The 261,813-nt window shown below is 33.1% G+C and overlaps 16 protein-coding genes across 21 annotated transcripts in view; 5 read left to right on the top strand and 11 right to left on the bottom strand.

Moving 5' to 3' along the window:
* Window positions 1-2,761: 2,761 nt before the first annotated feature.
* LOC149904396 (trehalose transporter 1-like protein) lies at window positions 2,762-39,227 on the bottom strand. Of its 2 annotated transcripts, XM_090107360.1 has the most exons (11): window positions 27,926-27,959; window positions 27,639-27,692; window positions 20,690-20,937; window positions 20,155-20,313; window positions 19,190-19,329; window positions 13,233-13,465; window positions 5,976-6,117; window positions 5,413-5,539; window positions 4,685-4,875; window positions 3,684-3,822; window positions 2,762-3,314 (listed from the first exon to the last, which is right to left on the bottom strand). In XM_090107360.1, exons 1-11 carry the CDS (start codon window positions 27,943-27,945, stop codon window positions 3,193-3,195), a joined length of 1,575 nt encoding a protein of 524 aa, XP_089963486.1. In that variant the 5' UTR covers window positions 27,946-27,959; the 3' UTR covers window positions 2,762-3,192. The 2 variants fall into 2 exon arrangements, with proteins under 2 accessions (XP_089963486.1, XP_089963487.1); XM_090107361.1 differs by lacking the exons at window positions 27,639-27,692; window positions 27,926-27,959 and adding an exon at window positions 39,030-39,227 and having other exon boundaries at window positions 2,776-3,314.
* A 5,180-nt stretch (window positions 39,228-44,407) lies between these two features.
* On the bottom strand, window positions 44,408-45,696 carry LOC149904395 (uncharacterized). Its single transcript, XM_090107048.1, has one exon. It carries the CDS (start codon window positions 45,578-45,580, stop codon window positions 44,408-44,410), a length of 1,173 nt encoding a protein of 390 aa, XP_089963174.1. The 5' UTR covers window positions 45,581-45,696.
* Window positions 45,697-48,065: 2,369 nt separating this feature from the next.
* Window positions 48,066-49,529, bottom strand: LOC149904394 (uncharacterized). Its single transcript, XM_090107047.1, has one exon. It carries the CDS (start codon window positions 49,527-49,529, stop codon window positions 48,087-48,089), a length of 1,443 nt encoding a protein of 480 aa, XP_089963173.1. The 3' UTR covers window positions 48,066-48,086.
* Window positions 49,530-57,417: 7,888 nt separating this feature from the next.
* Window positions 57,418-87,136, bottom strand: Ctns (lysosomal cystine transporter cystinosin). 3 transcript variants are annotated; one of them, XM_090107279.1, is made up of 10 exons: window positions 86,926-87,136; window positions 84,297-84,380; window positions 66,875-66,993; window positions 66,646-66,745; window positions 66,002-66,202; window positions 65,262-65,502; window positions 64,095-64,214; window positions 63,356-63,526; window positions 62,733-62,953; window positions 57,418-58,012 (listed from the first exon to the last, which is right to left on the bottom strand). In XM_090107279.1, the coding sequence occupies exons 3-10, from the start codon at window positions 66,969-66,971 to the stop codon at window positions 57,898-57,900; spliced, it is 1,266 nt and encodes a 421-aa protein (XP_089963405.1). In that variant the 5' UTR covers window positions 66,972-66,993; window positions 84,297-84,380; window positions 86,926-87,136; the 3' UTR covers window positions 57,418-57,897. The 3 variants fall into 3 exon arrangements, with proteins under 3 accessions (XP_089963405.1, XP_089963403.1, XP_089963406.1); XM_090107277.1 differs by lacking the exons at window positions 84,297-84,380; window positions 86,926-87,136 and adding an exon at window positions 81,786-81,931 and having other exon boundaries at window positions 57,419-58,012; XM_090107280.1 differs by lacking the exons at window positions 57,418-58,012; window positions 84,297-84,380; window positions 86,926-87,136 and adding exons at window positions 60,411-60,781; window positions 81,786-81,931.
* A 1,169-nt stretch (window positions 87,137-88,305) lies between these two features.
* On the bottom strand, window positions 88,306-90,131 carry phr6-4 ((6-4)-photolyase). The gene is made up of 2 exons (XM_090107380.1): window positions 89,896-90,131; window positions 88,306-89,809 (listed from the first exon to the last, which is right to left on the bottom strand). Exons 1-2 carry the CDS (start codon window positions 90,001-90,003, stop codon window positions 88,388-88,390), a joined length of 1,530 nt encoding a protein of 509 aa, XP_089963506.1. The 5' UTR covers window positions 90,004-90,131; the 3' UTR covers window positions 88,306-88,387.
* Window positions 90,132-94,644: 4,513 nt separating this feature from the next.
* Window positions 94,645-98,780, top strand: LOC149904391 (spermatogenesis associated 6-like protein). Of its 2 annotated transcripts, XM_090107193.1 has the most exons (7): window positions 94,645-94,891; window positions 95,027-95,210; window positions 95,435-95,604; window positions 96,353-96,522; window positions 96,716-96,850; window positions 97,764-97,901; window positions 98,459-98,780. In XM_090107193.1, exons 1-7 carry the CDS (start codon window positions 94,847-94,849, stop codon window positions 98,646-98,648), a joined length of 1,032 nt encoding a protein of 343 aa, XP_089963319.1. In that variant the 5' UTR covers window positions 94,645-94,846; the 3' UTR covers window positions 98,649-98,780. The 2 variants fall into 2 exon arrangements, with proteins under 2 accessions (XP_089963319.1, XP_089963317.1); XM_090107191.1 differs by lacking the exon at window positions 97,764-97,901.
* Window positions 98,781-99,020: 240 nt separating this feature from the next.
* LOC149904390 (ATP-binding cassette sub-family G member 8) lies at window positions 99,021-147,709 on the bottom strand. Its single transcript, XM_090106866.1, has 18 exons — window positions 147,487-147,709; window positions 125,027-125,112; window positions 121,515-121,639; window positions 120,879-121,010; window positions 120,112-120,252; window positions 119,350-119,494; window positions 118,791-118,957; window positions 118,025-118,175; window positions 117,645-117,800; window positions 116,726-116,911; window positions 104,066-104,335; window positions 103,785-103,902; window positions 103,082-103,262; window positions 102,423-102,546; window positions 101,758-101,922; window positions 100,796-100,916; window positions 100,423-100,706; window positions 99,021-100,201 (listed from the first exon to the last, which is right to left on the bottom strand). Exons 3-18 carry the CDS (start codon window positions 121,631-121,633, stop codon window positions 99,944-99,946), a joined length of 2,718 nt encoding a protein of 905 aa, XP_089962992.1. The 5' UTR covers window positions 121,634-121,639; window positions 125,027-125,112; window positions 147,487-147,709; the 3' UTR covers window positions 99,021-99,943.
* Window positions 147,710-148,387: 678 nt separating this feature from the next.
* On the top strand, window positions 148,388-160,716 carry LOC149904389 (ATP-binding cassette sub-family G member 5). Its single transcript, XM_090106953.1, has 14 exons — window positions 148,388-148,546; window positions 149,871-149,988; window positions 150,427-150,611; window positions 156,692-156,754; window positions 156,838-156,919; window positions 157,154-157,285; window positions 157,433-157,573; window positions 157,734-157,941; window positions 158,026-158,143; window positions 158,227-158,320; window positions 158,463-158,601; window positions 158,791-158,976; window positions 159,460-159,867; window positions 160,440-160,716. Exons 1-13 carry the CDS (start codon window positions 148,493-148,495, stop codon window positions 159,860-159,862), a joined length of 1,923 nt encoding a protein of 640 aa, XP_089963079.1. The 5' UTR covers window positions 148,388-148,492; the 3' UTR covers window positions 159,863-159,867; window positions 160,440-160,716.
* A 33-nt stretch (window positions 160,717-160,749) lies between these two features.
* On the bottom strand, window positions 160,750-162,561 carry Nf-YB (nuclear factor Y-box B). The gene is made up of 5 exons (XM_090106954.1): window positions 162,341-162,561; window positions 162,125-162,252; window positions 161,705-161,917; window positions 161,061-161,103; window positions 160,750-160,972 (listed from the first exon to the last, which is right to left on the bottom strand). Exons 1-5 carry the CDS (start codon window positions 162,435-162,437, stop codon window positions 160,899-160,901), a joined length of 555 nt encoding a protein of 184 aa, XP_089963080.1. The 5' UTR covers window positions 162,438-162,561; the 3' UTR covers window positions 160,750-160,898.
* Window positions 162,562-166,245: 3,684 nt separating this feature from the next.
* Window positions 166,246-169,379, bottom strand: LOC149904387 (THAP domain-containing protein 1-like). Its single transcript, XM_090107043.1, has 6 exons — window positions 169,026-169,379; window positions 168,552-168,726; window positions 168,324-168,386; window positions 168,042-168,101; window positions 167,663-167,722; window positions 166,246-166,275 (listed from the first exon to the last, which is right to left on the bottom strand). Exons 1-6 carry the CDS (start codon window positions 169,094-169,096, stop codon window positions 166,246-166,248), a joined length of 459 nt encoding a protein of 152 aa, XP_089963169.1. The 5' UTR covers window positions 169,097-169,379.
* Window positions 169,380-175,474: 6,095 nt separating this feature from the next.
* On the top strand, window positions 175,475-198,894 carry pcm (5'-3' exoribonuclease pacman). Its single transcript, XM_090106796.1, has 32 exons — window positions 175,475-175,782; window positions 178,299-178,525; window positions 178,998-179,050; window positions 179,295-179,455; window positions 179,794-179,958; window positions 180,290-180,572; window positions 181,039-181,199; window positions 181,429-181,533; window positions 181,944-181,995; window positions 182,092-182,173; window positions 182,932-183,124; window positions 183,613-183,786; window positions 184,321-184,432; window positions 184,754-184,932; window positions 185,605-185,774; window positions 186,396-186,533; window positions 186,798-186,865; window positions 187,651-187,862; window positions 188,447-188,576; window positions 189,567-189,694; window positions 190,178-190,359; window positions 190,786-190,984; window positions 191,740-191,999; window positions 192,716-192,874; window positions 193,874-193,970; window positions 194,231-194,305; window positions 194,396-194,463; window positions 194,901-194,994; window positions 195,246-195,443; window positions 196,008-196,099; window positions 196,459-196,552; window positions 196,718-198,894. Exons 1-32 carry the CDS (start codon window positions 175,708-175,710, stop codon window positions 196,802-196,804), a joined length of 4,473 nt encoding a protein of 1,490 aa, XP_089962922.1. The 5' UTR covers window positions 175,475-175,707; the 3' UTR covers window positions 196,805-198,894.
* Window positions 198,895-199,374: 480 nt separating this feature from the next.
* LOC149904385 (DNA polymerase epsilon subunit 4-like) lies at window positions 199,375-200,351 on the bottom strand. The gene is made up of 2 exons (XM_090107355.1): window positions 199,866-200,351; window positions 199,375-199,564 (listed from the first exon to the last, which is right to left on the bottom strand). Exons 1-2 carry the CDS (start codon window positions 200,166-200,168, stop codon window positions 199,421-199,423), a joined length of 447 nt encoding a protein of 148 aa, XP_089963481.1. The 5' UTR covers window positions 200,169-200,351; the 3' UTR covers window positions 199,375-199,420.
* A 1,706-nt stretch (window positions 200,352-202,057) lies between these two features.
* On the bottom strand, window positions 202,058-238,983 carry LOC149904384 (uncharacterized). Its single transcript, XM_090107235.1, has 4 exons — window positions 237,982-238,983; window positions 206,271-206,329; window positions 203,585-203,785; window positions 202,058-203,371 (listed from the first exon to the last, which is right to left on the bottom strand). Exons 1-4 carry the CDS (start codon window positions 238,805-238,807, stop codon window positions 203,180-203,182), a joined length of 1,278 nt encoding a protein of 425 aa, XP_089963361.1. The 5' UTR covers window positions 238,808-238,983; the 3' UTR covers window positions 202,058-203,179.
* Window positions 238,984-242,823: 3,840 nt separating this feature from the next.
* On the top strand, window positions 242,824-247,956 carry Ns1 (Nucleostemin 1). The gene is made up of 9 exons (XM_090107390.1): window positions 242,824-242,997; window positions 243,209-243,498; window positions 243,760-243,946; window positions 244,369-244,593; window positions 244,906-245,089; window positions 245,431-245,653; window positions 246,141-246,248; window positions 246,711-246,875; window positions 247,582-247,956. The coding sequence occupies exons 1-9, from the start codon at window positions 242,979-242,981 to the stop codon at window positions 247,903-247,905; spliced, it is 1,725 nt and encodes a 574-aa protein (XP_089963516.1). The 5' UTR covers window positions 242,824-242,978; the 3' UTR covers window positions 247,906-247,956.
* A 1,738-nt stretch (window positions 247,957-249,694) lies between these two features.
* Window positions 249,695-258,531, top strand: Calr (calreticulin). The gene is made up of 7 exons (XM_090106857.1): window positions 249,695-249,854; window positions 249,971-250,075; window positions 250,355-250,590; window positions 255,477-255,674; window positions 256,201-256,410; window positions 257,344-257,679; window positions 257,999-258,531. Exons 1-7 carry the CDS (start codon window positions 249,767-249,769, stop codon window positions 258,017-258,019), a joined length of 1,194 nt encoding a protein of 397 aa, XP_089962983.1. The 5' UTR covers window positions 249,695-249,766; the 3' UTR covers window positions 258,020-258,531.
* A 1,784-nt stretch (window positions 258,532-260,315) lies between these two features.
* LOC149904381 (uncharacterized) overlaps window positions 260,316-261,813 on the bottom strand; it is a 2,906-nt gene continuing 1,408 nt past the window's right edge. Inside the window, exons 3-5 of one of the 2 annotated variants that reach the window (XM_090107388.1) lie at window positions 261,719-261,813; window positions 261,402-261,416; window positions 260,316-260,624 (exon numbers count right to left, since the gene is read on the bottom strand). The exon at window positions 261,719-261,813 is cut by the window's right edge and continues 58 nt beyond it. In XM_090107388.1, coding sequence (XP_089963514.1) covers window positions 260,497-260,624; window positions 261,402-261,416; window positions 261,719-261,813 — 238 coding nt within the window. In that variant the 3' untranslated portion in view covers window positions 260,316-260,496. Of the gene's footprint in view, window positions 260,625-261,382; window positions 261,417-261,718 lie in introns of both variants that reach the window. The other variant, XM_090107389.1, reaches the window with a different exon arrangement.

Here is a 261,813-nt window from a genome sequence, read left to right as displayed (position 1 = left end):
TCAAAAACAGCACTTTTCAGGAGAGACAAAAAACTATATATCAATACTAAATCTTTATTAATTCAAAATTTTAAGCTTGTATGTGTAAGATATGATGTTAGACTATATTTTTAGATATGAACACATATTGTAACAACCCCATAAATGTACTTTTTTCGTGTTTTTTTGTAGTTGTGGCCTTATGAACGAGTACTTCATGGAATAACTCAATGTATTCACATAATTTTCTTTTTACTCTTTGCAATATAACGACTTATGCCCTTATGCACTATGTTCATAATCGCACAACACAACTTATATTATTGCCAGTTTTGGTTTTATAGAAATGATGTGACTTATTATGCTTGAAATTTGTGTACTTTATGACTCAATTGAGGCATTTTAATGGAAAAACTATGCACGTAGCTTGAAAAACGAATGAATTCAACGGGTTTTTTTATCGTTATTAGATAATAAAAACAAAACAACATTTAGGTATTTATGCATTTAACCCTAGAAGTCCAATCTACGTAAATTTGACGTATGAACTCTTCTGTATTTACCATCGAATCGCTGCAAAATCCAGAACCAACTTATTAGCCGTCGAGACCTAGCAGTACATAGTTGGCTCATCCAGGTAAATTCCGCCATTTGGTTGTAAAGAGGATGTTGTGCGTCATTTTGACGTATAATTGGGTTTTTCGTAACTTTTAAGATTGTTTCAAATTTTTATTTTGTGATTTATTTGAATAATTTTTTTTCAAGTCACGTTTCACATGATATCTATAGTATTATACAATAGATTGAGTATAAAATGGGATCCAGACAACTTTTATACTAGGACGAAAAACCTTCAATTTTAGTAAATGACGATTATTGTCCTCCGCTGGATTTGGACTTCAAGCAAGGGGATTGGGTGGCTGAAGATGTTGTCCGGAGTAAAACCGAATATGTTATGGGGTTTTGTTACCCATGTATAATGAAAGTCGTAGATTGTAAAATAAACGTTTAATCGATCTTTCAATAATACAGTACTATGTTGTTAATGCTATACAATGTTTCACCAGTCACCACAATGAGTCTAGTCTGTACAGGTTAGCAGGAGATAATCATTGAGTATTGGTATTAAATACGTATCAACTGCGTATTGCGTTTTGCGTAGGTATTAACTATTGTCCTAGTGAAAATTAATCGTCGAATCAATTTAAAATTCGATCAAGTGCGTTCCGTTACGTAAAATATAGATAATAAAAGTGGCAACGCCACAATGTCATGGTGGTATACATTGAGGATACAAGCACTATAAAGAGATAAGAGAAGCCCGAAAACCATATTCCTGTATGTTCAGTTAATACAGGAAAAGTTATAGGTGGTCAGTGGCGATATTTTACGGCATGATATAGAATTTTAACAATTTCTATATCATATAATATCAAAATAATGTAGATAAATAAAGAAAATACAATGAGCCGCAAAGATTTTATGAAAAAATTAAGCACAGATTTGAAGGTGCCTTGGATGCAAATACGACTTGTGGCATGCACTTTGAAGAGACTCTACGTGACAATAGCCCAATTTTTTCAAAATATGTGGTACCAGAGTATCCATAAAATGTTTACGAAAATGCAGGACCAAAGAAGTATCGATATTGCGGATGTTTATCCTATAAAAAAGGCAAATTACCAAAGCACAGTGGCTAACTATATGCGGAGAAAACAATATTCATAATTGTCAAGACTGGTTATAAATACTTTTTTTTATGCGACTATTATAGACTATAATATTATTGTCTTGATTATTGTAGTTAGATATTTTTTTTAAAAATGATTAAAAACGAGTTATTTTTTAAAAACTTACCCAATTATATAAGATTATATAAGAAGAAAATATAAGTTTAACATTTTTGTTGGCTTTTTTTAGATGATTCAATTATCGTTCTGTATTTATATAAGTAAACAATGAGTATAATATCATTAAATTCACTTAATGTGTTAACTGTATTTTTAATATCTATTGCAAAAAATAGTTAATTTCCATAGAAATATATTAGTATCCCAAGTTAACTGATAAATACCTTTTTAAAAAAATATAAAGATTTGTTGTTGGAGATTTATTGAAAAAAAACGATTTAAAAATAATAAGGAATAGGTATAGTGTGTTTTTTCCATGCAGTATTCAATTAATAGACCAATAGCAACACGGCATTAATGCCAAACTGTCTCATGTCGTCACTTGAACCAATGACACTAAAAGAGTTGTTCCTTTATGCTCATGTTAGAAAAATGACACAAATGCGTTTATACTAAAATAGTGTTAGGACTGATGGAACAAAATGAATTAAGTCTTTATTCAAAAAGTATAACTACACATACGTCTTTGTGTTCGTGGGTACTTTTGACTCGAGACGAATAGTTCCTTTGTGATTGCCTAAAATGATGGATAAGGTAACTTATACCGTTAATCACACCCTACTTATACCGTTTGGGTCATTCGAAAAAATGGGTTAGGACGCAGCTAGAGATATGACCTTTTGATATGTTGTGTATTTTGACGAGCTGAATCCAATGGTGCAATAAAAACCAAAGGGAATAACTCGTCTTACTCCCTTATTCACTGGAGGCACAGAATTATTGATAGATAAAAAAATAATTTATTTGTTTTTACATATTTTACAAATTAATACATCATGTATGCAAATTTTATTAGCATATAGTATTTATCGTGTACTTAATATTTTTCAATAAACAAATTATAAATTATATGATAAAGAACAAAATTAACTTTCCTTTTGGAAAGTGTAAGTCTAGGTTCGATCATAATAAAAAATATATAATTTAAAAAATAAATTTAACTACTTTCATTAATTGTATACAAACACATACTAACTATTATGAAATATACAATTTTTTATAATTTTGGGGCATGTACCCCACTACCTACTAATAAAGATTTTTACAGAATAATTCTACCTAATACATTGATTCCATAAATTAGTTTATTGTCTTCATTCAGATTAAAAGCCATTGAAAAAAAAAACATAAAAACTAAAAAAAATCCGATCAAAGAAAAATATATCGGTATGTAACTGGTATTGTACTCATATCACAAAAACTAAAAGCAAAAAATGTACAAGACTACTGCATTACTATTAAAAATATAAATACATAATATACATTATTTTGTTCCCAAACAAATAACTAATTACCTATAAAACTACGCGAGGTCTGTCTGTGCGTTTTTCTTTAGAGTTTTCGTTCGGCCGCAGAAATAATCTTCTATCTCTTGTAAAGTACGGCCTTTTGTTTCTGGTAGGAATACGTAGAAAAATGCGGTACCTGAAATAGTTATTATTTATTAATTTACTCGTGCTTTCACACAATTAAAAGATGTGTTTAAAGGATGTGTGTGAAAGGTGGAGGCGTGCATTTTATTGTAGGTAGTGTTGTAGATTTTTTTACAAAAAAATGTTAGTAGCCTTAACTCAAATAGTATTTTATTATATTAGTATTTTTTACATTTAATTGAATCAGTTTTATACAAAGTGAACGTGAAAGTAATATAACTACTAACGTAAATAACCATAAATACACAAAAATTAAAAGAAGTCTATTATATGAATATCACATACACTTTTTACCCATTTCACCACCAAAAAAAATGACTCCCAACACTAAAAAAATCCCAAAAAAGACAAAAAATCTTACCAGCCAAAGACAGCGCGCCATACAATCCAAACGCGCCATAGTCGTTGAGCGCATGTTTCAATAACGGGAACGTTTTCACCACTGAGAATATTGACAAGTGCGCCACACATGTTGTCATTCCTCCCACTATACCACGTACCTTTAAATTAATAAATAATTGTATGATATAATGAAAAAAAAAAAGGAAACTTCGAACTATAAATACCCTCGAAACTGCATTTTATTCGGCGACCCTTCTTAAAAACTGCCGTTTTATATTGGTAACAAAGTGAGTATATTTGATTAAGTTAATAAATTTTTGATAAGGTACAAGAATAATTTTATATAGTACCTATAATCTAAAAAAAAGAGCGTGCGTGCCGAGCACACATGTAGGCAGTGAAACTTCTTTGACAAGATTCAAAGATACCAAAATCGTCCCCTCACTCTATGACGTGACGGTATGCCATGACGCAACTTTGAAATTTTACATATACGCCTAAAGAAGTTTCACTTCTAAAACAAATTGGTATAAAATTTTGTGCAAAAAAAAACATTTTTTTTCCATATATATCTGTCATTTCTACGCCCTGTGGACTTATGGTAGTCAGCTTTGGGGCTGTACCAAACAAAGTAATATCACTATCATACAACGATTCCAAAATAAAGTGCTGAGAGAGATCGTGAATGCTCCCTGGTACATTAGAAATGACGACCTACATCGGGACCTTAAAGTAGATCTCGTCACGGACATAATTAAAAAAAACGCCGAAGCTCACGAACGCAGACTTCACCATCATGTGAACGTCGAGGCTATCCAGCTCCTTGACAACACGGACATAGTGAGAAGACTAAAAAGGACAAAACCTTTTGAGTTAGTTTAGTGAAGTGTCAGTGTAATATAGTGAGTGCTATTCATAAAGAACACATGAACAAAGTGTCTTCGCCTTAAATAGAGACATTAAGAAAAGTGTTAATGGACACATTCTTAGACGCGCCCAAATCTATATCAAAAACCTCACCTGCGTAGGATAAACCTCTCCAATCATGATCCAAGGCACGATCAAGAAGCCGAGCGTACAGAAGATCATGAACAAATATATACTGGCCACTGGGATCCAGGAATATTGCGGTTGGATGTTATTGTCTTTCCAATATTGTACGTAGTAGAGGTATACGGAGAGAACTGTCATGGATGTGCCGCAGCCGAGCGCTGGAAATTTCAATTATTTTAGCTATAATACATTTTTTTGAAGTGAAAACTTCTTTGGCGGCGTTGAGCACTTTTTCTGTAATGGGTATAAAATCTTAAACATCAGGAGTCAGGACACGTGATCTGATCGAAAAAGCGTAAGACGGATACCATTCCAAAATATCAAACATGCTCAACGTTAATAATCAAGTTTTCACTTCTGCCGGCACTCCCGGAGTGCAACCCGTCTTTTTTTTTCAAGTTATAGAATGGAAAAAATAGTAACAGGGAGTAAATTGGAAGAGGCGGCTTCTGGAGTACCTAAGTTTTCACATGCAAGACATAAAAAATACTTCTTTTATAATGTGGTCAGGTTGTCAATGATTCATTCACTACATTCACGTGTTATCTATTTGATTTACTTTTACATAATTATCTTAACTTTTCATGTCAGAAAAATACTAGAGGTCAAAAATATGATGGAGAGAAAAAATCCATCATATTTTTTATCTTAATTTCGAAACTACCCACAGCTTTAATTAATATTAACTGACTTACCAGAAACAAAAGTGAGTGGTCGCCTACCACAACGCCTGCATAATATGCAACCAACCACTGTGAATATCACACGTAGTACACCCATTGATATTGTTAAAGAGTATTTGTCTAGAGATGCGCCTGATGCCTGGAAAAATAAAAATTAACTGTCTTACCACAACATACTTTACAGGGTTTAACTTTAAGCGCGGGTTCTCTTTAATCTGGTTTTGTCGTAGGTATTTCACATAGACAACTATTAAAGTGACAGATCCCTGGTTTAAAGTTAGACTGTGTATAAATTGTTATGTGGTAATACCATAAATGTTTCATTTATATTTTTGAGTAGTTTGAAATAACATCAAGGAGGAAATACCTATTTTTACTGACTTTTTAGTTAATACGGCAATCTAAATGTCCTAACGGGAAAATTACCATTTTGTTACAATTTAGAACCTTTTAATTTTAAATATTGTGACTATTTCATAATATACTAATATTTTTTTTTAAATTTAACTACCCTCATTTAAGTGCTTGGAAAATAGTAAATACTATACCTACTTGCAAAAAAATATATAAATTACCTCAAAAACTTCAACAGCATAAAACGTGATGGTATTAACACCACACCACTGGTATATGAAGAAGTATAACGCAAGTATTCCGAATGGCTTCAACGTAGATGGCGCCATGAGTGCTTTTATTATTTCACGCGGCGATTTTAAACTGGAAAAAGATAAAACATTATTATAAAAAATTTTTAAAATGTGAAAAATTGTAATTCTGGAAACTTTCCACTATTAATTTTGGTCGAAATTCCTATAAATATAGCCGAAAACAACTTAACCTATAACAAAAGAGTCTACAATCTACATATATGCGTACATGCGTATGCGTGTATGTGTGCGTGTATCAAATTCAAAGTGTGCGTATTGGATTTTGGAGAATTAACATATTTTTTGTTCATAAAAAAATACTGTTCACCTTTCGTCTAATTTACATAAAAAGGCATTTCGTAAAGAACCTTGAACATGACATTTAGATGCGAATTTTTTTGTATAATGTATTTCACGTGTGCAACAATATTGTCATATTATGGAAATGCGAAACGTGTTCAATGTGCCGTTTTAGCGATAAGAATTATGTATGAAAATTCAATAAAAGTAATAAATAAAAATGTTATCAAACCATCTGTTCAAAAGTTTAGAATTTAATGTGCAGTTTATGTTTAGTAAATGCGTCGTATGTAATACATAGGTAGGTATCTATTTGCTATACCTTGATTAAACCATGGACTAATAGAATCTAAAGAGGACTGATGATTGTCATACTAGAGATCGTACCCCGTAATTTCAGCTTATTGCTAGATGGCGCTCTCATTTGAGCTTATTATTTAATTTGCAGTTTTAAAAGCGCCACCTAGTGACCAATTTTAGAACTAAGGAAACAGCAAACTATCGATTTTCAATTATTACATCTAGAGGGCGTTGTTTTAAAAACTCCGGTGTTTTTGAATTATTATTTTAGTTTTTAGGGAGCATCTAAGGAAGTGAGTACCTCTATTACGATTTCGACACCCACTACAAACATTCGACATAGTGATCAGAGTAGTGTATATAATATAATTATATTATATATATTCTTTATTTTCTGTTAAAAAAATGTCTATATCTTTTTTCTTCTTAAGTATTCCCTTGTAAACAGTATTATTTATATGACCATAAAATACGGGAAAAGAAAAAAAATGTGGATGTACAGCGATGATTTGAACCAGCATCTATCGATTTTAAAGTACGAGACTCAGTCAACACAGCTACCGGCACTTATACGTCTTACATTGAAAAATATGCTCTAATTGTTCGAGTATTTCTTTGATAAATACAGTTCATAGCAACGCGGTGGTGTAGCATCTTAAGGAAGTGAGTACCTTTTAAGATTTCGACACCCACTACAAACATTCAACATAGTGATCAGAGTAGTGTATATTATATATATTCTTTATTTTCTGTTAAAAAAAATGTCTTTTCTTTTTTCTTCTTAAGTATTCCCTTGTAAACAGTATTATTTATATGACCATAAAATACGGGAAAAGAAAAAAAAATGTGGATGTACAGCGATGATTTGAACCAGCATCTATCGATTTTAAAGTACGAGACTCAGTCAACACAGCTACCGGCACTTATACATCTTACATTGAAAAATATGCTCTAATTGTTCGAGTATTTCTTTGATAAATACAGTTCATAGCAACGCGGTGGTGTAGCATCTTAAGGAAGTGAGTACCTTTTAAGATTTCGACACCCACTACAAACATTCAACATAGTGATCAGAGTAGTGTATATTATATATATTCTTTATTTTCTGTTAAAAAAAATGTCTTTTCTTTTTTCTTCTTAAGTATTCTCTTGTAAACAGTATTATTTATATGACCCTTAAAATACGGGAAAAGAAAAAAAAATGTGGATGAACAGCGATGATTTGAACCAGCATCTATCGATTTTAAAGTACGAGACTCAGTCAACACAGCTACCGGCACTTATACGTCTTACATTGAAAGGAGATTGCCCAAGTGACTATGGCACTTGGTATCGCAATCAAACTTATTGTGTCAAGATGAAATATAGCTCAATTTAAAGCTTGATGTTAGTACTTTTAGAAACGATTAAAGTTTTTATGTAAATAAGCCGCAGTTCACGACAATAAAAATAAAACAATAGTTTTATTCAACGCTTCAAAAAAATACTTTATCGAGTTTATACTAACGATGAACGTTAAGTTTTACATTTATTACATAGGTAATATTTTAATTTACAAGACAAATGTGAAAAGTAAATCGTAATAAACATTATAATTCAAAATAAATAACGTCGAACAATGCGTCGAACACATTCATTCAACTATGACATATGACGCAGGACGCTTGCAAGAGAGATAGATATAATGTGTCAAAACAGAAACTTTTACTTTTATTTCTATTTATTCGGTATAATTACGACTTAATAGTGATAAATATGATCATTATAAATACAAATAGGAATTAACAATATCACGAACACGTGACACAACTAGTATTTTACCGATTCCATACGTGGTCATACATGTTTCAAAAGAATAACTTTTACTATTATTTCAATTTATCCGGTATAATTAAGACTTAATATTGATACATATGATCATTATAAATACAAATAGGAATTAACAATATCACGAATACGTGGCACAACTAAAATTTTACCGATACCACCCGTGGTCATTCTCCTTTATGCTCTAATTGTTCGAGTATTTCTTTGATAAATACAGTTCATAGCAACGCGGTGGTGGAGCATCATAGAGTAACTTATATAGGATTGTGGAGCATCTTAAGGAAGAGAGTACCTTTAATAAGATTTCGACACCCACTACAAACATTCGACATAGTGATCAGAGTAGTGTATATCTTTATAATATACTTAAAAATGAATCCCAAAATGTGTTGGTAAGCGCATAACTTGAGAACGGATTAACCGATTTCGTTAATTCTTTTTTATAATATTCCTTGAAGTTCGAGGATGGTTCTTATGTAGAGAAAACGTGAATATGTACCACGGGCGAAGCCGGGGCGGACTGCTAGTCTTATATATAAAAATGAATCGCAAAATGTGTTGGTAAGCGCATAACTCGAGAACGGCTGAACCGATTTCGATAATTCTTTTTTTATTATATTCCTTGAAGTACGAGGATGGTTTTTATGTAGAGAAAACGTAAATATGTACCACGGGCGAAGCCGGGGCGGACCGCTAGTAATATATATTATTTAAATTCTTTATTTTCTGTTAAAAAAATGTCTATATCTTTTTTCTTCTTAATTATTCCCTTGTAAAAAGTATTATTTATATGACCATAAAATACGGGAAAAAAAAAAGATGTACGGCAATGATTTGAACCAGCATCTATCGGTTTTTAAGTACGAGACTCATCAATACAGCTACGGGCACCTATACATCTTACGTTGAAATTTATGTTCTAATTGTTCGAGTAATTCTTTGACAAAAACAGTTCATAGCAACGTGGTCCATGGTCTTAGATCATTAAGTAATGGATGGCGTACGCTGGCAAATGTTCTAACTAAACTTTCTGCTGATTTTGGTGCGGGGAAGGTAACTCACACTATTGAAACACAATCACACATTCACAAAAATAATTTGTGTCACGAAAGTCGTAAAAATTTATGACCTTTTAAGCGACGAGTTTTTAAATTCAACTCTATCCCTAAGTTCATAAAGATTAAATTTGTATTTCATTCCAAGTTGTCTCGTGGGGAGTGCGGTTCAATATCGCGTTCTAAATTCAACTTTATAACTTAGATCATAAAGATTAAATTTGTATTTCTTTAATGCCTCAGCCCCCGGAATCACAGACACAATAGAAAATCTATTGTGTCGTGGCCCGTGGGCCGTGGTCCGATCGGGCCGCTCGGTGGTCAAAAGATAGACTCGTAAGAAATGCGGTTCATTATCGGGTTTTAAATTCAACTTTATCTCTTAGTTCATAAAGATTAAATTTGTATATTTTCTTTCCATGATAGTCTCGTGGGGCCGCATCAATGATCGAGTAAACGACTCGATTATTTGTCTTGATCATATCGCTAAACGATACATCGACGATTATTAGAAATTGCATTTAATTAGAAATGTACGTTAAAAAAATATACACAAATGAAAGGTTATACCATCTTTTTTAATATTCGACATGTTTGAATTGCTTCTGCAAGGCTTGACAGTGCAAAACGGCATTTTTAGCGGAGCACTCGCAGACGTCCTTTCGATGTTTTAGCCTAGGAAAACGCAGAGTGTTTGTAATCGATTACGCAAGTAGTTTTTATGAAAGCATAAGATTTTTCGATTCGAATAATCTTATACCTCGACAAAAGGGGAAACACCTGCGAGTGTTATCGATTACTTAATGATCTAAGTCCATGGTGGTCACGAAGTCACTCTCGAACAGCGATGAACGAAGTGACAAAAATAGGCGGTCCATCCTAAGGAGCGCTGGTGCAGTGAACTCCCATAAATAATTATAATAAAGTTGTGCTCATTCATTTAACAATTAATATATCTTTAATTTTAAATTAAATTTATCGTATACCTAAACTCCAATACGAATATCAAATGCCTAAATACGGAATCCAATAAGAGGTTAAGAGAAATTTTCAGTCCTTCGCGAAACAAAAGATCACGTAAACATAGCGCAATCCATTTTATAGATCATCTTCATACTTTATTAGTAGTATTATTTTTTTATATTTTTATTGAAATTGATTCCAGAAGATAACTTTAAAAATTCATTTTGTTACTTTTATTAGTGATCCATTGAAATGTTACATTTTTTAGCCCTAACCTTGCATTTTTTAGAGGACGCAATTTTGTTTTTTTGATGTGTAGGGGGGGTCAGTGTGAAGCTAAAACCAAGTTTGTGGGGTCGCCACCCTTGTCCCACGGCCGCCATCTTGAAAATAGCGGTTGAAATGGTATTTACGATATATCTCTTAAACTATTTAACTGATAAAAAATATCGTTAACATTATTTGTTGCAAATCGAAATATTCCAATTATTTGTAACTAGCGGTCCGCCCCGGCTTCGCCCGTGGTACATATTTACGTTTTCTCTACATAAAAACCATCCTCGTACTTCAAGGAATATAATAAAAAAAGAATTATCGAAATCGGTTCAGCCGTTCTCGAGTTATGCGCTTACCAACACATTTTGCGATTCATTTTTATATATAAAGATTTAAGATATTACTTTGTTCTCATGCTGAGATAAAATTGTACCGTAAAATAGCGTTTTTTGTTAAAAATCTGTAATAGCACCCTTATTGTGGTGCTTTTTTTTTGTAATGAATTTACTACGCTACTGTATTTTCTTTGTTTTAGACTTTAGTTCAATACTTAATTAAACACCCATACAATTTTGTCACGAGTCGCCTCTGGTCAAACTAACCGTTATTAGTGTTACGTTTACTCAAAATACAAAAATGAAGAAAGTATTATTTTACGCTTATTAAATCTTTAAAACTAAAACAAAATGATGTGGAAGTAGGGAGGTGGATTTCCTCAATCGAAAAAGGGAGAGACTAGTCTACTCGACCGGCCGGCCGTAAAGGCGCCGATTATTAATGGCGGAAAGTTGTATATATGCTCTGTAACGAAAACATTTCGCTTGCGCGATTCAGAGCAAAAAATAACATTTAAATAAAAATATTTTTTTGCGTATTATATTTTACGTATTATATTTTACGTTATAGTTTACGTTTTTTGCGTATTATATTTTACGTCAAGATACTATTTGGCACATTGATTTTTTTTGTAGCGACATCTCTTAGCTTCATTAAACCGACTTAATGCTCTAAGGCGACATCTAGTTCTTAAACGTATAAAAAAGCTTATAGAAATGCCAAATGCTACTGTGAGTGACATCTATCGACAAAATTGGGAACTGAGAAACGAGTTACGTTTTTTACTATGGCGATTGTAAGTCTTCTTGAGTGTATTAGTCTATGATTAAACTATTGTTTTGGTTATAACATCATTGCTATAATTCTTTTCATCGCTTTTAAAGACGTATACCTAGTATTTAAATACTACACGCTAAACGTGTTCGTGCCTTAAACTATTCAAACTTTATTCGTAAGTTACATCTCAGTATTTCTTGCAAATTATTATCAAGATGTGCTTTATCATGTTATCAATTTACACATTAATAATAACTGCCATAATCAAATAAGAATCTGCGAGTTATAAATAATTTTCACCACACATTGATTATCGTTGAACAAACTCAAGATAGGAATCAACATCAAATATTATTCCATCATAAATCACGACTGTACACGTCACAAATCACAATATTTAGTATTTACCAACTAAGGGATAATGGAAAAACAAAACGCACGCCTACAAACACCTATATACAAGGAATAAATGAATAACACACGATCACATGCGTATTGAGTGCAAACTGTCATTATTTACTCGTGGTTTATTTGTTGTTGTATGTTGTTATTGTACTGTGTTAACTGTTAAGATTGTACTATTTCTACCGTATGTAAAAGCATTTGGTTACTTTTGCGATTGAAAATGTTTTTACGGCATGAATAAAAGCCAAAAGGCAGTTGTGGAGGGCATTTAAAGCCTTTTTTCTGTGCACTAGTTAGTGAAGGAGCGTTCCTTCGACAGGAAATCGAAATTATAGGGATATTTTTTACATTATCTTCTAATAATATTTTCTAAAATAAATTCCAATAACTTAAATCTCGTCTAATTATACCTACCCAGGACCTACAGGCCTTTCATAATCACAATCACTCTAATAACAGTTATAATAACATACTGTCCTGATAAAGCAGGTTTATCCACATTTTTAGTCTGAATTCGCTTATTATTTATTCAACTCTTAACTGTACCACCTATTGTTTAATGTGAATGGAATTTTTGGACGTGGAAAATTTCCCAATGTGTTAAAGTTTTAGTACGAAAATAGAGCATTAGGATATTCACTCTTAAAAAATCTCCAATCCATTACCTATGTAAATTTACTCTGTCTCTGCATACAGTATTATGTGTATGTATGTGGAAATATTCAGACATATTATTATATATTGTCTGAATATTTCCACGTCATCTTAAAAATATAATATATCTAAACACAAACTACTTGTAGGTAATGTATATCTATACTTAGTTTGTTTTAATTTTGAGAAGGTCATTCCACTTATTATGAATAACATATTGATTTATATTATTAAACCAAAAATCACAACGCAATATAGAACTAGACACAAATAACCTACAAATCGAACTTACGGTTCAACATGATTCTTCTCTTTAAACGCAACCATCTTCTGTATCTCATCTGTAAGATTACAAGTGGATCCCCGTAACTTCGAGAGAGATTTCTCCGCTTTTTCCTCCTTGTTCTGTGTGAGGAGATAGTTCGGAGTCTCCGGGAGTGCCAACATGCCGAGGAGGGATACTATTGGCACTATCGCACTCACACCCGCTAGAATGTTCCATGATGTCGCACTGCCGATTATGTACTGAAAAATAGAAAATAAATAATAAACTAAATAACTGACAATTAAGGTATAAAAAAGGTTTGTTTTTAACGATAGAAGTAGTGGAGATAAAACAGTGAAATTTTAGAGATTCCGATTTAATATTTCGTAAGAAATATGCGTTAACGCCTTCGTTCAACCACCCGTGATTGTGATGTGAACAAAAAATTTTGATTTTTCATTATATTAACATATAATATTATATCTATGCTATAATTGTTCATGTTACATGGTAATTTTTTCGTTGTTTGTAAAGGACTATAAAGAAATATGTAAATTACAATGATCATGAATGTGAATGTTAAACGAATATTTATAAACATTTTTCCTTGCTTTAAGCCATTTGTTATCGTTTATGCAAATATTGTGTTTTGGAAAATAAGTGATAGGGAAATAAATACAAAAATTAATGTTTGTGATGAAAGGTCAATTTATTTAGAACAAACAAGATTCCGCATAACAATGAAAATATTAATCTCGAAAATAATAATAAATAAATATTTAACGCACATGGAAAGTGGATTACTTAATATCATTTCAAATATGGTTTGAAATTATGGATATAAAATTATAAAATTATTGAAGTTTGCACATCAACATTATCTAACAATTACATCCAATTGATTGATTTTTTACAGATGTTTTTATTTGTTATTTACTACTATGTAGGTACAGTACAGTAGTCAAAAAACTATAACCAATATCGAATACCAATTATGGTAGTTTCCAGTTATGTCTGTAGTAATACGCATAATCTACACGTTACTAGTGCTTCAACATCATGATTTAAACACATACATGATACAAAAAGTATGTTACTTTCAATACTAAAATATTCAATTTTACACAGAAAAGTATGCCGCATTTGAGGATAAGTGTGTTCTTATCATGATCAAAATTCAGATGACTGTGACGTATTCACTATTTAAGCTGCCTAATCATCTCATTGCACGAAATTCTTCATAATGTAGATACTATTTAGTATTTACCTATGTATTTACACGCACGCTTTCACAAATATTTGAAGGAATTTCGCAATTTACTTTATTTACGTCATAATATTTTATCAGTTATCTAAACTGAAATATTTTGTGCAGTATCATTTATTTTATTAAATTATTATACCTAAATGTAGTATCAATTATTTATATGCAGGACAGAATAAGGTTAATCGTTTGAAAGGGCACATTGGATAATTAATTTACCTACATGCTGATGTATTCGATATATCCGCGACTGAAGTATAGAAATACTTTTTTTTTCGTAATCATGAGAAAGTCCTATAAATAACATTAAAAACTGCGTAAACAGTAAAAAAACCAAAGTCATTAATAACGAAACTTGGAATTTTGTCATCTATGTATCTATTTTTAAAAAGTTCAACACGATCAATCAAGAGTTTCATAAATTATCTATCGCTAAAATTCAGCTAAAAATAGCAATTAAGATATAATAAGAATCATTGTTTGAACATAATTTTATCGTTCGACAAACCTGCAGTATGTGTAATCTTATGGAAAGTAACTAACTAGGTACATAACAAATTTATCAGGAAAATTATCTATTTACAAATTCACTGAAATAATTATCTGATTTTTTACTATTTTCTTTTTCTAATATAATAAAGGCGAAAGTGTTTATTTCTTACTTTTATCTTTATTTCACGCCTCAAAGTGATTACCTACTTATACATATATTTATCTGGTGGTTGTTGGAAGGTTAGAGAGTCATAATATTATAGGCTTCTTACCCGCGCGGTGAAAGATATTCCGATGGGAATTTCCTTTGATAATGCGAGCGAAAGAGGTTCTTAATTCATGGCATGGTTTCCGCCGCCAAGTATTTTTTTTTTTATTCTACAGGGTGTCCCACTATTGGTATACTAAGCGCGAAGGAACTTGTAGTTTTGCATACACTGATCACGTAAATAATACTTAAACAACAAAATTACGTCAAAAATTGTTTGCTAATTTTTCCTGAAAATCCATGTTTTCTTCTCTAGCTTCGCGCAGCCGGCATATACCGCTTCTCTAATGTGAGCATTTTGTCTATGAAAACATAAACGATAGCTCACGTGCTGGTAGCGAAGTTGGACGGGTTGCTTGTTATGGGTGTTCACATAGAGTTTTAAGAATTTATCTATTTGAAAAAAAATGTGTTTGGATTTTTACAAGTATTTTTTACGTATTCAGCCTATGCAAAACTATAACTTCCTTTGAGCTTAGTATACCAACAGTGGGACACCCTGTATAGCTAAGGCTATACGCGTATATAGATATATATATATATATATATATATATATATATATATATATATCGGATTAATAGTTACCTACACAAGTTCATACTCCGATGATTTAACAGACGATAAAATGATAATTAACATATCAATTCACAAGACATGTACAAATTAATGTTAATTCAATACATCATGCGTCCATTTTATGAACGTGACCGATTCATTTTCATGCCATTTTTCTATAGGTATGTAATTTTCTGCGATATATGGGAATTGCTTGTTGTTGTGAAGATCGTATGTTTTTTAAGAAATTCTTTGATAAATAGTTAATATTAGATCAATTGATGATGATAGCATTTGTGATTTGAACGCAATACAAAATTTAAATCTATACTATAAAGCTGACGAGTTCGTTTGTTTGCTTGAACGCGCTAAACTCGGGAACCACGGGTCTGATTTAAAAAATTATTTCATTATTAGATAGACCATCCGGCCGGTAACATATTATATTATTTCAATATTTATAAAGCTTATTAAATTAACATTTATTAGCATTATAACGAAATACGTGAGCTACATTGTTCAGGAAACGTTCTATTTACGTTAGCCAGTAATCATTATGTTTAACATGTTTTAGCTCAATAAACATTGATGTTTTTTTATTATTTAACATGTTTTATTCGTTTAGCGACATAAATTTTCCTAAAATGGTGTATCCGTTTATAAATAAAAAAACGTGTGCGTGTAATAGTGTACACATGTAAGAAGTGAAACTTCTTTATGGCCTTATTTTTCAAAAAATAATTTACATTAAATATAAAAAAAAAATTTATTTAATATTTTTTTTACATTAAATATAAAAAAAATTTCATAATTAAATGAGCATTACGAGTCGTGCACTTTTGGATAAAAAAAACTTATTGTAGTTTTCGTTTTTTATTAATTGCAATTAAACGACACTGAATTAATTAATCATTCGCATTCAGTGACCTACAATCGTCGATTAGAATATTAAAAAAAAAATTAACTCAAATGATGGATTTTTTCACAAGTTATAACTTGTTTTCAGGTTTCACACGTCATGACGGACAGGAAAATTTTTTGACCTATTTCGGTGTTTTTTTCCAATTCTATTGAAGTAAATCAATTTTTAAAAAGTATGGGATTAATCTCCATTAAATTATCTCGACAATAGTATGCAAAATATCTTGATTCCGTGAACTAACAAGGCTATAATAATAAGAATAGCTGCAAAAATGAGGCGAAAAAAATTTTTCGATCGTAAAGCACTCTCTGATGCTTCGCATCATGAGTCGTGCAAAAAACGTGTGCGTGTACTAGTATACACATGTAAGAAGTGAAACTTCTTTATGGTCTTATTTTTCAAAAAATAATTTACTATATGCAACTTTACAGAAATACGTCAATTACGCGTGATAGGGATAAAACAAGATGGCGCGTAACGGAAAAATGTCACGCGTAACGAAAAAATGTTACACTAAATTTTTTGTTTAGTTTTCCAACCCCGATAAAGAAGATTCACTTCAAAAACAAACTTGAAATTGCGGCTAAGCAGGCAGAAAATGTTATTTAAATACGCATCATATTTACCCACATACGGATACGCATATTAAAACCAAATAAAATTTAATCAAACATCATAGATATCGCACCTACATCAAAATTAAATGCTATGTAAATCTTAAATTTCCTTAAGTTTTTCCTTTCGTTATTACAAATATTATCTTTCCACATGACAATATCATAAAATGACAATATCAAGAATTAAACTTCTTCAAATAAGTATTACTACAATCTACGGCAGCGTTGTATAACATCACTCAATCTACCCATGCCCAAGATAAAAATGCAGGAAATTATCAAATTAGCAAAGAAAACAATATTATTATATGATTGCTGTTATCTTATATGGATGCGGATGTTATACGGCATTGCTAAAATTAAAATATAGCCTTGAACCCAACAGCTAACTTTCGTTCTATTTTTATAGTTTATTTTTTAATTTAGCTTTTAAACTATAATGAAAGTTAGGTTAGGTTAGGTTAGGTTAGACAGACAGTACCTATTACAAAAAGTTAAACAGAGTAGGTATATATTGTTAGACGTAACTTTTGATTTAATAATTTTGTGGATGAATAGTTGTCAATATAGTTATCACTTTAAATTCCTGTCCGAACATGTTTAGCTGTCGAATACTATAAAATGCCGCTTTCCTTTGAATCGTGGCGCGCTCGTACGAATCGTGGCTATAGGTTTTACGACGTTTGACCCAACTACCCTCACTTTGTTAATAGTCGTTCACTTGCTGTGATTTGTTATCAAATGTCTACATCAATTAGGCAGTTGTGTAGAATCGCAGTACATTCGTATTATATTCAACTAATATATAACCTAGCCTCGCGTGTAATTTCTAAAAATATAGACTATACAGTATATGTAAGAAACCATTGACGTCATTTCGTCCACTGTCCAAATGAGATGAACACTCGTAAAATAGTAATTATATCGGCGTTACTGTTTACATGGACGATCGGGTTTCACGCGGTGAAAACAACGAATATTTTTAGGAGCAGAGACAATGACAGTAAATGATATTCAAGGTTAATAGGTTCAATAATTCAAGGTTTTTGGATGTTTGCATATTTTAGGAATTAATTTCGATGATAATTGGTTCCATCAATTAAACTGCCGGGAAATTTTGGGGAACGAACACAAAAGCAAGAATTTTGAACCTTCTCGATATAGAAAACGTCGGCTAATAAATAAGAATATAAAAAACGATTGCATCTTATAAGTGTAGTAAAAGTAGTAGTGGTAAATGTTAAAAATATGTACTTAATGACGTTTCAAAAGTGCTTCTAGAAGAAGTCTAATTGAATAAATAAATGTTTGAGTTTGAGTTTTGAGTTTAAAATTACAACTATTATAGCCGCTTCTCGTAGCAAAACGCTACGAATTCAATTCATCGCAACATATAGATTGATTGGATGGTGATATTTTATACCTACTCTATTATAATTTATTTACGTTTATTTGTAGGTATATTCCAAAAATACTATGCGATCTAATCAAGAATAGGTTCGAGTCAGCGCCATATTGTGACGTCATAGTTGTCAAGTTAAACGAATTCGCTATGGCGATGTTGCAACGTATCCAGTACCATACATTTCACTATATACTTGGGTCTTGCTTGTTGTGACTTTCCCATTTAAATGGGAAAAAAGCGGCGCCACGCGAACTTATACAAATTAGTAACTTTTCCTTTCTAATACCTATGTAACTGACGTCTAAAACAAAAAAAAAAGGTGGAAGTTATTCTTCTATGTATGTATGCATGTAAGCCGCATGTATGTATTTTTCATCAGTTCTGTGTACCTTTCAGTCTGTCTGTATACATGTCAGTATGTCTATACAAGGTGTCCCACTATTGATATACTACTATCTACCTGTATGAGCACACCAGTAGACACGCCAACGGACGCCATCGCGCCGAGCATACCCCGCAGGTGAGGCTGCGACACCTCGCACGTGTACACACGGGCCGGTGCGCCCACCATGCCCGACCCGAAGCCCACTAGTAAACGACCTGGAAGAGAGTAGTAGTTTAGTTTGTTCTATGAATTAAAATGAAGATTAGTTTACTTATGGGCTATAGAGAGGGCCTTTTTTTATAGTGGGGAAATCTTCCAAAGATACCCACGGCCCCCGGGGAAGGAGCCGTGGGTTATGTCGGATTCTTACCGACTAAAACCCCACTGTGTTCCGTCGAGCCGCTTTAATGATGGGGCCGCGGGTATTGGTTAGATTTCTTCCGCGACCGCTATAGAGAGGGCCTGAAGTATATTGCACCAGGGTGAACCTTGGGCCTGAAGTATATTGTACCAGGGTGAACCTTCAGTTCACCCACGCGTCTGCGTTAAGATGTAGAAGCCCTTCTGGCTAACATCGAGAGACACCACATAAAAAAGCAGTCGCCCTGTGGTAGATTTTCCATTCCCAAAATGGACCAAAAACATGTCATGAATCGTAAACAGGTAACAGCGTGTTGCTTTTTGTGTTGAAGATTGAAAGAAACCTAATTTATTCATGTTCCTTCGATAACCAATTTTAAAGTTATTAATGTCAGACAGTAAGTCCACTAACTCGATAGCATACAATAGCAGATAAATTCCTTTCTTACTCTACTAAATGTTCATCTATATCAATACTAGCGGTCCGCCCCGGCTTCGCCCGTGGTACCTACATGTTTAAACTATCCTATCTCTCAAGTTGGATCGAACTGCACATGGTGTGCGAATTTTATTATAATCGGTTAAGTGGTTTAGGAGTCCATTGAGGACAAACATTGTGACACGAGATTTATATATATTAAGATATCTACTTAACTAATAGAAAAACGAAAAACACATACCAACATAAATCATAGGCACGTTAACCGCAAACGCAATGAGTATCCAGCCCAGTATGAGCGGTATCTCCGTGAAGATCAGCGTGCGCCTGCGCCCAATGTTGTCCATCAGGTACCCGCTGATTATACAGCCGATAGGAGTGCCCACGGAACTTAAACTTGCTGAAATAGATTAGGGATTTGAAACATCATATTATGTGGAGAAGTGGACCTAATAAAATTGTCGTCAAAAGTTTTGCCGGAAGTTTTGACCAAGCTTTTATTTTTAAAAAATCCTTATTCATAAATTTAGGACAGAGAATTTGTAAATATTTACACTATTGTCATTATAAAATAATAATCAGTGTTTGTAATGCAGGGACAAAGGCGTCGTTTGAAATTATCAAGCATAAAACATCCGGATAATTAATTAAATCTCAATGCATCAATTACAACAAAATTGTTATCCGACAAAATATACATTTCAATTATTTCATTAAAAGGAAAATAAAAACTTCATCAATAGATAAAAAAATCTGAAGAATATAAATTTACTTACCAATCCAACTAGCCTCATTTTCTGTGATATGTATAGTTGAATCTGGACTTTTCAGTTGAGGCAGAGCCGTCGCCGAGAATCCAAATACCATTCCAGTATTAATAGTACCAAAATTAGCTATTAAAGCTGCTACGATCTGCTTAAATGCCTTTCCTCTGTCTTCTTTCCCCGTTTTAGCCTTTTCAGGAACAGGTGTTTTCGCGACTGTCGGTTTGACGCCATTTTTAAGGAATGGTGTAGCATCACTTCTGGAATAGAGAATGCGGCATTAATAATGATTATTGTAAAAAAAGGTGACTTACTTTTACACATGAAATTATACCGGTATGATTACGATAAACGTCAACAGATAACTAACAACTACATAAATGTATACCTTATTCTAACACAAATGTTTGGAACCAATATTGATTCAATATATTCTAGAAATACTGCATCTATGATATCTTAAAATATATAGTAAGGTACGTCATAAATAAACAAAGTTTACTTCTGAAACAACAAATCCAAATACATATCTACTTCTACGTATGTAGGCATGTATAACAATTAACATCCCAGTAGGTAACTACATAAAAACATTCGAGTCAATTCTAAACAACAAAACAATTGACAAAACACATGACAATTGTCCAGTTTTAGATGAAACAATAAAAGCGCTTTATTATGGTAATTATCACTTAATCAAATAATTAATGTGGAAACAACGGGACATTGTGCCATAACAGAACTCGTAATAAATGAAGGTTATCAATTTGTGAGGTCAATTTCATCCCGCTTCGTACAATTTGCCGCAGGTCCGTAAAGTTCAAGCAAATGACTATAGTCTATACAGTATAAACTATTAAACAATTATCAGCTGTTCATTATAACAGTATATTATTTCCTATATTACGTACTTCAATTAAGTAAGTAATTTTTCATTCTATTAATTCAACGTTGACTTTCTTGAGCTACTAATATGCACCTGAAGGTGCCTGAAGGCTTTTATGGAAGCTTTTTTGGTATTTTTATTCATATGAAGAACGACGACGGTTCAAATACCTTTTATATCTAATCCCAAGTTAAGACGATACACAAAAAAAAATCCACTGCTTGGCGGGCGGAGTCTAATAGCTCGCTATCGCGAACGCGGGTGTGCGCGAAGTCATTCTTGCAAACTCGCCGCGCTGCCGCTGGCCGACTCGGGACAAACATGTGTGGAGTCGTCATACAGTTATAATATTGTTATACATTTATTCAATTGTTGATTTATTGGTTTTATTTTCTTGCTTATAAACAAATAATCTTCTTTCCAACAACTACTTAGACATTATTAATAATTATTATTATTTCGTAATGTTTACTTTATTACAAAATAATACAGGTTATAAATAATCTTTAAAATAACAAAAATATTGTTACTCTGAAAAAATGAAATGGTAATGAATAACGCGGACTACTGAATTGATTTAGATAGAATTTGATGCTGACGTAGATATTACATCATGCCCAGAAATGAAAGGTACTATTTCTGAAAGAAGTTATAAACCCTAATTCTTCTCAGTCAAAGTCAAGAGTGGAAGATATCACTAATACAGTAAAACTGATGCGAAACTTTGGATGTTAATTTGTATATTTTTTTGTTAGTTGTTACTTAATCACGTCAAGACTACATTATCAATTTTGATAAAATATAGCTAATTGCCTGGATTTACACATAGGATACTTTTTATCCGAACTGAACACTTCTGTGGGATAAAACAGGATTCACGATATAACCTAATTCCAAGCGGGCAAAGCCGCGGTCGGAATGATATTTTTTTAAATAGAAAAATTGTTTAAAAAAAAACACAAAATATATTGACGCATGTATTTATTTTTTGCACTCTATTATAATTGTAATTATTCATTACAAATAATCAAAATAAAATAGCCAGAACAAAGTTAGGCCCTGGTAGGGTAGGCAGGCAGGTACAGCAATGTGAGACGAACACTGGCTTATTTATACCAATAATAATGTATTATAAACATTAAATTAAGTTTACAACAAAAATACATAATATTAGCTAATGTGAAAACGAATCAACCAATCATCCCACAACAATGAAATGTGCACACAAATATTCATCCAAATCGGTTCATGTGATTAGGAGGAGTGACTGCAGCGCCATCTTCCGGGCCCAATTGTGTTTCCAGATCACCCAGGAACTCAATTTAATATACTTACACAAAATTTTTCGAAATTAAAACTCACATTACTATGTAAATATGAATATAAACCTGTTTTAGTACTAAGCAATTTCCCGCACAGGTGTAGTAAGTATAAATGAAATAAATATCAACATCAAATTCTTTATACAACATACTTATCTACCACCTACTAAGAAATGTAATTCTTGAAATTTTTTCGTATTTTTTTTAAATATAATACTACTCCAATGAGCTCCTGTTCCATATCACGTCCGCCATACTTCCACTAAGTTCACCATGATTTTTTATTTCTTTGCACTTTGTTGCTTTGTGCTAAAAATGGAATCATGCGATAAAACCAGTAGAACGTTGATAACATACATTTTTGACTGAATAAAGGTACTTACGAAGGAGTGGGTTCACATTGTGAACAATCAGTGGGTTTATTTTCCTTCTGGATTCCGGATTTCTGAAAAGATTATCTATGCTATAAATGAAAAAAATCTTACACATTCGTTATGTACTTAAAACAGGGGTACATATCAAACATTGTCTATAATACAATTATCATCAAATTTAAAATAAAACCAACTTCTTCATTAATTTGTTCCAATTGTAAGCATTCTTTTTTCTCCAACCTTTATGTTTCTTCTTCTTATTTTCTTTATTGTCCCCATTTGTCTCATTTTGTCTTATCGTGTTGTCACCCTTTTTTACGATTGCGCGAGCGACACAAGTTCCCCGTGTGACGGCCGTAGCGGGAATGACTCGTGCAGCGATCGGGGTAGGAAGGTACAGGGCGGCTCTCGCTATATTGGCTGGCCGCGCGCTAATTTCAAGTATTTCTTGTTTATTTCAAAACCATCGCATATTTCAAAATTCTAAATCGGTAGACGTATAGGTTGTATATTTTATAGTTAATATCCAAAAAGTCGTAACTTTACGTTTGTTATTTTGAAGATGCCAGAGATTATAAAAAAATAACAATGAGAACTTTGTATTTTTTTTTCTATCGAGAAAATATCATGGAATCATGTTTCTAAAACGGTAGACGTATTGTGTTACTATTGAACTTTCTTGTCAAGAATTTTCATCACGACAACTTTAATAATATAAAAATTACGAAGGTTTGAAAAGGGCCGTAAATGTTAGAAAAATTAATTCATCACCTTAAGAGAGTCGAGAAAACAACTAATACTTATATGCAATTATTATGCAAGTAAAACAACATGCAATTACGTTACTCATACGTCATATGGATCGTATTATTATATCCACTCAAGTGCGGGACGCAATTTTGCAAAAATCGGGTTATGTGCGGAACCGGCTCCCGGTGCCGCCGCAAATGGGGTTTTTGGCGGTCCAATATTTTTTTAAAGTCGATTATCTCAGATTCCTTTATCAATAGCACATTTGCAAGTATATATATATATATTGATAGATAATGAAATATACTCTATGCCTTGTCAAAACATGGTAATATTTAAATAAAACAACTTGTAAGTCAAAGCAAATGTACCCTTGTAATTTTTGTTACATTTTGTCTGCTAATAAAAAATTAAAACAGCTGTTCAGTGAGATTTTAATATTTATTGATCCTTTGTTACACTCTTCTTACGAGAAAATAAAAACATCATACCCTCCCATACATTTTTTTTACACATTCCTTGTTTATTTTTTTGTACAAAAAACTACCTACTCAATGTGTCATGAAAAGTGGGCCACTTAAATCATGTGGTTATGTTGTTATCTTGATTTATAGCTAGCCTGTTCTTTCCTTAACATGTCATATAAGTTAGAAAGAGGAAGGTTATTAGACCGTTTTATAAAGCGAACGCAAAACCCACGACTGTTGATCGACCGGGAGCCGGTCGCAACGCACAAGCCCCTGAATGTGGATCGACCGGCTCCCGGTCGTCCCGCACTTGAGTGGATATACGCCATTCCTTCTGCAGGCTTAGCATAAGACAATTATCCCACATTATGACATTAGTGTCATATCAAAAGAAATCAAACAATATATTGATAGATAAATGCAACTAGCAATAAAACGGGCTCATTATGATAATAATGTTATTAATAGTGTTATCAGTACAGTCGTTGACACATAGTTGATATTGTATCGTGGCCTTCCGTGGCACGTGATGTTTATATCTCTATACAATTTACATAGATTCACCTTTTACATATTATATCATTGTTCAATTGTTATTGATTACATTTAGTAAATAGTAATAATTAAATACAAACATACGTATCATGTTTTGCGATCATGTATGGAACGTACAAATAGTGTGTTAATTGAAAGTTGAAACAATCATTATCTATTTATTACAACATTTGTTAATAAGCCTGAACTACAAAAGCTTACGATGAAGATGTTTATTCACCTCTAATTGCTACAAAATCGTTTTGAAATGCTTTGTGCCTATTAACGTCAGGGGGGTTGGAAAATAGTCTGCGGACGCGGTTCTACCGAATACCCGCGGCCCCATCAATAAAGCGGCACGGCGGAACACAGTGGAGTTTAGTCGGTAGGACCCTGCACTCAGAAGGGTGAGTCCGACATAACCCAGGGCTCTTCCCCCGAGTGCCCTGGGTATGCCTAAATGCATTCTCCACTATATAAAAAAGGGGGGTTGGAAAATATATTATTGTTTAAATAATCGTAGGGAATTGCAATCTTCCTGAGAGAGGTAAAGAATTAGATAAATTCACGAATATATAAATTGAAAAACTTTTAGAAGAGCTTTACCAAAAATTTATGAAAAATCTACTAGGTATGTAAATTATTACCTTGTTAAATATTATAATCTGCAATAAAGATGAAAAAAATCTATTATCTTATTTACTAAAATTTTATACTCTTAGTTAAATAAGGTGTGAGTAATACTTTATAGTACCACATGACATGCTTAAAATTTGTTTATCCTAATTCAAACATCGTTCAAATTAACTAATAACCTCAAATTAAGGTCAACCTGTTTGAATTAATAAGTATTTATTTATCTCAATTATTGTGTTTACTCTGTTCCTACTGTATTACATAGATATGGGACATTTGCGACCTAAATATAGTTTAAAAAACTATTGAAACACGTTGAATATTAAATTATTTTATGATCACCGATCCTTGATAAGTATACAAAGTTGTAATTAAATCTGTCTGTTTAATGTGACTCAAAATCGACATACATGTGACGCTAATAATAGTTCAGGATTCATCGCCTATTTTTGCACTTGATTACTATCAAGCTAATTTTCCGTGAGTAGCTTTATCTTGATGAGACGCCCAATAATTTCCTGTACGAAACTCGAAGGCGAAGGATCCTGGACTATAAAAGCGTTGTAAAAATTGGGAATTACTTAGGTATTACTTAAACTTTTAACCCGATGATCAAGAAAAACCGAAATTCATTATTTTTTCTGAGCTTAATAAGCTTTTAAGTTTTACCTCTTTCTTTCCAATTGCCTGCGAAAAAAAAAATACTTATAGGAAAAAATAGGGCCAAAGGCCAATAGGAAAAAATAGGGCCAAAGGCCAAAGAACACAGTTATCAAATAAAGTAAGGCTATGAAAGAAGAAAAAATACGAATATATTACCTACTATTAATTCGTTGATAATTAACAAAACGATTTTATTCCACGCACCCCTATTCTTAGTCACATGATAATTTCGAGGTAAATGTTAATCATGAGCTTATTAAATGTTGTTTTTATTCATACTCATGACTTTTATCAATGCTACATAGTAGGAGAGTAACTAATCGTTTTTGTTACTATTTACCGCAAAACTAGGTATATGAACGATCGGGACTTTTTTTTCCTATCTTTAAATTTCATACTCTTATTATCTTATTTCATACTTTAAATTTCATACTCTTATTCTTTTGCGATAACTGTAATAAGTTTCTATTAAGCTATGGGATATAAAAGTAAACAATTTTAAGTATACCTACGCATCTAATAATTCCTACTACGTACATTCCTACAAGCATACCTACATTCTATAACAAATTTCCTATCATTGAAAACCATTTCAAAACATTATTGGTAGTTAGTCGTTTAAAAAATTATGCAATATTTGTCATTCACAGACTACTTTAGATCAAACAAAGGAAGCGCACAGGGAATCGGCGGTCATTATCAATTGCTCTAATTAGCCGAACGTAAACCGTAAGTATAACAATTATGTTACTACGTCATATGCGTGTGTTTTGAATCTTTCAACGATTTTAGGAATTGCGATAAAGTTCAAGGAAAAGAGATATTTTAATTATTAATTATATATTATTGTTCCAATTAAGTTAGGTAATAAATTTTTATGGTTATCTGATTTCTATCTTATTATGTTATGTTTGTTAGTTAGACGATAATGATCTATAAATACTTGTAGAATCTGAAAATATTACATGTTTACAAAATTGTCACAATTTTAATATATTTCGGAAATACATACAAATATTGGTCGTTAATCGTTATATCAACCCAAGATAAGATAATACCTAATACTTGTAAGATTGATTAGCATCAATAAGATCGTAATTAAACTACCGAAAATAAAATTTCCGATAGATGCAAAACAAAAGTACCTATGCATTTATAATCCACTCCACAAAACTACTAATATCCCAAGTTTGTTGACTAAATAAAAGGAGAATTCAAAATATAAATAAATTCCATAAATCCTACCTGAGTTTACAATCTGTTTTACAACAATCACCATTACAATACATTATGTGAAACTACCCTCATTTTACATTGTACAAAACTTACACAGAACCATAATTTGGAACCTCTTGTTTTGAAGTACTTGGTGTGGACCAGCACCTAGTGGACATGAAATACGAAATAACCTATTTATATTATAAAAAATCACTTTTTGTAAACAAAAAATTTTCAATATAAATAATAGTTAAAATTAAACAAGTTAACATAAACAACATTTCAAAATCTCAGTTACATGACACGTTTAATAAACAAATAGTATATTTTACTCATTTTTCATATAAATAAAAGGTCAAATTAATATTTTAATAACTTTTAACTAATAAACAACTCACAACGCGTCGGTAGAACGCATAGTACCGGCGGAAACTAGACTGTCATTCCATAGATGTGACTGATAAGTGATTTATAATAATCGGACAAGCTTCTATCGATTAAGTCAATATTAGTTACTGATATGCATACTGAGTGTTATGAAAGGCTTCAATAAAGATTAGGCAGTAAGTACGTACCTACTGATATTTTGAGACTTTTCTGTATTACATATTTTTATGCAGTTTGCACCCGCTTTAAACATATATTATATTTAGTGCTCCCTCCGTATATCGCGATAACACGAATTAGGTGTCATCGCGATATCCTACAGATAGATTTGTGGAATATTTTTTTTTTCGATTGTAAAATTAATAACTAATTTGTCGTGGCATTCATTTCATTGGAATTCATTCATTCATTCATTGGAACATTACTAAGAAGAATTAGAGCTCGGAAAGGTTTTGATAGGTATAAAGTACCTATTATATTATTTTTGTAAGAAAATTTTATTATTAGAAAAACCTCAATAATATTGTTAATGGAAAATATTCACTATCAAGGCATGATAATGCCATTTACGATAGTTTCATACTTGAACAAGGTTTCATACCTACTGTATGTGTTTGTACTTTGTAGTTTTATGTGTCTACAAAAACAATCAAATTACGATAACCTCTCATATTTTTATAAGCATGCGGTAGTAAGATTAAGACCTACCACATAATTTCGCATAAGTAAACAATCTTTTGTAACATTATACATACAATAATGATCTACATATATGTATTAATTATATTTAAACAATGTCAACAAGATTTAAAATACCACCTATATGAATTATTTTATATCATTTCTAGTTATGTATTATGTTCCTACACGCAAAAAATGTTTTAATTAAGTACAAGTTTCTCTTGTAATAGAACAGTCCTTTACATTTATTGAAGTGAAACTTCTTTATCGGGGTTGGAAAAAAATTTAGTGTAACATTTTTTCGTTACGCGTGACATTTTTCCGTTACGCGCCATCTTTTTCTTATCCCTACTACGCGTGATTCGACGTATTTCTGTAAAGTTGCATATTATAGTAAATTATTTTTTGAAAAATAAGGTCATAAAGAAGTTTCACTTCTTACGTGTGTACACTAGTACACGCACACATTTTTTCACATTCCTTTAGTATTGTATGCATTCAATTTTAGATAATGATTTAATTTCTAGAACTTTCCGCTAGTAGACTAATTAGACATGTCTAGATCCTTGAACTAAACCTAAATATCCCAGATCAAAATGCGTTGCATCACTTCATTACTATTAGAATATTTGTTGTATGATAAATGATAATAGATAACAGTGTCAACAATGCTAGATTACTAATTGAAGGGTTTCTACTTGTGAATAGATTTCTTTAAAACTACGATAAATATTCAAGTGTATTTTTTTTAATAAGTCAAAATGTTAAGTGTTAAGTATATAGATGTGTAGATAGATACAAACAACAAAACGGTACAAAATATCACACTAGTATTTAATTTTTTTTATACACCGCTTAATATTTAACAAACAGTCAGAGAACCGGTATATAAATGAATATTAAAATAATTTATTGATTTGCTATTAGAAACTGATAAAAGAGGTTTATTTCTCATATAAAATAAGGTCTAGATACGTTCAATTCGAGCCAGTATGCTAAAATGCTAATCGTATTTTTTATATTCAAAACATTAGTATGGATTTCGGACACCAATCGATAAATTTGATGTAATTTAAATAAATTTGATGACCTACTTGTAGAATATTCATAAACGGTAATTACGACTTAACTCTTAAATAGATCTGCTTTTAAGGACTGACTATGCTTCAAATATTAGTTTACCTACGTTTTGTTTACCAGTCTACTCTCAAAAGGGAAGTTTGCAACATTTTTCATTGCTGCTCCGCTACTGTTAAGGCTGGTTCACACTTTGATTAGTGTGAGTGCAGGTGATTAGTGCGAGTGCAGGTGTGTAGTGCGAGTAGTGTCCAATTGACTGCGAGTGCAGGTGATTAGTGCGAGTGCAGGTGTGTAGTGCGAGTAGTGTCCAATTGACTGCGAGTGAAGGTGATTAGTGCGAGTGCAGGCACGCTGCGAGTGAGGGGGAAGGGAGGGCGCGCGGGACGTGGCTACTCGCAGTCCACTCGCAAAAAAATAGAACACGCTTCTATTCACTTTACTACACAGCCTACTAAACACTCGCACTAAACAGTCGCTGTCCACACGTAGTACTACTCATCACCTGCACTCGCACTAATCAAAGTGTGAACCAGCCATTAGTCGTAGCGGGTTTATTAATGTTTTGATATCCAATAAATAATCAGTCGTTAAACATTATTACTAGGGATGTAACGATACATGATTTTGCCGATACGATACCGATACCGATATTTGTAGTAATGTATCGGCGATACCGATACCGATACCGATATCGATGGCTTGGTAGAAAAATAAATAGTGAATTATGCATAAAAAGTTACCAACATTTAACAGAGACAACTGTTAATCGTATTCTTTTAAATAAAAATGCCAAATCAAAAAACAACAATACCATTTATTTTAGTACTAGCGGTCCGCCCCGGCTTCGCCCGTGGTACATATTTACGTTTTCTCTACATAAGAACCATCCTCGTACTTCAAGGAATATAATAGAAAAGAATTATCGAAATCGGTTCAGCCGTTCACACGTGATGCCGTGACAACGCGAAACGGGTGCAGACCCGCCGCCTTTTTATAGCTCCCGCCGCGAAGCGCGTCGAACGCGGCAACTGATACACAAAAATAATCCTTATGGCATGATTCTGTATTCACGCGCGATGACTTATAGCGTATTTCATGTATAACTTTGGTGTTTCTACACCGATTTACATGATTCTTTTACTATAACCTGCCCAGGAGTATGAAGAATAATTGTGCCAAATTTGGTTAAAATCCGTCGTGTAGTTTTTGTTTCTATAACGAATATACAGACAGACAGACAGACAGACAGACAGACAAAAATTTTACTGATTGCATTTTTGGCATCAGTAGCGATCCCTTATCACCCCTTCATAGTTTTTTTTTTAATATATTTCATGTACAGAATTGGCCTCTCTACAGATTTATTATAAGTATAGATTATTATTTTACGAAGTCAGTTAAACTTTAAGTAATACACATACAATCAGTACCTAATAAAAGTTTACTATTGGTAGAGTTTTTTCAGAAAACAAAGTGCGCACGCGCGGGCGGCCTCCCGCATCGTTCATTGGGCGCGGGTTTTTGAATTATTTGATATCAAAAAAATTGGTTGTTTGTAAAGTAGGTTTACGATCGAGATGTTTACGTGATAACATAATGCAGTGGCAGCGCTCGAGATGAAACGGGAGATCGGTCCGTCTCTCTCTCGTTATACCTGCGATCGCGCTCGTGAGGTTTTGGTGTGACACAAGTTTATGAACATGTCACCCGACTAAAACGATTTTAAAAACGTTATCACGTTAAAAATTAAAAATATTCAAAATTATTTATATCTTTCCTTTACATAAACAAATTTGTGATTGGAGCACTCCTAGTAAGCAAATAAAATGCTTGTGTCAGTAGGTTCCGCTCTTCCTTAACACTATTACAGAAACAGAAATAAAACAATATGAATGAATACAATGCAAAAACATAAAAGAAAAGAAAGAATTTAATAAAAAAATATCGGTATCGGCTGATTTATTATCGGCGATACCGATATATCGGCTTGCCGATATATCGGCCGATATATCGGTATCGGTATCGATATCGTTACATCCCTAATTATTACATTATTTTACGTAATATTAGAATAATCTCATCTCGAATGCATCTGGTCACTGCTTAGTGTCGCATTACGATATTACATAAAACTCAATATTATAAAGTGTTTACGTTTCTATGCATTGTCTTCATAATAAATGAAAAAATCATTTCTACAAAAAGTCACCTAAGCTTTAAGCTAATTATATTTTTTTAAGAACCAATATGTACCAATGTAATGTAGACATACTAGGTCTGTGTCTAAAACGAATATTCCGGATCGTCTATGGAATATCTTTATCTATACATATAATAAATCTGTAGAAGGGTCAATTCTGTACATTGAAAATATTGAAGAAATAAATAGCAGGGGGTGTTACTGGATCGATACCAAACCCAAACATGTGATTAAAAAAATTTTTGTCTGTCTGTCTGTCTGTCTGTCTGTCTGTCTGTCTGTATGTATGTGAAGACATCACGTGAAAACTACCGGTTCGATTTCGATGAAACTTGGTATAATTATACCTTATTATCCTGGGCGTAAAATAGGATACTTTTTATCCTGGAAAAATACGTAGAAAAAAATTAGTCTTAATTTTTCAGTTTTATCCATAGACGTTGTTCTGTAGAACCGCGAACACACGTTGCGTATTATTATAGGCCTAGCCGTATTTGGGTCCAATAGATATTTATAAGATGTCATTGTCAGAGTTACTCAAAATGGAGAAATAAACCATCCACGCGAAGACCGACATCCGCGCGGACGGAGTCGCGGGCGGAAGCTAGTTTGAAATAAAAATTGTACCGTATTGGCTGATATTGTAGGAAAATAGAAATAGATACCTCTCCATTAATAACTAACATATAGTCCAGATAACTAGAAAAACTATACAGATAAAAATATTCCAATTATTTAAAAGAGACCAAAATCCTTTAGAATCCTTATCTCAGGAACATATTCTAAATAATTTACCTCGGTAAAAAAATAATATTATATCCCCATTCAAATTACCATCTTTTTACCGGCGCCGTCCTATCTGGTCCTGTCCTGTTGTTAAAAAAATATTTGTTTACCGGCTGTTCGAACTGTAGGTACATTATCAGTTTCGTCACTATACGTAACGATTTTTATGCAAAAAGAAACAATCAATTGTATGTATAAGTATACCTATTTATACGTAATTTCAAGATATAAAGTGAAAACAAATACCACTTTATCCCGAACACTCGAACATATCATTTCTTCTAGACGTGTTACTTTGATGAAAAAGATAAGATAAGGTACTTTAGCCAAGAGCATACTGATATATAATAATTAACTGTATAAAAATCTTCACTCATTTTAACATGGCATACAAATTCGCAATTATCTGACGACGAGTACGACCAACAGGATTACCGCAAAACGGCTTCTTAATCGCTCACTTTGGAGCGGTAAGCCATTTCTAACATATCTAATATCTATATATGACGTATTAGAAAGCATAAAACAAATTATTATATTTCTCTAAATGTGAAAATATTTAATATATAGTATGTGTATATGTCGCCATTATCTGTTTGAATCTGCTATTTGATTGCATGACTAGCGTGTTCATTGAATGACGACATTTAATTGAATGACTAAGAACAAATCGTCAGATTGTTAAATGTAACGTTCAACGACTTGACTGAACGTCATTTAGCAAAGTCGCTGGTTTGGCTATGGGGGTGGGTATCTTTGACTGATTACATGGATAGAACAGGAAAAGTTTCTTGCTTTATAAAAGAGAGGCAAGACGCGAGAAAATACCACAAGTAAGTAATCTGTATAATAACAATAGTGTGCATAAATCCTAAGTGTCATACACAAAGTGCATGATATTATGTGAACATTATCAATGATTATAATAAGATTGCCATCAAACAGCTGTTATCGAAAAACTGTTGCTATCTCCATTATAGTGTCATAAATAAGATTACAATAATCTGCTTGTCATATTATATTGTAATGGAGATAGCTGCAAGTATGGATCATAAAATTTAACAAACTTTTACCTGTAAGATAAGATGGAAACAGTTTTATTTGATCTAGACACTTATAAAGATGAAAGGTGTTATTTTAGCAGTTCCGGGTGTTTCTTTGTATCAAAATTTACCTCTTTGTATGTAGCTAAGTTCTTATCTAAAAATAAATTCCTCAAAACAAACTTTTCCTGTCCTGCTAAAGTCTTATTCACATATTTTAAGAAATTATAATAGTTCTTTGTCAAGCAAACATTTCGAAGGTCACATTTAAAAATAACGTATTTCATTGACAATTCATGATGACTGAATTGGTATTTCTTATTTCAGAGTTTGGCAAGACATCCAACGAAAATGGAGTGGACTTTGACCGATAATTATATCTTGGCTTCGCTTCCACGCCTTCCTTTTATAAACTGATGAATAACATTCACAGATTTACGTCAACTTTTCTAATTAGCACTACCAAAAAGACAATGGAAAATGCTATTTTAAAATGGGTTAAATGTGCATGCTAAGTACAAATTATTCGAAAAACGTATTTGTACCAAAGAAAAACATTGTGTCACGCAAAACTACTGAAATATCTAATATCAAACGCGATCCTGCGTTACGTAATTCCCCGCAAAAAGATATTCCCTACAATTTGATTACGAAATAGTTACCACGTAAACACAGGCGTCATTTCTGAAACATCACCGTTTCTTAGAAAATCGCATCACAAACGCATATCTTGAACCTTCCAGATTGCAATGCCGATACACGGAATACAATAAAACAATATATATAAAGTAAACAAATAAACACAAACAAGAGATAAACGCTCGCTTGACAGTACGTTGACCGCACGTTATCGTCGCGTGATACCGAAGTACGTTGGAAGCCCGCCAAAAACCTTAACCTTGCAACTGCATTAATGGTCACTTGCTCTATATGCACTTTCTTAGTACTACTACAGATAATATAATAGTATAGGTACGCACTACGACATGACATGTGGACGAAACAATTGGGTTTGTAAATAACACGAACCTCTTTACAGAATGGAAAAGAAGCATGACAAATCAAACATTTGACTTTATCGTTACCTACATTATTTTAATGAAACGTAAATACGTGATTGAAATATAATTTATATTTCCTTTTAAAATAATTTATGGCTTTGCCTCCATATAAAAAAAAATATAAGTTTATTCGACTTTAACAAGTTATGATGAACGGTTTCGTAGGATACTAACAAACAGATCACTCTACTGTGCAACCCAGTAAAAGAGCTCGTCAAAAAATATTACAATAATCGGAAAAATCTATTCAAACTTGAAAGCAATGCCTATAGGTACGTATATAATCGAAAACTAAATAATTAAAGCTTGTAGTATTTATTATGTTTTGTAGATATAATTGTATATCCATACTTTTAATATTATAAATGCGAAAGTAACTCTGTCTGTCTGTCTGTTACTCAATCACGCCTTAACTACTGAACCAATTTGCATGAAATTTGGTATGGAGATATTTAGATACCTGAGAAAGGACATAGGGTAGGTTTTATCCCGGAAATCCTACGGGAACGGGTTTTTCTTTGAAAACGCGGGCGAAGCCGCGGGCGGAAAGCTAGTAATTAATATAATTAAGAAGGTGCCATTAAGTACAAGTAATTAAAACTTCAAGAGACCCGTCCTTTAATAAATAATAATTCCATAATGTTATTAACTCACATTCTTATATTTATTAAAACAATTTTAATACAATAATAACATAACATGTAGGGAATGCAATCCCGATCCCGCGGGATCCCGATCTCGCGAGATCTCGTGTAATTTTTCGGGATCAATCCCGACGCATCATATGACGAGATCCCGTTCGAGATTGACGGGATTGGGAAAAATATAATCACACGATTATATCGTAAAGAACCAAACCAAGCAGATATTAATACGGCAGTACTAATCGAAGATTACTTGCCTCTTTCAATGATTGCAGAAGATTTGTATTTACGTGCTGCACACACTATGTAATAAATCGCTTCAAGAGGAATTAGAAGAAACTCTGCGAGCTTCTAAAAGTCCTTTTGCACGTATATCCACGTCCACGAGCTTAGACAAATTAGAATCTACCATTAAAAAAGAAATGGATTTGTTTGAGTGTGGAGGAACAAGGGGGCGATTTTTGCAGTTTGCATATAATTGCTTCGCTACGCTGTTGCCAACCAGCGTTGAGTCGGAAAGGGCATTCTCAGCAGCGGAGTACATTGCAACGGACATTAGATGCCGTTTAGCAGATGAAACTATTAATACTCTTTGTTTTTTAAGGAGTCATTTTCAAAATCACTCTTTTTCCTAATTCCCTTGAAATAAGCTTATTGTTTTGATTACCTAATTTACCTACGTTAATTTCCTTACAACCTGATTATTAATTAGTTGGTAAGATTAAAGAATAAAGGTTTTTATTTTCTTTCGAGTAATATGTTATTTTAGTTAACCTCACTATCACAAACAAGCAGTTATTAGCTTTTTCAGTCATCTGAATTCAACTTTTTTTTTAAATTAGACGGGATCCCGAAAATTCCGGGATCCCGCGGGATTGATATTTCTAATCCCGCGGGATCCCGAATTTGCAATATCGAGTCGGGATTGCATTCCCTAATAACATGACAGCTAGACTGCAGCGAAGACGCCAAGTACGGTACTTCATATTTATATACGACTAAACATTGACTATAATAATAAATAAATAAAGCATAATAAATAAATAACATCATGAATATTCAAGAGGCTAATCGAAAATAAACTATCCAGTTAATTTGCAATACCAATACTTAAACTTGTTAACACGAATTAACTACAAATTCAACTATGTACCTATGTAAGTGCCATATCACACTAGCGGATTGCGAGCGGTTTCAAAGCGGAGCGGGTGCGCAACGAATACGTTGCGGTTGCGCAGCGAATTCGTTGCGGACGCGTGGCAGATGCGCAACGTTTACGTCGCAGTCATGTACACTCATTAACAAAATGGAATCCGTGCTGGTTGTTACTTATAACTTGTGATAGTATATTAATTATGAGATCATTATTTTTTACGAGTTTCATAACATGTTAATGTTTAGGGTATTGTTTTATCTATTAAATCTTGGTCGAAATGCAATCAGATAACTTAATTGCTCATTAAGAAAGTTCATTAGTGAAATAAATGTTAAAGCTCCTTAACTAAAACAGGGCTATCTTATTATTAGATAAATAGCAGTGAATAGAAAATTTTATCAAGCAACCAGCAACTCACTATCACTTTGCTCATAATTAGGTTCACAAAATCTCTTTATAACATACGTTGCTATGGGAGAGATTATACTGGTCAGTCGTTACATACTTTTGGAATGTATGGTACATTCTAAAAGTCCTAGTAATTCAATTTTATAGCACCTTTTTTTAACAACTCCAGTTGTTATTACATCTTTAGTTAACTGTTAAGTAAGTGCATTTCCACAGTACGGTTAAAAAATTGAGTGCTACAGAAACGATGGAAATATTGAATGGAAGTTAGGCAAGGCGGAAGGGCTGGCTTTTGTGCGAGAGTATACAAAATGACGCGTCCGCAACGAATTCGCTGCGCAACCGCGGCGTGTTCGTTGCGCGCCCGCAACGTATTCGTTGCGCACCCGCTCCGCTTTGAAACCGCTCGCAATCCGCTAGTGTGATATGGCACTAAGTAGTTAAGAAATTCAAGTAGACAAGATTTATTATTATATTTTATGTTTTAAATAAACGCATGTTTCTTTTTTAATAGGTATTCTAAAAAAATGCAATCACCTTATTTTCTACCTATCACGAATGTGTATAATATTTTATGAATTTTTTATCTTTACGACAATAAATATATTATGTACCATATAAAATGTACCTATTTATTGGCCATATTACTTAACTTATTAAAATGTATCCTAAAAGTATTTGTTATTGCACAATTTTCAGACAGTTTTCCAAATGATTCTGATGCAATTCACACTTCATTCATAGAAACTTCGAAATGGTTCACACATTTAGGACAATCCAGTCCCCACGACTATAGTTACATCAAAAAACATTAAACATTTATTGACTTGATACATTTTGAGAATTAAATTTACAAACTCTACTATTAAAAAGTATAGAAGCTTTTTTTTGTACCAATAACTTTTTTATAAATTGCAATTGCACCAAAAATCAAAATGCGACCTCAATAAAGTAAAATTAGCAAATAATAAAGGAGTGTTTCTCTTTAAGCTTACAAAATATACGTAAAAACCAATGTACTAGCTTTTTAACGGTGTATTATGTATACCGGATTTTAGTCACTTCAAACCTAGACATAGAATGCATAGCCTACATTCCACTTTACAAGACTTTGGAATAAAATGCGTTATCTCGATTTGTACCCGCGGTAAATAATTTTCGTACTTACAAAAAAATTATTTATTATTACTTTATTGCACGTACCTACTTAGTTTAAACTAAGTACAATTGGCGGTCTTATCGCTAAGAGCGATTTCTTCCAGGCAACCGTTGGTAGAATAGAGGAATAAATAAATAAACAAATTCTTAGTTGGCCCTGGCTATTAGTAACATTCATACTTTAAGTTATAAATTATTGTTTATTTCTAACGTCCAGGTAACAAATTACACACTGAAGACTAATGCAATATATTATTTAAATACGTAAATAAATAATATTATGTCCCTTTCAATGCCACCATTTCGTAATTTATATCTAAGTTTTAAATTTTAACAAATACTTAGTCAATAAAAAACTCTCATTACGAAACACGCTGTTTCTCATTCTTTACTTTTCTTTAACTACATAAATATAATAAGCATTAATATACCGCACACAATTGTGGCTTATGTCTATTTGCTGCCATTATCAAATAATTTGTATGCAAGTTACTTTACTATGGGCGTACTCTTGATAACATTGCTAGTATTTTCTTCGCGTAAGTATTTTAATTTTATTTAAGTTTAACTCATAGTATTTTATATTGGTAACTTAGAAGTAAATTAAGACCAACTTAATTCGTATCTTCGATCGTAAAATTGAAATTTCTTCCATTTCCATGGAGAAGTAGAGTCCTTTCAGAGATTTTTATTTTAAAAATTGTCTTGTAACTTAACATAAGTCCTTATTTCTATTAACCTAACTAAAAAAAGGACATTTTGCTTTTACTTAGTTGTTAACTTATGATCCCATAAATTTATAATATTTTACAAGCAATAAAGTTTTTAATTATAACGACGTGGACGTAATCTATAATAGCACCTTATTTATACTAATCGAATTATATTTACAACTTACTTTTCGTCTGCCATTGTATTATATTAATTACACTATTTTAAATTAATGTCCACCAAATATCACAGATAATTTAGCAACGTAAAGCTGAACATCACATAATTTCCATCGACCGATATACCACTTCTATAAAAAGTTGACCGAAATATCGTGAAAATAGACGCACGGTTTTACACGCACGTATACTTCCCGCGGCTCCTACATATGTACTGGCATTATATACCAGTTTTCTCGCATATATGGATGTTTTTATGAGTAAACGTTTGCACAAAAGCGCGGCAAAAATATATCGACAACATACATAATATTTTTAATCTGTATCCAATCGCGACGTCTGCAGCCCGCGCCTCACACGGCGCTAACGTTTGTGAAAAAGTTGTCTTTCCATTTTTGAATTTTGAATTCAAATTAAAAACAAAAAAAAATATATTCATTTTAAGTAAGTAGATGAGATAGTAGGTGTTTACTATTTAGTCGCATATGGAAAAGTAAATAAAAAAAATATCGAAATATTATTTACCTATGCTTTCCTTAAAATTATCAGATATCAATTTTTACATTTTATCTGTGATGTGTATCGCAATCATCCAATTTATTTACCGTTTAAAAGGTTAATTATGATTATTTTTACGCTCAAACTTTTCGAATTCATATTATAACTTCAGAATTAATTGTGTTGCTACTTTGGGGTGTCTTTGTGAAAAATGAGTTTTAACGAAAACGAAGTGAAAATGCAAATTTTTAGTTTTATTGCCTATCCTTTAAATGTAGATAATATTATATGTTCCTATCTTATGTCTTTAGGTAGAGCAATGGTTAAATAATTCACTTTTCATAAGTGTTGATCAAACCTGTTAGTAAAGTTGATCTAGCTATAAGGTTGGACTAGGACTGAGGTTTCTATATTTTTTCGTATTTTTTTTTCTCGGACTTTTTTTTCTGCATTTCATATTGTCGTTTTCAATAAGATGAACAGAGAAATACGTATGTCGTCAGTCGTAACCTAAATGATATAGGTACATATTTAAAGATGTACTGTAATACTATAAGCTGCTTATGGTTATCTATTACTAGCTGCTTCGCGCGGTTTCACCCCCGTGGCTCCACTCCTGTTGGTCGTAGCGTGATGATATATTGCCTATAACCTTCCTCGATAAATGGGCCTATCTAACACCGAAAGAATTTTTCAAATCGGACCAGTAGGTAGTTCCCGAGATTAGCGCGTTCAAACAAACAAACAAACTCTTCAGCTTTATAATATTAGTAAAGATAATAAAATATACATTTAAATTATTTACTTCCAATTATTGTGTACACATTATAACACTGTCACATAACACACACACGCACACATCATTTTTAAGCATTAAGCACATTAACCCAGTCACCCCAAATGAAGTAAACAAATAAGATAAAAACCTGGCATGATCACACCTACGTACTATTCAAGATTTTATACGCAGTTAAAGTGTAAAGTGCAAGTGCATATATTCATTTTAGTTGCACTAATAAATAATGTATAGGTGTTTTATATGTAGTTTTACAGGATTCAAATGCTTTATACATATACACATAAAACCGAAAGAGTGGAATTCGATTTCCGAATCACATATTTTGGTAAAGAAATTATCAATTCAGTGATTGTCATCCAACAAGGGAACTATTAATGAGGGCCACATCCTCGACCGAGGTCACCGACTAATATCCTTTAGTGTTTAACTTCAGGTCGTACGCAAATATAGGGAAAATCATTAACGTACAAATTGAATACGCTATTCGAAACAGAAATAAGCGCGCGAAGAATGCCGCGTGATCGACATGTATAATTCATACTTTATTACCATAATGCGATAACAGAGTATAATACTGGTGCATTTATCAAGATTTCAGGGATTCTGTTAAAACAACACGAGTAATAATATAAGTAACATGCTCGTTAAAATATCCATTTTGCCGCAAAAATTAAAACAGGAAAAATACGGAGATGACTGCCAAATAAACTTCACGACTTAAAAAATCAGACCTCGAGAGAAGTACTAGGTAGGAGTTACTCCTTTCTTTGATTTTTCTTATTTCATGTTTTCCGATTGCCTTTATGTCAAAACCATGAAATCTTATTGCAGTATTATTTCCAGAATGGGAAGTTATTGTGTTAGACCTTCATTATAATTTAGCTAATTGTGTTCGCTTTTCCACACTGGAAATAATACTATTCTTCTATTATCTGTTTTAAGAAATATTAAAGAGTGACCCATGTAGTTTTAGCTATAGTATAAACTATAAGGTTTATCCATAAAATTACACGCCTTAGATGCGTGTCCTCCTTAATATAGATAGGTTTTATTTATTGATGAGGATGCATAATATGCAGTTTTATTAGCAATACAGGGTCTTTAGTTAAGATTAGATAATAAACTGACAAGGTGAAAATGTAAATATATTTACCTGTTGTTATTTAAGGGGAGGGAAAATAAGTCAGTGCAAGTTAAGTGCATGTTCGACTTTCGAGAGTATATAAACAAAAAGAGTTCGAGAAATATCTGTTCCACCCGAATTAAAATAGGGTAATTGCGCCTGTTCGCGTCCACTTAGTGCAGTTGGAAAGTTTGAAGGAGAAAATAAAAATGTTCCAGAACAAATTTCAACTCAAAATTTATGTAACGTGTTCATTACATAGTCTATTTTAAGATTTACTTTCAATTGTGTTGGAAATATCATGTGGTTTTTATTTATCTAGACAAATAGCAGAATTAGGCGTTTTACCCAGTTCGCGTCCAAAAATTCCAGTTTGCGTCCACCCGTGGACCAGTTCGCGTCCACCAGCTTAGAAAAGGAATTAAGAGTGTATTGGGTGATATTTTATCAGATAAATGCCAATTAAAAAATTAGATTTTAATAAATTATTTATTTACGAATATAGTTATTTAATAAAAACTGGCCAAATGCGAATGGGACTCGCACACCGAGGGTTCCGTATTAACCTGGTATTTTTTCATATGTTTTAACTGTAAATGATTATTTTTTCAATGTTTCCCTTATTTGTGCTATAAGACGTTGCTTCGTACCAAACTTCAAGTGTCTGTGTTTACGTAAAGTACCCTGTAGGTTTTGATTCCCTTGCGAATGTAGAAATTTGCGAAAATTTGCAGCATAAACGGCTGTATCTTTTGATTGCTTTGGCTTATAAGTTTGATTTTTTCACTGCTTCAAGGGACCGTAGACTTGAGTATTCAATATAAATTTCAGCTTTATACCTCCACGCGTTACTGAGAAAAAGGGTCTTGACAGAAAGACAGACCGGCAGACGGACATACAGACGGACGGATATCAAAGTGATACTGATGTATGATATGTGATCTACAAGGATTCCGGTTTTTCCTTTTGAGGTTCGGAACCCTAAAATCAACATATTATTAATATAATTCACTGTAAGGAAACTGGAAAAACTTATTTTTATATTTATCTTCTCATCAATAATAGAACTAAAAATTAACAAAAAACAAAGTTACGTTATGTAAATAAATAATAATCAGTTATATTAAGATTACCTACCTACCCTATTTTTTAGTTTGTAATGAATTAAATTTCCTTTTTGTTTATATTATTTTCTTAACCACAGACTTATTGACTCTCATTCTCAAAGATACTAGTCTCATTCTTAGAATACCCATTTTAAAATGAAAAAATAGCATAAAAATTAGCTAATTTGAATGAAAATTTTAATTATCAACTTGTAGTCTTAGTCAAAAATTTACAGTCTATTTTAAATTACATATTTTAACAAACAATTCATTGCTATGTAATGAAAAACAATGTGGACGCAATATGTTCTATTGTTATGCACTATAGGTATAGTTTGCGCCCACCATGGACGCAAAATGGAAGTTGTACAAATTCGGTGTAGTAATTCGCGTCCACCTTATTTTAGCTATTAATTGTAAAATAAATTAGCTGATTTATAATCCATACTATTCCATGTTTTGTTAGCAAAGTAAAGAAACAGTTACATATTCAAAAATTCACATTTAACAATAAGATACTTACCGTCAAACGCGACGCTGCGCACTATTTTTTTCTCAAAATCCCGCGCGTTTTAGCTTTCTCGTTTAATAGGCAAAATTAAATATTTTTTTTAAATAGGATAGGCGGTGCGCAGGCATATTTTGAATATGTGTGCATGTCTCTTATACATTGAGGTATTATCGGAGATTTTTCTTATTACAATTTTACTTAAAGTATACTTATTTTCGTGAATTTTCTAAAAGATATCCGCAAAATGGACGCGAATAGGCATGTGGACGCGAACAGGCGCAATGACCCTAAGTAGTGTTTAATACTTAGAATAGTGGATTAGAACTACTGTTTGTTCAGTCACGCCACTTTCAGTCGTGACATGGTGAGATTTGTTGGAGTTTATCACGTTACAGGATGGTTTTAACCATAAGACTAAAAAATTATCATTTATATAAACTTTGCCATTTTTATAAGCAATATTATATTCGTCATATCATCGCATCAGTATCATTGACAAAAAAAATAGTCATTATCACATTACTTTTAACATAACAAATGAAAAAAACGTTGTTACGTCAAAAACATTATTCAATAAATCATGCAATAAATAAAATATTTACGAAACTGCGACCTCAACTGTCAATGAAAGACATGCTTTACTCATAATGCATCCGTTGCATTTTTTATACGAGGTAAAATGAATTAGTGCCAAAAATATATTTTTATGTGATGTTAAGAAAAATCACATGACAGTAACTGTGTTCGCCCACGACGGGACACCGAACTCTCAATATTATATTGGTTTGCCAATTTTTAAGCAAAAACACGTAAAACATGTTTTGCCAATATGTTTTTACATAAAAAATACGATTGCTCTTCATTATTATATTATGTTCTTTGTAAGTCTAGCTTCTAGTCATTTTAAGTAACTTCTATTCACTCATCACTTAAAAGCCTTATTAACAACCCCTGACTAAAGCACTACTTTAAATAATTTTTTATTCTCTTTCATGTAATTGTAATTGAAATTATAATAGTAATGTAATGTAATTTAATTGTAATGTAATTTAATTGTAATGTAATGTAATTTTTTTTTTTTTTTTTTTTTTTTTTTTTTTTTTTTTTTTAAGGCACCCGCCATCACAGGGTGTTCGCGCCACCTCTGGAATATTGTCCAGAGACGTTATTTTCATTTTTTATTTATTTATTTACAATCACAATTTATATCCACATAATAAATTAAAAATAGAATTATTACAAAATAAAAATATTACAAATACAAAATTAAATATTAAAATACTGGTAAATAAAATAAATAAAATAAATTCTACAACAATTGAAACTATCCCTAATATCACAGAATTACATCACACCCCATTATTTCGTTTATTGACTACTTCTACAATATATTTACAATATTTAAAGAAAGTATCCCTAAACTTATCCCCCAGGGCGGAAGGTAGATTCTCACCCGTCATCGCCATGCCTAATTTTTGTTCAATAGCATATCTATTGCTTGCAAAAATAGGGCACTCGAGTAACAGGTGAGGAACCGTCTCCTCTACTCCGGGCTGACATAGACACGACGGATTCTCCTTCAGCTTGAATCTGTTCAAGTAGAAGGCGAATCCGCCGTGACCAGTCAGTACTTGTGTGATGTGGTGTGTGATGTCTATTTTTCCGACTACTTTGTATGCAGCAGCAGCGCTTGGGAAAAAGAGCTTCGTGACTCCAGCCGTTCCTCCTACTTCGTATCTCCTATCCCATTCGCCAATCGTATCCTGTCTCAAGATACGCTTGACGAATGAAACAGGACACAGATCGTAATCCGGTTTCCTCCTCAACCCCAGAGCGGCCCCCTTGGCTAGCTCGTCTGCCCGTTCGTTCCCCTTCAGCCCTGCGTGCGCCTTGATCCAAAACAGGGAGACCTCCCGCCTCTGCGATGCAGCTTTTCGGAGGGCCGCCCGTGTTTGCACAGCCAGGGGATGAGGGGAACTCAGGGTGACCGCCTGGAGCGCCGATCTGGAGTCGCTGAGGACACCGACCTTTGCCGCTCCACTCTTGCAGGCTATATCTACTGCTCTTTTGAGCGCAAGGAGCTCAGCCTGATAGACGGTACAATACGGCGACAACGCAAGCTTGATGGCCTTTGTCTCGATCGCACCTTCCCATACAGAAAGGGCGGCTCCGACTCGACCCTCAATCTTGCTGCCGTCCGTATAGATCCTATGGACGTGGCTGTCAACCACGTCGGCATAGGTGCCCTCATCTACCAAGACGAACCCCAGCTCTACCTGCTCTGCCGGATGTGGGTCCTCAATCGCGGGTGCCATTCGTTCCACCTCCCTGTCCCTCATCACCGCCGGGTGCGACACGCCCCTCTTGATCTCATAAAGCCTCGAAGCTTCGAGTATTCTGAGATCAAGAGGGAGTATCCCAGCCAACAGCAACGCAGAGTTCAGAGAGACAGTCCGATATGCTTTGCAGATCTTCTGGGCAAAACCTCGTTGAACGGTGTTGAGCCTCTTTCGGACCCCCATCCTTTCCGCTGTGGGCGCCCACGCTGCTGATGCATACAAGATAGTCGGTTCTATAACGGCGATATATATGGTCTTAACTACTTGGGGGTTAAGCCCCCAACTTACTCTGGCTGCTCTCGCTAACAGCTTGTAGCGTGCGATTGCCTTCTTACAAACGCTCCCGACATGGTCGTTAAATGTCAAGCCGCCATCAATAATTAGGCCCAGTATCTTAATATTATCGTAATATTGGATGTCCACACTCCCCATTGTAAGTCGTGGCTTGTCATATTTTAGTTTTCGTGTCGAGAGCAGGGCACATGTCTTGTGTGGCGCGAATTTCAGCTTGTTTCTGACACCCCATTCGTCAATTTTTGCTAATATGCGGTTTGCCTTGACCTCTACTTCTAAACCCGTATCTCCATCGAACACTAACACTATGTCGTCGGCAAACGCCTGACAGAACACTTTCATCTCCTCTAACATCCACAGCAGGGGATCCAACAAGAGGTCCCACAGGAGCGGTCCACCTATGGACCCCTGTACGCACCCCTTGTTGGTCTCCCTACTTACTTCCACACCTGCATACCTTACGTTCACTCCCCTTTCACTCAGGTAGCTGCTAATCACCCGCCTCATGTTCACCGGACACCCAACTTCGGCCAACCGCACCTTTATGGCTGGCCACCAGGCGCTGTCGAAAGCTCCCTCTATGTCCAGCGAAACCACAACAGAAACCTTCTTCTCCTCCCTTTTATCTCTGATATGGTTCACTAGTCTATAGAGGGCGTCTTCGGTGCTCCTCTGTGGCATGAAACCATACTGGTGGGGGCTTATTTTGGGCAGCAAGTAGAACCTGAGTCGGGCGACCAACATCTTTTCGAAGATTTTGCCGAGAACAGGTAAGAGACCAATCGGTCGATAGGCTTTCGATACCCGGTATGATTCCCTGCCCGGCTTTCTCAAGACCACCACAGTCGCCCACTTCCACTGTTTGGGGAAGTAGGCGACAGTGAGGCACCTGTTCAACAGCGCAAGGAACCACTCCGGGTTACAATCTACAGCGTGCTTGCAGATGTCGGCCGTGAGGCCATCCGCCCCGGGGGCCTTCTTGGGATTGAAGGACCTAACGGCTCCCTTCAACTCCTCCATGATGAAAGGAGGATCGTCCGGACCCATCGGCGGTTCGGTGTCCAAGGACTCCGCCCGCCGGCGCGTCAGACGATGTTCCTCACTTTCACCACTCTCCAAGTCCACGGGGTAGAAAGTCTCCGCCAACAGTTCTGCAGAGCTTCGGGCGTCGAGGGTTTCACCGCCCCTCGTAAGAGACAGATCCTCCTCTCTCCTAGTGGCTCTGTTCAGCACTCTGTAGATGCCCTCCCAGACCCCCTCTCTATCCTGTTTCCGGCAAAACTCCTTCCAGCTCTCGCATTGCGCATCTTTCACAGCCTTTTCATACTTCTCCTTTTGTTCAAGATACAATCCAACAACGCGGTTTCTGCGAACAAGTGCTGCGTTTCGGATCCTGCGTCTCCTCGTGGCAACTTCCTTTTTCATCTGCGCGAGCTCATCATTCCACCACGACAAATTGAATTTTTGTGTGTGTTTTTTGGTCGGCATAGTGTTTCTGCATGTCTGTGTGATTGCTTGTGTGTAACTGTCTATTGCCTCGTCTATTTGTTGTGTGCTGTGTATTGTGTCTATGTCGTGTGTAGTCAATTGTCTGTCCGACATCAGCTGAGTCAGTTTCTCATGAAACTGAGTCCAGTTTGCCTTGCGTGTGTTAAATATGCGTGTAGTTCGTACTATGTTCGTGCCTGTGGATTTCTGTTGTCTGATGCCGAATGATATGCCGTTGTGGTCCGAGCTCGTGAGACCCTCCTCTACTCTCCAGTTGCCCACTCGGTTCAGCAGATCGTCGGAGCACGCTGTCACATCCACGTAGCTGGAGAATCTTTTCCCCCCTCTCACGGTGTCGAATGTTGGGATGTCCCCGGTGTTGAGTATGTGCATACCCATTGCTTCCAGTACAGCAGACATATCCCTACCTCGCTGGTCTTCCTTGTCGCCACCCCACCACGGGCTCTTTGCGTTCGCGTCGCCTCCCAGGACCATCTTATTGGAACCCAACTCTCTTCCTATCCGCATAAGATGGTCCAGGTAGGGCCCTATTGGCTTGTCAGGTTCGAAGTAGAAGGACACTACAATCATCTCCCAGGCTTTGGTTCTGAGGGTGGCCACAACAATATTGTTGTTGCTAAGGCGTGCATGTAGTTCGACGTCCAGTGAGTCATCGAGTACCACTACAGACGCCTTAACTACTCCACCTCCTTCCCCATCGCACTGAAAGATCCTCACTCCATTGTATGTCCCCATACTCCGAGCCCCACCCACGTAGGGCTCTTGTAGTAACGCTGCGCAAGCCTTACGCTTGGTGGCCTCGAGCAATAGCTCTTTAGTGGCGATTTGACTCCGCTGGAGGTTGGCCTGTAATATTTGGTACTGGAAGTACTCACCTTGAACAACCTTAGCAATACGCTACCGCTGACCTGGCCAGAGCATCCCACCTCTTTCGTTCAAAACATTCACGATCAAAGGCGCTGTGCTCAGCGCTACTTTTCTTGGCTTTAGTGCAGTTAATGCACTGTGGCGCTTCTCCCCGCAGCCACTTATCGCATTCAGTCCTCATATGAGGACCGGCGCAGTGGCTGCATCGTTCCTTTTCTTCCCTACACATCCTCTTGGTATGCCCATACCCAAGGCAGCGGGAGCACTGCACCAGTGGACTTTGGTCCATTACTCTCACTCTGCCCAACCCTATGTGGGCGTATCCTTCATTCATCCATCTCCTCCATACCTGTGGGTTCGCTCTTATCACCACGTGGTTTTGGAGGGGGTTCCTAGCTTTCATCACATACGCTACTTCAACTTTTCGCTCTTCCCCCCTCAAGCCCTCAAGTATGCCTGCGTTTTGGTTCTTTAGCGCAGTGATGAAGTCACCAGTGTCACATTTCATCACGTCCCTGAAGACCAGAAGGGGGCTCTTGTTTTTCACTTCTTCCACAACTAGTCCCTCATTCTTTCCCAATCTCTCTTTCACCTTATCTCTTTCTTCTTCGCTCACACAGCCGACGACTACTTTTCTATTCTTCACCTTTCTTACTCTTTCCACTTTTACCCATCCATCTTTTGCATCCACAGTCTTTCTAATCTTCTCTAATACATCTTCTCCTGTTTCCTGTTCGTCCTTGGAGGACACCATAACTGAATGCAAAGCCCTTGTTTCGGGGAATCTCTCAGCGACTCCTCTCGAAGCAACGGCTGCGTAACTTGTCGTTTTGGCGACAGTCATGTTGCCCTCCAACAACGAGCTTAGCCTTTCCATTCTCACCTCACTCTCTCTCATACTTCCACTCATCTCTTCTATCCTTTTTGTCATTTCTTTCATACTCTCTTTCATGCTTTCATGCAATTTGTTATTTTCTTTCATGTGTCTCATCAGTGCTTGGTCAGTAATCGTTGGAGCGTCGGACGGATGGGGGGGGTGTAAAGGGCCCCTCCCTTGCCCTCCGCCGCTCCCAGCCCTGGCACTGGTGAGCTCTATATCTAATTCTTTAATTAACTGGTAGAGTCTGTCTAGCGCTGCGATGACTCCCTCTTTTCTTTCCGCTTTGAGATTTCGGGAGTCCCTTATATGACTTTTCGCTTTTAATAGACAGGCTTTACCCTCTATCAAATAAATGGATGCCGTTGGAGGTGGGCTTCCCTCCTTGTCTTCGGCTTGTTTCTTACTTACGACTACTTTCTTTTTAAGAACTGGAGGCTCCCGGATGGGGGGCGAAACAGTAGTGTTCAGAGCCTCCAGTTTGTCAATACTTTTCCGCACTACGGATGCCTCAGCTTTTGTTGGAGCCCTGCTCACGTCAATTGTCAAGGTGTCACTCGTACGTTTTTGGGGTGTGTGGAACATCGTTAATAATTGTTTGTCAAGACAACCTAATCTAGACAGTTGTTCCAATAGGGACACAACTGAGTAAAATAATAATTAAATAATTATTTGTCAAAAAACAACCTAATCTAAACAGTTGCTCCAATAGGGAGACAGCTGTATAAAATAATATTAGTGTTAAATAATTATCTGTCAACAGTATAAAAAAAATGATAATAATAATAATAAATAAATAAAAAAAAAACCTAATCTAAACAGTTGCTCCAATAGGGAGACAGCTGTATATAATAATAATATAATAATTACTTGTCAAAACAACCTATTCTAGACAGTTGCTCCAATAGGGAGACAGCTGTATAAAATAATTATATAATAATTACTTGTCCAAACAACCTAATCTAGACAGTTGCTCCAATAGGGAGACAGCTGTATAAAATAATATTAGTGTTAAAAAAATAATAATTATTTGTCAACAGTGTAATTACTAACCTAGCCTAACCTAACAGTTGCCCCAATAGGGGAAACCCTGTCCTTACTTATTAAAAGATATTGTGTAATACAATGTATAATATATATCTATATATATATATAGTCAGTGTACGCTAGACAAAAAATAAAATATTACAATATATACACATATATAGATAACACACTATGTAAATAAAATAATATAAATAGTCTGTGTGGTGATAAATAACGGATGTTCCTATGCTCCCAGAATAAGGCGATAAAACTATTAATAAAAACTAATTGCCCTAGTAACTACACAAATAATAAATATTGTCATTTAACAGTGGCTCCGATTGGGGCTACTGGTCTTGCAATATCCCTGGCGCGGTGTTGCGGCAGCGTCTACTTCTCGTCCGATCCAACGGGCGGAATGTCAGGACTGATTTGCGTAAAAATCAGTTTACAATATTATTATGCTTGTAATCCTTTGAATACACTAGTCAGTGTTATTTATCGCCTTCGAATTCAATTGAAGCGGCAGTCGGGTGAGACAGCAATTATGACAGCTGTCCTTGTTTCACAGAAGTGAGTATGGGCCGCGAAGAACTTCTCGACTTGTAAAGTTTCACGCCACTTTATTCACAGTTATCACTGATTTAGGGCGTGTCCACATGTACACGGCACGGCGCCGTCAACGCGCAACGATGCGATGTCGCGGCGCGGTGCGTTGCCGCGTCGTAGAAATTAACGTTGCCGTATCGTAAAAATTCACGTCACTATGCCGCAACGTTACAGGGCACGGCAGCCTTGGCAGAGAAGTGGCAGTCTGTAGCACAGTGTGATCAGATTTAACAAAATTCTGCGATTTTAGCAGAATATGACCCCCGCAGAAATTCTGCTAGTTGCTTGGTTAATCTGCTAAAATATGCTAAACATTTAAAAAAATCCTGAATTTCTGCTCTGCTGAAGGGTGGCCAAGGCAAACACACCAACAAAAACGTTACATAAAATGGAAATGATAGATTTTTCTATGTTTCTAGCACAACTATTTCAATGAAACCTAGTTAACTTACAATAAATGTTGAATTATGTTAAGATTATTAAGATTCTGCTAAAAATTGTCAACTTTATCTATTGTGCGGCGTATTATGCTAAGCCCTAAATCAGGGTTCATATTCTGCTAAAATTGCAGAATTCTGGTAATTCTGATCACACTGTGCTACAGACTGCCACTTCTCTGCCAAGGCTGCCGTGCCCTGTAACGTTGCGGCATAGTGACGTGAATTTTTACGATACGGCAACGTTAATTTCTACGACGCGGCAACGCACCGCGCCGCGACATCGCATCGTTGCGCGTTGACGGCGCCGTGCCGTGTACATGTGGACACGCCCGTAAAGGTTATATTTGCGTACATGAACTTTTGAATAATAATTAAGTACGCGACCGCTTGCGAGCACTGCGTGAACGGAACCAATGTAATGTAATTGAAATGTAGGTACTGTAATTTTAATCTTTATTTTTAAAAATAATATAGTCATTTCTAGTTTAATTTGAGGGGTTGGCGCAGGTATCTGTAGCACAGTCTATACTACCATAGATACCGGTGTTCCTCCTATTTTATCGAATTTTTTTTAATTAATGTATGGTATTAACTATTTGTGTAAATTGTTTATGAACCTTTCAAATAAATATAAAGTAAAAGAAAGAAAGATCGAGGGATGGATACAGAACTACACAGTACACAGTACACACCTATAAACTCGTGGGTGTGGATCAAAACTATTTACTATAATTATGCTAATTGCTAACGTCATCTAATCTTCTCTGTGTATAAAAATAGGAAATACATATTAACAAAACAAGTACGTAATCAGGAAAGGTGCTTTTTAAATCTTCAAACATTATACAATTTTCACGTGATTGTGACATCACGATTGCAGATTCGTGCCTCCGATAATATGCTATGTTGACATAATCTATATTCCTGTTTGGCACTTTTCAATTACCAATTAGATATTGCATATCAGATCAGCTTTGAGAAGATTCAAAGAAATCTAAATCTCAAAATATAACCTACTAGCTTTCCACCCGCAGCTTTGCCCGCGCAGTCAAAGAAAAACCCGCATAGTTCCCGTTCCCGTGGGATTTCCGGGATAAAATCTATCCTATTTCCCCGGATAAAAAGTAGCCTATGTCCTTTCTCGGGTATCAAAATATCTCTATACCAAATTTCATGCAAATTGGTTCAGTAGTTAAGGCGTGATTGAGTAACAGACAGACAGACAGAGTTACTTTCGCATTTATAATATTAGTATGGATAGTATGGATAACTACCCATCCACTTTTGCACTAGGAATATTGCAGCTGAAGATTGGGTTCGATGATAGAACATAAAAAAATATATATACCGGCCGAATTGAGAAGCTCCTCCTTTTTTTGAAGTCGGTTACAAAGTGTGTGAAACTTCTGTTTAATGCGAGTATCGATAAAGGATTGATATTAAGTAACTTTCAGTCAAATCTTTGTTTATAATCCCGTCTACTTACTGAGAGCGAGTAATTAAAAAATTTTGTTCGCCTGCACGAAGCAATGTCCTGAAGAATTAAACCTATAACAGGGACTGCCGCCGTTTTCATACCGCTGACCGAGTTGCTTCGCGCAGAACTCGCATTGCGTGGGTGGACCTATTGAAATTTTGGCAATTTTTTTTATAATATCAATATATTATTTTTAAATAATATCAATATGCATCTTTATCGATACGTAAATTCAAGTACTACATATAAACAAGTAAAGATACTATCTACGATACAACAACACCAAATCTACACGACTATATAAATGGTTATCATATTTGCATATAGTAACATTAAATTTGCAAACAATATCGTTATCAATAACCCTAATGTCTCGGCTATTAAACTGATTAAATGCGAAGATAAATTTTTCATTGTTATTAGTCAAAATAATGTAGGAAATTAAGTCTGATCGAATATAAATATTGATGAAACAGAAATACGTCACTTTATTTACTTTTTTTATGATTTTCAATTACTTTCATCGCCATATTTAACTACCCAAAATATCGTTATATAATTATATTACTAGGTATTCAATGTACGTCACATCTTATAAATAATGTTTATTCCTTTGTGGCTATATCTATCTGCCATGTTATTGTTTTATCTGTTTGTTTTATTGTAGTTATCATCAACATAAAAACTTCAAAAGGAACATCATAAATTAATAAATTTTGTGCGAAAGTTAACGAAACGTCATATAAATTTAAATACGTCTATATTACGTAGAACACCAAGATATGATCACAATATAAAGTCTGTCGATGGCTCTAGAGGGTTTCTGATGTTAACCACTTTACCTTTATTTCAATAAATTTAATCTTCAAACGCAAATTCAAAGTTCTCTTTTAAAAGTTATACCACCTTCACACTCTCTATAAAATGCATAAAAACTTCAAAAGGAATATCATAAATTAATAATTATTTTTTAATTAACGGGACGTCATATTATATAAATTTACCTACGTCTACGTAGAACACCAAAATATGATAAAATCTGTCGTTGGCTCTACTAGAGAGAATTCTGCTATTACCATCTTACCTTTATTTCGATAAATTGAATCTTCAACCGAAAATTGAAAGTTCTCTAAAAAAAATTAAACCACCTTCACCACTCCTCTCTTTAAAATGCATATAAACCTTAAATCGAAGTTTATACAGGAATCTATGCGCATGTAACAGACCTACGATACGACCGGCATCATTTAACCATTTATCCGAACAGGACAGCCGTCACATGACTGCTTTGTTTGTAAAGCAATAAACATTATCTTTATAACTGCTCATATACGAGCAAACATTGCACTTTAAAACGCGATTGATTAAATAAGTATGGGTAGCGAGCACCTGTTATGTAGCCCCATTGGGCTTATGTAGAATTGGATATGATAATAAACTTTTCAGAAGTGGGGTGAAATGAACTTACTTCATGCAATTTTATAGAAGTAGTTTACCTAGTAGTAAGGCCCTAAGTTAATTAATAAATTGTGGTGAGCCGCAACAAGTGTATTTTCCATCTACTACAGGATAAGCCGATAAGTATACATTATACCACTACTCTGAAAGCACAATTTCAAATCAAATTCAAATTTCAAATTTATTTATTTGTTTCACAATTTTTTACACCTCATATAAATTGTAGTAAATCCCTGGTTAACCCACTAGGAAAAACCTGTGCGGGGTCAACCAGTGACCTCCGTCGGCTTAGCATATTTTTTAACAATATGATTTTAACAGTACATAATATTTAGAGACAGAAATTTTTATGTAGGTACAATCTTCAAACTTAGTTAGCCTTAACTTTAAAAATAAATAAATATATAAATAAATAAGATTAATATAGGTACATAATAAGATTAATATAGGTACATAATATAGGTACAATAAAAGCTCTTCTTGGGCCAAATCAGGAAATTGACGTCACTAGCGTCAAATACTATTACAGTCTACAGTATTTCTACTACCAACAAAGTACTATTTTGCCGAACTCACAATTAGAGCCTCAGTGTTATAGCCATACCACCATCAACTTCATGAATAAGACTCGTTCTTTTAGCTCTCGGATCAGATTTCTGTCTTAGTCTTGGAGATATCATTCTAGGATATTGAGTCTCTCCTGTGCCTTCAGGTAGATTTTGCGAATCCCCTTTTTGATTTCTCATACTTGTATCATTGACAGTTTTGTTAAGAACATCGTTCTGATGTCTTTTATGTAATCTGAAGCTCCTGTAAATATAACAAGCATTCAATAGGTACTGAACAACTAACTTTACTTCACTTTCTACATTCATTTTTTTTTAATAGAGCGGTTTCATTTTAACATCACAGTTCAATGAAATAATAGTATACTGGATTGTAATAATTAAGTCTCAAACTCCCTGTTATATATTTTTTGTGTTGACATTACGTATATGTTTGAAAGCCCACCAATCGGCAATCATAAGGCGATCACCATAATCCTACTTTTAGGGAGGTAAAAATCAAAGTGTGGGCTAATCGGCTTTCATGAGACTAGTGCCTCGAGAAATAACTAAGGACAAAATGCGGGCTAATTATTTTTAAAGGACAAAAAACGGGACATCGAGAAGTGTTGTCCTTCTTGTTGTTGTTGTTGTTGATCTGTATGTCCAACTTAGCGTATGCGGACATTCTACACACGTATAAACACTACTCGATAGTCGATGATCCACATTTTGACCTTTTGATATAACAGCTAAAGAAATATAATATGTATGTGCCCTAATAGGTAATATGTATATAAATAAAAAAACTACCATTACTTTCAAATATTTATTGAATACCATAAATCTTATATCACAATACAGAAACTTTGGGAAATATATTATCTTATTTAGCTACCAGCATATTAAAGTTAATTATAAAAGGTGAGAATACACAATTAAGTAGGTAATTAATTATTATCATTCACATTAATGATAACACTACGAAGTGACACATAGTCTTAGAGCGTATACGCACTATGCGAGTAGCCGCATTGCGGGTAGCCGTCCGGCTGACCGCAAGCACAATTATGTACGTAATATTCATTTCTATGCGCACTGTGCGGTCTGCGATAGCCGCATCGCAGTGCGCATAGAAATGAATATTACGTACATAATTGTGCTTGCGGTCAGCCGGACGGCTACCCGCAATGCGGCTACCCGCATAGTGCGTATACGCTCTAATCCTAGACCGTGGTAGCGAGAAATATCTATATCTTGTCTAGACTAGACATTAGCTAGACAAAACTAGTATTTCACTTGCGCGATCTAGAAATAAATAGAATGTAATACTAATTCAGCATTAACTACAATGATAGAATACTGATAAGAATATTTTTTGACCCAGAAACTATAATTTAGAATGAAGATACTGCAAAGTCTGAAATTCATGATAATCATTTGATCATTTCATGTTGAGCAATAGTATTGGTGTTAATTTTGTATATAATTGTTTATGGATTATAAATTGTAAGAGATCACTCACAATAAAAGTAAAGATTATCTTAGGATGAAAGTACTAGAATTACCTTTTTAAAGTATATTTAAGGAGAATACTGTATGTGTCTATATTTATTCTATATTTATCTTAGGGCCGATTTTTCAATGCTTGGATAAAACTTATCCGCCCAATAAAGTATTACACGATAATATTAAAATGTCACGTAAACTGTAAAATACGGGCAATTAGAATACGTTTTTAAAATGGTAGTTTTATACATTATTCGACGAATAAGTTTTAACCAAGGATTGAAAAATCAGCCCTTAGTGTTATAGTTTTACAGTTAAATACAATATTGTCGTAGCCACTAAGTTATAATAGTGGGTTAATAGAAGGTAATATTATAAGAGTTTATTATATTGTGCTGTTACTGAGGTTTTTTATGTCTTTATTATCCATTGGTCTATCTTATGTTACATGGCATCGATACATAACTAATAAAAATAATAATAAACTAATACAAAAATAAATACTAAAATAATAATAAAATGTTCTCACTACATGAAAGATAAAGCGCATAAATGTATGAACAAATACTTGAATTTTATTCCCACATACAAAAAAATACAGTGGTACAAGGTACTTATGGCAAATGAATTATTAGATATTACAAGCTGCCCCGGCAAACGTTGTTCTGCCTTACTCTTATCACTTAGGGGTATGAAAAATAGATGTTAGCCGATTCTCAGACCTACCCGATATGCACAGAAAATTTCATGAGAATCGGTCCAGCCGTTTTGGAGGAGTATGGCAACGAAAACTGTGACACGAGAATTTTATATTCTCTTACAATAATAAAGAAATTGTAATATATAAAGAAATTAATAACTAGTACATATTACGTGTTAATATTGTAAATAAAAGGAAAGTAATACAAAATAAAAAATACTTATACCATCACTTGTCTATCATTTGGTAATTTCCTATCTATCTGGTCTTTTACAACCGTCCCTTTAAACTCGCTTACTGAATAAAATTATGTTCTATTTATCAATAACATACCAAATAAAAAACTATACATTCATCTGTTATTGCTTCAACTTATTGCTGCAAATAACACTTATATTATGTGTCATATTACAATAGATTTATAACTCCACTAAAATTTAATAATTTTAAATAATTACTATATTATGAGCACAATTGAATTGTTTTTTTTTCGCTCGAACTTTTCCATTTCCGTTTCACTACACTATCACAGGTAATCTTCAAAATATGAAGCACAAAAAAGTAACTATTGTCATTTCATTCAGCACTTTCCATATACCTACATTATTTATCATGTTTTAGTTTAGCACTTTTCTTCATATTTTTGTCTCATATAAACTGTTTAGTTGTCACTTTCATTTATAGCAGTCAGCTAAGTCTTTCCGCTTCTTTCTTTCTTTTTGTACATAACTATATCCAAAATCAAATCGAGATCATCCGTAACAAGTAACCAAGCCAATTAATACAAATGATTATTATCAATAGATTCCTTTCTATACACAGAAGGTTTCCAAATTATACCATCTTAAGGAATCCCAAAATACTCATCAATCACGATCAAGAAACAGAGGATTCTCGAATAACCATTGACCAAATCACTTTATCAAGGAACCTTACAAGGAAGCGAACCTAATCTGGACTTTTTCATTTCCGTATTAATCTATTGCTAATCCAGATCCGTCTCGAAGGACCACGCAGAAAAGTATATTGTAAAAAACTGCTCTAAAAGTTCTTGGTAACTCTAACTGGACTTCAATCAAACTATTCAAGTTCACATCTCCTTACACTTTTCTTTTACTATCCCTTGTTTTTTAACTTCATTGGTCGAAATAACCAAGAGCAGTATATTTCTCGTTACACGCCTTATTTGCTAAGCCGGAGCTCCTTGATACGGTTCAGATTCTTGATCATTGAACCCTTCGTCATTTTCTTCCAAATCTTCTGACGCGTATGATGTCCCTGGTAGTAATATGTAGCGGGCCTCCCTGAAAAGTATATCAAGAGTGGTGAGTACAGGTATTTATTTAATGTGGGGAAAGTTGTATTTCGATACCAAACTACATTATTTACGGACTCTAAAAAGTATCTAGTACTACTTAGACAAGGTTCTTTTCTATCCCTCAAATTCGACTACACTTAATAATAATTAGTCAAAATACTAAACTACAACACGTGTATTTTTAAAAAAATAATGCCTTCTATGATTCTCAACATTACTACTAGATATGAAAATTCGTCTACGACTCCTATTCTGTATACTTAACTTTAGATTAAAGGGATATGTTATCCACTCAATATAATAAAGTTGATGGTCTCTAAATAACTGAAATATCCGGATAGGGTTATTTATATCACTATCAGTGTAATACCTCAATCGAAAAAGCGTAGATCTACTCTTTAAAGATGTCTACAATTTATCTTAATTCGGTATATCAAGTTCCATATTTTATTAAATTAGATCTACGTATATGCATCCAATTAATGGATTCGCAACAGTTTTGAATCTATTGCTAATTCAGATCCGTCTCGAAGGACCATACAGAAAAGTATATTAATAAAGTACTTGGCTATTAGTGAACAGGCAAAAGTGTGGTTTTCTTATCTTTTTCAATGGTAATCTAGCTGAAGACAGTGGTTTCACTTGCATTATACCCGAGTAAACGGTTGATGGTATGCTACTTTAGATTCTAGACTATTATTCTATCTCTGTAAAAAAAAATCATGTAGCTCCGATCAGCATTTTGAGAGTTACAAACATCCATCTTCACAAACTGACACATTTCTTATATTAGTAAGGAAGACTTCATTGTTCACAAGCCCAATAACTAATAGTGTTTATGACTTATTTGTATAATTGTGATTACATGCTCTTAGTAAGAACTTTAAACTAATTGTAGTTGACACTTGTTACTTATATCATCATTGTGGTCTCTTTATTTGATTTATTTAAAAATCAGTCTATATAGATAGTGTAATCATAACAGATTAAAACATAGATCATAGTCTGAAAAACAACGAAGGCATAAAAAATATTTACTCTATCGTATATTATGATTGTTTAACTTTTACTTTAGTGCTGTAAATTCACATCACACAAAGATAAACGATATCATTTCATTGACACGAAGTCTTCTTGTGGACCATCTCATGAACAATATGATTCATAGTAAAACCAATTAAAAGTATTAACTACTATAGGTATGCTTGATGCTCCTTAGCAAAATATGTTATGTGTTTTTCTTGTTTGTTCTCTGTATCTGTTATTTTAAAATATCATTATGCCTTCTCTAAACATTTCAATCAAATAAAATTTAACTATTTGAATTAAAATGCATAGAAGAATGGTCACTAATATAATTAACCCTTAATGACTATTAAAGAGAATTGGTCAGTTACGGTGTAATCAAATATTTTACATCCAAAATCCAAATACAACAGCGCTACAATTCGGCATTAATTTTGGTATTTATAATATTTCCTTTAATTCTGACACTACTAGTTATGTCAATGTTTATAAAAGGATGGCTGTGTAATTCAGTTTACTCTTTTAACAAGAGCACTTTGAAAAGTAAGTAACAGTGTATTGACACAACGTCCTACTAAGTTTGTGAGGGTGGATGTATGTTTGAACTCTTTCACGCGAAATCCACTGAACGGGTTTTGATGGCATACTTGGCAATGATGTGGCTTACATACCACTTGTCAGAATAACATATAAATTATACCAATACCAATTGTATTTGCCCACTGGTTATCTGCGAGTAAAACCAGCAGCACAGCTAGTCAAATACAATGTTTTATTCTTTGACTGACGTCATTAGATAAGTATAATAAATTTTAATATCTCAATATTATATCTTTAACAGACTTTCCTATTACATATATGTTTACATTATGTTGAATCTGGTTCAACAAATGTTTGTAGATATAATTACCCATTGTCAAAATAATTAATATATATATATATGCATATAATTATTAAAACCTCATCTAATACTAGTCTATAGAACTGCAAGTAAAGAGTAACTTTTAACCATTTCATTTTGATTGAGTCTATATGCTTTGAAAATGCTACTTAAAAAGAAAATTATCATTGAAGCACTCTTATTTCTTGTAATAGAAGACTAACTGTATATTTTAGGTACATAATGTCAAACTTCTTCTTGTATATAGTGGCCAAAGTAATGTTATAGGCATTATTCAATTAATATTTGACGGTGATAGGTATTTAGAATACGAAATAAAACAACGCAAAGAAAAGATCCATTTATTGTTTTCAAAAAAACCTTTACAATATTAAAACAAAAACTGAAACATAACAAAGAACAGAATATACGGAATGAAAACTTATTATTATAAAAGGGTGGAAATCAAAATGCAATATATTCTCACACATTTTAATATAAAATGTGTTCAATTTCAATATAAATGTTAAACGATATAAACAACAACAATTTTGTATAAAATATTAAAAATTTTAACAACATTTCCATATTTATATGAAAATACATTGAAATAAATCAGTCTATTCAATATTGTAAAGAATTAGTCGAGTAACATAACCTAAAAATAACCAATGCTTTAATATCACCTTATTCAATATAATACTTATCACCTAAATCAAGAGTCGAATAACTGTATTTAAATTTAAAATGTTTGGTTTGTAAACAGAAACGTAATTATTGCTTTAGTGGATATCTTGCTGCTCCTACTACGCTTTCCCGTTGAGGTCGTATTTCTTTTCGTCAGCATGCCTAAAATAAAAACAAATACATATTAATTTCAATTTTCATTGTAATTCCGAGAACAGATAAGGCTAGCAAAACAAAATACTAAAACTCAAAGAAATTGTACAACAAAAAAAAATTACGAATTACATGTCTCAGTCTACTTTTACGACAAGCATTTAATTTTTTTATGAAGCTTCATTTTAATTCAAACAACAACGATGTACATAAATAAAATACATAGATGACATGTTCTTTTAACTAGATATACTTGTATACTATAACACTATCTCTCTTTCACATAATACCTATATTTAAAAGAGCGTGTGTGCCGAGCACACGTGTCAAAAGTGAAACTTCTTTGGCAAGATTCAAAGGTACCAAAATCATCACTTTACTACATGACGCGACGATACGCGACATTGATATGTTACTCTTATCACGCCTAAACAAGTTTCACTTCAAAAAACAACATAATACATAATATGTTATTCAAGCCTAACTAAACAGTAAATACTATCTATAGCAAAGAAATATAAAAATAACAAGTTCATAAAAATACAACTACAAACCATTGAAAGGTCCTCGTAATATTACCATTATTTCATACATACCACTCAGCAATCAAACACTCCCCACTGCCCATCGCATGTTGAAAATCGTCACTGTCCACCACAACATACTCTTTGTTTATTCTGAAATATTTTGTTTATAACTTTTTAATGTCTCGTTCCCATTTCGTTCATCCCAAAAGCGATCTCTAAGTCTGCACGCGTAAAGCACAAATTGGTGTTTTCGAATCCATTTGTTTCTTGAATGAGGCTTGATGAAGCGAAGTACTGCATGAAATGGCGGCAAATGTCACCCGAGTAAACACAAAGCTTATTATTGCTTATTATTGCTTATTCTGGCCGTCTTCGTCGAGATGAATGGTTGTATCTTTTTATTCTCTCGAAGACATTTAAAATAGTAAAGCACAGACACAAAACACACACAACACAGAAGAATAAAGCAACAATGGATGGAATATAAGGCAAATAATAAGTAGGTATTTGTTATGGAATACTCAGTATATTCTTCATTAATATTTCTTCGAGTAGTATTTTGTATTCCTTCTCATTTATCAGTCCCATGTTCCAATTTTGCCTTATACGTTTCGTATATGGTATATTTATTTTTTTTCAAGGTAAGGCCTGTTATTTACAAATATGAAGATGTAGTAATATCTAAATCAATAGCTAAATCCTGCATACAGTCACTTTCAGCTATTTTCACCACGAAATAATTGTCTCTTTTCTTTTACTAAAGTGTTTAATATTCAGGTAAAGTATTTATTATTCAGATTTCAGGTCGTATCACATTCCAAATACAGATCCTCATTTAGAGCTGCGGTTATTTCAATGATATCCATTCTCTTTTGTTTTACTTTTCCTTATTTCAGTCCAATTCTAGAAGGGTCATTGTTTTACTGCTTAATTGTTACACATCTATAGTTAAATAATCTTTTCTTGTCATGTCACTCTCAATGTGTCATCTTTGAACTCAATTTGTGTTTCCATAATTCTCGTAAATAACAAATGAAAACACACACACAAAAAAAATATAGCTCACATTCACCTTTTCCCAAAGCAAAATGACACCAAAATACAAACACAGTCATGTTAATTCCCATGTATCTTAACAAACAATCCCAAAACATGTTTTCCATAGACACCATAAAATAGAATAGAAGATTTTTTTTAAATAATTTGATTACTTAGATCAAACAATGAATAATAGTCCGTTTATCTTCTTTTTTTCTCAGTGTTGAAAATAAGGAAGAGTTGAAAGAAAAGAAAGGTTAGTTTTGACATCGATTTAAAACTTCAAAAAAGGGGGTAGTTTACATTTCACCGTTAGATTAGTAAGAAAATCAAGTTAGAGCGAAACCAAGTATTAGTAGGCAAAAATACCATTAAAAAAAACATTTTTAACATACCTGTAGAAAACATAGTGTTGCAATATGAAGAATATATCAAACACCAGACTGAAGAGGCCAAGGCCGAATTTCGTCGCGTCGCCAAAGAAGGAAATCCAATCATGATAGTTGTATGCGTTTAGTGTCATTTGTAGTATAGAGAAGAAACCGCCGACGAAATCTAGGAATACGTTGCCTATACTCCAGCCAACAGTTGATTTGCGCTTGTAGTTCATGTACGCCTGAAATTTGAAAAGTTAAATGTAGAAAACGTTCAGATTAGCACAATGCTACGTTTCCTTAAAATTTAAAGAATCAATTAATGCACGGTGTTTTTTAATGAACTATGCCCTTTTTGCAATTTTATTGCATTTAAAATTAAAACTATGATGTATAACATTTTTGAATTATATTTCACTTTGCCTGAATAAAAGGCATTAGACTTAGAATCTATGTAATTTGGCATCTCTATATCATAAGTATAATAATTGCAAGAATAGACTTTCCTTTCTTTGTATTAGCTACATAATTCTTTAGAGTCTTCAATCGATTTGCACGTAAGGGCACAAAGCCTTTTCAATCTTCACATTTTCATAGACGCTGGTAGCGCTTACAAAAAAACTTTCCACGCAAAAATATCTCACCTGCGGTATGTACTTAATAAGCGTGATGCACAGTTTAATATAGCTGCAGTAATACAGAAAGTCGAGCCATTTGATCATATCCGCCGCAGCGAGACTCGAGGTGACGATGACCACACATACGAAACCGGAGAGAATGCCGCGCCCCGTGAGAGACACGCGTTGTTGGTCGCGCTGGAAGTATTGAAAATATGGTTTAAAAAATAAGAGAATGTGTGTCAGACGTGAAACTTCTTTGGCGCGCGCCTAATGAAGTTACACTGCAAAAAAGTGTTTTTTTTTTTTACTTAAAAAGCACATACATTCATATTATTAAACAGTTGTGCTTAAAAGTACAAAATAACTACCTTAAAATTTAGAAAGTATGATTCTGATTAAGTAAACACAACCTACAAAAACTTTTGTCAAAGATCTGAAAAATTACCACATATTTAGTATTTACCCCTAGGACTTATACCTACATTACTTTCATTACAAAATTTAATCCAAATCGGTGTTATAGTTAAGCCGTAAAAGCGCAACAAACAGACAGAATTTCATATAATAACTGGCGGTCCGCCCCGGCTTTGCCCGTGGTACCTACATGTTTAAACTATCCTATCTCTCAAGTTGGATTGAACTGCACATGGTGTGCGGATTTTATTATAATCGGTTAAGTGGTTTAGGAGTCCATTGAGGACAAACATTGTGACTTGAGATTTATATGTATATATTAAGATGATAATATTAAAAATGTACATACCTCATAAATGCAGCATTGAATGATAGTGATGAGTGTCGCGAACACAGCGTGGAGGGAAAAGAAGACATCGTTCAGTTGCACCGGGTTCAAACTACGGGGGTGACGGCTGAAATATTCGTCCTGTAATCAAATAATTAATATTTAGATGAAAAATAATCCTCCCACATATTTAAATATAACATACGAGGGTTAAATCGAAATAAAACAGAAAAAGCTCTAGAGAATAATAGTATAAATAGGGAAGATCAGGACAAATTGGTCCCGGAGTTGTTTGAGTTATTCCAATAGAAACAAACAATATTTTCCTATGGATGATACTCGTCTAATTTAGACTACCAGTTCTTTACTACAAAAAGTTTTATTAATTTCCATTCTATCCAATATTTTTCAAACATCACTTTAAATGCAAAACTCGGCTCAAAAACTCCATATTCTTTTATTTGTAGCATATATTTAACTAATTTTGTTTAAGAATTTAAATTTGTTTTCGAATAACACCAAATACTTTGTTACACTCATTATTTTGCAATTAAATATGTACAATACAAACATACGGTAATCGACAGCCTCTTTGGTCTAGTTGTTGACGCGTTCTCGTTACAATCAGGTCATGGGTTTGATTTCCATTAGACACTTGAAGACATTGCGGTCTACTAGCTACCATAGATAACCCAGTTTACTAGATATATTATCTATGGATATGTCCACTGTGAAATAATCATTTTCTAGCCCATTTCGAGAACTCTTGATATTACATTTGAAAATGATATACATAAACGAAATAGCAAGATGCTTGAATAAAATCAAAAAGTTTGCATTTAAATATGCATCAAATAAATAAGAATAACTTAATTTTTGAAGTGAAAACTTCTTTAGCGGCGTTGAGCACTTTTTCTGTAATGGGTTTAAAATCTTAAACTCGCGTCAGGACACGTGACCTGATCGAAAAAGCGTAAGACGGATACCATTCCAAAATATCAAACATGCTCAACGTTAATAATCAAGTTTTCACTTCTGCCGGCACTCCCGGAGTGCAACTCGTCTTTTTTTCCAAAATCACACAGCTAACAGTACTAAAAAAATGAATTTTCAAGAAGGCCCCCGTGTAAATTAACATTGTTTTTTTTTATTACCAACAATAAATTTTCTAGAAAAAATACCACATACCTGTATAACCTTTGAATAGAACAGCGCACAATTGAACAACGAATACATAGTGAAGCCCATGAGATTCAGTGCGAGGAAATCAAAATTCAATCCCACTACGCTTTTCCTTCTAAAATTGATATAAATTTGCGGGTAGAATGACACCGACCAAGCGACGAAGTAGATCCAACCCATTATGTATGAAATTACGTAGATGGCGTTAGAGTGCATCACTGTTATACGCATGTACATTGAATCTAGGCTGAAATGGATAATAATAAGGTATTAAAACATTAAAATATGCAAAATGGGGTATAATATGAGTAATGATTTAAATACTTCATAACAGAAAATGAATGCCTTAAAAAAAGTGTGTGTGCCGAGCATACGTGTCAGATGTGAAACTTCTTTGGCAAGATTCTAAGATACCTAAATCGTCGCCTTACGCCATGATATGACGTTGAAATTTTACTCTCAACGCGCCTAAAGAAGTTTCACTTCGAAACGTAATTTTTTGTGTTTCCATAATTATGCAATACTACATCATAATTTGTTACTGAAGGCAATATGGATAGACAAACTTCTGATCTTTACTTGCCTTATGTCATGTACAAGAAAATATTAAAGCAGCAATTAAGCATTGCCTTAGACGTTCCTATCTACAAATACTAAATTCAGAAACCCTAAGAGATTCTATTTCAATTTGCTTTATGGTCCTTCGAGCCGGATGCCTACATTTTATCTTATATTCTTTTACTTACTTGATAATACCGCTCGGCGTAGCATTAAAAGCCACTTCAGAATGTCCCGGACTTCTGCCATAAGCACATATATCATATACTAGCTCCACCGTTTGGTTCGGTTGTTCTGAACCCGGTATCGAAATGTATGGCGGCATGAATTGTACTATGTCTGGGTGCTGTATTTGCGGCGTCACTGTTAAGGTTACGTTGTATTCTCCGCTGGAATTTAAGTAATTTATACATTTAAGTAATGTATAATGATAATAATATACACAAATGAAAACACTACATAATATTACATAAATAAATACTTGATCCATGAGAGACTTGTCTTGTCTTCATGCGTGGCATGCATGATGTAGTACATAGAGGTAAATTTTAAATTTTACTAGATAAGTAAAAAACATACATTATAATTTTTGCGTCAGTTTAAAAAAAAAACAAAATGTAATTAAGATATGCAACACAGTTTTTGCCTAGTTTTTTACCCATCTCTAAAATATTAAAATTCATAAATACAATAAAAAGCAGTTATTATGTACATAATATTATGTCTAAAAAAAAATTTTTTTGTCCCAACTTTTAGCTACCATCTTTAATTAAGAAAAAAAAAGTTCGTATTATGTTCTTGTTCAGATAGGTACTTAATAAAAAAAACTTACATTTGTACAAGTTTCAAAAGATGTGTTTCATCAACGAGTAGGTTGAGTGTAGTCACGTCGATGTACATTTTTTCTGCCTGACAGTAAATGCATGGTAAGCCTGGAATATTAAAAAAAAATTATTAAATATACCGTCTTAGCTATATACAGGCAAGGTTTATTTCTCACAATTTAATATAATCTGCCCATATTTGTACGAAAAAATTAGAAATACTGCTAAAAAACTTACATATAAATAAAAATGCTATGGAACTCTTGACAAGGTGCCCTAAGCTATGACTAGATCTCCCGGCTCTGCGTGAATACATTTTGCCCGATCTCGACATTTTTCTTTCCTTTTTAAATTATCTGTGAACAAAATTATCATAGTGTTATAATCACAGTAAAGTGTACACTCTAAAAAAATATAATACCGACCGAATTTATAACCTCCTCCTTTTTGTTAAGTGGTTAAAAACTGTCTCATTTAACTATATTACTGTGCAATTCTGAGATCATTATAAAAATTGTTGAATACATTTTGAGCTACGAATGATAATTTAGTTTCTCGTGAATTTGAACACATTTAGTTAAATGCTCAATTTTGTAAAAACTCCGTAAGTAATTGTGAACAACTAGTCTAATTTTAAAGCCACTTCAGTTAGAGTTTAATACATTTTTTTATTATTTTTTTTTTTCTAGGACGCTTATTTTCCTACAAATATTTTCCTGTATCATTACATTGATGTAGCTCGATGTATTAAGCATTAGTTACAAATTGTCATTCTATCCTTGACGACCTTATTTAAAGACAGTGAGACTAAAAATGAGCGTTCTGAAAAAAACATTATTCTGTATATATTCAAATCTAAAATCGTTTGGCGTCTCCGCTACATAAATACAGTTATTATAAAAATGACGATAATCGGACTTACAATTCGCAATGTTATCACAATGACAGATATTTAAGATTTGTAAATCTGTGTTAATTTTACGATAATTAGTGTATACTTAGATAACAATCAAACGTAGTACATTCTCGATATTTTAATATTACATAATTAAATCAATGAACAGAACTCTAATTCTATTCCTGCTTGTTTATCAATAATGAATGAATGAATGAATGAATGAAATGAATGAATGAATGAAAAATTCTTTATTGCACACACATACAGGATTACAACAATAACTTTCCCATATCTATTAAAAACCAAACGTATCTCAAATATCTATTTTTAATCAATTCTCATATCAACAATGTATGAGTCTTACACTATTCTTAATTAACAGCCACAAAACACGTAAGGTCAAACATAATAAACTCATTAATACAACAAATTACTCATAATACCTATAAAAGCGATGAACCGTACTTAATCGATACAGTATTATCATTGAAATATTCAAAACAAACATTACCTCTCGGCTGTTCGCCAACAAAATACCACCTGTTATAAAATTCAAGATTGTTATGCAATATAGAAATTTTAACGAGAAAATATTTGAAGTTTTACGACGGCTATAGAAAAGAAAATTGGAAAATGAAAGTTTGTGATACGGGGAATGTGCACACACTTCAAATAAACAGTAATGTTTAAAATAGTGAGGAAAAATTAATACTTATAGAAATTTTATTTGTGTAATTACGTAATTTACTGGTTATAATAAATTATAGCTCCTTTTAAATGTTATTCTTAAAGAAATAGATATCCGTTCGTGGTTTTACACGTTCTCAGTAGCTATCAAATTTTCTCAGTAGGATATTAAAGGTTTTTGTGGTACGAGCACGATGTTGTACCTACACACCTTTTATAAAATAAAAAAAATAAAAATTTCTTTATTTGTTTCAAAAAATTGTACTTTTATCCTAACAGTACTATGTGCAATATGTTTTCTTCAATATCTAAACAACACATGCATAATATATTATCACAATTAAGTTGGCACGAATCAAACATCGAACGCTATTGAATTTTAATCCAAAAATCAATTAAAATTCAAATTAACAAGTTTTATGTTGCAACGCGTATAAAAACGATAGTCACGTGTGTCATTCAATAAAAACAATGTTTATTTGTGTTTACTTGTTATAGTTGAGCCAATTTAATAGGCAACATTTGACGTCTATCAATTTTATCTTCATAGGGTGGTAACCTGCTTAAAAACATCGATTAAAGCGAATTAATCGATACGGACTTGAAACAATTGTCAATCGAACTTGAAACACATGTCAATAATTTATGATGATTTTTATTCCCAAGTAACCAATGCATTCGATTCTAGATGTCAGATTTCGATTTTTAGAGTAACGTCTCTGGTATTTATAAAGAAAAAAGGTTTATTGACACAAAATTGTAGCGACGTCAGTCCTTTAAATAAGAAAATGTTTATTATGTTTAGAATGGTTTATCAGTAAAATCAAATCTTAAAATTAGTTGCATCGGTCATTATTATTATAAATATGTAATCGTAATTGAAAAAAATTAAGCAAATGTGCAGTTCTAACTTCTAACAAAACGAAATATCATGTTATTCTATGTCGTCGTTACTAGGTTAAGTTGTTGAATTTTGTTGAACTGTCAAATGTTGCCTATTAAAATGGCTCTACTATAGCACATTTTCAGACCCTTTAGCATGAAATAAAACAATTTCGATCTGTTACGAATATTCTACCATCTAGTTAAAGTTGTTTGGACTATACAGAAACCTTAAATATTTATTGTCAGTTTTGTATAACAAGTTTAAAAACATTAATATAAACAAACTATTGAGATAACAGGTTGAGAAACTTCAATTCAAAACAACCATCTTATTATTACTAGGAAAAGGCACTGTTATTTTTTTACTCACATTAAAAACTATTCCGCCAAAAAACTACGAATGTTATACAAAAACAGAATCACAGCCATTCCACTTTGAAGATTAAACACTTTTGTGTTTTTACGATTTTAAGTCAACAAAAACACTGCCTCAGATATTTAGACACGCCGACATATCGCTTATCAATTTTATTAATTGGAAATATACATATAAGGAAATCTAATCAATCAATCAATTAACGTTAATCCGATAACAATTGTTTGATAAAATAATACATTATCAGTGACGTTTTATATGCGTCTAAGTGCAGGTTGAAAGAAAATGAATTTGAAGAAAACTTAAACTTTTTTCTATGAAGATGACGACACAATAAAGTGAATACATGGACAGAGCCGAGGCAATTAGTTTTAAATAAAGGTAGGTATGCCAAAAAACTGTAATTCGTATGACTTTGAAACATTTTCTGACAGAAAGCAATAATTGCAAGTTATGCCATATTTAACTCGATAATCGTCAAAAGATATTTTCGATTTGTAAAACGAACCATCAACCAACTAAAGAGGCGCAATTTAGCCAATGCCACGAAATCAAGCTATCCTCTACTTGCATATAAAAAATAGCCTGCGACTTCCTGCCACAGACTAAACGAGCCAAAACAACCGATCTAAGAGGTCGGCCTTAAATAAAGGTAACTCGATTCCAACACCTAATATCGACTGACTGAACGTCAAATGGCAATGAAATCAACGGACGTGATCGAAACACTATTTGTATCAAACAAATTGGCCATTCAAAAGATAGTTTGCTAACCGCCAGTGTGTAAACTTATTATTTTATACTATGTTAAAATTGATTGTCTGCCATGTTCAGATTCATATACAGTATGTTTTTTTATATTGTATCGGAATAAACAGAATTTTGTTTTGAATTTTAAATCTTAAGTAAAATTTATAACATACGGAACGTTTTCCAGTTACAATTGCAACGTAATTATCACGCTAGTTTATCAGGATATCGCAAGTTTGTATGTGTTTGTATCTAATCGAATTAAACTGGTTTACTTGACGCTATACTTGTTAAATCATCAATTACTCCTATATAGGACGCAAGCCACTAGGCTCTTGGTAAATAATTTCTCATGACATGATAAAGTATGATTTCGTGAGATGGTAGTTCCTTTAAAGTGTGATAATAAATTTTCAAATACGATTTCATCGGTATTATCTGGCAAATTCAAGTTCATATTGTTTTTAACGACTTTACATCAGTACCTACAAATATAATTATCAATCTCTAAATAAAAATCACCAGCGCAGTCTTACAGTATCAAAAGTCAAACCACATCTACACCACAATTAATGCAATTATGTATAACAAATAACCATTAATAAATTACATATTAATAAAGGGTGCATGCAACAATTATTTACATGCATTAACCTAATGATCTCTAAATGATTATTAAGTATATCAGATTAAACACGTAAACCAAGATTTCTAAAACCTAGACCTTATAATAACTCCTATACTTATGTATGAATATTGATATTAATCAATATAACTTCCTTTGAGAATATTTGATGGCCACATCGATAAAACCTGTTATCATTATCTTTAAAGGATAGTAGAAATAAACGTTACGTTATTTACGATAAAATAAAACCATTTTCGATAAAACTGTTTATATCAGCGATTTCCCCGCGAAATGCTGTCATTAACTGCACATTAATATTTTCTCTTGCCATACAAACTTGTTTAAAGCATTCTGATCGCAACTGCTGGAGACAAAAACTTGTCACCGTAAAATGCAGACTTGGCGAAATGGGCCAGAGCAATCATAATTAAACTTGCACTTTAAGTCTGGATAATTAAAGTGAATTTTCGATTGCATACATAACGGTGACAACAATTACACTAAGTGCATGATAATGTGAAAGTTATGCAATGGCCATACACGATGGTCAATGGTATTTTATGTAGATAATGTTCTCACGAGGACAAAATGCGCAAACAGGCTTTCAAAGGAACAAACAGCGAATAAGAAGCACCGTATGTACAATACAACATACATACTCATATCCTAAAAACGCGAAACCAATATTTATACTAGCTACAGCTCCGTAAGGCGAAAAGTATATATACCTAATTAGTCAATATTCTACCAAAGATCACATCACATTTGCATTCTCGAAATAAATAATAATAGTTAAAAAAAAACTAAAAAACACGCTTTTTATAGAAAACCGAACTAAAAAATAGAAAATTTTTATCAAATAAGAGCGTATACGCACTATGCGGGTAGCCGCATTGCGGGTAGCCGTCCGGCTGACCGCAAGCACAATTATGTACGTAATATTCATTTCTATGCGCACTGCGATGCGGCTACCGCAGACCGCACAGTGCGCATAGAAATGAATATTACGTACATAATTGTGCTTGCGGTCAGCCGGACGGCTACCCGCAATGCGGTTACCCGCATAATGCGTATACGCTCTTAGTGTATTGTCATCGGTCCTCAATATAGTAGGGGAGCCCAGGATGCTAAATGTGGATTTACTCGAGCGTCACGGGAACCTATTAGAATTGGTAGATTAGACCATAGCGAGAAAAAAAGGTCCTATAATGTTTTCACTTTTAGCGGTGGGGAAGGGTTTTTTGATTGTTTTTAATTTAAAAAAGAAAAAAATTGGCTTGGAAATACTCAAGCGCGTTAGATATTGATATTTTGCATGCTCCAGGACGTCACTGAAAAAAAGTATACGTTAATCTGACGATTTAAGTGGCGATTTAATCGCTATGAAGAAAGGGTAAAAAATTAAAGTAATATTATTCGAGCGCGTCAGATTAATATATGAAGAAGTCCCCATTTCGCTAATCTGACGATTCGAGCTCAACCTTAGGGAATTATGGATTATTCAAATTTTCCAGCGGGGCCCCTGAGCGCACCCACCAACCATAACTGCTCATATTGAATAGAGGTACTAATGAATAGCTAAGGTACCGTCCCTTATAGTACCTAATCTGACGCGCTCGAGTAAATCCCAAAATCCCCTCTTGGCCTCCCCTACTAATAAATCTACAAAGTTTGAACGAAATCTGGCCGTTTAAAGTGGGTCAAAATCGCGCCCAAAGAAGTCGGTTACAAACATACAGGTGAAGCTAATATAAAGCGTGTAAAAATAGGATTTGATAAAAACTACATATAATAATCAAGTTACTTCAAATAAGAAAAGAGATTACCCTTAGAGTATATTAGCAAGCTAATACATACTCTAAGAGATTATCTAAAAACATATTTTTAATTCAATTTAATATCAGCAAAGCGTACCGACTATATTATACAAATAAATCACTGTTTACATTTACGGTTGTATCACGCTATCTGTCATAAAGTCAAGCGATCTTTATTACAGTTAGTACAAAACCATTATCTCCAGGCAGCTAAGATGTAATCACTTGATATCATCGCGTGATAACATGCATTTGAAAATTGCACAATCACACATGGTACAAATTAATCACACTTTCAACTTTTTAAACTTGAAACGTAGCTATGACTTTATTTAATTTATTTATTTCTAAATAAATTAGTCTAAATATATTCGCATGAACTCATAGAAAAACAATAATGTTACAAATCACTACATCGTCGCAATACCGAGGAATATTAATTACCCATTTTAGTAAATAAAATATAGTTACCTAGCGCATAAAGAACACCTTTGTATATAAATTATTGCTCATTAACAGTACAAAATAAAAATGTTTTGCGCAGTTACCCATCAGACATTTATTATTTATTCATTTATTTATTTATGTTAGTAAAAATTCAATATGTATTTCAGAACAAGAGATCAAAACCTCGCCGTTTTCAAATCATAAAAGCTGAACGTTTATCTGTGTATGAACACCATTAGAATGTTAATGTTCAAAACCCCAGAGATTTCAGAACAACTGTTCCGATAAATACTTAATATAATTGAAAACACGATAAGAAGAAGAAAGTATTCGCACCAAACCTACATCCGAAAGGATGTTTAACACATTCTATTGTCTTTCTCATTTTAGTTTGTATTCTGTTAGTTTCCCATCATTGAAATGCCCAATAACAACAACTTTGCAAAAGAATCACGAAAACACGAAAGTGCTAAAAGCCACGGTCGTTGAACTAAACGAAATAAACATTTGAATGAAGCACACGCAGTTAATTAGACAACAATTGGATTGTTCGTCAAACAGACTTAAAAAAACGTAAGGAGTTTTTTCTGAAATTATTCGTGAAGGAAAATAAATATTGATAGTGAACGTCCTTGCTATCTTGTCATCCTAAAAATATCGGTCGATTAATTTTGAGTAGGTAAATACGAGTCATACATAAAATATAAGTTACATTGTATAACAACAGGTGTTTTATTTACTTTATAGATGGTATGTTACAATTCAAAATATAACCGAAAATACTACCGCTAGCTGCGCTAGGATTATTAATTAATGTTTTGCAATAAAGTAAGTATATCGGATTTTTCAATTAATTTTATTAATAAATCATACACAACTCAATAATTTATAGGTCATTACAAAAACTAAACGCTATTAAAACGTTAAGAAAATGCTATTTTATACACAAAAATATAACTTCGAATGGGATCACCACACAGTTACACTTAAGTACATATAAAAGAGTGTAACGTTTTTAAAATATTATAAAATATGCAAATCTATGTAAACGCAGCGTTACGTGTACAACGTGCGTCTACGATAATAACATTTTTAAATATTATTTCGCATAGAATTGTATTCAAAAATGTATAGGTACAAAATATAAAGTTTATTGACGTTTTCATATCCAGTAATTCAGTTAAACGCTTTTAGATGATAACATTTATTAGTAAACATATTACGCCCCTAAATATGACGTATTTATCATGAGATGGGCACAGTTCATAACAAACCCAACATCATAATAAAAACATATGAATTAAACACATTTCATGATGAAAATAGTGCTGGGATCAAAAGAAATCGTGACACGCTTAAATAATAAATATTACAAGATATCATTTCAAGGATACATTTTATCTTCTATCTCTTGACTAAATATAATAAATTCAGTAGAAAAGTATGCAATTAAATGAATAATATACTCGAGTACCCATTTAAAATGACATTACATATTATGTATTATGTTTTATTTATAACCTACTATCCGCAAATATCTCCTTTCAGTCCTTTGTCCAAATTACCTATTGTTAATAATAATTGCCAATATATTGACAAAATGATACCATACTGTGTATTATGTACGTGTAATGCGTTAAAATATATATAAAAAAGTTTACATAAGTCTGAAAGTGAGAAAGTGTCTATGTTTGGTTATGCAGACTTTGCACTTGTGTAAACGCATAAAACATTGTACGAAGCTGAAATCTGCTTTACATATAATTTATTAATTGTATAATAGCCTGAATTACATAATAGAGGCTACTTTTTCATTGGGTAGGTATCACTGAAGTAAAGCAATTTAGTAATTTGTACCAATATTTCAAAGATAATTCATACTCAGTCACAATATGTCGTAACATATAACATACAAATTGACTGTTGTATACCTTTTGTTAAGTAATCAGACCAATAATTTTTCGACACTACCCACAAGGTCAAAACTTTATAAGAAAGGTTAGATATTTAAAGAACATCGTTACTTCACCAGAGTCCAGACATATTGAAAAGTAGGAATGGTTTTTAGGTGACTATAAAAATAAGCAGATTTTAAAATAAAAAAAAAACGTTTTTCAAGAATAATATTTAAAAAAATGTTTTATTAGCTCCCAAAAGTCGCATTCAAAAGGGTTCATTTAAGGTGAAAATAAAGATATTCATAAAGATTCAATATATACCTACTTAGTCGATTTTAAAATTTATCTAGCTATAAGAAGTCTGGCTATTTCTAAAGGAATACCTAGTTTTTTAGTATAATAAAAAAGATGCGATTATCTCAATTTGAATTTATCAATATTATATAATAGTATAAATTTAACCTGTATCTATAATAAGAACACATACCTACACGATTACGTATCTGTATGATTCAATTTTACATATAAAACGGTTACTTTTATCTATGTAAATATTCCATACATAACAAATTCAATAACAATCGAAAGACAACTGAACAAAAACAAATTGAATAAACACAGTTGGTAATAACACTTCTTTCAACATGCTATCTATACCTACAGGAAAACGTCTTCATTCTTTATCTGATAATTTTAAATTTTAATATTTCAACAGGAAACTTGAAGAACCGAGCAATATACTAAGCAACCGCCATAATTTAAAAAATACAGAAATACATAGTATTCTCACAAGGCTAATTACCATTATATTCATAAAACATTTGCTCCAACTATCTGTATCCATTTTAAAAATTCATTAGTCAGCTACTGAGTACTGCACATATACATGTACATCTTTGCCGAGCACTGAAGGGTGGTATTTTTACGGAACAAAGCCGCTAATTCATCGTCAACACATTTCAAAATTGTCCACGAGAACCCAAAAGCCGCAGATATAATATGAAAAACATAATTTCGTAAACGTGGTCACCGAGTCCCTGGAGAGGACCAAATTCCGCAGACACGAAAAACATAATTTCGAAAACATGGTCACTGTCCCATGAGAGGACATCCTGTAGGCATAATTACTGACCCGTTAGGCCAGCTTTCGTTTCCAAGTACAGAGCAAAAGATCTTGCACCTGAGTGGACGCATTACACTTGATATATTCGCGGAAATCCCTAACGATGGTAGACCTTTCCTTGTAATTAAATATCTTGCAAATATATCATAGACTACATTAGTGTAAGGTAAGGCTGATTAGTATAATAGCCATAGCTCATAAGCCATTGGGCATACATATAATATCAGCTCCGAACGTGTTATATTTATATGGTTGAAGTCAATAACGAATTTTATTTTTCAAATTACATTAGACCTCTATCAAGCAATCAATTGTCTGAACTTGTAAATTACCAAAAGAAGGATTGTTAATGTATTGGAATGTAGATTAGAGATCGATCAGTTATAGAAAATTCATGCTAAACCTAATTAAGAGAAACATCATTAATTTCATCAAGTAAATATGGGAATAAACAACACAAGTAATTAATAATAGTTAAGATCCTATTAAAATAAAGGATAGAAGACCTAAACACAATTGTTTGGCAATGTTTTCACGAGACCAACCAAACTTGTAACATCAACAATTAAACTAAACATCAACAATATCGCGTACAATAAACGCATTCTCAAAACAATCTTGATACTTTTAACTATTCAGTTATATTGTAAACCTTATCACAATGTAATAGAGATTACATACTAAATAGTTCATATTCAGTTCTAGATACATTGTGTTAATAGTTTCCGCAAACTGGGACATTTTCACATATCATTAGAACCCTTTAACGGAATTGGAAATCTTTTCACGTTAAAAAGGGTCAAAGAAAGTCCAACATGAAAACCACGACGAATTAATAGTTGAAATAATATTATTCGTAATTTATAACCTTAGTTGCGTTTTGATTGCAGCAATATTTAAATTGATAAATAATTCAGTAAAGGAATTTGCAAAAGAGCATTAATTTATTTATAAAGACGGCCTCGATCTTAGACTACCGGGTACTAAAATAGTACTGTAATACATATGCTATAGATTACCGTGCAATCATTATAAATGCTTTATGACTTCAAGAATGCCAAACATACAATGTTTTTCAAAACTATTTCTCAAGTTCAACATGTGTCTTAAATTCAAATAATATTCGTTACACTTACGATAAACCATTACGAATCTAAATTTTACGGGAGTCACCAAATACGATACCAATAGAAACTACATTGAATAAATTATTTAACCATGCATTGTGAATGGACTCTGGACAATGGACTTTGGAGATACCAAATAACTCATTAAATTGACATCGTCTTAATATATTTTGAGAATTATCAGATTCTCGGTAAGAAAAATTACCGATATCAGCTGTGTTGATTTTATTACATTTTTTGATGTATCTCCAAATCCTAGGATCCAATCGCGATGAACTAGGTATAGTAGGTACATGGTACCAGGGAGGGAGCTTCACCCTCTTCCGAAAATCTGTCCTTTTTTAATAAAGTAGAAAATACATTTTCGAATAGATAAATATCAAAGCTATAATAAAAGCTTGATGAAATACAATAGCATAAGTGCTGTGGGTATTCCCGTGCAACTTCATTCAGTAGTGACGTCAGAGGAAATACTGGAAACCTCATACAACACCACTCACAATGCATGAAAAGAATTCTTGTAGGAGTGACTAAATCTAGTAAAATATGCTTTGTATAGCGAGGAAAAAATTCAAAGATACCTTCATTTGGCACCAAAAGAAATACCTAATGTTTTTATTTTGATACACGAAGAAGTTTTTCTAAACACATGTAAAAGAAATATGTCATCTAATTGTTTAAATAAAATAAATAAATAAATAAATAAAGACGCGACGTAGAAAACACTGGTCAAAAAATACATTACAATTCTGAAGAAACCACAGATCTTTTTAATTGCGTGTTTATTATCCCTTATTTTAGTCCCAATTATAAGGCAGTACATAATTATTTTGATACATGAAGAAGTTTTTCTAAACGCATGTAAAAGACGCGACGTAGAAAACACTGGTCAAAAAATACATTACAATTCTGAAGAAACCACAGATCTTTTTAATTGCGTGTTTATTATCCCATATTCTTATTATCTTAGTCCCAATTATAAGGCAGTACATACTGATACTGGTACCTATAGTAGGTACACTATAACAACCCGATTTTATGCATATATGGAAGCCGAATAATAAAACGACAATGGGCTTATAAATAGATAAAGTACTTCAAGTATTTTAAGCATACGATAGGCACTGAGTACTTGTAACTAGATAGCCTTGTTATTAGATGAAGCCAATGACTTACCTCGAAGTCTCAATAGCCGAAAGGACACGAAATTCAACCGTGAGATTTATCTTTTCATTTACTATCTATTCAACTATTGGAGGTTCATTGCATGATTTTGAAGGAATATAGGAACTTATATGAATATTTCATCGTTCTCATATTGCCAATTATTGCCATAGCCATTGGTAGGTATATAAGTATATAATTAAAAATAATTTGGAAAATCCAAAAGTGCACGCCTCATAATTTTTTTTTAATAATTATTTATTAATTATTATTTTTGTTTATTTAATAACAATTAAACCACATCGAATCAGACCCTGAAAAATGAAAGGGTTCTATTCCTGAGCATACTCAAGCGTAAGAGAAAAAAAAAGACTCGATTAGTAAAGTATTTCGGTCGCTATCGTGTTAACAAGAAAAAGGATCCGCACATACAGACACACGGACGTCCAAGACAGAACTTTTTTAAACTGTTTTTTAACTAGTTTAAATAACAAAAATGACATCAAAAATATCATGAACGTTAAAAATAGTGTTTTTTCTTAATATGTGTGTGTATGTATTATCTTACAAGTGCAATACATAAAGACATTTTAAGTTTGAAAAATCAGATGTTTTGCGCGAAGTGACAGTAGTACCCACCTCAACGCTTCGCTTATGAGGCGTGCAATAAATATTAAAAATAAATATTACAGATTTAAATAAGACGCCTGCGTCGATTTTCAGAATACAAATAGGTACTCAACAAATTTTTAGTACACTGAAACTCATTGATTTCCACATATTTATACTATTTTAATGAGCTTCCTGTTCCTCTTTCTAGGGCTAAATCTCCCAGATTATCAAAATTTATCAATAACTAGCGGTCCGCCCCGGCTTCGCCCGTGGTACATGTTTACGTTTTCTCTACATAAGAACCTTCTCCGTACTTCAAGGAATATAATAAAAAAAGAATTATCGAAATCGGTTCAGCCGTTCTCGAGTTATGCGCTTACCAACACATTTTGCGATTCATTTTTATATATAAGAAGATATGCTGCAGTAAACTTATAACCTATCTGTACTTTTATGAATAAACTGATATAATATCTATTTATAATTTCAAACAAATAAAATCCTAACACCTAACTGATAACGGGCGCTCGTATCGTGACGAGACAAAACAAATGATGCGTATTACGAGACATTATCTGATTACTGCGTGCTGAATGAAATTACGGCACACAATGTAAAAATTAATTACATCTACGTAATTACTACGTGTTGCATTTCTCAAATCTGAATTAGTTTTCTATTTGTGACAGCTATTAGATTCGAGTCTGTGGTGTCAATGTCCGCGAATGATATTTGACAGTGTTAATTCTGTCGGTCAAATATTCGGAAATATGTGTTTGTTTAATTAATTAGATCCTAAAGCTTTCTCTACTTTAACACTGTGTTCAAATCCTTAAATAAGTGAAAGTGGTATTTTATGCTATGAATATACATGATAGATGTATTTGAAGACTAAAAATAAAAAAAATTTTTTTTTTTTTTGGAAAAATGTTCCTAATCTGGTTCCCACGATGATTTTTGTTTAATTAAATGTAAGTAAATAGATACTGCCTCCTTCGGTACCCTCTATAGCTAAGTACGATAATGGTATTTTTTAAATTATTTTTTACGTTACACCCTTGTTACACCAATTGTGCCTGTTTATACTATGTTAATTTCTACCTTATAAATGACATGAATAAGTGTTCTATTTTCAACTACACCTTTGAAATATTTGACCTATCACCTGCAAAGACGTAAAGTTAAAAATACACGAGTTCTTTGAGCTCAAACATTTATATGAAGACGTCATTTTCTTTTGTTAGTAAAGTATAGCGCATATCATTAAAGAAGACATGATACCTATTAACCCATGCATTACGACTACGTAAAGAAAAACCATTTTTTTACTTTCCTGTTGGCGTTTTTCACATAAAATTATCTGTAAATACAATTTTATCTTATAAATTTTTCTTTAAATAGGAAGGGTTTAGTGGTTTATGATTCATCCTAGATTACATCGATTTTTAGAAAAATATTCCAAAAGATTTCTTTAACAGTCCAGAAGCGAAAACGTAAAAAACGGACAACATAGACAGGTAGTAACTTTAATATGAATATAATTAAAAGCTAAATTTAAATTTTCTCCATGAACCATGCCGAGCATGCCTACTTGAATTTTTTATTTAAATATAAAAAAAAAACAATTATTCAGAAAACAAGAACGACTAAAATAAATATCTTTTAAATTTAATCAACAAAATGGTAATCCAATAAATCGTATAACTAGGCAAAAAATCATAACTGTTGTTAACTGATTAATTATATAATAATCCATGTAAAATTGGTGTTTATTGTTTGTTGTTAAATATATTGAATTTATTTACGGTGACTTATTTGATTTTTTGATTCATTAGACATCAATGTTATTGAAATGAAAAAATATAATAAAAGGAAAATAATATAATGAATAAATCGCGTATAAAATCCGTAAAAAAATCTTTAATTTCATCAATGTTATTGTTCGTTTTTTGCCAAGAGCATGATTACTTTCATGAGAATAGGACAACTAGGTTATTACCGCATTCCTTAACTATTCTACATATATATCTAGGTATAGTTTACACTTTACACTTTGTATTGTTACCCCTTGATGGAACTGCATTTTATAGTAAAGATTATAAAAAAACACACACAATTCTCTAGTTCCACTTTTATTTAAAACTTTTTTTTGTAATAAAAATCTTAATAAAAGTGGAACAAAAAATCTTTAAAAAATCTTTACTATATTATCTAGGTATAAAATATAAATCAATATAATTAATTACTTAGGCTTACAATATAAACGCTAGCTTTAAACTAAAGACATACTAAACTATTTTAATTAATTACATTCGCACAACCTTGATTTGAATTGCAAATACCAATGGATTAAATAAATCTTAATGAATAATGTGTGTTTAAATATTAAAAGCTTAGGTATATTCACGGTTAGGTGGTCTAAAAGTATGTTTTATGCCGGCAAAAAATAACTCGCAAACTTCTTCAGTAAAACTTTTTGTTAGTTTTATTATACCAGTTAAAATTACCGTTTACAATTTATAAACTTGTGTCGGTACTTAAAATTTTAACGTTCTGTAAGTATTTTTAAAAGCTTGAAACCCTCCAATTTTATCCCGTAAGAGTTACTTTAAATGCAAAATAAAAAAAATGCAGGCGATTTTACAGTCCTCTACTTAATAATTATTTTTTCCTCGAAAATTAAGTTCTTTGCGATTTATAAATTTTATAACACATTCGAAAAAAAATAAAACATACCCGAAAATACAGATTCAAAACACGACACACAAACACTGACACTTATTTGCAAAATTGGCGGGTAAATTGACAACTGTTTTTTTTTTTTTTTCAATCGAAACGAGTGTGCGCGGCTACGGCACTTCGCTTTATGACGCGATCGCGATGTGTTGAACCGGCTTTAAGTTAAACGGACTGACTGACTCAGGTGTATGAATTTCTGTCATATCTCAGCTAATGATAATAGAATAGTATTGGGTTAGCCACAAATGCGGTCTGAAGGCAATGAACTAAATATCACAAGTGGAACATTATCGGGTAAGGTGGCACGGGCAGTCTTTAAGATTATGGTGCAAATTCTTGCTTCTATCTGCATATTTATGAGATAAAAACGTCTATGTTGAGATATCCATGATAATCATTATATTTAGTCTACCAAATCATATCACAGCAATAAAAAAATTATATTATGAATTTGTTTATATATTATGACTACTGCCATGTCATGCCTTAGCGATTAGACCAATTTGTACCTATGTCAATCAACATTTAAACGCGAATACCACGGTTAGTCTTAAATTTTTGCAGCTTTTTTCACAGAAGCTATGAATTTATTTACAAAATAACCTGAATTTTACAGATTCTCACAATACCTAAGAAGGCTTGTTCTGTAAATAATCTTATACATATTATTATAAAATAGGTAAGATCATTTACATATCTGCAACAATAAAATAACATCGTCGAATTACTAAAACCTCAGGTTTGCACGTACATACATACTTGCATGTTGACATGCCTTTGCGCCAAGCAATCTCTTTGTAGGTACCTAATTTTTTTTTTTTAATTTATCTTTCCAAAAAATTCAAAAGTAGGTATTTCAATTCGTAAAGTTTGGATACATCACAAATTACTACCAAACTATTTATACGCAGTAATAATATCAAGGTCTTGCAAAAAATAGAATGATACGGATCTTTTTAGCATCTCAAACTCTATGGTGCATGACTCAGCAGTATTGTATGTCATGTACAACAAGCATATATTTTCAGTTTCATACAAACATGATGAAACTTTGTGCAATTAATGTGCCTATAGCTATGTGAATAATAAAGGAACAAGATTTTTATCTTCAGTCATTTTAATCTGCCATGTCACGGCGGTCATTTTTTTACCAATTTATTAAAACAAAATCGTATTGCATTCTCTATTGGTGTGATTTGATTTACGACACGAAGGAAATCTTAAGATTTTCAATAGACTATAAACATAACTTTTATCGCTTTTTATAATATGTTGTTACTAGAAATTGATGCTTTTTGTAATTTTTCTTTTATCTGTGCTAATACAAACTTTCAAGATTCTGTATTCAACGGGTACCCTGTTTGTAAGTTTGATTTTATCACAGCTTCAAAGTTCAATGGGTAAACGTAACTATTCGATATGAATTTCAGCTTTAAATTCACACATTCCTGAGAAAAATAGATTTCCTTTTTTATATTTTAAGACCTGGAAAAGCGAAGTTTAATTTACGAATAAAAATAAATAAAAAAAACAATTCCCGCTATATTTTCTAAACTTCATAGAAAAATGTAAATCTCATCATTCATGACATAAATCACTATCTACTATCTGACTAATAAATTTTCAATGTTATCAAAAGTAACAAAAACGCTTTAATATTATTTTTAAACATGAATTTGCCACGCGATAGATACGCTATAATTTATCACTTTATTTAACTGCACGTGATTCAATGAAAACACACTATGTGACTAATTTGGGATCCTCAAAATTTAAAATAAATGTAAAAAAATGAAAAAACAACCCACATAAAATGATCATATTATAAATTATTATCACAGTGTTCGTAGTTTCAATACTCCACTGAAACGTTTTGATCGATTTGTATGAAATGTTATTTTTTAGAATAAGTTGTTAACTAAATTTTTATGCCTTTGTGGTGAGGGTATCCTGACAGAACATCGGTTGCTGGATCAGCTAGTATTCTATGTAAACAAAATGCTTAATAGTCATTGCGCGAATCTAGTCGATGACGTATTAGTCATAGCTTTGCAAAATAATGCACTGTCATCTCTTTGAATGCACTTTTTCATTGATTAATGTGTTTTTCTAGTAACTATATAAACAATCTTGGTCTTGAAATAATAATATGCTATTAAAATTAATTAGTTGTTTTATAACGCAGTCTGCAGCTTCAGTTTATGATAAAAAATCAATGCATGACGAGACGTTTTCAGTAGGTACATATTTATTAAATATTATTTCGTAAAAATATTTCTTTGTATAAAAATTGTGTTTTATTGCAATAGGACATCATTCAAAAATGCTACACAAAATAATTCGACGAAAATTGATGGCTAAGTAAGTACCTGATTTTGAGAATTTTTTTTACCTAATTATTTCAACAGAAATATTTATTCGTTCTATTATCGATTCGATGCAAATGTTTGCGGAAAATCAATTAAATTAAACAATCGGTTCAAACCAAGGAGATATTAACATACTTACCGGTTTTATCCAGTCATAATATTCGACGCGCACCCCAAATGCAGCATATCGGAATGTTTTGATCTTTTAACCAGTAGTGGGTACCTGTAAAAAACATTATGTTAATCTAGGTATTTGTAGTATAAGTTTTTTATTAGTTTGTTTTATAATTCCCATAGTTATTTCTATATTGAAACTTTAAAACTAGAACTTTACTGTGTTATAGAATAGAATAGAATAGAAAACACTTTATTGTACAATGCACACAAAAATACATTTACAGAAACGATAGGTAACTTAAAATAAATATGTACATTTTGGCGGCCTTATCGCTTAAAAGCGATGTTATCCTTATGAAAAACTGAAATGTCTTGTCTGTTTGACTGCTTTCATTGAATGAAATTAATAGATGGTCTCGGTGGTGGAAAACACGCAATACCGTAGTCCGTAACACAGGCAATCATTGTGGCAATCATTTTCCAAAAGGGAAACAACTTACAGGCAAGACTTTGATTCAAGTTTTATTTAAATATTTTGTGAAATCATAGCTTTAATTCCTAGAAACGGAGATATAGGTACCTTATAATTAAAAGCTGTATTTATTTACCTTATTTTATATGCCCAAACGTAAACCCGGGGGTAAACTGAGCTGATATTATATTATGACTGATAGTGCAATAGATGCACAAGACCCTATCAGATTGCTTTCTATTCAATCTAGGCTCCACTGTCCACATAACCAAAGGAAGTTATTTGCGAGAAGTAGCCTGTTATCCCATTAAACCATAGATTAGAGAGTATATACACAATTGGACAATTGTACTTGTTAAAGAGATACTATTTACTATTCCACATTAACCACTCGAGTAGACACCTACTTCCCATTCTAACAAATTGATTTTGCGAAAATAGTTGTGGATAATCAAGGCATTGGAAATGAAGGTAGGGTAGGGTAGGGTTAGGTATAGAGGGGGAATAAGTTATACCTATCAATAAAAGAAAAAAAATGGTTTTAGAATGAATAAATGGTTCCTACTTCTTGCAGCACTAGGGAAAATTCTCGCAAATCAGAAGTAAGGCAAACTTTTGCAAAGCAATTTTTTATTTTTTAGTAATGCCTTAACAATAAACAAGTTGCAAATCCAAAGTAATAAATTGTAGAAGAAATATAGAAAATACGGGGACAATAATATCTGCTTTTCATGTACTTGTTTCAATCATTTTCAAGACTATATGGCACTTAAGGGAATAGGCTAATCTGTTATTGAGATCAGCTTATAATTTGTACAGATGGACTTATTTAGGTCATTCTGGTTATTGATTCTAGAACTCTTTAGACAAGGTCAATCTGCCTTGTTTGTGCCTATATTAAACAATAACACTGGTTTATCTTTTGTACAATTACATGTTCTGCATAGTAGAGTGTAGCTGTTATAGTATACTATTATATAGATTATAGCTATTATAGTATAGTGCCTCATTGGTCTTGTGGATAAAATTTTCAATAACTGAGGTTCCAAATTCGAATCTTGGGTCAGATATAAATTTTTTTTAATTTTACTTATAATCATAAGTCAGGAAGGTGATGTTTTTATATATTCATCACTCATGTCACTCATAGCAAGTTATGCTGTTGATCTTGCATCTGGTCCAATACAGAAAATATAACAGAATAAACCAGCTTACTGACAAATTATAACTTTGTTTTGACAAATTATAACTTAATATTTACTTATTCAGATTTAAAAGGCAAAGCACTTGTCAATGACTCAGTTCTCAATATTAATTAGATTTTCAAAACCTTTCATCAACAAAATAAAGTTTGATGAACTTTCATAAATTAAATGTTATTGTCCTTGAACTAAATAGTTCAGTGGAAATATTCTGTATTAATAAATGCATGGGAATTATGATTTTTGTGGGCCACCACACATACAATGCCATTACAAACTGATCACGTTTAATTGAATGCTGATACGCAATTAGAGTGACCCAATTCAAATAGTGAACTATGTAAATTTACTGTTTAATATACTTTCATACTCTCATAATGAATATTCATACACCTAAACCACTACATTGCCACGTGATTTTAAAACAAAAAAAATACTGAATCATTCAATTTTAGTCAAAGAATAGTGAAGTGTAATTTCTAATTATAATATCTAAATACTTGCAGACATTTTTAAGTTGTCCAACTATGTCATGAAATATTCAGGGATCAGTATGCTAAATACAATTTCCTATTTGGTCTAATGATTAAAATTTGTCTGTATACAATAATTTTATGTCTTTGGTCATGTCAGTCAAGATGGTGATGGAATAGAGAGGACACCAACTCTACTTTCGCTCATGCTAATGCTATAATCAATATCAACTGCACATTTGGATAGTATAAACTAGGATAGCGCTCAAGAACTGATATTGGCCATGAGTATTATTATCTAGATTCATGAGTAGAAAAACTGTAAATCCTAATTCTAGATCTATCAGATTTTAGACAAATCCACCAGTTAAAGCCCCCCAAATTTAATATTTTTTAAGCTTAAACAGACATCTTATGTCATGGCATCTCAAAGCTTTCTATGTAAATTAAAAAGTGTAAATTAAAAAATATACATTTATAATTTGTCTAAATACGTATACGTACCATAGTTCAGCTAATTGTTATCGATTGAAGAATAATATGATTCCTTATTTAATAATTCTGAGGAACATCCAAATACAGCCGAGCATATTGATTGCAATATTAATTCGATGTAAACAATGAACACTTTTTAATCCATGTTATTATTTGGGACGGAGTAAATGTATTTATTTTTCTAAATATCATTTTCCGGTTCCAGTTTACAAAATTACAATAAAATAGAAGACTCAAGACACTTTTTTTCTTTTCTTTGACATTAAAAAACTGTCAATTGCTAGCTGTCACTTGTCAATTGTCATTAGTGTTATCAGAGTAAAAAAAGGCTCTGAGAAAAAAAGTTTGTTTTTTGTTCAGAGAAAATAAAGACTAATATAGGTCTACCAGAATCTGATGGCATATTTATAATTAAAAAATAAAAGATTTTCATGTGGCAACTTTATTTGACAACTATCAAATTGGTTGTCAAATTATTTGTATTGATGATTAATTTTTAGGATTTTGTCTTTAAAATCTTCGAAATGTCGATAAAACCGCTGCGATCACAAGCAAGAGGTGTTGTTTACAATGTGTATAGAAAAATATTCGATGAAGAAGGGTCAAACACATCACAATTTTCAATTTTAAAGCGCTTGAAAGATTTTATTGCTAAATTGGACTTACCCGTTTTGATACTTTAAATTAAAAATGTTATAAATAGGTAACTAATATTGTTTGTTGATTAAAACATAATTTTATGAAAACTTTTTACAGGAGTTTCCAATTCGGCTATTTGTCAAGTCCAAGGTGTACAAGTCAATTTTATAATGTGTTAATACTTACGAAAATAAACATGATTTTATTTTATTATTGTTTTATTTTATAAAAAATTATAAACAATCGTTTAATATAGTAAATAAGTTATGATCTGCATTATCATTACATCCATATTTTCACATTGCATAATGATATATATTCAAATATAGGTATATGTAAATACATAATATTATGTATTACCTTTAGAAAAGTTATATGTATATTATACATGTAATAAGTACCTACATAATATTACGTGGATATCTCATTATTAAATACAGTATTATCCACTTGTGTAATGTGACTAATGATATTGAGGACAAAATAAAAAATACGCAGTATCAAGATCGTTCAGTCCATTTTCCCTAGGGTTGCACACTCAAAATTTTGATTTCCCTAATTGCCATCAGATTCTGGTTTACCTATATAAATAATACCCATTTTTTCATTCAGTTCATTGAATTTCAAGTAAAATCACATTATAATGTCTTTTTAATGATTATAAAAAAATCTAACGTTTCTTTTATTCTAAAATATCAAAATTAATATATGTAATTCTAGAATCTAAACTACTCGATTGAAACTACAAGAAACACTCAAAATCATTTTATTTGTGAAAAACATTAGTAAAAAAATCAGATCATCTTTTGTACATCTATAAAAAAAGTTATCCTTAATCAGATCTAGGTCTTTTCTTTGCTTTCTTTTCCTTATTGATTTTATAAGCTGCAGACATCTTCTGTAAGTTCTCTTTATGTATCTTATCATGATCAACTATTCTTTTTGGATAATCAACTCCAATTATACATCCTGCAGCAGTTTGTACAGACTTAGGTGCTTTCCAGGGCTCATAAATATATTCAGTGGGGTATTTCTTCAGCTCAGGTACATATTTACGAATATACAAACCTTCTTTATCAGTTTTCTTACCAAATGCAACAGGACTGTACACTCGGAAGAATTTATAAAAGAAGGCAGAAGCGGATAGCCACATCCAATTACCAGCATTTAAAGACCAATCATAATCCAGCAACAGATCTTCAAAAACCTTAGCTCCTTCTTCCCAAGAGACCCATAAATCTCCTCTAGTTAAAAAGCAAGCTACCATGTGCCTTGCCAAATGGTGTATCCACCCTTCTTGCCTTAACTGGCGCATGATAGCATCAACAAATGGATAACCAGTTCTGCCTTCTGCCCAAGCCTGTAAGTACTCATCATTTTTCTTCCAAGGTATCTGTGTACAGACAGCATTACCAACCATCTTATCAAAATTTTCTGTACCTGTACCAGCAACATAATAAAACTCTCTCCACATTAATTGTCCCAAGAGTGAAACTGGGGGCTCACTATGCCTACTACCACTTTCCACTTGTTTTAGTTTGTGATAAAAAAGTTTGGCTGATAAGCAACCATGACTTAAATAAGGACTTAATACTGTTGTACTTGGCTCTATACTGTTTGGAGAAGTGTTTGGCTTTTCAAACGCACACACCCATTGCTTCTTAGCCATATACACATCAAGTCTCTTAAGAGCTTCTGTTTCACCACCAGGATATTTACACTCTGATATAGTAGACTCATCCAAACCCATTTCTGACAAACTTGGTACATCATAATCTTTAGAATCAAAGTCTGTAGGCTTACAATTATCTGATACTTGCTTTGTGATTTCAATAGTTTCCTTCACCTGAACATCTTTAACCAATGAGAGAAACTTTTGGTATGTCATTGGAACATTTCCATTGTTTTTCTTTAAGGCACTATTACAATCATAAACTGTGTGCTGAACTCTTTTAACAATAAATATGTTATTCTCTTCACAATATTTTTCAACAATTTCATCCTGTGATACATAAACTGGATCAATATCAACTTGTGAAGTTAAGTATTTCACATCCCATTTCTTTAAAACTTCCAGTAGACATTGAGTTCTCTTTCCTTTGATTATGTATAAGCGAGTGTTTAATTTTCTTAAATTTGTATCCAAGTCTTGAAGACTCTGAATTAAAAATCGTAGTCTGTTTCCACGTATTTGATCTTTGATTTCTGTGTCAATTATGAATATGGGCCTTAAAATGTGTTTTCTATTCTCAGCCTGAAACACAAAGTCATTCATGAAGTACCTTATTAGCGTACATCTATGTAATATTTATAGAACTTGAGAAAAAAATAAGAATTCACCTCGTTAATTGCATTGCGCAATGCAAGATTATCGTGTAAACGCAAATCCAATCGGAACCAGTGAACAACTGAAGGAATAGTCGACATAGTTTGCAAATATTTTATCATACATAGGACCTAAATTGTTTGAGAATTTAATTAATAAAAGATTGTAGTAAAAAATACAAAAAATAACGGAAACTCAATGCAAATGTTTTGAATTTAATTCTTTTTCGCGCACACAACAGAGCATGCGATTTTTACTGTCAAATGTCAATGTCAAATGTCAATTGAGATTTGACAATATATTTTGGGTGTCTTCCGTTAAGGGGGCGCATAAAGCAAAATAACCAATCTTCTATTAGATGATACGTGTAATATGCAAGACCAAATCTAAAAAATAAAATATATATCAAACTAGATGATATGTTCAACGATTCTGTTTAATCAAAACCATAAAATATTAAAATTTACTCGATAAAAAAAAATCACCAAGTTAGCTCTAATTTTCACACTTTTACGTTTTCTACTTGACATGGTAATACTTATTATGATTTTTTTTTCATAAACAATTATATTAAAACATTTGCAAGATATTTGTCAGAGCATTTTGTGTAATTACTTTTAGTTTTGGTTTTATCTGCGATAAACCACTTTTATCGTGACAAAATCAAACGTTTATCTCGAGAAAAAAAGAGCGCCAAAAGTGGTTTATCGCAGATAAAACCAAAACTAAAAGTAATTACACAAAATGCTCTGACAAATATCTTGCAAATGTTTTAATATAATTGTTTATGAAAAAAAAATCATAATAAGTATTACCATGTCAAGTAGAAAACGTAAAAGTGTGAAAATTAGAGCTAACTTGGTGATTTTTTTTTATCGAGTAAATTTTAATATTTTATGTTTTTGATTAAACAGAATCGTTGAACATATCATCTAGTTTGATATATATTCAATTTTTTAGATTTGGTCTTGCATATTACACGTATCATCTAATAGAAGATTGGTTATTTTGCTTTATGCGCCCCCTTAAGCACTGCGACCACTGTAAGGTGTGACGTCAATTCAGTATACTGTGAAGCCGTTCGTTTATAGCCAGTTATACTGGTTACGATTTAAAACGGAACGCAATCCAGTATACTGTCAGCCGCATTTTTTGACGCAGCATTCAAATGAGTGTATTAAAGTTTTCTAGAACATAAAAATAAACTGTTTTGGAGTACTGTCCAATTAAAAATATTTTAATTAATATAAATTGTAAATTGAATTTAAAATATAATAAAAGTAAGTACTTTTTCATAAAAAAGAACTTTCAGCTCGTATTGAACATTTTCAACACAGTCTAATAAAGTTAATTTTTGCAATTCTTCCATTGTTTTATTTATTAATCCAAACTAATTACAGAACTTTAAAATTTTCTGATTATACTGTAGCTTTGTTTATAAGACGTTAGGGCGTATTCAGAAAGAAAGCTTGAAACTTATAAGCGCTTATCGGCGCTTGTCATGTTCATATATTTTCCTGTCAGTGCTGGTAACCCGCGCAGGAAAATATATGAACATGACAAGCGCCGATAAGCGCTTATAAGTTTCAAGCTTTCTTTCTGAATACGCCCTTAGGCACTCGAGTGGTTTTGACTGATCATATTACTTGCTCTGTGGCAAAGAGTATAATGTGTAATAGGTCTGTGGACTGATCACGTGATCAAAGTACTGCGAGTACCTTACCTCGAAAACGCCAGTGCTCACAGTAGAATATGGCGGCGATTAATGACGTCATAAATTTCCCTAGGGTACTGCGGCAGTATACTGGCAGTCCATAACGGAACGAATTTTTCTACAGTGATAGCACTGTGCAGTGGTTGCAGTGCATATCGGAAGACACCCAAAACAATCCGTAGTCCGTACCAAGAATTATTTATTTTGTCTGTACCCATCTGTACCACAGTCTGCATCACAGATCTAACAACTAGATTTGCAATGATATGGTGAAAAGAGATAGATAGCTACGATTACAATATGTGAGTGAAGGGGATGTAGATACATTTTTTCGCATTTTTTTGTCCTTAGCTGCGTGGCAACTTTTTTGCTGGCAGCTGGCCTAGTGTCAAATCTGGGCCAAACAAACAAAGCCAGATCTGTTAACCACTCAAGTGCTGAACGACCGGGAGCCGGTCGATCCACATTCAGGGGCTTGTGCGTTGCGACCGGCTCCCGGTCGATCAACAGTAGTGGGTTTTGCGTTCGCTTTATAAAACGGTCTAATAACCTTCCTCTTTTTAACTTATATGACATGTTAAGGAAAGAACAGGCTAGCTATAAATCAAGATAACAACATAACCACATGATTTAAGTGGCCCACTTTTCATGACACATTGAGTAGGTAGTTTTTTGTACAAAAAAATAAACAAGGAATGTGTAAAAAAAATGTATGGGAGGGTATGATGTTTTTATTTTCTCGTAAGAAGAGTGTAACAAAGGATCAATAAATATTAAAATCTCACTGAACAGCTGTTTTAATTTTTTATTAGCAGACAAAATGTAACAAAAATTACAAGGGTACATTTGCTTTGACTCAAGTTGTTTTTATTTATTTAAATGTTACCATGTTTTGACAAGGCATAGACTATTTTATTATCTATGAATATACATATATACTTGCAAATGTGCTATTGATATAGGAATCTGAGATAATCGAAAAATATTGGACCGCCAAAAACCCCAACTGCGGCGGCACCGGGAGCCGGTATGGAATCGGTAAAATACTAGTTGTGTCACGTGTTCGTGATATTGTTAATTCCTATTTGTATTTATAATGATCATATTTATCCCTATTAAGTCGTAATTATACCGAATAAATAGAAATAAAAGTAAAAGTTTTTGTTTTGACACTTATATCTATCTCTCTTGCAAGCGTCCTGCGTCATATGTCATAGTTTCTATTTGAAACACAGCTTTGAAATGAATGTTGTTAGCTGGGTCCACACCGGCCGATCCAGTGATCCCGCGATCCGCGATCCAGGATCGCGGAGCATGGATCGTGGATCATGTTAGGCCGATCCACTTTAAAAACTTGCGATCCAAAATATGCGCTCCAAGTGATCCTAAGGCGATCCGTGATTCAGCCAGTCTATCTCTTGTACGATATGGAGTCACACGTACAACGGCGGAGTCTTGCCGTTGCAGCAGTAACTTTTATTATACTGAAATGTTTGCGTAAAAAATCAAAAAAAAGAAATCGACGGTTTTGGGTGAAACAACTTTACAAAAATCGATTGGAATCTGGGACTCAGCTGTACGCAGAGTTAGTTTCAGATGAAGTGGAACACAATTTTGCAAGAATGAATGCTATTCAATTTGAGATATTCGACTTTCTGAGATGTCCATGGTGAGGTGGATCGCGCGATCCAACACAACCGTCCACACCGCGCGCATCACGCAACTGAGGCACCTTTGAAGCGGGTACAAAAACCGCCCGCTAACGGATCGCACGAGGTAGGGATCGCGCGCGGCAAAACGCGTGCATGGATCGCGCGCGGCACGTCCACACCGCCCGCATCTTTGGATCGCGCGCCTGCCGCGCGCGATCGGATCGCGGTGGATCGGCCGGTGTGGACCCAGCTAATGAATGTGTTCGACGCATTGTTCGACGTTATTTATTTTGAAATAATGTTTATTACAATTTACTTTTGACATTTGTCTTGTAAATTAAAATATTACCTATGTGATAAATGTAAAACTTAAGGTTCATCGTTAGTTTAAACTCGATAAAGTATTTTTTTTGAAGTGTTGAATAAATCTATTGTTTTATTTTTATTTAATTTATTGTTTTATTGTCGCGAACTGCGGCTTATTTACATAAAAACTTTAATCGTTTCTAAAAGTCCTGTTCCCATCTTTCATCTTGACACAATAAGTTTGATTGCCATAGTCACTTGGGCAATCTCCTTTATATTATAAAATTGGTCTCATTCTATTATCACGCCGGTGAAGGTCGACCTATTTTCGGATCTTAGACCATATTATATCTAGTGTACATCGTTATCTACAGCTTTTTTGTCAGAAAAGTGTCTATATACAGATCTTCTTTCGAACATGATATAAGTAAATAAATGAAAGTAGCGTGTTAAAAACGGTTATTGAGGTTATTCCCACCCAGTCACACTGTTACTGGATGGGAAAAAATTCCCATTATATATACTTCTAAATGTAAATACATTATTTAACATATTGTTAAACTTACGACAGAAATTACTCAAATACAGGAAAGTATATAAAATGGCAACACTCTAAGATAGAGCGAAATGCACTGAGATGGCCACGCATTTTTGAAATCTAGTTAACACGGAAATAAAATATTGATATTTCCATGGTTCACAATCTAGTTGTAGTAGATATGTGGTCGTCACCACAGAGCAAATTTAAATTGTAATTGTTTAAGTAATAATAATATTGTTATGTTACATTCAATTACTTGCAAGGAGTCCGTCCGTGTTTGGTCCGTTGTGATCACAGATTACTAATTAGAGGGGTATTTAAAATATATTATATTTTCCACAGAATATATTCTGAATATTATATTCTGTGGGAATAGTTGTCATAGCAACCACACCAGAAAACATTTTTTTAAGATCCGATACAGGTACCTACTACTTACTTGCTGACTACAGTAATTACATTTTTACCAATGAAATCATTGCTTTCAATTATCATTTATCAAATGGCAATTCCTGCAAGTTTTGCAAACAAATGACAGATGAATGATAAGTTTCTGTCAAATTCAAATTTCAAATTTATTCATCCTAATGTTTTTGAAATATTAACTTAATTTTATAGCTTGATACTCAGAAACTATCACAAATAATTCGTAATTAATTTATCACTGATACTTAGTTAAATCACCAGTGCAAACTTCTACAATATGTGTGTGATAAAATAGGAAAACTACACGAGCGATATGACTCCCGAAAATGCCTAAAGTTATTGAATTAACTATTGAAATAGATGTTCAGAAGGTAAATAGATCATAATATAGTCCTACAAATATTGTAAATACTTCAAAGAAAACGATTAGAAATAGTTTTGAATCGATTTTGCTTTATTATAAAATTTGAACTAAGCGCGCACTAATTTTTATATAATGATTTCAGGTATCATGTCCAGGGGTGTGGCTCTGCCAGGATGGCCGTGTTTCCCTCACAGTATTTGCATTGGGAACCAGTTATCAAACCTGTCTTCTACCCCCCTTATTCCCGCTGATGTTTAGAGATGTCTTCTACTTCAGGAAGAGATTCCAAGAAAGTTGTGCACTTAACAATATCTGCTGTTTATTAAGTAAGAAACAAAACACATATTTCAATATTCATATTGCTGAAAATTTTAAATCACTATTAGGTAGGAAACTACATACCTATATAGAAAAACACTACCTAGTATAGGAAAATTTATATTAAAATGAACTTTTGTCTTCAATTAAAATTATAATAAATATTATAAATGTAGATTATGAATGTTACTATATTACCACTTTTTTACACCTAATTATTTTCTTATTACAGAAGATGAAACAATATACTGTGAACTAGTGCAATGGTGTGAAGATTGTGCGAGAAATGAGTGTGTCATCCTCGCTCAATATCTTGGTGCTCTCAATGATGTCCTGTTCCCTCCAAATATGTGTTCAACTGATGGAGTAGATTTGCTCATGAGAAGGTCAAAGGACTTTCCGGTAATGTTATATGGTTGAAAATTAAATATGCATTAGTTAAACTTGAACTCAAACTAAAATAAGCTCATTCATTCAAGTCATTAAAATTTTGATATTTTCTGTCTATACATACAACTAAATGAAATAGCTGCTTGAACTAGTTAGCTGTCTCAATAGATATGTGTTTAAACTCTAGATATGTAGTTAGATATAAGTTACATATTATGTAAATTTATTGACATTATTTTAAAAGAGCAACTATGGAGTTTCTTGCCGATTCTTCTCCATAGATACTGCTTTCCGAATCGGTGGTAAATGTTAAAAATACTATGTAATGACGATTCGAAAGTGCTACTAAATAGTAGTCTAATTGAATAAATGAATGTTTGAGTTTGAGTTTGAGTTTGAGATATAGTCTAAGATCCCACAACAGGATTAGTGCAAGAAGTGAACTAAATGTTTTCCGAATAATTGATTACTTACAATTTTTTTTATTAATGCTTGTGCCCAAATTTGTACTGGCAACCTAGTCGATATATATTCACCTTGTTATAAATACACATAAAATTTTGGTTTTAGCAAAAAAACTATGAACGCACTAATCTTGTTTACGAGTGACTAGATCTCGTACTAATAGTGTTTACTAGTGGTTAGCTTGATTTGTCTTTTTCCAAAAATATTAAGAATACAATCAATAAAAGTAATTAGTGTTTACAGTCAAATCAATCAGTCAAATTTATGAATAACCAATGATCATCATCATTTACAGGGTATTTTGTCACCTAAAATCGAAATTGCTACAAAAGTGAGAATAGATGAAGTATGGAACCAGGCTTGTAATTTATACAATACAACTAAGGTTAAGGCATGCAACTGCAATCCTATGGATGCAGAATTTGCCAGGCAGAAGCAGGTCTGTCATTCAGCCCAATATCATAGGTAAATATTTTTTTTAATACCTATAAATTAATTAATTCGTTTGTTTGTTGTCCATTTATTATTCGATCGTTCAATCGTTCGCTCGTTCATTCATTCGTTGATTCTTTTTCCGCAGTTACGTTATTTTTTTCGTTTTGAAAAATTTGTTCTTGTTAGACTACATATTTTTGCTACCTACCCACCAAATTTTCAGAATCAAATGCAATCAAAGCAGAAGAATGCCATCTAGATCCAGATCTCGCTCAAGGGGATCTAGATCGAGATCGAGATCGTGTTGCAGTCTTGACGCGAATGATCCCTCTGTTTACGCGTCTTGTCGATGTCCCAAGTAAGTAATTCAGACAAAATTATTTCAATTTATAATAAAAAAAAAAACAAGGACAAATTGGGACGTGCTGCTTATCTGTTTTGTGGACACTAGTAAAATGTCTTGTGCAAGTTCAAATTTAGTGTACTACGATTAAAAGAGCGTATAGTTTATTGTACACAGATTGTGTAATAAAACTACTAACATGATAACATCCCGGATGCGATTTATTAAGCTATTGCATAGCTTCTATCGCGTGCCTTGAGCGCGGGGACCGAATCCAGAAATTCTGTAACGAAAAAACCTCACGCTCCCCACTCCGACGGGCGCGGAGGTGTGGCTTGAAGGCATGCTATGCAATAGCTTTACCGCGGCAGTCCCCGAGTGCCACACGTCTTTTTTATTATCTGTTTGATAAATTCATAAAACTCAATGTGTACATCTTTGACTGACAACGCACCAACCTATGCCATTTACGTGCGCATTTTATGTTTTTGTATTTCCATAAACACAATAAGCGTCTTGGTATGTTCGGGATGCGCGAAGCTAGACTGTGAACACAGTTTGCGAAAAAAACAAATCAATTTTTACGCCGTATTCTTGTTTTTTTATAAAAGACTAGCTGTGCTCTGCAGTTTCACCCGCATTCCGCTCCTGTTGGTCTTAGCGTGATGATATTATAGCCTATAGCATTCGTCGATAAATGGGCTATCTAAAACCGTAAGAATTTTTCAAATCGGACCAGTAGTTCCAGAGATTAGCGCGTTAAAAAGAACAAACAAACAAACAAACTATTCAGCTTTATAATCTATATTTTATTTATATCTATCGAGGAAGGTTATAGGCTATATTTCATCACGCTACGACCAACAGGGGTGGAGCCACGGGGGTGAAACCGCGCGGAGCAGCTAGTAAATAATACAGTCTTCCTCAGTCCGCTAAAGTCCCGTGTGTCCCTGTCCCAATGTCCCACGCCACGAAGACGCACGTGTCGCCAGTATAACGTATACAATGTGGACACCAGTGATGTGGTGTGGGGGGCCAATAGCAATAGAGAATGGGAGGACGCTCGGTAAATGAATGGGTTATTTGTATAGACATGTTGAATTTTGATAGAAGTTGGAAATATACTGTTTTACCACCAAAAACTTTAGACAGGGTTTAACTTTAAGCGTGGGTTCTGTTTAATCTGGTTTGGTCGTATTTCACATAGACAACTATTACAATAACAGATCCCTGGTTTAAAGTTAGACTGTGCTTAAATTGTATTGGTGTTAGAACAATGGTGTAGGTTAGAAGTAGAGTTAAAAGTTAATTAGTGTTGTGTGGGTGAATAGCAATAGAGAATGACGCTCCGTTTTTTAATGGTACTAAACTATCTTGTGTGTGTCTCTAAAGTTACCTTAGAACAATTTGTTTCCCATATATTATAATGTTAGTTAGTTATCTAGTTTCATTATTTTATGGTCGGACTGTACATGTAAATTATACCGTATTTGCCGGTTTTCTAATAAATTTAGTTATCAGATGCAATACCTGTTTCTTTGTGTCAAATGTATCTACCGTAAATGCTATCTAGTTGTTCATTTTATCTTGTCTAAATATAACGTATAATTCATTAATTTTCAGGCAATCCATGGATACTGAGATGACACTGCCAAGTGACGAAAGGATTCAAAAGCTCTTACTCGAAAGCCGATATATTGATCACGACCAACAAAGTAAATGTTCAGATAAGAAGAAATATAGTTATAAAGTATCGCCTTGCTTGTGTGAAATTTGTAAACGGCACCATGAACTGTTTCATTCTGATAGCTAAACCATTAGACAATCATAAATATTTTTTATATTATAAATCTTTGCTGATATTTAAAATCATTTTGTAGGAATTTTGATGCACTGTATACAAGTAATTGCAATAGTTAAAGACTGTTTTTTGTATTATTATAGAAAATTGTATATAGTTATGAATCATATTAATTTATTGTTATGTTATTTAATGAATTTAATTATTGTATTATTATGTTAACTCGGCCGATCAATTGAAAGGAAAAATAAAGCACATATTAATATATCGACTGTTTATTTTATTAGATACAAATTCGAAATATAGAGGTAACGTAAAATTATTTTTTCTACATTATGGCTTCTTGTAAAATTGAATGATTAACATTATTAGAATTGAATAAGAGTACATTGAGCATTTAAAGGCAGTGTATATTTAAAAATATTCCTTTGCACATGCATTGAATAGCAAAATAAATTTTATAGAGAAACTACAACATTAAAAAAACTTGTGATAAAATTCAAGTAGACACCATTCAGAATTATTGTACAATTTTTATACACTTACTTTTTAATCATTATTAATAACTTACACACAATTTATTATGGACGGAAGACATTATTATATTCAGCCTTCATTATTATATTAAATTGGTAGTACATTTTACCTAACATTTGTACATTGATTCTCACGCTAAATATAATATGATTGTATTAATTAGTTATACTACTAAGATATGACTTATAATAGAAATAATACACATTTAAAATTAATTCAATTATTTAGTACGAATTGGATTAAGACACAAGAAAAATGTCTTGAAAATTCATCAAATTAAGTACATCTTTTTATTAACTTTTCCTTCAAAAGTATCAATTACTATTCTTATCTATATTAGTTAATTGATTTCAAAAAAGATGATAACAATGCCAAATATTTTATATCAGGATCAATTTATCTAACTGGAGTACATACATATTATATAAAAAAATGATACATCATCATAATATAAACAACAATTTTAGAATACTTCCAAAGACAACCATAGACTTATACCTAGACAATATTATGACCATAACTAAAAATTAAAGATAACAAATAAAAAGAGTACCATATAGCACCACTTGATATAGGTGCACCATTTATTTATTTATTTTTGATTTCAACATACATAACAATCAGCATAAATAATCATTCTATGACACTTATGAGTCCTCACCCAGCCTAAAACCAAATCAAAATAATATTAAGGCTGCAACGACTCATCTAAAATTTAAAACTTCTAATGTTTTCACTCCTAATGTCCATTAAAAATCACTTCACTATTACTAAGGCGTATTAACAGTTACTTTGTGACCCTTCATCGAAGACCGTTCCTTCGTTTTCGCGTACCTAGTGCAATCGAGCACAAACGCAAAGATGGCGACTAGAGCGAAAACCGCATAGAATACTGCTAAAGCGATGAGGAAACTGTCTTCGTTCTGTTCCCAAATCCTGTCCGACCGTAGGTAGTCGTAGTTCGACAGGACTTGAGTGCCGTTCGGTGGGGGACACGGCGATTGTACTATTATGTCTAAATGTTGCCTCTGAAATAAATAAAAATATGTTTAGAAAAATTTTGGCTTGTATTTCGATGAAACACATCTATTTCTCTTTAATAATAACGGCATAAAAATAAAAAAAAAAATAAAATAAAATAAAATATACAGTTGATCCTAGCGTGTTGAAAAAATTTGATGTCAATTACTATTTATTAACTTATTTTAACATTTTACATAAACTTCTTGTATTAACCTCTTCTACCAACCTGTTTATTAGTACACCTCAGATCTTTACTAATACTGGTTCTCAAAGCGGTTTCACTTAGTTCCCGCCTTAATATTTCTGGCAACGCCCATCTTGACGGTGACACATATAGCAGCCATTTTGTATAAAAGCTCATATCTTGGTCCTGGAGCATAACTCCATTAGCAAGAGTACTAAGGAGGAGACATAACCCAGATATGATAGAAGCTGTCTTCTCCATTGGTATTATGAAGATTGCAGCTCGACAGACCATTTGTATGCAGATTAGATATAGCACCGTGTAGCCTGAAAAATAAGTTAATATATTAGTCTTGATTAACCAACATTAAAAATGTATTGTACATCTTTTACAAATAAAAATTATATTGTGGTACCTAGATAAACGTAGAAGCCGTCGAACGACCCCGGCGCCTGCGCGTACAAACCGGACATCGCGTAACTTGGCACCAAGTACGCGAGCCAGGTTAATATTGCTGACCACACTTCTAAGAATTGCTGAAAATAAGAACATGAAACTTATAAAATAATAATTATGAATTACCGATATATTTCAGCGTAATGAAGAAGTTGATAGATATAATAAGCAACTGAAATAGAGCGTAAAATTCTTATCGTAAAAGTAGATATGTACTCGAAGGACCAAATCAATTATAAAAGCTACAATTAATATCAATAAAATAAATACATAATATAAAATGAAATTTGCCTCAATAAGCAATTATTACTAAGGTAAATAAATTATTCCTGCATAGTTGTTGATAAAATATTTATTACTCAAGACGTTATTTATCAGTAAAATTACTCCTACAAAGCCTTCTCTAATATTTTTCTGTTACATTAACTACTTTCCCAAACTACGCATATACAGCTGTATAGATGAACTGTTTTTTCTACTAAGTTTACATAAAAATAATTTATTTATTTATTTATTCAGGAAAACATTTACAATTTTTAAATACTAAACAGTTAAAAAGAAAAAAAAACAAACAAAATACACTTAAAATCTAAAATGTTCCCTGAAAAGGTCTTGGCTCAGCACATTGTCATAGTTCGGAGAACCATAACGCTGATATTCTGCCAAGACCCACACCATAGCCGTACCATACATAAAATATAAATACTATGGTGTGAAAATAATAAAGTAAGTATATACAAAAAGAAGTGAAAACTTGATTATTAACGTTGAGCATGTTTGATATCCATCCGTCTTACGCTTTTTCGATCAGGCCACGTGTCCTGACGCGAGTTTAAGATTTTATACCCAACGCCGCTAAAGAAGTTTTCACTTCAAAAAATAAATAAATTGATAGTTACATAAAAATAATGTACAACTCACATCAAACAACACAAACACAGTCCTCGAGTACAACCCAACCGCGATATCCCGCTCTACATATCGCCGCACGCCGGCCGCTTCCCGCGCGCTGAGCCACAGCAGCAGCGGCCACAAGCACACGCACATTACCGAGTAGTGGTAGCCGATACGGTCGTTGTGGGTTAGCTGAAAGAGGAATATTAATTAAAATATTTTTTGACAACGTCTTATAATTCGATAGAGCCGGCTGCACGCACGAAAAAAACATGACTCATGCGGCGTTACCTCGCTCTGAGGCGTTCCGTGTAAGGCTTGAAGTGCGAGCGAGAGCGCGAACCGAGCGACAAAGAAGCACAATCGGACGTTGTCACGTTCAACTATCGTCAGTAAACCGACTTTACAGACAACCAATTTTTTTTTGACGAGAAATCCGTATCATATCGTAAAAAATTGATCTATATTGTCATTTATAACTACAACACTATTCATATAAAAACATTAATTTATTGGCATAACTATTTAAGTATCGGGGGTGATTCTTATATAAAGTTTTAGACGTTTTCATTAAACGCTACTTCTTGTTCATCTGACATACCTATTACGTCAATACTAAAAATATAAAAATAGCAATATGTAAAAAATAATATATTTTCTAACAATGATCTGTTTTTAAATATTACAATTACCTTAGGGTCTGTACTCGGTAAATCCCAGAAGATAGTTCCAGTGACGAGCGACATGATGGCCGCTAACAACACTCGAGTGATCACATTGGACAGTGTAGTCATTTGAGTGTACAGCATGCTCTTCCTGTTAATATATATTTAGATGTTTAATATGGATAAAATACAATTGCTTTTATATTATAACTGAATAATAAATATAAATATTAATTTATGATTTAAGTTCTATTGCTTGCAATCTAACAAAAAAGATTTTGCAAACACGTCTTGCGATACGACCAAGATTCGAGCATAGCGACAGCTGATAGATCGTCTAGTTACTTAATTTAAATTTGAATTGAATTTAATTAATTAATTTATTTATTTATTCATACATTAATTCTAGAATTCATTCAATAATTGACTCATTCATTCAACCTTCATTCATTCTTCAGTCATTCACTCATGTCATTACACGCTCGCGAACACGCCCGCTAGCGCCTCTATATGGCCAGAGGATTCTAACATTGCGGCCGCTGATAGGTTGTCTAGACTTATTATATCATTCACTCATTCGTTCAATCATTCACCTATTCATTAATTAATTCACTCATTAATTCTGTAATCTTTGCATTCAATCTTCACTCATTCATTCATCATTCATTCACTCACTCAATACTCACTCCAAGAGCGCAAAAGCCTGCATCACCACATTGGGCGACGTGGCGGGCGCGGGCAGCGGCACGGGCGGCGGCGCGTCGGGCGCAGCGTGCGCGTGCGCGAACACGCCCGCTAGCGCCTCTATGCGACCGGACGATTCTAGCATAGCAGCCGCGGATAGGTCGTCTAGTGTTACTAGGTCCACTGTGAAAAGGGGTTAAAGTCACGTTTGATGGTTGGGAATTATAATATATGAACATCGGAAGTTTTTAAGCTATTGCATAGCTTCTATCGCGGGCCTTGAGCGCGGGGACCTAATCGAGAAATTCCGTAACGAAAATACCTCACGCTCCCCACTCCGACGGATACGGAGGTGTGGCTTGAAGGCATGCTATTCAATAGCTTTACCGCGGCAGTCCCCGAGTGCCACACGTCTTTTTTTATTCTTTTATTGAACGACAATTTGTTTCCTCAATTTGTGGTTCAACTGAAAATGTTCGATATTTCAATTTATTTTACTGGTAATTTTATATTACATCTTTTATTAGTTTCTTATAAATGTGGCAGAACAAAAGATAAATTTACAAATGAGAAAGTCGTGAATTATTTGTTTTTGTCTAATTTATTCTACTCCTAAATAAATCGTCTTTATCTAATCTGTTGTGAGTATTCAACTAAAATAAAATAATTGTTAACAGAATTTATTCAGCCCAAAATAGTACTTACAATAGTAATCCGAAGGGTTTTTAAAAGCAGGGCAGGGATAGTCTATCGAAGCGAAATATGGCAACATATCTCTCCGGTAACCGCTGAACATCGTGCGACCCGCTGAGATTAACACAACCTAGAAATTAAAGAAATCAAAGTGATAATAGGAAAACAATTTGTAAGGAATACGTTGAAAAAAAAAGAGAAAATCTACATCTACATACAATCGTTAGAATTTAGAAATAAGTTTCAAGTACACATTACAGGATATAATTCATAGTATGTAAAATAAAAATTACCTTTGTCAGCATAGCAAAGATCTCATAGGTGGGTGGGTGTAACGACATGATGACTACACGGCCGGTGCTCGCCCAGTTCTTCAAATATTCCACAAGGAAGAAGGTATCAAATATGTCCATTTCTTTAGTAGGCTGGTCTAGAATTAATACTGCCATATCTAACAGGAGTTGGCACGCTACGTTTAACCGTCGGATCTCTGAACGAGTGAGACGGGACACGTTTGTGTCTCTCACTTGTTCTAGTCCTAATTCGTCGATTAGGAGGTTTATCTGAAATATGATATTCAATTATTATTTTAAATCGGAAATCCTATTAAGGTGATTGCAACGATCTGTTCCCAGCCAATATCCCGCTAGATGGCGCTGAATTCTACATTTCTAGTTTATTTGAGTTTTTGCGTAATTGGAATAGTCATCAAACCTAGGAATAGTCATGGCGGTTACTGAATATTATATTTTATTGAAATATGTTATATCATTGCCTTAAAATCCACCCAATTCGGTAAAATTATGCGTTTTAACATCTGTCATTGCATACAGGGTCGTTTACACACACAGACGTATACAAAAATGATAAAGATTTAACTCTAGATGGCGTGAATGTAAAGCGCGTCACACACGGTGAAGATACTACCTATAATATTTTATCTAATCTAGTAATATTTTATATTACAGTATCTTAAGGTATCCGGTATCAGCGTTCTGACCATCATTTTTCTTTTTTCGCTGTAGAACCGCCATCCTGTTACAAATGACCCACAAAGGAGAATGACCACGGGTGGTATCGGTAAAATTTTAGTTGTGCCACGTATTCGTTATATTGTTAATTCCTATTTGTATTTATAATGATCATATGTATCAATATTAAGTCTTAATTAAACCGGATAAATTGAAATAATAGTAAAAGTAAAAGTTTTTCTTTTGAAACATGTATGACTACGTATGGAATCGGTAAAATACTAGTTGTGTCACGTGTTCGTGATATTGTTAATTCCTATTTGTATTTATAATGATCATATTTATCACTATTAAGTTGTAATTATACCGAATAAATAGAAATAAAAGTAAAAGTTTTGTTTTGACACATACCTATATCTATCTCTCTTGCAAACGTCATATGTCATAGTTTCTAATTTCTATTTGAAATGTCAAATGAATGTGTTCGACGCATTGTTCGATGTTATTTTGAAATAATGTTTAAATTACGATTTACTTTTCACATTTGTCTTGTAAATTAAAATATTACCTATGTAATAAATGTAAAACTTAACGTTCATCGTTAGTTTAAACTCGATTAAGTAGTTTTTTGAAGTGTTGAATAAAACTATTGTTTTATTTTTATTGTCGCGAACTGCGGCTTATTTACATAAAAACTTTAATCATATCTAAAAGTACTAACATCAAGCTTTAAATTGAGCTATATTTCATCTTGACACAATAAGTTTGATTGCGATACCAAGTGCCATAGTCACTTGGGCAATCTCCTGTAGTTTTCATTTTTCTGTATGGGTAGACAAAACTTCAAAACGCCACCTGCTACGGTTTATATTATTATGAACGATTAGCTTTCCGCTCGCATTTTCAAAAAAAAACCCGTATAGTTCCCGTTCCCGTGGGGTTTCCGGGATAAAACCTATTCAATGTGTCCAAGTTACGTTCTATATGTGTGCTAAATTTCATTGTAATCGGTTCAGTAGTATTTGCGTGAAACACACACATACACATCCTCACAAACTTTCGCATTAGTAGGAAGTAGGATTGTTATAAAAATAAAAGTTATATTTGTTGGCGTAAACTATTTTATTGTAATTTTGGGAAATAAATAATGTCAAAATTGATTACCTACAATAAAACGCAGTTTTATTTTATTACCTACTAGCGACCCGCCCCGGCTTCGCACGGGTGCAATGCTGATACTAAATAGTAAATACACTACAGAAAAATTGTGAACGTTGTATAGGTATAAAAATATAGCGGCCCGCTCCGGCATCGCACGGCCTATAAAATACATAGCCGGGCGGCCGCAAACGCTACGTCCCGCAATTTTTAAATCTGTAATATCTTCGAAAATATTCACTTAAATCATACGGTGTAAAGGGCCATATAGATCTATATTAAATGAACAATGTATCCATGGTATTTAATTGGTTAAGGATTAATGCTGTATTGGTTAAAATCGCTTCGAAAATTAGCCATTATTTGTCGTAAAAAGTAAATGACAAAAAAAAGTTATTGTGGGTTATCCATAAGAGATAGACATATACCATCGCGGACTTTTCTGTTGACCTTTTCAATGTGTATAATACTTAGTACATAGTTTTGATAAAACTCGTAGGGTTCAGCCTGCGTTTGCAATGTAAGCGGAATAAATGTAATTTTTTACGACATCACATTAGAAACCTCAAAAATAACAGTACTTCTCCACTATTTAACGGATCTTATTATACATATAAACCTTCCTCTTGAATCACTCTATCTATTAAAAAAAACCGCATCAAAATCCGTTGCGTAGTTTCAAAGATTTAAGCGTACAAAGGGACATAGGGACATAGGGACAGGGAAAGCGACTTTGTTTTATACTATGTAGTGACATTACACTATTGTTTTTTTTTTATCAAAACATGTATTTGAAGTAGCAAATATGATATTATGCTGATCCAAGCATTTTCACTCAAAACTAATATCACTAATGATTTGTAAAAGTAAATTATTTCAAAATACATTTCATAACCAACAAGTAAGAATAATTATTCATACAACAACAAATCAAAAACACTATTTACTATGGAAAAAAAACCAGGAAGGTGAAAAACATATTTACGATTTCGATGCACTCGACTTTTAGTAAGTACTCAACCATAATAATATTTTTACCTATTATATATATTTATAATAGGTAAAAATATTATTATGGTTTTGATCACAGACATATCTGTGGTTTTGATTTTAGCTACTAGTATCAGATAGCTGCGTGTTCAAATGCACGTCGGGGTCCCACAACTGTGGAGGAAGGAAGGTAGAATACCTCCATCGAATAAGTGAAGTTTCTCGACATACTCGATTTGCCGGCCGGCCTCAATGAAGATTGTCCGAAAGTTGTATATGTGCTCTGTAACGAAAAAATTTCGCTAGCGCGATTCAGAGTGAGGTGTCGTACAATATACCTAATGAAGTTTTTCATCTTTTTATTTTACTGCAAATACAAAATAAAAATTAAACAATGGTAATGTAAATTCTAAACAAACTACTACCAAAATACAATTAGAACAAAAATCATTTGACTTGTTTATTTCACCCAGAGGCCAGAGGCGGCTCGTGACAAAATTGTATAGGTGTTCACTTGAAATAAAACAACGAAAATACAATAGCGTTCGGGATGATTTATTACAAAAAAATGAGCACCACATTTTATAAATGTCTATAACACTAAAAATTACAAAGTACAGGCTATTTCAAAACGAATTCAATGACTAGGTATCAATAATTAGTAAATCACCGAATTTGCATTCGCGAGCGTAGGTATCCATAGTGTTTGTCACTGACGGTCACTGACCTCTATAACTTATAGTTATAGAGGTCAGTGGTGTTTGTTGTGTAAACATGTATGTATTTGAGTAGTTAGTAGCATATTATATTCTGAATTTCTGATCCATGCCTATTCACTCAAAACTAATAACACTAATGATTTGTAACAGTAAATTATTTCAATAGGTAGGTATTTGAACATTTCCCAACAAGACGTAAGAATAATTATTCGTAGGTATACAAGATACAATAACAAATCTAATACACTATTTATTATTTTATTATTTACTAGCGGTCCGCCCCGGCTTCGCCCGTGGTACATGTTTACGTTTTCTCTCCATAAGAAGTAATAGCTAGAGAGCTAGCGCAAAGCTACCTGTATGTATTTGACCAGACCTGGATTTTTGTGTGTTGATTCCCCTATACCTACTATACATGAGATGAGGAGTCACTAAGCCCAGAGTGGTGGACGGGGCGCGCGCTCAGGTAAGACAGGTGGAAATTTTTGGCGAACTTTGAAACCATTTGACCACGTCTGCCATTTTGATATTTGAAAATAGATTATTATTACTATCGGAAAATAACAATGGCAGACCATTATCACGCGGATAACATTCTGGCAGACACTTATGAAAGTGCTGAAAAAAATACAATTTTGAAAGTATTTGACCAGATCTGCCATTCATATATTTTATTTATTAGGGTCTTAAAAACTTATTTTCGAAACGGCAGACATTTTCATTGCGTACAGACTTCAGCAGACAACAAAACTTTACAGACTTCAGCAGTCAACAAGACTTAGCTTCTACATGGTCAGATGTATATATGTATTACGTTCCCTGACCTTACATCAATGATTTACTTTATTAATGTTTTTATGGTCATTTACATTTAATTTTGAAAACTATGGAATAAAATTTATAAATTTGATGATACAAAACTAAATATACATTTGTAAAGAATCTCAAATATAAAGTTGTGTTGCAAATAACAAATCATCATTTAAATATTTAGTTTATTTCTTTATTTAAGAAACAATTAACAATTACAAAACAACATAAAAAAACACGCATGCATTTATTGAAATGTTCATTCATCATCACTATCGTATGGCGTTGTGTGACTCGTCTTCATAATCCATTGAATCGGATTCTGTAAAAGTAAAACGTAAATTATATAATAAAAGAAATGAGTCATTATAAGCCGCGTCCAGACCGACCGAGCGCGGCTCGCGAGTCCCGCTCGCGAGCCAATAGCTCGGCCGGTGTGGACGGCGCTCGGGCTTCCTCGGGCGCACGTTGGCTCGGCCGAGCGTCGCTCAGCCCCGAGCCACGCGTTGTCGGTTTTTGGCGATGCTCAAAGGCGGCTCAGTCTGAGCTGCTCGCCCGGTGTGGACGGACTTAACGACGCTCGCGAGCCAGAATCAAAAATGGATAAAGAAGACAGTATTCGCTTAGTACAACTTTACGGAAGCTTCAAAATGTTATGGGATTCGAAAGATCCAGATCATATAAATAAAAATTTCGGTTTTGGTACAATTTTTAATCCAGATTTTTTGTTTCTTTTTTCTTTTTTTTATTATATATCCAGACAACACAAGCGCCGCAGCAGCTAATAAAACGTGGTTTTCCATCGTTATACATGGTTATACGGAGATAAACTGAATGCTCAAACCGGCTCACCTTGGCTCGCGAGCGCGGCTCGGAACTTTTCACAAATAGCTCTGGTGCCACGGCTCGCGAGCAGGAAGTCTGAGCGCGGCTCGCGAGCCGCGCTCAGCCGGTCTGGACGCGGCTATAAACTTACCTAGTAAGGCAATGCCTTTGATGTCGCACGATGCCGCCGCGCCGCCAGTGTAGGTACTTCTGCTGCTACATGAAAATATGCTAGGGTTGCAACAAATGGGAAATAAAACAATTGTGATTATTACTATTATGATGTAATCATTTATTCATATTATGTACATTCAAAACAATTTTTATTATTATAAATTCAAAATTGGTTCCGAGGGTATTTTATTTATTATAAATTCAAAATTGGTTCCGAGGGCGGGGACCTGGTGATCTGTGATACCGGTTAAAACCCATTTCAGACACCAGCTCCTCCAACTCCAGCTTATGGTTTGATAATTTTGTATGCATGTAGATTAATTTATGTGATTGGGAATTGTGAGGAGAAATAAATAAATGATTTGATTTGATTTGATTTGATTTGATTCAAAACAATTGCTATTATTAAATCTGATGTAATTATTTTTTCATAAATATATAATTATTATTAATTACATAATATATTGCACTGTGAAATATTTACGTATCACTTTATTTTTGATGTTCTTAATTGTCTTTTATAAAATTTAAGTGACGCATTCGCATTGGGATCAACAATCCGATAAGAAAAGAATGGAGACAACATATACATAGCTTTGATTTCAATTCTACAGATACAAAATATACAATCTATCTAAAATGATACAACGGATGTTTCCTGCGTTTTCTCGTCAAAATACCGAAACAACGTAATTATTGTATAGTAGTTGGGCGTGAAAGTAAAAAAACAAATGAAAAGTGTTTTCCATATGATTATTTATTAAATTTACGCGATTAAGAATAATTTCAACGATACAATTTAGTAACCGAGAATTCAGAGGATTAAAGAAAATACCTGCCTGATCATTTTATCAAACTCTAAAAGAATTATGGTTATTTCGCATCACTCGGTTTATTAGTTTGGTAATAATTATTAAAGGTAGTTACAACCCTAGCCATTGAGTCGAACGGTAGGCAACACAATATCGACTTTGTGCGGGTACATATGGTACATTTCTTCTTGCTGTGAAGCGTAATTATTATTATTAAGATTTTTTAGGCTATTTTGAATCAGCTGTTCTAATTTAATTCTAGAAATTTATTAAAACGTGATTTTTTTAAAAGTATATTATGAGTTTATAAATACCTCAACCAATAGTTATTGTGTCCTATCCTCATTTCTTTATATCTTGGTAGTTAACTAAAGTGTTAAATTTACATAACCTCAACAACAACATTTACACTGCCACTGCACTAAAACTAAACTAACTAGCTCTCTAGCTATAAGAACCATCCTCGTACTTCAAGGGATATAATAAAAAAAGAATTATCGAAATCGGTTCAGCCGTTCTCGAGTTATGCGCTTACCAACACATTTTGCGATTCATTTTTATATATAAGACTAGCGGTCCGCCCCGGCTTCGCCCGTGGTACATGTTTACGTTTTCTCTACATAAGAACCATCCTCGTACTTCAAGGAATATAATAAAAAAAGAATTATCGAAATCGGTTCAGCCGTTCTCGAGTTATGCGCTTACCAACACATTTTGCGATTCATTTTTATATATAAGACTAGCGGTCCGCCCCGGCTTCGCCCGTGGTACATGTTTACGTTTTCTCTACATAAGAACCATCCTCGTACTTCAAGGAATATAATAAAAAAAGAATTATCGAAATCGGTTCAGCCGTTCTCGAGTTATGCGCTTACCAACACATTTTGCGATTCATTTATATATATATACTAGCGGTCCGCCCCGGCTTCGCCCGTGGTACATAATATTTACGTTTTCTCTACATAAGAACCATCATCGTACTTCAAGGAATATAATAAAAAAAGAATTATCGAAATCGGTTCAGCCGTTCTCGAGTTATGCGCTTACCAACACATTTTGCGATTCATTTTTATATATAAGACTAGCGGTCCGCCCCGGCTTCGCCCGTGGTACATAATATTTACGTTTTCTCTACATAAAAACCATCCTCGTACTTCAAGGAATATAATAAAAAAAGAATGATCGAAATCGGTTCAGCCGTTCTCGAGTTATGCGCTTACCAACACATTTTGCGATTCATTTTTATATATAAGAAGATAAGATTATGTGAAAATAACCAGGAAGGTGAAAAACATATTTACGAAAACATAGTAACATAATATGGCTGTCGCTACAATAATTATATTTCAATTTTATCTTTTTATACCTAGTAGAACTGGCCGACGAATAAAAAAAATCGTATTAGAATAAATACAATAAATTACGGAACAAAAAAAGGATTGTAACCATAGAGATAGAATGTACTACGTACTAGAGAGGCGATCGCTACTACACTCTCTTTAACACGAGCTAGAGGTAAGAATCACAAGTCTCTTTAGTCTGTGTCGGACTGTGCCCCCCGCTTGCCGCGTCAACACGTGTTATTGCTCTGTTCAAAATGCCTTCGTGTTTGCTTAGATATTGTTTTAACAGTTCCCATAATACAAACAAAGCCCGAGGAGTGACTTTTCACCAGTAAGTTTCCTTATTATGAGTAAGTCATGCATTTTACTAATATTGTTATCATTTTGCGAAAAATCACCACGCGTTCTGCGTTTCGCGCCATTTTTCATAGACTAACAGCACAGACGTGACACTATCGATGAGTCTGTTAAAAAAATGTAACTGGATTTTTTTTAACTATGTATATACAATATCTACTAGGAAAGATTACCGTGGTGTAGTACCTAAATATTTATACTTTTACCCGACTACGCAAAGTAAAACGGTAGGTTATATTAAGTAATATTTATTTATTTACCTATTTTTATTTATTAAAAAAAGCCTAATCAATAGTTGTTCCAATAGGATTTATAAATTATTATGCACAACAATTACAAATAAACACAACATTCACAGAAACTAATACAGTAAAAGTTCCTTAATCGCGCTTCCTTTATTCGTGTTTTTACTATTCGCGGATTAAAAAAATGCGACCCAATTTCTATATTCACGACTAAAAATTTTTTTTATTCGCGGATTTAATAAGTACATACATAATAATAAAATTATTCCAATAGGTATCTTACCCAATATCCTTGTCAAATGGACTAATAAGAAAGTAAAATAAATCTTATAACAAGTTTGCCTAAAGTACATAATATTATGTTCTTAAATGATATCGCCGAGGCCTTTGACACAAGCCGCCTTTGTCGCAAGCCACCTCTGCAGCGATTGATGTTTTTGAGAATGTAAATAAACAGAATGGAAGCAACCTTATAACTCAATAAATAAAGTATATTTTTAAATGTAGTTCCGTTTATAGTAAAGTTACAAAAATTGTGATCGAGTAAGGGGGCGTCCATAAATTACGTGAGGTGTTTTTTAAAATTTTCTGCACCTCCCTCCCCCCCTGGTGAGATGTCGTGAGAATTTATTCAACCCCTCCCCCATCCTCGAATCTCGCGTGAGATTTTTCAAAATGTGAGTTTCTTATACGTAAACGCCATCAACATTGAATCATCGTATCCATTTAAATTACATCATGAAGCAAAAACTGATAAAACTATTGATTACTACACAAAACGACAAAAGCTTAATAAATTGATATTATTTAAAGGAAATTAAAATACATAGTTTAATATAAAATCCTCGTTTTATTAATTCCCTAGTATCAGTACCACCAGATAGTACCGAGTAAACAGATTGCACAATGTGTCGCATCTGCACGCATTGCTTAATCTTTGAACTTGAAGCCACGCCTCGCTCGTTCCACACGTACCCCACCACATCGGCCGCGCGCAATGTTTTTGTTTGGAATAACCCCTCTAGTAATATATCTCGATGATTGTAACTGAATTAGGTATGTTTGTTTCTGGGCGCACCGTTTTCGACGACGCGACGCGCGACGTAGCGTATAGGTATAGGTACCTACTTTGCTAAAACAAACTAATAAAATTGTGTGTCTGTCTGAAAATTCGGAAAAGCATATTTTGCAAGTTTGTAATTACTTTGATAGTTTACCGATTTATAATAATTGTAATTGTAATTGTATAATATATAATTTGCAATGTGGTGAAATTTCATAAAAATCACGGGCCAATTTTTTGTTTTGAATCCCACCGAAAATATAATTGCGTTATTAGAATAATTAATTACTATACCTACCCACGATCAATTATTACAATATAGTCTCAAATGCATACTAGAGAAATATTGCAATTTGATTCAATTAAAATGCATAGCATACAAAAATAAATTCACAACACAAGAAATTCCGCGCGCAAATCATAGCGCGTGTCAATGAAATCAAGAATGTTTTATATCAAGCCGACGCGGACGACGACGCGACGCCGAACAAAAGTACCTACGACGGACGACCACGCTTCGAGTTGCCAAACAACATGAGTAATAAATTGTTTACAAAAAAAACAAGTTTTCCATTTTTCTGTATGAGTAGACAGAACTTCAAAACGCCACCTGCTACGGTTTATATTATGAACGATTGTTATAAAAATAAAAGTTATATTTGTTGGTGTAAACTATTTTATTGATCAATAATTTTGGAATTTAAAATTGTCAACATTGATTACAATAAAACGCAGTTTTATTTTATTACACTATTGTTTTTTTTTATCAAAACATGTATTTGAAGTACCATATAATATTATGCTGATCCAAGCATTTTCACTCAAAACTTATATCACTAATGATTTGTAAAAGTAAATTATTTCAATATACATTTCATAACCAACATGTAAGAATAATTATTATTATTCCTACCTACAACAACAAACCTAAAACACTATTTACTATGGGAAAATAACCAGGAAGGTGAAAAACATATTATTATTTACGATTTCGACGCACTCGACTTTTAGTAAAATATAGTAGGTAAACATAATATTATGGTTTTGATTTTTGCTACTAGTATAAGAAAACTGCGTGTTCAAACTACTTGTTTGTCTGTCTGAAAATTCGGAAGTACTTTGGTAGTTTACCGATTTATAATAATATTGTATATATCGTTGTTTAAAAAATATTCAAACACAATAAAATATGATATACTGATTTATCACTGGTTTCAGTGATGAACTGATGAGTCAATTATAGCCACTATACTTTCGTCATACGTGTGTATGATTGATGTGATTTGCAACGTGGTGATATTTCAGAAAAATCACGGGTCAAATTGTCCCACCGAAAATATAACTGCGTTATAAGAATAACTATACCTACGATAAATTATACATAATACAATATAGTCTCAAATGCATACTAGTGAAATATTTTATTTGAATCAATAAAATAAAAAAAAAATAAAAAATAATAATAATACAAAAATAAATTCACAACACAAGAAAATCCGCGCGCAAATCATAGCGCGTGACAATGAAATCAAGAACTTTCGAGCCGACGCGGACGACGAAGGAGCCTAACAAAAGTACCTACAATCATAGGCGGCTCGTGACAAAATTGTATGGCCGTGTTCACTTGAAATAAAACAACGAAAATAGGTACCTACAATAGCGTTAGCAGTACAAAAAAAATGAGCACCACATTATAAATGTCTATTTATACACTAAAAATTATAGAGTATTTCAAAACGAATTCAATTATTATTTAGCAATAATTAGAAAATCCCCGAATTTGCATTCGTGATCGTATTCATAGTGTTTGTCTACACTAATATTATAAAGAGGAAAACTTTGTTTGTTTGTTTGATTGTAATGAATAGGCTCATAAACTACTGGACATTTTACCAATGTTTGCAAGTTTGTGATTACTTTGATAGTTTACCGATTTATAATAATTGTATACTTATATCATTGTTAAAAATATTCAAACACAATATGATATAGGTACTGATTTATCACTGGTTTCAGTGATGAACTGATGAGTCAATGTTAGCCACAATACTAATCACTTTCGTCATACATGTGTATGAACTATGATTGATGTGATTTGCAATGTGGTGAAATTTCATAAAAATCACGGGCCAATTTTTTGTTTTGAATCCCACCGAAAATACATATATTACTAATTGCGTTATTAGAATAATTAATTACTATACCCACGATCAATTATTACAATTTACAATATAGTCTCAAATGCATACTAGAGAAACATTGCAATTTGAATCAATTAAAATGCATAGCATACAAAAATAAATTCACAACACAAGAAATTCCGCGCGCAAATCATAGCGCGTGTCAATGAAATCAAGAATGTAATTTTATATCAAGCCGACGAGCGACGACGCCGAACTAAAGTACCTACAGTACCATTTACCTTCAGTGTACAATACAGTTTACAGACCTACGACGGACGAACAATAATGAGTAATAAATAAAAAAAAACATAGTTTCTAAGGTCATTAGTTTTATTTTATTTTATTGTTATTTTCTTTGAACGATTGGAAATGAAATTACTCAATTTTTACACAGAACTTTGATTTATTAGAATTATGCTCATTATGCATAAGATAACGAACGCGAATGCACGACATCTAGCGCGTCAATGTCTAAACATCGCCTTTCGTTTAGACATTGACGCGCTAGATCTGTAATAAGTATATAGTCTATGCGCTAGATGTCGTGCTTTATGTCGTGTTTCGCTTGGCAAAAGTCACGCACACTACTGTAGAAGTGTCAAATTTTTCCGGTATTATACTGTTGTTTTTCTAAGTAAATATTGTAAATTATTGATTAAAAAGGTCGAACGCGCACACATTTCATTATAGAGAAGTGATAAAATGATTAGTTTTAAAGAAATAGTGTCTGTGTTAAGTGTTTAGAGGTAATCAAAAATGTATGGAGGGACGGTCGGAACATCAACCTTAATTGTAAGGAAGATTTAACAGTGTTACAAAGTTTTGGAGATAATTCCACACGCTTGGTCAGAGATAGGTTTTGATATTTCACCGATGAGTTGGCATTTGGCATATACATATATTTGTATTTTTTGTGTAATGCCACATTCATTACTTTTTCTTCGACCATAGGTTAGAAAAGAACGATCTATCAGTAGTGAAGCCATCTTCTTTGCTTTTTGTAATATAATTTTATTTTCGAACTTGTCGTTACGGGCGCAAATAATCTACCAAAAACACCAACCTTACATACACGTACCGACAATACCAACTTTACATAGAGGTAAAAAAAGACGGGTTGCACTCCGGGAGTGCCGGCAGAAGTGAAAACTTGATTATTAACGTTGAGCATATTTGATATCCATCCGTCTTACGCTTTTTCGATCAGGTCACGTGTCCTGACGCGAGTTTAAGATTTTATACCCAACGCCGCTAAAGAAGTTTTCACTTCAACACTAACACACACGTATACATATACACTCACCCGATCCCGCTCGTCCATCTTCATGTGCGCCTGTCTCGGCGTGCGCAGTGCGGCGTGGAACCGCAGCGTGTGCTCCACCGACATGGCGGGGCTCAGCGATGTGTCGTGGCGCACGTACGCCGCGACCTTGCGAAGCGTGTTTGAGGATACTGGCTGTCCATTGAGGATTATGTCGCCGGATAGCTTCTGTTGATGAATAAACCATGGGTAGAATGTCGTCATAAAAGTTGAAGCGGCTTTGTAATGAGCAAAGTCTATTCTTTCACCCATAAAAGCCTTATACACGCGTAGGCAGAGTTTTAATTAAGACGATTCTGGAGTCTATTGTTGTTTTTTAAATACAGTAATGAGAAATATTTTTTTATTATTCTTATTTTTATTATTATTTATTCGTTAAGCATTAGACAATTTGTATTTCTTAAAGGCACGACAACGCTTGGGAAAGTCAACATAATGTAATACATAGTTATTTTTGTTCGATCTTTATCGTGTTCGATCTGTCTAAAGCCTTCGATTGTGTGAAAACAAAACGTTAAGATGATTAACGTAGTCGTAACGTAACTTAAGACACCATTTTTATAGCATGAATAGTAATGAACAAGGATCTTGATATACGCTTACTTATCCAACCACATCGTTGTCAGGCCAAATTTGCGCGAGCACAATAATGCAAATAGGTGTCTTACAAGGTTCAATATTAGGTCCGTTTTTATTTTTGATATATGTTAATCATTTACTTTTTTTATTAAACCGATCAGTGAGATTGTATTATGTATTTTAAAAATTTAGGATGTTCAAGTTTTTCATATAATTCTTAAACCAGAAATAGCGAGTTCAAACGATTTTCCGCAAACGTGCTGATAAACCAGTCCTAGAAACAATATGTTCAAAAAGCAATAACAATAAACAAGTCTCATACCTTTCTGGCGCCAGCAAGAACATCTAACAGACCCGTGGCTTCCTGTTGCGAGGTTGCCAGAACTGCTAAAATCTCACCAGATTTAACCTCAAAGCTCAACCCAGATACTAAAAGCGTTGATTTGTTCTCAGGTGACGTTATTTCTAGACTGTTTACCTGAAATGAATTAATGAAATGTACCAAAAACAGTAAATAATATATGCTTCAAAATCTGTTTGATAAACCATAGTTCTAAATCTAATTAAAATTAGTTTCTTTTAAGATATTATAATGATATTTGAACATGCATTCGATCGGAGTTTCACAAGAATTCTGATAAAACTGACAATTAAAGTTCCTTAAAATATAAATATCTTGTTATTATTTAAAACTTAACTTACATAATAATTAGGATAGATATACGCTGAATGTGTGTACCCATCGAGCTGATCTCCAGGTCTCAACGTGGAATGTTTCCTAGACTGGGCGAGAGACATGTGACTGCCGGCTTTGGACATGCGACCTCCTAAGTGTGAGGATGGCATCATGTAACTGAAAGAATTATATTTATTTATGAAAAACAAAAGTAGGCTTCACAAACTTAACAGTTGATACAGCATTCATTATTCTTTAATACCTATCTAAATGCTTCCATATTGTTAAGGGTATGTAGTTATTTACTTGTAGAGTAGTTAATTGTAGCTTGAAAGATACGAAGAAAATTAATTAATTGATAAACAGTATACATATTTAAAATACATTAAAACTACAGATAAAGTAAATAAGGTCATCGCCAATTAGGAAAATCATGTATTAAGAAAATTAGTTCTGCTAACGATTAGTAGGTATATTTAAATCGTTATATTATTACTAATGCATTTTGGATTGAATTAAGTAAAATCATTAATTGTGATAAACCTTAAATTGATAATCTTTTTTTTATAAAATACTTAGTTACTTGTGTATTAACAGTCAACTGTCAAGTAGTAGGTATATTCCCAAAAAAATCTAAAATACATAGAATAAAAATTTATAGATTTTAACATTGCTTATATATCAAGCGGGTATAACACACTTCCAATAGATTGGCCTCACCTTAGTGACTCCACTAATCTACATTACTACCCAATATCCCACATATTCCTATCCTATATCTACCGAACAAACCTCTGATGGTCGTCCGCGAGCTCGGCCACACTGGTCCGTCGGTGCGAGCGGTGCGTGCGCGCGTCGATGCCCAGCAGGTTGGCCTCGCTCACCGACTTGTGCCGCGAGCCCCACTGCGACTGTATGCCCGCTTGGTGCATCGCTACTAATGGCACGCCTGTTGCATGCTGTCAGATTGTTTTTATGAGGATTTTTAATAAAAAAATCAATTTTAAATGATTTTTTTTCTCTCCTTCTTTAAGAAACACTTAAAATCGTTTTTTTAGACTGATAATAGACCTGCGTCACTTTGAAAACAGTTTAAATGGAAAAAAATAGATAGGAATGATAGTTTTGTAAATAAAGCTCGTTATTAAAAAAATAATAAAAAGTGTTACAAGAAAACTAATGATATAGATTAGTGTATCAACAACCTATATAGTGTATCTTAGCGAATTCGTAAATTCGTAAATTCTTTAACAAACTACGTAATACGTATATTAACTTTATTAAAGCTTTCTATAATAGCTATATCATTAGCTGTGCAAATGAAATATTTTCGCAATAGGATTATTCTTACTTGGTACGACTGTTGCATGTTTTGCATCCTGAAGTCAGGATCGGAGCGATATTTCCTATTGTACTTGTAATTGGTTGAGGTTTCATTGTCTGAACTATCGTAGCCTGATGATGTTTCTCGAACACCTCTACTTTGGCGCTGGATCCTAGAATTAATCATTACATGAAAATTTTTCATAGTACATTTCAGTTTAATCGCAAAAATATAACAACTATTGTAGGTTCAATGCCCAAATCCAAAAATGGTCTTAAAAAAGAGCTTAAATATTCTTATTACCTCTGATGACCTACCAATTTTTGATGGATTTTAATTTAATTAAATAATATAATATATAACCTATTTATTGTTTTTTCTTTGTATTAAATCAATTTTAATGAATGAAATGAAGTATGAATGAATCTAGACACAATAACATACAGGTCACGATGTATCTGCCATAGATGGCTTTACGTCGATTTTCTCGCGTCACTTATTGAGAGATCATCTTGAGAAATTGATTGGTATTGTTATCTGAGTTTCTGAAGCATTTTTCCATATTAGAAGAAGTGTTATAAAGAAAATATTATGTAAACGATTATTATCTTAATAATACAAATTTAATACAACCAGACAACTTAATTTTGTAGTTTTATGGACTACACTTGGCCTCGGAAAATAGTCATTTATATTTGTGTAGCCTCATTTTTAATCTTAATTCCGTTTATCTCAAAAGCTGATCCTGCGACACAGATAAGACTAGATAAGACAAATAAATATACAAACCTAGGCACTGACTTCATTCCACTTCCTATAGAAGTCTTTGGTTTAGGAGTCCCGGATCTCTGCGAACCATTGTGGTTCGGCGGGAAAACGCGTGGCAAACCGAATTTGAGGTATGTGTACATGTTGGAGCCCAATGCTGATCTGGAAAAAGAATGGTGAAAGAGATATTTGAATGTTTTTTTTGGATAAATAAAGAATTTTCTCAAAGTTATCCTATTATAAATGCAAAAGTTTGTTTGTTACTTCTTCACGCAAAAACTGCTGAACCGATTTTCGTGAAATTTGGCACACACAGAGATGCTTAATAAAACCACGATTATCTTGCAATTATTATATATCTACTTATACCTGTTTCTCAATTCATACTTTGAGAAAACTGGTATGATCTTTAAATCATTTCGACGTATTGTAATACGATAATACTAATTGACACACGTATTACAAATGCGTGCACACAACAATATAGAAAGAATCACAATGTGTTTTGCCTAGTTTAATCATAACAATGCGTATTTATAAATACACAATAGAATACATTTCAATTTATGTAGTTACTTAATAAAACGACTCTATTTCAACTGTTTCGAATTAATGTCTAGGAAAAGCGCAATAAGATAATTCATTTAAACCTTAATAATTATATGTATTTGTAATGTTGTATGATAATAAGCATGGTTATAAATCAAAATTTAAACCCCAGTAAAAACGTTGTAGTAAAATGTACCTATTAGATTGATTACGATAAGCGGTTAGTTTAATACACTTACTTGGGTCCATATCTCGGGTGGGATAATATAGACTGCACAGTTGTATCACGAAGCTGGAAGTTTCCATATGGCAGGGGGCTTTTATCAGTGCTGCCCAGAGCACTGTCTGTGAAGTCGGAATTTAGGTTTTGCCTGCAACATAATAATACCATAATTAAATTTGTATCTTTAATAGAATGATTTTAACGTAACATTTATTGTGAACTTATTTTATAGATCCAAAAGCTAGTGCTATTTTTTTTTAATATGGAAGTTAGCCATGTTGGCATAACATTTATAGGTTAAAAAAATATATCGTTCTTTTTTAAGTAAGACATCCTCATGAAATTGGAAAGGCTGTTTCCTCTAGTGTCTAGTGCAATCAAGCGTAGTCTGAAAGTCTGAAGTGTTTGGGTAAGATTAACATTACTTTCAAAATTCTTAAAACATTATTATCAATAAGTATATGAAAAAGTAAACATCTTTTTTTTTTGTAAACAAAGACGTTTAATGTTTGATTCTATTGACTAAAAGCTAACTAGATTTATTTGTAGTTAGGTACACAATAATCAAAACACATAAAATCTAGAAAGAAACGTATCAAAGCTTAACAAACTTAACATCTTACGCTAATATATAATTTATACAAAAAGTTACCTGTAAATGGACCAGGCGTGCAAATCCTCCGAATGCATTCCACGAGGGTCGTGCATCAGAGGGTGAGAGGGCACCGAGTAGCGCCTCTCGCCTCCCAAGCCCAGCGCTGACTGCGACATTGCTCACTGTTGTTAACAAATACATATATATGTACTTATAAAGTTACACATTAGAAAAACAATGAAATAAATATGGTGGTTAAATTTACTATCTATGGTTTTCGTTTCACTGCTCTTATGAGTCCACTGTTAACAAACATAATAAGTATAGATTATAGGGTTAAAACCGCGATTGTTAAAGTAACTTGAAGAAGTAATCTGCTTTGTAAGTATCGGGAAACATACATTGGACAAATCCGCATTACGTATAGTATTAAACCGTTATTAAACCAAAACGCATTGTGCAGGGAACTTTATAAAATACGTATGAAAATATTACATAACGAATATTATATTAAAAGAGTAGGAAGGTACAAATTACATATCTTATATTTGCGATAAGGTATAGCTTTGTAAATGATATGATGGACACTAAATATTTGTAATTACATGAATGTTTGAAAACCTCTACAAACGACTCTTAAATCTACGCGGCAAATTAATTAATTGCACTACTTTAATGCACCTATTAGTTCATTAGTGAGTTCATTATGATTCATTATTATGTACTTAATTAACAGCGAATTATGAATTAATGTTCAAGTCACTATTGAACATCTTGTTTGACTGTGAATAATTAACTCGTAATAATTATTAAATCAATTGAGAAAAAATAAAGAATCGTTTACAGAAGTGCTAATAGATATCTATTTACTATTCTTCTTCTTTGTCGATTCACTCTTGGCAGAGTGGTCGTGGTCACGTTGAGACGTCCACATCGGTGGTAGAGGCGGACACAGCTTTCCGCACGATCTCCCGCCATCTCTTCCTGTTACTAGACTGTCTGGCGCAGTCTGATACGCGAATTCCTACAGATTTCACTTGGTCGGTCCAGCGCATTGGTGACCTGCCGCGCGATCTGATTCCTTCCACCTTTCCTTGTACTACTAGCCGCTCAATGGAGTTGTTATCTCGCCTAGACACGTGTCCAAAGTATTGCAGTATGCGCGACTGTACTACGGTCGATAAACGCTGTTTGATGCCGAGCTCTTGGAGTATGGACTCGTTGGTGCGAAACTCTGTCCACGATATCCCTAGCATCTTCCTCCAGCACCACATTTCTAGAGCATTTATTTTCCCTTTTTCCAACTCGCGCACTGTCCACGTTTCTGCCGCGTAAAGAAAAATGGGGAATACGAGTGTTTGTACGAGCTTGACTTTTGTGGCTTTGGTGATATTACGATTCCTCCACACTTTTCTCAACTTCTCCATCGCAGTTCTGGTTATGGCCATACGTCTTTTAACTTCATCTACGCAGCCGCCGTTGTTTGAGATCAAAGCACCAAGGTATACATAGGTCGAAACCACGTTGCAGTTCGCAATCTGTGTCACTTCGGGCGAATTGTCGTTGGCGCGGTCTACAATCATAATTTTGGTCTTAGAACGGTTTATCTTTAACCCAAACGTACGGCATACGCGCTCCATTTTGAGAAGCAATTCCTTCATACGGTCTGCGTTACTTGAAAACAAGGTAGTGTCATCTGCGTACCGCAAGTTTGCAATTTTGTGTCCACCAATCACAACACCATCGTCCCAGTCCTCGAGAGTGATTCGCATTACAAGTTCGGTGTAGACGTTAAAAAGTAAAGGTGATATAATGCATCCCTGTCGGACGCCCGCACTTGGATGGAAGCTATCTGAGAGGAGGTCATCTGTCCGCACTGAAGCTGTGCCCCCTTCGTAGAGCTGCCTGAGCAGGTGCACAAGGTGTTGTGGTGTGCCCATGTCCAGTAATGTTTTCCACAACGTTGGCCATAGCACCGAGTCAAACGCTTTGGAGAAATCCACAAAGCATATATATGTAGGCTTGTTGAATTCTCGAGCTTTCTCAATGATCTGACGAACGATGAGAATTTGTTCACGGGTTCCTTTTCCTTTCACAAAACCGGCTTGTTCAGGCGCAATTTCTCTGGACAAATAAGCTTTTAGTCGTTCGTTGATGATGTGTAGCATAATTTTGCTGGCATGTGTAATTAGAGCTATAAGTCGAAAATTGCTACACTTCTTAGTGGAACCTTTTTTATGAAGAGGAGTGAAAACTGTATGAGCCCATTCAGAGGGCCATTTGCCTGTGAGCCATATCTTGTTGCAGATGATGTGGAAGATATGAACGCCCCGCTCTCCTAATGCCCTAATTGTTTCAATAGGGATCGCATCTTTTCCTGTGGCTTTCCCATTCTTAAGATGTTGAATAGCGGCTCTCACTTCTGACTCAAGAATATCCGGCTCCAGCATATCACTCGCAGGCTCTGTAGATGTAAAATTTTGCGACTGAGGGTCTTCAAACAAGGACTGACAATAGTTTCTCCAAACTTCCGATATTTTGTCGAGTTCAGTGACCACTTGGCCATTCTGATCTTCTATGGCCCAGGTTTTTGACGGCAGCGTTTTAGTAATGAGACGAATCTTGTGATGCAGATCCCTTGACTCATATCTATCTGCATGAGCTTCAACTTCCTTACACATATTGCGTAGGTAGGCATTATGATCTTGTCTGCATTGACATTGTATTCGTGCCGAGATCTTATTGAGTTCCTTTACATTGGCTCCCGCTGCTTTCATATTCCGGCGTTCTTCAACGAGTTTGAAGGTTTCGTCAGTCATCCAGTGCTGTCTTTTGTGGGTTGTGGTTGGTTGTGCAGTTTCCATCACGGCTGTGGTGATGAGTGTCTTTGCTCGATCCCAAAGTGAATCAGGTGCTTCGTTAATCAGATCTGCTTCCGACCACTGTGACCAGTTCTGTTCGACAATCGAACGAAATTTCTGACCATCTTTCACCTCTAGCTTCCTCGACTTTTTGACGTATCGGGCTGCTGTCAGCTTGAGCTTTAGTTTAGAGATCAAAAGCTGGTGATCAGACCCGCAGTCAGCTCCAGGTAACGTATGGGCATTTGTTACACATGATCTCCATCGCGAACGAGTCATTATGTAATCTATTTGGTTGCGAGTCTTTCCATCGGGTGATACCCAAGTGTACAGCCTTCGAGGGTGGTGTTGGAAGAGGCTATTAACAATCAGCAGGTCGTTTTCGGAAGCAAATTGCAGTAAGCGTTCGCCTCGTTCGTTCCGCTTACCGAGTCCAAATTTCCCCGCGCATTTGCCCAGCTGATGAGCGTTTTCCCCGATCTTAGCGTTAAAGTCTCCTAGGATGACTAATAGCTCTCTGTAATTTACTATTAGTATATGTATATTACAAAATTATGAGATCCATGCAATAGAGAGTTCCTATATAAAGTGTAGAGGCATAGTAAGATTATTCAAATATGTATTAAATATTATAATAGTAAGTGTAAGCTGTTCTTATCTTAATTTAATTTCATACTGATTAACATAATGTAGTACTTAAATATTCACCACTGTCATCCCAAGGTATTGATGCTGGAATCCTTGTGTCTGTCGGTCGTCATAATCCACATTCTAACTAATATTATTCACAGCATCTGTAACAATAGGACGGTACATTAGTGGGCGATTCTGCATTCATATATGGAAGTATGTACCAAATAATTACAAATTAAATTTATAAGTGTGTTGTAGGTTCGACTACATTATTATATATATACTAGCGGTCCGCCCCGGCTTCGCCCGTGGTACATATGAAAAATAGATGTTGGCCGATTCTCAGACTTACCCGATATGCACAGAAAATTTCATGAGAATCGGTCCACCCGTTTCGGAGGAGTATGCAGACTAACATTGTGACACGAGAATTTTATATATAAGATATATTTCTTTTATATTATGGCATATTCATATTTCTTTTTTTTTTAATAGGTAATTACACACTACGTTCATTCTATTTTTTTGAACATAAGTACACATTTATTAACAAATTATGTAAATAAGTAGTAGAAAAGTAACGACTTTCCAATTTCCAAATTAAAATCCATCCGTGTCTATGGATTTAAAATTACACAAATTGTAAGCCTAATCTCCCTGGACCCTGACCCACTTATCTACATCCTATTTGACGAAAGTCCGTCTGGCAAATCGGATGTGTTGTCAATCTGTCTGTGACCATCGGTACATAGCAAGTACATGAGTGATGCGTGTCACACGTGGTATTCAATCCCATTGTTATTTATACGATGTTGCGTAAACAGCACGACAATGCATGAATTCGAAAAATAATTATTGCTGAACGTGAACCTCCCATATACGTTGTTCTATAGGGAGATAAAAAAAGAGCGCGTACCAAAATCGTCGCCTCACTCCATGACGTGACAGTATTGCCATGACGCGACCTTGAAATTTGAATCTCAACGCGCCTAAAAAAGTTTCTCTTCATAATCTTATAGAACGACCAATTTTACACATAAGTAAATAAGAAAGTTAATGACTTGTATCTAATATTTTGCATTCTTTTAATTCATTAATGTTTACATGTTACTTAGGTATCATTACGTCATCTAATCTAAAAAATACCTACACATCTTATGACTTCACCGAATGAATGCATATAACGATCAGCAATCAATCAAAACTTCGCAAGACGCCTTGAACTAGACATTTTTCGAGATCAAGTGTGTGAGAAAAGTCATTCTTTGTTTATAATACACCTGTGATAATGTCACTCAGAATATGAAATCATCATGTTTGATGTTATATATTGCAACAACAACGCAGTATACGCAATGCTAATAAAATGCGGAATAAAAAAGAAATAAACATTTTTATGTAGTTTAGAATAGGCTCTGTAACGATGTGTTTCGTAATGCAGTTTAAAATACGTAGAGTAGACATTTATAGGCAGGTTGCGGATAGTAAGCACTATCTTTATTACAAATGTTATATGTATTGCATTTTATATTCATACTTTGCGAAGTAGGTATCTAGTTGTAATTCTTCAGTCGATCTCATCAATAAGGTATAAACCAACCATATTTACCAAGGCACAAATTCAAAACGTTAACTTGAAATTTTCACCTATTATATTTTTAATAGTACTCTTGCTTTAGCTGCTTTTTGGTGTCGTTTTGTAAGAATTTATTTAAAAACATCTTCTTTTCAGCGGAATCCTATAATGAAAGTGTGTCAATGTATTTTCGGCAAGTTTTCTGAAATTTCGGCAAGTTATATGAATACCGTAATAGATACAAGATTGGCACATTGCTTATTGATAAAAACATATGCCTCACTTAAATTGGTATTGAAACATAAATGGAACAGTCCTAGATCCGGTTTAGGAATCCCAGTTGGCTGCTCTTAAAATAAAAGGTAAAAAGCTAACTCTATAAGCTCTATGTAAAATCAAAGACTAGCCATTTTTTATAACATTAAGTAGGTATAATTGGATTCTGAGTTTTTTTTCCTGTATCACTAAAAGGATAATGCCAGATCGGGATTAAAAACTGCTTCCATAATCTGTTCACATTAATTCCGATTATGGTATTAAGAAAAAAAGGATTGTTACGATGCAATTTTTAAATAAGTTTTGATATCAATTTGATTTAGAATTTTCGTGTGTTAGGTATATGAAGGTCTGCAACATGTGGGAAATTGAAGAATTATTTTTGTGAAGCATCGTTGTTGTATTGTTTTTTCTTTGTTTTCTCAACATAATTTAAAAATTAACAAATTATACATCATCACGCAGTAAATTCAATGAACTCTTCAATATCCGATATAGCCTCAAATTAAATTTACATCTTTCAAATGCGCAAAAAGTTCCAAATAAATGCTCATAGATTGACCAAGAACTAGTATTAATAGCATTAAATAGCATGACTAAACCTTCGTATAATTCAAATCGTATATGGTATGCTTACTAGTCACTTCGGCACTAGTTTTAAACCGGCTCTCCAATCCGTATTATGTATACATAATACCTATATTTAATTTGTTCGCAACATGTCATTACATTTTGGAAGTCACTTGCAGACCCTCACCTCAATTGATTACCGATAACTAAGTACAGGTTTTATCTATTTGCGTGTTAATTTATAGTAATTATGCAAAGTTGTTGCGATGACAACTCGTCATATGCACGATATATGACTATTGTTGATAGCAATGTTAAATATTAATAACTTGGCTCGTTAAATAAGGTTTTAGCATCCATTTCAATGCTGTTTAGAAGCTTGTTTGCTGTTGCAAATAACAAGGTTTGCCTACTTTACACCAAAGAATATAAAATAATATAGATAGAGGCTCTAATACCACAGAATTCAAAAGGGTAGAGCACATAGGTAATTATATTCAACGCGTAATGAAATACCAAACACTATAAATGTAATAACTAATTTTTACTGTAATTACCATTATTAACATATTATACAGGAATAGTTATGTGAATAAAGAAGAAATGTGAATCACTTTAGTATTTTATTACCTAGGTATGACAAGGGACTCTTCAAATAATTATTAAATTATTAAAAATGCTTCTCATCAATAAATTAGCAACTTTCTTGGTGGCATTTATAATTTATTCGTGAAAGTAATTATTTTGCATAAATGGGAATTACATATTACATAAAAAGTATCTAATTTATATACAAATAACGTACTTAAGTGATAAGAATAATGTGAAAATGAAAAATATGTATATTATTTCTTATGACACAGAGGGTATGCAATATGTAATTTATTTAACTAGAGTGGGATGATAGAGCTTTGTATGATAATCGTATGTTGCGAGATTATACAGAATAATTAATTATATAGTGAATGTTAAACTCTTGCAAAATCTATGTACGGTAGTTATGAGACTGTAGTAATTCTATCGATGGTTGTATTGATAGCAAGAAGGTATAAGAGTCACGAACTCACGTATCAAATAATGATAGTGCGTGAAGCAGGACTATGGGAGCGTACATAACTTATTAAATATTAATTAACAGCTAGTTCTACATGGTTTGATATTTATTTTCTTTATTAGGTACTTATTTAATAGCTCGATGATTATTTAAATAGAGTCATTTATTTATTACCTACGTTATTTTAATCGCTTCTCTGTATATTTAATTTAGCCATACATTAATGAGTTAATTTTAAAACAAAATGTATATACATATATGCTTAATGATAACAAGATTATGACATAAGAACGAACAAGCTGAATTATACATGCAAAAACGGAATACGTAATATCCTCATCTATCTCATAAGACACGAAATCTTCACGCATTCCCGATTATCAATAGGAATGCGAAAAGGCTCCACTATAAATACCCGGGGCGGTATGCGTCGGCGCCTGCCGGTCGTTCACCGACCCTACCATTGTGCACAGAGAATATACGACTGTTGCAGGCACAGACTATACATATACAACTGTTGCAGACTGTACAGACTATACATGACTGACTGACTGGCATAGACTAAATAATGTACCTCGCGTCGGCACATGAAAGCGCATTTCGAATACGGAATGATTTTTATTTATTTTTTGAATAAATTGGTCATGTCTCGCTTTATATAATCTGATGGATCCATAATGTTGTCAATTTACAGATGACCATTACAATATTTGATTTCAAATGCGCATTGATAAGTTTCATAAATTATTTATAGTTTATACAATATAACATTAACATATACAATATACATATATATATTATACTTATATTACATAAAATAATAAATATAATATACTAATAACTAACATATTGTCGTTGTGTCATCATATAAGCAACGTACCTACTTATCTGATGCATATTGCATATAGAAGGAATTTTTATATTATTTTATTGAAAACAATAATGTAATAATTATCATGACACCTCAAGCATTTCAGACCACAACGTTGAATCACCTTTTTCTGGTTTTAACATTGTTGAATCATAAACCAAAGTTGTGCTTTATTATTCGAATATGAATTCCAGAAGGACCAAAAATGTATGGATTTATCATGATACCGTAGTACATATATTATTATTAGTCTGTGATGATACTATGGAAATCGAAAAATCTGAAGCATAAACACAATTGTGGAGAACAGCGCAATTAGGTACTTATTATTTAATCCAGTAAATTACAGCATCATTAGTACCAAAATAAAATTACTATTTTACGCAAAATATAATTTAATGACGAGGTCAAGATAACTCAAAATCAACGAAAATACCTTTATTTATCATTAGTAATTTTAGAGTTAACAAAAGGAAATGCGAAAATGATTACAGAGACAAATTCCACTTATTCTTCACTTAACTTCACTTGATATTGACAGTAATGTGTGTTGTAATAATTTGTAATGAAGGAAGGTTTAAAAGTCGTAGGTTGTAGCTGTTACGTGAGTCATAATCTCTACATATAGACAACTAGCTGCGCTTCGCGGTTTCACCCGCGTAGCTCCGCTCCTGTTGGTCTTACCGTAATGATATATCACTACATAGTATAAAACAAAGTCGCTTTCCCTGTCCCTATGTCCCTTTGTACGCTTAAATCTTTGAAACTACGCAACGGATTTTGATGCGGTTTTTTTTAATAGATAGAGTGATTCAAGAGGAAGGTTTATATGTATAATAAGATCCATTAAGTAGTGGAGAAGTACTGTTATTTTTGAGGTTTCTAATGTGATGTCGTAAAAAATTACATTTATTCCGCTTACATTGCAAACGCAGGCTGAACCCTACGAGTTTTATCAAAATAATGTACTAAGTATTATACACATTGAAAAGGTCTACAGAAAAGTCCGCGATGGTATATGTCTATCTCTTATGGATAACCCACAATAACTTTTTTTTGTCATTTACTTTTTACGACAAATAATGGCTAATTTTCGAAGCGATTTTAACCAATACAGCATTAATCCTTAACCAATTAAATACCATGGATACATTGTTCATTTAATATAGATCTATATGGCCCTTTACACCGTATGATTTAAGTGAATATTTTCGAAGATATTACAGATTTAAAAATTGCAGGACGTAGCGTTTGCGGCCGCCCGGCTATGTATTTTATACCCGTGCGATGCCGGAGGCCGGAGCGGGCCGCTATATTTTTATACCTATACAACGTTCACAATTTTTCTGTAGTGTATTTAGTATCAGCATTGCACCCGTGCGAAGCCGGGGCGGGTCGCTAGTAATATATATAGCCTATAGCCTGCCTCGATAAATGGGCTATCTAACACCGAAATAATTTTTCAAATCGGACCAGTAATTCTGAGATTAGCGCGTTCAAACAAACAAACAAACTCTTCAGCTTTATAATATTAGTATAGATTCTCTTGTCACAATGGTAATTAGCATACTCCTCCGAAACGACTGGACCGACTCTCATGAAATTTTGTGTGCCTATTGGTAGATATGAGAATCGACCAACATCTATTTTTCATAGCCATAAGTGATTAATAAGATAAGGAACATCGTTTGTCGGGGCAGTAATAAAGACAAATATTCAATTTCATTAAATTCAAATTCAAATTAAAAAGTTGCAAAAAATATCGAATCCATCATTAATCAAAAAACGAATACCTACGATCTTATATAAAACAGTTTTAAAACGAATTGAAATTATTTTAAAATTATGTTCAGTAAGTTTTAGTACAAGGCCAATCGTGATAAAGCTATTTATATATTTTATTAGGATTCGATTTTGTATTTTAACACATTTGATCCAAATTAGATCCAAATTTTATTTATTATCTATTGTTTGCCCTCATCTTCAACTTTATGAATTCGTCGCACCTTTACTTCACTACTTCAAGGATTTATCATTTATGTCATAATTTGTAATAACTGCAGTAGGTAATTTGACTAATTTGAAACTAAAATCGTGATGTGATCATCAACAAAAATTTAAACCGGATTAACACGATTTAATAAACATAGAATACATTATTTGCTTAACCCTACCACTACTACCTAGTACCTATACATTAAAAACTAAGATTTCTTTTCTAAATAATATTTTTCGTCGATGATGATTGTTACGGAAAGTGATATAAGAAAATGATACATAACTAACGCAAATAATAATTCGTACATTTTCTCTTTTCACTATCCATATTCAATCTTACGTACACGAAACTTAATTTAGCACTTAGTTTATTGAATTCTGAATCCATTTAAATTACGTAAACCTGTCATTTGAAAGTAAAATTATCTATTAACAGTTTATGTTAATATCGTCGCCAAATGCAAATATCAGTTGTATGTAAACGTTTTCACTTTCCTTCACAAGTACAGTTTTTGTACTCACGCGCAGATAAGGCGTTTTTATAGTCTTTACTTTAATTGTTTGTTTCATCATTGCAGAAATAGTTTATTACTAAATTAACGGTCTGCATTTTGTTTATTTCCTTCATTTGTTTTATATAAGTTTCACTAGGTATATGTATTTAGGAGTTATTAAATTTATTTTCCGTTTGAAATAACACATTTTAAATAAACAAAGTTTAAGGTAGTTATATGAAGCATTATTTAAATTAATGGTTACTTACTGACGAGAATAAGAGACGTAAAAGCGTACGTTAGTAAGGCGTAAAAGTATGTAAATACATATTAGGTAGGTAATCCATTTTCCATCGGAAAATTCAAATGCACTTGAACAATGTCCCCACTAAGATTTAAACTATTTTTTGTACTTACATAATATCTGGGCATTTCTTTTTTATATGATCGCTTAAAAAGAACATTAATAATAATTACTATTTCTATACTACAGTCTACACTACTAGGACAAAGACTAAAAATATTTTTAAGTAGGTATTGCTGAGAGTAAGTGTAAGATCTATTTCTATTCTAGATCAATTATTTGTAATTAACAATATCCGTACCGTAATCTTAGGTACACAATTTATATTATACGAAGCAAATAATGTCTTAATGGATATTAGTCAGAGGTTTCGTAAATACAAATATTATTCATTCGGTCGGAATGTCGTTCGACTGTTGCAGGATGTAGCGGAGAGGAAATCTCTAATTTGTATTAAGTTATTTTGTATCTGAGTTTTTATGTAAACGTACTTATTCGTACATAATTTTTGTGAGGTTCATGTCAGAAAGAAAATACCAAATGCACTTTTGAGTTTCATTCACAAAACAACTGTATCTTAATCAATTTAAAATACAGTTTAAAAAGTTACCTACTACTTATTTAATCAACTAGTAGGTATAGTAAAATCTAATATACATAATAGGTATACAGCTGTTTGTTTACTTAATATTTTATGACAAGAGCCAAGGCTGAATAAAAGAAAAATCATTGAATAAAAACTGAGGACTTGGAGTCCAGGTAGGTAAAACTCTCCAGAATTCTGATTCTTCAATACTATAAAATAACGCCAAAACTAAATATATATAAGTAAACAATTTTTCAAACATCTGGTAGCACACAGTTTTTACATGAATGCCAAATTACGCACAGTAGGTCAATCACGAGACAAGTTTTTGTTCATGGAAATGACAGGACGCATAACATTATTTTTATGCGTCAACTTTCATTTTTACTTGTTTTAAAATGACTATGTATTTGTTTTATCTTTTGTTATTTTTTATAAGTTCGGAGAATTATATTTTTGTATTAAACTACCTACATATTGTACTAGATATCTCGCCTTTTTATTTTTTTGTAGTCGCTAACAAATAATAAATTCAGTAAAAAATTAATGTGATTTATATGCCTTCCTAGACAGGAAAGGTTAGAGCACAACATAACCGTTGTGACCCCTCGCCTGTTTTTGTTAAAAGTACTGACATAAATGCAGTAAAGGATAAATACAATAGCAGAAAGCCAATATTTTTGTTACGCTACATTTCACTGTCCATTAAATATCGATCCAATCCAATATCTCACGAATTTCCTTCCTACTGCATCCGTGCGTATCGCGCGCTTCCTAACAACGATTATTTTATAATCAAACCAATGAATATTTATCGATCGATTAACTTTTAATGCCGTAAGAAAGTGTTATATAAACATACATAATGTTCTGATCGATTTAAATTATTTTGATACGCAATATATCGCATCTTAATGATAATGATTGTAATTAAACATCGGTCTAGTTTTCTCAACTGCTTTCGAATTTGAAGTTTCTAATACTATTTATTATTTTCTGATAGATTTAATTCGCAAAAAAGACATTATTTAATGGTAATGAGTCCAAAAAAGATAAGGAAAGTACATTTCTGATTTTTTAATCTTTCAATTTCTAATATATTTGATTAATCAAAGAAATAATTAAATATGATCCATGCTAGTTAAAAAATAGAATTTAAACGGCCGGTGGAAATTATTTAAATAGCAACGTGTATAAAAACAGTAATGGCTTCAATTAGCAGTACATAACTATAAGCAAGGAAGGAACTATACTTTTAATATTTCTAAGAAAAAAATGTGGAAGCACACGAAAATTAAATCTATTAGTCTTTTTAATGAACACATTTTTTAATGAAAATAAAGGTATTTAACTGCCATTGAAATCGTGAAATTCAAATTCTCAAATCACATAAAAACCCGTCACAGCAAATTAAAGTAAATGAGTGTTTTTGTTTTAGAGAAAACAAATGATCAGTTTCACAAAAGAACATAACAAAGCCCGCTGTAATCGTGAACTTGTCACAATATAATTCCTCACGTACGAACTAATTTTACGCATAACTCTGGAACCAATTACGTCACGATTGTATCTTCGACTTAACTGACATTACAATATGAATGAAATTGCCTTGAATATTGTATCAAGTGAGACGACACTTGACATATCGTACTTTCATTTGACGGAATACGAAAGTATCACTGATATGATAAATAAAAGAAAACTTCAAGTTTTCGTTGTTTCAGAGAAAATTACATTATGAGCGTAACGTTTTAATTCAAGGAATTTGTACTGAAATCTTATTGAGGTAATGCATTCTCCAGAAAGAGATTATTAATTGGAATAGGATGAGGGTAGTAATACAAATGAATCATTACGCTTTGTTTATTGTTTATTTGATCATTGATGTGATTAAGTTTTAGAGAATTATGGTCAAATTTTGTTTATAAAATACAACAGAGGAAAGTTAATTTGTAGATTCCTGTAAGTTCCTAAATATCTTTATAAAATTTAAAGGAATATTCATTTCTATCAGATTCAGAACCATAAATACTGTTATTTTAGGTCAAGATTATTGTACGCACGTTTGAGTAATATTTCTGTTTAATAACGTATATTTTTTACTTCCAATATGTAACGCACATAATATTTACTATTAGAAGGCCGTGGGTTAAATAATATTAAATTTTAAAATAAAATTATTGCGTATTAGCGCGTTCAAACAAAGAAACAAGCTCTTCAGCTTTAGGTATAATACATATTATATTAGTACAGATTAGAATTAGAATTTTCCTATACATTCAAAGAATTTGCTCAATTATTTCGATTTAATTTATTTATACATTTGAATCTATCGTAGCCAGACAAAGGGCCACACTACAAAAAAGGAACAAAGATGAAATAATGGCAACATTCGCAATCAAAACCTTTTAAAGCATGAACGAATGTTGCAATTTAATGGATTTTATAAAGCCATCTATTGAGGCGTAGTATTGTAAGATAAAAAGTGTAAACAAGATGAGAGTTTTTCTTCATTATCTTGCCTATGATGTTGTGGAAATAGTTAGCATCAAGCACAACAATAAATCAATTTTGAAACAATTGAATTGAACATTTTCCAAATCCAGAAAATACTTGGTTGGCTTGGTTGGTTGTCTTCCAAGCCAGAGGTCGTTGATAAGATTCCCACCCAGGGCAAATCTTTATTACAAATATTTGTGTGATGAATATGATGATATTGCTCTATTTCTGGGTGGTTCATTAATTATTATCTATAATATAAGTATTTATTTAAAATTAAATATGTAAGTTTATCAGCCATTTGGTTTCCATAACCCAAGCGAAAGCTTAGTATGGGATCAGATCGTGCCGTATGTGAAAATGTCCCGAAATATTTATTTATTTAAAATATGTATCATTGTGATTGTAGAGTTGAGATTTTATACGCCATGCCATTTTTTATGAATTAATTAAAATGTATTGATTAAAAATATTACAAAAGCGTTTACAAGATGATGACACAATTACCTTGACCTCGTGTAACCTCGTGAGAAGTAATTCTCCCGCCAAATGATAAATATCTCTTTTCCCACTAAGGCATTGTAACACTTAGCTGAGGTGTGACTTAGATATTAATGCAACGAATAGTATTACCACTTGTAAGTTGTACGAGGAACCACATGCTAAACTATAGCTGTTATCAGAAACATTTGTATTCACTTAAAAGCTGTTTAATTTCTTCCAGATACTTCCCCTCCCAAAGGTTCATCCTGACTCCTGTATTTTGTTTAGTGAAAGATATTTCACTAAATCTTGTGATATACTAAATAGTCCACCTATATTTATCGATATATTAGTCTTTATAAACAAATAATATCCGAGCAAAGCCAGAGTAATAACAAATTTGAAAGCTTCTTTTCAAGTCGCAACTCCCAATTTGAAAGCTCTTGCGATAGTATATACCTGACTGAAGTTTACTGAGCTTGGTTGTCTTCGTTTAAAATTAATTAACTCTCAACACATTACAACGCTCGCACATACCAAAAATAATTATGCATAAAATTAACTTGAATACACCAGTGACTTACAAACATTTAGCCGCCGGCCGAAATATGAAAAGGTTATGAATGCCACCGTTATCTTACGGTAACCAAAACATAACAATAACTTTGGCTATTATAATATTATTCTTTATTCTCAGTGCTTGAACTGTCTGCGTCCACAGGTTAGCCTAGATTTAAATGAAGCCTGCATATCCTATTATAAATGTAGGTAACACTTACGTTTTAATTTTTATGCAAGTCACAATTTTAGTTAGAATTTTGACAAGTTTTGTTACGGATATGCAGTTACTCTAGTGAACTTACTTTTTAACGTTATACATACATAAAACAGTTTAGGAAATAGCATTGACGTATGTAAGAGGTGATGCGGTAAGATTAGGTAGTCCGGTAGTCAATTAATGTATGGAGTATGGACACTGTAAGGTGATAATGTGAGGGCTAAGTATGAACACTGTGCAATTCGTAGCTTAACTTAAAGCAAACGATGTTCTGAAAAGATGACAGAATGCTGATGAATTATAAAGTAGCTAAAAGCAGGCTTTAGATATATAAGGTCACGGAAGAATTCTAACCAAAACCCGCGGCCCCATCATTAAAGCGGCTCGACGGAACACAGTGGGGTTTTAGTCGGTAAGAATCCGACATAACCCACGGCTCCTTCCACGGGGGCCGTGGGTATCTTTGGAAGATTTCCCCACTATAAAAAAAAGGCTTTAGATATAATCTATGTATTTGTTACAATTTGTTCATATTCTGTTTAGTCTGTTCCAAAAATGTTGAAAAGTAAAATGGTGATAAAGATTCTTATATTTTCTTATACCATAATTGTATGGTTATTTGAACTGCCGTTAGACATCATGATAATAAATGTTGCATTGCAAATTCCATAGAATGATTTCATCGATTATGCACTATTTGACACACTCATTTTTCACATCTTGAAGCGTGTCGAATCGTCTGTCACGAACCGTTGTTTAACCAGCCTGCCTACATCGCCAACCCCATAATATGTCGAGGCCGATCATTTACTGGGCATATCGTGGAACAAACCCGTTCTAACCGTAATAGGCATAACTGTTTTCAAGTTAAGCGAACTCCATTCGGTCATATAAGCTTGCGTTCCGACGAATTCCAAATAACATGTCGGCTAGAATCTAGAAAATTTCAGTCCGAATGTTAAGACGAAAAGCAAATATTATGATGTTTAGCTGTATCAGTTCTGTAGTTAGTAGTTTGTCTTTGTAGGTTTATAAATTGCCCTAATCGTGCCTGTTGCCTGAAAAATATTATCTAGGTACTTAGTTACGTCAGGAATATATTTGGTGGATCAAAAACTTCAATTTACAAATGTGTAACGATATCATGTGTCATGAAAATGCATGCATCAAATATTCAATTTTAATCGAAAGTCGATGAAGCTTCATGCTGCATGGGAGAGAGCATATAACCTTGATTCGCGAAGAAAGCGCCCGGAACGATCGACGCGACGCCAATTACATGCAAAACGAACGCATTCTCTTGACTTATAACTACATATATAAGAGTTGAATGATAATGATTCAACTCGGAATTTCAACCTCAAACGTTTGAATGTCAAGATTATCCGGACACGGAACTGCTTGCATTTACGTGACATGAATGGGTTTACCTGATTTGGCTGAGGTTTTTTTAGGTATTGATACTATTTTGGTAAACGTTTTTTATGTTGTATATTGTACAGATAACATAAATAGTTTTTTTTTTTGTTTTAGAATCCTTTTTTACATGGCGTTTTTTGAAGTGACTTTTTCTTGACCCGCGTTGAACGCTTTACTAAGGGAAAAATCTTATACCTACAAGTATTCTGGTTTCGCGTCACCATCGTGCTAATGTATCTAATAAAATTCAAAATTAAATATTTTCACTTCTATTATTAATGTTATCAATTAATTATATATAAAAAGTAATTCTTATTCTATTTACAATTTGTTTTGTAAATACGTGATTAATACATGCGCAGACATTTCAATGTTACGGTGATACCTACATATTTGTGTAAATAATGAGTAATGTAATATCAAATATTAAAATTCCACAATAATCTGTGACATAATACATTCAATACCCTGTATTACTAATAAAACGTACAATACTCCACCTTGAATGAACACATTGTATTATAATTACAAATAATATTATTTTATTTGCGTATATGACTATGACTCATTGAGCTAGAACTATTTACTTACGGTCTTAATAAAAGGTGTAAATAACTGGAAAAAGCAAATAAGCTTAGACTTTTTATTCGATACGGAATGGAATAATAAAACGATAGGTTTTTATAGCTCTACTTGCACGTGCATATTTTTGTTGATCTAAGTAGGTACATATTTAATCTCTTTGCCTCTTCACATATTGAATTTACAGTCTTTATTTACTGAAAAACTTGAATTTCAAAAATTCGTACCTAAATGTCTTTCGACCACTTTTGTTAAAGTCGATGTTTTATGACACTAGATTAGTACATATACACCTACCTAATTCAAAATGGATTGGACTTAAATGGAAATGTTGGGCAGGAAAACTATTTCATATAATAATCTATTATAAAATAACTGATTCAAATCATGCATATAACATATATATATGTATAATCATATCATAATGCCTTCGATCGATACCGAACACTTTTTAACGGTTTCAGGCTTCAGCATACATTTTATGGAATACAGTTTTGTATAATTATAATTTGAAAGAAAATTAACTAGATCAGGTGGCTATCTGTTCAAATAGTAAAGAAACTAGACCATTAAGTGAAGTAACAGTTGGTATGCATTCCTTATAACGGTGCCTTCAATGAGATAGCACATGTATGTACATATATAAATGAGTAAGTAGTAAGTACAGTACATTACACTTTTATTTTTAACGTTACACTGTGTGGTATATGGCAAAGCTTTGAAAAATTTTATTACTTTATTGCTTCAAAATGTTTAAACTAGTTACAATTTTTATTAGCTAATTAGAGTAACTGACCTTTAAATTAAAATAATAGAAATAAAAACACTACATTCGTTGTGCAGTGTGCTAAATATTATCGTAAATTTATATTAATTATTAATATTTTATAGTACTTATGGTATTAATTTGTTCATTATATTTATATTTATAACGAGTGTAAATAAATATTTTATAACGAATGGCTTGTTATACTTGAAGCAGCCTTTAACAATGAATGCTTACTACGTGTAAACAATGGTTGGATTAAACTTTATGGTCTTTGATTTCATTGATTAAAAACTGTTTACCACAAAACTGCGCATAATAGAAAATCTATTTTTCCACCGCTGAGAAAATGTAGGCAATCTATTGTGTAGAGTTGGTACAAGAGTACCTACACGATCTATTATCATAATAATATCCGTTTGTGTGGAATCTCGTAGAAGACCCTAGAGCACAAATGAGATACTAGTTATGCCCAAAGTGAAGTGAAGACTTAACTTCTCCCTTATAGATATTTCTTTGTCTCTTGTAGATATTTCTTTATAAACCATGTGCTTTTATTTATTTATGCGTTCGATAAAACAATAGTTAGGTATATTCCCTATAGGGGTACTTAACCTATATCACTATCGTGTCTATAGTCTATAGTCTATACCATTATTTACAATATTGGAAAAGACATTGGAGCGCTTGTATTAAAATATTATTACATCGCAAACCTCGTAAGTCAATATCTAGGAAATAAACATCACAAGCAACTTTCGTTGTACAACGAAATAAATTAATTTCTAAAGTCTTTCCTGTACGTAATAAACCGTAAGCACGTCCCACTGACCGAAATGTTCTACTCTGCTCTGAAATTATGCGATAGTAAACCGATAAAATATTAGCAGAAATGAATCGAATCGTTAATGCACTCTAGTTTTGGTTTATCAGTGAAAATGAGTAAGCGTGGCTCATTTGATCTCGGTAACGAATTACCGTTTATATTTACTGTTAGCAGAATTGTTGAATGTAAAATTATTGTTAATATATGCTCGTATTTAAGCTTAGATTTAAGTAATGCACGTGTTAAAATAAAATTAACTTCTAGTCTGAGTCAAGAAGGTCGAATTAGAAAGAAAATTTTGAGAGATTTGGGTGGTAATATATCCATCTATAATAATTAATAATGAATTAAGCTTCTTTATGAAAATTATCAGGATTAAAAACAATAAACACCCCAAATATTATTCAATCGTGGTATTGTTTAAGATTTTGTTACGATAAAGCTATTGGCACCTCCCATTGTCTTGCAATATCGACATTCTATATGAGCCAATTATCCAAAGGTATAAACATAAAAGCGAAACCGGTTAAAATTAGGTTGGTATCGCTAATCTCCGCTGGATCATCCTGATAACATGAAACAATGGTCGTTCCGATTCGGCGCGTCTTGCGCAGGCGTTGCGCGTGCCTTAATGTTACCACATTCGCTATAAATTACTATATTCATATACAAATTACTTTAAAATGCATGATAGCCTTAATGAGACCTTCGAGTAATAGACGTAGATACTGTAAAAATATTAAACCAAGGTAAATTATTTTGAATTAAAATATAATTGTTACGGATAGTTTTCCTGCCGCGGGTTATCACAAATAATTTGACATTGTTGTTTTATATATTTGATCGATCTATTGTTGTTGTGGCATAGAGCAAACAAATCTTCATTTATAATGGTTTTGACAGACATATATTAGCTATTGTTGTCGAGGTTACAAATCGTGCGAAATATAAATAAACGAAAATAAAGCCCTCCATTGTCTTTATGAGAATAACATGGAAGTTGTATATTAGAGTCCCGTTAATGTATGTGTACCTATTTATATATTTATAGGCGTTTTGTTGTGAATTAGAAAGTTTTAGTGTAAGTGTCTTGTAGTAATCATTACCTATTATTGCAAGTATTGGAGAAGTTAAGTATTATCATACTTACCTACTAAGTGCCTACTTACAAGTTTCTAAATGACTATTATCAATTTATGGTAATAAACAAGTACTTATTACTTTTGACTAAGTACAATGTTTATCGAATTATTATTTACTCAATGCATTTCTAAACAACAACTGCAGAGGTATATTTTTTAAAATAAAGAAATGTTTATAAAATAATATGAATTGTGAAACGATATAAATATCGATAGCAATAAATAAATTACTTTACAAATTCGAAATTCCATCGAATAGTCCACCAGTTTTTGATTACCCAATCGACTGGAAAACGTGTCCCGTCCCCGAACGCGCGCTTTTGTTCAAATATTTGACAGATACATATTATGTAAACGGAAATGCGTGCAAGTATGGTTTCCGTTATAGGTAAAGCGATGTATTTAATTTCAGTTTTTGTCAAGTTTTTGTATTATAGATAATTTTATTAAGAATTTTTATATATTTCATATATGTATTCAAGAGCATACATTTTTTATGAATTGAATTGATATATCAATTTGTCACGCTTAATTAACGTTTGTTCTTTATTGGAGAAGTTAAGTAATACTCATTACATGAGGCAGCACTCATGTTTATTTCCTTTTCACTAAACTTGTAACAATAAAAATATATGTTACTGATCTTACCTATTGCAAGAGCTTACGTAAGGATAGTTATTTTGATTTTAACCAGCTCGTTTGCCCAAAAAGGAAATAATAACCATTGCATTATGCACTAAAACTCTCATATTCACTTTCGCAAGTAAATCTCACCTAATCTTCATATACTCATATCATATGCTCCAGTTATGGCCTATTGTGAAGTATCAACCGGTTTTTTATTAACAACGAGAGCTCACACTTTCAGTTGACATTCTATTGTTCAATCATGATGCATTGAGTAGAACTTGACCTAAAAGTGTCTTAGAAAATAATAAATAGAACTTTAGTAAATCACTTTTTTCGTAACGATGATTTAAGAGTAGCCTTTGATAGAAAAACACGCGTTACTGGACTAAAGTGACCTAGTGAGTATAAATGATATATTATAAATGTATTATTGTACATATTAGATTTATATTACATAGCAGACTGATTTATATCAATCAACAAAACAATTAATTAATTAAAAAGATAAACTTGCAGCAAACACGCAGAGAACTGTTATTATTATTTCGTATCTTATTCTATAACTCTTATAATAAAAAATAATGTTTAAAATTAAGTTTTCCTTAGGGTTGTTTTGTTACTTTTTTGAGTCAATCTTATTATCAGTATACAGTACGTAAAAGAATCCTGAATATTTTTTATGAAAATGCAATTGCTGATGTAGAGCACTGGAATGCAATACATTACAATTTACAATACAGGTATTCTATACATATATCAAAGTATTGACTAAACAATAAGACATAGGTAATGTATTACAATATAACATTAATATAATCAAGCTGCATTCCTTATTATCGTGACATACCTAGTTGATAGTTGTTAGATCTTTAAAGCACGTATTACGCAGATGATGTAGAAAATACATTTGTTAAATAACTAGGTAGTTATAATCCGTGTCTTGACTCACGTGAATCCCGGATACAAAGTAGCCAATATGATTGATCCTTTATTTAATTACAATTTAGCAATTTTCCCTACAGAAGACAATATATTCCAAAGGGGCTTTCATTTCTACAAATTACTCTAGTTCTCTAATCTATGGGAACTTCGAAACAATCGTTTACATACTAACATAGGAAATATCCTTCACAACCGAAGTATACGTTACAGTTAGGTGATAACGGTTCTCTTGCCTAACTATAACTGTTAGGTACGTATAAGTTATAGTTACTTCTGTCGAATATCTAGCATGCACCTTAAAGGAATAATTATATTTTTCATAATAGTAATAGACCTTCGATGAAACATATTCGGAACCAATCGAGTTTAGTCAATGAAGCCAGCACCCACATGTATACACCTACTGAATTATATAATATAACATAATAGCTTATACATAATACGTAATAATTTAAGTGAGATATTACTTATATTAACATGTTTTTATCATCAAAACATACAAATTCAATATGTTGCTCTATGAAAAAAAAGGGAAAACTAACACTTCCAAGGACAATAACCTAATTCCAATAAAACCATAACGTGTTTATATTAGTATAGTACTATATTATCTGTGGAGTCTATGACGATTTCTTTTCATAGCCGGATGCAACTGTTTCATGTCCCAATCCTCAACATTCCCTTGGGAGAGCGGTGCTTCCACAAGCCGACCCATTCTTATCGAAGCGTGTCTCAATTATTAATTTAGCCATGAAAAGAATTATTGTATTTATTAGCGGTAGTTAACTACACGTTAAACGCCAACCGTGAAGGCGACAGTCCTCCATATAGCCTTGCATAAGTATTGTTTGTGAATTATTAGCTAACGCATCGGAGGTCGCCTGCCGAATACCGATGAACGTGATCATCACTTTATTTTTGACATTCAGTCGAATGCCTAGAATTGTTTCGTTCAAAATTTTAAATGAAACGTATTCATCATGTAATACGTAGGTATGTACAACAAGTTCTAGAGATATTGTAAATTATTTTTTATTAGCTCTTACCTTCAAGAAATATCAAATAACCAACCTCTAAAGATAGGCTATATAGCCTACTGACATCAACTTCCAAACATTCCCAAAACGATGAGATCAGTTAACTGTTTATTAAAACCATAGATACCATAGTTTATCATGAATCATCTATGATATCCGATATAATCTTGCGTTAACGATTATTTATGATGCGCATATCAATGGCTTAACGTGATTAAACTACGGTTAACGTTTAACTGGGCTATATCAAGGTGAACGATGCAGTAATGATGATATATTTTTACGTGTATCTTCCTCGTATTTTTACCGTTTGTTATTAAAGTTGTTAACAATTTATCTAGAGTTTAGAATCTTGCATGGAGAAACGTAGAGCAACTAGATTACTTACAACTACATGCTATTCAAAATAGTATTGTGCATTGCAGCTGTCTGACAAGTTTTGTCCCATTTCTATTGGGGACAAATAATATTTGTTTGCTGCTGCGCATGTTGTAACATCACCACTGCTCGAACGGTGAAGGAAAACATCGTGAGGAAACCGACATGTCGAAGAATCAAAAGTTCGACGATATGTGTCATCCGCCAACCCGCACTTGGCCAGCGTGGTGGATTATGGCCTGTACCCTCATAGGAGGCCCGTGTCCCAGCAGTGGGAACATATATGGGCTGATGATGATGATGATGATGATGAATATTTGTTTTGGAAAGGTGTAATAGAAATTTAATGTAGGTATGTAGCGTTATTATATACACCTGTTTTGTGTGTTATTCCAAAATGCTTTTATTCTTATGCATAGTTTAAAAAAAAAATAAAAGAAATACATGATACTATTAACTAGATGTTCTTTACTGCTTACGATGACATTATAGCATAAAAAAAAGATTAAGTCGTACCACACAATACGACGTTAGGGTAAAAGTTATCATATTCATAAAGGAACAAATCACATAAGAATGGACCGTTGAGAAATTCCACTATACTCGAGTGGTGCATTTCAAATCGCTAACGACTTCTTGGCCACGCTTGCATTATGTAATGTTTCTGAAGATGAGACAAAAAGACTATATTGCCAGCCACGATAAAGTAGAAACCGTTACTACCCATATTATTACTACTAATGACATGACTTACCATATTTAGCTAGAGGCTATGAAAATTGCGTAATAATTAGGATGTTTAAATTACTTTATTCCGCAAAGTTATAGCCAATATCTTTAAAGTTAGACTTTATAAGAGAGAAAATAATAAAATTGGAATGGTTGAGAGGAACACAAAGAAGAATATACATAGTTGGAACGATAGGTTGCTCTTGCAAAGGTGCATGCATAATTAAATATACATTAGTTATATACTTTATCAACATAATTTTCTCCATTCAATAAAAAACATAAAATCAGAAATATTTGCCATTAAGAGAAATTAAATGTGTAAAAATATTCTATTCCTTTCAAATATGTATTTTATATCAGCCGAGTGATATAAAATTTCAGTCCAGTGAAATGTGACGCTCATAAAAGCTCATTCAACTTTCATTTTATCGATGTGTCATAAAATCAATTCAGCATTAGATATTTAAATTATATTTATAATTATCATGATGACCATATGATGAATACGTAAATCGTGTGAATTTCTGATAAATGAAATTCAGATATAGGTATTTTGTTTTTCTCTTTGAAAAAACATGAGCCTTACGTGCAAGATGCACTGCAAAGAAACTCGTTTCAGTATGTGTACTATTATATATCTATAATTCTATAGAGAAGCTTGACTTATGTTTGAGTGCTTACGGTAGGTTAGATAAAAAACTGTTCGAAGGATCGGAATAAGTAGTAAGGAATCCTACTTATATGTACAATAAGAAATGCTAGTTTTTTCGGTGGATGGATGTATCTTTATAATCTGTTTAATTTCTTTAGATCTAATTCGATTATAATCTCGATCTAAAAGAGACGCAGTGACAGGTTCTAGTCGAGAATAGCATACAAGCTTTCGGCATCATAAATCTCATATTCAATATTGATAATAAGTAGAACAGCATATTTAGATAGGTATTTTTATGTTCCGTTATAGCGCGATAATATTTATGATAATCCAGGACAGAAAATATATTCTGTACAATAATAAACTCAGAACCTTACTACTGTACTACCTGTATTCTAAAATTTATCCTCAAAGAGCTTGCAAAGAACACCATTGGGCATTCCATGCACCCAATAGCTTCCAAGACAGTGACTCATCACATCCTGAGGTCGTTACCGTGTATTGTTTTAGCCTTATAAAGTCATTGTAACTCAGGTCAAAAAACCGGATCCCGTCTATCGTCTATTTCCAAGTGGAAATAGTAGCTGCGCTTTATGGATAATGGAGTCAATTCCCGTTGAGCAATATGTATCGTCATCTGTTTATACTATAATACCTATGTATTTTATATGTTGATTGTTTGTTATTAGCAATTAACTATATAGTCACAATAAATTGTCGATTGATATTCATTATGACTAATACGATCGTGTATCGAGAAAAAATATGCTAATTAATACATAGTCTAATTCAACGAGAATTCTGTTTTTATTTTTTCAAGGATATGAAAATAGAAAATTTGGAGAAGTTATGCACTTTTAACTATTATGGCAACTTTTTATACAGGTGATGAAAACTGCAAGGTAACTGGTAGATACTAGATAGTAGATAGGTATAAAAATTCCTATGATACCTAGGTATAAAAATTACTAATTAGTAATAGAGGTGAATTGTTAGTATTTTACATGAGGTCATTACCTGATTGCGTAGAATATAATGAACGTTTTACTAGCTTAATTCCTTGTCTATATATACCATGTCTATACCTATATTTTTATGTGTAGGTACTTTATATCAATTTACCGGAAAAGTTTTCAATGGTCATGACTTATGTACCTAAATTACCATATTTCAATTAGTTTTTAGTATGTAATTGCAATTCATTTGTTCGAGGTAGAATGGTGCAATGAATGGCTGTAATTAGCGGAAATACAATTACTTATTTTAATGTTAATCGTGTAATTGACCTTATGATCTATTAGTGTGAAATAGTAAATATAATATTTTGGTTAACAAAATGATAAACAACGCAACAATTTACTAGTAGCTTAGAGGTCGTAGATTGGATTTTAACTGGACTAGAATACTGAATGCCTATGAAATTTTGTTCGAAAAGTTTATTTCTGACTTTAGTCAGATTTGAAGGGATGTAGGTAATTAAATTTATTGTAAACTAGCTTTCCGCCCGCGGCTTCGCCCGCGTTTTCAGAGAAAAACCCGTTCCCGTAGGATTTCCGGGATAAAACCTATCCTATGTCCTTTCTCGGGTATCAAAATATATCTATACCAAATTTCATGCAAATTGGTTCAGTAGTTCAGGCGTGATTGAGTAACAGACAGACAGACAGAGTTACTTTCGCATTTATAATAGGTATATATTATAAGTATGGATTTTTACTTATATTAATATGCGTAATATAATTGCATGCTTCTTATTAACAAGCAATGCCTTCAATTACTTACATAAAGTCGCTCGTCATGAACTTTGATAACATAACGGTACCTTGATTATGCGTTCTCAATCAAATTATATGTGTTTCATTAAATATTAAATAAAACTGGTCTTACAAAGAAATTGTATTCTAACACCTACACAAATATAAGGATATGTAACTCACTTCGACCGGCCAACGGGACTACGTTCACGGGTACACTCACAAACACTCCTCACTTAAAAGTATGAGTTAGAACTACACTTAAGCACCAATGTTTATCATCGATTATAAATTAAATTTACTATTATAAATTTCGTATAGTTCGTTCGTTTAAAGGTTCGTTAGATGTTTGATTATTGTATACCGTGCCGCGACGTACCGACAAACTGTGACCGTGGTTGTATCAGCACTGAGTCAGTGACACTGCGCATGTTCCGTCCCTTTCTATTCTAGTATTTCTCTTCGTACGAGTAAAAGAGATAGCGTACGATGGAATGTGCGAACAGAAGCCTTAATGTGTGGGTGTCTCATCTGCTAAGCAATGCGTACGTAAGGTGGAAAAGAGATGGAAAATTTGTTTAGGATTTGAGATGCACGGTGCGACAACAATGGGTAGAAATGTAGGAAAATTAAGGTTCTCCATGTTAAGGGAAAGCTTGTTTTTCATTAAACGATAAAGAAGAATACTCTATTGTAAATCGGCAATTAAATGTTATTAATTACATAGTAGTGTTTAGAAGCTAGAATATAATATAGTACATACTAACGTCTGACACTTTTAGTTATGGTTATTTGTACGAATGTTTTTAATAAATTAATCCCTTACTGATGATAATTATGATGATGTAATATGTATTCCATTAGGTATTAATTAATGTTATATTAACTAACTTAACCAAAATTATTCTAAACGTATACAAAAACTAACGGACTTCACCTTAATCAGGTCTTTTTTTTCGGCAAATAAATAAAAAACTTCTTCCATTGTAATACAGCTCAAATATCTCTGGCACTAATTATGAACATTAGAGTCGCAAAGTCAGCAACAGGTCGGTGCGGCAACGTCGCACAACAGAAGTGAAGTTAATGCTATTTTGCGTTAGTGTGCATTTGCTGTGAAACGTAGAGGCTGTGTCGATTATTTATTTCGAAAATATATTAAGTCCAGTGTTAAAACAAGATTTAAACTATGATAGGGAGTGATTATACGTTAGAACTGTGCAATGTGTTCCATTCTGGCCAAGTAAGTACAATAAAGTATGGATAATGCAAACTTAAGTGGGAACATGTAGTGTATTGTGCTAGCGATTTATATTAAAGCCTGCTAGGCATAGACACAGTAAAGCTCCTTGAATTGCCGTAAATTATTTATCATTGTATAAAATTAGTAATTTAGAAAAAAAAATATAAATTAGAGAACGGAATTTCACGTTCTTGCTTTCGGGAATTACTCCCGTTGATGTCTTTTACAAGCGCTAACAACGGTATAATTTCGGAGATTATACTGTAAAGGACTTTTTCAAGTTCTTTTTCTTTCATTTTGTTATTCTTTATTTCAAATTACTAAATATTTTAGTTATTTATTATAGCATATAAGAATCTTCGATATATTTTAATTCTTATCCATTTTAGTGTTTACTATGAAACATCGATGTAAACAAATGGAATGATAACAAACATACAACGATATTAATGATTCAAATACGTTAAATTATTTATTTTTAAATCTTGATATGTTCATACTTAAAAATCTATAAACAAAACGCTTATTCATCCTACTAATATTACATTAACCCGAAGTTTTTATCAGGAAGTAAGTTTGCTTCTCAGTCACGCGGAAACTGCTGAATTGCAGTAATGTACCTTATTCCGGCCGCTCAATTCCACCATCGCACATCCGCCACAAAAACCCATTCCATCCTCACGACCTGGATGGTTGGCGCAGGCGCGCAGCACAACAGTACGCTTCAACCGTAGCTTTCTTCCACGGACATGTAAGCTTTGGAACAATCTACCATCAGCTGTGTTTCCGAGGAACTATGACTTGGGGACTTTTAAGAAAAGAACATATCAGTTTCTCAAAGGCCGAAAGCAAGCCGCCTCTTAATTCACGGACAGCTCCTCCCATTTCTTTGTTCCGTTTTTATCCCATCCCATTCCCCTCTTTGGTAGGCAACACTCACAACTTACGTTGTGGACGTCTATGGGCGACGCACTTCGCTATTAACATCAGGCATTGCGTCTGCTCGTTTGCCCTCCAATAATATAAAAAAAATATGCTCCAGAATGACGACGCGGTTGGCGCAGTGGTAAAGTAACTGCCTACTGAGCCGACGGTCCCGGGTTCGATCCCCGGTCAGGGCAAATATTTGTGTGATGAACTCAATTATTTGTTCTTGGGTCTGGGTGTTATTATCTATATATGTATTTATTAAATATTATATTTACCGTCGCCTAGTACCCACAACACAAGCCTTAATTGAGCTTACTGTGGGACTAGGTCGATTTGTGTAATAATGTCCTATAATAATATTTATTTATAACTTTTATTTTACGTTTATTTAAAGGTGGAACCGGGGAGTTTCTTCCAGCGACTAACGGGAGGTGTAAAGACTGGAATCATACTCAAAGATGTTTCCTTCATCACACATAGCGGAGAAGTTACCGCTATATTGGGATCAAAAGGTACCTTACTCTTATATTATTAGACTTTTTTCTTGATTCCGATTTATCCTTAGATTTATCACATTGCAAGAAATTTGCATCGAAACTAAATCTCCGACGTAGTTAATAGACTAGTGAATAGACATTATAATAATTTAAATAGAGATCAAATTTAATAAAATTAAGACAAGAGAAATATGTACACCTGTTTCTCCGATTTATTTTAGATGATCATCTTGAAAGTTACGTAAACGTTTAGTATTGAAATCAATAAAATTATTTTCGCGAGAAATGGTACATAAAAGCACCTGATTTAATTTTTGATTAAAATATTTAGAATACCTGTAAATAATGAACTCTGAAATCAAATAAATAAATTGCAACTTACATCAACATCATCTGCCTTCTTCTTTTCTAACGCTTGCTTGCTTTCTAAATAAGAGCACCAATATTTCACAGGTAGCGGTAAACGCGCTCTTCTGGACGTCATTAGTCGCCGAGTACCTTCAAAAGGCCACATTCTCTTGGAAGGAGTGCCTTTGGAAGAAGACCACTTCAGGAATTCATGTGCCGTGGTGAAACACTCCACTAAGTTACTTCCTGGGCTGACAGTACAACAAACATTGTCGCTATCGTTAACCAAGGTAATATATTATTCAATGAATATTTAAATATGCGATAATAATTCAGTGCGCGTTTTAATACGCATACCCACTGGCCACAACATCGTTTTACAGAAATTGAAAGTTTTCTGAACTGAAAAATTGATCTTCATGTAACGGGAAGATCGATCGATCAATCCTTACCTTTATGATGAATGTTCTACGATTTCTCATATAATAATAATAATAATAAACTCTTTATTAGCAGGTAGGCAATATTAAAAATTAACAATTTATGTACTTACAATCTACTTAATCTAACAACCTACATACTAAAAGGATAGCCGCTCAGCATTTTACAATGAAAAGCTTTCATTGCAGAGCTGATTTTCAGCGACACCTAGTTATAAAAACGATCTAATCTAATGTATTAAATATAATAAATAAATATAAAAAGAGGAAATAATATAATAAATAAAATAATAAATAGTAATATATATTTTAAATAAATATACATAATATTGTGTTAATATAAATACCTATATAAATACGTGTGATAAAAATATACATCGAAGTCATAACCAGAATATTATATTGCGTGTAGGTACAATGTGCTTTAAAATCTTTAAATGTTTTTCTGTTTATTTAAGAGGTATGCTGCTAAATACTTATTAAAAGAGAATTTTGACTTTTTATCCCGAATAGGAGGAGGTAAATCGTTCCAACAATGCGTTGCTGCCCATTTGTAACTACCTCGAAAAGCGCTTGTACGATACTTAGGTACTATAAGGGGATTCGACGTTGTTCTTGTGGGGTACACATTTGATTGTTCTCTCCATTTAATTTTATCGTAAAGATATTTTGGTGATTCCGTTTTGATAATTGAAAATACCAAATTAGCCAGATGCAATCTCCTTCTGGCAGCCATCTTTAAAATATTATTTTTATTGAGATAAGGTGTTACGTGATTTCTTTTTGGTATTCCAAAGCAGTATCGTGCGCATGCGTTTTGAACTCTTTGAATCATTCGCTCCGTTCTGACCAACAAGCATGGACCATAAACTGCATCACAGTAATTCAGTTTGGATAGAATCAAGCTTTCAACTAATTTTGTACGAAGTGATGTGGATATGAAATTTCGAAATGAGTATAATAATTTTAGCCTATAGAAACAATTTCTTACAACATTATTTAAATGAATTTCAAACCGGAGCTGTGGGTCAATTGTAAGACCTAAGTTGCACGCGACTTTTACACCTTCAATTACATTACAGTTAATAACAATTTGGGGTTTAGCGTTAATGATTGATTTTACTTGTTTCCTACTTCCAAGAATAATATATTTCGACTTCTGCGGGTTCAGCATTAGAGAATTTTGCTCAGACCATTCTACAATCCTCTGTAGTTCTTCATTCATTTTCTGTACAGCTAAAGGTGTGCAGTTTGGCTTACAGGAAATATAAAGCTGGATATCATCCGCGTACATATGATATCTACAGTAACGAAAACATTTAGTTATGTCAGCGCTATAGATTATATAAAGCAGGGGTCCCAGAATAGATCCCTGTGGTACACCTCTACAAATAGCTCGCGGGGATGATTTTAGTAACGATCCGTTTTCATTACGTATCTCGACAATCTGTGATCTCATAGATAAGTAACTTGTGAACCATTTGTGAGAGTTACCCGAAAAGCCGTAGTACGCCAATTTTGAAAGTAGCAAGTTTATGTTAATTGCATCAAACGCACGCGTATAATCCAATAGAACAAGCATCGTGCCTTCCCCCTCATCACAAGCTTCCAATATGTTACCTATTACATCACTCAGAGCAGTAACGGTCCCATGCCCTTTTCTGAACCCCGATTGAAATTCTGGAAGGATACGATGTTTATTTATGAACTCCACCGCCTGCGTGTATATTACTCGTTCTAAAACTTTTGAGAGACATGGCAAGATACTGATGGGTCTTAAATCCTTTGAAGTTGTTGGATTGCACGATTTGGGAATGGGTCTTACTATAGCACGACGCCAAAACTCAGGGAATATACCAGAAGTTATGGAAGTATTTACTATATCAGTGATGGCTTTGAGTGAATTTGGTAAAGTAAGTTTAATCATGTCTATATTTATGTTGTCTATTCCTTGAGCATTTGTTTTAATGTTGTTAATAAATTTCATGACTATATCTTCACTTACTGGTTTTATTTTAAATTCAGCTATACTATATTTATTCTCCTTAAAAAATTCCAACTGTGAAGCACAAGCACTTTCGTCTATCGAACCTGGTACGTTTAAAAAGTCTTCATTTAATTTATCAGGGTTATCAAAACAATCCGGGACACAGCTACTAGTATGAGAGGGTAATACTTGGGACTTCAGGTTCTTCCACAGAGACTTAGCATTATTAATGTTATCATTTATATGTTTCTGAAAGTATGCCGTTTTATCGTTTTGCAATACAACATTAGCTTGATGTTTTAAATCCAAATAATATTTCTTGTCAATATCAGATTTAGATTTGCGGAATTTCTTTTTAGCGTTATTTCTTAATTTAAACAAAAGTTTTACGTTATCAGTAATCCAAGGCGTTGGGGGTGTCTTAAATTTTCTGACCTTCAGAGGGGCGTGAGCATCAAAAAGCTGTACAATGTATGTTTGTAGTAAATGAACCTTTGAATTAACATCAGAGCAATCATTAATTATCCTATACCATGGAATTAGTTCAAGGTCTTTTGAGAAGGAGTCAAACGATATATTTTTTATAGGTCGAAAGGTAATTGCTTTAGGCTTTAACTTTTGTTTTTTAAAAACAGTTTCAAATGCAATAAAGCAATGATGGCCAAGTTCTGGAATGTGATCAACAGTAACGTTTTTGCAATCAACATCCGTACAAATAACATCTATTAAAGAGCTACTATCGCCTATAAAATGAGTCGGTGAACTAATAATTTGATTTAAAGTAAAAATATTAAGAAAATCCTTTATCTTTTTTGTATTAATGTTTTCTTCATTAAACATATTAACATTAAAATCGCCAAGCAGAATAATTTTATCATAGGGTGCTAGAGAGGTAATGCTATCTGTTAGACCATCAATAAAAACGTCCAAATTTAACCAAGGCGGCCTATAAGCGGTACCAATTATAGTTTTAGTGCTGTTAAGGTTAAGCGACAACCATAATTGCTCAACATCTCGGTGTGCAGGATGAGCAAGAACTCGCACATTAACACCGCATTTCACATAAAAGGCCACACCTCCCCCTCTTCCGCCACGGATATGGACTGGGCGAGGCACATGCTTCAATTTATATCCGGGGACTGAAGGCGCGCGACCATCCTCTCCTGGCCGTAGCCACGTTTCATTGATGGCCATGATGTCAACCGAATACTGAGCCATAGCTACTAAGAATTCATCCTGATTAGAGCCAAGAGAACAAGCATTCAATAATCCAAATTTAATGTGTTTACTCACTATCATTTATTACTTAGCAAAAACAGATAAAAAGTAAATAAATAAATAAATAATTAAATTATATAAATGTATATATAATATTTGTGATAAAAACTACTATCAAAATATAAAATGAACCAATAAGTTGTATAGACTAAAATATAAATAAAATATCTATAATGTTTGTTATCACTTAAACATAACATCAATAACATTATCTCAAAAAAAAAAAAAGAAAACAAAACAAAACAATTTCAGTACACAGTGACAATATGATCGACTCCTTTTAACATAAACAATTCTTATAACCATAAAATAGAAATGGTTAAGATCCAAATACAAGATACAAAATATTTGCCGAACAACAAAATATACATAATTTAATGTTACAAAATTTGCAAGATTCATAAATGTAATAACAATGATGGGTTTTACAAACATTTCAAGCCATATCATATTTTTAATTAAATATCGTTCCCTCCCTAATTTACAAGTGAAGAAAAAGTTTACCATATTTATTAGCATACAAGTACCTATATGAAAGCAATCTTAGAAACAGCAGTGAAGTTAACTTATAAAAATAAATACAATGAGCAATTCTAATGATTTTATCTTTGTTGGTAATTGTTAATTTACTAAACATAAATAAAATATGTAACATCAATAACATTATCTCAACAAAACCAATTTCAATAGGATAACAATATGATCGACTCCTTTTAACATAAACAATTCTTATAACTATAAAATAGAAATGGTTAAGATCCAAATACAAGATACAAAATATTTGCCGAACAACAAAATATACATAATTGAATGGTACAAAACTTGCAAGATTCATAAATGTAATAACAATGATGGGTTTTACAAACATTTCAAGCCATATCATATTTTTAATTAAATTTCGTTCCCTCCCTAATTTACAAGTGAAGAAAAAGTTTACCATATTAATTATTAGCATACAAGTATATGAAAGCAATCTTAGAAACAGCAGTGAACGTAACTTATAAATATAAATACAATGAACAATTCTAATGATTTTATCTTTGTTGGTAATTGTTAATTTACTAAGCATAAATAAAATAATAATAATATATAACAGTAATACTAAAAATAGAATAAGTTTGTGTCGACACGAAAAGTTTATTATATGCAGTTCATATGACGTGCAAATAAGAATATATAAACTTAAATATCTAAAAAACACAATAACATTATATATTATTAATCTAAGCGGGAAATTATGGAGTGACAAAACTGTACACTTATTTATTAGAGCTAACTTCATGTGAACCAAAAACACTCATAATATCAGACTCTTCGCGAATAATAAAGGCTGGTTTATTACTTTCTTGTCTAACAAATATTTTGCCATCTCTTGTCCAAGAATATTTCCACCTTAAGCGCATGCATGTTTGACGCGCGTTGAAGAATAATTGCTTGTTGTATTTTGTAAGGCGTTCATTTATATAAAACTTTTTTGTTTCACCTACTAAATTCATGTCCTCCGTTGTCAATCCACGACGAATCCTAGCATTTTTAAGAAATTCGTCACGTACCTTTTTTCGAGCCAAACGTACAACTATCGGTCGAGGGCGTTGAGGAGTGCCCTCGGTAACATCCCTGTTGCGTAATCCAACCCGATAAGCATGTATTATATCCTGCTCTTCATACTTAATTGAAATTTTCGCGGCAACTAACGCAACAGTGTGATACACATTCTCATTATTTTGCTCTGGAATGTTGCTGATCTCTATGTCGTTTAGTAATAGATCTTGATCACGAGAGCGAAGGTCCGACTGTAAAACCGCGATAGTATTTTCGAGTTTACTTATAGATTCGACGTTTCTTTGCTTCTTAACTACATTTAAGTCATCTTCCAAAGTACTCACTCTGTTCTCTAAGACATCCATACGTTGCTCAAATAATGATATTGACGAGACGACGCTCTGCATTTCCTGACGAAAGTCCCGCAATTCAGATCTAATAGTCCGCATTTCATCTCGACATAGCCGTATTTCTCGAGCCAAGTCTAGCTGTCCGTCTTCAACAGAGCAATTTGACTGAAACGAAATATTTCGGTCTTCATCTGACTCATCTCCCGGCAATTTAACTGATAAGACATTGGGGCGTGCATCTTTAACCGGTGTAGTCTTAGGATGTTTTTTCCTGCAATCCGAGCATTTCCAAGTTTGAGGTATGTTTGTTTTCGATTTTATACCCAGACAACTCCGGTGATACACTAAAGCGCATCCCATACATTTAACGCCCTCTATCTGTGACAAGAATTTACCACAAGAATCGCATTTAACCATTTTTATTGTAGTTCACTGTGACCACACTACTTTACTTAACTCAGAACGAGGGTATATCACCAATAATATTTTTGGGTAGATTGAAATATAATGTATTGTGATCTGTTTAATTATGCACTTATAACTTTGTTTACATTCACGATAGCACTTAAAAAATCACTTTCGAACATTCGATAAACTTCACTTAACAATTCTGTGCACTTTATTCTTGAAACAGGTAAGTATAACTGTACTTAAAGATTTTAAATCAATATTTCGCATTAGACGTATGCACTGCGCTTGACATCCGCGACGTCACCCCTATCTCATAATTATATAAATTAAAAGCACTAGCTTAAATTAAAACCCTTTTACAGATTTCAGGATATCTCAAATCTTCAAAAGTGAAACAAGTGATGGCAGATTTAACATTGTCTCAGGTATTGTTCATATCCTTTTTAATGTAAGTATTTTAATATTGGAAGTATTTTCTGCCACCTAAATAATATGAATATTTTAATAGGTGGCTAATAAATGCGTGACAAGTTTGACGAAGAGCGAATACAGAAGACTCGTGATAGGAGTACAGTTAATACGAGACCCAAGTAAGTTTAAAATTGCATTCTGAAAAATTATGAACAACTGAGAAAAGCAGCAGAAAAAATAATTTCCAAACAAAACACGTAAGTATATCTTTACGTTACATACACGTATACGTTAAAAATAAAAAACAAAACAACAGATTCAGCATCAATCATGATCATTGGCTGATCGTGATCATCACACTAAGTTACTATTTATAAATGCTATAAACCTTGGTTATTTTTAATATTTTGCAGTAATTCTGTTGCTGGATGAACCCACATGGGACTTGGATCCATTAAACACGTATTTGGTGATATCAATATTGTCTAACGTAGCGAAAAAATATGGCACAGCAATCATTCTCACTATGGAAAAGCCACGATCAGGTAAATAGTTCACAAAATCACTTCCTCTATCTATTATCTCGATCTTTTCTTGAATCTTGATGTTTCATTTCATCGATTTTTAATAACAAAGTTATTTCATCGACATTTTTTTTATGGCTAAAACACTTTTAAACATCTTTTTTGTAGATGTCTTCCCCTTCCTTGATCGTGTTGTCTACTTGTGTCTGGGAGACGTGGTGTATGCAGGACCGACACGAAACCTTTTGGATTACTTCGGAAGTATAGGTTTTCCTTGCCCACAACTGGAGAATCCACTGATGTATTATTGTAAGTGATACTACGTGACTAAACTTGAAGCTTTGCAAGAAAGAGTAACCAATATAACATCTTTTGAACTGACAAATACTTTAGTTTGCCAAAGGAATGCGTCACTTCTATGAATTTCATACTTTATGCATTTTATATGAGTGTTTTCCATTTTTTCCAGTATGTCTATCAACAGTAGACAGACGGTCGCGAGAACGTTTCATAGAATCGAATCATCAAATAGCAGCATTAGTGGAAAAGTTCAAAATAGAAGGACAAAGCATTATGCAGGGCAACCCTACAGAACACAGTCGAATAATAAATCCGAACAAAATACAAATGAATTATGGTAAGCCAGGCGGATTAAGAGTCATTTGTATGTTATACTTGTAAGTATTGGGCCATTTATATTTTCTTGTACTATCCGTTCTGAATATAAGACACCCTTACATATAAAATTTATTTTCTTGCAGACGAATTCTCCTATCGATATTCAACTTCAAAAGCAATGGTATAAAACAAATGTCTATGAGGCTTCTATCTTTACCATTTTACTTCTTCATTTTGTGGATATTTTATAATGAAGCAAAGGTAAAAACAAATCTGTTTTCCTTAATAAGTATTGTGTTTGAATTAAGCAATATTATTTATGTTAATCGCCTTCTTTCTTATAGGATTATCAAAGGGCTTTTATAACAAAAAGCGGCCTCATATTTAACGCAATGATAGGAACATATTTCATCAGTATTATGAACACAATATGTCTCTGTAAGTATCCTTTTTTCTTGGCGAACTTTACAATCATTGTTTCAAGTTTCATTGAACTGATAAAGTGAGGATATTATTATGAAATAACAAAGTGATTGTACATTAGTACTATATTAAAATTTAAAGCTTTGTATTCTTTCAGACGGTCCATACAGAACTCGGTACTATCAAGAATCTCAGGAAGGTCTATACAGTGGTGCTAGTCTTCTATTAGCGTGGAATATGGTGTCATTGCCATTTTCATTCCTGACTTCATTTGCATCAGCGGCTATCATTTATCCGTAAGTAAATCCTTATTATTTTTTTTTAAGATTTAGTTTTGACAATATTTATCATAGAATGTGTAATTTGTGAATCTGATGTAGCTGAATCATCTTTATGGTAAGTATTCCATTTGAAAATTCTTGAATCATAAGAACAATTCAAATAAAACGGTCACAAAAATCTGATATTTCTGTTATTCATTTCAGAATTTTAGGAGACATCACAGAAAGCATGGACTATGTGTACTTCGCTTTAGTGTTATGGTCATGCTACATCTACGCTGAGCAGCAGTCCTTGGCTATCATGATGTTCGTCAAAAACGGCTTAATTGCCGCCATAGTGAACATTTACATCACATGCATATATGTTATGCTAGCTAGCGGTGTCTTAAGGTAACTAAAAATTGAACGTAGATAAGGTACTTATATGTAAAAAATATATGAGCCAGAAAAATATATGTCGGTTTAAAAAGTAAATCATTTTCTGTTCAAAAACTACCTACCATTAAAATGATACATATTTTTGTGTTCATTATGTCCATTGAGATAATATTACTACGTATGGAGGAGACACCACGAACAAAATCTGTGCGCCATTTTTTTGCTCTAATTAAGTTTTAAAAATTATTATCTAGTTAGGTACTTGCCGATAAAAGTTATTCCTTTGCACTTTTCCGTATTATTTGTGCAATATCGTAACACACACGAAGGCATATTTGATGCGTTTCACTTTAAAACAAATAAAAAATGAGCGTGCAGTTACGCCATATGGCGTATGTTGAGCGGAACATAAGTGATGTAGGCGGTGTCGTCTCCATATGTATATCTCAATGATTATGTCACATTATTTCAGTTTTATAAAAATTTATATTTCAGATCCTACAGAGGCTACGAAGATTGGCTGTTCTATCTAACATACATTACTCACACGAGATACGCCTCCATATTCCTCCACCGAAACATTTTCAAGCAGCCGACGTTCAACATTTTGCCCTACAGCGACGAAGAAAATTGCACATCCATCACAAACTTGATCCAAACCTCCGCAAATCTCAACACAAATTCAAACGCAAACTGTAGATACGCGAGCGGTAAAGCATTTTTGACAGAACGTTTTACCGCCAAAAATTTCGCGGGTGACATTTATTTGACAGGAGACTTCAACCCAGATTTTAATTTGGGCGTATCGTTTGCTTTCTCTGTGGGCATCATGGTTTTTAACAAATTTTTATATTTAATACCTTTACCGGGCTATATCGCTGATAAGTTTAGGGAATAGTTTATGGTCCGGGAGCCAGCAGCAGATTTTATGACCAAGTTCCTCTCAAGCGGTAATTAGTAAAATGCATCAAAGTATAGTATTATGAAGCCTCGTGAACGTCAGCTGGAGCTCGGTTGGGGGGAAGAGCGGTTGTAGCCTCCCGTATCAGCTGACGGTTTTTCCACCAAGATACAGCCAGCTGACATATATATTTATCCACAGTTACATATAAGCTATCATCAGGTAAATTTTTGTTTGAGAGGAAATAACGGAAAATAAATTTTTCTTTAAATTTAACTTTCATGTTCGAGACACCAGCTGACGTATAATACACCATGTTGTAACCAGCTGACTATTTTTTTTCGTTGAGATATTGGGTTAGCTACAATTTGACAAATTTTTAGCTGAGAGGAAATGAATGAATGAATGTATTTTTTTTCCTATGTGCGTGGGAGGCTACAACCGCTCACGCCCCCCAACCGAGCGCCAGCTGACGTTCACGAGGCTTTATAATACTATACTCTCATGCGTCTGACGAATTATCTCTTGAGAGGAAATAGTTAACCAAATTTGCACCTGGCTCCCTAACCATAATATTTATGTTTTATTTACTTTAGAATTAGCGTGTAATAAAAATGCACACAAAAATCCATATTCGGAGTCCGGAGATCATCGACCCCGGCGATGGACCATCAAACTCATGTCAAAATTTTTATATTAGAAAATATATGTACCTACAACATAACTTTCCTCTATGGGTATACCAAATATTGTGCATTGGCACAATTTATAAATAAATTTCAAAACATTTTTTGAGGGTGTGTGACATTAAAAGTATAATGATCACTATCAACAAAATAGGGGCATGATGTGAATGTAAACTAGGTCGTAACAAATACAAAATATCATATTCTAAATTCTTATATTTAAAACAATACTTATGTGAATATCTTATGTATAAAAAAGACAATTTGAAACAAATTTTAATTTTGTAAACTTTCAATAATCGAATTTAAAAAATTCACGTAAAATTATATTACGACATCCCAAAAATTTAGGGATAGCCATAAATAACTGTCTCAGTTTGTGTCTCACTGTCATTTTCAGTTGGTAGTGCTAACCCATCACCTGAAATCACATTATAAATTAATTTATTATTAAAATTAAATTTATTACATATCACAATATGTAAGAAGTATTAATAAAATTAACTTACTTCCATATAATACAATAGTTTTATTTAGTTTGTTAATTGTGACCTGAAATTAAATAATATAAACACTTGTATTTCAAAATCATTTATCATTTTCGTAATCCAATCATTACAAAAGAAAGGAGCAGAAAGAAGATATTACATAATATGTAATTTCAATTGGAAGTATTTATACAAATAAGATGCAAGAGTGAAGCCAAATAAACTAATCAGTAATTTGACTTTATATTTTTAACACAAAGTAAGAGCGAGCGCGCACGAGCAACTTTGTCTCCGCAACTATTTTGTCTCTCCAGCCATGGGCTAGTATGATAGTGCGCGCACGTAGCGACGCAACTCCCCATATAAATTGATGGGAGAGACAAAATAGTTGCGGAGACAAAGTTGCTTGTGCCCGCTAGCTCTAAGTTGCTAAAATGTTTGAGTTTGAAAAAAGGTCAATGACATTCCTATTCTTAACAGGATTGCACAATTCATTATCTATATTCCATATCATGTAAATATATTGAATTGGAACTTACACTTATAAAAACAAGGGTAAAATAAATACAATACACACACGGCAAACGAATTAGATAAACCAATAAATTTATTAGTTTAATATTCTGCACATTTAATAGATTAAAAACTGATAACAAAATACTTACTGGTGACAAAACTATTTCTCTATATTTTTTGAGATACACTTTCAAGGGTTCCACATAGTTATCAAAGCCCAGAGCATTCATAGCAAACAAGATGTCTTCTCCGTTGATTGTTTTACGTTTTTCCATTTTGCAGCGGTCACTTGCCTCGCTCGTTATAAATGACACGAATTCAGAAATGCACTCTTGAATGCACTCCCTTGCATCTTTTGCTATCTAAAATTAGAATATTTGTATCTTTTATTATTGAATTCAATGTCTTTTATAAGTTGTTGTTACAGTTTAAGAAATTTAACTTGAAGAAATAAGAATTTTTTTTACATTTTTTAACAGTGATTTATGACATAAATGATTTTCATATGTTTATAGTTTAAAAAGGCAACAAAAACTTATCCTACACTAAATTCATTAAATTAACCATACCTTTCCTTTTTCTGGAATTGCCCTTTTCATTATTTTAGCTATGTTAGCTATTGGCAAGAAACGGTCTTGTTCCCGCAAAGGAGTATTCTTATAGCCGCTGTTTGAATCCGAATTATTCCCATCTTGGTCTGAAAGTTAGCTCAGCATAGTAAATATTTACAGAAGAATTTATATATATTCTTTACGTACTAATACATATATTAATTATTAGCTTACCTAGGCAGTCGTCTGATTTAACAACATACGTCTCTTCGTCAACAAGGAATCCATTATCGAGCCTTACTAAGTCCCCGCCAAGTTCTTCGCCTTCCATTTTTCATAGATTTTTGCGCAATTTGAAGATTATATGTTCGTTATATAAAGGTTTTAGATGAATAATTTTCTTCAGGAATAAAGTATGAAATACCTAAAATTGGATACACAAATCGAACATTCGACATTCGTGATTCGACAACAATATTGACTAAAATATTGAGTTCATAAATCTGACTCAACTGACTTTTGAATTTTGACACATAATTGTGAGATAGATTTTGTCTATGGAAAAGATGTTTTTTTTTTTTTGAAGATTTAATGGCCTGGTTACGAGACCTTTAGGTCAAGTCTTATTTCTATCAAAAATAGTAATTAAATTATCATTTTCGAAGCAATAAATAAAAATATCTTTAATAAGTACAAAATTTAATACAGTGTGGCTCGCAATGGCTTGTCAATCAAAGAGTACTATAATAATACGGTTGTCAATATAGGAGACTTGAAATTGCTTGAAAAGCGAGTCTGATATGAAAGCTATGCAATAGTTGTAAAGGGCGTATTCAGAAAGAAAGACCAGTGCAAACTTAGCACCCCATCTATGGAATTTTGGGTCGAAAATGACCTTGATCGTTAGGTCCCCGTTAGGTCCTTTAAGGTCCACCAATTTTTTCGTTAGGTCCCCTTTAGTTTTTTTTTAAATAATTTTTTAAATTTTAGGTATAAAAAAATTACACTTTAGCACCCCATCCATAGAATTTTGGGTCAAAAATGACCTTAATCTATAGGTCTTCGTTAGGTCCTATAAGGTCCCACAATTTTTTCGTTAGGTCCCCTTTAGTTTTTTTTTAAATATTTTTTTTTTAATTTTGGGTATAAAAAAATTACACTTTAGCACCTCATCCATATCAAAATTGGCGAATTTTATCAAAATCGTATTCTTTACCGTTAGGTCCGTATAGGTCCATCATTGAAATTGTTAAATTATTTATTTTATTAAAATCTATATATTTATAAGAAAGTCGTGTTAGTTACTCCACTTATAACTCAAGAACGGCTGAACCGATTTAGCTGAAAATTGGCAGGGAGGTAGTTTAGAGCCAGGAGAAGGATATAGGATACTAAATATGTACCACGGGCGAAGCCGGGGCACTAGTTATAAAATAATTGAAACCTGCGCATGCGCCTTAGAGCATTAAGACATGCGCACATCATACATAAACAGCGCGAAATTTAAATTGGTATCGTTTCATTTATTAAATCAATAAATAAATCTATACTAGTCACGTCTGGTTCGAAAGATGAGACTGGCTTTTTATTTCGAAAATTTATTTGGCAACACTTAACAGTTAACTGTCATTAAAACCTGAGTTGTTGATGTGTCAAAGCTTGTCAAAGTGATTTTATTTTCTGCGATTTTAGCTTAGGATTTTAGTGATTTCTAATAATTGAAAACTGAGTTGAAAACATGACGAAAACTTTAAACTATGATTAATAAATTTAAAAAGAAACAATTTGAAAGAGATGTAGTTTTCAAGGAAAAACACACAGTGTGACTTGATATTTTGATACTTTTCATCTTGATTGCATTGCACATTATATGATTTGTTTAATATTATTATTATTATTTTGCATGGATGATACCAGTAATCCAGTTATAAACTATTAAAGCAACAATATAAAATTGAACGATCTGTCCGTTCAAAATGTTTAAAGACACAAAATCAGTATCTCAACGAGATTTCTTCTATGACCGAACCATGTTATTCATGTTGAAGAGCAGTACAAAAAAAACAAGATGGAATAACTGCAGAAATGGAAGAGTTAATGATGTCAGAGATAATGATAGTGATTCTTATTCTTTATTCGCGGCTGAACGCGGCTTTTAGATTTAATATGATTATATTGATTAAACAAAATTTAATTGTATTTTATTATGTTTTTTATTACTTTCACTAGCTGTTCTTTTTTTTATCTGTATCAGATAACTGTACCAGATTACATATATATATAATATTATATAGATGAAGAGTTTGTAGAGGTTGTTAATCTCTCAAAAAAACAAAGCTCGTAATAATAAATTAAAGTATCAAAACTTTATTTCCAACTATAACCTAAGTTACCATTAGGTTACCTTAATATGATGATTTTTTGAATTTGCCGCCTTTTCCAGTCTTATCTTTCGTTAGCCGGACTATCACCACAGTATCACCATATTTCCTACAGTATGGCGACGAATGTACTTGTGCAGAGAAACGGAGGGGAACTGGCGGGGGGTCGGGCGACGCGGGCCGCTTAATGCAATCACGCTGAGTTTGCATTAACTATCGCGAAAGGACGACGCAGTCGTATTTTTTGTGTAATAATTTTATTATACATAGGTACTTACATATTCTATTATGGCGCGCAAAAACTGTTCCGTTTACGGATGTAAATCTACATTGAAATCCCAGAAGGAAACAATATTTCAGAAAGATTGTATTAATAATTGTATCTGTTGAATTAAAATCAAAGCTATGTATATGTTGTCCTCATTATTTTCTAATCAGATTGTACATCCCAATGCGAATGCATTACTTCTTAAATGGTATAATATACAATTAAGAACATCCAAAAATAAAGTGTCCACGTAAATAATATTTAGCAGTGCAATATCTGTAATTATATATTTATGAACAAATGATTACATCAGATTTAATAATCGCAATTATTTTGAATGTACATATGAATAAATGATTTCATCATAATATTAATAATCACAATTGTTTTATTTCCCATTTGTTGCAACCCTAGCGTATTTTCGTGTGGCAGCGTAAGTACCTACGCTGGCGGCGGCATCGCGCGACATCAAAGGCGTTTCCTTACTGTAGGAAATAATATTGTAATACTGTGCTATCACTATCATTATTATATTATACATAGTATAAAACAAAGTCGCTTTCTCTGTCCCTATGTCCCTTTGTACGCTTAAATCTTTGAAACTACGCAACGGATTTTGATGCAGTTTCTTTTAATAGATAGAGTGATTCAAGAGGAAGGTTTATATGTATAATAACATCCATTAAATAGTGGAGAAGTACTGCTATTTTTGAGGTTTCTAATGTGATGTCGTAAAAAATTACCAGCCTTACTTATAAAAACTGACTGATCTGTTGCATAAACACCTCTCAGTTAAATAACTCTCAACTCCTTAAATAATGATTAAAATAATCGGTACTTATAAACCGTAGAGGGAGAATGTACTAGAGATCACATCGGCGTATACCCGAACGAGATGGCGAATCCTTACGTCAATGTTGCCAACTATTACAAAAACTTTTTATCCGAAAAACTGGCAAAATATCTATAAATGTTTGGGTATTTTTTTGTAAGATAGGTTTATGAAGAAAAAGACAGATTTGAAAAGATTTTGTTATTTATTAACTTAACTAGCGACCCGCCCCGGCTTCGCACGGGTGCAATGCTGATACTAAATACACTACAGAAAAATTATGAACGTTGTATATAAAAACATAGCGGCCCGCTCCGGCTTCGCACGGGTATAAAATATATAGCCGGGCGGCTGGCCGGTACCGCAGCAAACGCTACGTCCCGCAATTTTTAAATCTATACTAATATTATAAAGAGGAAAGGTTTGTATGTATGTATGTATGTATGTATGTATGGTTTTCACGCATAAACTACTGGGCCGATTTTGATGAAATTTGGCACAACCTTTTATTGCGAAATATGTACCACGGGCGAAGCCGGGGCGGACCGCTAGTATATATATATATATTCACTGTTGTATTGTATTGGTTCTTTTTCCACACCACCTGTGAGGTAAGAACCTTAGGTGCGTTTTTTTTAAAGAGGTATCCCCAGTAGGCCTAGTCCTCCTTTTTGGCATGCATCAATATCTGGAATAAATCGGACATAAGGTAGTTTATATTATATCTTATTATATAATTATTATATATAATTATAATATCTATTTATATTATACTAGATTTCCGCCCGCGGCTTCGCCCGCGTTTTCAAAGGAAAACCCGCATAGTTCCCGTTCCCGTGGGATTTCCGGGATAAAACCTATCCTATGTGTTAATCCAAGTTACCCTCTATATGTGTGCTAAATTTCATTGTAATCGGTTCAGTAGTTTTTACGTGAAAGAGTAACAAACATCCATACATCCATACATCCATACATCCAAACATCCATACATCCATACAAACTTTCGCCTTTATAATAGTATTAAGATAGAAAAAAATTTGGACTTTGTATGGAAATCTGTCAGCTGATTAGCGAAGTTTCCTTACAAAGTCCAATTTTTTTTTACGAATTCAGCAAAGTTGTAGAACAAAAGTTGTTCAGTTTCATGAGTAGAAGCTCCTGTCTAAATTTTTCAAATGTCTTACCTTTCACCTTGTATATCTATATCAAATGAACAATGTATTCAAGGTATTTAATTGGTTAAGTATTAATGCTGTATTGGTTAAAATCGCTTCGAAAATTAGCCATTATTTGTCGTAAAAAGTAAATGACAAAAAAAGTTATTGTCCATAAGAGATAGACATATACCATCGCGGACTTTTCTGTAGACCTTTTCAATGTGTATAATACTTAGTACATTATTTTGATAAAACTCGTAGGGTTCAGCCAGCGTTTGCAATGTAAGCGGAAAAAATGTAAATTTTTACGACATCACATTAGAAACCTCAAAAATAACAGTACTTCTCCACTATTTAATGGGTGTTATTATACATATAAACCTTCCTCTTGAATTACTCTATCTATTAAAAAAAACCGCATCAAAATCCGTTGCGTAGTTTCAAAGATTTAAGCGTACAAAGGGACATAGGGACAGAGAAAGCGACTTTGTTTTATACTATGTAGTGATGACTAATACAAACATAAAAAAAATCTTATAATTAAGAGTTAAGGATGGTGTTGAATCCTTGACCTTCAAAATTATTGACCTTTAAATAAAATTAACTTGTTATAAAAGTTGCGTACCTTGTCATCCACCTCAGACATTTTTTTTGTTGCATAGTGCATCCTAACTTTTATATATTTTCCGCAGATGGATTTAATTAAAAGTGAATAGTGACAGTCTAAAAATAATTGATTTTTAAAATGATCACTTATTCTTGAAAAAAGATTTTCATTAAGGCATCTTTTGAGACATTCTTGAGAAATAGTATGAAAATAATTTTTCTTACTCATATCTCTATTTTGACGGAAAATTTTCTCACTAAATGTACAAATGGCAACTACATCTTTACTAGGATATTACCTAAAATAGATACCTCAAAACTTGGTTCAGGGGCTTTCGACTGTTTGCTAGTACTAGGTAGCTCAATAATATCCTGTAAAGATAAAGTTTAACTTCGGTAAACCAGAAAATTCAAATAACATAAATGTACAAAATGTACCCAAATGAAATTATTACTAACTAGCTATGTCCCGCGGTTTCACCCGCATTGCTCCGCTCCTGTTGGTCTGTTGAGATAATATATAGCCTAAAGCCTTCCTCGATAAATGGGCTATCTAACACCGAAAGAAATTCTCAAATTGGACCAGTAGTTCCTGAGATTAGTGCGTTGAAACAAACAAACAAACTCTTCAGCTTTATAATATTAGTATAGATATATATTTCACCATAATTTTATAATATAATCAATTTACCTCAAGACTTGGTTCAGGGGTTTTCGCCTGTTCTCTTGTATTAGGTAGCTCAACAACATCCTGAAAAGATTAAGTTAGTTGAATCAGATAATACTAAGAACATCCATGTACAAAATAAAAGGTGTAAAAAAACCGGTGACTAATCCAGGCTTCACACATTCATATGAGCCGTGTACATACACAACAACACCTCATAAACTTCCTCTCCACGGTATGTCGTGCAGTTCTAAAATAGTGCAGTGTTGTTGCTCGTGGGAAAGTGCAATGGAATTATTAATTTACCTTAAGACCTGGTCCATGGACTTTTGATTGTTGGGCAGTACTCAGTCGCTCAACAATAATATCCTAAAAAAATAAAATTTGATTTAGTATAAATAGAAAATATACCCCTATAAAAATAAATTAATAACTTGTTTTGTTTATTATGTAGACGTAGCAACAAAATCGGTCTATGAATATTTAAACTACAACATTTAAATCCAAACTAAATGCATCACAAAAATTACTCACTGTTGTAAAAAGTGTTGGAATTGCATTGGGCATCAAATAGGTTTTTTTTTTCGTTTTTCGAAAATAACGCGACTCAAAATGTATAGAACATATTCTGTGACTTTTTCCTGGTAACCAGTTCTTCCTTCCGGTAGCTCGAATCCATCTGTTTAATGTACTTGTTTCTTTTGGAAACCTAAAAAACATATTTAATATTAAAAAAACATTTCACGATTTTGGGGAAAATTTTACCCTGTACTGGTATCCCTAATGTTAATCACATGATTATACCATAAATTTGAAACTACGTAAAAACAAATGGCGTCCTGAACAACAAGAACACTTCGTAATTTAGTCGGATAACACAAAAAAATGTTTACGTCTATTTCGATGAAAATATTATATATTTGTAGATAATTTCACATTAGAGTTAATGAAAATGTATCAACTATATCCAGTTCTATAAAACAATATACTTCAAATAAGTTTACTTACGTGTGAAAGGTAATATTTGGTAATCTTCGTTCCGGCCGATTTTTACAACCAATCACACTACAACGCACCATATTTTCACTTAAAGTCGGATTAAAACAGATCACTGTCAACGTTTATTAAACTTTGAAGTCACTTAACAGCGAGAAAAAACAGAAAACTAGCAAAACAATGGACTGTAGCCGCTTGTTTGGGACAAACTGCCTTTGTCCCCAACAAAAGAAATCGCATAACATGAGAGAAACAAAAAACAATGTTTCTGTCTCGCTTGCTCTTAGCTTTATAGTCATAAGTGTATTTCTCTCACGCATTACTTGTCATTTTAGTGCCTCCTCTATGGTTCATTCTCACTCTACGTTATAAACCTATCTCAGCAGTCTCTCAACTAAGTTACGTCAATATATGTATTTTTTTCTAGTAACATTATCGAAATAAAACCCGCTATTCACGTAAAACTTGACTAAAAATCATGGAACTATATATACTACGTATGGAACCCACACTCCCTAAGAAAAAGCAAAGTCAAAAAATTTGACCTTGAATCTTATCGTTTCCCCTCCGTCTCTTTCTAGTTACGGTGAGTCATAATATATATAGCATGTCTATATTTCCGTGGGGTGAGTATAAATGTAAAAAATTCAGGATATTAAGGAAAAAAATAACGGATACATCAATTTTATTCGTATTAAAATTTTACTATAATACTAGATTTTGCCCGCGACTTCGTCCTCGTTGAAGTCATAAAACATAAAATCCCATTTATCCCGTGGGGATTTCGGAATAGCCTTTCTAAGTGCACCTTTAGGATACTCTAGATATACAGAGTGTGCCAAATTTCATGTCTTTAGGTCCAGTGATTTTAGGCTGTGCGTTGTCTGTCAGTCACTAAGTAACGGGAGAGTTTTATATTTATTGATTGATTGATGGTTGATGATTTACGGCGGAAATAAATTACGTAATTGCATTTATTATTCTAATATAGTTACTGTAGAGTTTTTGCAAATAGATAAAAAATAGATGTTCAAGTATTTAACATTGGAAAATTGTAATGTTCCTTTCAGCGTTTTTTCATGTTTGCGTCTTCCGCTATCTGTAATGCATCTTCAGAACACAGGACCGCTATAAATTATGACAACATTTTGCTGTATAATTTGGCGTTACGTCCAGTCATTTGAGGAATTAATGAAGTAAAATATCAATGTGTTTTTATAATATTTATTTATCATTACAATGCCAACTGCCTTTACAAATTTGCAAATTATAAGATAATAACAATAAAAAGTAACGAAATCGGTTCACTGAAAATATTTTTATCATTCCATACCCTTAAGTATTTAAATAGTTTTAAGAGTACTTGAAATATGAGATCGTGGTCTAGCGCTTCCCTATCATACAATAAAAAACAAAATATATATATTCAGGGTGTAATCGTTAAGTGTGCACAGGTGATTATTCCGTAACTATTGCAGGTATCAAAAAACTTTAAACTGATATCGATATGATACTGATATGATACTTTACCTAATGAGTAAAATAACAATAATAACTTTTTTTTAAATATAACAAGAAATATCTAAAAATGTAACTTTAACATCATCATCCCATACATTTTATTTCCCGTAACGTATATATTACGTTCCCACTGCTGGGACATGGCCTCCTATGAGGTTACAGCCACATCCACCACACTGGCCAAGTGCGGGTTTAAAATGAATGTTGCATATCTTCACTTTTTCAAAACAGGATATTTTTAATTCTACTATATTTAGCCATGTATTACGTTCCGCTAGATTGGACGGAAACCTGTAAAGAGAAAAGAAGATTATTTGCAAAATATAAAAAAAAAATGTCATTTAGATACAGATAACACAAAATTTGTGCTGTTGTCTTGTGCTTCTATTTCAGTAGGTACCATATATGTATGTACTTTGAGTTTTTGATTTTACAATATATCATTATATAAAAGTAGTAAACAACGTTTTTATACCATTAACTTTCACGCCAATTGAACTAACTCAAGTGGAGAAAGACTTCTCCTCATATAAAATACCATACCGAAATATATGTACACAATTTTATAAAGTATGGACACCCTAGTCTAATATTTATTACAATCATGAAACATTTAATAATAAGCAAATAACGATGTTAAATGGAAAAAACCTAATCAAAATTAACATTATAATCACAACTTCGATCTATTATTCCAGACTTAACAACAATTAAAGTAGAAATATTACTAAACTACAATTTTACATGAAGCGTAGTTTATGCATGGTTTTTTGTACTTACGAATGAAATATAATATCACATCCTGGATGCCATTCACTTTTGCAACCGCGCACAATATATTTACAACCATTTCTATTAATTTTGGCTCAGAATAATTCCAAAATACAAGAACAAACTCACGAAATGAACATAAACATCCGCCATTTTGCAGTAAACATTATTTGACACCTAGAATTGGGGCTGCCGCGCAACGATTTTCATATCAAAATTCAAAATATGGGAAAAAAATTATGAGCGTGTTCGATAAGCAGTCCATTTTAAAAGTTGTAAACCTTTGTTATTTCAATGGAAAAGCAAACCTGCATGAATCTCGTTTAAATTTCATTTTTTTAGCGGATTTTATTAATGATTTTTGTCATATAGACTATTATTACTGACAGTCGATTTTTTAATGCACGTCAATAGGGGAAAAATTTACAATCACGCTGGCTACCCTATGGGGTAAACAGGGGTTACTTGCGGTCATTCTATCAGTTTTTTATTTATTCTTAGGAGTTTGGGTTCCAGTATGACTATAGTTCCATGCTAAAAATGTACTTTTTGACAAATATGAATGGTAGACTTTATTTTGTATGACGTTTAACTGACAGGATATTGATAACTTTCAAATTTCAAACATTTGTACAGATTTGAGATTTTTGATAAATTCAAATTCAGTTTTAATTTAAAATGAGTTCAATGATCAATAAACGTTCTCGTTCGACGAATTGGAGTGAGGAGGATAAGGTACGTAATGTACACAAGAAATCTAATAGAATGTACTTATTTCCTTACATGTTTTAATGCTTATTAATAAATATATATTGCTCTTTAGAAAGTGCTTCGAAAATAATTAGTGCTCGAGCGAGCACATATTATATTAGAGAATAAGGATACGTCGACTAATACAAATACAGCAAAAAAACTTGCATGGGAAGATGTTTTGTCTTGGTTATTTTAGTTTTACTTATTCTAACAGTTTCTTGTATTTAATAAATTGTTAGTGTAATAACATTATTATTGTATTTATATTTCAGTTATAATATCATTTCACTCCATAAAAGGGACTTAAGCCAAATACAAAATCAGTGGAGGAATTTGAAGAAAGCTAAGGCTTCGGAACACAAATTTAGAACGGCAAGAAACATGACAGGCGGGGGACCTCCGCCACCAAGTCCTCCGCCTGAAGATCAAGAGCTTATAGCAGCTCTTCCTAATGAGTTTGTGGTTGATAACAATCCTTTCGATAGCGATGCAACACATGGCCAACAGGTTTATATTTTTTACATTTTCTACTGCTATTATTCCTTAATTTGGAATATCCATTAAGGGATAATAGCGCTATGCATATATAGTTTTTTATTGTGAGATTGAGTAATTATATTTTATATATTTATAGGAAGTTACTAAGGAGTCTGCTGATGATACATTGAAATTGAATGAAAATGATGAAAGCACTGCACATGCATAGGTAATCATATTATATAATAATTTGTATAATATTTTTATCAGTTATGTTATACAAAAATATCAGTATTATAAATAAAATTTATATTATTTTAAAATAATTATTATTTTTTTATTTTTAGCCTGAATTGCCAAATTTCTCCACTGAATTGCCACGTATAAATCCTACACATCATATTTTCAAAGCTAAACCAAAAAAAACGTAAGTATGTAATGTTATTTTCAACATTACATAATTGAATTTCATGAAATTTCCTGTGCTTATTGTTCAGCTGTGATTTATGTGAAATAATGTTTAATGTTTATGTTATTTTTACAGTGGGAAATCAAATTCCAATTACGAGCATCAATTATTCCTCCTTGCAAAAAAAAGCAGGGAGGAATTAATGAAGCAACAACAAGAGTTGCATCTATTAAGAATAGAGCAAGAGAGGGAGCTTCACCTATTAAGAATAGAACAAGAGAGGGAGCTTCACGAGAAGAAGCTCCAAATACTTGCATTAGAGGAGGAATATTTAAAAAAAATAAATTTTGAAAAATAATAAAATATGGTTTTTATTGATTAAAATAAGTTTCAATATAAATGGCCCTGTTTATATTTTCGTCTTCATCTTCTATATTATCAGGGATAGTTGGATCGATTAATAATTGATTTTCAAGGCCTGAAGGATCTAGAAAAATACAAAATAAAGAATTAAAATATGCTTATTTTTTATGTATTGGCATTATTAAATATACTTTGTTTACATATTAGTTTGCACAAATACCTTGATTTAAAATAGACTCATTAAAGAGTATTGCTAAATTGTGCAAAACTGCACAAGCAACAATAGTGGTCTTGATCACTTGCAGAGACCCTCGCATTGTTTCGTTGAGTATGCGGAATCTTTGCTTCCACACCCCAAAGCAACGCTCTACAGTATTCCTCGTTCGTATGTGACTCAGGTTGTACCTTTCTTCTGCCTGTGTCCTTGGTCTTAATATTGGTGTTAGAAGATGCGAAGTACAAGGATACCCGCTATCTCCAATCAGCTTCCCATGAAATTCATTCTCCTCAAACCTCCGCTTTATTGAGCTTTCTCTATATATGCGGGAATCATGTGTACTTCCTCTCCAGTGACACACAATATCGCAGATTTTAAGGTCAGAGTCACATACTACCTGTAATTATTGTCATCAATATTATTATAAATTAGAAACACATAATAGCACACATAACAATGAAAATTTATTACTTTAAATACACTATGATCAAACTAAAATGTTATTGTACAATGTTCATACTTGAGTGTTAATGGAGTAATGTCCCTTCCTATTAACATAGTACTGTCCAGCCTCTCCACTCACTTTGCGTATCTTAATATGAGTGCAATCTATTGCACCAATGATACGCTTCATCCCGCATATTATGGCCTCAAATTTCCTAATTGCTTTGGCTTCCTCGGTTGAGTTCGACGGCATATTAATATAACGCGAACTTTTAGAAGCTAACGCAATAGCAACATTTCGGGACAAACGGGAAAGTGTCTGTTGACTCATTCTGTGAATGTCAGCACAATCTTCTTGGATCTGTAATGTAATAGATCGTTATACAGGCTTTTCTATTGTATATATCCAAAACTAGAGCACAAGTCACATCTACCTCATGCCGGCCCCAATATCGAATAACTGCCATCACTTGCAGTTCCACTGGAATACCGCCCCCTCGAGTGTCCACGCGAAGGTCATCCCGAATCAAATTAATGATTTGTTGCATGTTATTCTTTCCGAATCTATACCTCGACCGTAGTGTGGCCCTGTGGCCGCTACAAAAAATATATTGACACCATAGATTGACACTAATACCAGGTTATTTTAATTCTAGGTTGAAAAGTAGGTTTTTAATAAATAAGCACTCTCAGAACAATAGATTTATTTAATAAATGAAACGATACCATTTTAAATTTCGCGCTGTTTATGTATGATGTGCGCATGCCTTAATGCTCTAAGGCGCATGCGCAGGTTTTTATTATTTTATAATTTTAATAAAATAAATAATTCAACAATTTCAATGATGAGCCCATACGGACCTAACGGTAAAGAATACGATTTTGATAAAATTTGCCAATTTTGCTATGGATGGGGTGCTAAAGTGTAACTTTTTTATACCTAAAATTAAAAAAAAATTATTTAAAAAAAAACTAAAGGGGACCTAACGAAAAAATTGTGGGACCTTATAGGACCTAACGGAGACCTATCGATTGAGGTCATTTTTGACCCAAAATTCTATGGATGGGGTGCTAAAGTGCATTTTTTTTTATACCTAAAATTTAAAAAATTATTTAAAAAAAAACTAAAGGGGACCTAACGAAAAAATTGTGGGACCTTAAAGGACCTAACGGGGACCTAACGATCAAGGTCATTTTCGACCCAAAATTCCATTGATGGGGTGCTAAGTTTGCACTGGTGAAAGAAAGCTTGAAACTTATAAGCGCTTATCGGCGCTTGTCATGTTCATATATTTTCCTGTCAGTGCTGGTAACCCGCGCAGGAAAATATATGAACATGACAAGCGCCGATAAGCGCTTATAAGTTTCAAACCAAGAGCTTCTTGGAGTCCACTTACAGAGGATATAACTTCATATGTACTCTGTGGATTTAAATTGATGTGTCACTTAATCTGTCATTATCTACTGTCATATCTCCCTCTCTTTCTAATTTCTATTCATCTTTTCTATTTTGAATTAAATTAGTTAAATCAAAACTCGAAAATAATTTTGAAAGTTTTTCTAAATGTATGGGACTTCCTTAACATACATGTAGTTGTTTTGGAATTTAAACGTATTTCTTCATTGTTGACTTATATGACAAAAACAATAATAAGGTTATAAAGTGGACTTGAAGATACCTTCGTATATACGTATATAATAATCAACAATTTTTGAGGCATTTCTTGTACAAATCAAAAATGGGTGTACCAAAGTTCTTCAGGTACACCAGTGAGAGATATCCATGCCTCAATGAGCTGGTGAAACAGTATCAGGTAATTGTTATAAGTTATAACTCTACGTGGAATACAACAAGCCTCCAAGCTTATCGTACCAATTTGTCGTTTGATGAAACTGTGTGATATTTTCCAATATAAAATAATAAGAAATCTTGGGTTGACTTTAGAAACGTGCGGCACGAATTTCGGCGCGATTTTAATTTTTATCGATCGGTAATGATGCCCCGAAACATACATTATTATAGCGGCTTTTCGTGCGGAAACGTGTAATTACAGAGAAATCTTTTTTTTTAATTTTTGAGATTATGTTCAAAATTGTTTGAGTTACATTGACAAAACTACAAGAATTGTGTTTGAAAGAGATAAAAAATGTCTTAATGTACATATTAAAAACCATAGTTCATTCAAAAGCATGTTGCTGAGGGGACAAGAATTCATACGGATTATTGGCGAGCATAATATGATTGTTTGGGGCAATATGGGTATGTTCATAAAAAAGGTAATCACTCAGACCCAGACAACCCATTTGTTGCCTCTGACCCATTTGAGTCCCAGTGGCATGTTGTAAAAAGATTTTTAAAAAAAGATAACTATAACCACCCAGCAAACTTCGGTGATAATATAGAGTATGTGGAGACGATGGGTGGAAAAAAATAAAATGGATCCATTCATTGCCATTGTAAATTGTATCAAACATGTATATAGACCGGGCTCCAAGGAGATGTTCGTTTGCATAAATCGCGGGCCTAAATCTGACTTCTGATATATATTGTATAGATCCCAGACATCCTATAGACAGATGTTGCCAACCAGTTTTGTGGTCCCCCTCCCCGCACCCCGGTAATTAAATATGGCATACAAAGAAAAAAATAAACATTTCCAAAACATGCCGCGTGGGGTATCAAATGAAAGAGCTTATTGAGTAGATCACGAATATATAGCATACTATAACATTTCTTACACTTTCTCTAAGATTTTTTAGAAAATTTACGAAAATGCTCCATTTTTGAGTTAACTTTAAACCACTAAAGATTGAAAACTCATGAATATATTTTTTAAATTATTATTCTAAATAATTAACAATAGTCCATTGTTTACGATTCAATAGTTCGTACAGTGAAATAGTTGCATGGGGGAGTGGGGGGAGCATTCAAAGATGGCGAGTATATTTTCAAGTTTATGCCAGAAATAAAGGCCTAATACAAAAATATCGGTGTCAGGGCTTAGAATAATTATCTCTGCACTGTCTTTGTGTTTGACTGAATGAAAAATATGGCAGAAAATTCTTGAATCAGCCTCTGTGTGATTAGATTTGGCATAAACTTGAAAATATACTCGCCATCTTTGGATGCTCCCCCCACTCCCCCATGCAACTATTTCACTGTACGAACTATTGAATCGTAAACAATGGACTATTGTTAATTATTTAAAATAATAATTTAAAAAATATATTCATGAGTTTTCAATCTATAGTGGTTTAAAGTTAACTCAAAAATGGACCATTTTCGTAAATTTTCTAAAAAATCTTAGAGAAAGTGTAAGAAATGTTATAGTATGCTATATATTCGTGATCTACTCAATAAGCTCTTTCATTTGATACCCCACGCGGCATGTTTTGGAAATGTTTATTTTTTTCTTTGTATGCCATCTTTAATTACCGGGGTGCGGGGAAGGGGACCACAAAACTGGTTGGCAACATCTGTCTATAGGATGTCTGGGATCTATACAATATATATCAGAAGTCAGATTTAGGTCCGCTATTTATGCAAACGAACATCTCCTTGGAGCCTGCTCTAATACAAGATTTGAATAAATAATTATTTAAAAAAAAATGTTTTTATTGTATGTATATTGCATACAAATTGTTAATCACAGAAACGAATCTGTCCACCCCGATTCCACGTGGTACTTGTCTGTCATACACTAGAGTGTATTAAAAAAGTCGGAGGCGTGGAGGAGCGTGGCATCCGCGTGTGCTGAGGAGCAGGCAGAGTCAAGCGAGCCGGAGTGGCTGAGGCTGGTTGCCAAAGGCGACCAAAAAGCCGAAGCTACGAAGGCGAGTGAAGACTCCTGCCTGCAACGAGGTACACGGGGGCAAGCGCCACGTTCTGCAGCGCCGGAGCAGTCAAGAAAGCCCATAATCTTCGTTATATTTCTAACTACATCACTACATAGTATAAAACAAAGTCACTTTCTCTATCCTTATGTCCCTTTGTATGCTTAAATCTTTCAAACTACGCAACGGATTTTGATGCGGTTTTTTTTAATAGATAGAGTGATTCAAGAGGAAGGTTTTAGTATATAATTTATTAGGTTTAAGTCAAAGCGGGCCAAGCCGCGGGCGGTAAGCTAGTATAAATATAATCTCAAAAAAATTAAAAAAAAATAGAAGGGGGGGTTTCCTCACCCCCCCCCACTTTATAAGGGGTCTCCCCTTACCTCCCCCCTCCCTTTCCCTCCCCTCCCCCCCCTTAATTCGTGCCGCAAATTTCTAAAGAAATACCAAATATTTAATTGATTTATAAATATATTCATACATTAATTAATTTTAGATACCAGATTTTGACAATATGTATCTGGACATGAATGGGATCATTCACAATTGTTCACATCCAGATGATTCAAATCCGCATTTCCGAATCACTGAAGAGAAGATATTTAAGGATATATTTCATTATATAAGTATACTGTTTCAAATAATAAAACCTAAGAAGTTGTTCTTCATGGCTATTGACGGTGTGGCACCTAGAGCTAAGATGAATCAACAAAGAGGTAGAAGGTAAGTCTTTAGTCCAACAATCTATATTAATATTTACCTTTTACCGTGGTTGCCTGGAAGAGATCACTATTAAGTGATAAGGCCGCCAAAATAGTTGTACTCTGTTCTATGTGTATTGTGTAAGTAGTTCTAAGGCTTCTGTACAACTATTAAAGAGTTAAATAAATAAATAAATAATATTATAAAGCTGAAGAGTTTGTTTGTTTGTTTGTTTGAACGCGCTAATCTCGGGAACTACTGGTCCGATTTGAAAAATTCTTTGGGTGTTAGATAGCCCATTTATCGAGGAAGGCTATATAACATCACGCTACGGCCAACAGGAGTTGAGCTAGGGGGGTGAAACCGCGCGGAACAGCTAGTGTGTATATATGAGTTTTATAACACATACAATACAACTGCATATTTAAAAGTTGTGGATAATTATTAATAATGTATCAATGAAAAATAATGTAAAAATGAAATGTTTCTACAGATTTAGGTCAGCAAGGGAAGCTGAGCAATTGGAGGAAGATGCAAAATCAAAAGGTATCAGAATCATTAGCAGATTAAAGATTATGATTTATAAAAAACTATTCAAGATATGGTACATATTTGAAAATTCACTTGAAGCAAATAAAAGAAAAAAAGGAAAATATTCAAATACCCTCATTCACAACAAAAGTCAATATTCAGTAGTTTTTAACAAATAACAACTTTCATAATAAAGTTTTAAACAAAATAAATGAATCTTATTACTTTTCAAACATATACATAATAATTTAATTTGCAGGTGAAGTGCTCCCTACAGAAAAGAGATTTGACAGCAACTGTATTACACCTGGTACAGTGTTCATGGCCCGTTTGCATGAGCAGCTCAAATATTTTGTTAAGACCAAGATGTCGTCTGACCCACTATGGTCCAAGGTGAAAGTTATTCTGTCTGGACATGAGGTAATTCAATTTGTGTTTATATTCTTAATTTTAAGCACATTTTATTGTTATTACATGTTTATAATAACCTTTCTCAACACAATTTTCCTAGTAGTTAAATAATTTTAATGGTACTTTCTAGTGTTTGATTTTACGCAAGTATTATACATTTAAAGATTAAAGATTTTAACGGATTTTAATCGCGATTTATTCATTATATTAGTACGCCGAAGTTTTGCAGTCTTCGAATCTCCCCGTGACTATGCTCGCTGCAAAGCGTGCGAAACATTGGGATAATAATATAACGTATTTAATTTTAATTACAATTACACAGTTTATTCATACAAATTATATTATAGACGCCAGGAGAAGGAGAACATAAAATAATGGACTACATTCGCTGGGCTCGCTCCCAGTCTGACTATGATCCCAACACTAGGCACTGTCTGTATGGTTTGGACGCTGATCTTATTATGCTTGGGATGTGCACACATGAACCACATTTCGCTCTACTGAGAGAGGAAGTAAGATATTTAAAACGGTTTTTTTTTATTTATTGGCTAGTGTGTTGATTCTTAATGTAATTTTCGACTTTTGTACAGACACATGCAGTTAATCAATTATTTATTTATTTCATTCAAATGAAATTATCACTTTTATTAGCTGTAGCAATAGTTCAAATTAAGAAAAGGTATAAAAATTCAATTGCGTGAATTAAGTGTAACATTTTGTTACTGTTTTCATCTTACGATTTTATTTGAAAAATTAAAATTAATAATTAATTTGTATTTAATGCACATGCGATATTTTATTATTGTTTAATATTTATTTCTATAATAATAAGAACATTTCTAGGTGAAATTCGGCAAAACAACGCAAAGAGCGACGAGCCCTGAAGAAACTAATTTTTACTTGTTACACTTGTCGCTTCTTAGAGAATATTTAGAGCAAGAATTTGTTGGGATTAAGGATAAATTACCCTTTGAATATGATATAGAGAAAATAGTAGATGATTGGGTACTTATGGGATTTTTGGTGGGAAACGATTTTATACCGAACCTACCAAATATGCATATAAGCAATGACGCTATGCCACTGTTGTATAAGACTTATATGACTGTCTTGCCGACTTTGGACGGTGAGTGTGGTTATTTTTATAAATTAGTCTTTGTTATTTTCTTTAAAAATGATTTTATAAGTATGTTTCACTTAAACTAAAAATACAAAAAAACAAGGCACAAATGAAAAAACTAAGAGAAAAAAGCATTTTTTTTGTCTTGGTACCTACATGCCACCGACCGCCTCCTTGGTACAGTGGTTGATGCGTGAGCCGAGCGTAGAACCGAGGGGTCCTGGGTTCGATTCCCGGTAGAGATGAAGAAAAAAAAAAATGTCTCGGTCTGGTAGGACACAGAAGGCTGATCACCTACTTGTCCCTAAAGAAAATCGATCAGTGAAACAGATGTATGCATAATGCATCTGCCCCTTACCCCACCACGGGGACGCGGGACTTCACTATACCTACATGCCATGGTATAGGTTTATTAATTAATTGTAATACAAAATATCTCATGAAATTGTATTAACCTAAAATTCCTACACAGGCTACATAAATGAAGCTGGAGATTTAAATTTAGCTAGATTCGAAGTTTTCATGCAAGAACTGGCTAAGATAGACAAGGAAAAGTTCCAAGACACATACGCTGATCTTAAGTATTTTGAAATGAAAACTGGAAGGCGACCAAATATGTTAGAGAGGAAAGAGGTAACATTTTATATTTTTATAATGAGAAAGAGTTGTTTTTCATGTTATGTCTTTAAAAGAAAAAAAAAAACAATTATTAGAAAACATACTACTTATTACAAAAAATAAGATTCAAAAGTCAGTTCTTCTAAATTTCGTAATATTAACATTATAAAAAAATATTGCTATTAATATGTAAATATCTCAGACCTTGAAGTAACACAAATTACAAACATAATATAATTTTCAGTATAAACCAAACAACGACGACACTTTCAATGTAAACATTGACGACATCAAAGCAAACAAGCCAGATGATGAATTACAAGCACTTATAAATGCTACACAGGAAGTGGTAAAATTTTGTCTTTTATTTCATTATAATTATTTCTTTTGTATGCCTTTTTATATATTTTTTGCTGTCTAATTTGGAAATAGTAGCTTAATTATTGCACTTGTAAGAAATAGAACTATCTAATAGTAAAATAATTTGAAATCAGTTGAATAGATTTTGAGTTATACTGTTGCAAACAAAAAAATATTAGCCACAATACATTTTTAGTTAAGTTCACCTTTCACTAAAATCTAATCTCATCTTTCTACTAAAATTACATTATATTATTGCAGCTCATAAATATATGTATATGTATTTCTTCAGTATTTGTATTTATTACATAAATGTCTTATTTTTCTAGATATAAATCCTTGCCTAAGATTTAGATTTTCCTCCCACTTGAATACATTTGATTTTATTTTCTAATTTAGTTTTTAGATGATATAATGGACGATGACGATGAATATGAAGAAACAAGTGATGGTAATTGAAATTATTTATTATTTAAATAAATTTACTTTCATTTTTTATGTTTTGTCTATTGACAAAAAAAAATATTTATTTATTTTTTGTTTTCAGAGGAAGCAAACATTGAAATGGAGTTTATACTTCACAAAAAGGATTACTATATGAATAAATTAGATTATTCTAAAGTTACTGAGTAAGTTTTTTTGATTTTGTAACATAGTGTGGTATTTTGACATACTGAATATTAAATAGTATCAACATTGTTTTTCAAACAAAAATGCAGTTTTCATAAAAATTTAAAGTAAAATAATATTAAACTCAGAACACATACGCATCACTGTAATAAAATCTTATTGTTAAGTATGTTTGTTTACAAACTTTTCTCGTTTAAACTTATAATTTACCAGCGGTCCGCCCCGGCTTCGCCCGTGGTACCTACATGTTTAAACTATCCTATCTCTCAAGTTGGATCGAACTGCACATGGTGTGCGAATTTTATTATAATCGGTTAAGGGCCGATTTTTCAATGCTTGGATAAAACTTATCCGTCCAATAAAGTATAACACGATAATATTAAAATGTCACGTAAACTGTCAAATACGGGCAATTAGAATACGTTTTTAAAATGGTAGTTTTATACATTAGAATAAGTTTTATCCAACCATTGAAAAATTGGCCCTAAGTGATTTAGGAGTCCATTGAGGACAAACATTGTGACACGAGATTTATATATATTAAGACTAGAGGTCCGCCCCGTCTTCGCCCGTGGTACATATTTCGCAATAAAAGGTAGCCTATGTCCTTTCTCGGGTATCAAAATATCTTCATACCAAATTTCATGCAAATTGGTTCAGTAGTTTAGGCGTGATTGAGTAACAGACAGACAGACAGAGTTACTTTCACGTTTATAATATTAATAGGATTTAAACTTTTATACACTTAACTCTATAGTGAAGTACTAGCAGACCAAGCGGAGGGCTACGTGCGTGCGATACAATGGAATCTCTTCTACTACTATAAAGGTTGTCCATCATGGTGCTGGTATTATCCACACCATTATGCGCCATACATATCAGATATCAAGGGCTTCAAAGATCTCAAGATTGAATTTGAGCTGGGAGAACCGTTTAAACCGTTTGAACAGGTGAGGGTAATTTGAAAAAAGTTTTTTTTTCTTGAAAAAGTAAATGGGAATATGACACAGAAATAATAAACAAAGAATGCGACATATTTTTGGGCAGTTATTTATGTAGTGGGGAATTTTATTAAAAAAAAAACATGACAGTAAGTACTTAAATAGTTAAATATAATTTCAATTACATTTGAATTTAAGTAAATAGCACACAGATGTTTTTGTCATAAAAGCATAAACTAACAATGTAATTCCAAATTTTGTAATTGTTATCACTTCAGAACATAAACAATACTTTTTAATCTGTGCGAAAATACCTTCCTCCAAGAAGCTTGCTTGGCAAGCCCACTTGCCAAGTTAGGTGTGAAAGGGATAAAAAACATACAGGCGTCATTCAAGGTCATATTTTCTTGTTACAAGTTAATGTTCATACTGAAATCTCCAGTGTATTAGATATAAGCTTCTTGCCTTCCTCTAATGTTTTTCTTTTTTTATTATAGCTATTAGCCGTACTCCCCGCGGCCAGTAAGCACCTACTCCCAACTCCGTTCCACGATCTGATGACAGACGAAGATTCTCCCATAGTACACTATTATCCAGTGAATTTCGAAACTGATCTCAACGGAAAGAAGAATGATTGGGAGGCTGTTGTGCTTATACCGTTTATTGATGAGGTATGCTTGACTTTTAACCGACTTCAAAAAAAAGGAGGAGGTTATCAATTCGGTCGGAATATTTTTTTTAGCTTTGATTTGAACTAGGTGCCTTATTGAGGAATGCGATGATACCTAAATCAAAAAATACTTTTTAACCCGTCTTAAATCTAGGGCACTAACAAAGACAATTTCAAATGAATTTATGTTGTCTATATAATATAGCACTGCACGTAAAGTTTGTATCAACTTAAATTGACACACAATATATTGGTTTTAAATAAATTATTCAGAAAAAAAAAATTAAAATTAAAATTACATTTATTTACAAGAATGTAGTTACAAAAAAGGTGTTATTACAATGTTAAGGCGCTAATACATTCTACCCACTATCTGGGTGTGCAAATATTTAAATGAAAATAAGTTAAATTTAAAATGAGAAGAGAATAACAAATCGGTAAAAAAATATGCTGAAGTGTGTTTCGTAATAACTACTTTTTATTTTGTTCTTGTGTGTATAAATAATACAATGATAAAGCATTCAATTGTTTTCAGACAAATCTTCTATCAGCCATGGCACCGTGTTACCAACGATTGACTGAAGAAGAGTTAAAACGGAATATGCACGGACCCATGATGATTTATAACTGGTCTCCAATTAGCTTAGGTATTGTTTATATTTAATTGATTATGTCATAATTATTTTATAATTGCAGCTTGTGTTCTTTGCAAATTGACCTGCAGCATATCGCATTTGTATCCTTTTTTTTTGTATTTACATATATAATATATGATAATTGATACCCTTCGATTTGATTACCCTATGAACTTCTCAGTTTTTAACATATTGCCAAGGAAAATTAAATTAAGTTTGGTGATCTTGCCTGCTTTTCTTTCCATCTTATAGTCACATTGTTTCTTCCGAAATACTGAGTCATCCAAAAACAATTGTACATATTTAATATTTATAAATAACATTTCTATCCAGGTCCAGAAAAAGCGCCGGAATATTTCCCGGAAATAAAACACAACTACGCGTTAGAACAGGCCGTATGGCGCGCGGAACTAGAGGTGCCCGGGGAAAAGTTGAAGCGTGGCATGTTACCCAATGCACAACGGGATCTGCTGTTCCCGGGATTCCCCACTATGCGGCACTTGAAGTATGAGGTAAGGTGCTAGAAAACATTTTTTTGCCTTTTTTGGGATAGAATTCCGGAATATACCAACAATAGTGTCTTGTAAAGAGCTATAGGTGCCCGAAGACAGGCAGAAGCGTGGCATGTTGCCCAACGCACAACGGGATCTGTTGTTCCCGGGATTCCCCACTATGCGGCACTTGAAGTATGAGGTAAGATGGAACATTTTTAGAGATTTCTTTAGACCAGAAGTCCAGAATATTCCACTAGTAAATGAGAATCACGCGCTAAAGGAAGCGGTGTGGCACGCGGAGTTAGAGATGCTCAGCGACCTTGATACTATGCGACATTTGAAGTGTGAGGTAAGTTTTACCTGGCAGATATGTTCCCCATATTTTGAGAAAATATTCTGGCAAAGTTATGGTATACTTTTCAAGGATAGTGTGAGGACAGGGATATGCGGTAGAGGAAGGCTGATAATTTTCGGCTTCCAATTTTTATCATCCTTAGTTTTTATGGTAATATGAAACATTAAAAAATATCATATGTTAAAAAAATGTATCCCTTACCTGACATGAATAAGCTATAATTCTTCCATTTACTGCATTAGAAAATTCTTCAAAGATTTAAACATATTTGATGAAATACAATATATCCCAAGATTTTGTTGATGTGTTAACTTCACTTATACTAATTTTCACAGACGCAACTTAAAAAGTGTAAAGTGAAGGTGTTCGATCAGCCCTCCCGTAACGAGAACATGATAGTCAAGATACTTCCCGAAGAGGACACAAACCCGCCAATAGAGGAAGTAGCGAATAATCTATTGGGAAAAGTTATATGGGTTGGATGGCCGCATCTTACTAGAGCTAAGTAAGTATGGAAAGATAGTATGTATAAGCAATTAACTAGTTTAATACTTTAAGTCTTATATCTTGTATTACTATAACTATGGGGTTCATAGTTGAATAAATTTAAGAATTTTTGGTAACTCTTTAATTGATAATTTATAACTGATAATATTTTTTGCTATACAACACTACTTTAATAACTTATATGTATAATTTTAATACATAATACCTAATGTAAATGTAAAGGTACAAAAAAATAAAATAAAAAAGAAATCCTACTAACCTATCCTATCATCCTATCCTACTTCCTACTTCTTACTTCTTACTCCTACTAATATTATAAATGCGAAAGTTTGTGAGGATGGATGTGTATGTGTGTGTTTGTTACTCTATCACGCAAAATACTACTGAACCGATTACAATGAAATTAAGCACACATATAGAGGGTAACTTGGATTAACACATAGGATAGGTTTTATCCCGGAAATCTCACAGGAACGGGAACTATGCGGGTTTTTCTTGAAATCACGGGCGAAGCTGCGGGCGGAAAGCTAGTAAATAATAAATAGAACATTTTAGTCAATGTTTCTTGACACTAAACGTACGCAGGTGACGAAATAATATATTTATAATATTCTACCAGAGTGGTGTCTGTATCGAACGAGAAATGCCGCTTGCACCACATCGACAAACAAAACAACGAAGTGAAGTATTCAACTGAGCCCAATGTTGGCAACATGCACAAACAGTGGATGTCGGAACGATCTACTGTTATTGAACAGTAAGTATTTATCGGCGAAATTCTAGGGAAATAAACTAGGTATTTTTTTTTTGTTTTAATTGGAATTAAATTCTCCCCTTTTTTCTATGTATAAAAGCTGCTTTTAGAGGGTGCTTAACTTATTTTAACTAAATTTGCATCTTATAAAGGTTTTAAATTTGGTTATATTTAAATTAGACAAATATTAGACAAAGTTAAAAAATACCGATAAAAGATACGTTAATAAATAATTGCATATTTCTAAACACATTCTTTTTATTCTAGCAACATGAATCGTTTGGGTATCGCGCTGGGTGATGTTCACGTCATTATACACGCAACAAATTTAACAGGTAACATTAACAGGAAGAAATGTTACCTATAAATTTTTATAAATAATTTATAGGTAACATTTCTTCATAATTATACGTAGGTACTATTAAACCAAAACGTACGGAGTTGTTTAGGTATTGTTCTCTATAATTTTTTATAAAAATAAAACAAAATATCCTGTAAAATGGAAATCAAAATATCTGTAAGAATAATAAGAGGGCAATGATGAAATATAATTATAATTCTTACTAGCTGTGTCTTGTGGTTTTACCCGCATTGCTCCGCTCCGGTTGGTCTTAACGTGATGATATATAGCCTATAGTCTTCCTCGATAAATGGGCTATCTAACACCAAAAAATTTTTTCAAATCAGACCAGTTGCAGTAGTTCCTGAGATTAGCGCGTTAAATCAAATAAACATACAAACTCTTCAGCTTTATAATATCAGCAAGATACAGAAATTTGTGCGAATGTACTTTGCTTTTTCTGTCTTGTTTAAAAAAAAATATGCGGCTAGATGCATTTTAAAGTTATGTCCTAAACTAACTAAACCGAACTGCCTACTGAGCCGACGCGACGGTCCCGGGTTCGATCCCCGGTCAGGGCAAATATTTGTGTGATGAACTCAATTATTTGTTCTTGGGTCTGGGTGTTATTATCTATATATGTATTTATTATATATTTATCGTCGCCTAGTACCCACAACACAAGCCTTAATTGAGCTTACTGTGGGACTAGGTCGATTTGTGTAATAATGTCCTGTAATATTTATTTATTTTTTTATTAATTATTATGTCCATTTTTAGGATACAAATACACGATTCAAGACAACACATCAATGGTGTTAGAAGAGGAATGGTGTGAAATGGCGTGTGGTTATGCACTCCAAGCAACAGTGGCTAACGCTAAGGCAACTATGTTGAAGCCCCCCGCTAAGTTCCTGACCCCAGGGGAGGCCTATCCTACTGGGGATAAGCTGTTTTTACTGACTATGGGACAGTATTATGGGTGTCTTGCTGTGAGTATCTTTTTGGTTCAATTTGTTTGGTTTTAATATCCTGCTGGGGACAAGTTGTTCTTGTTGACCATGGGACTCAACTGCGGTTGACCGGCCACACTGCACTCGGTCGCTTCGGCGCGATGGTCACGTTCTCGTTTGTTTTAAAGCAAAAAACCATGAAACTCATGCTAAATACAGAGTTGGTCCCCTTTTTCCTAAAGGGCTGTCACTTTTGTCTTTTTCTTTGTTTTTGTATTGCTTTTTCATTTTATATCGGTTGTGGGCTTCAAATGGAACGCTTCAAAGCGAGGTATCGCCGCATGAGTCATGTTTTTTCGTGCGTGCAGCCGGCTCTATCGAATTATAAGACGTTGTCACGTCAAAAAAAAGACGAGTTGCACTCCGGGAGTTCCGGCAGAAGTGAAAACTTGATTATTAACGTTGAGCATGTTTGATATTTTGGAATGGTATCCGTCTTACGCTTTTTCGATCAGGTCACGTGTCCTGACGCGATTTTAAGATTTTATACCCATTACAGAAAAAGTGCTCAACGCCGCTAAAGAAGTTTTCACTTCAAAATACGTTTAACTGTTGGTCTCCAGGTGGTGGGAGCAGAAGCGATCCGCAGCGGGCGCATCAAGGTGACGGTCCGCGAGTGCTGCGAGCCGGTAGCTCGGCCACACGCCGCCGCCTGCCCCTACAGGAATGCTAACCACGCGGCCGCCGCTTGTGGTAAGACACAGACATATGGTCTAAGATCCCAATATAGGTCGACCTTCACCGGCGTGATAATGGTGGCGTCTTGATTGGATGATAGAAAAAATATATGTATCAGTATGAGCGCTGTTTTATAACAAAATTGTTTATTTTCTCAACACTGCATAATTAAAAAAATAATAAGATTTTTTTAATAATTAACTAAAAATATCCTGTCCAGGATTTTTTCAGTCAACCCATCTTTAATAGATTTTTTAATAGACTACATTTATTATAAAATTGGTCTCATTCTATTATCACGCCGGTGAAGGTCGACCTATATTCGGATCTTAGACCAATACATACACACACAAATGACAAGTACACACACACACATCATCACAGGACATGGGCCTCCTGTGAGGGTACAGGCCATAATCCACCACGCTGGCCAATTGCGTGTTGGCGGATGACACATGCCGTCGAACTTTTAATTCTTCGACATGACGGTTTCCTCACGATGTTTTCCTTCACCGTTCGAGCAGGGGCGATGTTACAACATGCGCAGATAAATTGAAAAAAAATCAATTTATTTCCTACACGCTCACCTGGTCTCGAACCCCGGACTTATCGATTCGAAGTCCGAGATCTCACCACTGAGCCACCACTGCTCTTAGTACACACACACATTTATTTATTCAATTACACTTCTTCTAGAAGCTCTTTTGAATCGTCATAACATATTTTTAACATTTACCAATTAAATGGTAATAACACGCACGAACAGATTAACGCATTCACGCACGCACGTACACAATATAAAAAAATAACATAAATTAAACTAGTGTTAAAGTGTTATTTGAATGATTTTTTTTTGTTGAAAATATTACCATTATGCAAAAAAAGAAATACTTACAACATTGGTAGTCAAAAGTATGTAAGTGTTGACTTACATACTGTAATCGTCTTTGATTTTATTGTCAAAAATAAATTACATAATATTTTTAAATAAATACATTTATCTAGGTATTTCGACGCAAATGCTGTCGCGGATCACGGGCTCAGTGTTGGTGATACTCGGCGTAAGGAATGACTTGCCGACTGAGAATCAGAACAAAATCAACATTGGACTCAACTTGAAGTTTAACAAAAAGGTACGAATTAATAAAAGAATAAGAATGGCTGCAAGAACGTAGATTTTATTGATCTAATTGTCATTAAAAGTTTGCAATATGCCGCGCTGGTAGAATAAATGTTATTATAGGTTTAAAAAAAATCTGTTTAAATTTGGACGGAAGAAACATAGAGGTCATTTCACTATAATGATAGGATTATTAACCATCTGTAGCATGCCAGACAGGTATTTATGTGATTATTCCGGAAATTATTGTCAAACATAATTATTTCAATTAAAAATATCAGTATGTCTGTAATATCTGTTGTAAAAAAAAAGACGTGTGGCACTCGGGGACTGCCGCGGTAAAGCTATTGCATGCTATGCCTTCAAGCCACACCTCCGTGCCCGTCCCCGTGGGGAGCGTGAGGTTTTTTCGTTACGGAATTTCTGGATTCGGTCCCCGCGCTCAAGGCCCGCGATAGAAGCTATGCAATAGCTTAATAATAAATTTTTTTTATAGAACCAAGAGATATCGGGCTACACTCGTCGCTGCAAAGTGACCTCCATGTGGCTTTACTCGCAGCGTTGTATCGACCTCGTCAAGAACTACGCAAGGAAGTTCCCGGAGTTATTCGATAGGCTTGCCTTTATAACCAACCACGATGTGTTCTTCGAAGCCGATATATGGCCTAATGCTGTTGGGTGAGTGACTTTAGAATATTTGTAGCGGTATCGGAAAATTTCTATAATTTTTGTTTTTGTGTCAGCTATGTAAGGGAATTTGTTCTAAAAGCGCTATTATCACCCCCATAACATTTCCAAATATGCATCAAATTCCCTTCATAGTGTTCGATCTAAAGTTTACCTCTGATTATCACATCCTATGGTCCATATTCTCACATGCTAGCAAAACGAAAGATAAGCAAAAATTATACTAAAAAAATTCTCTTGACAATGAAAAAGAATCGCCTTTTTCAAAAGAAGTAAGGAACCCATCAATATTTAACCAAACAAAAATCATTCTTACTACGCGTGAATAAGAGCCATAATCCCCTCATCACGTCTTAAACTGTTTATTGTCCAAGCGAAAATCACTCTTATCACCCATTAATAAGGTCCACATTCCAGGCAAGCGAAACCGCAAGAAATCCAAAAGTGGCTCAAGTCCCAACCGCACAGCAGTGCAGCGAGACGGCAATGTGGCTCCGAAGCGCTGGAACCAGAGGAAATGAAAGCCATGTGGTCGGATATTAATACGCAATTGGTGGAATTAAAAGCGCAAGAGAAAAAGGTCACCCTGTCTGTTAAGTGGAATTTGCTGTATAAGGTTAGTATATAATAAACTAGTGGTCCGCCCCGGCTTCGCCCGTGGTACATATTTCGCAATAAAAAGTAGCCTATGTCCTTTCTCGGGTATCAAAATATCTCTATACCAAATTTCATGCAAATTGGTTCAGTAGTTAAGGTGTGATTGAGTAACAGACAGACAGACAGAGTTACTTTCGCATTTATAATATTAGTATGGATAAATATATGTACAATAATGTTTAGTAAATTGCTTTCAGAATGTAATTACTTGAGCATTAAAAGTAGACTAGTAATGATATGGTTTCTCTAACAGTAGGATTTTTTAACAAACAAATTTTACCAAATTATTTTGGAAATTTTGAGCAAATAATGTTTTATACACTATTTTTATTCGCATTTTTAAATGACGTTTATATTGTATTTAAATTAAAATAGACTAATGCTTATTTAAATGCACACAATTATTTTTAATTTTAAACATTTAACGCATATAGGTAGCTTTTTCGCTTATCATTGTTTTTGTACAAAAAAATGGTTGTCTGTAAAGTCGGTTTACTGACGATAGTTGAACGTGACAACGTCCGATTGTGCTTCTTTGTCGCTCGTTCCGCGCTCTCGCTTGCACTTCAAGCCTTACGGAACGCCTCAGAGCGAGGTAACGCCGCATGAGTCATGTTTTTTCGTGCGTGCAGCCGGCTCTATCGAATTATAAGACGTTGTCACGTCAAAAATAGGTGTTAAATTCCCACATATAAATCAATATGTACCTTCCAGCCGGAACTCCACGAGGGTAACATATCCCCGGACCCAAAAGCAGATTTCAAGATGTACGACCGTATTGTATGTGTGGCTCATAATATCACCGTCCCTCTCGGACTCAAGGGCACTATAACAGCAATATATCAGCCCACAGACAGCAATACAGTCAGATTATCCGATAAAATGAACGCAACGCCCAGTTATCAAGTTATGTTCGATGAACCGTTCACGGGGGCAATGGCGGAGGATCTATTTGATGAACCCCGGTTCTATAGGTGAGATTTGAAAATTATGTGTTGTTACGTCACTATTTTTTAAGTTAGTTGGTTTTATAATTAGATTATTGGGTAAAATGAATGCTACACCCAGTTATCAAGTTATGTTCGATGAACCGTTCACGGGGGCAATTTGGGGATTTGTTCGATGAACCCTATTTGTGTTTAGTGGCTTTAATAGTTAGATTATTGGGTAAAATGAATGCTACACCCAGTTATCAAGTTATGTTTGATGAACCGTTCACGGGAGCAATGGCGGAGGATCTATTTGATGAACCCCAGTTCTATAGGTGAGATGTGACGTCACTATTTGTGTTTAGTTGCTTTAATAATTAGATTTTTGGGTAAAATGAATGCTACACGCAGTTATAAGTTATGTTCGACGAACCCTTTTCTATAAGTGAGTATTGAAAATGGAATATGTTAATGTTTAGTACGTAATTTACGTTTAGTACGGAAATATATTCGTATGGGCGTTTCGATTTTCACTACGTTCTTATTTTATAAATAATAAATAATTGTGAACAGTGTTTAGATATATTTTTAAAGTTTAGAATTTAAATAATAAAACTTTTCCAACGTTCATACCTTAAAGAGACAGCTACATTAAAAGTAAAAATAGAAACCACTAAAATATATTATTTGAGACTTCTACTCAAATACATATTTCACTTATGAATAATCTATAATTACTAATAACTTGTTTTATTTCCCAGGATGTTACCAACAAACATGCTGAATATATCGTACGGGCGCAAACTCCGTACGGCAACAAAGATGGACGCACATATAGACAGCAACACGTGGGGTGTGTCACACCCGCCCGCGATACTGCGCAGGGACAACACACATCACTCCGCGTTCGCTAGCTATAGGTAATGTGTAAATGAGCGTGTGTGCCGGGCACACGTGTCAGAAGTGAAACTTCTTTACCAAGATTCAGAGATACCAATATCGTCGCCAACTCCAAGAAGTTTCACTTCGAAATTTTAAAGTATTGTGTTGAACAGTAAAAAAAATAGTCAAGTGCGGGTCGCACTAATGCCCGATTTCACCAGTAACCCCTAAACAGTCTCCTAAGTAAGGGTTCCTTATTTTAAGGGACCCTTCAAATCACTACCTAACCTAAATTCTGTTTCACCATCATAAGGGTCACCTAAATAAGAGACCCCTAGTTAAGTGACGTTTAGTGTGGGGATGCTACGCAATGTTAGTCGAAAAGTGAATCGACTATAGGATTCTATTGATATTTAGTTGAAAAATCACTTAGTTTATGTGTAAATATTGAGTTTATTACCTTAAAAATACATAAAACCATAAAAAACACAACTTTTTATATTTTGTCTAAAATCACACTTCACAGTGACATTTTCAATGACTCAAGTTGCTTCGTGTATCGTCGTCGGTATCCATTTTTAATACGTTAAATAGGATAAATATCTGTCACTTAAACGTTAGGGGATCGAATATTCACCCCCTAAATTTTAAGGGCACGATATAAGTGACACTTATCCGTCGGTGAAAGCAAATTTTACGTTAGGTATCCCCTAAACTGACTTAGGTGACACTTAAATTTTACGGGTTGTTGGTGAAAACGGGCATTAGGGTTCCGTGCAAATAAGCTAAAGATAAACTAGCAAAAACATTGGTCACCAATGCAATTTATGACTGTTCATAACGTAATTTTTTAACGAATTTAAACTGTCTCACTGTCTTTTAAGCTGTTGACTTTTTAATTAAAGTTCTTTGTTAATCTTTTTTTGAATAAAGTACATAAAAAAGTTGCATTTTAACGTTCAATTTGAAGTCTTAATTCATTCTTTATAGGTAATGTTTTCTAATTCTAATTTATATAAAAACTTATTTTATTACAGTCCGCCCAGAGAGTTAAAACCCGCAAATGCTGACAAGAACAATGCAAACGTAGCCGTTAAAAACAACGCTAACAACACTAGCACTGCTCCATCAAAGGTTTGTCATTTATTTTTATTAGATTTTCTATATGAATAATAAAATATTAATATTAGTGGAGATTTTCTCTTTCCGTGTTTTTGGCTTTTTTTTACGCTCTTAACTGTCAACATGACTTCACGCTCAGTTAATTTCATTTGGTTTTAATTTAATACTGTCAAATGACGTGCAAATGCTGCAAATGCGACAAATTATAAAAAAATTGTTTACAATTATCTATTTTTATAAAAATTGCAGTGTTTTTTTTATATATTTAACAGGACGATGCAACAAATATACTGCGAACTTTGTTGAAAATAAGCGAAAATGAGACGGATCAAAGCAAGCAAAATAAAGTAAGAATATTTGCAAGAAACTGTTCTTCAATAATCAAATACCTATACTTGTGCATAATATACCTAATAAAAATATATGTTTTATTTCAGAACAACCGTGAACAGAACGCAAATTGGCGAATCAAAAATGATAAACAACAGAGCAATACGCCGCCCAAGTGAGTTATTGTTTTTTTTTTTACAATTAATTAGCTTTTTAAAAGAGAAAATTTTGAAGAATAGAAAAGAATCGTTCATGAGGTGGGATTCGAACCCGCGTGTTTAAGACAAATCGTACAACGCATCATTTTTTTTTATTATAATTTTACATTATTGAATAAGAATATAAACCCTAATTTATAATATATAATTCTCGTTTCAAGCAGCTTTAATCAACCGTTTTGGAATATATTTGTTGGGTAAGACACTATATTAAAACTGTGTTAACTTTAAAATGTTAAATTAAAAAAAGGAATTGTTATTCTTGATTTTCTTTTTTTTCCGAACCGATTATGATGATTCTTTTTTTATCTAAAAGCATTTAAGTTTTGTCTAGTTCTGACAATTAAGTTTTTGTTAAAAAAATAATTATTAATAAATGTAATTGAATTCATAGAGCACACTCGCAACAAAATTGGCGCCAACCGAATGAGAATCTGTACAGACCGCCGGCGCCTTACAATGAATGGGCGAACAGTAACTATCACAAGGTATGTTATTTCACTCACATCAACATAACACTTTTTAAAAGAGATAAAAATAATAAATTTGTCGGTATATTATGTTTTAGTACTATTTTTAGAGATCAATCATCCACAGCCTTAGTTTTAGTGTTTTTGCACAGTATGTACCTTATGTAAAATTATTAATGGCAAATTTATTTTATTCCTTGTATTATTGCAGGGAATAAAAAGCTTTATAGTACATAATATGATGAATTAAAATACATTATACTCCACAGCCACCGCCACAGTTCTCGACGTACCCACCGCCGCAACTCGCGAACGTGGGTAACGTGAGAAATGTGGGTAATTTGGGTAATGTGGGGAACGTGGGGAATGTGGGAAATTTGGGTGGGCCACCGTTCCCGCCGTTCCCAACTCACTTGCCGAGTGCATACGCTACACTAGCGCCCAGCTGGACGCAACAACAAGTACAGGTAGATATTTCTGTTTCAATTATTCGAGTTTTATGGCTTTGTCAGATAGAAAGCGTACTTAGCGCGCGTATATAACAAGCTATGGTTATTGCGTTCATAATATGAATTTGCCAGTCAGTTTAATTCACGGCGTAAACTCTCTGGAAATAAGAGCATACCGTCAAATAGATATACAACGATTTGTATTCTTAATATACTATGCATACTGTAAATATGTAGCTTGTTTAAGTTTTAATTTCAAGTTAATTCAGTGTTTTATAAACATATGTCATGGTGTGATATTTTCAAATATGAACTCATTTTGAAGATAATATTGCTATTTCCCCAAATTGAATATTAATTTATTTATCATTTGCATGTTATATTTACATGTACACTAAGCATGATTAATTTATCGACACAAATAATTTTGATTAAAAAAACTGACGTTGTGGAGTTATGTTTTTTTAGTGGATATTGTTTTGGCATATCTTCGAATTCGACCAGATATTTATATATTCATACCAAATAAATTAAAGAGCGAATATAAACAAAAATATAAATAACAATTCCCTTATTCTCTAGAATCCTCAGTTCCAACCGCCGGCGAATCAAGCGCGAAGCAGTAACAACGTGACCAACCCGTTTGTACCGCTGCAAGTACAAACTAGTCAGAGGTGAGACACCTTTTTTATATTTATACTTTTATAGCTATAGTAGAATCCATTTTTGGGTGTACAAAATATTTTGTTAAATAGTTGTTTGTAGATGTAAAGTATAGGCTTTGATGAGGTATAATTGTGATAAAAAATTCAAAAATATAGCATATTGTTCCTAGAAATAATTTAGTTTTTACTAGTACATATTTTTTTTGTAGTTTGGATTTATCAATGCCAAAAAAGCCTGTCTCATGAAAAAAAAACATCGGCTTCTTATGAAATTGATGTTTTTTTTTTAAATATTCGCATTTGATTGTCATACCATGTTCTCTGAAATAGTATATTTTTTATTTAAGACTAAAAATACTTCCTTACAGACGAGTACACAATGTGAGCCAACCTCCGAGGAATATGGAAGGGATACCAGCTCCCAAATCAACACTTCCCAAGCCGCAGCCAGTGTTGCCACAGGTGAAAAATCATTTATTGAAAATATTTTTTTACGTATAAAAAATTAAATTGTTGTTGTTTTAAAAAATAGTTGATAGTAGTTACATTTGTAAATTGAACAAAATATTATTACACTATAATATATTTAATATTTATCTACTATTTAATTTTATCTCTTATATTTAGCCGCCACAAAATCAACAACCTGAGACGAAACAACAAAAACAAAGAAGGAAGAAAAGAATAGCAGCAAATCTGCCGTTCCAGGACTAAATTTTATGCGAATATTATTTACTTTACTGAAAATATTTTATTTTTATAATCTATTTTTTTGACATATTACACCCGCGCCAATAATGATTCGAATTTTAAACATCATTTCGTCTCATTTGCACACGTTGTAAAAAGCACGTTGTTGTCCCACTCACATTAAGACAATTTAAAATTTACTTCGTTATTGGCGCGGGTTATTGAAATTTAGTATTTTAATACAATGGTATTATAGGTAAAAAGGTGTAGAAAGAAGCAGCACGTCAAAATGTGGCTAATTAGCCACAATTTTTTTTCGCTGTCTCTGTTTCGCTCATGATATTTGAATCATGCCGTCTTACTTTGACATCTAATCTTGTGTGCGTTAGTGTGCCGTTTTTGAAGAACGAATTCTGTTTCTAACCTATCTATACCTTTGTACTTATAATATATTTGTTTTAATAGCAACACATATCATTTGCATTATAATTTTTAAATTTAGACGTACGTAGTTTATCGTAATTACGTTAGTTTGAATAAATTTAAAGTCTTCTATTATCTGTTGTATTTTTCTAAATGACAATCTGGTCTTTTGATCTTATTTTTTTAAAGGTTAAGTCGGTAGAATTAGTAAGATTAATGTTATTGAAAATGAATGATGCAAATGGTGATTATTATCGCAGGCAAATTTTATTATTTCGCCGTTTACAAAAGCTCGGCATTTTGTAATATGTCGAGAATTCGTAATCAGAAATTTTTCGTTTGGATAAGGGGGTGGGTTAGGTTAGGTTCGTGTTTTTAAAACTACACAGAAATAGGAGCTCCACGAAGTGGGGCTCAGTCGGCTCGCGACCGTCTTTTTGTAGAATTTTGGAAAAAGTAAATCCTCAGCATATTACCAAATGCCGAGGATTTGTAAACGGCGAGATTATACAATTTGCCTGCGACATATACATTTTGTAAATATGTATTATGAAATGTTCGTATTTATTGTGAGCTGTTTTTGTGTAAAGAATTTCAAAAATATGTTCCTGTTTTTAGTTTGACGTTTTATTTAAGTAATGCGTTAAGATTGTGTGACTAGTGTTAGTTTCTTTTTTTTATACCTTATACTTCTGAAAGAGATTATATTTATAAAAAAAAAATCACGAAAAATTTACTACTAACATAAATATATGATTTGTCATCAAAAAAATAAAATTGTGTGAAAATAAATAAAAAAAACAGCATAAGCAATGGAGCATTTATTAATTGAAATCAAATTATTTTCTTCAATAGAATCAAATAAATTACTTAATATTTAGGAAAAATTGTTAAGAAATTGTTGGCTCTATTTCTGTCTTTACTAAAGTACAAATGGATAGTATATTAGTTCCTATCTAAGTATATACTAAGATTCATTTAAAATATGATACCATATTATTAACACTAAGCCTAATTATAAATTCTTAATTCAGTTACTATTTTGGACAAAAGATTTTTTTTTCTTTATGTAAAATGTACATTCATTGTAAAATTGTTATTACCTTATAATTTTTCAAAAACTATTTTACTACTGTACCAATTTTTTTTATAAAATAAATCATAAAATGTAGAAATGAGGACAAATACATTGACAATCTTAAGTATGCAGTTTAAGAATTAAGAATTAAATGTTTGTACAAATTTTTGTCATAATATTTGGAATTGAAGATAGTATATAAGTGCGGCGTTAAATATAAACTTATTATTATCTGCATTTTGTGACGATTACAATTTTTTCGTATCACACGAAAATTAAACTAAGATCTCATTGGGTTGTTACACATGTAGGTATAATATCTCTCAGTATATGAAAATAATTTGATATTAAATAGCTCACAAAGTTTATTGATTAGAAAACTCCTTATCTATATGAATGTGAACTGCCTATAGTGCAAAATATGCAAGAAAAATTGTTTTTCACATAAAATTTGATAATAAGGCCTTATCATTTTTCATTCACTATGGCAGCAATATGCAAGAAATCCATTTTTTTCCTTTATATTATTTTATTATTTTTGTTATGAATTATTGTATCAACTTTATAAAGACAATTTATTGTAAACATTGAAACAATAAAGAAGTGAACAGTATTGTTTTGTTTTATTTCTCTATAGAAAATGAATAAGTGATTTATGTTTATGGCAACTAATTTAATCTCTTTTTTTTCTTGAGATTGTTCAGTCTCTGCTTTATTCTAGTCCAACAATTTCTGTATCAGCTTGAGAACATTCTCAAGTATTATCGGCTTCCTTAATACAATACTAATAAAAGTGGACATATAGTATTAAAATGTTTCATTATATAAAAATATCTACAATATTGCACACTGACCACAATGCCTTAAAAGTTGTTTTGCAAACCCCAAACTACAATTTGTTGCATATGAATGTAAAATATCCATACTTCTATAATTACTTAGTTTTCTGAACTATTTGTTTCTTTGAACATGCCAATCTCTATAACTACTGGATCAATTTGAAAAAAATCGATTTCATCATGTTAAGAGCTTGGGGCAGAGAAATGTGTGTAGAACCACAGGGCAAAGATAGTAAACTATAAATAAAAATACCTTGTGACATTATAAATTATTTTTTATTAATTACACCTAATCTAAGTTTAAAAATCCATAGCACCTTCTAGAAAACACAAACAATCCACTTTATTGATGATAACATCAAGATCCTTTTTGGCAATTGTTTTTCTTTTGTGATGTGTTGTATATGTAAACGTCTCTTTCGCTATTGACTCCAAAAACATTTCCTGAAAATATAAAAAAATATTTTAATAACTTAACTACTGTTGTAATAAAAGTAACTCTGTAATTTTATTATTGTAATTTAATAAAGATCTCGCTCTCAAATAAATAGATACCTATAGAGGAAGTTTTTAATAATAAACATTTTCTTCAGTTATGAGTAAAGGAACTGAATTGTTTTGTCACGGACTAGGAACTACATTTTAAGGAACACTGAGACGTGAAGCAATCACTACTGTTCAATAGTATTAACTTTTAAGAATTTTGTTTAAATTTCAAAGAAACATAGATCATAGATATACAAACCGTGGCTTTAGTAACTAAAAATACAGCTTCAGCGTTCACTATGTGTACATCAGGGTCCATCTTCATTATATTCTTTATTCTAGCCATTGGCAATCTTGTGCTTCTTACCACAGCCTCACTTTTAGCATTTATAACTTTCTTTTCTGTTGGTACTTGTTCCTCAGTGTTGAATATTTCTGAACTTTGAACACTATTCAGTTCCGTTTCGTTTATTTCAGATGGATTTTCATTTTCAAAATAATTTTCGGAATCATCTACAACATCAGAAATATCTACTTCTGTGTAATGCTCTTCGTCACTCATTGTTAGAATTATTTATTTCAAATTTACTACAATAAACTCTTGATTAATGATTAGCGTTTCGTGAGTAAGTAAAAGCTAAAGATTAAAAAATAAACATTATATTTTATCTCAATTACGTGTCAATTACAGTCAAAAGCAATAAATTGTAAAATGTAAATTGTAAACTCTATCTGCCCGCCCCAGCTGTCAAATTGACAAACAGAAACTGGCGCGAAATATTTATAATGGGAACCACAGATTAGTTATATGTTATATAAAGAAATGAGATGGAAACTGTCATTTGCTTTTGGTATCAATCTATAGTCTGCGCTAGTCAAAGGCGTTAAAATCTTGGCGCTAATTCAAACCCAAACGTTTCTGAATCGTCAAAATACAGAAAAATAATAAAAAAATCATGGACGTATAAAAAAAGACGGACGCCGTATTACGAACAAACAACATGAAGCCACCATAGTAAGCTAGCGATCGTGTAAAGACAATAAACACGCACACACTCTCACCATAGTAAGCTAGTCGGCCGCCATTACGTCGTAAACTACCGACTGATTAACTGCGTCACTGTTTCACAAAAAATATTTAAAATGCCGTCTTGCGTGGTTAAATGGTTTCGCAACAGTACAATTTTAAATAACAAAACACAAGGGATTACATTCCACAGGGAAGCAAGTTATTTCTTTTATGTTTTAATGACAAAATTATTACGGCAAAATTTATAGAAAAAAATACAGCCGCCATTGTCAACAGGACAGCTGTTGCCATGGCAACATGGCACACACACATGGATGTTTCGCCGCCATTACTAGGCTTCACTCAATGTTTAGGCGATATACCGTCCGTCTTTTTTTATACGTCCATGAAAAAAATAATAATTTACCATCAGTTCCGAAATCAATTTCTACGTCTCGAAATGATCTAAAAGAACCGACAAGAAACCCCATACCTAGTTGCTCTTTTAAAATCTCATAAATGTAATTTTACATATTTTAAAACAATAATCATGCCAGATATTCTGTGTTATTTAAGCGACTTTTTAGCGACAATTTTCCGTACATAAAAGCTCCCGACAAACTAACATACATATTGTCATTACGTGCTACTTTTTTAATAATTGCATGGATATTGGATATGTATCACTTGTTTACTTATGTTACTTATTAAAATGCCGAAGTAAGAGACCTTTGTATTAATTATTCTTATCCAATTGTTTCTTCCAATTACCTACTCTAAATTCAAGGCTGTTTAAGTAGATTCGGATAACTTTTACCAAAAATGAATCATCAATCATGATTACGATATTACTAGACAAAACTTAACACGAGAAATAATACTAAATCTAAAGCCGAAAGCGGACTGTATCTGGTGAATAGATGGTGCCATATTTATTTATTATCCTAATAGGTAGGTACCACATACTTGGCACAATTAAATTAAAATGTTATTCATTTTGTTATTTACTTCATAATTATTTATACCGCATTTAGACATTCGTAATGCTGTAGGATATTCTAGCATCCAAAAATTGCTCCGTTGCGACGTGAAGGAAAGACAACAGACAACCAACTTTTATTTATAATACATAAATACAATATGTTGTTACAATAGCTTAATAATGTTAAAAACTATCTTATGATAAAACGTTAAGATGTTCTGTAAAAGTTATGAAATTATGAACACTTGATGAAGCAGTTAGCAGTTTATTCTCCAGAAAGATAAGAATCGTTTTTGAGATTTCATTGATAAATGATACCTAAGTAAAAATACCAGTTATAAAATATATAAAGAACATTGTTTGCCAATTCATAATTAAGTTTAAAAATTTTAAACCAAGTTGATTTCAGTCGGGTTATTCGGACATTCCATTTTCGTGGGATTTAAATGAAACAAATACATCAGTCGTAATAAAATATAATTATCAGTTCGTGTTGAGTATTAAAACAATATTTACATACACATTCATATTATATACACATCTAAAATGTAACAATTAAGCATAATCATTTTATGTACAACATGAAAACTACAAAAGTAAATCCTATTTATTGTGCTAAGTATAGAGTTACGAACAATATTCGTTTATGATGTAAAATATTAATGGAAATGGCTATGAATTTGAGATCTTTCGAGTCATAAAATCATTTATTTATAGTAAATTTCAATTATTATTTTATTCCATTAGAACAATCTATATTCAGTCGAATGACAAGACTTTTTAAATAATCGTAATAATTTGATTTTTGATTCACAACATTACCGGGTAAATATAGGTTTTTGATCACCAATTAAAAAAAAACCATGGCATACCATAGCACGTAAATCTACATGCTAATTTCATGTATAACATAACACGACTTTATTTTTGTAGTTCTTGCATTATTTTAAAGCTTTCAACATGACCTGTGAAGTGGTTGTAATAAAATTCACTTTTATGGACGTTGTGTCCTTTTCTTCGACGAAAGTACTTATATGTAATTGGTTTTTACGTTCACAAAGTTCGTAAGTAGTCGCATAGTTTTGAAGATTAAGAAAATTTTAACCTTGAGCGTTCTGGTGTAATTTTATGAAACATTCAAACATTTTATCAAACACATTCATAATAAAATAAAACTAGTGTACATATCGAATTCATTCTCAGTATAATAATATAACAGATAAGGCACTAACGTGTACATACTTCTTACAGATAACTATTTATACTAAGCTTTGGGAAATCCGTGCTAATGCCATAACAATCTTGTATGTTCTTTTATCAATGCAGTCATTTACAAAATATCACATTATTCAAATAACAAATGGATTTAATTATTTTCAAGTGTAAATTGCAGTTGTATTTCGAGATAAAATTTATAGAACTTTTGCCCTATGCTATTTTATTGTTGTTCCGTCCAAATTCAATTATTCCATTTGATAGAAGACCTGCATACTTTCTAACGTAGATGACATATTTTCAACTTTCAATATAAAGATTTTATTCATTTTAAGTTAATACAAGATTTACGAATTTCACAATCACCCTACTGTAAGCATAACAACTTCTTCCAGATAGATCTTTTTGGCTGTATGACTGGCAACCCAGCTAAGATGGCGGCATCGAAGGCGTCTTTCAGCTGTTTTCTTGTTTTCGCTGACGTTTCTACGTAGACAGCGTTTATTTTTGCTGCCAATGCTCTTGCTTCTACTTCGGTAACTGCGTGTTCTCCTCGCGCCTGTAAAAAAATAATGTCCACGTTATCAAATAATTTCAGAAGTTTATTAAGGTACCTACTGAATGCAGAACAACGAACACACGAAAAGTCAGACAGTTAAAGAAAATTATTCACACACAGAAAAAAAAAATGATTCTAAAAGAACATGGCACCTATTTTAAACGTTTTCAAATGTTATGCTAATTTTAAATGCGATTGATGAGTGAAACTTACTCTCAACGATTGAATAACCCGTCCATCGAGCGCCAAGTCACTCTGTGTGCCGACTAGAATTAAGGGCGCGTTCACATTCGCGACCGCGCGCGTCCACCTGTCCGCGACCGAACGGAACGTCTCCGGTCGCACCACGGAGAAGCATAGCATCAACACGTCTGTGCCCGGGTAGCAGAGCTCGCGGAGTTCAGACATTGAATCCTGGAATGGAAATGAGTGTTGTAAATTAAACATTTACACATGGCAATATTGTCAATTTTTGACATTGATATTTTACCGCCAATTTTTTGTGAAACTTTTTTTTTTCAAATTAAAGAAGAACAGGAAAAAATTTCGTCTAATAAAATAGGGCAGCAAATGGAATATAGTTTTAAAAAACTATACATTGACAAATCAACACCACTAACGATTTCCCGGGAAGATATTTAAGAAATTAGAAGTTCTGAAAGCATGAAGCTTTTGTATTCCGCATTTTATCAACATGTTTATAAGGTTTCAAAGTCAACTTCAGAGAAAGTGTGTACACAATAAAATCAGAGGGATTGGCCTGTTATACGGTGAGACACATCGATCAAATTGGTTGCATAATTTTAATAACACCTTTACAATGATTGAACATTCTTATTACAAGCAAAAATTGCAATGTACTGAAATGTTAATAGTTTTCGACAGACTTTGATTGTAGTGATCTGTCTATTTTAAATGGGTTGCAATCTCACATAAATGTAATATCAAAAATAGGTGGTAATTTGTTGACAATTTCTACAAGTTTAATTTCATAGGGGAGTGTTGCTTATGACTAGAGTTGATAAATTAAATTACAATTTCACTTAGCAATTTCCAAATGTGTGACACTTGTAATTATTTTCTGTAACTTTTAAAAAGAAAGTGCACGATTTTTATTCATTTATTGCGAGTAAAGGACTTATTTATAAAGAAAGAAATCAGGAACACAATTATTAGGTCCTCAAGCAGACCTCTCAGTTAATGTCAATTACGCAGTTATAACAACTATTAACTAAGTAGAGCAGGCGTAATTAAGGGGGGATAGTTTCACCGACTCGGAAATTATAGCGAGCGGTAATTTTCACTAGACATGGGTAGGTAATGCGTGTAATAGTACAAAAGTAACATCACTTTGACACGTAATGCAACATCACGCATTACGCATCAGTTACAAACATCACTCGCATCACTCACTTTTTTTTATTTTGTTTTACATTTGCTTGCGTTCATTATAATTATTAACAAACAACATAAAGTACGTGGCCAAGTATGAAGGAAAATCAACTACATTTTTTAAATATTTACTTAAATTGTAATTTTACGATATGTAATAACTAATAAGTATTGCAGTTATTATTGCTATTTTTCAATATGATCTGTAATACTTCACATCTCACCATTAATATAATATAAACCTCAGATATAAACATTATAATATTATTAATGTCATCATTTCATTAAAAATCGATCGGGTAATGTGTGATGTTACGGAGTAATATCACTTCCGTGGAAGAGATGCGTGATGTTGCATTACTATTTGACGTACTGTTTTGCGCATGTCTAATTTTCACCTACAGTATGTTAGTTTATATCGCCTCCGGTATATAATATTTATTGCAATATATTTAGCTAGGTACATTATATAAGCGTTGAATTATACATCCTAAAATTTATGAGGGTAATTGTATGTAAGTTGTAAAGAGAGTATATTTAATATTTAATTATGAGGAAATAATATTATAGAGCAGAAATTACATACGTTTAATTTTATTTTAGTAAGTAATTGAGTGTTACATTTTGTGGTATGATAGTAGCTTGCCTTTCTTAATTTATAGTTATGACGCTCATTTTAAAAAACGGCGATGCACTTTATTTTAATTGAAATAAGCAATGGCTTCCTTCTTAGATTTTTTCAGCTGTAAAAGTAAAAGACTGTAAAATTTTGTTTATAAATCTAGTTATTTAAACAATTCTTATATCGATTTTGCCACCTTTATGGGCTTAAAGGTGACAAAGTCGTACCACAGACTCAAACGATACAAATGTTATGATATCTTTTACCTTCAACATCACAAAACGTGTAAATACAATAAATCAGTTCCCACCTTTAACAAGAAGTTCACACCGATGTTTATAAGCCATTCACGCAGGTAGGGAAACTGTGGGAATCCCGGCATGTGTATAAAACACAAAAAATGGACAAACGTTTGATCGAACACATTGCGGGACAATGCATGCACGTGCTTTTCGACAATATGGTCCATTCAAGAACAGCTGGGGCAGGTGGGACTTTGGGACTTTTATGGACTTGCAAGGGACTTTGTACAATATGTGAATTGGCGCTTGGAGCAGGGAAACCTTAGATTCTCACTGGCATGCACATCATTTCCCGTAACAGCCTTTCGCATACAATTTTTTGTCATTAATGTATACCTATAGCATTGACGTTGTTTCCGTAATCGTCTTTATACTTACATATCTGATTTCTATCACAGTTTATTTTAAACAAGAGGTAACTGACTATCTGTGTTATTTAGTTACAATATGATAAAAGTAGAGACTCTGGAATTTTATAATTATCTCAAGAAAATCAGAGTAAACTGTTAACTGATTTACCACACAATTTTAACGTTTAAATTCTTATTTACGAGTTGTGAATAAATAAAATAAACAGTCTCACCTGACCAGCTGTATCACAGATTTCCACGCAGACCGGCCGGTCGTCTACGTCCACCACGACTGAAATAAAAGAGAAGTAGCTCAAATTGATGTAAACGAAATAATTAAACATTCTGTTAAAGTATAGAGTCTAGAAATCTAGAAGAGAGAGTCTAGAAATCTAGAATAATAAAAAAATTATCCAATTTCAACGCAGGCATCATGAAAATTGACAATTTTTTTGGATTTATGTCTATTATTTATATAGAGTATCGATATCACTACATAGTATAAAACAAAGTCGCTTTTTCTGTCCCTATGTCCCTATGTATGCTTAAATCTTTAAAACTACGCAACGGATTTTGATACGGTTTTTTGTAATAGATAGAGTGATTCAAGAGGAAGGTTTTAGTGTATATAATTTATTAGGTTTTAGACAAAGCGGGCGAAGCCGCGGGCGGTAAGCTAGTATCGTATAATTATAGTGTTTCTGCTTTGTGCCTGCAGCGGAAACTAGAATGCAGGCTCAATTATTTTGATATAAAAATCTCTGTATGCGTTAATTTGCATAGTGCATACAAGATCTCAGAAAAACGCAAAAGCCTCAAGCAGACGAATGATTACCGTTAATTAATTGTTAATTGCTATGAGCTACGCCACCGATCTTAATTAGTAATCGAATTATGCAGTACAGTTACTACTTTACGGTTGTATAATTCCCAGTTCTGCTTCGTTACGCTAGTTTTTGTAGGAACGAATATTTTTATTTTGCATTATTTTCTGAATACAGATAATGTACATAATATTGGGCCAATGCCAAATATTATGTAGTATATTAACGAATATGCAATCGTGATGTCACATATTATATGTGATTGAATTTAATTTTAAATCTAAGTATATCAGCTACGAATGATAGGCTACCAAACTATTGATTGCATATAATCAAAGTGTTCATTAAATATCACAGATAATTAAGTAGTAGGTATATTATTAGTATTATTATATAGGTATCTTAAAGAAAAATGAAGACAGTGGAAATATTAAGTGAACGTAAGCATGTTATTTATGTTTTAACTGTCACTTAATTATGCTATTTATTACGGCAAGTTTCTGCTGCTCAACTGACTGGATAAAAGCCATGTACATAATCGAGTAATCGAGGGTAATTACAATCACAACAAACCAGACAGGCGATAGTGTGTTGTCTCCTTAACATCTCGTTAATCTGATACTGTGCTACACCTCGACCCATTTCCTCTGGCGTATCTTCATTATATATAAACACGTTTATGACAGGACGACATGATAAATCGCCCGTACGGCGTACCACCACGATTTCTTACTTCTTGAGATGCGAATTCATTTATTTGCTATACAACACATAGGAATACGTCTGTTTAAAGTTATATTAGCAGAAAAAGTGAACCAATGAATATAACTTGACTTTCTGTAATCTTGACGAATACTTTTTCTTTCCATTATCAAACGTACTTAAGTCTATAAGGTACCTATATTTATTTAAATACTTACAATAGATCCATTAAGTATCTTCTATCCTACATTCCAAAGTTCTTAAAGGTAAATACTTGACTCTTGGTGTTTGAAAACATCAACAAGAAAAAAGTTTCAAAAAATATTTCTATTAACACGTGACTCGTGAGCCTTTAACACAATGTTGCCGATAATTCGAATAGTTTCTATACATTTTTCAACTTTGATCAGAACATTGATTTATTCAGCCAGTATAAACTAATATAAAAGAAAGGTCGGCAATTTATCGTATCGAATGCCCGGATGCACTTTGTAGCGGTGTATTATGCGAACATCCTGCGTTTTGTTTTTACTTCTATGTGAATTTTTTCTACGTCAATGCAAAAATGCATTTTTAGCAATTTCAGCTTGTTTTATGATAGAAGCTGACAGTCTACTGTAGACAGTAGGTAAATGAAAATGTACATTTACTTATACTATAAGATACTATGCTAAAGGTAGAGTAGAGTTATCATAAATTGTTTATTCGAAAAATTATGTATCTTTCACAGATAATATAATTCTATAATATGTAGTAATGTAAATCAAATGTGTATTGTAGATTTGCTTAATTCAAGTTCAACAATAACTACTCGAAAGTACCTAATTCCTATGAAATTTTAATAAGGAATCATTACTTTTATAAGGGGAATTAGTAAACGTTCTTATGAAAACATGTGGTTTCTCTAATTAGAGACTACTATCATATTTAGTTTGTTATCTGCATTACGTAAAGATTACATATTATATTGTTTGCTTTTATCCTCGTAACGAAAGATAAACGTTTAAATAATTTTAATTACGGCATTTCCAAAACATAATCCGAGTGCAAATAGGTATAATGTACAAAACTGCAAGTAGGCTACTAGCTAGGTAGGCTCATTTCTTGGTTGAGTATTTAGGATAAAATTACAAAAAGTATCTTTAACGCAAAGAAAGTTTCGCACGGTACCAAATTGATTTGGATAGGTTCATTAGGTACCTATTCGGAATTATTAAAAAAAAAAAAACAGAAGAAAATATTTGATAAAATGATATCTAACACTGTCAGTTCGATTAAGTGTTGATGCGAAAACATTTTTGAGATCAAGGCTGGCTTTATTGTTTTTTTCGTGCACTAAACAAATTTGAAAGTCCCGTGAGAACCGGAAATCTCGTTTAAAAATCGCAATACAAAAGTAAAAAAACTCTTGCAATGTACGTAACACATTGTCCACAAAATAATTCTTCAGTACCGCGTGCATCGAATATTTAATTCATTAAAACGTCGCATAAATCAAGTGCAATTAAAAAGAGCAGTTATTGATTAAGCCATAAAGTTTAAACTGATCTTTTGCATGCAATATGTAATGCGACAGCTTTTAAGTGATATTTAATATTTCTTTATCAAATGATGCACGTTATTAATAGTATTGGACTGGACGTTATTCCATGGGATAATAAGGTGTTTCAACAAAATCAATAATTATTTCAGAAATAAGTGTTAATCCTTATTAATGTACTGTGACCACACACACACAGAATAAGCAATAAAATTTCAAATATGACCGGCATCTTACCAATAATGTATTCCCTCAAAATAAACCATTGTTTATTAAATCTTGTTTTTCGTTTATTTTAAATGTAAATACTAGCCGAATGGCATTTTTATTGTTTAAATGCGACAAGATGAACCGAGAAATGTGACATTGAATCTTATCCTGCCAGTAAATTACCTTTTTTGCAAATAAGAGAACACGCGGAAACATCTCCCGGCATTTACCACGAACAATCATTAATCTACATTTAACAAAGCCACAACCTTTGTTCAGGTCACAGCATTTATTGGCATTTATTAACGCCCTAATGAGATCAACCTGATGGCGCCAGGACGCATTTACCTACTAAAACCTATTTCTCGTTGACCTATTTGAACATGGCAAGTTTGACAATACCTCTATCAATGACATTTGGAAACATGGCAAGGCAACATCATAGCAACTATACCTATAATTTATAAACAGGCTTTATTTAACGGGTTTAATTAAAAATCGGTCTGATGAAAGAGCGATATTAATCCCATAAAGATATTATGATTCATGATCTTCAAAAGGGCCAACAATTTTTTAAACTACGGTCAGGTCAAAGTGCATAAGGTCTGAACGTGAGAAGCTGTGTGGATGTTAACACAATTAGCGTAGTTGTTAAACAAATCTCAGTATAGTGAAGACAGATGCATTATTGTCATAATTAACTCTGACCATTTGAGTTTGTTTCAGAATTATTTAGAAATAAATTTTATAAGACAGTTCTCTTAAATAAGATAACATTTGAGAAGTATTATTTTCTCATAATTAAAGTCACGGGTGGTATGTGTGTGATATAATGATTTTGTTAAATAAAAAAGAAAGGTGATTTCAATGTTCTCCGAATTCGGTAGGTAATAAAAAGGGTTGATCACGAACGTTTCATATTAAAATGATAACGGTCGAGATATAAATCGGTCAACGAAAGTTATCATCGTCCTAAAGAACTTTTAAAAGATAATAAAAGATGTCTCGATTAACAAGAAATAACGGCGCGAATTTTATCGGAAGCCAAAATCTAAATTCCATTATTGGGTCAAGTTTTGTTTTCGCCATATTTTATTTCCATAATTGTGGTTTTATGATAGCATCTAGTTTAATGCTATTTTGAAGCGAAATATATTTTTTATGAGATGAAGATTACATAAGTCTTATTTTATTTAAATTGAAGCATACATAATATGTAATGAGACTAGAAGTATATTATTGAGTAATCTGTACCTCAAGTGAAAAAATGTGTAGAGACCGGATTAGGCATTTACCTAATAAGCAACTTAAATTACACGCAATATGTAGATTGTAGATGTATCATCAATGTGCATATGTAACAAAGATGTAACAAAATAATGTTCAAGTTTCTTTGCAACTTTAAAAATAATTATATCAATGTAAACTTATCGCATACCACACGTACAGATGGTAATGTTAATATTTAAGGTTATTGATATCAATTTACCATTACAATTAATAAGGAAAGATTAACTATATTGCGTAAACAGAAACACGTCTAATTTTTTCAGATGAATTCTTAAGCCATAAGGTTCATTATTAAACTGCTGCCTGATGAATGCCCTGCATCCAAATACCTCATTGAGTAAACAAAACGCAGTACATCGGCAGGATGTTCGAGCATTCACGTCACTACATTGTTTTGCTGAAATGTACAAGCAGTATTGTATAGGAGTGACATGTGTTTATATCTCGATGGTAGGTCTGATGATGGATGGTTGACCATTAAGTAGGTTAATGTATAAGTTTTATAGTTTGAATTAATTTTCTGTCTATGGTTTTAGGAACCGATATCTACCATACTGTGCACATTTACCTATCTGTGTTTTTTCTACTCTTCTTTAAGGATCCTTCGAGTTTAATTAGAGACAAACACTTACGATGCTGGGTTCTAAAAGTGGTGTGAATTCTATTTTATTTCATTGGTACAATACAATTATATTTTTTAAATATATCTATGCATAATTTTCGTAAAAAGATTATTTTAAATAAATTACTACTTACATAATATATTATATACAAATTTGTTGTATAAAATCTACAATAGATATTATGATTGTAAACTTCACGATAACATCAGCAGTTGATACAATAATGACGACGCATCATAAAAACATTTTTACAAAGAGTTCATATAAGGCATATGTATTATGTTATATAGTTTCCATTGTGTGCAAGCCTTGAGGTCAACGTAAATAGAATAATTCTTACGTACAATCAAATAAACATATCGCCAGTTACAGAGGTTACCGACCGCATTCATTCTCTTCCTGTGTGACGTCTTAATTGCAGAATTTATCTCTGTTATCCTAGTACAAGGCATTTTAGATTAAGCTCATTTTGAACAGGAAATTATCTGTTTTCGCACCAAAAGCTTTGAATATTGAACAGATGTAGATGAGACAGGAATAACAAATAATAATTAGAGCATTAATTAGCTTTCCGCAATTTAATCTATTTAGACAGGACGAAAAAACAATGTAGGTACCTAGTAAAGAAAATATTTTTTACCAAAACATATTACGTACACTACTTAACTTCGTAATTTGCATTTCATTTCATGGTTGGATATTTCAATATTTGGGTCACATTTTAATCATACTAAAATTTCGTGGCCAAATTGAGGTTAAAACCTTTGAAATGGTTTACATGACATGTAGAGATGGATGTATCCTACGAATGTGCATGTTATGTATGTTTTCTGGCTTTATTTCCGTTGTATGCATTGTCCTAAATATGCAGGTCTTTGTTCTGACTACGGTGCCTGAAACTATCATTTTCCCCGATCCTGCTATTTTTTTTTTGTGTGGTGTCTCTCAATGTTAGCCAGAAGGGCTTCTACATTTTAACGCGGACGCGGGGGTGAACTGAAGGTTCACCCTGGTAGCGACATGCACAAGGGCGTCCCCCCTTGACGGGGACCACGAACCTCGGCTTGAGCTGTCGCTTGAGTGGAGGAGGCCAGAAGGGCCCTAATCGGACGGGCGCTCACCCGGGTGGGCGCGGGAACGCGGAACAAGGGACCTCGTCTTCGCCGGCGAAGACGGTGTACGCTTTCTGCTGTGGTGTGTGCGGTGTCGCGGTTGGTTCGACGTTGGGCTTCAATCGCCGAGTCTAGCCGTGCGTTGGCTTTGGTAATGTCGTCGTCGGAGTCGTCCAAGACGTGTCTCGGCCGCCTGCGACGACGAGTGGGATCGGGATTCGCGACGTATGCGATGGCCTTTGTCACCAATGGGTTGGGGTGGTTTTTAGCCTTGTCGAAGTAGCGCTTAGACGCTTGCTTCATCCATTGGGCTATGGTGGGGAGTTCTAGGTCCCTATGTAGGTCCACGTTACGCACGAACCAGGGCGCTCCAGTCGCCGTTCTCATGAACCGCGACTGAATCGTCTGGAGCTTGTGTATGGAGCTGGGGGCGCAATGCGCGAAAACTACACTACTATAAGTGAGGATTGGACGGACCACCGTTTTGTAAAGTGTCACCTTATGTCTAAGGGACATTTTACTGCGACTGTTTATAAGGTAATAGAGCCGGCTAAGAACATAGCTGGCTTTCTTACGGACTGCCTTAATGTGGGCTTTAAATGACATGTGTGCGTCTAGAGTGACGCCTAAGAATTTGGTGTGCTTTTGCCACGGAATGACTTGGCCATAGAGTTTGACACTATCTATGGCCTCGGGGCCGCCGCGCCTGAAGAGCACGGCGGCGCTCTTGTCGGGGTTCACAGTGATACCCCATTTGCGAAACCATTTGCCTAGTGCATCGGTCGCGGATTGTAGGAGTGGAGTTATTCTTTTGCGGTGTGGACTCGACACGTAGAGTGCCGTGTCGTCCGCGAAGAGGGATAGTTGCACTTTATCGTGCTTTGGGATGTCGCTAGTGTATAGCGCGAATAGGAGGGGCGACAAGACGGAGCCCTGAGGGACTCCGGCCTGGATGGGACGTGAAGACGAGAGCGTGCCGTCTAGTCTGTAGCGGAAGGACCGGTTAGACAAGTAGTCTCGTATGATGAACACGAGACTGTCTGGCACGCCGAGAGTGTACAGTTTGTAAATCAAACCGTTGTGCCAGACCTTGTCGAACGCCTTCGCTACGTCAAAGAAGACCGCTCCCGTTCTGTGGGGTGTGAGGCGGGTGAGGCCCGCGAGAATGTACTCCGTGATGCGGTGTACTTGGTGAGGACATGAGTGAGCTCGCCTAAAGCCGAATTGTTCGTCCGGGAGCAGTTTTTTGGCAATGACTGCGTCCCAGAGGCGTTTTGAGATGATTCTCTCATAGATTTTCCCCAGAGAGCTGAGGAGACTGATGGGACGGTAACTAGATGCCACGTTCCGGGGTTTGCCCGGTTTGTGGATCCCGATCACAATTGCTTCCTTCCACTTAGCGGGGAAGGTACAATTGGCCAGGAGACAATTAAAGGTGGCTACTAGGAGAGCGATAAGGGCGGGCGGCAGGCTTTTTAGAGCTCTATTGGGAATAGAGTCTCCGCCTGGGGACTTCCTATTGGCAAGTGACTTGATGAGTGATTTTACTTCGGTGGCCGTCGTTGGTGACAAGGGCTCGGCATCGATACGAGATCCTGCTATACTTGCATGCCCTTTTTACAAAATTAAAAGGTTAATAGTGCATTTTATTTTGTTCTCTACAATTTAAAAAATAACCATAAACTCTTTTTATTTTTTTTATGAATTATATTTTTACGACGATAAACACCTGAGCTCCATAGAGGTTAAATTTGGACCATAGACAATAAGAAGGCGCAGACCTTGTGGTTACTGACCAAGAGAAACCATAAAAATCGGCAGGTAACTCTACCATAAATGTAAAAATTATATGGGTTACGGGAAGTCTAGATAGTGCATTACCTTAAAATTATTGCAGCTTGAATTATTTGAATTTGAATTTCTGTCCAGCATACAAAAAAAAACACTGAAATGTTTGCCCCTTTTTTTCGTACATAACACACAAAAAAAATAATGACAAAGTCATTAGGACTTTCTGGTGTTCTTATACATATTATAAAGGTAATGTAATGTAGTTTATATCTTTAATTCGTAAAGTTAAAAAGTTATGTAATGACTAGGTCGTGTTGGCTACATCTTAAATCAAGTGTAATTATTACTCACAAAGGAGTTCCGATAATGCGTGGTACAGACTGCAGACAAGACAGTGAGTTCCACCGACCATTTTTTACTATATTGACTGACAAGGTGATTATAGATATTTATGAATAGGGTTGCTTAATAAACATAAAATGAAGATAAATACTATGGTAAAATAAACAGTTTTGGATCATTTATAAATTATAACCTTATCCAACAGGTATTATTTTACACCAACGCCATGTTTTGGAAAGTACACAAAAAAAAGGAGTATTTTAGAGGTTTTTTTGCGAAATGCAACGTCTGAGGTGTTAGTTTGCAAGACTGTGCTAAAGATTACTCTGAGAGGGCGCAAATAAGGCTCTGATATTCAAAGACACAACCACCGTAATCATTTCTTTGTCTTGACATCCCGGCGACATACACACATTCTTTGAATTTTCATACCTGCCCATTTGGAAAACATTCGCGGTTCGGAGTAATATTGCTGTTCTGTTATCTATAGGTGTAAAAAATATAGATTTTATCACCATTGATGTCATAGTTTTGGCCAGACGATAAGAAACTAAACACAATTCTTGCAATCGCAAAGATTATAAAAAATTGATATAGGTACAAACCATTTTAAGTTTTGTAGTAGGTATATGTTTAGAAATTTATCTATATCACGATACGAACCGTGTATACCAACTAGAGAAGCGTTGTTATATGTTTGACAGCCCTAGGACTATCTACCTACTAGCAATAAGTCATAATTACCACCAACGACGGCGATCCTTCTACGGAGCTCCAATCCACTTCCATAACAATTATCGATGGATTAGTTCCTCTTTATGGCCTTGTTTGTTGAGTCAACGCATAAAAAAATAACACAAATAGGTACAAACTTGTATACGCGCACAAGTTATCCAGCTTTTTTGACTTGCGACTGATTCTAGAACGTGAAAAAGAAATGCAGAAATGATGGGAACATTACTGGTTATTGTTGGCTCATTGATAAACACACACAAGCGTAGCATAAATCATAAAGCTCATGATGCTATTCTGCTCCCGTCTATGGAGTCTTTATTCTCTTTGAATGAATTTATATTCTACTTAGTCTCTCCAGCAGGTATTTCTACCATTTTTAAGTCAACAACAAAATTTTATAAAGTAAATTTTCTTAAAATTATATCTCAATGTGATCCACATTTTTTATACATTTCTTTTTTCCTTCCGTTTCCTTTAATTAACGAAGTTATTAATTGTGTTGTTGATTTCAACCCACGGAGCATTTATAAGAATATATACATATAACTAAAGACTATTAAAGTCGTACAGCTTCACAGTACCCACTTTAGCTAAATAATCGACTGGTATCTCGCACCTGTCTCGAGACTTGTGTCACCTGTGGTCATTATACTTTCCAATTTGGACAAACACAGGTGCTATCGGCGGGACTCGATACTAACTTTTCTTGCAACACTGGTTTTTTATATTTTAATTTGAACGTCAACAATTATAGAAGAATCCAGTTAATTAAATATATATTACAGTCTATTAAAAGATAAAATGAATGATAAAAAAGCATTAAAATGTAGCATATTGATGATAATAAACCACTCAACCAACTTATGAGAGTTGATACCTCCGTGATAATCGTGCAAACAAATATTCCCAATATGGACTGTCTGCTCCAACCTCGATACTCTATAATTTTGTACGAATACGAGACAATAGACTATAAATGCATTAGTATAATACTTCAGCGTGGGGTATACGGGGTATACCCCATATTTTAATATATTAAAAGAGCAAAAAACAGGAACCAGGTTTAGCTTGCCTTCTGATTTGAAAATATTTTTACATTACTTACATTTCCTCTATTTATGTATGTATGTAATGGTTGTTCATTTTATTAGATATCTTTAAAAATAAAGATGAGGCTAGGAATAGTTAAGAGTTATGAGAAAAATAAGGACACGCAGTAGCCTTTTGCCAAGGGCGGATCCAGCTTTAGTGCCAGGGGGGGGTCACATAGACGTGGTCAATTTTCAAAAGCTATATTTTGGTAATTTAATTGATACGTAGATTTAAAAAAAATGGTCAAGTGCGAGTCAGATTGGCGAACCAAGAGTTCAGTACAAACATTTTTATATGTTTTAATATTTAATTAATGCTTTTTGCGATTTTTCCTTTATCTGTGCTATAAGACGTAAGTTTCTATTAAATAAAGATTAAATATCAAGATTCTGTGTTCACGGGAAGTACCCTGTAGGTTTTGATTCCTGGCAACACTTGCGAATGTTGATGAGCATGAAATGTATGTTTTAGCAATTTTTCCTCCATCTGTGCTGACATTGCTTTTAACCAAATTTCAGAACTCTGTGTTCACAGGAAGTAGTACAATACCTATAGATTTTGATTCCCTTGCGATAATGTCGAAATTTGCGATAATTTACGGCATAAATGGCTGTATCTTTTCATTGCGTTGGCTTATAAGTTTGATTTTTTCACAGCTATAAGGAACCGTAGATTTGAGTATTCGGTATGAATTTCAGATTGATACCTCCACGCGTTCCTGAGAAAAAGGGTCTTCACAGGCAGACAAACTTGAAAAATATATTTTTTTTGCAATTATTCCTGTATCTGTACTATAAGATGTTGCTTTGTACCGAATTTCAAGATTCTGAGTTTACGGAAAGTACCCTGTAGGTTTTGAGTTTTGATTCCCTTGCGAATGTCGAAATTTGCGAAATTTTTCGGCATTTACGGCTGTATCTTCTGATTCGTTGACATAGAAGTTTGATTTTATTATAGTGTAAAGGTATTTTAGACTTGAGTTTTTGGTACGAATATCGAGTTAATACATGTCAGCGTTCATGAGTAACTTAAGGTTGTAAGTTAAAAAATTTTTTAAATATTTTTTTATACCTATTATAATCTCAGGAAAAATTCATGCTTTTCGCAATTAGTAAACAAAGTCGTTGTCTCTGTGCCTATGTCCCTATGTATGATTAAATCTTTTAAACGCGCAACGAATTTCGATGCAGTTTTTTTAAAGATAGAGTGATTCAAGAGGAATAGTACTTATATAATTTATAAGGTTTTAGAGAAAGCGGGCGAAGCCGCGGGCGGTAAGCTAGTCTGCGTTATAAGACGTTTGATTGTACTAAATTTCATGACTCTGTGTACTCGGGAACTACCCTGTAGGTTTTGATTTCTTGGGAGTGTCGAAAATTTTCAGCAATTACAGCTGCATCTTTTGATTTCGTTGGCTAAAACGTTTGAATTTTTCACAGCATCAAGGGACCTAGACCGTAGGATTTCGACATTAGCAAGGGAATCAATACCTGCAGGGAGCACCCTGTCCCGTAAACACAGTCTTGAAATTGAGTAAAAAGTATCGTGTTATAGCACAGATGTAGTAATAACTGCGAAAACCCTAATTATTTAATTAAATTAAATAAAAATATATTTTTAAATAATTTTACACACAATCCCTTTACTCATGAACGTCTACATGTATTTAATTGATATTCACATCAGAACTCAGGTCTATAATAACTTAAATCTGTTATTTAATTCAAATTCTATGTCAACGCAATCTGAAGAAAAAGCAATTAGAGCCGCATATTCTGTAATTCGCAACTATACTTGCAAGGGAATCATCAATCAAAACCTACAAGGTACTTCCCGTGAACACAGTTTTGAAATTTGGTTACTTGCAACGACTTAAGCACTTACAAACGCAGATAAAGAAAAAAATCCTTTAAACAAAATTGTAAGATACAACATAATGAAAACATATGTTTGCTCGGAGTCCTCGGTGCGCGAGTCCGACGCGCACTTGGCCGATTTTTTGTTGTAATTTGACTGTATTTTATAGTGTTCATTTGAAAATAAGTTTGAAAAATCAGATGTTTTGCGCGAAGTGACAGTAGTACCCACCTCAACGCTTCGCTTATGAGGCGTGCGAAAAAATTGCTATTTTATGTCTTATCCACGAACTGGGATATTTCGATATTTGAGGTTTTGTGTGAAAAGCGTAACAGCAAAAGTTGTAGAAAAAAAATTAATTACATACAACTTTACCATTACACTTTATTCCGCAGTTATAGTTTTTTTTAAATCGAAAAACCTGTTATTTGTCCTTAAATTACGACCACAGGTCGACCCTAATAAACTTTTTCTATAATTTTTGTTATATTCTCTTCCGTTACCGTTTGTGTATTACTTTTATGTCTCAAAATTCAATAAAAACATCATATTGAACAGTATTAATTTGTTAATTTAAAAAAGTTAATATTAAATTAGTGGTCCACTTAGGTCGTGGACCTAGCCCAGGGGGGGGGTCATGACCCCGTGACCCCCCCCCTGGATCCGCGCTTGCCTTTTGCTTACGTAATAATGTATTACGATACAAATTGTGGCTATATTAGACTGTCAAGATCTCCCGCGTTATTATACTCCTTTTTAATTAAAATTCTGTATTAAACGTAAAAAAAATCAGCCTACATAACCAGTAAATATACATATTTTAAACATTTACGTGTTAAATATACGGAAATATATCAGAATGTGTTCGTAATAAAACTGTAGAGTTAAAATAAGGGCAAGTATAGGAAATATGGATACTGTATTGTTACTGAATGCGTTTTTATCGTTATAACCTTGTGTTGTGATAAGATACAGCTCATGTCAATCGAAACGATGTAGTCATTATCTATCATAAGAAATGTATCACCCATTTTTAATATTGTGCTAAGCCGCACCTCCGGCAATATCAACAAAAGGCAATTTGGTTCAAGAAACCAGATAGCATTAAATTCTTTTATCGATTAAAGTAAATTGTAGCGAATAAATTATACAAATATTGGCAAATTAACAGACGAAAAAGATTAAAACATTAGCTTCACATACTGATAAACTGCCCACATAAAAAACTGCTTCTAATTTTTAAAGAGTTACTCATTGCAGTCCTATATTATTTTTCCTTATTTGTTCCCTTCCATTGTTTCAGCTTCGAGTAAAATAAGCCTATTAGTAATCACGCTAATGCATTCTTTTTTTATGATGGCAACATGGTTGACCCACTTTTCAGAGTACATTCCTTGCCGCCTTTACATCTCTGAATGCAACGTACCACACGCACTCAGTACAAGGAAAAAAAACCATGGATTTGAATTTTGAATGTATTTCTACGAATAAAAATATTATGATAGTGGTAGAACTGTACATTGAATTGCTCTTTTATTGAAAAAGTATTTATAATTAATTTAGATACGCTATTCGTGAAACTAGGGAGTCAAATGAGGTGATTTTTGATCTACAAAATAGATCGACATTAAAAACTTTTTACCCTGACAACGCAGTAGTGAAAGAAGTGTGATAGGGTTCAATTCTCATGCTCTTATATAATACAGTTTCATTGACAAGGCTGGTGATACTAGCTTACCTTCTTATCAATGATTAGTTCGCGATCATGTGAGCGGTACTCAATAGTTAGTATTTAGTAAAAAGGACGGATATTATATACCTCAGGTACTAATCGTTTATTTGTTCCCAATAACTTCTTTCATGAAGACCACGAATGAAAATGACGATCTACTTTTACGGAAAAATAAAAGGTATGGATTTTTTTATTTCATATTCTATTAATAATTCCAAAGGAATGGATAATGGATATGTTAAAGCTTGTCATTTATTGATCACGCTGAAAGGTTAAATCTTTTTGCCGTTAATTAGTCACTGATTCCTGTGAAGCTCTTAAAGTATGTATTCAATGCAAAGACAAAGAGTAGTAAAACGTATATGGAAATGTATATTTCCGTACTTTATTAAGGCAGATATTGTTAAGATAACGATATTACTGTTGTTTCATTTTTTTTACTTAGGTACCTACACTCTACAGTAAGGTATTTCTTATTTAGTATGGAGAAAATAAAGCAAAAAGTTGCCGCCCACTATACGTTTATTATGTAATAACGTATATTTTGAATCCTGGGATTTGACATAATAAATTTCGAAATCATATGTTCGAAGCAAGTGAAAGTAGGTAGAGACGTTATTAATATTGGGATGCCCAGATGTGAAGTAACGTATTTAAATGTGGTAACCTTACAAAATGCATCATTAGTCTGTCTGTGCACAGTGCACACAACGCGATGATTTCTTAAAAAATACGCCTCTAAATATAGTAATCACCGACACTAACGTTTATGAATCATTGCTGACTGTTGCTGACACATATATTTCTTGATTTCCGTATCGTCCGGATGTAAGTGAAAGATATCGATTTAAATATCTATAGTTAATAGTGAATAGCGGAGATTATTTAGAACAAAGTCCTATCAGAAGATAATCATGATAGTACCAAGTATTTAGTCCTCGTCTTTTATGAATTTTATTGACATTTGAACATAATACTCAGATTGCAAACACGCATTAAATGTTTGTAATCTGAGTAATGTTCATAGTTTTCCGAAAAACAGATCCAAAATTATTGCATGATAACCACTGCCCCCGGGGAAGAATTCGTGGGTTGGTTTTAGTAACCAACCTAGTACCTACAGCTAATTATCAACCATGGAGAGTATTGAGAGGAACAAAACAATAGAACATCAATAGATCATTTATTCTGTTTAAGGTTACTAATTAATAAATTAAGGCATACCTTACCAAATTCTTAAACTGACACTTTGACAAGTTGCTTTCGGATTAAATAATGATGCAATCTGTATCAAGTTATCATTTACACTCCGTTACAAATACGCTTAAAGGTTATTTTTTCTGCAATAACTGGACCTCAGTATATTTACAATCAACCGCGGCCAATTAGTGAACCAAAGCAACATTTCAATGTCGACTTTTTCCACTCGAAATAAAATAACTTCCACATCCAATTCCTTATATAATAAGTAGACCGCTTTCACACTCTTTTTGTGTTACACTTAAGGATATAAAGGATTAAAACGATTCATTATGCTTTTTATGCTACAGTTTATAAATTGTGTACACTCGTTAGCAAATGACGTAAATCAATAGCATTTAAGTTTTACGTTTAAATAATGAGATATTTAATGGCTTTGTGTTTACATTTTGTTTTAAATGTGAAAGTTATAATCAACACAGAATACAATACTGTTGATGCAAACCGAGTAATATTAGTTATTACATAACAATTTAGAGGCATATGTCGATAGTAATTGCGTATGTCGAAAGCTGTTATTTACCAGTAATTTGCCATCGTATAACGTGACGAATTATTAAATTAAACACATAATGATACGAATATGGGAACCGAGTACCTACTCTTTCCGTTGAAATTTTGTTAAACGATAAAAACAATCAAGGCTCTTGAAATTTCATTGAGTTTTCTTGTAAGTAATTTTATAAAACTGGTTGTAAATGCTCTCGTCCTCGGAAATGATATGTTGTAATAGGAATTAATATCCGGATACACGTCGTGATACCTAAATGTGAGCAAAAGTATATTATTGTCATAGTTTGTAGTAACTTGTCATCTTATTGTAAAATACGGACGTAGAATTTACAGACTTTATGCATTGTAAATTGTAAAAGATTGTTATATACTCGTAGTGTAATTTTTCCTTTGAAAATAAAAATAGGCTATTTATTACTTATTTATACAACATAAAAAATATTTCGGTCCTAAGTAAAATAATAAAGTAACTACATATTTATGTATGAGTTCCCTATATGTGGTTCCTGAAACTGATTTCCTGTCTCAGCTTTTGATTTGGTTTAATTTATAAATCAGGACTTACGTATATCAATATTATGAAGACTCTGTGACGTAGGTACACGATTTTTTTAGGTAAAATAATTGGAATTCTCATATAAAATCTAAGACGATCGCGGTGAAAATATTCGTTAGGTTAAATATACATATTTATACATATAATATCGTCAATTACATAGTTCATACGATACGAATATAAATCTAGACGCATTAGTTATAGTTATCATACCGCTAATATCATTCTTAATTAATTATTAACACAGATTATTAACCATTGTTTTGACGTCCCCCACGTGACCACCAACACGTTTCGATTATTTTATTATTTCAATTTGATAGTGACTATCAATCATCAATGTTTATATGGCATGTAAGCGATATTGTTGTATCGATGTGGTAGGAATAATCATTCGTGTTAGGAATGTAATCGCGATCGATTACGAAATCTGAAACTTATCAGGTGAATGGCGATTATAAAAAATATTTTGAAAATTATCGCATCATATCTTATGTACAACATTTAATATAAAAACTTAGTACAAAAACTTTTCATTGATTTATTATAATATTACCTACGTTAACTTAAATTGCCAATAATATCCACCGACTACCGAGAGTCATGAGATAACTATTAACAGATCGCTATCACACCGATAGGATATCGTCGGGTTAGATAACTGCGATATAGGTACATTCTTCCAGAACTTTCCTAAACCTTGTAATAATTAGACATGTGCCCAATTGTAACCAATTATTATCAATTTTTTATACAAATGTAATGTTATAATAAGTAGGACATACCTACCTACTGTAGGTGTTACGTGGAATCAAATTCATTATTATCAAGTTATTGTTGTATTTGTATCTACTTCTATTATTAATATTTAGTACCGAAAATTTCCACTGCCTATTACTATCACGATTCATGAGATACAGCCTAGACGAACTGTCAGACAGACAGACATCCAAATAGCGAGGTCTCAGCAGACAACAATAGTGTTCCGTTTTACATAGGTAAAACTATTATTGTACGGAACCCTAAAAAATGATAAAAAATTGATAAAGTTTGTCCGTATACAATTCATAAAAAATATATGAAATAAATAATGGTTTTAATTTGTTTTGCAATAGTTTAAATATTGTTCCCAGATAAGTACTTATAGACAAACATTTCATTCATAATAACTGTTTGTTATATTATACAGATAAATTCTAAGAAACGAATTGTTTAGTTATTCACGCCAAATATAACATTGACACTGGAATTGGCGCCATGGTTTATGTTTTTATTTTCAACCAAAACGGCCCAGCTTGCTTAGGGTAATGAGAAATGAGTCAAACAAAGAAACCGCAAGATGTTGTCACCAAAATAAACACGAGTTAATTTTGCTACGGACCGATTTCATAGTACACTCATAATACACTCGAACTAGTTATGTTGGTTGTAAAACATGATCATTTTGAAATGTAGACAATTTTATTCACGTAATTTATAACTTCCTATTAAACATTATGATTTATTTTGAAGGGCAAAACATTTCCGCTATCGCACCGCTACGGACGGAAATCCATATAGGATGATCATTAGTAAAATTCATCAAAATGTTGCTTCTTTTTTATATTATAACTAAGTACCTATGAATACCTAGTCTTCTACATACTTAGTAATTTTTATCGTTCAAATGAATCAATAAAAAAGGACGAAAATGTTTTTCAAAAGGACATAAAGTCCCACACTTTCGGGCTAATTTAATAAAACAGCGAGACAAATTGATATTTTAACGTTTAAATCTCTATGACATGCTTAAGTAACAATTCCATTACATAAACATTATTCTTAACAGTTTAAGGAATAATAAATTTCCGACCGCAGCGTGTATCGTGCGTGGGTCTCTAATTTAAGAGCATTTTGAATCATTGGCACACCCCGGACACTCCATACAAAATGATTGTTTTGACAGTCACACTGTAGAGACTGCAAATGTGTGTGTTAACGCTTTATGGTTGGCACATTTTGTGAGTAGCGTAAAAAAAATTCGCGTTTTTCTGATGAAATACATCCGTAAACAGCACAATATTTAACCATTTTCTACGAAAAACGATAATCACAAATCCAAAATAATAAAATTACTTTAAGTCAATTTGATTAATGTTGTCAATCTTCGTTGCGTATCGTCCTTGCAGAAAAATATGGCCCATTTTATGTCTGATCGCGCGGGGGTGAGGTAAGTTTAATTTTGGCGGGAGGCGGAGAGTGTCCGTTCTGTAGCGTTTAGCTACTATTATGTATTCTGTGTCATTGGTGCACAACTTGTTTCTGTGCACACAAAACTGGTCGGTGATTATTTTTACATTAACATTTAAAGTATTTTCTCTTTTCTTCAATAGAATACAGGCTAATGAATCTTTCTTCAGTTATGTAGAAATAATTGCGGGTACTTTTATAATCTAAATACCTATTATGTATCTACCTACTTATCTATAGAATTATCAATTAAGGTATTATTTTTATTGTCTACAGTCTACACTCTACAGTATTTGATGCTTTTGAAATTGCTGAGTAATATCGTAAAAAATAGAAAAAATAAATAAACAACTTAATAAATATTTCAGTTTCAGAAAATTTCATGTACATGCAACGAATATGTAAACCGTTATAAATATATATCCACTTGCCAAACACACCGCTAATTCTAAACTACTTCCAACTCACTCGCCTATTGAAAGGTGAAGAAAATATTTAGTTAATCTGTTCTGAGTATTTTACGCTCTTAAAATTAAACAACCATTAGTATAATGCTTTTATTTAATTACGATGTTTTGATTTTCTCAGAAATGGGTCAATCAGTCACTATTTTATTTTTGTTTACATTTTATATTCATGGTTTATCTACTACTAGCGACCCGCCCCGGCTTCGCACGGGTGCAATGCTGATACTAAATACACTACAGAAAAACTGTGAACGTTGTATATAAAAACATAGCGGCCCGCTCCGGCTTCGCACGGGTATAAAATTAAAATAATTTGGAAAATCCAAAAGTGCACGCCTCATAATTTTTTTTAAATAAATATTTATTAATTATTATTTTTGTTTATTTAATAACAATTAAACCACATCGAATCAGACCCTGAAAAATGAAAGGGTTCTATTCCTGAGCATACTCAAGCGTAAGAGAAAAAAAAAGACTCGATTAGTAAAGTATTTCGGTCGCTATCGTGTTAACAAGAAAAAGGATCCGCACATACAGACACACGGACGTCCAAGACAGAACTTTTTTAAACTGTTTTTTAACTAGTTTAAATAACAAAAATGACATCAAAAATATCATGAACGTTAAAAATAGTGTTTTTTCTTAATATGTGTGTGTATGTATTATCTTACAAGTGCAATGTATGATACATAAAGACATTTTAAGTTTGAAAAATCAGATGTTTTGCGCGAAGTGACAGTAGTACCCACCTCAACGCTTCGCTTATGAGGCGTGCAATAGATAGCCGGGCGGCCGGCCGGTACCGGTACGCTACGTCCCGCAATTTTTAAATCTGTAATATCTTCGAAAATATTCACTTAAATCATACGGTGTAAAGGGCCATATAGATCTATATTAAATGAACAATGTATTCAAGGTATTTAATTGGTTAAGGATTAATGCTGTATTGGTTAAAATCGCATCGAAAATTAGCCATTATTTTTCGTAAAAAGTAAATGATAAAAAAAAGTTATTGTGGGTTATCCATAAGAGATAGACATATACCATCGCGGACTTTTCTGTAGACCTTTTCAATGTGTATAATACCTAGTACATTATTTTGATAAAACTCGTAGGGTTCAGCCTGCGTTTGCAATGTAAGCGGAAATAATGTAATTTCTTACGACATCACATTAGAAACCTCAAAAATAACAGTACTTCTCCACTATTTAATGGATGTTATTATACATGACGGAAGAAAGGCCCAAAGGCTATTTTTAAAAGAGTGACATCAGCAATTCTGACGTCACCATCATCAGGGCAGGCGCTCATACTCGAAGTAGAACGCCCGTGGGTATTTTTACTGCCTTTTTAATCTACTTGTCTACTTGGAAATTATAGAGAGAGCTCCGAACGCTCCGACGGCCGGCGAGTGAATGTGCTCTGTGCCGTCGGGCGCTCGTATTTAAAGCGAACCATGACTCACAAGAATTAGTTTGAGTGTTGCCACTCGAATTTTTACAATGAATTTTCATCAGTTTTAACAAACATTAATTATTTCGTTAATTTAATTGTTTCATTAGTGGTTGATTAATGAATTGAACCACTTATTTAAAAAGATCAAAGTAAACTTTAGCTAGTTATAATTATTTAGTAGTTTGAGGGTAGTCGTTTATCGTCGTTGCGCCGACACGGCCATACTGACAGGCGGTGCGCGCTCTGCACCAGCCTCGTAGTAAATGTCTGTAACAATGCCAAGCAGGTCACCAATGCGCTGGACCGACCAAGTGAAATCTGCTATAGGAATTTGTGTATCAGACTGCACCAGACAGTCTTGTAACAGGTTCTCGGAGAGTCTCGAAGGTTCTCGTAGATTTCTCGGAGGTTCTCGAAGGTTCTCGTAGATTTTAAGTCTAACACGGCCATATTGACAATCGTACGTCCTCGTACGCCTTTTCTCGTATTACAACACTACGGTAGTTCATCTCAGGATTTCAAAAATACACTGCCTCGGCCACACTGACCTTTCAGAATACTGAACACTCCACATGACAGAGACAGTCCGTTCGCGTATCATGTGATCAACACCTACTCATTTGTGATATAGGCAGATTCTCGAAGGTTCTCGTAGATTTCTCGGAGGTTCTCGTAGATTTCTCGGAGGTTCTCGTAGATTTATGCTTATCACAAAGAGAGGCGCAGCTCAGATAACACACACAATTCCTTCGATGAACTACACTCCCGTTACAATAATCCACGTAACAAACTTTTACTTTACACAACGCACGAAAAAACACAAACGCCAGTATGCCGTTACAAAACTACGTAAACGTTTAAAATTTAAAAAGAGAGAGCTTGAATTCTATCCAACTTCTGATGACGGAAGAAAGGCCCAAAGGCTATTTTTAAAAGAGTGACATCAGCAATTCTGACGTCACCATCATCAGGGCCGGCGCTCATACTCGAAGTAGAACGCCCGTGGGTATTTTTACTGCCTTTTTAATCTACTTGTCTACTTGGAAATTATAGAGAGAGCTCCGAACGCTCCGACGGCCGGCGAGTGAATGTGCTCTGTGCCGTCGGGCGCTCGTATTTAAAGCGAACCATGACTCACAAGAATTAGTTTGAGTGTTGCCACTCGAATTTTTACAATGAATTTTCATCAGTTTTAACAAACATTAATTATTTCGTTAATTTAATTGTTTCATTAGTGGTTGATTAATGAATCAACCACTTATTTAAAAAGATCAAAGTAAACTTTAGCTAGTTATAATTATTTAGTAGTTTGAGGGTAGTCGTTTATCGTCGTTGCGCCGACATACATATAAACCTTCCTCTTGAATCACTCTATCTATTAAAAAAACCGCATCAAAATCCGTTGCGTAGTTTCAAAGATTTAAGCGTACAAAGGGACATAGGGAAATAGGGACATAGGGACAGGGAAAGCGACTTTGTTTTATACTATGTAGTGATGATGCTACAATTAAGGAAATTGCCGCATTACTCCAGATTCAAAAAGTTATAGGTAGACAGTGTACATTAACCGCTCTACAAGGAAAGGAAGGACTACAAATCAATTTTATAATATCAACAGCCACAGCTTGTATAAACTATAAATGAAAATTGCTATGACAGCTACATTATGTGTGTTAAGCATGTTTCTACGATCAATACATTTCACCATAAAAACTTGATGAATTAAGTTTAAAGCCGGTCTTTTCATCGCTTGGTTATTAATAACAGGTGCTCCGACGCAAATTATTTTAAGATTGGATGAGTAAGTATATAAAAAAACAACTCTCTCTGGGTGCAGCTATATTGATATGAAAGTGTGTTTAGACTTAAGATAGTCCTGTCAAATAGGTACCTGTTAAATGATTTCCATTGTTATCTGTCACCTAACCTTAAAGTAAACCTTTCGCAGATAGGCAAAAGAGAAGGTATGAAATGCTATAGATAACTTACTGATATATTAAAATTATCATCTAATAATTGTAAAGATAAATAAAGTACCTACAATTAACGATTTACGCATAACTAATTTATTAATCGTTAGTTCATTAATTAAAACTTAACTTTTTGGTAACGTAACGTAAATGGGATTGGACTAAAGAAATTGTTGTTAATATAATTTATAGTTACTTATAACAAAATTATTATTTATTTTGTTTCAATTATATGTATAGGACTAGTTGTAGAGAGGTACTTACTACAATTTTATTTAAACATTTATTCGCGCTTCCAATACCTAGGTATATTTAGAACATTTTCGCAACTCCTCAATGACTATACAGTATACATGCGGTTAGAATAGCCAGCCTCATTAGATAAAGCGTGAACCCAGGACCCCGGCATTAAGCAATTTAACCCATTAAACCCGTGTGCCCCTTGCAATCTGTATCGAATGCCGTGAGTGTGACCTCATTTCAATGAAATGGTTTTGATTAACTTTCATCCAGAGATCTTGTTTCGTCTGCTGTTTTTCTTTGGAAATTTAAGAACCAATCGAGCCAATCGAGGACGAGGAGCTCATGCTTCGTAACGTTGATGTAACGTTATGAGTTATGATGCATCAAATCAAAGTAAGCAAAACATATCATGAACATATAAATTTATAAAGAATAGAAAAAATTCGATCACGAGGCGGGACTCGAACCCGCATCCTTTCGCGCCATTCCGGATCGAATTTTTTCTATTCTTTATAAATTTATATTTATAAAGCATTTGAATGCCATAAAACCAAAAATATCAATTTCATATCATGAACATATTTGATATGAATTTCATACGTGTACTATGACGTAGACTGTAGAGTATTGAAATAATTTGCAGACAAAGAGAACAGAAGGGAGTTGAGTTTAACAAATTACTCCAGTCGATAGTCTATGTTTAACCAAGTAGTCCATAAAGACAAAGCTTTTCTTCTTTTTATGTTTTAATTAGTATGATAGGCACATGCAACATGAAAAATCCGCAAGAGCATAAGTATCTAAGTATCTATAACTAAAATCGAATATGGGTAATTCTCAATCGTTAAAAATAAGCACCTTCTTAAAATTTCCGAATGAAAATAATTTGATATCATTTCATTTCTAATAGATTATGGATTATGGCTTAGAAACACTTCGTATACCATGTTCATATAATATAGCAGACCAAGCAAACGTTATAGAATAATATTGTATGATACAAATGCAATAACATGAAACTCACGACTTCATCCCGACCAACACGTGTTATAAAACTGGTTTCCTCTGGTAGGGTTCAACTTCGCTACTTATACGACACGCTTAGTAACAGCTATTCAATGTAAAAAGAGTAACTAAGAAACCTATTCTAATATGCGCAATCAAATGAGCAACTACGGTGACTTTGTATTTTCGACTAATAATCTCTAGGTAAATTACGTGTGGGCAAAATATGAATGAATGTTTCGCCATGTTTCAAACTTCTTTTGATCTATGGCGGGGCTCTCCCAGCGGATATTGTAACATCATAGATTAAAGAATTTATATAACAGTTACATATTTTGTAATTCGAATAGAGTGATTTACGCAATCTGTGCAAGTGCTATTAATAAAACTTAATAATCTGTGGCCAAAAATGTAAAATGTAGAACGCTCCGCGAAGCATAGACGCGGAAGGAGTGTAAATATTATTCTATTTATTATTCGTAATGAATGCACGATAACGGTATAGACGGACGGGCCCGCATGATTTTTATTATGCAACATAACAACATAATAGAATAATGTAATACAAATCCAAGCATTGAACCCATGGGAATCGAATAAGATTTTTGTGAATAAATTATTAGTTTTGAAAGCTCTTAGTGCTGTCTGGCCTGTTTTATCTCGATCTTGTCCATAATATGATTCATATAGGTTTAAGCTAATATTGTGCCAGTATGTAGTATGTACCTACATAAAGAAAATATTTACAGTACTTAGGTAGGTCAGAATTTTTGTAATTATAGCATTCCGAGTGCTATATCTCTAATAGTCTGTAAAAAGTTTGTTCGTCCCATGTACGAGAAATTCAAAAACTCATTAAATAATATTAGAACAATAATTGTAATTTTACTAAAATTAAAATAATATATTTCAAAAAGAAGAGTAGAGTTTATGAATATAAAGCATTAAAATTTAAAGTTTACTGATGCGAAGTAAACTTTCTCTCGTTTTATGTATTTAAATAAATTGTTGAGAAAAATTAATATTCATAATGTGAATGGATAGATGTTTCTGAATTGCACAAAGAACTCATTTTTATTAATATTTTTCATCCGAGTGATTATCTGGTTTAAATACTTGTATATTGTTAATGCAACATATATTTAACCAACAACGCATATTATGAATAATGTTTAGGTTTATCTTTTCCAAGATAGAATTAAACAAAAGATTTAACTGGAGCGTTTTTTTAGTACAACCCAACAGATTATAAAGAAACATACTTAATAAAGATCCATAATAATAACTTATCACAATCTCAAACCTTAGAACATAGTTTTTTTATTTAAATGCAAAATATACACAGCATCGCTAAGAAAACATAAAAATAACAATATGTTTTCTACGAAGTACTTATCATTAAAACTTCACACATTCACTATTAGTAATAACTTCGTAACTCCCCATATTTAAAAGTTAAAACCATAAATTCTTTCCAACTGGCTTTCTCTTATCGTATGTCCCATAGATATCTCTACCCTAAAGTGTGACCCCTTCCTTCGTCTAGCACGTGATGAATCATAAATTACTTCTTAATGCGACGAGATATTAAATACATAAGTTGTATTTAATAAAAATAGCATTTGACTTCATTTCAACCTAACATTTAGTACAATCTGATAGCAAAAACACAATCGTTGCTATTAGCAACGTAAGGCTGAAATATCCCTAAAAAATATTTGTAATACTAAACCGTGGCTTTGCATTTCTTCGACAAATATTTGAACAAAGCAGCTGAATCGCTATTCACGATTGATTGAATATCTGAGCGGTATGGCGAAGTAAGAGTGGCCCGTGACCGCATTCCTGTTTTGTGAATTGTGCAGTAGTCATTAAGACCGGGCTTTATGTTTTCAGACACAAAACAACTTTTGGAAACGGGTAATGGAGTAATTATGTTAACTATGAAAAAAAAAAAAAACAATTTTGAACAATAATTAGTAAGTAATTACTATAAATTGTAAACACTTCTGGTAGAATTTTTTCATTTACATAGTGCAGGGACCTTTCAAAGCAGAGGTTATCCATAACGACATATTTTTTCTATGATTCAGAATCAAAGCGATAGCGGGTTAGTACTCTTGTGAACATGATCCGATCGATTAACTGAAACCTAGTCACGCTTAATATACTAGTATTGTGCTATAAAGTTTACGTAATTCTTAAGATCAATTACTAGTTACAAAGATTATGTAACAAGAGAAAAAAATTGTTTAATATTAGAGAAAAGATATCCGATGTTATCGACCGTAAAAGCAATTAACATGCCACGACCGAGCTACAGTACCTACGTGTAGCGTTTCACTTTTCTTTTTTGAACATCATCTGAATCAAACAGGCCGGTCATAATGGCTTCTATAAAAAAGAAAAGGATAGATCCCGAAGGTTCCAATTCTAAACGTAATCGCCCGGAGGCTTTTTTTATTTTTTCGTGGAAGGTAGACAAAGAGCAGCTGCCTTATCCAGCTGGTTACAAACCACCGACGCGTTCAAGTTTTAATGTCACCTGGTTAATGATGGCATTTATAGCAATTCTTTTAAGCATTTGAGCCAAAATAAAAGACATTCATGCACTAGTAAAATTAACTGGATTTTTATTATTGCATTTCGAAATTCGATACACTTCAGAAAACATGGTGATATCTAGTCTAAAGATATTAAAAATGTTATTTTATCATCTTGTATTTAAGTAAATAATAATGATGCCATGCGAATTATATGCAATGATATCGATGATTCTTGATAAAATTATATTCTGAATCAGCGTATTACAAGAAACTACACCTTTTATGTAGGTAACATTCCACCGTATAGATAGTTGTTTATTGAGCTGGAAAAATATGTTTATCAGATTTCAAATAGATAGAAATTCAGATAGTATCACTATAAGCATTTTATAATAAATCTTCTATACAATTCTTTGATGATTTTTGTGATAATATTTATCTATTTTTAACTTCGTATTTCAATGTTATCTAGATGTATTATGTTCCTTTTTTATGGCACAGCTAGCAACAGAGTATGCGGGCAGCCTGGTGTAAGTATCTTATATTCCCAGTATAATTTATGGATGAATTTTACCCTAAAAGTAAATACAAAACATGTAAATAGCGTTATTTGAAATTCGTTTTAAAGTGCTAAATTAAATATGACATGTTCCAAGATACCTGTGATATACCTGTAAACAACAATGAAACGACATATTACATAACCGTCCTCAAAAACTTCCTTTATACATCCTTCTTAAAATTACCACCGGGAGCGATGTTAACATAAATCTTATCATAACTCTTCCTCGACAAATAACAAACCTCGCGACGCGTATGTTTGCCTAGTGATCACCCAAAGATTAACTGCATAGATGTAAATAAAATTTTAATATATTTCCCTCATGTGTAGAGAATATATGTATATATATATAACTAGCTTTCCGCCTGCGGCTTCGCCCGCGTTTTCAAAGAAAAACCCGCATAGTTCCCGTTCCCGTGGGATTTTCGGGATAAAACCTAGCCTATGTTACTCGTGGATAATGTAGCTTTCGAATGGTGAAAGAATTTTTAAAATCGGTCCAGTAGTTTATTTATGAGCCTATTCATTACAATCAAACAAACAAACAAACAAAGTTTTCCTCTTTATAATATTAGTGTAGAAGTGTAGATATCCACTCAGAGTAAGTAATATAATACGTTAGACTTTGTATCTGCTTTTTAGTATCTGCTTCATAAATAAGTCGTTGAATAAATTTATCTTGTCTCCAGTCATTGACCATTTGATAAAATAGTTGACTCCGAGATTTCTAAATTATGTCAAAATTTAATTTAACTATTCTAATAGTAAATTATGCATTCGAGATTGCATTAAATATCAAAAGAACCAGAACAAAATCTCAAATCATCATTGCATTCGTAGCAAACAAAAGAAAAATAATTGCACGCCGCCTATTCTTAAAAGTTGTATCCATAATAGAACGCTTACAAAAGATTATAAGCATCAAATGAGTTGCTCAAGTACTAATTACGTATATTGTTTTTTTGTAAATGTATTCGTTCATTCTTTAAATCTAAACAAGCGTTAATTATCACGAAACTGGATTAATAGTGAGAATGATCTCATTACAATTCCGGGCTCGTTAATTTGTGACCCGAATTGCAACATTCCTATTTACGAGTTATCAATGATATAGAGCGATGTTGAAACTATCATTTGGTTAATACGGATTAGAGGGTAGAAAGTCGCAAATCGCTGTTTGGTTACGATATGCATAATTCATGTAATTAACGTGACAATGAGTTTAATTTTACTCACCTCAGTTCAAAATTAAGTTATAGTTAAAGGAAGCAAACTTAAATAACCATATTAAATTAATTGTGGGCATAAATGATAAAAGTTTCATTGATGGTGACGGAAAAATTCTCAAGCTCTCAAACATCCTGCGACTTTGAAAATGGGCTTTATAGGGTTTCATGTCAATGGCCAATGCCTTAGTAAAAACGCGGCATGGCAACAAGTTTTTTAACGTACAGTGATGCAAGGTATGCGCATGCAATGCATGTTGCACGCTCCTTGCTCTTGATTTAATACTTGACCCAAATATATTATGAATTTCACGCCTTTGTTACACTGTTATACTTTATCACTGATTCCTGATAGAATAACGTTTCAAAGAAAGATTTACCTGTTATTCTTTCTATTGTGCTTAAGACTAGCCAGCACGTAGTATTTTTTTTACAGAAGATCGAGCCAAGAGCTACGCACAAAAAAATATCATCACACTATTAGGTATAGTCAGTATTTGCTACAGATTGTGTTTTAATGAATATGACTACAATATTAGTAATGACAACATTCTTATCTCCGAGGTATGTTGCTACATGAGTAGTTCTAGTACCCTTTAACATCACGTACCTGCGAAGAATAATGGTCGGGCACGCAATCGTGAATTTAAAATTATATTGCCGTCTTTTCTTGTAAGTGAAGGAAGTGAAAATTATATTATTTGCATGCAAATGCAACAGCGAAAGTACATTGTTCCCGGCTTTCACATTAGCATGGGCACAAGCCTGTTCTCTAGGAAATAAACGAGATAATAATAAAACATTGACAGTTATTACGACGCATATTTACGAGTACATTGTATGCAGTGCTTAGACTATCGGATGGTTAACGATGTTGCGAATTTTCTTTTAAGCAATCTGACTTTCTCGTTTTAAACAATGTAAGCTGTGTGCATGTGTGCAACCTTTATAGCATCAGGGTTAATTTTGTTTGCTCTCCACATAAAATGTACAGTAATCGTCTCAATCTTCCCGTACTCAATCTTCTAATATATAAAATAAGTCGGGTTTTCCTTCCATGCTATATCTCCAGAGCGCACGAACCGATTTCCACGGTTTGCATTCGTTGGAAAGGTCTCGGGCTCCGTGAGGTTTATAGCAAAGAAAAGGTGTCTCTGGTGGCGAAACGGAGTTCGCCAGGTTTGCTAGTATTATATAATAGTGATTAGTGGTAAATGAAAATTAAGCTATCAGCAGCAGTTGCTATAATTTTCACATGCCAAATTGTTTTCCTATAAATCCTGCACATACTTTTTTAAGTTATTTCATTTCTCCTAGTATCCTGTGCAAATTAATGGCTAAATCCTCTGTAAGTTCAATCGTCATATTGTATCTTTGGCGCCACTTTCATTTCCCGCCAACTATAGACTACCTGTATGGCTACTGAATAGCAAACACCGTTAAAAGGATTCACTTGCGGGTATTTACTGATCCATAAAGAGCCCTTTGTAGCGTTAATAAACACCTTTTGTTTCAAAATGTTAGCGGCTTACAGATGGGTTTCGTAGACTGATGCTGCGTTTGTTTAAAAACAGAGATTTTGAAAATCTCTGAATAGCTATTGTGGACCATAGGCTTGACTCTTGATGCATATATTCTTCTTTTAGGACAATGTCTTTTGTATAGAATATCATATAGGAACATAACATTTAATGGGGCAGACTTTATTCTGCAGTCGGAGCATGGAATCCTATGCCGATCGTGCATCCGGCCATACTTGTTTGTATTCATATCTTAGTGACTGCTACATTAATTGGTGTCTAGAATAGAAGATCCATATTAAATAGGTGCTTTGACCTGTGCACGTGTAAGTATGCATTAATGCTGCTTTTTGGGATTCTTATCTAATGGTATATTCCAAACGCGTTTTATTTCAAACGTGATCAGAATAAGGTCTACGTATTCAATGAAAAAATTGTAATTAAAACAAAGGATTATGTATATGGTGTGCGATGAATTTTTATTGAAAACATAAATCATTACACACACATTTAGCACTACTTAAAATTCATATTTTTCTCAGAACACGATTTTATTAGGATTAATCTCATAAATAATTTGTACTCAAATAAAAATTTTATAGAAGTAATGATATCGTTTAATTTTATTAAGTTATTCAATAAGAATGACATTTATCAATAATAATAATTGTTACGAATAATTGCAGCAATCATACACAAACAAGAAACGATAACAGTGGTCACGTCAATATTAATAACCATAGCAGTCATCTTGAGAATGAATCACAGACGTATACGAGATTCACGAGGTTCTTCAAGGAATGGACTATGGGGACAAATAATGGCCAATTTACATACTTTTAACAAAGTAGACATAGATTTATAACGCCATTTATCAGATGCAACATTATGCAAGTGATAAAATACATCACTGTTTAACATGTGAAAATATTTCAGGTTTATATTAAAAATGTCATATTGTTATCACTAATCATTATCAACAATGCGACCATTATTGTGAGAGAGAAATAGATAATAATCTTTCTGGTAAAATATAATTTCATTCATTATTTTCTGAGATATTTCTATTGAATTGAATCCGGTTAATTGTTGTTAATATTAGCGACAATGCTAGTTAATGATGGCTTATATATACATAAAACATAATGTAATATTAATTTAACGACTCATTAATGATATTTTTATCGTCATGAAATAATTAATAGTTTATTAATGACGTATTATGTACAAAGTAACCTTTTACGAAAACTATAACTTTATTTCAAGCGAATAATGAATTATTAACACAAACATAATATTTTATCAAAATATCTGGCCCAAAACCTGCAATACCCTTCTTTTGTAATTCCTTATCTTGCTTCAAGTAAGTCTAAATTCGTCGGAAAACTACTTAAATTCAATTTGAAATATAATATTTGTTTGCTAGTGCTTCATGATTGATAAGTTATCGCGATCACGAAGCCTCATGACAAAGATATCTCGACTTACAATGACGAATAGAAACTAAAATAGAAAGCGAAGGTGTTAGATTGATATTTTGATTATAAATGTTGGGAATGGCTTTTTGGTGGCTGTAGCTGAAGCAAGTAACTATTGTTCATCTTGCGTAGGTACTTAATGACAAAACTGTTTATTATCGTGTTACGTAAACATATGCCACTATAAATTTTACTAATTGTAAATATAGGTAGTTACTTAATAGATAATTTCCTATGTGTTTTTTATGTGGTGTTATGAGAAATTGGCGGAAAAACTTATTTTTTAAATAATTTTCAGGAGTCTCAATGTAGATGATTATCATCGATCCAACTTTAGCAATTTCCTGAAACGTAATTGACAATAATACTTTTGATTACGAAGTAACTATTCTCTAATCTGTGCTTTTGATGAGTAACCAACCTCGTTAAAGTTAGGTCTATTGAAACAATTTTCCTGCATATTCTTTTGTCATTCAGACTTCCGTCATTGTCGCTCACCGGTTGATAATTAGTTTTTTTTGCCGTGTACACATTTAAATTGCTTAAATAGGTATATTGGCAGTTTGATAGTTACATTATTTGCGTACCTACCTAATGTATGATGTAAAACGGTTAACTTTGTTGTTTGGTTTTTCTAATTCAAACCCGTTTCTAATAATTGATAAGACAGATGTTTTAAAACCACCTTTATGTTCTTATAGCTTAATTAATTGCTTTCGAATTAATTGAAAAACAATTAAAATAGAAGATATAGGTAGTTTGATATGGTCAGATGATCGTACCACTTTAAATTTGTTGTTCTAACACATTTCTTGTTCTACATAAATATGTATTTCACTAACAAGACGTTTTGTTAGATAAATACAACACAATGGCGCCAGCCGATAATAATTCCTCGTTACTAATGATGTTATCGTTCCAAAAACAATTATTCGAGTGCACTAATCAATATTTATCTTGGCAAATCAGGGCCATACATGATACATGTTATAAGAATTTGTTTCGCCTTTGTTATTGAATTTATTCTATGAATATTTGTTTTATAAATTGGTATTGAGACTTACCATTAAATGTGTCGTAGGCCGTTGGCTGATATTCTTCTCTGAACGTATCCTGAGCATATGCTGCTATCAAGGAGCTCTTTCCCACAGCTCCATCACCAACTAACACACACTTTATCTTTTCCTTCTTACCACATTTCACTTTCCGTCTATCTTTAATTTGAAACATCCGATTTAAAGTCCTTTTACCCTTTTTGTCACGGACAGTCCACTCGTTCATTTTATCACAGCAATTCAAGTCTCCAGAATCATCGTCTCGTATCACAGCGCGATTGTTTTCTTCCGCTACTTCAGAATAATCGTAGTCGTCATCATCCCGCCGCGAAATAGGGAATTGGCTTGGACTATGAACTCCGAACACAAAAGGACCGTCTCGCTCCGGTAAACGGTTAGTAAACCCGTTGGCTGGCACCGACGGCTTTGCATACTGCACTACGGGCGCACTATATTGGTTTGTTAAATACTCGGCTGAGGCTTGAGGATCAAATCTGAAAACTAGTTCAGCTTCTCTGCGATCCAAACTCAATTCCGGTGGAGTCACTTTGTCTTGAAAGTAACTGACCTTTTCACGAGCACGACTCTCTTGCAATCGTCTTTCGAGTTCGACATTTGAAGGCTTCCAATAGTCCATACGATTTTCATATGAATTTTCATTCGTTAAAGTTCTCGGTGCGGGATAAGGCCTTTGTGGGCCATAATCGCGAGGCGGTGCTCGAGGTGGAACGACAATAGGCTTTTGCGGTTCCGCGAGCAACGGCCGGCGCGCTGACAAGTTCGTGTTCCTGTTAAACATGATCCCTTCTAAGCTGGGAGACATTTGCACTGTCATAAACCGTTGCGAGGAGGGTTATTGAAGCGTGCGTCCACGCACATAACTCGAAATCGTGTTACGAACACTCGTGAAAGTTTTGTTCGGAGTTTACGCAAGAAAGAAGCGTGCGCTCCCCTTCACAGTCGAATCAAAACTAAACTGCCCGCGTTCGAGTTTCGACAGACGGCGCTGTTAATTGCAAGTTGCACCGGTCGCCGACTCCAAGTGAAGTTATTACAAAGCTTGCTAGTAGTCCCGTCTATGAAATGACCTGTTGCTTTACCTGTTCAGGTATAAACGCGAAACGGTTAGGTTATAATATTATCAGCTGTTGAGTTTTAAAAAACATAGTTAGGTAGGTACCTACCTCGGTCTTTATTATTGTTACACGTTATACCTACGTTCAAAACTGAAAATATATTGTAATATTCCTGATAACCGTAGAAATATGTTAAACCTAATACATATTATATTAATACTAGCGACCCGCCCCGGCTTCGCACGGATGCAATGCTGATACTAAATACACTACAGAAAAATTGTGAACGTTGTATAGGTATAAAAATATAGCGGCCCGCTCCGGCATCGCACGGGTATAAAATACATAGCCGGGCGGCCGCAAACGCTACGTCCTGCAATTTTTAAATCTGTAATATCTTCGAAAATATTCACTTAAATCATACGGTGTAAAGGGCCATATAGATCTATATTAAATGAACAATGTATCCATGGTATTTAATTGGTTAAGGATTAATGCTGTATTGGTTAAAATCTCTTCGAAAATTAGCCATTATTTGTCGTAAAAAGTAAATGACAAAAAAAAGTTATTGTGGGTTATCCATAAGAGATAGACATATACCATCGCGGACTTTTCTGTAGACCTTTTCAATGTGTATAATACTTAGTAGGTACATTATTTTGATAAAACTCGTAGGGTTCAGCCTGCGTTTGCAATGTAAGCGGAATAAATGTAATTTTTTACGACATCACATTAGAAACCTCAAAAATAACAGTACTTCTCCACTACTTAATGGATCTTATTATACATATAAACCTTCCTCTTGAATCACTCTATCTATTAAAAAAAACCGCATCAAAATCCGTTGCGTAGTTTCAAAGATTTAAGCGTACAAAGGGACATAGGGACATAGGGACATAGGGACAGGGAAAGCGACTTTGTTTTATACTATGTAGTGATGATAGTGATATATTATGATCAATATTTTGCAAGTGTATATTATTTTGTAGAGACAATACATTGAAATTCCGGATTATAGGTAGGTACATAGTCTGCTTAAGATGAATAAAAATCTCAAAAAGATCAGCTGACTTACGAATTCTTACAAAGCGGGACTGCATCCAGTATTACGGGATGGTTCCGCATATTGCGGGACGGTTGGCCACCTATTATAAGGTAAGGTACCTACTTACCGATATAGATCAATCAAAAAAGTTAAGTAAGTAGGTAGGTATATAATGTTAAATTCAACATTCAAGCATATTTTGTTATTTATTTTACCCTTAAACTGACGATTTTACTTATATATAGTGAGCTAAATGCTCTGCATATGCTGCCAATATGCTACAATATAAATTCTTTACCTACACACACTATTTAATATTGAATAAATAAGAATAACAAAGCAACAAAATGTACAAGTAACTAAGTTTATGACGTCTTACTGCTAGGTATATCTATGTCAAATTATTAATTAATTATTATTAACTCCTACGTCCTACACCAATTTAAAAAGTTGAAAACTTACAATTTATAATGTAGATTTGCTTGATGAACTGTATTATTTAAGCAAACAAAATAGTTAAGCACTTACAAACCCAAGTCTATTTAAATATTATATCATCATAATTTTGAATAAATATTAAGCAGATCTTAGAAATTATTAGTAATAACAGAATTAACAGATATAGCGAAAACTACTTTAATTTCAGTTTTTGTTTTTGGAGCGTTTTTCCAAGTTCCAACTGACGAACAAAGACAAACAAAGTTCAAAGACTACAGATGTACAGAAGTGGTACAGATTAAAGATACAAAAAAAGTATATTTATCATATTTTATCTTGAAAAAAATCTTGAAAAAAATAAATTACATGGCTTAAAATGCCTTGAGTCTGAGTTCAATATTAAAAAAATAAAATCCAGTTAAACCAAGAAGCTTATATCTATACACTGGAGATTTCGGTATGAACATTTGACGTGTAACAAGAAAATTGTTGTGTTCTATCACTTTCACACCTAACTTGGTATTGCCACTGTTAATACGAAGTTTTCCCAAGGCTACTATGTATGCTGTAATATTCTGTGCAAAAGGTTAGTTTTTGTACATGAGTTTGTTGATAAATTGCCAACAACGTCATTCAGAAGCATTGTTGGATGAGACAATTATTATTTATGCTAAATAAAATAAGTATCTGAACCAATTATTAAAAAGCGATATTCCCTGATTATGGGTAGTTACCATAATAAAATTGTAGCAACTCTCACTTTGACAATATGACATAAGTGTCAAAAAAATTGCGTCGCTTCGAATATTTAAGTTAATATTGTTGCGTATTTAATAAATATTTTCCGAATATTAATAATGTATTGCATTGTGAAAAATTGCAGAAGTTTTTGGACACCAAATTCTGGCCTATAATTTCACAGGCAAGTGTATATTTACGTTATTTACAATATTCCTCAATACTCATACATTTAGAATCACCTGTTTAGAATCATTTTAATTGCAAAAATCGTCAAATTTATCATCATTTTACTAAGCAATCATGTTAAATAAGTTCTTTTCCTAATACTTTCATCATTTTTCAACAAGTTTTCAACAAACAAATTTAACAAGTAAGGTAACCATGATGATGGGTTTTTTACGGATAGCGACGATAAAATATTGCTAAACAATATTATGATGAACATTTAGAACACCATTTTAAAATTTTTTATACTAGTAATGAAACAACACACGACATCGGTATTGCACTCACATATTGTGGTTTGTTCTTTTTTACATTGAAATTTATACTTTTTAACCTAATATTTTTTTGTTTTACGTATTTCAGCTTTCCAAAAATGAAATAAAAAGAAATAAATGGCTGTCCATAGTGCCCGTAAGTACAGCTCCTGAAAGACATACGAATTTCTGAGAACTGTAATATCGTTACCACACATCAACACTAGCGATGCAACTCTCCCTTTGGAATGTTGAAAAGTTTTAGACTGAAGCTTGAGTAACCAAAACGATGTTTTAATGTATGTAGCACTAAATCGTAGTATGAGATCAAAAGTTATCAAGCGTTATTTAAAACTATCATTCTCTACCAATTAAAATGGTATGTACCTATAAAGAATATAATTATTCATGTAAGTTGACCAGTAATATTATAATATAAATACTGTTAAAAATATATGTCGTTATTATTTATAGACCATGATTTTTAGTTTTTTTTTCGAAAAATTCGAAAAATTATGAATATACAAACCAGTGTGGTCACCCACAGAAAGAGACAAAAAACAACACTGACGTCATTCAAGGTTATATTTTCTTGTGACAAGTTAATGGTCATAGTGCAATCTCCAGTGTATTAGATATATAAGCTTCTTGAGTTAAACCTATTTTATAGAGTCAAGCTTAAACTAGGAATGTTGGCCAGTGTATATTTGATAACAAATTTAAATCAGATAAATATTTAAAGTGCCGATAATATTCATTTTAATAAAACATTTTTAACATTGTATAATATTATAAGTGAAAAGAGCGTGTGTGCCGAGCATATGTATCAGAAGTGAAACTTCTTTGGCAAGATTCAAAGACATCCAATCATCGCCTTGACGTGTGGTATTGCCATAACGGGACTTTGAAATTTTACGCCCAACGCGCCTAAAAAAGTTTCACTTCATTCAATTTGCGACTAAAAATACATGCAATAGAATGAAAAATATAGTCTGTATGTAACATATCGTAGACACTATTTAATCTGTACAAAGCACATGTATTTTTTAGATATCTGTCAATGTCTATAATTCTGTAATCTGTCATAACAAAAAAATGTGGACGATATCTAAAATTCACATTCATCTAAGTGTTTAAATAAACTATAATAAGTATTTATATCACTTTATTTGTATATTGCATACAATTTAAGTCTCAATTAAGTTCGAATAACAGTCAGACTATAAAATGGCAAAATTTAAACTAAGTAAGTTTTTATATTTAAGAATTTGATAGAAAATGTAACTATTCCTCACATGGATAGAAATGTAAAGTGGAAATAAATTATATATATTTAAATTATAACTTGTATTATAAACGTTTATTTTAGTATTTAATTTAGAAACATATTTACTAGAAGTGAGGTTATGTTTTCAAATATGGTTACATTTATAAAATATCATATTTTAATTATTCAGAGAAACCTTCAAAGCGTCAGCCAGCGCGTCTCCGTTACAAAATAGAGAAAAAAGTTAAAGACCACAACAGAAAACTAAAAAAGGAGGCAAAGAAGAATCCAAAATCTAAAAAAGCTAAGCCGATTCAGATTCCAAATGAGTGTCCGTTCAAAGAAGATATTTTAAAGGAGGTGGAAGCTGTAAAGAAGCACAAAGAAGAAGAAAGACAGAAGAGAAGGGAACTGGCTAAACTTGAGAAACAGAAGAAACTAGAAGAGAAGAAAGGAAACAATGTGGACATGGGTCTACTTGTAAGTATTCAAATTTGTTCATTTATTTTATAGAATTGAATAAGAAGATAATTAGCAATTATTAACAGATTTTTTGGTTTCCCCGGTTATCATAAACTTTTGTTTGAAATAAAGTACTTCTATTTAATTGCATACATTAACCTTAGGCTTTAAGCCTTAATCATCATTTAAATATGGATTTTTTTTTCAATTGTTTTAAATATAAATGAAATAATAACACCTTTTTATTATACCTCTATTATTATTTATCTTCCTTATTAGGTAGCTAATGCTCAAGCTAGAGGAAAAGTTCATGAAGCATTCAAAGGGAATGAAATTGAAACTGATGATGGTATGGGTAAGGACAGACAGCAAGAGAACTCATTGAAGACTTATTATAGAGAGTTTAAGAAGGTCATAACTGAAGCTGAGGTCATTTTAGAAGTGGTGGATGCAAGAGATCCTCTTGGTGAGCTATTCCAAACCTTATTTGTTAATATGATTCCTGATGTCCATTTCAATCCTTCATATTTTTTATTGATCCATATTAATAATAATATATACATCTATCTGTTCACTGGTGGCTTTGCCCGCATTGTAAAAAAAATACCCCTGAAATGTTTCAAAATGGTAAAAAGGAGCCTATGCTCTATTTCCTTAACTATATCCAGACAAAAAATATCACATCATAAAGTTGTTCAATTGCGATGTGAAAGAAAGACAAACTAGCACACTTTCAAATTTTAAATGTTAGTAAAGATAATATTATAACTTTTATAAGTTAGAATAAGGACTGATTGTTTCACTCATCCTTTTAAAAAAATGTATGCATTATTAATTTGGGAATTCAGGATTAGTGACTTATTTGTGCTTATAATATGAAATTTTTAGGTACCCGTTGTACTCAAGTAGAAGAAGCTGTGCGAGAATCTGGAAAGCGCCTAGTCCTAGTATTAAATAAAGCAGACTTAGTGCCAAGGGAAAACCTAACAGCTTGGTTAAAGTATTTACGGAGAACAGCCCCTGCAGTACCATTTAAAGCGTCCACTCAGGACCAGCAACATAACCTTGGTAGAAAGAAGATGAAGCACATTGTGAAAGAAAAGGAGATGAAAGGTTTGTTTCTGTTTAATTTGAATAAGTAAAATAGTTTGAACTTAATCTAAGCTTCATTGTTTAAGGCCTTATTTTTCGGTAGTTGTATTATTATCAATATTGTACTTTTATAAGCTTTTTAAATAATATGCAAAATTACCCTCATTTTCTGTTTGTGAATCATAAAGTTGATTTTAAATCAAAGAAATCATGTTATTTTTTACAAAAAAAAAAAAATTCATGCGTGTGTAATTATGAGTTAATTAATTCTTTGCATGATGTTAATTTACAATATGATATTCTATGGTTAACTGTTTTCAATTTTTCCTTCAGGATCAGCCTGTGTCGGCGCAGAGTTACTAATGAGCCTACTCGGTAACTACTGTAGGAACAAGGGTATCAAGACATCTATAACAGTTGGTGTGGTCGGCCTCCCTAATGTTGGCAAGAGTTCAATTATAAACAGTTTGAACAGATCCCGCGCGTGTAATGTTGGTAGTACTCCCGGAGTTACGAAGTAAGTAATTTGTACTATTCATACATTTTGTTATTTATATTGCTAATTGATTTCGAAGAGTTTTTTTAAAGCTAGTTTTTTGTTCATTTAATCAATTAGGCATATCAATATCGTAGGATAGTAAAATTATTATCAATGGATGTAATTTTTTTTGAAGTACATTTACATTTCAAACCTTTCCAGTGTTATTAACCATTAGTTAGAGAAATTAGAATTGTGAAGTTGAAAATTAGTAGATGAAAACTGAATCTAATATGGCAATTTTAAAGCATTAGAGAGTACATATTTCAATCCACTTATTCTTCTAATTACCTTTTGAAAACTTATTAATTATATTCCAGACAAATGCAAACCGTGCAGTTAGACTCAAAGATCAAGATCCTCGACAGTCCAGGGATAGTTTTCCACTCAGGGTCGGAAAGCGATGCAACGGTAGCTCTAAAGAATGCTATTAGAGTGGGAGCGTTGAAGGATCCCATAACACCTGCTAATGCGATCTTACAGAGAGCTAATAAGCATACACTAGTGGCATTGTATTGTATACCGGAGTTTAGTACACCACAAGTGAGTGAATTTTTTTATTGTTAAACATATTTTTTCCGAATATGAAAATAGAACATCATCCTCATTTAAGCTGTAAAAATATACAGCAGCCATTGAGTTACCATGTACTACGTATTAGAGAGGACATCTCTACTAAACTATTTCTAACACGAGTTAGAGTCAATCGTCTCAAGCCATTTTTTTTGTTACATTGATTGGTTTTAATTTATAAGTAATAAAAGGCAGAATATCTACAGCGTCGCCGCGCTTGTTACACAGATTTTGTTCGTGGTGTCCTCTCTATAGTAATACTTCAATGACAGCAGCTTGTTTTTATTGCACAATTGACGGTTTCACAGTATGAAATTTTGCATGTATGTATGTCATGTAAAAATTTACTAAATTAATTATAAAAAAGCATATTTTACAAACCATTTGTGAAAATGGTCACAAATGGCAATTCTTTTTATGAAGTAATAAATATTAAATATGTTGTTATTCAATCCAGGAATTCTACGCAAGTCTAGCATCACGTATGGGTCGGTATAAGAAGGGAGGTGTGCCCGACCAAGAAGCCGCTGCAAGAATATTGCTCAATGATTGGAATACTGGAAAGGTAGTGTTTCTTTTTTTGATGTGTATTTCAGATTTTTTTGTTACTTAAAAACCTTTTACCTAGATTAGGCATTGAGAAGTGTTAATCATAAGTCAGAATTATAAAAATATACATTAAGCGCTTGTACACCTTAATATTTTATACAAATTTTCAAGTTCTTATTTTTCAATTTAAATCTATAGGCAGCTCCGTTAATCTAATATATATAAGCTAGTTAAATATTCGCTGATTAAATAGTATCAATTTGATAAACATCACCTTATGGAAAGAAATCTATGTAACAATTTAAATACATATTAAACCTATTATAATAAACTTTATATTCAATGTGAGGTGGCTGAGGTGGGCGTTGGCATCCGTGCCACAGCTCTTATACTTTTACGGATGTCATCGTAATTTAAGTTTATGTACAATTTGTTTATGTTCCAAAAAAAAGAATTTTTGAATTTTTTCGCTTTCCAGGTCCGTTATTTCACGGAGCCTCCAGAGACGCCGGTTTCCGAAGTGCATGTTGATGCTAAAATAGTGACGTCAATGGCGCAAGAATTCGACATTAATTCCTTTGAAGCGATGGAAACTGAGGCGATCAATGCACTGAATTGTCAACCTAATGACGATGCTATTAAAGTAAGTTATTCAATGTCATGGAACTGTTAATAGAATTTGGAATTTTTGTTTGTTACCTCTGTGAAACAAAAAAAAAGTTGTCACGAGAATCGAACTTAGAGAGACACTTTGTTAGAGACTTTAAAATTGAACATACTGATCACTAGACAAATGTCTCATTAAAAAAATGACAGTAAAATATAAATATTATGTTGTGAGTTTCGCTTATAATATGTGTAAATAGCTTTCCGCCCGCGGTTCGCCCGCGTTTTCAAAGTAAAACCCGCATAGTTCCCGATCCCGTGGGATTTCCTGGATAAAACCTATCCTATGTGTTAATCCAGGTTACCCTCTATATGTGTGCTAAATTTCATTATAATCGGTTCAGTAGTATTTGCGTGAAAGAGTAACAAACACAAACTTTCGCATTTATAATATTAGTAGGATTGTGTCATTGTAATAAGAAAAAAAATTGGTTTTTACAGGCAAATCGGTATACGGGCGAAAGTTTTACGTGACAACGACTTTTTATGTCTGTCTCTCTCGCTCTTAGGCGGGCTAACCATGCCCGAGTGGAAGGGACGCGTGCCTCTCACTCGCTCTCATTGTGAGCGTGAGTAACGCAGTTTCTTGAAGTGTCACCCGGCAAACCAATTTATAAGACGTTGTCACGTCAAAACCTCGGCATTCAAATATAATAGTTATTTCAATGCAATTTTATTTCCAGATATCCAGCACAGGTCCAGTAACAGCCATGGATGAAATGCAAATTGATGAAGAAGAAGGCTTATTATCAAAAACAGTCAATATTCGACCAAAACTAGAAAAAACTGGTAGGAACGCAGTAAAAGCGAAAAACGACCCCGAAATGCAAATCGAAGGAAACACTAAACAAAATAAACTAAGGAAAATGCAATTTAAAAAGGATAAAAAGAAAAAAGCTAAAAATGAAAAGAAAGCAGTACAATTGGCTGATGTTTTAGAAACAGTTACTTTGACTAATTCAGTTAAGAAAGATGACTACAGTTTTAAGGAAGATTTTTCACTGTAGTGCGGCATATTGTATGCTTAGTTGAAATATATTGTATATTTCTATATTGAATGCTTGTTTTATTTATAAATTATTTGAAATATGTGTTTGTTTGTTTGTCTGATTTTTACATCGCAAGCAATTCAAGTAATTTTTGCACATAGAAGATTAGAATGTATGGCTAAAATAATAATTGTATATTATAGGTGTATAGCATAGTCTTTATCTGAATTAATTAGGTTGAAGTCACCATACACGCAACCCATTTCGAAAACATTCAACATAAGTACATAACAAAAGTGGCATGTTATGGTAATTATATTTATCAGTTATTACCGCTGCTATCACTCACATTCAATAGACTCGCGTTCAAATGTGAACATAAAAGGAGATAATTATATTTTACCAATAACCTCAACCCCTTTTACATGATCAGTACTTAGTGGACAAATTTTAATGGGGCCAACCAAAAAACAGGATCATCGAAATAGAATCACTCAGTCCAAAGATCTGTGGTAACAAACCAAAAAAAAAAACAGTAAAATAGAGAATTTTGCCTTTTATCAATCCTTGCAAAACAATTTATTCAATTTAAATTACAATTCCTCTTAAAATGGGACTCATCATAATATTATAATGAGCATTAAATCCCCTCTTTGTATGTCTCTATTATAAAAAACAATATTTCTATGTATGTTCAATAAAGAGTATGAATCTATTAATTATAATTATAATTTATTAATTACTCTGCATACTAATTAAAAAATGGTATTTAATTTATGCAGTAGGCCTGTACATCATATTTTAACGTGAAGCAGGGTCGATTCCTTTTTATATGAATATCTATAAACACAATAACCCATACAAGCTTTATTACTTTGTATATTTTAATTATTATACACTAGGTTTCCGCCCGCGGCTTCGCCCGCGCAGTCAAAGAAAAACCCGCATAGTTCCCGTTCCCGTGGGACTTCCGGGATTGCGTCATTTTCCCGGAATAAAAAGTAGCCTATGTCCATCCTATGTCCTTTCTTGGGTATCAAAATATCTCCATACCAAATTTCATGAAAATTGGTTCAGTAGTTTAGGCGTGATTGAGTAACAGACAGACAGACTTTCGCATTTATAATATTAGTATGGATTATTTATTTTTCTTCAATGTCGTCTGTACAAATGAAAAAAAAATAAATAAATAAATAATGCCGAGAATCCAGTCTATCTCTGATCGCGAGTTTTTCACCACGCTACATCAATGTTTTGTTTTGCTTCAACGCACAAAATATGATATCTCTGTCTCTATCTTATGCCCTGTGCATTTTCTATTGGACAATAATATTATATTTGAAGAATACATTTTTACTTAAATTTTAATGAATAAGTAATTATATTTGAATCTTTTCTGAATACTAAAAATTACCAATCAATTTTATATTATAATAGACCTATACAGATGTGAGTATCTTTTTATTTCTCGACAACATTTGAATCGTCCTCTAGGATCACTAGGATAAATATTTTAAATTCTCCCGCCAACAACGACAATCCCATAGCGACGGTGTGTTCAATTCCTATTTGATAATTTGGCCCAATAAGAACGTTCCATCTGTCTGCGTAATGCAACGTCACATAATGAACCTGTATACAGTATGTCTCTTTCCAACTAGTGATATTTTCATATATTTATTTCTTTCACTAATTTTGTAATCGTATGTCACTACTGTTGCCGACTCATTCCCTCATACGGCTTTTGCTTAAGATAGAATGAGACGGCGAATTTACTACGTAACATAGCAGTTAAAATTAAATAATAGAGCGTCTCAAAATTTTTTGTGCTTATTCGTGGCTAGTTTGCTCGCGAGTGAGGGTGTCTGTGTCAAACAAAATGAAATCGCTAGTTTTAGGATTGGTCAGCTTGCTGGCAATTTATTCAGTTAATTGTGATGTATATTTCGAAGAAAAATTCCCTGATGGTAAGTACATAACTACGAAAGGCCAAAAAGACAAAAGTGCCGGCATACCTCGTGTAGGAATCGATAGCCGATGCCGGCTACATTTCATAGATTTTACAGACTTATTTCTGTTACAGATTCATGGGAATCTAATTGGGTATACAGTGAACATCCCGGAAAAGAATTCGGTAAATTCAAGCTGACAGCGGGAAAGTTCTACAATGACCCAGAAGAAGATAAAGGTACCTCTTGCTTTCTAATCAAAATCATACACGTAGTCAACTATTTTAAGTGTTTTATAAATATTTGAATAATAGGTATATGACAAAAGATGGCAATTTTAATACAATTTAGCAATAGCCTAATAATAATCCAATTAATTTCGATCCACATGAGTAATATTCATAATGTACGAAACCGGCAAAAACTTCGCTACCCTCACGAGTTTTTTATCGTATCTACATCGTACATCATATTTTGCCGAACCTATTTTTACATATTAAATGAGTATTTTTTGTCAGGTCTACAAACATCAGAGGATGCGAGGTTCTATGCTCTCTCAACCAAATTCAAGCCTTTCTCAAACGAGGGCAAGCCCTTAGTTGTGCAGTTCTCTGTGAAACATGAACAGGACATTGACTGCGGTGGTGGTTACCTGAAAATCTTCGACTGCAAGTTGGACTCCAAGGACATGCACGGAGAGACACCCTACGAAATTATGTTCGGTCCTGACATTTGCGGTCCTGGTACTAAGAAGGTAAGAAATCTATACCTCAATAAAAAACTGTCACCATGGAAAGCTCTTTATTCATGTCTTTGACTCCTATTTTTATGTTGCACCTGCATGTTGCATTGAATGATTTTTCTAGAAAATTCTTCACTCATCTTAGTTTCATATTATAAAGTAGAAAGTTAAAAGTCCACTAAAAATATATATATATATAAATAGTAAATATTTAAATGATCAATTTATCAAATTAATGGTATTAAATTATAGAATCAAGGCCAATACAGGGTGTCCCAAAAAGTATGGATGAACTGAAGCCAGGAGGTAGAGGACCTAGAGGGCTATCCGAATCACCCCCATGTATGTTATGCGATTTTTCGTAGTTTCGGAGTTATGACTCTTTTTTCAATTTTTCACTTATCGCCGAGTACGATGAGATTTTGACTCATGGTGACGTCAATTATTGCGATAGATGCTTGATTTTTTTTGTGTGCTAAGCTGAAAGATAGGCCAATTCAGTATGGTTACATTTACTGTCGTAAGATCTTTGAATGGAATAAAAAAAAGAATTAAATGCCAAGAAAGATAAAATCACCCAGTAAGTTCGCAACTTCAAGGGCCCGTAAAAAAATAAAATCACATAAAAAAGGTTTTCCGTTTGGCATTTAAAAACTTGCTCTATCCATCAGGTAGCTACCCTAAAAATTTAATTTTATTATTCAGAAGGCTTCAATCGAAAAATTGAAATCTAAATGTGATAAGTGCAAAAATTTAATCAACATGATGATTAATAAAAACAAATTAAAACCAATAAATAGGTGTTTAATTACCAGAAATTTTTAAAATGACTCCGCTGTTGGTCAATGCAAGTGCGACATCACCGTAAAAAGTTGTCTTTAAATGTCTGAATGCCCTTTTATCATTTTTAATGGTTTCTTTTGCTACTATGAATTTCGGGGTTATTTCGTCCAAATTGTGGCTTTCTCTCGTTTTTGTAGTATTCCCACGGAAAAAAATCAATGGGATTTATGTCTGGGGACCGTGTAGGAAAGGCTAAAGGGCAAAGATACCCTGAAAGATGGATTGGTCGTTGCAGCCTGCGCATGCGCCGGTGACGCCTGCCTTAAAACCTGGCCTCCACGGTCCCTCGACCTAAACCCCATTCATTTATTTCAATGGGGATACTACAAAGACCTCGGCTATTTGAGAGAATGCCACAATTTGGACGAAATAACCCGGAAATTCATAATAGCAGAAGAAACCATTAAAATGATAAATGGGCATTCAGACATTTAAAAGACAACTTTTTATGGTGGTGTCGCACTTGTATTGACCAACAGCGGGGTTATTTTAAAAATTTCTGGTAATTGAACACCTTTTTAGGGTTCCGTAGCCAAAATGGCAAAAACGGAACCCTTATAGTTTCGTCATGTCCGTCTGTCCGTCTGTCCGTCTGTCCGTCTGTCACAGCCGATTTACTCGGAAACTATAAGTACTACAGTGATGAAATTTGATGGGAATATGTGTTGTATGAACCGCTACAAAAATATGACACTAAATAGTAAAAAAAAGAATTGGGGGTGGGGCCCCCCATACATGTAACTGAGGGATGAAATTTTTTTTTTCGATGTACATACCCGTGTGGGGTATCAATGGAAAGGTCTTTTAAAATGATATAAAGTTTTCTAAAAAACATTTTTCTTAAAGTGAACGGTTTTTGAGATATCAGCTCTCAAAGTCGTAAAAAGTATGTCCCCCCCCCTCTATTTTTATAACTACGGGGTATAAAATTCTAAAAAAAATAGAGGTGATGCATGCTAATTAACTCTTTCAACGATTTTTGGTTTGATCAAAGTATCTCTTATAGTTTTTGAGATAGGTTGATTTAACTGTAATTTATTATATTTGCTGCTACGGAACCCTTTGTGCGCGAGCCCGACTCGCACTTGGCCGGTTTTTTATTGGTTTTAATTTGTTTTTATTAATCATCATGTTAATTAAATTTTTGCACTTACCACATTTAGATTTCAATTATTCGATTGAAGCCTTCTGAATAATAAAATTAAATTTTTAGGGTAGCTACCTGATGGATAGAGCAAGTTTTTAAATGCCAAACGAAAAACTTTTTTTATGTGATTTTATTTTTTTACGGGCCCTTGAAGTTGTGAACTTACTGGTGATTTTATCTTTCTTGGCATTTAATTCTTTTTTTTTATTCCATTCAAAGATCTTACGACAGTAAATGTTACCATACTGAATTGGCCTATCTTTCAGCTTAGCACACAAAAAAAATCAAGCATCTACCGCAATAATTGACGTCACCATGAGTCAAAATCTCATCGTACTCGGCAATAAGTGAAAAATTGAAAAAAGAGTCATAACTCCGAAACTACGAAAAATCGCATAACATACATGGGGGTGATTCGGATAGCCCTCTAGGTCCTCTACCTCCTGGCTTCAGTTCATCCATACTTTTTGGGACACCCTGTATATTAAGTTCTGAGGAAATTACTAGAACTTTCTGGTAGTTGAGTTAATTTACAATTACTTAATGATCTGTTTTAAATATACATTATTATTATTCAGAGAATAGTAGATTACAATTTATACAGATCTTATCAGAAAATGATGGTTTTTATATCATGTAGTCTTAGATTACAAAATAAAAGACAGATGGAGCGTTGCCGAACTAAACCGAATAATTTATCGTCATTTCCATAAAGCTATGTGTGCTGTCATTTCGCCGTTGCACTGTACGTACACGGTGCTTCTGTGTGCGTGTTATGTTACCAGATAATGAAAAATTTCCCAAATTTTTGCCCGACTACGGAAGAAAGAGGGTTATGTTTTTCGAGTGTAGGTATGTATGTATAATATTTCTTTGACACGCCCTGCAGACCCTGCAGTATAAACTGTTGGATCGATTTTGAGTTGTGACTTGTGAGGTGTCATTGCAATCATCTGAATTATGAAGGTAGCTGTGGTGGTAGTGACGTAGGCTACATAAATTATTAGCAGTCATGTTTTAATTTTTATTTTAATATAAATTCGGGTTTTTGATATTATTTTATAATATTGTAAAAATTATTTTATCACCTATCTAGCTAGTATCTACTAAAGTTATCTATACATGGACAAAATAATTTTATTCAATTTTTATTAAATAAATCACATTAAATTTATTAAATAAATTACATTAAATTTATTAAATAAATTACATTAAATTTATTAAATAAATTACATTAAATTTATTAAATAAATTACATTAAATTTATTAAATAAATTACATTAAAAAAGTTTTTATTTTTCAAAACATATGAATGCGAATAGCGGTAGTTTTTAGTCGAGAATGCTGGACATTTTATTTTCATCATATCCATCATGTGTCCACATGAATTAAATCGCAAGCGAAAACGACGCTTTTTATAAAAGTAACAAAAAAATGTATAATGCTTTTTAAAATAATCTAATAATGACCATGAACTTTTATTGCACTATACAAATAATCACATTCACGATCTAAAAATCCAACAGCACTACCCCGAATATCTTTTAACCATTTTACCCCTAAAAATGGCAAATTCATTTTCAAAATACTGGCAGCATACGTTGAAGTTTTGAATTCCTTCGTATTTGTAAAATTATTATTTGTATACAAAATTAAATAAGCCAAATAATCTACAGAAAATCTGTAAAACGATGTTTTATCTTTTTGTTTGTTTTCGGGAACAAGTTTTACAGCGTTTTAATATCACAAGACAGCATTTTTTTACTAAAATATCAAACCCCTTTTGACGTATTGCATGACACTAGAATCGCTATAGCACTAGCGGAGGAACGTATTCGTTTTTGATTTCGTATTTTCTTTGACAAGGTCGATGAATGATTGACATGCTCCATCTGTATTTTATTTTGTAATCTAAGCATGTAGTTATTTCGTTACTTTTTGATTGGTTATATTTAGTACCTTGTAATTTAAATTTTCAGTAAATTTTAAGCTGTTATACACTATTTATAGGCATCAAATATTGAATAATAAATCATCTTGATCATAATCATTTTTAAATTATATTTTATTGAAAGGATATGTCACCTTGACTCTAAATAATATTGCTGTTGCATGCCAACTTAACATATTCTCATGTGTATCTCATTTGGAACATACTTATTAACAATAGTAATAATAACTCTGTAACATGCAATTTAACTATTTATTTGAATTTTAACAGAACATAAAGACTAAAACTTGGGCTAATTGAATAATAACATGTAATTAATAGGCCTACATTTTTAATTATTTTGTTAATCATCATTCAATTTAACAATATCCATTATAAATTATAATTAAATAATGATAAGTTATCAATGTTTAATTAATGCATATTAAATATTAATAGACTAAAAATAGAAAGTTTCAATGCATTCATCATATGAGTTGAATTTTATTATCAGATTTTATTAATCAAATGGAATTGGGTTATCAGTTTTTATCTTTATTGAATCGATGTAAATATTTATTGCCAAAATAAAGTAATTTAATGTCCCTTATGATTAATATGACCAACGTTTATTAATCAAATCTTTATTATCTTGAATTTCAATTGATAAAAAATTGTATGCTAAAAATATGATACAAGGGTTTTAAAGTTTAAATTCAAATGTAACTTTTTTTATCTTTTTTGTTTCTAGGTATGCTAAGTTCTTAAATCGATTTCAAAACTGAAAAATGTATCTGATATTAATCAGCTTTCTTCGCTATATCTACATAATATTATATAATATGTATATTTAACTTGTAAAAATTGTCATGGAAACTTGTAAAAATGTTCATAAAACTGAAACACAACAACCAATAAGTGAATAAGTGAAGAAAACCCATATCGTTATCATTGGCTAAACACATATATTACTTCTAGGTGCACGTAATCTTCAGCTACAAGGGCAAGAACCACCTCATCAAGAAGGACATCCGTTGCAAGGACGACGTCTACACTCACTTGTACACTCTGCTCGTGAACCCAGATAATACATATGAAGTTCTCATTGATAATGAAAAGGTTGAATCTGGCAACCTCGAAGATGACTGGGACTTCCTGCCACCTAAGAAGATCAAGGTATGTCTATTTTAATCTTAATTATATGTAAGGAATAGTTATTTTAGATATCAGCCTTGTTTTAAAATTGTTTTATCCTTTTTTTACGATTTTTAATGAAGTTATATATTTTCGGCAATCGAGTTTCTATTTGCATATTTTTATCATTGATCATGGAAAATTCCAACCAAAAATCAAAATCGTAATATTCTAGTAGTAGGAGATCCTCATATAAAATTTTCTCTGTATCAAATCCTATATGTTTTTATTTATTGAAGTGAAAACTTCTTTAGCGGCGTTGAGCATTTTTTCTGTAATGGGTATAAAAACTTAAACTCGCGTCAGAACACGTGACCTGATCGAAAAAGCGTAAGACGGATACCATTCCAAAATATCAAACATGCTCAACGTTAATAATAAAGTTTTCACTTCTGCCGGCACTCCCGGAGTGCAACCCGTCTTTTTTAAAATTATTTTTTCTAGTTTGAAATATGGATATATTTCCCTTTATGTAAAAGTTTGTTTTACTAATTCCCGCCATCTCTAGGACCCATCAGCCAAAAAGCCTGAAGACTGGGACGACAGAGCGACCATCCCCGACCCAGATGACCAGAAACCCGAAGACTGGGACAAGCCTGAACACATTCCGGACCCTGATGCCACCAAGCCTGAAGATTGGGACGATGAAATGGACGGAGAGTGGGAACCACCCATGATTGACAACCCCGAGTATAAGGGTGTGTGGGCGCCTAAGCAGGTTGGTGCAATATTATAATTTATTTATTTACATTGTTATGTGATTAAAAAAAATTAAAATTAAAAAGTTATTTTACTACTTAAAAATACAAATAAAACATTTTATTTTGTGAATTTTTAAAGTACCTAAGTAACAAGATTTAAACATGTCTATAAATCATAGCTATAAATGTTATCTACGCGAAAGTAATGCTAATATTTCAAAATAATTTTAAGAAAGTTGTTAAATATTAAAAAATAAATTCGCCCGTAAAAAATTTTTGGATATTAAAAATACAAATTAAAAATCTCAAATAGCCTAAATATCTATCTACTATCAATTATCCATTTCATTAAACATCGGCAAAATCTCGAAAGCGTAATTCCCTTTTCTATAGCCATATTCAAAATTGAATGAACTGTGACGAAAAAAGTTGTTTATACTGCGTCTAGTCGCACAGGTTGTTCACCTTTATTACCGCTATTGCGGGGCCAATATGTTGGTCCAAGTTATTATGTTAAGTTATTGCTTATTGGTTCATTTGCACTTAGCTACGTCACTCGTATGTCGTGGTGTATCCGTTAATTGGAAGGTTTCACTGACCCCTACTAGTCATGCTTTTGGAAGTTTTCTATGTAAATTTTAGAAGTCTAGCCTCATGATGATTGTATTTTTTCATTTCTTTTTTGAATTTCTTAAAGTATACCTACTTGATAATATATGAGCATTTATCGTCATTATTGTTAACAGAAATTGGTTATGTATAAAAACTAGTAGAACCTGTAATAAAACTTGTATTACAAGTTTAAACATTGATATTTTATAGAAATAAAAAGTTGCTACCTTAATAAAAGATAAAAAGATAAAAAGTTGGAGCTCAATTTATTGCAATCTCGTACAATAATTTCGAATTTAATTATTTAGGGTTGCCACTAAAACCACATTTCTCTACAGATCGACAACCCAGCATACAAAGGTCCATGGGTGCACCCCGAGATCGACAACCCTGAGTACACACCAGACGCGAACCTTTACAAACGCAATGAACTATGCGCTGTTGGTCTTGACTTGTGGCAAGTGAAATCTGGAACCATTTTCGACAACTTCCTAATCACTGATGATTTGTCACTCGCCAAGGAAAAGGGAGAGGAGATTAAGAGGAAGATTGAGGGAGAGAAGAAGATGAAGAATGAACAGGATGAAGTGGAACGGGAGAAGGAGAAGGCGGAGAAGCCTGATGAGGAGGATGATGAGGATCTCGATGATGAGGCTGGTGATGCTGCGCCTGTGGTGAGTTGATGTGACTTAAACTAAAATAATGATGTTGTCAAATGATATGGAAGATTATTAAATTGATTTTCAAGTAATGTAAAATAAATGGTGGTAGTATTTGATCATAATGATTAATGATCATCTGATGGTAATTTTGTGTTATATTTTTACCGTTATAAATTTGCATATAAACAATGTTGAATTCAAGAAATATTTATTTTGGATAGTTACATATTAAAATGTTCATGCTGATTAAATATACCTGCAGACAGACATGAAAATAATATTTGAGTTTGAATTTACAAGGTTATTTAAAATGTCGTTTCATTTGTTACAGGAGGAGCACGATGAGCTGTAAACAAGATAGTGTAGTGCAAAGACAATAATTACCAACGGGTATATAGCATGCCGCGCCATGCTCCTACAATGCTAGTTGAATCGTGTGCAATCCAGTATAATATTTATATAAATAGCACTGTGTGACACTCGAAATATTCCATTTTTTATGTTGACGTGGAAAAACCCTGGATTTTACCCGCAAATTGAAAAAAAGCTAAAATACCGCACAATATATCTGCTAGTTTACAATCGGTATCATTCAAGCTCACTAAGAAATTTAGGGTTTTTCCACGTTAATAAATTGGGCGTGTTGTACGCCTGGGATGTACTGATTTTTTTTATGTATATAAAGCTCTGTACACACGATCGGAAACAGGTTAAGCAATAAGAGTAATGTGCATTGTGCAGTGTGTACACAGCCGAGTCAGATAGTTTCACGGCACTGCGTGTCGTGTGGAGCCAAGTTTGGTGTGGTCGAAGGATGAATGTTTCTGTTGTGAAATGAGTCTGATTAAATTAATATATAACATACGTTTGTGTTTTATTCGATTGGGAGATAACGTTTGACACTTGTTAGTTAATTTTTAACAAATATTTTTCACTTAGACAAAAGGTCTCTATATCTATAAAGTAAAAATGAATCTCTAAATGTGTCTCTATGCTTAAAACTCGAGAACGGCTCTACCAATTTGATTGATTTTACGGAAGATTGTATATGGATTACTCCGTTAAGATGGAAAGAAAACACGAAAATGAGCAATGTGGCAGAACCACACTATTCTATAAAAATAAAAATAGAAATCGCTTATGTATCGCAAATATTATGATCTAATTTAAACTAATATTGAAAAGTGAAGATTATTGTATTTATGGGTTTGTAAGTATCGAACTACCTAACTACTAAGCATTCATCATGGTCCGGGAGCCAGCAGCAGATTTTATGACCAAGTTCCTCTCAAGCGGTAATTAGTAAAATGCATCAAAGTATAGTATTATGAAGCCTCGTGAACGTCAGCTGGAGCTCGGTTGGGGGGAAGAGCGGTTGTAGCCTCCCGTATCAGCTGACGGTTTTTCCACCAAGATACAGCCAGCTGACATATATATTTATCCACAGTTACATATAAGCTATCATCAGGTAAATTTTTGTTTGAGAGGAAATAACGGAAAATAAATTTTTCTTTAAATTTAACTTTCATGTTCGAGACACCAGCTGACGTATAATACACCATGTTGTAACCAGCTGACTATTTTTTTTCGTTAAGATATTGGGTTAGCTACAATTTGACAAATTTTTAGCTGAGAGGAAATGAATGAATGAATGTATTTTTTTTCCTATGTGCGTGGGAGGCTACAACCGCTCACCCCCCCAACCGAGCGCCAGCTGACGTTCACGAGGCTTTATAATACTATACTCTCATGCGTCTGACGAATTATCTCTTGAGAGGAAATAGTTAACCAAATTTGCACCTGGCTCCCTAACCATCAAGTTTGCCCCTAAATAATACAAAAAGAAGAAAACAATAAAAATAATTTATTTATAACATCTTAACCCTTAACTAGAGTCGTGGGTCCAATGGACCCAGGTTGAGTTTTTAAAGTCTCGTTTAATCCATGGCACTTACCGCAGAACCTCCCACTGCTCAGTACCTTCCTATAGTACGCCGGAGCGTATCCTGTGAGACAGACGTGTTCGGCTCGGTACTCCTTAGGTAGGTACTGACCTTTACAGGGGTCCACTGGACCCACGACTATAGATACGTATCTTTTTTATTTTCGTTATTAAATTTATTATTGTATTTTTATTTAGTTTATCGCTATGTAGAATCCCAGAAGTATATGTGTTGATAATGAAGAGATATTAGAACAATGGTTAAATGAAGAATTGTTAAGAAATGATGAAGACTCCGATGAAAACTCAACACCTACCCGTATTGCAGAAACTAAATCAGATAATGAGTTTTCCGATGATGATGTAGATTTTGTTGTTAGATAAAAATAAAAGGAAGCGATGTTCATTCTGTTTGCCTGGCAAAAGAGCAAAAACTGTACATTTATGCACTAAATGCAGGGAGCCTATATGCATGACTTGAGCAAATATAATTTGTAAATCTTGCACGTAATTAGGGATTGCTATTTTTTTATATATAAGAGTTTTTAGTTTGTTTTTGTTTTTTCTAGGAAGCAACATACTTTTTTTAGTTACATAAAAAAAATTGATTTAAAAAAAATAAAAATTTCGTTGAGATTTTTAATTTTTGTAAGACGCCTTTTTGTTGTATAAGAAAACAACGACTGATTTTATAAGTGAAATTATGTTAAGTAAATAAAAGTTCTAATTGTTGATTTTTATAATATATATTCTTCATAAACTAAAATATCATATTTTATTTAAATTTACATAAATAAATGCATAAATAAGTAATTATGACCATTTAAAAATACATGGGTCTAATGGACCCACGACTATACACACGTAACAATTGTTCACGACTCTAGTTAAGGGTTAAATAAATAAGATACGAAGTCCACGTAACTCGTCACCAATCCTTCCAAGGGCGTCGCAGTTGACTTTGGTTTTTCAGTTGCATCCAAGTCTTCGATTTGTTTTTTAGGCCACCAGGGAACTGAAAAAGTAAAAAAATCATATTAAAATTCAAAATTTCAACTAGAAACATACGTAACCTGTAAAACAATTTTTGCAGACCGTTTATAATTGTCTTTATTTTCATTTCAGTCAATAAATCATTGCTTTCAGTAAAACATGTAGACCGTACCTATGTGTTATTTTATTATTGTTTGCGACCTTGCTAACTTGTTATCCCTTATATCATTTTAGCCGTTTTCCCTAGGGTAGGTAGTTTCATGTTTCCATGACCGAGTTTCTTTACAGTTTATTGTAAAAGTATAATTTTTTATAGGTCTAAAATCTGTGGGATTATTAAGTAGGTAATTTCCACTGCTACTTTAAAAGGTCCTTCGATGAGATACTAGGAGAGAAAAGATGCATTGAAGTTGAAAGTGCTATAAAAAAAAACTACTGGACATGAAGTTAGTGCCATGTTGCTAGTTGGCCTTTCTTTTTTTAGAAAAATTAGGTAAAAGTATGAAGAGTTTCTGGTCATTGGTTGAGCTCTAACCAATCAATACCTAATGACTACGGTATTTAAAACCTAGCAAGCTGAGTATTGTATGATATAGTTATACAGGTTTGGTCTACCCAGACCAAACAATTTTAATTCGTTTATCGACCTCTATAAACGAATTAAAATTGTGATTCCACAGGCAGAGCCTAGCTTTATGATCTATTTCCTTTGATGAATCAGCTAAAACTTAACTGTTTGAGGTGCATATATCTTACATACAAATGAATTGTAATACTCACAAATAATCAAAGTACTCACATTTGTTTTCTAGATCTGAAACAAAAAGAATAAAATAATTAGGTAATGATTTACAAAATGCCTGTTATTACTAATTGTTAAAGCTATACGAAATAAATTTATTATTCCACTATAAAAGAACTAAGAAGTAATACGAACTCTCTAGAACAGTCATATGATTCATTTAAATCCTTTCAATCAAATTTTCTATGATGTAAAAGTACTGCATAAAGAGATACGAGGTAAAAAATTTGTTGCCTTATACATTTAGTAGGCGCAGAATTTTGGATAGAAGGTTACATTTAAATATGATATTGATATTAATTGTTATTACTCACATTTCTCCAATCGTTCATCAAAATTCTTCTTTTTATCAGCCTTTTTCTTATCCTCACCGGAGTCTTTTTCCTCGCTATCATCTTTGTTGTGTTTT

Source organism: Colias eurytheme, chromosome 11, assembly GCF_061535395.1.
Source record: "Colias eurytheme isolate Ceu_HAF_F1 chromosome 11, ilColEury1 Martin Lab GWU primary, whole genome shotgun sequence".
NCBI classification, from domain to species: domain Eukaryota; kingdom Metazoa; phylum Arthropoda; class Insecta; order Lepidoptera; family Pieridae; genus Colias; species Colias eurytheme.
This window is presented reverse-complemented; position numbering and strand designations above follow the sequence as displayed.

Excerpts from the sequence above, each read along its gene's own strand:
- LOC149904396 (XM_090107360.1), bottom strand. The coding sequence starts at position 27,945 with ATGCGTTCTACCGACGCGTT. Across the intron at positions 20,938-27,638 it reads GTTCCAAATTATGGTTCTGT|AAGTGATGCTACACCATTCC; the intron begins GTAAGTTTTGTA and ends TCTCTATTCCAG. Across the intron at positions 20,314-20,689 it reads AAATGAGGCTAGTTGGATTG|CAAGTTTAAGTTCCGTGGGC; the intron begins GTAAGTAAATTT and ends AATCTATTTCAG.
- LOC149904395 (XM_090107048.1), bottom strand. The coding sequence starts at position 45,580 with ATGGGGGTCCGAAAGAGGCTCAACACCGTTCAACGAGGTTTTGCCCAG.
- LOC149904394 (XM_090107047.1), bottom strand. The coding sequence starts at position 49,529 with ATGTTCCACACACCCCAAAAACGTACGAGTGACACCTTGACAATTGAC.
- Ctns (XM_090107279.1), bottom strand. The coding sequence starts at position 66,971 with ATGTCGAGATCGGGCAAAATGTATTCACGCAGAGCCGGGAGATCTAGT. Across the intron at positions 65,503-66,001 it reads ACGCCGAGCGGTATTATCAA|CCTAGATTCAATGTACATGC; the intron begins GTAAGTAAAAGA and ends TATCCATTTCAG. Across the intron at positions 62,954-63,355 it reads TTATTAAGTACATACCGCAG|GCGTACATGAACTACAAGCG; the intron begins GTGAGATATTTT and ends TTCAAATTTCAG.
- phr6-4 (XM_090107380.1), bottom strand. The coding sequence starts at position 90,003 with ATGATAAAATATTTGCAAACTATGTCGACTATTCCTTCAGTTGTTCAC. Across the intron at positions 89,810-89,895 it reads TGCGCAATGCAATTAACGAG|GCTGAGAATAGAAAACACAT; the intron begins GTGAATTCTTAT and ends TTTGTGTTTCAG.
- LOC149904391 (XM_090107193.1), top strand. The coding sequence starts at position 94,847 with ATGCCTAAAGTTATTGAATTAACTATTGAAATAGATGTTCAGAAG. Across the intron at positions 94,892-95,026 it reads TTGAAATAGATGTTCAGAAG|GTATCATGTCCAGGGGTGTG; the intron begins GTAAATAGATCA and ends TAATGATTTCAG. Across the intron at positions 96,523-96,715 it reads CATTCAGCCCAATATCATAG|AATCAAATGCAATCAAAGCA; the intron begins GTAAATATTTTT and ends CCAAATTTTCAG.
- LOC149904390 (XM_090106866.1), bottom strand. The coding sequence starts at position 121,633 with ATGTCGCAGTCAGCGCTGGGCTTGGGAGGCGAGAGGCGCTACTCGGTG. Across the intron at positions 118,958-119,349 it reads ACATGCAACAGTCGTACCAA|CATGCAACAGGCGTGCCATT; the intron begins GTAAGAATAATC and ends ACAATCTGACAG. Across the intron at positions 116,912-117,644 it reads TTCTTGCTGGCGCCAGAAAG|AAGCTATCCGGCGACATAAT; the intron begins GTATGAGACTTG and ends ATTCATCAACAG.
- LOC149904389 (XM_090106953.1), top strand. The coding sequence starts at position 148,493 with ATGATAGGGAGTGATTATACGTTAGAACTGTGCAATGTGTTCCATTCT. Across the intron at positions 156,920-157,153 it reads ACAGTTAATACGAGACCCAA|TAATTCTGTTGCTGGATGAA; the intron begins GTAAGTTTAAAA and ends AATATTTTGCAG. Across the intron at positions 157,574-157,733 it reads GAATCCACTGATGTATTATT|TATGTCTATCAACAGTAGAC; the intron begins GTAAGTGATACT and ends CATTTTTTCCAG.
- Nf-YB (XM_090106954.1), bottom strand. The coding sequence starts at position 162,437 with ATGGAAGGCGAAGAACTTGGCGGGGACTTAGTAAGGCTCGATAATGGA. Across the intron at positions 162,253-162,340 it reads TAAATCAGACGACTGCCTAG|ACCAAGATGGGAATAATTCG; the intron begins GTAAGCTAATAA and ends GCTAACTTTCAG. Across the intron at positions 161,918-162,124 it reads CAATTCCAGAAAAAGGAAAG|ATAGCAAAAGATGCAAGGGA; the intron begins GTATGGTTAATT and ends TTCTAATTTTAG.
- LOC149904387 (XM_090107043.1), bottom strand. The coding sequence starts at position 169,096 with ATGGTGCGTTGTAGTGTGATTGGTTGTAAAAATCGGCCGGAACGAAGA. Across the intron at positions 168,387-168,551 it reads TTCCAACACTTTTTACAACA|GATATTATTGTTGAGCGACT; the intron begins GTGAGTAATTTT and ends TTATTTTTTTAG. Across the intron at positions 167,723-168,041 it reads CCCCTGAACCAAGTCTTGAG|GATATTATTGAGCTACCTAG; the intron begins GTAAATTGATTA and ends TTATCTTTACAG.
- pcm (XM_090106796.1), top strand. The coding sequence starts at position 175,708 with ATGGGTGTACCAAAGTTCTTCAGGTACACCAGTGAGAGATATCCATGC. Across the intron at positions 181,200-181,428 it reads ATATGTTAGAGAGGAAAGAG|TATAAACCAAACAACGACGA; the intron begins GTAACATTTTAT and ends TATAATTTTCAG. Across the intron at positions 184,933-185,604 it reads TGCGGCACTTGAAGTATGAG|ACGCAACTTAAAAAGTGTAA; the intron begins GTAAGGTGCTAG and ends TAATTTTCACAG.
- LOC149904385 (XM_090107355.1), bottom strand. The coding sequence starts at position 200,168 with ATGAGTGACGAAGAGCATTACACAGAAGTAGATATTTCTGATGTTGTA. Across the intron at positions 199,565-199,865 it reads TTTTAGTTACTAAAGCCACG|GAAATGTTTTTGGAGTCAAT; the intron begins GTTTGTATATCT and ends TTATATTTTCAG.
- LOC149904384 (XM_090107235.1), bottom strand. The coding sequence starts at position 238,807 with ATGACAGTGCAAATGTCTCCCAGCTTAGAAGGGATCATGTTTAACAGG. Across the intron at positions 203,786-206,270 it reads TCTGTGATACAGCTGGTCAG|GATTCAATGTCTGAACTCCG; the intron begins GTGAGACTGTTT and ends TTTCCATTCCAG. Across the intron at positions 203,372-203,584 it reads GGGTTATTCAATCGTTGAGA|GCGCGAGGAGAACACGCAGT; the intron begins GTAAGTTTCACT and ends ATTTTTTTACAG.
- Ns1 (XM_090107390.1), top strand. Across the intron at positions 244,594-244,905 it reads GAAAGAAAAGGAGATGAAAG|GATCAGCCTGTGTCGGCGCA; the intron begins GTTTGTTTCTGT and ends TTTTTCCTTCAG. Across the intron at positions 245,090-245,430 it reads AGTACTCCCGGAGTTACGAA|ACAAATGCAAACCGTGCAGT; the intron begins GTAAGTAATTTG and ends ATTATATTCCAG.
- Calr (XM_090106857.1), top strand. The coding sequence starts at position 249,767 with ATGAAATCGCTAGTTTTAGGATTGGTCAGCTTGCTGGCAATTTATTCA. Across the intron at positions 255,675-256,200 it reads TGCCACCTAAGAAGATCAAG|GACCCATCAGCCAAAAAGCC; the intron begins GTATGTCTATTT and ends CGCCATCTCTAG. Across the intron at positions 257,680-257,998 it reads CTGGTGATGCTGCGCCTGTG|GAGGAGCACGATGAGCTGTA; the intron begins GTGAGTTGATGT and ends CATTTGTTACAG.